This window comes from Prionailurus viverrinus, chromosome C1, assembly GCF_022837055.1.
Source record: "Prionailurus viverrinus isolate Anna chromosome C1, UM_Priviv_1.0, whole genome shotgun sequence".
NCBI lineage: Eukaryota > Metazoa > Chordata > Mammalia > Carnivora > Felidae > Prionailurus > Prionailurus viverrinus.
This window is the reverse complement of record NC_062568.1, coordinates 1969899-2202102: the sequence shown is the minus strand read 5'-3', so window position 1 is coordinate 2202102 and position 232204 is coordinate 1969899. Positions and strand designations below refer to the sequence as shown.

At 42.6% G+C, this 232204-nt stretch overlaps 3 protein-coding genes across 4 annotated transcripts; 2 read left to right on the top strand and 1 right to left on the bottom strand.

The window, feature by feature from the left end:
* Positions 1-16450: 16450 nt before the first annotated feature.
* EFHD1 (EF-hand domain family member D1) lies at positions 16451-59455 on the top strand. Of its 2 annotated transcripts, none has more exons than XM_047873626.1 (4): positions 16451-16830; positions 38426-38573; positions 48706-48840; positions 58248-59455. In XM_047873626.1, exons 1-4 carry the CDS (start codon positions 16541-16543, stop codon positions 58380-58382), a joined length of 708 nt encoding a protein of 235 aa, XP_047729582.1. In that variant the 5' UTR covers positions 16451-16540; the 3' UTR covers positions 58383-59455. The 2 variants fall into 2 exon arrangements, with proteins under 2 accessions (XP_047729582.1, XP_047729583.1); XM_047873627.1 differs by lacking the exon at positions 16451-16830 and adding an exon at positions 32147-32165.
* A 12077-nt stretch (positions 59456-71532) lies between these two features.
* GIGYF2 (GRB10 interacting GYF protein 2) lies at positions 71533-219030 on the top strand. The gene is given in 30 exon segments (XM_047869603.1): positions 71533-71615; positions 76590-76655; positions 103627-103710; positions 115351-115480; positions 116411-116506; positions 130641-130752; positions 135770-135881; positions 136740-136780; positions 161698-161877; positions 165763-165980; positions 166073-166235; positions 166324-166512; positions 169046-169183; positions 169186-169241; positions 170229-170388; positions 178191-178357; positions 181778-181869; positions 183193-183300; positions 184359-184459; positions 187063-187163; positions 189564-189725; positions 191024-191182; positions 194041-194277; positions 202257-202379; positions 205388-205594; positions 205724-205929; positions 207333-207487; positions 209050-209273; positions 212001-212148; positions 217201-219030. Coding segments are annotated over 28 exon segments (3894 nt in total). The 5' UTR covers positions 71533-71615; positions 76590-76655; positions 103627-103669; the 3' UTR covers positions 217269-219030.
* KCNJ13 (potassium inwardly rectifying channel subfamily J member 13) lies at positions 143049-146069 on the bottom strand. Its single transcript, XM_047869604.1, has 2 exons — positions 145530-146069; positions 143049-143752 (listed from the first exon to the last, which is right to left on the bottom strand). The coding sequence occupies exons 1-2, from the start codon at positions 145987-145989 to the stop codon at positions 143130-143132; spliced, it is 1083 nt and encodes a 360-aa protein (XP_047725560.1). The 5' UTR covers positions 145990-146069; the 3' UTR covers positions 143049-143129.
* Positions 219031-232204: the final 13174 nt, after the last annotated feature.

Genomic DNA, 232204 nt, shown 5'->3' with positions numbered 1-232204 from the left:
ACTTAGATGAGCCTCAAGAACATTATGAGAAGTGAAAGGAGCCAGACACAAAAGTTCCTAAAATGGTATGATTGGTTGTAGGTGAAATATTCAGAATAGGCAAATCCATGGAGACAGAAAGCATGTTAGTGGCTGGAAGGAGGAGGGTATAGGGAGTGATTACTTAATGGGTACAGAATGTTCTTAAATTTTACCTTAATTAAAAAAAACCACACAGTTCACAGGTAGGGGCCAATATGATATCAAAAGGGTCTCAGTCCAGATGTGGCTAATATAAATCTTTCTGTTACCCGTATCTTGATCAATAACCAAAGCTCGACTTAGCAACAACCTATATCAGCAGGGTGACAATAATTCAATACCTGCTAAGTGCTTTGCATGCAATCAGCATTGCAACATCCTTGTATGTCTTGTGGGTAGTATTATCTCTGTGATATATATAAGAAAACAGAAGTTCAGAGAAGTTAAGTAACTTACTCAAAGTCACCCAGCCTTTGAGTGACAAATCAGGATTTATATCCCTGCCCTCCTCCTCGCACCTCTGTCCCCATAACTGAGGGCTCCTGGTTCCGTGTCTAAAGGGAAGAGCCATCGGTCAAGCAACCAACTTTGGCTCAGGTCATGATCTTGCAGTTTGTGAGTCCAAGCCCTGCGTCGGGCTCACTGCTGTCAGCCCAGAGCCTGCTTCATATCCTCTGTCTCCCCCTCTCTCTGCCCCTCCCCTGCTTTCGCTCTCTATCAAAATAAATAAACATTAAAAAGTATTTACTAAAAAAATTTTTTAATGTTTATTTATTTTTGAGAGTGAGAGAGAGACAGCCCAAGCAGGGTAGGGGCAGAGACAGAGACACAAATCCGAAATAGGCTCCAGGCTCTGAGCCGTCAGCACAGAGCCAGACGAGGGGCTTGAACCCCGACCGGCAAGATCATGACCTGAACCGAAGTCAGAGACAACTGACTAAGCCATCCAGGCGCCCCAAAAAATATTTAAAAGGAAGAGCCAAAATAATTACACTTCATTAATCCCCCAAGTTCGCAGGCAGTCTTTACATGTAGCACAGGTTAAGATGGCCTTTGGGGTCTAATAATAATAAAGTGTAATTCCCTCAAACTTCTTAAGAAATGGTCTCATCAGCAGGTCCCTGGCAACAAGGCAAACTTTGAACCTCAGGAGTGTCCCCTCTGCATCGGGGAGCAGCTACACCCACACCCACACCCGTGAGCTTCCTGCCACGGCTGCTGGGGCCCCAGACTGAAACATGGAAGGACACTCAAGAACTGGGACCAGAGGCACACTCTGGTCTTTATTTTCGGATCTTATCCCCGAAAGGTCTAGCATCCATGGAGCACTGGGTCAGATTTGGGTGGATCCAAATGGGCGGGTTCAGACCGGAAGGCCTGGAGGCCAGAGAGGAGGCCAGACAGGAATGTCTGGGCAGCAGACCTTCTCCCCAGCTGAGGGCAGAGGGAGGGAGCTGACTGCTTGATGTATCTCTTAGTCCTGGGTTTCTAAAATGGCAGCGACCAGCCACGGGTGTTACTGAGCGTTTGAAATGTGGCTAGACGGATTGAAATGAGCTAATAAGTGTAAAACATACCCCAAATTTCGATGCCGTGCTGCAAAATAAAATAACGTAAAATATCTCATTAATATTTTTTATATTGACTAGGGGCGCCTGGGTGGCTCAGTAGGTTAAGTGACTGACTCTTGATTTTGGCTCAGATTATGATCTCAAGGTCACAGTCGCCATGTCTGGCTCCCACTGGATGTGGCGCCCGCTTGGGATGCCTTCTGTACCTCTGCTCCTCCCCAAATCCCGCCCGGGTTCAAGTATGGTCTCTCTCTCAAAAAAAAAAAAAAATTTATATTGATTACATGTTAAGATAATATTTGGCATGTATTGAGTTAAATAAAACATTATGATCATTAATTTCACCTGTTTTCTTAGACTTACTTTTTAAAATGTGGCTATGAGAAAAAATACACATTCTAAAGTAAAAATTATTCATTGTTTCTCTTGGACGGCACTATTTTGGACCAACCCCTCGGCCTAGGGGAGTAAACAGAGGCTGGATGGACAGAGGGCGAGGCCCCTTAAGGCGAAGACACTGCCGGATTGCCTTTCTGGGCGGTGCCCAGAGGTGGGGGGAGGGGAGAGAATACAGTGGCCTCAGGGGGCGGGACCAACAGTTGACTGAGTGGGTGAGCTTTAGGAGGAAAAGCCTCTCCAGGCCTGAAGGGCTTGGGTGGGGAGAAGATGGGGCAGGGGGTGGGGGGAGTGGATTATCTTCCAGCAGCCACTGGCTGGAATCCCCAGGCCGGTGGGAGAGTCAACCCTGTAGGATTCATTTTTGCCCACTCCTAATTCTTTGTTGTTGCTCCTATCAGGTGAGAATTAGGGAGGTGAATTTCTCCTCTGCTAGCAGATTTCACCATCTGGAGGCTCTTTAGTCTGAGCTCATTGCCCCCTGGGGGGCTCCCTGGTAGGTCCCCAGGGCCACAGACATAGACACCTGGAGCCCAAGGAGCCTGGGGACCTGGCTTCACCCAGGGTTGGAGCCTCTGGGTCTGGCCCGGGGCTTAGAGTCAGATTTAAAATACTCCCCAGCTTTCCCCGTATCTGCACCCCTCTTGTCGCTGCTTTCTACCTTGTTTGGAATCTGAATCCTAACAAGAATTATTAACTCTGGGCACCTGGGTGGCTCAGTGGGTTGAGCGTCTGATTTTGGCTCAGGTCACGATCTCAGTTTGTGAGTTCAAGCCCCGCATCAGGCTCTGTGCTGACAGCTCAGAGCCTGGAGCCTGCTTCGGATTCTATGTTTCCCTTTCTCTCTGCCCCTCCCCTGCTCATGCTCTGCCTCTCAAAAGTAAATTAATGTTGGAAAAAAATAAGTTTAAGAATTATTAACCCCCAGAATAAAATAAAATAGAACAAACCAAAATAAAAATACTCCCAGCTTTTGCTCCCTGGTTCTCTGCCAGGAAGTTCTCCTGGCACTGTGCCAACAGGAGTCTTCTAGGGCCTGGCCAGGGGGTCCCGTGGAGGAAAGGCGCTGTTAGAGATTCTTTTGTACTTGCTGGACAAAAGAGAAAGGTGAGAAACCCCAAGTAGGCAGTGCCTGTGGCTCCCTGCCCCCATCAGCCCTGGGGAGGTGGGGGGATGCAGCCAGCCTGGGGACAGGAGTCACTTTCAGGGTTTCCCAAACAAAAACAAAGACCTGAAACTCTCTCTCTGGAGGGGACATCCCTGGAGAAAAGGAAGAAGTAATTGAGAGTCCTAGGGAAGAGTTAGAGGAAAGCAGATGGATTCTGACATCAAGGGAGGAATCCTTCCAGCCTGAATTGTTCTCATTCTGAGTACTCAGCTCACTTTCTGCTGTCCATTATTTAAGTGTCACCTCCTAGCGGTGACACTTTCTGTTGGCCATTTTGTAGCCCCGCGAAGGGGTACAAGAGCACCTGGCTCTGCGGGTCCCAAACAGACCAGGTTCTGCCACTTGCCGCTGACAAAATCCACAGGCAGAGGGAGGACGGTGGTGACGCAAGAGAGGAATTATTTCCATGAGGTCAACACCAGGAAGACAGCTGGCCACCTGCTCAAAGACTGCTTCCCAAGTGTCAAAAATACTTCCAGGTTTATCGAAGGAAAACGTGCAGGGTGCCTGGGCGGCTCAGTCGGTTGAGCGTCCGATTTCGGCTCAGGTCATGATCTCATGTCTTGCGGGGTTGAGCCCCGTGTCGGGCTCTGTGCTGACAGCTCAGAGCCTGGATCCTGCTTCGGATTCTGTGTCTCCCTCTCTGTCTGCCCCTTCCCTGCTCACTCTGTCTTTCTCTCTCTCAAAAATAAACATTACAAAAATTTTTATAGAAGGAAAATATGTGTATGTGCAGGTAGGCAGCAAAGATCAAATCCATCATTGTGTGGGGTCAGTCCCATGGTCTTCCTGGCTCTGGACAGTACTTATTGCCGGAGGGGTAGTTCAGGTTCCCATCTGGGGATGCTTTGCCTGCAGGGTGTTTTGCCTGAATTAAGAGAGAAGCTGGAAAGGAGAACTTATCAACGAGAAAGTTTGAGGTCAAAATGGAAGTACCTGAAATCCACCTTCAAGTTTACCTGAGGTTTCACCACATCTCCCACCCACATCCTAGACTCGGCTCTGCTTTTCGTCTTGGTCCTTATCATCATCTAACATATACCTCGTGTTTGCATTTATCTTGTTGACTGTTCCCCCAACTCCTTCCCCTGCTAGAATGTAGACCATGAGGGCTGGGACCTTGTTACGTTTTGAGGAATAGCCAGAAACAACTACACAGGGACCTGGCCCTGAGTTCATATTTGTTGAATGAATGAATGAATGAATGAGGTTTTACAATTTTTAACCTAACAGGCTCGGCTCACTCCGGTGCTGTGTGGACAGCAGAGGGCAGAATCAACTTGAACACCCATCAACAGGGCATGCTTTCTTCTACATAGTAGATTACTTGGCTGCCATTAAAAGAAATAAGATAGATTAATGTTTCTGAAAATGTGGTCCACAGATCTCTGCGAACTATTCTGTGATACTAACACATGATTTACTTTATGCATCTTCCAATAGGTTGACACTTGCACCAATGGTATTTTTTTTAGTGCTTTTTAATTTCTTTTTGTTTAATGTTTTTTTATTTACTTTTGAGACAGAGAGAGACAAAGCATAAGCAGGAGAGGGGAAGAGAGAGAGGGAGACACAGAATCTGAAGCAGGCTCCAGGCTCTGAGCTGTCAGCACAGAGCCCGACGCAGGGCTCGAACCCACAGACTGTGAGATCATGACCTGAGCTGAAGTCGGCTGCTCAACTGACTGAGCCACCCAGGGACCCCTGAACCATGGTATTTTGGCCTAAATCAAGGCAGTGGCACCAAACCCTACTAGAGTCATTGTATTCTTCACCTTCAGGCACTCCTGGTTTTTGTTTTGTTTTGTTTTGTTTTCCTTCCTTTTGTTAATGCACTTTTGGAAGTGGATTCCAACTACCTCCATTTTGATTTCATACTTTTTTTTTTAATTTTATCTTATGACTTCATACTTTTTAATTGATAAATTCTTCTTTCCAGCTTATCTCTTAAGTCAGGCAAAACACCCTGCAGACAAAGCATCCTCTAATGGGAGCCTAAACTACCCCCTCAAGCAATAAGTACTGTCCTGAGCCAGGAAGACCCCAGGGGACACACCCCACACAATGATGGATTTGACCTTCACTGATACCTGCATACTCCCATGCATCTCTGTCCCACCTCTTCTTGATTTTTTAAGGAATGTGTGTGTGTGTGTGTGTGTGTGTGTGTGTGTGTTTTATTTATTTCTTTTGAGAGAGTGAGAGAGAGAGAGAGAGACTGAGCACGTGAGCAGGGAGGGGCAGAGAGAGAAGGAGAAAGAAAATCCCAAGCTGTCAGCGCAGAGCTGGGAGTGGGGCTCAAACTCCTGACCTCAAGATCATGACCCCAGCTCAAAACCAGGAGTGGATGCACATAACCTACTGAGCCAGCCAGTCACCCCCACATTCTTTATATAAACACGGAAGTATTTTCGGCACTTGGGAGACAGTCTTTAATCGTCCTCTGTCTTCCTGGTGTCAGCCTCACGGAAATAATTCCTCCCTTGCTTCACCACTGTCCTCCCTCTGCCTTTGGAATTTGTCAGAGGCAAGTGGCTGAACCTGGTCTGTTTGGCACCCCTACGGTGCCAGTTCACTTTCACTTAAGAATGTTTTTGAGGAAGGAGGGGCGCCTGGGTGGCTCAGTCGGTTAGGCTCAGGTCATAATCTCACGGTTTGTGGGTTCGAGCCCCGCATCGGGCTCTGGGCTGACAGCTCAGAGCCTGGAACCTGCTTCGGATTCTGGGTCTCCCTCTCTCTCTCTCTGTCCCTCCCCCACTCTCTCGCGCTCTCTCTCTCTCTCTCTCTCAAAAAATAAAATAAAATAAAGATTTTACAAGAATAAGAATGTTGTTGGTGAAGGAGAACTTTTAATTTTAAAAAATTTGGATCCTTCAGTACATGTCTTTTTTAACGGCAGTGTAATTAACATACAGTGTTACATTAGTTTCCGATGTACGATGTGATTCAACGGTTGTATACATTTCTCAGTGCTCATCAGGATAAATGGATTCTTGGGTGGGACACCTGGATGGCTACAGTCAGTGGAGCACAAGACTCTTGATCCAGGTCATGAGTTCAAGCCCCATGTTGGGTGTAGAGATTACTAAAATTAATGAATGTTTTTAAATGGCTGTAAGATAAGTGTACTCTTAGTCTATTTCATCCATCCCACCACCCACCTCCTCTTTGGCAACCATCAGGTTGTTCTCGGTACTTAAGAGTCTGTTTTTTCCTTTTTTAAAATTAATTAATTAATTAATTTAGAGAGAGAGCACAAGCTGGGGAGGGGCAGAAAGAGAAGGAGAGAGAAAGAGAGAGAGAATCCCAAGCAGGCTCTGCACCATCCGCACAGAGCCCAGCAAGGGGCTTGAGCTCACAACCCTGAGATCAAGACCTGAGCGGAAACCAAGAGTTGGCCACTTAACCACCTGAGCCATCCAGGTGCCCCGAGTCTGGTTTTTTTGTCTGTTTGTTTGTCCCTTTTTCCCCCCATTTGCTCATTTGTTTCTTAAACTCTACATATGGGTGAAATCACTTCCTTCCTGCTGACTTATTTCACTTAGCATCGTACCTTCTAGGTCTACCCATGTTGTTGCAAATAGCACGATTCACTCTTTTTTTATGGCTGAGTAATATTCCATTGTATGTATACACCACGTCTTCTTTATCCATCCACCTATCAATGGACACTTGGGTTGCTTCCATATCTTGGCTATTGTAAATGCTGCTGCGATAAACCTACGAGTGCAGGGGTGCCTGACGGGCTCAGTTGGTGGAACATGCAACTCTTGATCTTGGGGTTGTGAGTTCACGCCCCATGTGGAGTGTAGAGATTTCTTAAAAATAAAATCTTAAAAACAAACAAACAAACAAACAAACAAGGGCACCAGGGGGGCTCAGTTGGTTAAGCCTCTGACTCTTGCTTTTGGCTCAGGTCAGGATCTCACGTTTGTGATATCGAGACCCCCCCCCCCCCCATCGGATTCTGCACTGACAGCATGGAGCCTGGTTGGGATATTCTTTCTCTCACTCTCTGCCCCTCCCCTGCTCACACTCTGAAAATAAATAAACTTTAAACAAATAAACAAAACCCGTAGAGGTGCTTATATCTTTTTGAATTAATATTTTCATTTTCTTTAGGTATAAATACCCAGTAGTGAAATTACCAGATATATGATATTTCCATTTTTAATTTTTTTTTTAAAGATTTTATTTTTTAAGGAATCTCTACACCCAACATGGGGCTCGAACCTACAACCTTGAGATCAGGAGTCGCATGCTCCACCAACTCTGAGCCAGCTAGGCTCCCCCTATTTTTAATTTTTTGAGGAACCTCCACACTGTGTTCCACATTGTTTACACCAATTTACAATCCTACCAACCGCACACAAGGATTCCTTTTTCTCCACATCCTCATTAACACTTGTAATTTCTATGTTTTTTATTCCAGCCATTCTGACAGGTGTAAGGTGATATGTCTTTGTGGTTTTGGTTTGCATTTCCCTGATGATGAGTGATGTGAAGCATCTTTTCATGTGACCATTGGCCATCTGTATGTCTTCTTTGGAGAAATGTCTATTTGTGTCCTCTGCCCATTTTTAATAGGATTATTTGGTTTTTTAGTATGGAGTTGTATAAATTCTGTATATGTATTATTTTTTAATTTTTTAAGTTTATTTATTTATTTTGAGAGAAAGAGAGAGAGAGCATGAGCAGGGGAGGGGCAGAGAGAGAGGAAGAGACATAATCCCAAGCAGGCTCTGTGCTGTCAGCAGAGCCTGATGCTGGGCTCGAACTCACAAACCATGAGACCATGACCTGAGCTGAGATCAAGAATGGGATGCTTAACGACTGAGCCACCCAGGCACCCCATAAATTCTTTTTTTTTAATTTTTTTTAACATTTATTTATTTTTGAGACAGAGAGAGACAGAGCATGAATGGGGGAGGGTGAGAGAGAGGGAGATACAGAATCCGAAACAGGCTCCAGGCTCTGAGCTGCAAGCCCAGAGCCCGATGCGGGGCTCGAACTCACGGACCACGAGATCATGACCTGAGCCCAAGTCGGCTGCTTAACCTACTGAGCCACCCAGGCACGCCCATAAATTCTTTATATATTTTAAATACTAACCCCTTATCAGATGTATCATTTGCAAATATCTTCTGCTATTCAGTAGGTTGCCTTTTTTTTTGTTGATGGCTTCCTACGCTGTGCAAAATCTTTTTATTTTGGTGCAGTCCCAATAGTTTAATTTTGCTTTTGTTTCCCTCGCCTGAGGAGACATATCTAGAAAAATGTTTCTATGGCTGATGTCAAAGAAAGTACTGCCTAAGTTTTCTTCTAAGGCTTTTATGGTTTCAGTCTCACATTTAGGTTCTCAATCCATTTTGAGTTTATGTTTGTATGTGGTGTAAGAAAGTGGTCCAGTTTCATTCTTTTGCATGTAGCTGTCCAGTTTTCCTAACACCATTTGTTAGAGACCGTCTTTTCCCCATTGTCATTGAGCCCTCCTGCTCAACTCTAGACCCCAACAGTTCTTTCTTTCTTTCTTTCTTTCTTTCTTTCTCTCTCTCTTTCTCTCTCTCTCTATTTTCTTTCTTTCTTTCTTTCTTTCTTTCTTTCTTTCTTTCTTTCTTTCTAAGTTTATTTATTTTGAGAGGCAGGGGAGGGAGAGAGAGAGGGAGAGAGAGAATCCCAAGTAGACTCTGCACTGTCAATGCAGAACCTGAGGTGGGGCTCAAAATCGCGAACAGGTGAGATCATGACCTGAGATGAAATCGAGAGGTGGGGAGGCTTAACTGGCTGAGCCAACCAGGCACCCCCCCCCCAACAGTTACTTCTCATCACATTTTCTTGAGGCTTTGACAATGACTGGAGCATTCTTTTTTTTTTTTTTTTAATTAAAAAAAATTTTTTAACGTTTATTTATTTTCGAGACAGAGAGAAACAGAGCATGAATGGGGCAAGGGTCAGAGAGAGAGACACACAGAATCCGGAACAGGCTCCAGGCTCTGGGCTCTGAGCTGTCAGCACAGAGCCCGATGCGGGGCTCAAACCCACAGACTGATCCGTGAGATCATGACCTGAGCTGAAGTCGGAAGCTCAACTGACTGAGCCACCCAGCCGCCCCGACAATGACTGGAACATTCTAACTGGCAGGCCAGAATAGCCCTGATAGCAATGGAATGCCTAGAAGACCACACCCCCACAGTCCCTTCCCGGCCCGAGATCACAGACCTAACACATACCGACCTGCACCCAATACCATGCACTCTCTGGCAGGTCTCTTGTACCTCCCTGAACTGCTCCCATCAAACTTTTGGTGTCTATCCTGTTGGCAGAGAGGCCGGTTATGAAAGTTTTAGAGGCTGCCACCTTCCCTGGCTGCCGGCACCTGAAATAAGTCTCTCCTCTCTTTTCCAAACCTTCATCTCTTGAGTTACTGGTTTCTTTTGTGAGGAGTTTGTCCGGGTTTGTTCCTCAACGGTGTTAGCAGACCTAGCTACGAGCTATGCCTTCGATATATCCAGCTCCCCAGGATTCCCAGGGATCGAGCTGGTGGCCTTGGCAGGGTCTGGGTTCACTCGCTGGTGTCCAGAGGTAGCAGCCCTGACAGGTCCTTCAGTGACACCCACTGTATCTTCTTGCCTCCTTGGTTCGTCGTAGATTGACCATATAAGTGTGGGTTTACTTCTAGGCTCTCTTTTCTGTTCCATTGATCTCAGTGTATGTCTTTTTAATATTTGGTGTGATGAAATGGAAGGCACTTCTGCTAAAGACCAAAGTGTGGAAGTCATCCTGAGCATAGCATTTGTACGATTGACTGAGCCACGAGCGGAACCAGCCCCCTTTCCCAGCGAGTACTCTTTCTTCCTTGAAGGAACAACTGACCGACTATGGTTATCACAGTGGGGTATTTGGAGACACTTTTTTTTTTTTTTAATTTTTTTTTTCAACGTTTATTTATTTTTGGGACAGAGAGAGACAGAGCATGAACGGGGGAGGGGCAGAGAGAGAGGGAGACACAGAATCGGAAACAGGCTCCAGGCTCCGAGCCATCAGCCCAGAGCCCGACGCGGGGCTCGAACTCACGGACCGCGAGATCGTGACCTGGCTGAAGTCGGACGCTTAACCGACTGCGCCACCCAGGCGCCCCTGGAGACACTTTTTTAAACAAGGAACAAAGTGAACCTGTCACTTCAGGATAAACAGTTGGTAGCATTTGCCATCAATATTTGAGCTTCAAGCAAAAATTAGAATTTTGGAAAACTTTAATATCATGTAAGTGAAATGTGTCAACATGACCAATACGTAATGCTACAAAATTGTGCACCAATCAAGGGTCCACTCGATGCTCAAGATAGATAATCCATTCGTTGTAACAGAGTGCGAAGAGTTTGGACTGTAGGTCTTGTTTCCATGTTGCAATTAGACTTCAAGAAACTATCACTTATCTGAGTCTTGGTGGAGTATCAAAGAAGACAATAACCAAATTATCTGAAAAGATTATTCAAATACTCTTTCCTTTTCTGGTTAAATATCCAGGTGTATTTCCAGCCACTTGTGGAAGGCTGGATTTTCTTCATGTATCTCAAACAAAGCAACAAACTAAATGCAGAGGTGGATGCTCTATTCAACTATTTTTTTTTTATTCAGGCAGACATTAAAGACATATACAAAGCTGAACACAATGTTCTCACATTATGTATGTTAATATGTAATGGATTGTTCTTGTCATTTTTTTAAATACTAGATTTGTTGAGACGTAATTCACATATTACAAAATTCATCCTTTTGAAATGTACAATTCCACGGTTTTTATATATTCATGTAGTTGTACAACCATCATCACTGTCTCATTTTAGAATACTTTGAATTCAATGAGGGATGGCATGAAGAAACTTGGAAAGAGCACATGGTAGCAACAATTTTTAAAAAATTTTAATGTTAATTAACATTAATTGTTAATGTTTTAACATTAATTAATTTAATTAACATTAATTGTTAATGTATTTATTTGTTTGTTTGTTTGTTTGTTTGTTTATGTTTTTATTTCTTTTTGAGAGAGAGAGACAGAGAGACAGAGAGTGAGCGGGAGAGGAGCAGAGAAGAGAGAGACACACAGAATCCAAAGCAGGCTCCAGGCTCTGAGCTGTCAGCATAGACCCCAACGTGGGGCTTGAACTCAAAATGCGAGAACATGACCTGAGCTGAAGTCAGATGCTTAACTGACTGAGCCACCCAGGCGACCCTCCAACAATTAATTTTTAAAGGACAAACATGTTCCTCTAAAACAAAGCAGAGCCCTGAGGTTTTGACTTGTTAAAGAAGTTGGAAATGCAAACATAAGCAGGACAGAATGCCTCCAGGGATGGACGCTACCCCAGGTTTCTGCTCTTTTGGAAAGGTTTTTCCCTTTTTGGAATTTAGTTCATTCCATCTTCTTTGTGACTTGCAGATCAGCCCTTCCCAGAGGGCCCAGAGACCTGTGCCAACTATCCGAGCTGAAAGACGTTTCTGTTCTTGTCCAAATGTCACAGAACTGGAAGAGGACTCAGAGGGAGGACTGGCAAATTGTATTTTCCGAAGACAGCCTCAATAGTACATATCCCATCTCACATGCTATCCCTAGATGTGATGCTGTCACTCTTTCACCGAGAGATGGAGATTTATATTCTCTCTCCTTTGTGACTGACTGTGTTGACCAATGGAGTTCAGCCATGCTATTCCTGAGCCTACATCATAAAAGGCAACTCCTTCTTTGCAAGCCTGCCCTTGGAACCCAGCCTCCTTGTTATAAGGAAGCTCAGGCCATGTGAAGACGCCGGGTATAGGTGTTCCAGTCAACAGCCCTAAGGAAGAACCAAGCATTAGCCAGCATCAGTTCTGTACCTGGGAGGGTTCAAGTCTTCAGATTCATTCCTGCCCCCTGCCTTGGAGCTGCTCCCACTTAACCCAAGTGGGTCAGGAAAGAGATTTGTCCCATGAAGTTGTGCCCAAATTGCACACATGTGAGCCAAGTAGATGTACTTTTTTAGAGCCACCAGGTTTGGGGATGGTTTGTTACACAGCAATCACTGAGAAAGAAGTCTTAGAGTTAAAAACACATTTGGTCTCCCTACGAAAAGCAGAACCTCCTTTAGCCACCCCAGGGGAAAGTTAGCAGCTCACCAGAGGACAGCAGGGTGAAGAAGCACTTTCAGCTGCTCTACAGTGAAAATATCCACCTGCCAATACTTGATTTTAAACATAACATTTGTTTTCTGATGATAACAGTGTTTATACTCACTGTAGAAAATTCAGAAAAATGAGAATTAACAGAGAATGAAAACGATCTGACTTCTCACATTTACAGCTTTCCCTTTTCTCTTCTTTATATAGAAATTTCTTTTACAGGGGCACCTGGGTGGCTCAGTCGATTAAGCGTCCGACTTCGGCTCAGGTCATCATCTAACGGTTCCTGAGTTCAAGCCCTGCATTGGGCTCTCTGCTCATCGAGCCCACTTTGGATTGTCTGTCCCCCACCCCCACCCCCAGCCTCTGTTCCTTACCCCCTGGTTCTCTCTATCTCAAGATAAATGAATAAACTTTAAAAACAAGAAATTTATTTTACAAAACGTGTATCATATTTGCACAGGACTAATGATATTGACCCATCATTCAGCAGTCAGTCATGTTTTGAGTTTGTCAGGCACCCAGCTGGACACTGCAGAAGGAGGGCTGGAGAGCAGGGCTTTTCCAGCAATGGCAGTGACTGTGATCCACCTGGGGTCACTAGTGAGATACCGAGACTTCTTTCTTGGGGGGGTGACTGGGAGTTGCCTGGTGAGTATTGTGGGTATCTGCGGCTTTGCTGCCAGGGGTGGGCACGGCTGCGGAGGAGTTCCATCCTCTGCCAGTACCTCAGTGGCAAGGAAGCTTGGGGGAGGCCTGGTGGGCACAGCCACCAAACTCTGTCCCTCGCAGGTGACATGCCTTTTGAGTTGCACCCAGGGGACAGCTCATATTTCACATGCACACTATGCAAAAGTACTTCCTTAGAGATCCACTGTGTAATATAGAGCATGTATTTTGGATTTTAAGGTTTAAGAGAATAAATCTCACGTTCAGTGTTGTTACCAAAAAACTGCCCAAAACAAAACCCAAGGGGACACAAGTAAATTTTTGGAGGTGATGGATATGTTTATTACCTTGATCATAACAATGGTATGGCAAGTGTTTGCACATGTCCAAACTTTAAGTAAACCTGTAAAAAAGAGGGCTTCATCCTTTAGAAACATTTAAAGGACGAAGTTGAATTGCATTCAAAATCCACTCTCAGGAACATGAGAAGTTTCAGTGTTATGTTCTATTCATAAGTGATAGAAAAGGCAAAGCTATTAGTTTGGTTTTGAAAATCTTATTATAATTTATTTTTATTTTAATTTTTTTTTTTTAGTAATCTCTACACCAAACATGGGGCTCAAACTCATGACCCTGAGATCAGGAATTGAGCAGTCCACAGACTGAACCAGTCATGTACCCCAAAGCTATTAGATTCTTTAAATTTAATGTGAACTGTGGTAAATTTTAGCATGTGAAACAATTGTTTACATTTTGTATTACCTTTTCATGCAGTTTCTTGTTGATGGAGAGTATTAATTTTAAATCCTTTTTTGGTGTGTGTATGAAATATGTCACATATAAAGTACTCAAAACAGAAGTGACAACAAAGCAAAGGTAGTCACCAACATCAGGTCAAGAAGGGTAGCATCCTGTGATGTATTTAAAAGGGTCCATCAGGGGCACCTGGGTGGCTCAGACGGTTAAGCGGCCGACTTGGGCTCAGGTCATGATCTCTTGGTCCGTGAGTTTGAGCCCCGCGTCGGGCTCTGTGCTGACAGCTCAGAGCCTGGAGCCTATTTCAGATTCTGTGTCTCCCTCTCTCTGACCCTCCCCCGTTCATGCTCTGTCTCTCTCTGTCTCAAAAATAAACGTTAAAAAAAATTTTTTTTTAAATAAAAGGGTCCATCAATCGTCATTTCAAGCATAAAATCTAATGTAAAAATGGCTGCTTTTGCAGAACCAGATACAATTGTTTAGTGGGAATGTTAAGAGATTTTTTTTTTTTTTAATGTTTATTTTTGAGAGAGAGAGAGAGAGAGACAGGGTGTGAGTCGGGGAGGGGCAGAAAGAGAGGGACACAGAATCTGAAGCAGTCTCCAGTCTTCGAGCTCTCAGCATAGAGCCTGATGCGGGGCTCAAACTCTCAAACGGTGAGATTATGACCTGAGCCAAAGTTGGCCACTTAACCGAGTGATTCAGGTGCCCCTAAAATATTTTATTTGAGGGCACCTATGTGGCTCAGTCGATTAAGCATCTGATTCTTGATTTTGGCTCAGGTCGTATTCTCACAGTTGGTGGGTCTGAGCCCATCAGGCACTCTGGTTTCAGCACAGAGCACGCTTGGGATCCTCTGTCTCCCTCTGTCTCCCTCTCTCCCTGGCCCTCCCTGGATGGTTCTCATTCTCTCTCTCTTTCTCTCTCTCTCTCTCTCTCTCCCTGTCTCAAAAATAAACATTTTTAAAAATTTTAAAAGATTTTATTTGATACCCTTATTTAAAAACTTAGTATGTCCTAATACCTTTTTGTTTTAAATAACTCTTTTTTTAATTTTTAAAAATTCAAAAATTTAGTTTAAATCCAAGTTAGTTAACATATACTGTAATAAATGACTTCAGGAGTAGAATTTGGTGATTCATCATTTACATATAACACCCAGTGTCCATCCCAACAAGTGCCCTCAATTCCCATCACCCATTTAGCCCATCCCCCCACTTGACACCCCTCCAGCATCCCTGTTTTTTCTCTGTATTTATTTATTATTTTATTTTTAATTTTTAAAAAGTTTTTTATTTATTTATTTGAGCGACAGAGAGAGAACGAGCAAGCAGGCTATGAGATCATGATCTGAGCTGAAGTCGGATGCTTAACTGATTGAGCCACCCGGGTGTCCCTGTTCTCTGTATTTATAAATAACTTTTTAAAAAGATTTTATTTGTAGAGGTGCCTGGGTGGCTGAGTGGGTTAGACATCTGATTCTTGATTTCTGCACTGACGGCACTAAGCCTGCTTGGAATTTTCTCTCTGCCCCTCCCCTGCTTGCGTGCTCTCTCTCTCAAAATAAAATAAACTTAAACATATATATTTTATCTGTAAGTAATCGCTACACCCAACATGGGGCTCGAGCTCAACCCTCAGATCAAGAGTTGCATGTTCCACCAACTGGGCCAGCTAGGTGCCCCCAAATAACTCTTTTTCATTAGCCCTCTATAGATGCCCCCAATCCCTGGCAGGACCTCTGCTTGCCCAGTACACACACACACACACACACACACCAAAAGCTGGTGCTCAGTCTCAGGCCCCAGCGCTCCGCCGGGGTCACAGACACGCCCCGAGGTCAGCAGCCCACTAGGTGGTCAGAGCAGAGTGATCCAGGCAGAGGCGGACCAGTGTTTACAACGGTTGGCTGATGTAACAGCCATCTGCATCAGCCTTCCTTAGGGACAATGACGAGTTTACTTGTTTTGCCCCCTTGTTATTAAAAGTGCTGATTTATTTATTTATTCTTGAGCTTCTTTTTCTCTTCTTTCTTGCGTCACAGAAAAAGCCAGAGTCCCCGAAGCCACGCTGGGGTCTTACCTCCAGGGGAGCGACGAGTTTTGTCTCCTTTGCTTGGTCTCTTCTGTTTGCTTATTCGTGTTTAGTATTTTGAGTATGTTTTGGCAACATTTATTTTCAACGAATGTTAGAAACGCAGACCTCCTCCCCCCGCCCCCCCCCCAGCGGGCGCCTCCCACTGCCAGACCTCGCGGCCACTGGGTGCCACTTCCAGCCATGGGGGCTCGTGGGTGTCACCCGAGGGAGCTCGGTTTTTCCCACCCCCAGCCGGTCCTGGGCCGCGAGCACCTCCAGCCGGGGTATTTCTGTGGAACGAGAAAGGAACCGCCCGAGCGGTCGGGAAACTTTCCCGCTGCCGTTTCCCCGGGGACCGCAGCGTCCCCTGTCTCCCTCCGAGCGGGCTCGGGCGGCAAGGTCGGAGTTGATCGGAGGGTCCACTCCTTGTCCCGGGGGGCGGTCAGCCTCCCGTCCCGAGCCCCGGGGAGGGGGCGGCGGGTGGGGACCCCCGGAAGCCCAGACACCTGCGGCCCCTGGCCGGCCGGGCGGTCCCCGAGCCCCGGCGCCTCCTTTAAAGCGGCGGCTCCGCCCCGCCCACCCCCGCCCCCCCGCCCGAGGTTCCACCCAACCGCCGGATTCCGGCCGCCCTGGCAGAGCGTCGCAGCGCCGCGAGCCCGTGAGGAGCGCGCCGTCCGTCCAGTCCCCGCGTCGGGTTCCGCGCCCCCGGGTCCCCAGGCCCGCCGCCATGGCCAGCCAGGAGCTGGCGCTCAAGCTGCAGCGGCGGCTGCAGTGGGAGGAGGTGGAGGAGGGCGGCCTCCAGCCCGCGCCCGGCGCAGCCCTGGCGCCGGAGCACGAGTCCCCCGCGCGAGCGCCCACCGCCTGCGCCGACGCCGAGCTGAGCGCGCAGCTGAACCGACGGCTGGACATCAACGAGGGCACCGCGCGGCCCCGCCGCTGCAAGGTCTTCAACCCCTACACCGAGTTCCCGGAGTTCAGCCGACGCCTCATCAGGGACCTGGAGAGCATGTTCAAAAAGTGAGCTCCCCGCGCCGCCCTGTGCCTTGCGCCCCCCGGAGCACCCTGCGCTGGGGACCCGGGAGGTGGGGGCGTGGTGTGTGTGGGGGGAGGTGGGGGTGGGCGGGTTTCCCGGCTCTGCTTTGTGGGACTGGGTGGGATAGTTTAGGAGTTCCGGGGGTGCCCTTAGCATTTAACCCACGCCCCCGAGGCCCTGCGCGCCCCGAGTCCGTGCCGGCGCGTCTGGGGGCGGGGGGGGGGGCGGTCCTGGCCCGGCCGTCGAGGGCAGTGGCCGCAGCTCTCCCAGACTGAGCTCAGAAGTTCCCCGGGGCAGCGGAGCCGGAGTCCCACGCTCCCGGGTCCCGACCACGGGTCCCGCCCCTGCGCCGCTGGTTGCGAGATTTGCCCGCAGCGCAACTTCTAGGAAACAGAATCGCGCAGCGGCTCACCTGCCAGCTGTATCTCCCAAGGGAGAAACTAGCCCCGTTGTCCTTTTATCTTTTAAAACAAAAGGGGATAGTTATCCTTGGCTGCCGCTCGGGGTCTGATGTACCCACAGAGGCTGAGAACTGGGAGTTTGTTAAACTCGTTGCAAAAGATCAGGACGTTCCTGGAGCGAGTGTGACTAGGGAGCCTCCTGGGGGCGTCGCCTTATCTGTTTTACCCTTTCTTGGCTTTGGGGCAGTAGGCACCCGTCGGAACCGGACGTGGCAGCTGGCAGCGGGTCCTGCTGTGAAAGCCCCGCGGAGCCGGGGAGCTGCCGGCGCGCCCCAACACCGGGCGATGGAAGCAGCATAGAGAGCCCCCTCCAGTTGTCTTTGTATCCTGCGAGGTCCCTGGACCTCAGTTTTCTCATCTGTAGAGAGAGAGAGAGCAGCGATGGTCCCAGCCTTTTAAGGCCATAAAGTATTTTGCACACCGTAAGCTTCTAACCGAGCTATTAATATTATTTCCAGAATTGGGCCAAGACCGGAAAAATGCCTGGGGGAGCGAAGGCCTCCGGCCAGGTCATACTTAGGGCGTTTTTAAAAGCGCTTGGAATGTGTTTGTGCTCCGCGTTGAGGTTCTATTTAAAGGCTCTGTGGCCGGCACTGGGTGGCCAGAGCCTTGGCCCCTTCCTGAGGCTGGGCTGCTGTCCAGCCTTGGCCTCTGTGTGGAGGTCAGTGGAGGCTGGCACCTGGAGCCTCCCTGCCTCCTCTGTTTCCGTGACACCCTGATTTCCCAGTCCCTGGCTTGCAAGCACTGTTCTCTGGTGTTCACACCTGGTGGGTCTAGTTTGGGCAATTAAGGAAAGCTGAGTTGGGGGCAAAAAAAAAAAAAAAAAAAAAAAAGCAAAGGAGTGGCTCCTTTGCTCCCATGTCCCAGCAGTTCCCAACAGTCCAGCTGGACTGGGGGGTGCATCTTGGGGACCTCCTTCTTCAGTTTGCTTTGGGATGACTTGGGTTTCTTTTATTTATTCTATTTTTTTTCTAGAACAATTTTTGAAAGGTTGAGTTTGTTTGTTGGCTACATAAGAGTCATAAAGGGAGTCCACATAGAGGGCCTTAGGAGGACAAGCAAGGTGGCATCCATGAGGAAGCAGGCTCTGGAACAAGGTCGAGCTCAAGGGAAGGCACGTGTGGTCCAGGGTCCCAAGAGAGCTGGCCAGTCCAGCCTGTGTGTGGTGCCAGACGGTGGTTCTCTAGAGCTGCGGTGTCAGTCAGAATTCTAGGTTGGGCTTTCTGTCACTTTCAACCAAAAGTGACATAAAAAAGATTAATTGGCTCATAATTGGTGTCAGGTATGGCTGGACCTAGGCGCTCAGATGATACTATCAGTGCTTAGTTTCTCCTTTTCTTAAGCCAGCTTCCTCTCTGTGTTGTCCCCATTCTCAGGTGGCTTATCCCTGGTGGTGGCAGTCTGGCCACAGCAGCTCCAGTCCAGGGGGAAAGGGTAACCACAGCAAAGGCCTTATTGTCTCTCTCCGCCTTTAGCTTTGCTATTGTTTCTTACTGGCTCTCAACCAATTGCTGTGGCCAGGGGACTTGTTTGCTCTGATTGGCCAGGCCTGAGGCATGTGCTCCACCCCTGCAGGGAGGAGTACAGCCCTATCTCTAGCAGACTTGGCCTTGGGGAAGAATGGCTTTCACCGGCAAATCTGGAGGCTATTGCTGAGGAGGGAGGGTCAAATGCTGGTGGCTTGTGAATGACCTTCCTGGATCATCCTGGACCCAGATCACTGGCACTTTGTTTACCTTCAGCCACAAGTGTCATGGCTGGATTGCATGACTCCTGTCGGCAGGGAGTGGGATCCGAGGCCCAAGCTGCTGCGGAGACGCCTTCCTGGGAACCATCCCTGTGTCCCAGAAGAGGAGAGAGGCAGAGCTGCTCGAGTCAGCTGAGCAGTACCTGGAGACCCCAGCACGGAGATCCCAGTCACCTTTGGATTCGGACAGGCATAGGGCTGACAGGGCCTGGGATCTGTGACCCTGAACAAGTTACATGATCCCTCTAAGCCTTGGTTTTCTTGCTGGTAAGATGGGCACAGCGCTGCCTTCCCCTGAGGGCCAGGTAGCACTGTGGCTACAGGGGCTGGGGCCACTGGGGAATGCTGTCTTTGTTTCCCCACTGTGTTTGGAAAGGCCCCCCGGAACGTGATGTCAAGACTCAGTTATGCATCATGAGTGTGGGGAGGGTGGGGACACAGCCCACTTATTCCAGGGTCATTAGCTGTGACTGTGACCGTGGGCAAGTTGCTTAACCACTTCTGGCCTTTCATCATAGAATGCAGGCAATTGTTCCTTTCAAGGGGTTTGGTGAGAACCCGGTGAGACCACTTTGGCTCCAGCCCTGTGTCACACCTTCAGGCTCCCCACCTCCTACAAAAACAGGGATTGCATGACCCCAAGGCTGGGCTTCCACAAACTCGGCATCCTCCCTCCTAGCTCATCGGTTTACCTTCAAGGTGCATCTGCCCAATTTCGCTTGTTGTCCCGACCCCACTAGGGTCAGCGGCCCCAGGTTGGGAGATTTGTTACCTAGACACTTCTGACTCGGCTTGGCAAGTGACTCTAGGTGATGGACAAACCCCTCCTCTTGTGAAGGGGCCCTGCTGTGCCTTCCTTCACTAGGCTAGACCAATTGCCCTGCCACGCCTTGGGGGGCTTCCTGCCCTCCTGCCACCTCAAGCTCCCTCCAGATGGCCAGCTGGCTACAGGACCTGCCTGAGCCCATCCGCCCAAGGGGCCTCCTGTCCCTGCTGCCTTTGCCCAGGCTGGGGCAGGCCGCCTCCACCCGGAAGGCTGCTGTGGGGCTGGCCATTCGGGGATTTGCCACCTGCCCCAGCCTGGCAGTGCTGCTGACCCTCTGCAGCCTGCTAAGGAGCTCCTTGGTCCCAGCTTTGCCCACAGCCCAGCCCTGATTCTCTGCTGGCCCGCTTTCATATTTTCTTCTTCCTGTTGTCCTGCATGACTTAAAAAAACAACAAATTTTAAACTATGCTTAGTTAGGTCCTCTTGAATACCTGACGGCTCACTCCTGCATTGACCCCTATCCTCAGCTGCCTTGGCCCTCACTGAGGGCCAGGCGAGGAAACCTCTTACTGGGGCCTCCCTGGCTCCTATGCTGCCTGGAGGAGCCCTGCACCTGCCGACCCCTGCCTGACTCTCCTCCCTGCCCTGCGACAGTGTCACCTGCCACAGCACCGGTCCAGCCAGCACTGATCAATACTGTGCTTCTGTCCCCAATTGAAGTGTGGCCTCTTCCAACCTTTTTCTTTTTCCTTTGCTTTTCTACACATAAATAAAAGCATAAGCATCTTATAAACCCCCAAGAACAGGTCACACACCAACTTATTTCCCGTTGTCTGGCTTTCCACACCTGATGCACTGCCGAAGCAGGGTTGAGGCTGTAAAGAGCATGAGCGCGGAGCCAGGCTTCCTGGGTTCAGACCCAGACCCCGCTTCTTGCTACCTGGAAGGCTACTTCGGGCAGGTTACTTAAAAGCGCCGTGCCTCAGTTTCCCTTTCTGTCAAGTGTGGATAGAACAGTACCTGCCTTGTGGGGTTATTGTGGGGATTAAATAAGCTAATGTATGCGACGCAGTTAGCTCAATGCGGGGCCCACGGTGAGGGCCCAGGAGATTTGCACCCCTCATTTTCAGATGATCACATAGCTGTAGTTTTGGTGGATGTGCAGATTTTGGGTCCTCCTTTTTTTGCTCAGTAATTCAAAAGCAATGTCTGATCGATCCTTTGAAGTTGATTCCTCCCGCAGTTTGAGCTGCAGAGTGGCGACCTAGCTGCTTGGTGAGTAATTGGTCCCCCTGGGGCTCTGCCCTGACTTTCTGCCCTTCCAGGCTCTGTCGATGGGAGTCACTCGCTCCACTGCTGGAGGACTGGATTACCGTCCTCCGGCTGCTGTAACAAAGTACAGAGAGAGACAGAGGCAAAGCAAGACAGAGCACAAGTTGGGGAGGAGCAGGGAGAGAGGGAGACACAGAATCTGAAGCAGGTTCCAGGCTCTGAGCTGTCAGCACGGAGCCCCACATGGGGTTCGAACTCATGAACCACGAGATCATGACCTGAGCCGAAGTCTTATGCTCCACCGACTGAGCCGCCCAGGTGTTCTTGATGGTGTTCTCCTTGTACGTGTGTCCTCACATGGCCCCCTTGTAAGGACACCAGTCATTGGATTTAGGGCCCACCCTAATCTAGTACGACTTCATCTTAGTTTAATTTATTACATATGCGATGATCCTCTTTCCAAACAGGATCACATTCTGAGGTTCTGGGTGGCCGTGAATTTGGCAGGGGGCACCCTTTTCAACCCATTACCGCAAGTGAGCAGGGCTTCCCAGTCCTTGAGGCACCATGACCACCTTCTCCTTGCCTCCTGAGGGATTGGGGAGCCAGAGTAGGCAGGCCTGCCCAAGGAGGCCCTCGGATTTGGGGACGTCAGAGCCTTAACCAAAGCCTCCATATTCCTACCCTCAGCAGGAGGATCGATCTTCCCAAAGCCCAATCCTAATGGAAATGGAGCTGCTATCTAACTACAAAACACAGAACTGACAACAGTACCCTCCACCCCTCCCTTCACCCCCACACCCCCAGTCGTCCCAGGAGTGCACTCACTTTCAGCAAAAATTTCAGTTTAATCAGAGTTGCCAGATCCAGATTCTGATGTCGCCTTAGTTCACTCAAAACCTGACTTGATGGGCATAAAGTACGCCTGTTCCTTTTGTTCTGAGCTAGAGAAATGCATGCAGGTACTGCCGAATGTGCTTTGATCTCTTAAGTTTGATTTTTCTATTTGGAAGTGTTGCTTAGGGATGTCTTGCATTGTCAAGGTTTGGCGAAAGAACTGGATCCCTCCCCCGACCCAGCTGTGAGGATGTTGGGTTCTTGGGCTGGGGGTCACTTGTCTTTGTACCCCTGGGGCCTACCACAAATGAGTCTGGCTGCCAAATGCTGTGTTGTAGGAGGAAGAGAATTTTCGAGTGAGTGTGGGAAGCCAGAGGCATCATCATCCTGGCCAGAGAAAGCTCCCTCTTCATTTCCAAGTGTGTTACTGGATAGCCTGAGCCAAGAGAACAGTGGCCTGATTTTAAACCAAGAGTGAGAAGGCCCAGAAGAAACTGACTCTGGGTTTGTGTCCAGGGCTGTAACAGAAGCTGGTGGAGGTCAAGGCTAGATGGGAAACTTTAATTACCCAGGGCTTATCCGGGGGCCTCTTTCAACAGGAGATACTGAGGGTGGCCACTTAAGGGTAGGACCCAAATGCAGCACCTCAGGGGCTCCTGGGTGGCTCAGTCGGTTAAGCGTCCAACTTCGGCTCAGGTTATGATCTCATGGTTCGTGGGTTCGAGCCCCACATCTGGGCTGACTGACAGCTCAGAGACTGGAGGCTGCTTTAGATTCTGTGTCTCCTTCTTTCTCTGCCCCTCCTCTGCTCGCACTCTCTGTCTCTCTCAAAAATAAATAAACATTAACAAAAACAAAAACAAATGCAGCACCCCAAAATGTGGCTGCTGTGTTTTTGTAGCTATACTAAAAGTTTGTCTTTCATTCCCCCAAAGAAAGGGTGGAAAGAGGAGCATTTGGCTCTGGGAAAGTTGTCTTTTTATTGAGAATCCGAAATGGTGATGTCGTAGATGCCCCTCCAACGCCCACGTCACCACTAAGCCCAGAAAAGGCGAGGATGTTATGGGACTGTTCATTTCTTATGTTGCCCACCCTTATCCCATTTATTTTTCTCCTCCTTAGTCTCCTCCTTGAGGGAGGGAGAAAGGGTGTAGACTTAGAGGGCAGGCATTTGCAGTAGAGGTGCAGAGGGGGGAGGGTTACTAGGGGGGAGGGGAGGCAGCGCACCCACTCTCAGGTGCATCTTCTGAGCAAATTGACTTTGAAGATGAGGAAGGTGCCTTAGAGAAAGGCGACGAGAGCTTCTGACTCCTGATTGGAGTTTCAGTCCACGGTGACCTGCCTTAGATTTGAAATTCCCACACCCGCACTGGATTTTGCACATTTGACCTTGCCGACCGTGGGTGGGGCAAGAGAACCCTGGGCTAGTCTGAATTCCTGGGGGGCGTTCAGCCAGAACTCAGGTTGGCTTCCGTTTCGGGGCCCTGGTCTCTGGCAGAAAGACACCTTGACTTGGAACTATTTCTTAGTTGTTTCCATTTGCCAAATGAGGTGTGCTGACCACCACGGAGGGGAACTGGGAGGGGGCTCCCAGCTCCTGGCGGTCAGATCTTTGCAGGGAGTTTCTTCCTCTTCCTTGCTCCCCACTCTCCCCGCCTCACTCCCTCTGAGAAGTCTCCTCCACCCTCGTTACAGAGCCTTCACATTTCATGAGAATCACATTTCATGATTCATTTCATGAATTCCTTGCAAGGTTAGTTAATAAGTGCCTGGTTTCAAAGCTGTGAGGTCTCAGGGGCTCTGTTTATACTCTAGCCGGATCGTACCCATAGTCCAACTAGTAAATAGAAATAGAAATACCTCCTTTCAGGGCCGCCTGGGTGGCTCATTCGGGTAAGCCTCCGACTCTTGATTTCAGCTCAGGTCATGATCTTGTGGTTCGTGGGATCGAGCCCTGCATCAGGCTCTGCGCTGAGATTCTCTTTCCCTCTCTCTCTCTCTCTGCCCCTCTTCCTTTCTCTCTCTCAAAATAAATAAATAAAAGGAAAGGAAAAAAAAAACCCAATATCTCCTTCCTTTCAATTTGAGGAGAGTCCTCATGGTGTGGCTGAGCCAGTGGTCTCTAAAATGTGCTTATTCAGTCGGGCCTTGGGAGCCACGGCCGCCAGACCCGGCGAAGAGACGTTCCTTGGAGGAGCCCAGCACAGCACACCCTCCAGGCTTTGCACACGTTTGCTTTCAGTTTCCTGCTTCGTGAATATCTGCATCGTGTGCACCCTCGTGTGTCCACACATGTGACATGTGTGCTCACATTCACTCTCACCCTCACGCATTCAGTGCCTGTCCTCCTCCGCATCATATAGTCCTGCCTCGACAAGCCTCTTTCAGCTCCTGTGTCCCTTGAGTGTTAGTGATCGAAGGGCACTACTGGTCCTAAATCCTAGATGATCCTTGGAAGGCCCAGGTACAGGGACACCTGAGTTGTTGGAGCAAGGACCACACTATCCTGCAGGATGAAACTTGATCATAGTCAGTGCTCTGCCAGGACATAGATTTGTTGGTTCCAAGGCTGTGTGACCTTTTGTGACCCCTTCCCCAGTGTTCTTACCTCTGGGGTCCCACAGCCATCAATGTCTATACATTTGTTAACCATAATCTGCTGTGGTACCATAATGATGATGATGACGAGCCCTCTTATCTACTGTTTGTGAGCCATTCATTCATTCATTCATTCATTCAGCTAAGCACCTGCTGGGTGCTGGGATTGCACAGATTGAACCAGAGGAGCCACTGCCCTTGAGAAACTCAAACTCTTAACAGTGAGCTGGATTTTTTTTTTTTTTAAGTTTGTTTATTTTGAGAGAGAGAGAGAAAGAGCATGAGCAGGGGAGGGGCAGACAGAGAGAGGGAGAGAGAGAATTCCAAGCAGGTTCCACACTGTCAGTGCAGAGCCCAACATGGAGCTCAAACTCACAAACGGTGAGGTGACATCACAATCTCAGCCGAAACCAAGAGTCAGATGCTCAACCGACTGAGCCACCCAGGCGCCCCAACAGTGAGCTGGATATAAATGATGCTACTAGACAGGAAGATTGCAAGTCCTGGAAAGGCCAGCCACCACCTGTGTGCAAGACACTTCATGTGGCCTAGCGGCCCCCGTGAAGATGTGGGGAGCACTGTGACTTCAGGCTGCTGCATTCAAGGTAGGGGTCCTGGTCTTTCTGGATGTGACAGGGAAGAGCAGCCAGCCAGGACTGGGAGGGGATCCAGGTCCTTGAGCGAGGGAAGCCCTGGGACTGAGGGTCCTCAAGGTGGAGGATGACAGCTGACCGCTTGAAGTGTGATGGGGACCCACTTGACCATGGAGGCCACAAGGAAAGGAGTCAATAGCTTTGGTTCAGTATAGAGAAGAAAACTTTCTCGTGGTTGGAGTGGTTGAGAAATGGAAAGAATTGTCTGGAAGGTGTTAAGCCTTTTCTCTGGGGTTTCACTGGAATGCGGGTCGCCCAATTCCTTGGGGTGAGAAGTTTGTAGCAGGGCTTAGGGAGGCTGGGGGATGGAGTATTGACCTTCAAGTTTCCTTTGAGCCCTATGGTGATAGCTGGAGCTTGTTTTAGCCTAGCCTAGCCTAGCCTAGCCTAGCCTAGCCTAGCTTATCTTATCTTATCTTATCTTATCTTATCTTATCTTATCTTATCTTATCCAGAGAGCACAAACTGCGGAGAGGGGCAGAGGGGGAGAGAGAGAATTTCAAGCAGGCTCCACACTCAGCCTAGCTCCCTATGCAGGGCTCTAGCCACAACCTTGGCTGGGATCATGACCTGAGCCGAAATCAAGAGTCTGGGGCTCAACTGACTGAGCCCCTCACACGCCCCCGGAGCTCTTTGCCTCAGGTCTTCGGAACCTCTGAAATCACATATCGAGTTGTGGGCACCCATTTGCTAAGGGCATCCACCTTCTCGCGGGGTTTAAGGCCCATCTCTCCACAGCTGAGATCCCCTGGTTTGGAGGGAACAGATTAGAATCTCACAGCTAAAAGAAAACTTAATCATTTTTGTTGTAAAATTATGATGTCCCTGTTCAATATCTCTTGTAAAATAGTAGAGCTATTTACGACTTGTGGAGAGTGGAAGCCGCAGGATCTTCTCTTCCAAGGGATGGCTGCCATCAGATTAGGTACCAGTTGCTGAACGTGAGTGTTGAGACTGTATATACCGTTCCGCCTTGTATCAGTTGGGAGGCCCTTGGCTCAAGTCATGGAAAACCTTGCCCTGAACCCAACAGTGAAGAATCATCTCATATAACAGGGTGTCCAGAGGATCCGGGTGGCCCTTGGGCATGGTTGGCAGTTGCTGTCGGAGACTCGAGTTCAGTCCTCCCCACCCCTCCAGTCTTTGTGTTGCCTTCATCTGGGGGCGGGTAGCAAGATGGTGAGTTCCCCAAGTCACATACAGCTGTGACAAAATCAGAGGCAGGAAAGAGCTAGAGTTCTTCTAAACAATGAGGAAATCTTGGGGCGCATGGGTGGCCACATCGGTTGAGCATCTGAATTCAGCTCAGGTCATGATCTTGCGGTTCTAGAGTTTGAGCCCCACATCAGCCTTGCTGCTGTCAGTGTAGAGCCCACTTCAGATCCTCTGTCCCCCCCCCCCCTCTCTCTCTCTGCCCTTCCCCTGCTTATGCTCTCTCAAAAGATAAATAAAACATTAAAAAAAAAAAATGAGAAGTCTTTCCCAGATGGATCCCCTAAGCCAGCCTCTGGCATCCCTTTGGCCAGCATTGGGTCAAGGGCCCACCTGGGCCAGTGACTCCCCTTCCCTGAGGGGCAGGAGCCTGGCCAAATGGAGGTTTGTAAGGGAGAAAAGGAGGGGTGGAGCCCAACAGTGTTCCTTTTGGGTCTTTTCCTGACCAGTGGACCATGGCTCTCTTGTGTTCATCTCTGTTTTTGTATATATAGGAGGGGCTTGGATTCTGGAGACCAGGCAGGGAACAGCCCATGACTGGGAGCTCTTAGATGCCTGAATGTGGAAGTCTTTCCTCTGGGACACTCACTGCCACCATTTTAATAAAGAGTCCCTTTGATTTCTTTCTTTCTTTCCTTCTTTCTTTCTTTCTTTCTTTCTTTCTTTCTTTCTTTCTTTTTTAATTTTTTTAATGTTTATTTTTGAGAGAGAGAGACAGAGCATGAGCAGAGGAGGGGCAGAGAGAGAGGGAGACACAGAATCCAAAGCAGGCTCCAGGCTCTTAGCTGTCAGCACAGAGCCCAACATGGGGCTTGACTCAAGAACTGTGAGATCATGACCTGAGCCGAAGTCAGACCCTTAACCGACTGAGCCATCCAGGCGCCCCGCCCCCCCCCCCCCCCCTTTGATTTTCTCTTTGCCTGTGGCTGTAGATCCCTGGCAGCTAAGAGTGTTGCGTATTTGGGGGTGGGGATGTGTCTGTGTCAACTACCCTCTCTAAGCCAACTTTCCGTAAAGCTCCTACTTTGCCTCAAGTAATCCTTCCATTTTAACAAAGAGTTTGGCCAAACACCAGCCATCTCAACTCTGGGATGGGAGGGCCCAACTGGCTTCCTTGGGCAGATTTCACCAATTACACTCCTCTGCTTTTTGTCTTTGACGATTGTTTGCTGATGCATTCCTTTTCTCAAGCTCCCCCTCCTCAGACCTCCTTTGTCCTCTTTATCATCATGACTCTTGTATCTCTGATTTCCTCTCCTTTTAGAAGGGTCTACAGGTGGATAGCAGTGAGTGCATGGGACCAGCCGCCATCTTGGCTGGCAATCACATGCGTTGATGTCTCTCATTCCTTTTAGTGTCTTCTAGTACTGTGTTGAGAGGGGCCCCTCTCTTGTAGGAGGGGTGGGTGGAAGGGTATCCAGGCCTGATTTTATTTTCTCTCAGTCTTAGCCTAACTGCCCCCCTGTGTTGTGGGATGAAAATAAAGTCTTTGGTTTTGGAGGTGAGCCAGTGCCAGCAGCAGCCTCCCTGTGCTGGTTCCTGGTTCCAGGCCAGGCGGAGCCTTAGTGTAGGGGGACGGGCGGGGAGCAGTGGACTGTTCCCAGCCACACCGGGGTCTGATTCTGAAGTGAATGGTGTGAATAGTGTGGCTGCCTCTGGGTGGACAAAGGCTTAACCTTCTGCAGCCTTGGATCAGATTGGAAGGAAGTAGGAGGACATTGTCTAAGACATTCAAACTGCGTCCCCAGGGCTGGCCCCTCTGCCCCTTCCTGGTGGGAACAGAGGACGGATTGAGGCTGCAGCTGACGCCAGCTCTGGGGTTAGACACCTCCGAGGGGGACCCCCAGGCCACCTGGCACTGCTCAGGGAACACTGATCGTGCCTGGGACGGCAGTCCTGGCATCAACCCTCTACTGACAAGGTCTGGCTGCTGACCGTCCTAGCTCTGTGTCCATGGGGACCTGGCGAGCTCTGTCTTGTGTCTTGGCCTTGGAGAAGTGCTGTCCCCAGATCCAGCGCTGCCCTGCTTGGCCTCAGTGATAGGGTCTCTGTCCCCTCCCTAAATGCCTCCTCATGCTTTGCCCACCCCACCCTACAATGGTCAGCTTTACTGAGCCCTGGGCTCCCCCCCCTCCACCAAAACACCTAGCAGTCACCACTTGTAGAGTACCTACTGCATGCAGGCACTGCTGTTAGCATTTGCATCTCAAACACCATTAGGTGGGTTCTGTTGTCACCCCGTTTCACAGATGGGGACCCTGGGACAGAGAGAAGCTAGGTAGCTTGCCCAGGGTCACCCACCACGTAAGAGGTAGAACTGGAATTTGAACCCAGGAGGCCTGTACTCTTGTTCCTTGTGCCACTAGCCTCTCTCTTTTTTTTTTTATTAAAACAATTTTTTTTAAACATTTATTTATCTTTGAGAGACAGAGCACAAGTCGGGGAGGGGCAGAGAGAGAGAGGGAGACACAGAATCGGAAGCAGGCTCCAGGCCCTGAGCTGTCAGCGTGGGGCCGGACATGGGGCTTGAACCCACGAACCGTGGATCATGACCTGAGCCGAAGTCGGATGCCTAACCGACTGAGCCACCCAGGCGCCCCTAGCCGCCCTCATTAATGTCATTATTGCCCCCATCTTCTCAGGCTCCAGATCTCAGCCATCCTTGGCATCACCCCTGCAGGTTGCCTGACCTCCGGGCCTGGGGCAGCTGGCCTCCCCTTATCCATCTTACATGTTGTGACCTCTTGCCAGAGCCCGGGTCTCATCACCTTGCATCCCTCTTCAGAATCCTCTGTGGGTTGGGGACAACATACAACATTCCATAGCTCCCCATTGCCCATGGGATAGGGTCCAGGCTCCTCATGATAACCTGTAAGACCGGTCGCTGCCGGGTGTCGCATTCTGCTGTTACCGGTTGCACCGGCCTGGCCCTGCTCTTACTGGGCTGTTGCCCGTCCCCTCACCCCGACTCTCCATACTCTCCAGTTTTTAATGGGTCGCACTTAGTATTGTTGATCCTTGTGACGTTCCCCTCCCTCCATAGGGTTTGTCCTGGGAACGCAGGCACAGGTCTTTATGCTTGAGTGGGGCTAACTTCTTCCCCAGTCCCCATGCCCACCCCAGGGCCAGGGTAGGGTGACTTGACCCCTGTGGAGGGGCTGAGCTCTGCCTCTGGAGCTGCACTGTGGCCCCGGTGACTGCCTCTGGGGAGCTTCGCAGCTCACAGGCTGTCAGAGGAAAGAGGGGCCATCGTGCGGGCCATGCGGTTCCCTCTAGCGGTGCCAGTGACCACACGCCATGCAGGCACAGGCCGGTCAGTGAGATGTGGGAACAGGTAAATGTCCACCTTCTCAGGTTGTCCCCCATATCGTGTGACCGCTCGGCATGCAGTCAGAGCCTTAATTAGGTCCCTCTGGTTCCAGCCCCATGTTTTTTCCACTACAGACCTGCAGGTCCCGTGGCCCCCAGCCGAACTGCTGGGTTTGAGGTGGTGCCGGCCCAGAGCGGGGGATGCGGGAAAAGGACTGGCTGGCATGAAGTAGTGGGACGGAGATGGAGACCGAGGGCCCAGCGGCTGCGGCCCCGGGTGCTTTTCCTTCCTGTTTGGAGGGACGGCCGAGTCCCCCCCCACAGGCCACTTGAGTTGGGCCTGGGGCCCCTGGCCTCCCCTTCTTCGGGGCCTTCCCCTGCTCTTTGTCTCTCTGACTCCCGGGTTTGAGGGCTGAGGAGCAGGGGGGGCACTGCTAGGGCTGCCGCAGTTCTGACCGAGTTGGTGTGGAAGCCTCGGGTCGTTTGGGGGAAGCGGTCCCCCCAGATCCACAAGGCTCGTGGGAACGTCTTGGAGAGTTAGGTTTCCAGGGGGGGCACCTCTGGCCTTGTTTCCTGGCCCCTCATGGCTTTTATAGGAAGTGTTGGGGAGGCACCCCATGTCGCACCTTCCCAGCAAAGGACTGACCTTGCTCAATTGGACATTCCTGGGGAGAAGAACCCAGGTAGCCTCCCCACCCCCATTGCCCTCGGGAGCACACAAATCTCCCAGAATGCCTTGTGGGAGCAGACTCCACTCCCTCCCTCTGGGACATCCCCGCACCTCTGGACTGGACTGGTGACAGTGGCTCCCTCCCTGGCCTCTGCACTTGTGCTCCCCTGTCGTTCCTGCTCCACCGTCCCAGCCAGCCGCCTCCCTCCCCTCCAGCTCTGCCCAAGTTCCGGCCTTATCGCCGCTCAACAGCCTCTTTGTACATCTGCCTGCCCGCCGGGACTGGTCTTTGTGCTTTGCTTCAGCTCTGGAGAGGCCCCAGGTAGACGGGAGCCAGGTGGTGAGTGAGCAGATGAATGGAATCAGGGCGAGCCAGGAACTGATTGGAAATCAAAGACTCTGGGCTCGAGCTTTAACTTAACTCCTCAGTCCCTGTGTCACTGTTGTACATCCCCCCCCCCCCCCTTCAGAGTCTGCTTCCTCTTACTTTGCATGCAGTTGTAACACACTTGGAGATCTGGTTTCCGGGCCTGTTCCCAGCCTGAGGCAAATTGGAGGGAAGGAAGGAGGGAGGGAAGAATGGAGGAAGGAAGTTTCTGTCCAGGGAGAGAGGGAGGAGCAGATGATTTGACAGCTAGGGAGGACCCTCTAAAGATAGGAAACCAGAAACTCAGAGACCTGGGCATCCGGACTATGGAGGAGAAACAACTGTCCTGTGACCTTGGGGTGTCCTGAGAGACTCATCTGGATAGGCACCGTTAGGGACATCCACGGAGAGCCAGGAGCATCCCTGGAAAGGCCATTGGCTTTGGGGACAGTCTGGCACAGTGCCCTTCTCTGACTTGGAAGTGCCTGGGCACCACAGGTGTTGTGAAAATGGAGGTTCTGATTCAGCAGGTCCGGGGCAGGGCCTGAGATTCTGCGTTTCTAACAATCCTGGGTGACCGACCGCGATGGCACTGATCTAGGGACCACACTCGGAGCAGCCGGTGCCTGCCTGTTTGAAAAGGCAGTGCCTGATTTCCATACAAGGCCTTTCGCTATAAAGAAAAGCAGGGGAGCCCCAGGGTGCTGGAGTGGATGCCACCCTCCCACACCAAGACATTTTCTGGGGCACTGCCATCCTCCCGAGAACCACCCCTCCCCCGCCAGGGTCCCTGGGGGAGTTTCTCATGGCTGAGCCTCAGACAGACAAAGGCTGCCTGGCTTCTTTCTTCCTAATGGCAGGGTTATTCTGGCGAGGTGAAAACCAAGAAAACCCAGGGGCTCTGCACGGTGGAAGCTGAGAGAGCAAGTGATTCACGGAACCAGGAGGGGCTGAGCACTGGATGGACACTGGACACCTAACCCTGCACCCTTGCCGCTGTCCCCTTGTCCCGTCCCTAGTGGACTTTGGTGGGGTTGAAGTTAGGGGTTACCGGGACCCTTTTGGCCAGGCCAGGGGCTTTCCCAGGTCACCGGCCCACGGCTGTGGGCATGCCGGTGAGGGATCCCAGCCTGCCACACCCCACCCCACCCCACCCCAGCATGTAGTGCCGGCCCCAGTCAGTAAAGAGCCTTTCTGAGTGACCCCTGGCAAGAGACCTGACCCGCTCACACGGGCTGGGCTGGGCTGGGCTGCCACTGAGCACGGGCTTCACGGAGAGTCTGAATAAGGGACCTCGGCAGGCTGTGGATTCGGGTTTCCCCCAGAATGCAAAAGATGGCGACAGCTGTTCGAGGTCCGTTTGAGAGTGGGCGGCTCTTCAGAGCAGGCGCCCTGGAAGCTGTCTTCCTCTTCATGGCTGCAGACAGGTACTACTTTTAAAAATAGCTCCCTCTCCTTGGCTGCTTACTGGGTGCCAGGGGCTGAGTGCAGGCCTGTTCTCTCCCTGCAGGGCACAAACAGCTCTTCTCCTTGTGCTCAGTCTGCAGAGGGCTCACCAGCCTGAGTGTCTCCCAAGCCAGTGGCAGCACTGGGTGTCAAGGCCGGCCTGTGTCTCCAGGGCTGTCTCCAGTGCTGATGGGACCAGAGTCTCTCCCGGGCAGATCCCCGAGAGTATAAAGATGACCGGGACTGAGGGCCTTTTAAAGCAAAAACCACGGGAAAAGTTCAGCAACTCAGAGCGGGGGTGGGGGGTGGGGGGTGGGGGTGGCTAGAAGGAAATCCCAGGAAGCGAACAAGCATCATGGTCTTGAGTTGATGGGTGGTTTTTCTTTGATATCCTGGTTTGCCTTCGATAAGAAAAATAGGGGTTAAAATTTAAATTCTTGAAAAGAAACTGGTACAAGGAGCTAAGATGTTGGTAGGGGAGGAGCTGAGGGCTTCAGGGGACTCCCAACAAGCCTGCCAAGCCTTTGAAAGACAGAAACTGTGGAGAGGAGAGGGAATATTTCCATGGTTTGAAATAGGGGGAGGGGAATGCAGGTTTAGGCTGGGCTTGCAGGGAGAAAGAAAGCCCCAGACGGGCCTGAGGCTAGGGCTCCACGCTTTCCCCTGAAGCCTGGTCCCACACCCCCAGCCTGAGAAAGGCCTTCTGTCCCTGGTGGCAGGGGTTGGGGGCGTGGGGGTGTCTTAGTGGGTGGCCCTGCCAGCTGTTTTGTGCAGGTGGGCCTGACCTGGGTAGGTGCTGTTCCCTTTCCACGGGGCTGGATTCCAAATCAAAAAGAAGGTGATAGCATTTTCACGGGGGATGATGGAGGCAAAGGAGGTTTCCAGAACACAGAAAACAAATCCAACTGCATGCACTTTCCCACAGGTCTGAACGTTGGTGTGAGATAGCCAGTTTGCAGAGGGCCTTGTCTAAAGGTGCTTCCACGCTAGCTGCTTCCATACTGGCCCCTCCCCAGGGGCTCTGAGCAGAGTAGATGACGGTTTTGCCTCCTGGCCCAGCCTTGAGGACCTCTGCTTCCTTGTCACCTCAGCTTCCTGCAGCCACCCCCACGTGGAGATGTGATAATGTAGTCCTAGAACCTTCTGAAGATAAAGGCCTTTTTTTTTTTTTAAATACCTTACTTCCCCAGGAATCTTCTCTCTACCTTAGCTTTGACTAGTCTCTGCCTTTGCTAACTGTCACTGGAGGGCAACCTTGGCATTCTGTTAGGACTGCCTGAATATCAAGTTTTATTTCCCCCCCAAGTTAACCCCGGTGACTGGGTGGCCCTGCCCAGGGTTTGGGGTGAGAGCTTGGGCATCAGGCTAGGGGTCCACCGGCTTAACTTCAGCAGACCTAGTGACCTGGGGCTGGTTGACCTCCATGGGTCCCAGTTTCTTCATCAGTCCTACACCCGTCACAGAAGGGCGGGTCAAATCAGATGAAATTTATTCGAAGGGCTTGGCTGCCGAGACTGTTTGTCCAGATGTTTGCAAGATGGCAACACTGAAATTCTCTTGGTCAAAAATTAGTGACTTTGCCTATTCGGGACTCTGCACCATGGCTCCGATCATTTCTGCCAAAGCCTTCGGGCATCAGTTGCAGACGGTATGCATCTTACAGTTACAATAGCAGTCTCTTTGTTGGGACATTGAGTGACCTCTCTGGCCCCTGAGCTCTCACAGGGTCGTGGGGCACATAGTATAAACTCAGTTAATGATCATCCCTGCCTTCTCTGCTCCATGTAAAGCCAAGGACCTGCTTGGAAGTCCCAGGTTAGTTCTCATCCCCAGGAAGTGGCTTCACTGCACACTTCTATCACCATCTATCCAGTGGGGTGACTAATTACCACTTCACAGCACTGTTGGATTAAACGAGGTGATTTTACACAGTGCCCAGCACTTAGTAAGCTCTCAATAAACCATAAACACAGGCGGCTATTATTAATTCTTCACAGGGCTGTTGTAAAGATGAAAAGGATTAGTTTATGAGACAATGTGTGGCGAGCTGCAGAGCAGGCCAGGTTTAGTTATTGGGCGCTTTGCATCCCATGGTGTGCGCTGCTCATGTGGTCATGGGGTGCTTTGAGAGGAACAGATAAAACAGAAAGATGACGAAGGGGCCCTGGGAGGTTTTTCCTGCCTGTCTCGCAAACCCAGGTCCTGAAGGAAGTGACCGTGGACAAGCCTCGTGGAGGATCACTTTGAAGAGGGAAGGAGGCACTTCCCAGCTACACGGGGAGGGGTGAGGACGCCACTAATGTGTCACTTTCTAATCCTGCCTGGACTTACATACATGGCCCCCGGCCAGTGCTTCAGGCGGGAACAAAGGCAAGCAAGCAGCCTTCCCTGAGTCCCGGGGAGTGAAAATGGTAGCCGGCTCATGACCCCACTCTTCCCTGCCCTGCTCGGCTTCGGAGATGTCCCTTCCACATCTACACGCTGGCTTTGTTGCTGTGCCAGGCTGATGCCCCCCGCGCAACATAGACAGGCCTGCCTAGATACACCTTTGGCCCTTTGCTGCAGCCGGGGTTTGCCCGCTGCAGTGCTGGGCGGGCTTCTTCCTGGCACTGACTCACCAAAGTGGTCACCTTTGCCTGCCTCTTTAAAGATTTCTTTAGGGGCGCCTGGGTGGCTCAGTCGGTTAAGGCTCTGACTTTAGCTCAGGTCATTATCTCACAGTTTGTGGGTTTGAGCCCCGCATTGGGCTCTGTACTGACAGCTTGGAGCCTGGAACCTGCTTCAGATTCTGTGTCTCCTTTTCTCTCTCTGCCTCTCCCCCCGACTTGCACTCTCCCTCTATCAAAAATAAACATTAAAAAAAAAAAAAAAAGGAGAAGAAGATTTCTTTAAATTCCTTTAGCCTGTTTCCAGACTTTGCTGACGCCCTTTCTGACATGTTTGTCCCTTTTCTTAGGCCTGGAGAATGTTTCAGGCTTGAAACAGTTTTTCCAAACCTTCTTGACTCGTGTCGGTCAGAACCCCAGAAGAGAAACAGAAGGCTGACATCTCAGCCCCCTCCCTGTGCATGAGCCCGTGGCACCAGCCCCACTGGGGTCTCCTGGGGGAGGTCGTGCTTGCTGTAGGTTATGTGAGCAGGGAACCCTGGTCGGTCCTTCACCCTGACCTGTTCTTCTCTCCTCCATCCTCCTTCCCAGCTTCTCTCCCATTCTGGGCCCTCCCCTCACTCACACCTAGGCTTTTGATGCTCCCTTTAGAGACCCCAACCATCTTTGCCTTTGCCCTCAGTGATTCACATCCGAGATGCACCGGCCTTCAGAACTTCGGGGCTCCTGCTCTCTGCAGACTTTGTGTCGGAACATGCACCGTGTGCATTGCTTATTGACATATATTCAAAATCTCGGCGTGACAGGTACCATTGTGGTTGTTTAACCCAGTGCTTCTAACAGCAAATTGTCGTGAGGTGCGTTGTTGTGTGTTCTTTGGAGCGCCCGGCGACCAACAAGTGCCGCCTTCTAGTGGAAAGTCCCCGAAGGCAGAGGATTGTGTGATCAAATGAGCCCGTGTGCTCTGTTTCCCTCTGGTAGGTTTCAGATGACCATATGGAAGGCTCTGGAAAGTTCCACCCTAAAGAAGCCTGTTTATTTTGACTAGGACTCCCTGTAACACTGTCCCTCCAGCCTGTTTGTAAGAGCTCTTCTTACCCCAGGTCTTATTCTGGTTGGCTGTTTTTGCCAGGAAGTTCTTCCCTGTGTTGGCTAAAGGCCAGCTCTATCATGTCCCCACACAGACCTTGCTGCTCTTTGGGAATGCTCCTGGGAAGTTTAAATGCGTAATCTGAAGGCGGCGCTCTGCTCCCAGGGCCAGATGCTGCCAGTTCCTCCTTCCATGCCCATTCTGACATGGTCCATCGACCTTCGTGGGGGCCCCCCACGGACCAGGCCCACATCCCCCAACGTGTGGGGTCGGCCTGGAGAGGAGAAGGGCGTCACAGGCTGGAGGGACTGTGGCTCTGCTCTTTCAGGATTTGGGGCTGTGGGAGCCCAGAGCTGCCGCCATAGGAAATATCTAGCAGCGGGAGGTGGTAACTGCTGAGGAGCAGAGGGCAGACAATGGGGCTGTTGGCCATCAGAGATGGAAGGGGGCAGCTCCCTGAGCTTGAGGGGACAGAAAGGCCACTGAGGACAGCGGGGTGGTGGCGGGGGTGTGTGTTCTGGGCGGGAGGAATGGCATGAGTCGGCTGCTGTGGCTGGAACAGATGCGTCCTGGGCCTCATCTCCAGCCTCACCACGTGGGCCTCAAAAATACCACCAGCCCTCAGGGCTAGATGTCTCGTTGCCCACAGGCTGCATTCCTTGGTGGGTGGTGGTGTGGGTGCCAACAATGGCGGGCTTTTGTTGTCGGGAGGGTGGGGAGGGGGACAGTGCAGGAGCCTGCTTTGTTTATCTGTTTTTACTGTGGTAGGATGCACGTAAAATCTGCCCCCCTTAACCATGTGAGCGCACAGCTCAGTGCAAACACCCCCTTTGTGTTACCACCACCACCACCATCTGTCTCCGCACCTTTTCCTCGTCCCAACTGAAACACTAACCCGCGAAACTCGCTCCCCAGGCCCTGGCAACCACCGTTCTGCCTCCATGACTTGACTGTTCTAGGTCCCTCATACAAGAGCAGCTGTATAGTGTTTGTCCTTTTGTGTCTGGCTTATTTCAGCCCTGCCGTAATGTTGTCAAGGTTGGTCCTGTGTTGTCGCACGTGTCAGAATTTCATTCCTTTTTGCTGTGAATCATAAACACACCGTATTCCGTTGTATGGGTCTACTTCATCTTGTTTATCCATTCATTGTCACTGGACACCTGGGTGGTTTCCACCTTTTGGCTGTCGTGAACGGATTTGCTTTTTATTTATTATCAATATTGTTTTTATTTTCGAGAGATGGTGCACGCGAGCGAGGGAGGGGAAGCAGAGGGAGAGAGAGACAGAATTTTTAAAAATTTTTAATTTCTTAAATTAAAAATAAAATTTAATGTTCATTTATTTTTGAGAGAGAGAGAGAGCGTGCAAGAGAGCGGGGGAGGGGCAGAGAGAGAGGGAGACACAGAATCCGAAGCAGGCTCCAGGCTCTGAGCTGTCAGCACAGAGCCCGACACAGGGCTCGAACTTATGAGCCGTGAGATCATGACCTGAGCCAAATCAAGAGTTGGACACTCAACCAAGTGAGCCGCTCAGGCGCCCCCGGATTTGTTTTTTTTAAAGCAAGATGTTCATTCGTACCTGAGCAACAAGGGACCCTCTCAGGAGCAGAAAATGGGATGGACTTGAAGGGAGGAGAGCCGGGGGGGTCCGTGAGAAAACCCTGTCACAGCCCAGGTGTGTTAAGAAGTGGGGGGTAGAGCTGTTGGGAGAAAGCAGAGGACAGAAGGCTGAAGAAGGCTCCTGTGGGATTCCCTGGCGCTGAGGAGTAGAGGGCGGGGCCGGCATGCCCCCACCTTGATGAGGCTGGGTTGGTTCCCAGCCAGGGGACTGGGGCGGGGGACAAAGGGGGCTGGAAGGACAGCCGGCAGAAATGCTGGCTCTGTGATAAAGCTCGGCCAACAGGTCAAAGCCAGGTCCCCTCTCGGCAGTCACTGGCATGGACGTGACCTTTCGGGCCTGGACGCTAGATGAGCACGCCAGAGGGCAAAGCTTAAAACCAGAGAGCCGGGGCCAGCCTGCTACACAGGTGCATGCAAGGGTGGGAACCAGCTCCCACAGGCAGGAGACCAGAAGGATGAGCGGAGGGGTTTGTGGAAGTGCGGGAGGCAGAGACCCAAGAGGAGGCTCCTGGAATTGCCAGCGGCTCCGGGAGAATGTAGGGGATGCTCACGGCTCGCTCCTGCACTCCTTCGTTGTCCGGCATCCGTAGACCAAAACTGGGGGAGGTGAAGGTAAACAGGCATGTTCTTCATCGTCAAGAAACTTAGGGCTTAGATAAGGAGATAAAAGACACGAAAACATCCATGAAGTTCAAGATCCCCTTTGAATCGTGTTGTGCAGATCTAGAAACAGAAGGTGTTTCTAGAAGGGGGTCCCCTCTGATACGGTGACCCAGGTGGGCACTGCAAAGCAGCAGGGAACTAACAGAATTGTTTTTCAGTAAATGAGGCCAAAAGAATGAAGTGTTTGGGAGAGTGACAAGTGTCTTATTGTCCTGGCTGACCATGGCGGTCCCTCGTCAGCATCCTTCCTTTGATCCCCGCAGGTATGACGCTGGACGGGACGGCTTCATTGACCTGATGGAGCTGAAGCTGATGATGGAGAAACTGGGGGCCCCCCAGACCCACCTGGGCCTGAAGAGTATGATCAAGGAGGTGGACGAGGACTTTGACGGCCAGCTCAGCTTCCGTGAGGTACCTGCCGCTGTGTGTCCTGCTGGCCCCGAGTCCCTGCCGGGAGTGGCCCCCTGAGAGGAGACTCACATTTACCGTCCCCTGGAGCACAAGTGGCTTCGGCCCCTGCAGAGCGCCGCTTGGATAGTTAACCTAGAGTTCTTTTACAAATATCTTTAAGAAGCTAATAACCCCAGTGCTGGCATGGGCAAATGCTCAGTAAGCACATTGAAAGTCACTGTGGGTGGGACAGCCTCATTTGGGTGAAATGCTAAGTGCTGAGAAATCGGGAGGGTTGTTTACCAAGATACTCATGGTGGATATTTGTGGGTGCAAAGTTCTGGTACTTTTCTAAAAATTTTATACTTTTTTTATACATTAAAACTTAAAAATTGTTATACTAAGTATTTAAAAATAGTAAAAACAACAAAAAACAAAAAAACAAAAAAACAATGGGGGCACCTGGGTGGCTCGGTTGGTTAAGCGTCTGACTCTGGATTTTGGCTCAGGTCATGATCTCACGGATCGTGAGTTCGAGGCCCACTTCGGGCTCTGTGCTGAGCACAGAGCCTGCTTGGGAGTTTCTCTCTCTCTCTGCCCCTTTCCTGCTTATGCATGTGCATTCTCTCTCTCTCTCTCTCTCTCTCTCTCTTTCTCTCTTTCTCTCTTTCTCCCTCCCTCCCTCTCTTTTCCTCTCTCCCTTTCTCTCTCAAAATAAATACAATAAACTTTAAAAAAATTAAAAATAGTAAAAAAACAATTAAAGGATTTTACTCTGGGGTCATGGATCTCCCCTCCTCCCCATAACAATCCAAGTATGGGCTTTTTTGGCCTTTGAATCCCTAAAATTGCAGGCAAAATTTTGTGTGTACAGATGTCGTTCTGGAAGACGCAAATAGATTCAAAGTCTGATCTCTAAACGTGTGAGAACTTTGGTGATTTAAGGCCATTTCTGTCTGGAGGGAAGTCTCAAGGCCAGTGTGTTTCTTACAAGGCAAGGATGTGGCCCCACAGAGAAGGGTTTCGTGTCTTACGTGCTTGAGTTTTATTGTAAGGGCTTTAGACGTGTCAGCGCGCCCTGGTGTTAGAACGGCTTTGGGAACAACATCCGGGCTAGAAGCTCAGCATTAGCCCAGCTGCTGCGGTCTTGTTCTCTGTCAGCTGGGCCCTCGGGGGCTGGGAATAGAGAGCCCTGTACTTGCTTCCTGGTGCATAACCTTGGTCATTCCAGAAACAGTGGTGTTCTGGCGTCCTGGTTTCTGATGGTGAGAGCTTTGGCCAAGCACCTGTCTTCTCTCCAGACTAGACAGGGCCCCGGGACACTCTTCCTGAGGTCCCTGTGGCTGAACTGGCAGCAATGAGTTCCCTCCCCAGCCACGATGAAACTGGCCTTGCCTCTCTCACTGACCACAAAGTCAACTCCAGATCCCCCTTCTCTTCCTCTCCCGAGCTGGCAGATGCAGAGAGAGAAGATCCCGGAAAACCTGTGCTGGGCATAACCCTCAGGACAGTCTAGGCCAGGCTTCTCAGTTCGGAGCTGAGGAGCTAGAGGGTCAGAACAGCCAGCACTTGCCTGAACTCACGCTCCAGCTGAAGGCTGGACCTGGGTGGCAGCCTCTGTGCCCACAGCCTCCCACTGTCACCCGCCACGCTCACCTTCGCAGGTGTCCCTCTGGCTCCCTCGCCTCTCGTTCGGTTCCTTGGTATCATTTGTGCTAAGCATTGGCTCTTTCAACCCGGGAGGCAACACTGGGGAAAGAGCTTCTGTGGCAAAGTTGTGACCTGTGGGGAACAGAAATGAGAGTGTTGAGAGGTCTGTGCAGGTCACCAACCGGGCCAAGATGCAGTCCCTCTCCGCTGTCTCACCCAGGAGCCACTCCAGCATGCTCCTCCCGGAATCCAAGACCCCTGGTTAGCTTTTGGTTACCTACGGGTTTGGCTCTTTCCTACAGATGGTAGACCTCAGAGGTTTGGAGATCTCCAAAGTGTTCCTTTGGTTTTCACCCCCGCTTACAAAGCTTCAGTGACATTCATGTCTGTCCTTTGTCTGTTCAGAGTCCCATTGTGGTCCTGTCTCTCGCAGCTGTGCCCAGATGCACAGGATTTGGAAGCGGTTGCCATTAATGCCCCACGCCCGACCTCCTGCTTTTGTTTTGTCATTCTGCTGGTTTCCTCTGGTGTTGGGAGCCACCGGGATGTCGATGCTCTGCTTAGGTGACAAAAAGAGGCTGACAGACCTGGGTCTCCGCACAGAGCTGTGTAACTTGAGCAAGTTATTTGACTTCTGAGAGCCTCAGTTTTTCTGTCTTTCAATGGGGGTGTTAATAGCTTTCCCTCAGGACTGTTGTGAGAAGGAAGCTCTCTTCCCACACCCGTGTCAGTTAGAACTCTTGATGGCAGGCAACAGAGAACACCAGCTAATTGAAACAAGAACAGGACAAACAACTGTTGGTTCACGTGCCTGGGAGAGGAAGTAGAAGCACCAGGCACAGTAACGCAGCATCTTTCTCTTGTCATAGCTTTTTTATTTTTGTTTTTTAAGATTTTATTTTATTTATTTATTTAAAAAAAAATTTTTTTTTTCAACGTTTATTTATTTTTGGGACAGAGAGAGACAGAGCATGAACGGGGGAGGGGCAGAGAGAGAGGGAGACACAGAATCGGAAACAGGCTCCAGGCTCTGAGCCATCAGCCCAGAGCCTGACGCGGGGCTCGAACTCCCGGACCGCGAGATCGTGACCTGGCTGAAGTCGGACGCTTAACCGACTGCGCCACCCAGGCGCCCCAAGATTTTATTTTTTTAATGCTGTTTTATTTATGTTTTAAAAACGTTTATGTACGTATGTTTGTTTGCTTGATTGTTTATTGGGGGGTGGGGGCAGAGGGAGAGGAAGTGAGAGAATCCTAAGCAGGCTCCGTGCTCAGTGCGGAGCCCGGCGTGGGGCTCAAACCCATGACCCCGGGATCATGACCTGAGCCAAAATCAGGAGTTGGCTGCTCAGCCAGCTGAGCCACGCAGGCACCCCTAAAGATTTTATTTTTAAGTAGTCTCTACACCCAACGTGGGGCTCTCTTGTCATATCTTGATCGGGGCTTTCTTCTATGTCCACTTCACCTTTTCCTCCCCCACTGCATGTGGTCCCTGCCACCTGCCAAGGTGGCTGCCAGCAGCTCAGGGGTGCGTTGCTGCAGTCTGGCCGGGACTAAACGAGTCTCAGAAGGCCTCTGATGGGCCCCACGAGGGACACTTGCCCACCTCCCGGACCAGTCAGTGCATTCAAGGTCCTGTGATGGGCTCGGTCCAAGTCACGTGCCACAGGGCCCCCTAGTTAACACTCCCAACTTCATCGTCCCGTGGGGGCCAGGTTGCCAGGTGAACAACACTGCCGTCTTCTACATCCTTTCCTCGCACCCTGGCTTTTAGTAGGTGCTTCGCGTTGCCTTTCTTTCTCTTTGGATTAACGTAGCCAAAGCAAGTCACGTCCCCATGAAAGCTCTTTGGTACAGAAGGCATGTCTCTGTTAAGCACAGTTTTGCTACTTTTACTTTTCCCCAGTGTACAAAGCAATTGATCTTTCTTTTAAACCATTTCTTTTCCAATCGTGAAAATAGTGCATGCACATTCAGGGCATTTTAGGAAATGGCTTATGTGGAGCTGTTCAAAATGATGATGCAGCAGTGTTTTCATGACCAGAGAGGAAATGTAGACAACGTAACGAGCAGGGCTAGCGGTTCGATCCCTGTAGCTGTAGCGATCTGGAATTAGATCCTAGGCACTCCCTACCTCTTTCTCCTTTGGAGGTGGGCACAGAAGCCTTAACAGCCTCCTCTCTTTTTCCTGTACTCCTCTCTAGTTCCCCTTACATCTATCTCAAAGAAGAACTGCTCTAAGGCCACATGTGCGGTGGTTTTGTACAAAGGTCGGGTGATGGACTTACTGGACACCTGTCAGTACTGGGACCCGTGGGTCCCATTTTCTCCTCCTACTGTACCCCCTCCCTTGGGTGGGGCCCTGGCACCCCTGGCTGTGCTGGGTTGCCCATCGGCCTCATCATTGTTGATTGGACCATGGATGGGCCGCTGGTCAGGCTAGGTCCACTTGATTTCCTATCCCGAGAATTTTTTTTAAATGTTTATTTCTTTAATTATTTGTTTGTTTGAGAGAGAGAGAGAGAGGGAGCACATGCAGGGAAGGGAAGAGAGAGAGGAAGAGAGAGAATCTCAAGCAGGCTCCACGTTGTCAGCACTAAGCCTGATGCAGGGCTCGAACTCACGAGCTGTGAAATCATGACCTGAGCTGAAATCTTGAGTTGGACACTCAACCGACAGAGCCACCCAGATGCCCCCCATCCTGGGAATTTGAAAATGGGGTGAAGTACTACAAACTGGTTCTGCAGGTGGCTATTCCTGAAAGAATAAGTCTAGGTGGGGTAGCCATTCCCACCACATGGACCAGACACAAAGCTAGAGGAGATGTTGCTTCCAACCCTTAGGGCATTGTCTCTCCCAGTCCCAGGCCTCTTCTGGGCTAGTGCGTTTTGCCCTTGGGACATCTTTTTTTCTTTTATTTCCTTTCATTTTCTTTCCTTTTCTTTTCTTGTCTTTTCTTTTCAGATTTTATTTTTAAGTAATCTCTGCACCCAACATGAGGCTTGAACTCACAACCCTGAGGTCAAGAGTTGCACCCTCCACCGACTGGGACATCCTTTTTATATGACAAATACCTCCTTTTTGCTTAAGCCAACATGTCTGTTTCTGTCACTTGCAGTCTTAGAGTGCTAACTAATACGGGGAAGTGTTTACATCCCAAGAGACATGAAATTAAAAATTTCTTTTTTTTTAATTTAAAACAAAATTTTTTTTCTCACGAGTTTTATTTATTTTTTTTTAATTTATGAAATTTATTGTCAAATTAGTTTCCATACAACACCCAGTGCTCATCCCAAAAGGTGCCCTCCTCAATACCCATCACCCCCCCTCCCACCCCCCAACAACCCTCAGTTTGTTCTCAGTTTTTAACAGTCTCTTATGCTTTGGCTCTCTCCCACTCTAACCTCTTTTTTTTTTTTTTCCTTCTCCTCCCCTATGGGTTTCTGTTAAGTTTCTCAGGATCCACATAAGAGTGAAACCATATGGTATCTGTCTTTCTCTGTATGGCTTATTTCACTTAGCATCACACTCTCCAGTTCCATCCACGTTGCTACAAAAGGCCATATTTCATTTTTTCTCATTGCCACGTAGTATTCCATTGTGTATATAAACCACAATTTCTTTTTTATAGAATTTTTTTTTCAACGTTTATTTATGTTTTGGGGGACAGAGAGAGACAGAGCATGAACGGGGGAGGGGCAGAGAGAGAGGGAGACACAGAATCGGAAACAGGCTCCAGGCTCTGAGCCATCAGCCCAGAGCCCGACGCGGGGCTGGAACTCACAGACCGCGAGATCGTGACCTGGCTGAAGTCGGACGCCTAACCGACTGCGCCACCCAGGCGCCCCTAAACCACAATTTCTTTATCCATTCATCAGTTGATGGACATTTAGGCTCTTTCCATAATTTGGCTATTGTTGAGAGTGCTGCTATAAACATTGGGGTACAAGTGGCCCTATGCATCAGTACTCCTGTATCCCTTGGATAAATTCCTAGCAGTGCTATTGCTGGGTCATAGGGTAGGTCTTTTTTTAATTTTCTGAGGAACCTCCACACTGCTTTCCAGAGCGGCTGCACCAATTTGCATTCCCACCAACAGTGCAAGAGGGTTCCCGTTTCTCCACATCCTCTCCAGCATCTATAGTCTCCTGATTTGTTCATGTTGGCCACTCTGACTGGCATGAGGTGATATCTGAGTGTGGTTTTGATTTGTATTTCCCTGATAAGGAGCGACGCCGAACATCTTTTCATGTGCCTGTTGGCCATCCGGATGTCTTCTTTAGAGAAGTGTCTATTCATGTTTTCTGCCCATTTCTTCACTGGGTTATTTGTTTTTCGGGTGTGGAGTTTGGTGAGCTCTTTATAGATTTTGGATACTAGCCCTTTGTCCGATATGTCATTTGCGAATATCTTTTCCCATTCCGTTGGTTGCCTTTTAGTTTTGTTGGTTGTTTCCTTTGCTGTGCAGAAGCTTTTTATCTTCATAAGGTCCCAGTAATTCACTTTTGCTTTTAATTCCCTTGCCTTTGGGGATGTGTCGAGTAAGAGATTGCTACGGCTGAGGTCAGAGAGGTCTTTTCCTGCTTTCTCCTCTAAGGTTTTAATGGTTTCCTGTCTCACATTCAGGTCCTTTATCCATTTTGAGTTTATTTTTGTGAATGGTGTGAGAAAGTGGTCTAGTTTCAACCTTCTGCATGTTGCCGTCCAGTTCTCCCAGCACCATTTGTTAAAGAGGCTGTCTTTTTTCCATTGGATGTTCTTTCCTGCTTTGTCAAAGATGAGTTGGCCATACGTTTGTGGGTCTAGTTCTGGGGTTTCTATTCTATTCCATTGGTCTATGTGTCTGTTTTTGTGCCAAAAACAATTTTTAAAAAAAAACTTTTATTTATTTTTGAGAGAGAGACAGAGTGTGAGCGGTGGAGGGGCAGAGAGAGAAGGAGACACAGAATGCGAAGCAGGCTCCAGGCTCTGAGCTGTCAGCACAGAGCCTGATGCGGGGCTCGAACCCATGAGCTGTGAGATCATGACCCAAGGTGAAGTTGGATGCTTAGCCAATTGAGCCACCCAGGTGCCCCTAAAAATTTCTTTAAATTTAGGGGCGCCTGGCTGGCTCAGTTAGTAGGGCATGAGATTCTTGATCTCAGGGTCATGAGTTTAAGCCCCATGTTGGGGGTAGGATTTACTTAAAAAATTTTTTTTTCCTTTAAATTTCTTAAATTTGGGGTGCCTGGGTGGTTCAGTCAGTTAAGCATCCAACTCTTGGTTTCGGCTCAGTTCATGATGTCACGATTTGTGAGTTTGAGCCCCACGTCGGGCTCTGTGCTGACAGCTCGGAGCCTGGTACCTGCTTCGGGTTCTGTGTCTCCCTCTCTCTTTCTGTCCCTCCCCTGCTCGCACTCTGTGTCTCTCAAAAATAAATAAACACTTAAAAAATAAAAAAATATATGTATTTATAAAAAGAATTCTTTACATTTACCAGAAGCATTTGATAGCTTGTGTCTGAAATCACTTGTTTTCGGCTTTGTTAGTTCTCTCTCTGTTTCTTTGTTTTCTCCTTCTCCTCTCCCCCCTCCCCTCTTTGCTCATAGTCACAGCTAGGACACTTTCCAATTCTCCACAACATACCAGTCTTTGTGGACTATAAATAGGAAGACAAACAAGGCTGGGCAGTCGGAGAAATTGTCATTCAGGAGTTGGTGGTTATCATAAAATGGAAAGGGAATGCCTGGCATGCTTCACGGGAGGCTGAACATTTTCAGGTTGGGTGGGATTTTTTTTTTTTTTTCCTTCAACTGGCTGGGGCAGAGACCCCTAAGTTTTGACAGGGCTGCTCTTGGTCATCTGGGAGCCGGCAGAGTGAGAGTGAGCAAAGATCCCTGAGGAATACTTTAAGCCCTTCTGTAAACACCAGTAGATATGGGAAAAATGACTCTTGGGGATAAGGAGACCCCCACCATGGTCACTGGCATGGCTGCGAGGCCGGGGGGTGAGGCTCATCTTTCTTGAGCTGCCCTCGCGGTGTGGAGGGCTACCTGTTTTGTATTTGCCTTAAGGGGCCAGGGGTGGGGGAGGCGGGAGTGTTCTGTAACCGCTGTCCATATTTTAAGGGTGGGCAGGGTGCTGAGGGACAGGTGTTTCACTTCTGCCCTCTGCACGTGGCTCATGTGTGCAAGTGCTGGTGTCTTTGCTGCCACCTTCTCTTCCGGGAGAGCCTGACCACGACTGTCCCCCCAAGCCTCCTTGCCCTCCATCCTACTCTTGGGAACCTCACCTCCAATACGCTTGTTTTCCAAGACTTGGAGGCAGTATCCTGGCTCCCATAAGCCCGCAGGAAACTGAGTCTCTGCCGGCCTCTAGTGAGAGAGTTTGAAGCTGCAGGTGGATGAACGTGGCACTTCTGTGGAGCCAAGCTGACGGCAGGCAGCCTCCACAAAGCCACGGATCTTTGAGCTTCTTGCTTCCTCCCTTGCTTTGCGTTGGGCAAAGTCCACAGTGGAGTCAGGAGCCCTGAAACAGGAATCACAAAGGAAGGTTCATTAGCAAGGCATTTTGGGGCGACGGCAACAGCCGAGACTCCCACTTAATGAAACACACTTTCCTCTAGGGATTAAGAGTCTTGGCAGGAAAAGATACCCTGGTTGGAATTTGGAAAGCCTGTTGATGTTGTTTGACCTCTCAGTCTACTTTAGGTAATGTTCTTTTCCCTTGGGGAAGCCATTCTTTAGAGGGGATGGTCATGAAAAATACCCTGAAAACTCAAAATTCCCTGTAGACAGATGTGTTTTACATAGCACCTAAAAACCTGGAGAAGCTCCTTTCTGTGCTGACTTGGAAAACTAAATTCTAGAAGTTTGGGCAGCGGTTGTTTGGCGAACAAATTGGCCAGAATTCTTTAAAGAAGTAAAAGTCCTAAAACCGCTTTGGGGGAGAAAGTCTGGAAGAAGGGGACCTGCCATTTCAGCTTGGCTTATTTATTCATTTAAAAATATATCCTGTGGAGGCCCTGGTACAAATTGGCTTTAAAGATTAATGCATTTAGGCCACGTTTGGAACCTGCAGGAAAAGAATGGATTATTCAATAAATGACATGGAGATTCCTAACTAACCATTTGGAAGAAAATAGGGTTAATGATCAACCTCACAGGATAGATCAGAATAAATTTCAGAGGTTAAATATTTACACGTTTAACAAAAAAGGAGTCATAAAAGCGATGGACGAAAATATAGGTGATTCTGTAACCTTGATGGCAAGAAAGGTTTCTCTACGCATAACACGGGTGCACTGGTGAGAGAGAAGAAAAAGACTGATAATGTATATACAATTTTTGAGGGGGCGCCTGGGTGGCTCAGTCAAGTAAGCGTCCGACTTCGGCTCAGGTCATGATCTCGCGGTTCATGAGTTCAAGCTCTGCGTTGGGCTCTGTGCTGACAGCTCAGAGCCTGGAACCTGCTTCAGAGTCTGTGTCTCCCTCTCTCTCTGCCCCTCCCCCGCTCACACTCTGTCTCTCTGTGTCTTAAAAATAATATATACAATTTTTGAAAGTCAAAAACGATCATAAACACAATGAAAAGGTAAGTGACAGTGGAAGTATGTGAAATATACCAAGTTCTGTAAAGATCTTTTAGAAAACACTTGGGAGAGGTGCCTGGCTGGTTCAGGCAGTACAGCATGCAACTCGATCTCGGGGTCATGAGTTCAAGCCCCACGCTGGGTGTAGAGATTACTTAAAAAATAAAATCTTTAGGGGCACCGGGGTGGCTCAGTCGGTGAAGCGTCCGACTTCAGTTCAGGTCACGATCTCACTGTTCATGAGTTTGAGCCCTGCATCAGGCACTGTGCTGACGGCTCAGAGCCTGGAGCCTGCTTCAGATTCTGTGTCTCCCTCTCTGTCTGTCCCTCCCCTGCTCGCGCTCCATCTCTCTCTCTCTCAAAAATAGACATAAAAAAAAATAAGTTAAAAAAATCTTTAAAAGGAAAAAAAAAGCAAGAGTAATCTAATGCAAAAAGGGGACACAAACAGAAAATATGGATGACTAAAAACATTGGCAATTATTTAGGTTTAAGAAATAGTGTATATAGGTCTATTGGACTTTTTTTTCTTTCATGGCCACAAACTAGGACATTGCCAGTGATTTTTGCTTTTATAGACAATGCTTCTTAAACTATTGTGCAAATGTTTCTGAGGGACAGATGCCCAGCAGTGGAATTAATGGTTGGAAGCATTTTATTTTTTGGTAAATATTTCCAAACTGGCCTCCAAAAAATTTGAATTGGTTTGCCTTCCCTTCCACTGGATGTGAAGGTACCCATTTCCCTACGTTCCTGTGGAAAACGAGCATGTGTTGATTTCAGACAGTGTGATAAGGGAAAAAAGAATTGGTCACACGCACACGTTTGCACCCTTTTCGTAGGCTTGGCGGGCATGACTTTCCCTTGGGCTGGAGGGGACCGCTGTAAGTCTCAGTGAGGTTGACCCGGACTCTACTCAACCCTTTCCTGTAGTTCCTACTCATATTCCACAAGGCCGCAGCGGGAGAGCTACAGGAAGACAGCGGGCTGATGGCGCTGGCAAAGCTCTCTGAGATCGACGTGGCCCAGGAGGGCGTGAAAGGTGCCAAGGACTTCTTTGAAGCCAAGGTAGGTGACTCCTTCTTGTACAGGACCATTCTTTCTCCCTTCACTCTACCCGACATGGGCTTCCCCGTGGTGACTACCTCATCCACTCGCTCGGAACAATCAGAACAGCAATAGCTTAATAAGTCTGCCTGTCATGTGTGACTGAAGGAGAATGAACGTGTCTGCACACGATCTGAAAATTCAAAGCAAAATGGAAAAACAATCACACGGTAAACGCGTTCCATCCTGGGTTCTGATTCAAATGGCTTGCTGGCACGGCATTCCCAGATCAGTGCTTGGCCAGACCTTCCTAAAGAGCTCCTCTCTACCCCAAGCCCCAGTTGAATTACTTGAGCAGATGCCTCCACGTTTGCAACTTAAACACCTGTGTGTAAATGAACGCTGGGGTCAGAGGAGGAAGCCTCAGTGGCCCGTTCCAAAATGAACCGGTGTTTGCTCCGTTGACAGTGGTTGGGAGTTGGGAAGCAATCTCCAGTGCATGGCCCCAGAGCCTTTCCGGGTGCTTCCATTCATGCACACATTCACAGAGTCATCAAACATGTATGGAGACCCTACCCCTGGCTGGGTGCTGTCGTTTTCATCTCCACAGAGCACACCTGCAGAAAGAGAAAGCACAGAGCCCTCCACATCCCCTGTCAGCCAGAGCAGGGGAGTGCAGCGGGTAGGGCTGCCTGGGTTCAGATTCTGCCTCCTCCACTTACTTACCCTTGTGCCCCAGTTCTCTCATCTGTACAATGGAGGCAATACTAGTTTGCCATGAGGCTACATGAATTTACGTATGTAAAGTGTTTAGCAAGTACCTGGCACTCGATACATGATAGGAGCTATTGGGACTCCCAGCCATTCAAGATAGAGGCCAGCCTTTTGGGGAGTGTTGGCTTATTCTAGGAGTTTGCCCAGAGACAACGTGTCCCCGGCAACACATCCCGACCACTCTGGCCCCTAAATAGGACTCTGTTCTTACTTCTCTGTGATGCTGCTTAGAGACAGGTTCAGTCATCTTTCTGTCAATATATAAACTGTGAATCACGATGGACTCCTGACACCTGCAGTCCTCCCGGCATCGTCTGATAACTTCCGGGACAGGCCAACCACTCCAGAATTGGATGTGGTTTGGCCCTTCCTTCATGACTTCACGTTGATTCAACCAGCTCTGGCAAGGCCCAGCACGTTAAGCTCTGAAAATACAGCTCCTTTACAAGGAGGTCGTAGACAAAGCTTGTGCCCTCCCCAGGACACACGGTCTAGTGAGGAAAACAAACTCTCAGCCTTGAGAGAGAGAGAATAGAGAAGAGGGATAGGTTACTTCTGGAGGGATGGGTCCTCTCCATTTCATCACCTGAGCCAATACTTGCTGATCTTTTGTGATACCTTGGGCAGGGGCCTAAGATCGAGACCCAAGTTTATTAGCACGACGCTCTTCAACCCACTCCTGTAGCACAGCATACCAAATGCTCTTATTAAAGTCTGCACAGGGAGCCTGGGTGACTCAGTTCGTTAAGTGTCCAACTTCGGCTCAGGTCATGATCTCGTGGTTCATGAGTTCGAGCCCCGCGTTGGGCTCTGTGCTGACAGCTCGGAGCCTAGAGCCTGCCTCGGATTCTGTGTCTCTCTTTCTCTCTACCCTGCCCCCCCCCTCAAAAAAAAAAAATAAACATCAAAAAAAATAAAATAAACATCCAAAAAAATAATAATTTATCTGTTCAGGACATTCTCAGACACCTTTGGCAAGAGTACAGATCATCCCAGCTTATTGGAGAGCAGTTCGGGGCTAAGTTTTATTTTTGAGACAGAGAGAGACAGAGCATGAGAGGGAGAGGGGCAGAGAGAGAGGGAGACATGGAATCTGAAGCAGGTTCCAGGCTCCAAGGTGTTACCACAGAGACCCACGCGGGGCTTGAACTCATGAAACATGAGATCGTGATGTGAGGTGAAGTCAAGATCCAGAAACTTAACTGACTGAGCCATCCAGGTGCCCCAGAACATTATGTTTGAAACTCAGTTTTGATGGGAGCCTGGGGCCTGCTTCAGATTCTGTGTGTGTCTTTCTCTTTGCCCCTCCCCTGCCCGCTCTCGCTCTCTAGCTCTCTCTCTCTCTTGCTCTCTCTCTCAAAAAAAAATAAACATTGGGGCACCTGGGTGGCTCAGTTGGTTAAGCGTTCAACTTCAGCTTAGGTCATGATCTCACAATTCGTGGGTTCAAGCCCCGCGTCGGGCTCTGTGCTGACAGCTCGGAGCCTAGAGCCTGCTTCGGATTCTGTGTCTCCCTCTCTCTCTGCCCCTCCCCTGCTCATGGTCTGTCTCTGTCTCTCTCTCAAAAATAAATAAACATTAAAATTAAAAAAAAAAAAACAATAACATTAAAAAGTTTTTAAAATGAAACTCAATTTTATTAAATATTCAATACAACCTGGGTAATTACATACCAAAGTACTGGTAATAGTTATGTCTGAGGGACTTATTTTTTAGTTTTGTAATGTTTTATAATGCGTGTGCATTATTTTTATAAGTAGCAGAAAAGATTAGAAGCATAACAACATAAGTTTTTGAACTTGTTGTATGGCTGCCTCCTCAACCCAGACTCAAAGGTGGAGTAGGTGTGTTATCTTTGTAATTACAGAGCCTGGCACATAATCGCCTTCAATAAACGTTTGCATGAATGACGAATGTAGGGAATCATCACTCAGATCTCGGAGAGGACCATAAAGGAGCTGACATTTGCGACAGATGTTCAGAGAAGAATGGGGATTCACCTTGTAATCAAGGAAGGGAGGGCGTTCCTGCCGTGGGAACAGCAAAAGCAAAGGCTCCGAGGCACGGAGGGTAAAGAGTACTTGGAGGCTGGCCCCCGTCCACACCGTCCACACCGGATGACGTTGCACAGGGAGCTCTGGTCTCCCCTGAAGGTCAGGCCTCCCCAGCCTGCTAGCCACCGGAATTACCTGCACACCAGCTTCTCAGGCCCCACCCACACCTAGCTGAGATTTTCCAGGGCACAGCCCAGGAAGTGTGGAGCAGAAAGAGCTCAGCAGGTGTTTGCAATCCACAGCCAGGCTTGGGCAGTGCGGTTGCAGGCGCTGGGGGCCCTCAGGGGGCCTGGACACGACCTGGCGCTGGGGATGGGCTTCTCTGAGGAGGAGCTGGAGTCAGGGAGGCTTCCACAGATGTCTGGAGAACTACTGTGGGCCCATCCCACAGGGTAGTGACAGTGGGGCTGGGCTGGAGGTGGTAATGAATCCCAAACTAAGTAGCATGCTCAGTGTTTATGACCGCTTGCTTGGAGGTGGATGGTAAAATGCCACAAGGTTTGTGGAGCTGTGTAGAGAGGGCTGGATGATGTTTAAAAAAATCAAGGCAGGGACACCAATCCCCCCCCCCCGCCCCCCGCCAACAATGGGAATGGTTTGAGGAAGGGGGTGGTGTGGCCTTTCATTTGAAGGGCACAATGCTCGTTGCAAATGGTTTCATTCATGTCATGCTGTATAGAACTTGGCCACTCCTGGCTGCATGGGAGAATACAAAATGCCTTTCTTCCTAGAGATCTGTGCCCAACTGTAATTCTGCTACTAGGGAGGATGGGGACCCTCGATACTGAGGGTCGTGGAATAGTCTCTTCCACACCTGTCCCTTGCTGAACCGAGCACAGGAAGGGCTGGAATAATATTACTCTGATTGGGCTCTGTCCTGGAGCCCGTGGGTAGGGTCGGCCTCCCCAGACCCTTGGGCCATGCGCCAGGGGAATGTCTCAGAGGAAGAAGGGAGGAAGTGAATGCTTCAGGGACACCAGACTACAAAGACCACAGGAGCCACCTTCACAAGATTCGAGTAGCAACTCAAGAATTCGAGTTGAGTGACTAACGGTAGAACATAATGGTGACTGGGTTGTGGGGAAGCAAGGAATTGGAGATACAAGGAAACCATGGAGAAAATGCTATTGTGGAGGACAAGACGAGATGAAGTCAGATGAGGCCAGAGAGGTGGTCTTGGGTCTGGCAAGTGGGTCAGTGGAGATTTTTGAGAGATCAGCTTCCCTGTGGAGGGCATTTGGCACTAGGGTGAGAGGTGAGTGGGCACTGGGAAGAAAGAGCTGTGATGGTTTACTTTTCTGTCTAGATGGCTGGCCGAGGAGGCCTGGACAAAATGGGGATAGTAGCTTGGGATCAGGAAAGGACTTTTGTTTGTTTTTAACTTAGAGAAGACAGATGCCGGTATTTTTAGGTCACAGGGAAGTGGTCCACAGAGAAGGAAACATGAAGACACAGAGTGGGGTGATAGGCAAGACAGGACTCCATGAAATCGAGGGAAAAGGTAGAATTTTATAGTGCAGAACAAGAACCCAGAGTGAGAGAATTGCCAGGGCCCCTCCCGCTCTGGCCTGGCCAGCAGTGGTGAGCAGGTGGTCTCAGGTTCTTGTCTTCTCCACTGCCCCCACAGACACTCTGGAGGGAGGTGGTGGCATCCCACTCTGTGGAGCGGGACCTTGAGGCTTAGACAGTGGTTTGTTGGTAAGTGTTTAACAACTGGCTCTTTGAACAAAGTGTGCATATACATGTATGCATAAGTTTATTATAAATTTAAGTGTTTTAAGGGATAGGTAGCACACAATTTATAAATAATAAAGTATGTGTTTCTTCTGTTGCAAATTCCACACAGTCCATTGATTCTCTAAGAACGGCTCATGGATTTTTGCTGGGCTCTGTATCTGTCACTAGCCTATGTTTGCAACTGACAGCAGAATCTGGTTCCGATGTGAATGTTGGTTGATATTGCGTTTAAGTTGATTTAAAAGAAAAAGTAGGGGCGCCTGGGTGGCTTGGTCAGTTGAGCGTCCGACTTCGGCTCGGGTCATGATCTCACGGTCCGTGAGATCCCTCGTCGGGCTCTGTGCTGACCGCTCAAAGCCTGGAGCCTGTTTCGGATTCTGTGTCTCCCTCTCTCTCTGCCCCTCCCCTGTTCATGCTCTGTCTCCCTCTGTCTCAAAAATAAATAAACGTTAAAAAAAAAAAAGAAAAAGTAAAGGGAGGGGCACCTGGGTGACTCAGTTGGTTAAGTGTCTGACTTCTCGAGGTTCATGAGTTTCAGGCCTATGTTGGGCTCTACACTGGCAGTGCAGAGCCTGCTTGGGATTCTCTGTGTGTCTCTCTCTGCCCCTCCCCCACTCACTCTCACTCTCTCTCTCTCAAAAATAAACATTAAAAAAAGAAAAAAGGGTGCCTGGGTGGCTCAGTGGGTCGTGATCTCATGGTTCGTGGGTTCAGGCCCCGCGTCGGGCTCTGTGTCAGATTCTGGTCTCCCTCTCTCTCTGCCCTTCCCCTGCTCGCTCTCTCTCTCTCTCTCTCTCTCTCTCTCTCTCTCAGAAATAAATAAACATTAAAAAGATATATTAAAAAAAAAAAGTAAAGGGACATATGTCAGAACTTCATTCATTCTTTAGTGAGCAACTTCCCTTGCTGAATTCGATAATAGTTTTTCAAATATTGGAAGAATATTGCCTGAATTTCTTTGGAGCTATTCATAATGCAAAAGCTACAGACACTACACATTTTTCAGCTTAATCTGCATCTTTAACATCTCCCAACACTTTCTTAGGAAAAGGTAGTCAGTGAAACAATAAATCAAGGCCTAGTTTGTAGCATTTGTTGGTTTCCAAGGTGTAAAACCCCCACCACTTGCTTTCAAGCTTCCAACAGGATGTTGCTAAGTGTGGATTTGGGAAGATTCACAGCAGATTATCATATAGGATTTCTGCCTTAGAGATATAACGGAAACAGATAATCTCCAAAGCACAGACAGAGTAAAATATATAGCAAGATAAATCAGGAAGCGATGACTTTTTAGTACTTAATACTTTTGCTTCTAATATAATTTAATTATAGATTTATATAATTTACCTGCTAATATTTAACAGCCAGCTCATAAAATTCCTGAATAAAATAAGACAACAAGGAAAAAAAGATAAAGGTGAGGAAGAGAGGGGTTCAGGCTTGACAAGGGGATCTGGGGTCCAAATTTGCAACCTGAGTCAGGGGGTAGAGGGTCATAAGAGTCAGCATGAGTTGGGCCCTGCTCCAGGCAATTGAATCTGTCTTCTGGTGATTCTGATGTAGGGAGCTGGAGGGGAGAACTCAGCAGGGCCTCACATGCCTAAGAAATACCTGGGGGCGGTAGGGGGTGGGGGTCGGGGGGGGGGGGGGGGGGGAGAAATACCTGTGAAATTTGGAAAACATAATTTCCTAGTCCCTACCCCTAGGGATTCTGATCCGGAAAGAGTAAAAAAGCATCATTTTTCAGAGGTGTCCTATGTTCAGACATGGACCCTGTGCAGTGCAGGAAGAATTTAGGAAAGGGACATTATAATTTTTTCATTGAGATGTGAGAACCTGCATTTTGCTACACAGGACGTAATGGATTAACAACCAGAATGGACTGAATAAAGAGCCTGGTAGGAGGTGGTAAATCTTAGCCTCAACACAGCAGAGAAGTGACTGAGTGAACCAGAGAGTAGACAAAGAGCCACCCAAATGTGGACGCTTACGACGGGGAAAAGGAGAAATGGAGAAAAGATGACGGACCCAGGAACATGCTAGTTAAAAATTGTGAGAGGTTTGACACCTCAATTTAAAATCATTTAAACACTACAGGAAAGGTAATGCTTTTCTATAAATTTGACAGAAGAAGATTTGTGATGAATTGTAAAGACATTTAGATGGTTAACTCTAAACTCCCCACAAACAGTTAAGTGCTGGGGAATTTAGGGATTAATTCTTCAATGTTCTACTTTTTGTTTTTTTCAATGTCACAAACTAGTTCAAACATATTGGAAAAGATTATATCACATTCGTTCTGTAAAGCTGGCATGATTCTGCTAACAAGATCTCATGGGGCGCCTGGGTGGACCCCTCGGTTAAGTGTCCAACTCTTGGTTTCAGCTCAGGTTGTGATCTCACGGTTCATGAGATCCAGCGCTGTGTCAGACTCCCTGCCGACAGTGAGGAGCCTGCTTGGGATTCTCTCTCTCTGTCTCTCTCTCTGCCCCTCCTGTGTGCACTCTCTCAAAATAAATAAACTTTAAATAAATAAATAAATAGATAGATAGATAGATAGATAGATAGATAGATAAATATCTCATAGGTGTCAAATATGAAAAATGTGATCCCTTCAGTGAGACATCTCAGAACATTTGGTGAAGTTTAATATTCATAATAAGACATTTAAAAATATGAAAGCAATGTGCTTAGTCAACATAATGAAGGAATACTTTCCTCATAAATATCAAGGTTTTCTAAAGCGGTAATATTAAATAATGTAGTGTGGGTGCAGGAATAAACAGGTCAGTGGAATGGGAGAGAAAATAGTAAAAACAGATCCCCTTCATGTGGGAATTTAGTACATGAACAAGATAACTTTCCAGTCAGTGGAAAAATAATGGGCTATTCAATAAAAGGTGTTGAGACAATTGGCTCTCCGCTTAGGAAAATGAAGTAAAGTCATTTAAATGATATATATTCCTTCACTAAAATACAGTGTTAGTGACTTTAAGAGCTGAATGGGAAAATAAAACCAGGAAAGTATGAGAGGAAAATGGTTTTAGAGCCCTGGGGTATAGGAGACCTTACACATGACATAATATGAGGTGGCTCAAAGGTCGAGCGTGCAACTCCAGCTCAGGTCACGATCTCACTGTTCATGGGTTCGAGTCCCACATCGGGCTCTGCACTGACCGCATGGATCCTGCTTTGGATTCTCTGTCTCTCTCCCTCTCTTTGTGTCTCTTCCCCGCTCGTGCCCTCTTTCTCTCTCAAAAATAAATAAACACCAAAAGAGAGAGAGAGAGACAAAAGCCAGAATGGAAGTGGTTGGAAATTCTGACGACATCCAAATTTAAAGATTCACCTGGCCCAAGATACCTTGAAGTTAACAGACAATCAAAAGACTAAGAGTAACCAAAAAAGATATAACAAGGGACGACGCCTAAATTATATAAAGAATGGCAGGGGCGCCTGGGTGGCGCAGTCGGTTAAGCGTCCGACTTCAGCCAGGTCACGATCTCGCGGTCCGCGAGTTCGAGCCCCGCGTCAGGCTCTGGGCTGATGGCTCGGAGCCTGGAGCCTGTTTCCGATTCTGTGTCTCCCTGTCTCTCTGCCCCTCCCCCGTTCATGCTCTGTCTCTCTCTGTCCCAAAAATAAATAAATGTTGGAAAAAAAAAAAAGAATGGCAAAGTGAAAAACCCCAGTGAAATGGGTAATTTACCAAAGAGGAAATAAAAGAAGGTGCCAGGGTGGTTTTTTTTTTTTTTTTTTTTTTTTTTTTGGTGTGTGTGTGGTTTTTTTTTTTTTTTTTTTTGGTGTGTGTGTGTGTGTATGTGTGTATGTGTTTTGCCTGTCAGATTGGCAAACAGGAAAAAGGTTACTGATAAACGTTGGGGACGTTGTGGGGAAATGAGAACTCACGTTCCATGACGGTGGGGGTGTAAATTAATTGGAAGAGCTACTTTGGAGAGCAATTTGGCAATCTTTATTAAAATAGCGTGCACACCCAGTGTGTTTGGGACTTTTACCAAACTGATGAGACACTGAGGGGGGTGAAAAAAGGAATCAGTTCTAGAAGAGATGATTTTAAGATGGATTTATCTGATACGGTATTCTTTTTTTTTTTTTAATTTTTTAAATGTTTTATTTATTTTTGAGACAGGGAGAGACAGAGCATGAACAGGGGAGGGTCAGAGAGAGGGAGACACAGAATCTGAAACAGGCTCTGAGCTGTCAGCACAGAGCCCAACGCGGGGCTCGAACTCACGGACCGCGAGATCATGACCTGAGCTGAAGTCGGCTGCTTAACGGACTAAGCCACCCAGGCGCCCCTGATACGGTATTCTTAAAGATAAACTAGGCTTAAAAGAAATGGCACCAAATCCCATTCACAACATCAACAACACCGTGTAATATTTGGAAGTAAATTCAGAATGATTGATCTATTGTAAAGGTACTCCTTTGCCACAGGCAGACTGAAGCGATTGCAATCAGCATCCCAGCAAGGAGTTCATTTTGGTTTTGTCTTTGTTTTCTCCCCGTCGAACAAAACAATAGTATTGTGAAATTAAGGGTTGAAAGTGGAAGTGGGTAATAGGCTAGGCGGGGATGTTAGAGAGTATCCTGGAAAAGAAGCAGAAAGAGCAACCCTAGCGGCGTAGAACACAGCGGCAAATAAAGAGATCGTATCCTCGCTGTAGTTTAAACAGACTTGTGAAGAGGAGTGTTGGTTCTCGGGGGGCGAGGGGGTCCTGCCCTGCGGCAGGACCAGGTTCCCCTGTCACCTGGCTCCAGCCAACGGAGTTCTGTCGGATGGGTCGTTCCAAGTTTCTCCTCCCCTCCCTCAGTCTGTGGTTTGCTTTTGCTCTTTGTCCGCAGGTCCAAGCTTTGTCCTGTGCCAGTAAGTTTGAAGCCGAGCTAAAAGCCGAGCAAGACGAGCGGAAGCAGGAGGAGGAGAAGAGGAGACTCCGCCAGGCGGCCTTCCGGGAGCTCAAAGCTGCTTTCAGCACATAGTCAGGCAACCTTGACCTCCGTCCACACAGTGCCTCACAGAAGCCCCCAAGAGAGCTGGCTGGGCATCTTCCCCCCCAACCGGCCTCCACACCCACCACTCGATGCAAACTCCTTAGCCTCATGGAGTGGCAGGGGGTGGCTCTCATCCCTGGGTGGGAGCCCCTCCCAAGTGTCCTGGGATGAGCCAACTGCTCCCTGGTGCTTCTCCTTCCTGCCCTCTTTCCTCTGTAGCCAGATGGTGCCTCTACTCAGCAACTTGCACTTTTTCCTTGTCCCTGCAGGGTTCTGATGTTAATGTTGCCCCTTCTCCCAGGGAATTCACCTCTCCCCTTCTCCGCGCCTCTCCCCTTGGGGGTCCCCTTCCTCTTGGTTTCCTGTTCAACTTCCCTGCTTTCATTCTGAGCCTGATTCTGCCCGTTGCTTTGGTGTCTTCTGTGCTCTGATGACAGCGAGGTTTAAGGCAAGCCAGGCTGGACCAGCGCCTGCCCCCTCTGCAGCGGGGGTGCATGCTGCTGAGATGGCAAAATAGGGGACAGGTAGGAAGTCCCGTTCCTTCCTCTCACCTTTCTCCTGTCCACTTAGCATTCCCCCTCCCCCCCCTTCACCCCTTCATTCTTGTCCTCTCATTTCCTCCTACTCTTAAATACCCTGCTACTTACCTGCAAGAATGAGAGAATAATCAGAAGTGATATTAATGCATAGAAGAATCCCTATTAATTCCTACTATGCAAATAAATTACCGTGGACCCCTACATTCCCGAGTGACAAATCCAGAGCCTTCCAAAATCCCAAAAGTCGTGACCGTCTTCATCTGGCCAGTTTCCAACTTTTGCCCCAAGATGTTGAGGTGAAGCTGTTCTTACCCCCCGCACAAATTTTTAGATGTTGGGTGTTCTTGGGATTGCTCACAAATACCAGGGGGTTGTTGTATTTTTTTTTTTTTTAAAGAATTCCTAACATTGTATTTATTACTTCTCTTTTGTAACTGCTGTCTTTACAAGGGGAACATCTGCATTTCTACTTCACAGCTGCCTCTTTTTTCCAATAAACCGTGCAAGTGGACTTTGCCGTCACATCAGTGTGCTTCTAGTCTTCTTTCAAATGGGGGAGAGAGGAGAGTGTTTTTTCAGGAGCCACATCCAGCCCAGGCTCCTGTCGGACATCCCCCCCCCCCCCCAGAAGTAGAGTCAGAAGTGGTATCTAAGATTGTGGCCTTACTGGGGGGCATGCTGAGCATTGAGGGTGTCAGTAGCTCTTCCCCTTCCCTTCCCTGAGGGTTCTTTCAGCTGCAGGTAAAATGTGTCCTTAATTTCTCTTGCTTCCTAGACCCCTTGAAACTCTGAGGAGAGCCAGTGACCCCTCCCTCCTTCTCATGTGGATTCTCGGGCATTTGGGGACCGGAGTAAGGACCTCAGTCCTAAGGGAACACCCACTGCTCCCCAGGGAGGATCATTTCCGTTTCCCACAAAGCTAAGACCTACAGTTCTCGGGCATCGCTTTTCCAGGTAGGGTCACCCTCCAACTGCCCCGCCAGAGGAAGTGGACAAGAAAAAGGGGTGGAGACACTCTTACCATACAATCCAGGAAGCGTGCTTCTTGGCATTTTCTCATCCAAGCTGAGGACCTTCGTGTACACAAAAAACCTGCACGTGAATGTTTATAGCAGCTATTTGATAATTACCAAAACTTGGGAGCAACCGAGATCTTTTTTTAAGATTTTATTTTGAAGTAATCTCTCTACCCAATGTGGGGCTCAAACCTACAAACCCGAGATCAAGAGTCGCATGCCTCACCGACTGAGCCGGCCAAGCGCCCCTCAAGATTTTTCAATAGGTGAATGAATAAAGAAACTGGTACATCTATACACTGGAAAACTAATTCAGCAACGGAAAGAAGTTTGAGTGATGAAAAATGAGCTGTCCGGGCGCCTGGGTGGCTCCGTCGGTTGAGCGTCCGACTTCGGCTCAGGTCCTGATCTCCCAGTTCGTGAGTTTGAGCCCCACGTCCCGCTCTGTGCTGACAGCTCTGAGCCTGGAGCCTGCTTTGGATTGCGTCTCCCTCTCTCTCTGCCCCTACCCCCCCACCCCCCACCTCAAATAATTAAACATTTAAAAAAATAAAAAAGAAATGAGCTGTCAAGTCATAAAAAGACAGGGAGGAAACTTAAATACATATTGCTAAGGGAAAGAAGCCAATCTGGAAAGGTTTCACACCGCTTAATTCCAACTATGACATCTGGAAAAGGCAAAACTCCGAGACTGTGAAGTAAAAAGTCAGGGGTTGAGAGGAAGAGAGGGAAGGATGAGTAGGGGGGGGTTAGAGCAGTGAAACTTACTCTGTGTGATTCTATAGTGGTCATTATACATTTGCCAAGACATACAGAATGTACAACACTAAGAGCATACCCTAATGTAAACCTGGACTTCAGTTAATAATAAGGTATTGATATGGGTACATAGGTTGTAACAAACGTAGCATGCTAATGCCAGATGTTAGAAACAGGGGGAAGGGGCAGGCGGCAGGGAGAGAGGTATACGGAGACTCTGTACTTTCTGCTAAGTTAGTCTGCAAATCTAAAACTAAGAAAAATAAAGTCCAGGGGTTCCTGATTGTCTCAGTCGGTTAAGCATCTGACTTCGGCTCAGGTCGTGATCTCACTATTGTGAGTTCGAACCCCGTTTTGTGTGAGCCCTGTTTCTCTCTCCTCTCTCCCTCTCTCTGCCCCTTGTGGGATTCTCTTTCTTTCTCCCTCTCCCTCTCTCTGCCTCTTAGTTGTGCCCTCTCCCTCAAAAAAAGGAAAGTCTATGGGGGCACCTGGGTGGCTCAGTCGGTTGAGCGTCCGACTTCGGCTCAGGTCAGGATCTCACAGTCTGTGCGTACGAGCCCCGTGTCGGGCTCTGTGCTGACAGCTCAGAGCCCGGAGCCTGCTTCGGCTTCTGTGTCTCCCTCTCTCTGCCCCTTCCCCGCTCATGCTTTGTCTCTCTCTGTCTCTCAAAAATGAATAAATGTTAAAAAAAAAAATTTTTTTTTTAAAAGAAAGGCTATGAGCAAAAAGGAAAAAAAAGAAGGAATGGAGACAACAGTGTAATTACTTCAAACATTCACTTGCCTCTGGACAACCAAGCCCATGCAAGAGCTAAACACTCATGATTACAAATGATAGGAAATGTAACACAGAAGGGCTTAAGACAAAAAAGGACAAATACTGGGGCACGTAACTAGAGACCAGGGAAAGGACTTCTTTGCTTCTTTTTTTTTTTTCTTTTAATGTTTATTTTTGAGGGAGAGACACAGAGTGCAAGTGGGGGAGGGGCAGAAAGAGAGGGAGACTCAGAATCTGAAGCAGGCTCCAGGCTCTGAGCTGTCAGCACGGAGCCCCACACGGGGCTAGAACCCACAAACTGGGAGATCAGGACCTGAGCCGAAGTTGGACGCTTAGCCGACTGAGCCACCTAGGAGCCCCTGCCTCTTGATCACAGAGTCCTATAGATGTTGTTCCCTTCATGCCTCTCACCCACAGCTCCCATCATCCCCCTCTGTGGCCGTGGACTTCATTGGTTCTTTCTGGCTCTCTACAGTGGCCTCCTGACTAGTTTCTCTGCCCTCACTTTGCCCCGATTGTCCACCTGCAGCTAGAATAACATTTGTTCCTAACATCTCTTCAGCATTTCGGGATCTAGTCCCTGCTCACCTCTCTTGTCCCCTGCCTTGCTCGCCCCTCCTCCCTCCCCTCTCTTCCTTCCAAACTGTGCTCCAGGTATAGGTGATACCTGTCGGTTCCTAGAAAGCTCCTGAGGGCTTTGCACATGCGGTTTCCTCCACCTGGCACTCCCTCCCTCCCTTCCCTGCCAAAAAGACTTCTCATTGTTGATGACTCAGCTCAGAGATTATCTTCAGAAAGCTTTCTTGATGCCCCCAGGTGAGGTGAGGTGCTCCCTCTCAGGGTTTCACTGCGTTATGCAGTGTCCTTCTCTTGTCTTTCTCCTCCTCTGGACAAGGCACGGTTTGAAGGGCAGGAACTCTGCCTTACCCACTGCTGTAGCCCTAGCATGCAGCTCAGCCAGTGACAGGCTCCCCTGTGGATTTGTTTCACAAGAACAAGCCGGGTTTGTTGCACCAGAGATGGGTAAGGGAGGACCTCTGTCACCAACAGGTGACCTTCTAGGCACCCTGACCTGGAAGCCTGGCCTGAGGGAGCAGCTCTGAAACTGAGGATAGCGGAGATTATAGGGACATTCTTCTCACTGGAAGAGTGATAAGTCAACTTGCCAAAGGCCTTAGTTTGAGCAGCAGGGAAATAAACCAACAGCCGACCTTCTGCCTCTGCCCTGGAGGCTGTGTGATGAAATGGAATTTGGAGTCAGACAGAAGGTGGTAGCTGAGCCTCACTGATCCTGTTTCCTCACCTGTCAAGTAAAGATGATGATTGGGGCGCCTGGGTGGCTCGGTTGGTTGAGTGTCCCCCTTCACCTAGGGTCACGATCTCTCCCGGTTTGTGGGTTCGAGCCCCACGTCGGGCTCTGTGCTGACAGCTCAGAGCCTGGAGTCTGCTTCCGATTCTGTGTCTCCCTCGCTCTCTGCCCCTCCCCCTCTTGCACTCTGCCTCTCTTTCTCTCAAAAATAAATAAACAGTAAAAACAAAAAAGATGATGATCGTCTACCTGGCTGACTCTGTGCTCAGCACTTATTAGTGCTCATGACATAATTGTTTCCCTCTCTATCTTCCACCTTGCGCGATGACCTCAATTCCATCTCCTCCTGAGCCCTGGGTCTCCAAAGTCACAGGCAAAGGATCCCAGGCCAGGGTAGCCCAGAAATGCTCAGTTCTGTCTTCTACCTTGACCCCAGGCACGGGTGCCTACTTTCTCACTTCTCTCTTCTTTTGAGGCTCCCAACCCAACCAGCCGAGGGGCATTCCTGCCAGTGTGCCTGCTCACCTGCCACGCGCCCTGCAGCTGCCACTTGCTGAGCCCTTCCAGCTGGATCTCGTGACCCAACACCTGTGGCCTTGTCCCCACTCACATTTCTCCCTGCTGACCCTGCCTGTCCACCAGGCCAGATTCTGGCCACATCCCTGCCCACAGGACTGACTTACAAGAACAGTGGTTCCATGGGGCGCCTGGGTGGCTCAGTCGGTTAAGCATCCGACTTCAGGTCATGATCTCACAGTTTGTGGGTTCGAGCCCTGAGTTGGGCTCTGTGCTGACAGTTCCGAGCTCAGAGCCTGGAGCCTGCTTCGGATTCTCGCTCTCTCTCAAAAATGAAAAAAAACATTAAAAAAAAATTTAAAAAAAGAAGAGGGGTTCCATAGCCACCCTCTGGGTCCTGTGCTGGTGGGAGCCCCTGTGGGGCAACTTGGGTTCCACGACTTAGGGAACTGCTCAGGATGGACCTTACCAGGGGTCAGTTTCCCCTCCCCTGCCTTCTTTCTGAAATGTTTGGCACTCTGCCATGTGGTATTGGTGGGAGTGTGCCTTGCTCTTGCCCTTTTGAAGGGCAATTTGGTAAACTGTTAAAATGTAAAATTGTACCTGTATTATTTATTTTTGCTTTAACGAATCATCCCATCACTTAGCGGCTTAAAACAATAGTTAACATTTATTTTCTCACATGGCTTCTGAGGGTCAGGAATTCAGAGGCAGTTTAGTTGGGTGGTTCTAGCCCAGGGTATCTCATGAGGCTGCGAAATGTCAATTGGGATTGCACTCAGATGCTCAACCAACTGAGCCACCCAGGTGCCCCCTTTTTTTTATTCTTTGTTTTTCTTTGTTTGTTTATTTATTTACTTATTTAGAGAGAGAGGGAGAGGGAGCAGGGGAGGGGGAGAGAGAGAGGGAGACACACATTTGGAAGCAGGCTCCAGGCTCCGAGCTGTCAGTACAGAGCCCGACACGGGGCTCAGACTCACAAACCGTGAGATCGTGACCTGAGCTGTAGTCGGATACTTAGCCCACTGAGCCACCCAGGCGCCCCTAAGCAGGCCTGATTTAAGCAGAAGAGATGCTGATTGAAAGTCACTGAGATGCTCACATGATCACTAGCAGGGCTAGGGGATGAGGCTGAGAAAAGAAACCAGCTGGAGGCCAGGTGGCTGAGACCAGCGTCAAAAACACATCATGGGAACCAGGCAGGCATGTGCCTCTGCCCTGGCTGACCAGAACTTTGGGGTGTCCCGTTTTCTTCAGGTTCTTAATCCAAATCCAGAGTCTGAGGCCGAGCCCAGTCATATGCCCACATGTTGAGGGTAAGAAGGGTTAGTTTGTCTTCTGTAAAAGAGGCAGGCTCTGCCTCTCCCTAAGATTTTTGTTTCTCCCAAACATGGGAAAGCATTGCAGGTGCAGAATAGTTGTGAACGAGTGGCGGATGTCCATTGCAGAGACCTCATGAATTTGATCCAGGGGTTTTACTTCTGAGAATTTACCCTACAGGTAAACATAAGTGCGAACCAGGTTATATTTAGAGGGATACTCATTACCGCATTGCTTGTTAATAGCAGAAATACTGGAAACAAGCTATCAGCAGGGAATCGATCAGGTATATTACGGTTCAAACACGTAAATGAAGGCTGCTAAGCAATCACTTAAAGAATGAGGAGGACAGCAAGACATTGTTTCTTGGGAAAAGGTCAGGGGTAGAGCAGCATACAAAGTAATTCTGAAGTGTTTTGTTTGTTTTACGTGAGAGATGCAAAATCATGGCTCTGCCCATGTAGACTGAGGTGCAAGAGGTCAGAGACCAAGCGGATTTGGGGGCAACCATTGTATCCCCAGCACTTCGTGGTGCTGAAGGTGAAGATGTGCATCATGCTTGTTTATGCGTACGGCATTTTGGGGAAAACCATACAAGAAACTGTCAACAGTGCGTTACCTGAGTGGGGGAGAACCCGAGCGTCCTGGGTAGGTCTTGGAGGGGGATTTAAATTTTTTCCTTTATATGTTTTTGCATTCTAAAAATTTAAACACCATAAACGTGTATTACTTTACTACTATTTTTTAAAAGTGTTTCTTTATTTTTGAGGGAGAGAACGCAAGAAGGGGAGGGGCAGAGAGGGAGGGAGAGGATCTGGAGTGGTCTCTGCACCAACAGCACAGAGCCCCAAGTGGGGCTCGAATTCACAAACTGTGACATCACGACCTGAGCCAAAGTCAGACGCTTAACTGACTGAGCCGCCCAGGCATCCCGCTTTACTGCTATTTTTAACAACAATTAATAAAAAAGAGAGGAGAGGGGAGTGTCTGACCACCATGAAAATGAGAAGGGCAGTTGCACATACAACATGGGAACCATTTGGGATAGCTGCAGTATAAAATCCTAAATGTGCAAAAGACTCAGGAGAGGGACCCGTGGCTGCCTCAGTCAGTAGAACATGTGACTCTTGATCTCAGGGTTGTCAGTTCGAGTCCCATGTTGGGTATAGAGATTACTTAAAAATAAAATCTTTGGGGTGCCTGTGTGGCTCAGTTGGTTGAGTGTCTGACTTTTGGTTTCCACTTAGATCATGATGTCGTCATGGTTTTGTGAGTTCAAGCCCTGCATTGGGTTCTGTGCTGACAGTTCAGAGCCTGCTTGGGAATCTCTCTCTTCCTCTCTGTCTCTGCCCCTCCCCCATTCACGCTGTCTCTGTCTCTCTCAAAATAAATAAACTTAAAAGAAAAAAAGGAAAAAAAAAGAATAAAATCTTTAAGGGCGTCTGGGTGGCTCTCAGTCAGTTAAATGACCAATTCTTGATTTCAGCTCAGGTCATGATCTCAACGTTGTGAGATGGAGACCTGTATCGGGCCCCATGCTAAGTGTGGAGCCTGTTTGAGATTTTCTCTCTCCCCCTCTCTCTGCCCCTCTTCTGTGCTTCTCTCTCTCTCTCTCTCTCTCTCTCTCAAAATAAAGAGGGGTATGGGGGTGGCTCAGTTGGTTAAGCATCCCATCCGACTTTTGGTTTCAGCTCAGGTCATGATCTTACAGTTCATGAGTTTGAGCCCCTTGTCGGGTTTTATGCTGACAGTGGGAAGCCTGCTTGAGATTCTCTGTCTCTCTTTCTCTGTCCCTCTCCCGCTCACGCACTCTCTCCCAAAATAAGTAAACATTAAAAAGAAAAAGAATAAAATAATTAAATAAACTTAAAAAAATTAAATCTAAAAAAAAAAAAAAAAAAAAAAAAAAGAACCCAGGAGAAAAATAAAAATTTGGGACCCATTGTGGGACATTTATGTACAAGAATACATTTGTTATATTCCAAGATAGTTTTTTATGATTTAATTTTCTTGGTATACATCTGAAGGTTAGAAATGAGAATAGAATTTAAAATATGCAAGTACTTTTATAATAAAAAATGTTTTCAAACATAAAAATGGATCTGTTTCCATAGTTATCATCTGAGCAGCCTTTCCTTGATGGCTTTGCTCAGCTCTCTGGCTCGGTATCTTCCCCCACTCTCTTACTTGTGTTTTCTCTTTGGTTTTCAGTTGTGTAGGCTACACTTTTAGTTAGGGTCCCATCTAACTAAGAGGGTCCCTCTTCACTAACAAATCCATGTGCCCTTTTCATCTGCTTTCAAGCTTCTACCTCCTTCCTTAAAAAAAAATTTTTTTTTTAATGTTTATTTATTTTTGACAGAGCATGAGTGGGGGAGGGGCAGAGGGAGAGGGAGACACAGAATCCGAAGCAGGCCCAATGCAGAGTTTGCAAAGCACAGAGTCCAATGCAGGGTTTGAACCCATGAGCTCTGAGATCATAACCTCAGCCAAAGTCGGCCATTTAACCGACTAAGCCACCCAGGCGTCCCATGCCTCCTTCCTTCCTTGTCACCTACTCTTGCCTAACCCTCTGTTCTTCCTGCTCTGTACACAATTCCAGTCACCAATTCAACGGCAGGCTCCCCAGCCCCAGACTCCTTGGCAATTCTGTAGATTCGGAATTGCCAATCAATTTCTTCCTGCCTCTGTTCTGAGACTGGCTCCTGCTTCTAACCTGGTCCTATCTGTCGCTTGTCTCTGCCTGCCAACCATGCGTTTTCTTCCCAAGAGCCTACCTTCATGCTTTCCCCTTCTGCAATTGCCGGGTGTGGGTGATTCTCCATGATTTCAAAGATCTTCTTCGTATGGATGATTCTCAGATCTGTAGCTCAGACCCCCAAAATTTTAGCTGGGGCTGTTGCTGGAGGCAGCTACATGGGCCTCTCCCTGCAGTCTGGGTTTCCTCACAGAATGGCGGCCTCAGAGCCCTTGCATTTACGATCTGGCAGCTCTTGCTTCAAAAGAGGCTGTTTTAGCAAATAAGGTGGAAGCTCTATAACCCTTGCCTTGGAAATCACTTCTTTCACTTCTGCCATGTTCTATCAGTTACAAGGGCCCCAGGGAAGGGAAATTAGTCTCTACCTCTACGGAAAGGGTGGTGGCAAGGTTTGTTTCTGGCTAAACTCCTTAATCCCTCCTCCCCCACTGTGATCTATTATTATCAACTTCTCTGTTTCTATCAATGATACAATAAAGCTGAAACTTTGTTATTATCCCTCCCTAGAGTAGGCATCAGTCTACTGTTGTAACTTTAAAGCCACTATTTAATGAAACATTTGGAGACACTGAAGGCACCCCTCCTGAGAAGGAGATGATCAAGAATTGATTAGATATTTACTTAGTTTCTACCCTGTGACAGGACAATGCCAGCTGCTGAGGGTGCAAAGTCAAATACTTCTTTCTTCCTCCTTTTCCTCCTCCTTCTCTTCTCTTAGATTTGGTTCCTGCTCTCTGGAAGCCTACACTTTGGAGCTAAAAATGTGGCTAAGGCACTCTGAAAAACAGTTTCACAATTTCTGATGAAGTTAAAAACACCACATAGCCACCAATCCCATTTTGAGGTATTTACCCAAGTGAAATTAAAACCTGTATTCACACAAATAACTGCTTGTGAATATTCACAATAGCTTTGTTAATAATATCCCCAAACTGGAAAGAATCCAAATGTCCCTCAGTTGGGGAATGGATAAGCAAATACATACAATTAAATACTACTCATGAATGAGAGAAGAAGGAGAAGAAGAAGAGGAGGACGAGGAGGAGGAAGAAGGGGAAGGGAGGGGGAGGAGAGGGCAAGAGGAGGGGAAGGAGGAGAAGGAGAAGGAAGTATTTAAACATGCAACGGTATATGGACAAATTTCAAGTACATTATACTAAGTGAAAGAAGCCAGCTGCAAAAGGTTCCATACTCTATGGTTTTATTTATATGATGTTATAAGACAAAACTATAGGGGCGCCTGGGTGGCTCAGTCGGTTAAGCGTCCGACTTCAGCTCAGGTCACGATCTCATGGTCTGTGAGTTCGAGCCCCGCGTCGGGCTCTGGGCTGGCTGATGGCTCAGAGCCTGGAGCCTGCTTCCAATTCTGTGTCTCCCTCTCTCTCTGACCCTCCCCCGTTCATGCTCTGTCTCTCTCTGTCTCAAAAATAAAATTAAAAAAAAAAAAAAAAAGACAAAACTATAAGGACAGAAAACATAACAGTTGCTTCAGGGGCCAAGAGTGGAGGTTAGTGCCAACTACAAAGGGTTGTTGAGAGAACTCTAGTGGATAATGGGACGATTCTGTACTTTAATTTTGGTGGTATTGAACACACCTGTGTATGCATTTGTCAAAAGTTGCAGAACGACCACTAAAAATGCTAAATTTTAATATATATTAATTATACCTTAATTATACATATTTAAATTATATAGTCTCTAGATCAATTACATACATTATCTATATTATCTCTCTATGAAATTACAGGTACAGATGACACAGCATCAGAGAGGCAGTTAGGGACATGGGCTCAGCAGTCAGTCAGCCTGGGCTACAAAGTCCTGGCTGAGATTAGGAGAAAGTAAGCAGTTCCTTCAGGTGCCTGGTTGGTTTTCTTAGTGCTTCAAAGTGCTCTCACCAGGATTACAAGAGAGAATGAAAGTGAAGCACTTAATGAAGTGGTTAGCATATAACAAACATAGTATTACCTTTTTTTCTTAAAAATAACAGTTCAAGGGATAAGATCTTTGGTCTAAGGGAGGAGATTAAAAAAAGCTTCACAGAGGCACTAACTTTGATTAGGCTTTTAAAGATGAGCAGGAGTTACACAGGTTGGCAGAAGTGGGGTAAGTGTTGGGAATGACATTGTAACAAGAGGGAACAGAATGGGCAAAGGCTAAAACAGAGTGGCATATTTGAGGACCCTCAAACATGGGCATATCCGGAACAATAAATTCAGGGGAAAGAGGAGGGGGAGGGGGACAATGCGGATTATAAAGGGTCTAGAGTTCAACAGCATGGAATTGTGAAGGGCCCATTTGAGGTTTTGTATGTTTGCTTTGTTTTGTTTTCAAGCCCAAAAAGGGGCTTGAAATCACAACTCTGAGATCAAGACCTGAGCTGAAATCAAGAGTCGGGTGCTAAACCAACGGAGCCACCCACACGGCCCTGAGATTCTGCATTTCTAACAACCTTCCAAGTGATGCTATTGTTGCTGGTTCATTGACCACACTTTGAGCAGCAAGGACATAAAGATCAAGGCAATAAAGTATTGCAGAAAATAGGGAGTGGTCAATCGTATTGAAGATGGAAAAGCACAAAATCAAGATTGGGACTGAAAAACTCCACTTACCAACCTGTAGGTTGAGGTGTCTAAGGACAAGCATTAGGTGGATGAGTCAGAATAGAAGCCACATTGGAGTGGTTGACAATTGCTTGCTTGCCAGGTATGGAAATTGGGAAAGTGAGTATAAACAACTCTTATGTGCAGTTTGGCCTTGAAACAGAAAGGTAGGGAGGTGGAATTGTAGTTTTTACCATTAACTTTTGAGATGGAAGACATTCAAGTATTTTATTTTTTACTTTTTAAAAAAATACTTATTAATTTTTGAGAGAGAGCCAGCATGAGTGGGGGAGGGGCAGAGAGAGGGAGATACAGAATCTAAAGAAGGCTCCAGGCTCTGAGCTGTCAGCACAGAGCTGGATGCCGGGCTGTTAACTCTTGGACCCCAAGATCAAGATCATGATGAGCCAAACTCGAACACTCAGGCGCCCTTATTTTTTTACTTTTTAAAAGGCTAAATGCCCAACATGGAGCTTGAACTCACAACCCTGAGATCAAGAGTCACATGCTCCACCATCTGAACCAGCAATGGGCTCCAACATTTGCATATTTTAAAACACTGTTAAGGGTGGCTCAGTCAGCGAATTGCGGGACTTCCACTCAGGGCATGAACTCGTGGTTCTTGAGTTCAAGCCCCACATCAGGTTCTCTGCTGTCAGTGCCGAGCCTACTTCGGATCCCCCCGTTCCCCTCTCTCTCAAAAATAAACATTAAAAAAAATTAAAAAGCTGTTCAGAAGGACCCTGTTAAAAAAAAAAAAAAAAAAAAAGCTTGGATGTACAAGAAAGAAGAGGATGACCTGAGAAGGGTTGAGTTGTCAGAGCAATAAAAATACAGGGCACCCAGTTAAATCCGATCTTCTGAAAAACGAGTAACTCTTTAGTGTAAATATATTCCCAATATTTCTGGGCGTCCTGTATTTTATTTGGCAGCCCCGAGATGGTAGATTTTTTGGCAAAAGGGTTATAGCCCTTGACGCACCAGAAGGGGGTCCAAACTCTCTAGTCCTTCTGAGCTGTCGCATTTCAACACTCTAGAATGAATTCCCAGTTCTACCAGAACCGTTAACAAGTAGAGAAACTGCTTTGAATTTCGGCTTTTGTCGTTTCCCCGTTTTCTACAGGATGGCAAACGGGCAGGAAAATGCTGGGTTAAAAGCTGTGGAAAAGTTCTAGTGTTGAAAATCAGCTCGTAAATGATGAAGAGCTTTTTGAACTGCGAACTGGCTCTGGATTGGGTGCATAGGACGGTGAGTCACACAGTGCCTGGCCGGGGTCCAACTCTGAACACCAACTCTACTCAACTCAAGGGCAGGCAGGGAGCCCCATCCCAGGGACCCGCAGGCGCCTGCGCCTTGCCGCGGCCCCGCCCTCTTCCAGCCCGACATCCGGGGCTCGGGCAGGGGCGTGTTCGGGGAAGAGGGGCGGGAGGCAGCGGAAAAGAAGGACGTCGTGGGAGGCTGGATCAGCGGGTAAGGGAGGTGAGGCGGGGCGGGGGAGGAGCAAGGGGCGTGGCGGAAGGAGCGCGCTGTCACGTGACGTGCGTGGCGACGTGTCGGCCATCTTGTGTTGTTGAGGCTGAAGACTGACTTGGATTCTGAGAGACTCCCTGTCCCGGACCGCAGGTAACCAGCGACTCCGTCTCACTCCCCTGCCCGGCTCCGCTCCGCGCCCCGACTGCGCTGTCTCCCATCACCGCCCCCCCCCCCCCCCATGGAGCCGCCCGGGACTCCTGCCCGCGGTCGCGTCCCCGCCGCTCCGGTCCGACCCGGCCCAGCCGCATGGACAACCCACAGGCCGCCCCGGCAGCGGCCACGGCCGGCTAGGGCGTCAGGCGAGGGGACAGGTCAGGTGCTGGGCCGGAGGGAGCCTCCTACCCCGCGAGGCGGCACGCCGGGCCCGGGCGCGTCTCGACCGCCGAGCCGGGGAGCCCCCATCTCCGGGGCCCGGCGGCATCGCGGGGGGGGAGCCGAGGAAGGGAAGAGGGTGGTGGGGTGGGCAGTGTCAGGCCGATTTGTTCAGGGCCAGAGGGTTCGCCTTCTGCTACCTGCTCCCCGGGCCAGCCACCCGCCCAGGCTGGGGTGCTCGGGGTAACAGCTGCCTCGGCCAGACAGCTGCTCCTGCCGGCCCTCCTCCCCACACCTGGCCTCCGGGAGGTGCGCCTTTGCCTTCCTCACCGAGCATCTGCACTGTGGAGACTCCTTCCGTGGCGAGAGGACGGGTCTGGACCAGGCCTGAGGCAAGGTGGAGCCATGATCTGAACCTGGGACGGAGGTTGGGAAAGTCGAGCCCGAGGCAGCTTTGGGACCTGAACATTCTTGTCAGATTGAGATGGCTATTAGTCTTTTCAGTGTCAGCAGTTTCCCACGAAGCACTTGGAATACTTGAGTTTTGTGGCTGAAGCCTAAATCAGATTGATACTTCCGGCCACAGAATGGTCTATGAAAGAAGCAGGTTGCATGACCCTGTTTGGGAAGCAACAACGTTGCTTCGCATTTATATGGCACTGTGTTTTGTTTTGGTTTGTTTTCTTTTGTTTTGTTTTGTTTTTTTCCTTTCCCTGAAAGTCAAAGCACGTAAGCACACCTAGTTTTTTCTCTGTAAAGGAAGGTGAGTATTCCAATTACACTTAGAAGAAATTGAGGATGGGGCCGGAAGCTGTGAACAGCCTTTCATCCAGTGTTGTGCGTCTCGGATTATAGGCAGTTTTGATTCCCGGTGGGGTGTGCAGGGAAGATATTTTGTCCTTCCGTAGTATTTCCTTTTTAGAATCTAATCACTTCTTAGATTTAAAACAGGTTTTTTGTTTTTGTTTTTTTTTTCTTCCATACCAGCCCTTTCTGTACGTTAACTTTCACCTGTCTGATATTTGCAGCTCTGACCTTACGGAGTTTGTCCATTTTGGTTAGATCACAAACGTGTTCTCTCACTCATTGATGATTTCCTGTGTCTTACTAATTAGTGTAGCAGGTTTTGGAGTACTCAGACGAGATGGATGGAATATGTACTTTTCTGTTACATCACATGTTGACATCAGTAGAGGATGCTGGGAAAAAAACTTCAAAGTGGCATGTATCTGGAGAAATGTCACACAATTGTTCCTTTACATTTGACGCCAAGGAATACACTGGTAATGGCACTGATTTATCGGCAAAGACAGGGCTTTACACCTTTTCTGTACTTGACGAAGCATTTCAGAATTTCGAGACTGAGAAGGCGGAAGGGACTACGTGCTTCCCTTCCTTCATTCCCGCATTCATTCATTTGACAAAGATTGGGACTCTACTACGCTGTTTGGTGCTGGGGCCCAAACAGACCAAAAATCCTTTCTCTGGGGAGCTCATTTCTAGACACACAAATAAAAACTCGGGTAAAATACATAGTGTTGTGGTAAATGATGCGGAAAAAAAAATGAGGCAGAAATCGGATGACCGAGATTTAGGGGTTCATTTTAAGTTGTGAGCCCCGAGAAGGCTGCACGGAGAAGCTCAGGTTTGAGGAAGGACCTGACGTAGGTGGAGCGGTTCCTGTAGCTGTATGGAGAAGGAATGCTCCAGGCCAGGCAAGCTAGGGCAGGGATACTGAGGCAGAAGCTGAAGTGGGTGCAGGTCAGGTGTTGGGAAAAGCACGGAGGCTAGTTTAGCCAGAGGGACCCAAGAAGACGGAGGCTAGTAGAAAATGTGTACCCTGCTCATTGGTGCTAAGAGGGGTTGTTCAGTGACTTAGAAATTTTTTCCACATCTCTTGTGACTATTGGAAGGGGAGACCAGATTCTGGAAATTTGGGCCAGTATGCCCAGACCCCCTTCCCTCTGTGTATGACACATGCCCCACCCGAGTTTGGAAAAATCCAGGATGCTCATATAACATATTTCAGGAAATTGTCTTGAAAATTCTTTCTTAAAAGTGTTTAAATGAGATGGATGATAGACTGCCTAAAAGATCTGGAATTGCTTTCGAGGGAGGGGATCTTTGGAACACTTACGAATATTTGAAAAGGTAGGGAAATTAATTTCCTGTGAGGTTTAGACACATCATTAAGAAATATAACCTGGGAGAATGGTAGAATCAGCATATTAATTTATGTTATTCTTAATCTGATTAGTAAGAATTAAGAATTCTTAATTATCTCTGTTCTGTCCATCCTAGTTTTAAATTCCTCAGGGTCTCTTCCGCTAGTTTGTTTGTATGTCTTTTATAGCATTTTACATGTGTAGAACTTTTTGTGCTGAGTGTTTTATTTTTCCCCTTTTGCCTTTCAGACTAGCTGACAAGTTCACCAATTAATTTGATACTTCATAGGCTTTTTTCTTTGGAAAAAAAAATTTTTTTCTGATTTCCTTCCAGCTTATCTCCATATGCTTATTACTGAGCTTTCATAAATGTCTTCTTGCATTTAATTCACCTGAGGAATTTAATATTTTGGTTTTGAAGTGCCTTTGCTGGTGAGTTGAGTTGCATATATGAAAAATAATTTGTCATAGCTTGCCTGAAGCTCATGAGAAGAGAGGAATTTACAACTTCAGGGTGTGAGTGGAGCTCCTTGGCTAAAAGGAGACATAGCAGTGATAGTGATGAGGTGGTATTTTAATGAATTTTTCCCCTCTTGTTCTTTTGTTGAATTTTTGAAATGACATTTTCATATTATGTCTTTGATGTCATATCATCTCATTTGTTCTCATGACTCTGCATTTTAATACTCCGTGTGTCTATTCTCTTTTTGTTGATTTTCACACTGGGAGATGACACCACTGATAGAGATTGCTGTCTGGGAGAACCTTTTGGGTGAAAAGATTATTGCTGACCCTTTTACCCTTGCCATTCTAAAGGATCTTTGGTTTGTGCCATTTTCAAAGACTGACTTCATTTGCAGTTCTCCATTATCCCCTGCTGATTAAATTTTCAGTACTTTCTGTTTTATTCTATTTCTTATAGATTGTAGTGGGACCAGTCTCATTAGGTTGAATCTACAAGCCTCTGTTGGTGTTAATCCGGGTATCTTAGAGGCAAGTTAAATGTCCATTTTCCTTCAGCAATTTGAATTGCCTTAACATCATTTGGTCATCATTGTAAAACTCTGAACCCAAGCCTTTTTTCCTTATTCACCCTCTGCTAGGATTTTTATGGTAATAAAGTTCTAGGATTTCCATTCATTTTTAATGCCCTGAAAAGTTACATATTTTTAAATATATAAGTAGATTTTTACTCCATAGGAAGGCTTACTGATAGTTGGAATCCTAGTATTTCTTAACCCAATTGGCTTTTTTTTTGTTTGTTTTTTATGCTCTCAGATGACTGAGAAATACAGTAGATTAATTATATGGGAATGCAAAATGATACTTTTGTTGAATTGCTGGTAATTTAAAAAAAAAATTTTTTTTTAAGTAAGCTCTACACCTAATGTGGGGCTTGAACTCACGACCCTGAGATCAAATTGTACTGACTGAGCCAGCCAGGCGCCCCGAATTGCCCATAATTTTGTGTGAAGTTGAGGGGGAGGAATAGGGGGAGGTTTGAAAAACGAAAGAATACTTCCTTAAGTGGTTACAATTAATTTTATAAAAATATTTTCAAAGTATTATGTACCTACCTACTTCAAGTAATTAAAGTATACGATTTTATATTTTCTTGTTAACTGCAGAGTTTCATTAACTACAGAGGACTTGAACTTAATTATACTTGTAATAAGAGATACTTTAGAGCTTGTTTTTTTGAGTTAGGCCCAGAGAAGACTTTATTACCTAGTTGTCCCTTCTTTTCCTTTTGCCTGCCCTTATAAAACTAAACTAGACTGCAGTGCATAAAGTTGAATGACCTTTTGGGTATTAAAATAACACGGCTATGTTTTTGCAAAATTAAGGTCAAAAGGCAGAAGTCGCTTTCCCAAGTTACTTTCTTGATGTTAATAAAATCAACTTTAGTTTGCAATTATTGTTTTTTTGACACATAACAGCATTCAAAGCATTATTTGATTTTAGCTAAGAAACCACTTGAAGCTGTTGTGTTTCATTCAGTCTGCTCCTAGTCAATTGAGATGTCACCATCCTGTGGATTTTTAAGATGCTGTCTCATTAGAGCATTAAATGAAGGTTGTGATTTTGCAACTGAAAGCACACCTGGAGTTGTGCTCCTTGGGCATTTTGGCAGTGGTTATATTTCTTGGGCTCACTGATTATTTGCATAGGATACATACTGTATTGCTGTGTTGCTGGCTGTCATTTTTCTATCAGATACGTGTAAAAATTGGTATCACATCCCTGCAATGTAGTTTGAATGAAAGCCCCAAGTAATCACTTTTCCTAAACCCTGTATTGGTGCTCATTTGTCTTTATCAGAATCACTTAGAACTTCTGTTAAAAATATGTATTTTTTTAGTCCCCCTCCAGAGCTACTGAGAAACTCTTTAAATGTTAGGAAAATGGAAGTTAGTTTCTAAGCTAGTTTCTAAGAGACAGGGAGAGAATCCCAAGATGATTCTAATATTTTAACCAGGTTTGGAACCATTTCCTGTAAAACTATTCATTATAAGAGATTGTTTTTAAAAGTTTCCTAAGAGATTGATTGTTGGGTCAATTACTTTAATACTTTTGTTATTTACAGTGTTAAAAGGACCTGAACAAAGTCTGCTTGCACCTCCTGCTGTGAACCAGCAGAACTTTTGAACAGGTGAGTGTTGAAGGGAAGCACAGAGCTGAGGACTTAGGCAAACAGATGATTTTTGCTTTTAAGGTTTCAGGGTTTTTTTTGCCTTTTTTTTTTTTTTCCCTCCTGAAGTTATAGATAGTGATAGAAACAACTTCTTAGCTACTGCTCAGATTCCTTATGAACCACAAGAATAATCATACCCTTTCTACACTGTTCCTATTGTGAATTTGTGTCTTAAACTGTTGTCATGATTTTCTGATGGTGTGAAATAGGAAGAGGAATTCTTTGGGAGCAGAAGTAAGGAGATACTTAAAGAACCTGGGGGCAGTTGGCTTTCATGAAGGACACGAACCAGAAACTGGGAAGCTTCTGGGACGCGTTCGGGAGCTAAGGCAGTACAGATAGCACTTCCCTCCCTGCTGGCTGTCAGTGTCCTCTCTTGTCTCTTTTTATCCTGCTTTAGTTGTCTTTTCACAGTCTGGCCATTCCTGCTTTAAAAACACATGGAAGAAAATCACCACTTTCATTCCTGGTGCCACATATGAACTTAAATTCTAGTGCCACTGCAACTGTTACTAGCTCGTTGTCTACATTTTAAATTCCTGGGAGGGGAAATTTGATTGGTTGAAGTTTGTCCAGTTCTCCATTATTGGTCTAATTAGTAGGGCCATAGGACTGTAGTCTAGAAGTGCAAACATAATTGAAAGATTCCACTTTAAGAGTGGGGGCAGGTCTCAGAGAAGGTGTAGTGTTGGCTCTTCTAGGCAGAAACCTGCAGAAGCTTCTGAACATTTTCCTTTCATAGAAAAATTTCTTATAGGTAGCTTGGCAGTTTCAGTTTATATGTCCTGAAGAATTAAAATATAGGTTTATCCACTGGTCAGTGAGGCCTGGTAGGTTTCACCAAGCATCCTTATTTGAACTTCATAGTGCAGTGTTTTTTGTTTTTGTTTGTTTGTTTGTTTGTTTATTTTGAGAGAGAGCGTACATGCATGTGCATGGGGGAGAGGCAGAGAGAAAATCCCAAGTAGATTCCTTGCTGACAGTGGAGCTTGTCATGACCTGAGCCAAAATCAAGAGTCAGACACATAACCGACTGAGCCACCAGGTCGGCCCCCCTCCGTGGCGTTTTAACAAAAGTTCTTGGTTTAGAACGTTCAGAGGAGTGTCTGTGGTAAAGGTTAGCAAATGAGAGACTTGGTTTGTGGAAAAATCATTGGTTATTTATTTTTCATTGATTACTTTTGTAAATATTAATTTCTGGGTACTTTTTACAGTGTTAAGCAACACTTGAGTATTAGGAAGCCATGGAGAATATGAAGGGTGGAACTTCTACGTGTGAACATATATTCACATTATTTGAGTGGTAGCAGGAATTGTCACTGTTGGGAAAGGATCAGTTAGACAGTATATATAAACTTTTGTATTAACATCTTGTATTCTAGAATTATTAGGTAATACTGAAGAAAAACATTTTTAATGGACCATTTTGAAGCCCTGTTTATTTTTGTTTATAGCTTGTATGTATTTGGTGATACCTGATTACTTAAGTAATTTTTATTGCTTAAATATTCTTAGTATATTGAGATTATTTTTTTAAAGATTTTATTTTTACGTAATCTCTACATCCAACATGGGGCTTGAACTTAGAACCCCAAGATCAAGAGTCACATGCTCTACTGACTGAGCCAGCCTGGTGCCCCTTGTATACCAAGATTTTTAATGCAGAGCCTAGGGATTACTAATAAAAGTCATCTGTTGTAGAGTGATGTATTCAATGACAGGCCACAGATGTGACTTCCTCTGATGCTTTTTTTCAGACAAGGTTTACTTTAGCAGATTGCAGCTGAATTCTTTTTTTTTTCTTAGCTGAATTTATTAAAAATTTTTTTTAATGTTTATTCATTTTTGAGAGAGAGAAAGAGAGACAGAGACAGAGTGTGAGCAGGGGAGGGACAGAGAGAGAGGCAGACACAGAATCTGAAGCAGCTCCAGGGTCTGAACTGTCAGCATGGAGCCTGATGCGGGGCTCGAAGCCACAGACTGTGAGATCATGACCTGTTGCTGAAGTTGGCCACTTAATCAATTGAGCCACCCAGACACCCCTTAGCTGAATTCATTTTTAAGGTAGAATAGCCCTCTCTCATATTGTATGTTCTCTTTAATCTGAATTTTGAGGTGAGGTATATTCAGGCTTACTGAGTTAAGGCTTTGTGAGGTTTTAAAAAGATTTCCACATAATCTGTGTAAAACTTCACAAGCTCTGGGGTTCCCTTTCTGGAAAACATTGGCTTGTGGTGAGATTATCAAATGATGTGGTAATGTTTATGGCCTTGTGATTTTTCCTAGAATAGTTCATTGATTCCTAGTTTTGTTCTTCTTTACCAAAAGGGAGGAAAATAGAAATGTTTACATATTGTTCAGAAACAGTGGGGAGAATGACAGTAATAGCATTTCTTCTTACAGTGATATTGTGGCCAGTATGTTCTTTGGGAACAAAGCTCCTTTTATTCAAATTGTCCTGGGACTGGAGGAAGTCTTGGGAACTCTGGTCTCTTCAGTATTGGTTCTTTGGTTGCAGATCCTGACAGGAATTGGCAGAGGTACTGGCTTGGTACTTTCTAATTGGTAAATCATGACTCAGGCCTTGAAGACATGGCCATATCGAGGGGCTCTCGTGGTTAGGTCCTTGAGAATTGAGGTGATGATGCTCAAGCCATGGCCAGTTGTAGGGCTGGATGTGAAGCCACCCTGCAAGATCAGTGTCACAGAGCCTTAGTTTATGTTTTAGAATCTGATACTCTTTCGCCTTTTATACTGCTTCCACCATTGTTAATGAAATTTCTTTGTAGTGTGTTAGGAGAAATTTCTTCTTCGTGTGTTTGGATCTTGAGTCTATTCTCTTCCCTACCCCGAGGGCTTAGTATATTGCTTAACTGAGTGATGCAGAGGAGTAGAAGTTAAAGGATAGTGGAGCAGAGTGGAAGATTGGGAAAAGGAGAAAAAGTGACTTCCACAAAATGAATTCCTCTGAAAACTGCAAGGGAATGGAGAAGAAAGAAAAAGGTAACCAAGGAGTATCGAGCATTGTAGAGCATTGTATCATTATGTAGTGAAAAGTTTGTGGCCTTTTAAAGCAGAGAAATGTGGGTTTAATTTTCTGTTACTTAATTACATGTAACTTGAGATAAAAAGTTAACTGCTGGTAGCCTTATTTCCTTCGCCTGTAAAGTATATCCCATAGTGGTTGTGGGAATTAAAAATCTAAAATGCCATGGGGCGCCTGGGTGGCTCAGTCGGTTAAGCGACCGTCTTCGGCTCAGGTCATGATCTCATAGCCCGTGAGTTCGAGCCCCACGTCGGGCTCTGTGCTGACAGCTCAGAGCCTGGAGCCTGCTTCAGATTCTGTGTCTCCCTCTCTCTGTGACCCTCCCCTGTTCATGCTCTGTCTCTCTCTGTCTCAAAAATAAATAAACATTTAAAAAAAAATAAAAAAAAAATTAAATGCCAGTGTAATGCCTGGTGCACAGTAAATGGGATTTCAGTAAATGGTAGCTTTTATGATTGTTATTACAATGTAAATAGGTAAATTTTGATTGTAAAATTTCATCTTTATAATTTGAATAGAGACATCAGTGAGTTCTGTTAGTAAGTGTTGTTTTGTTCTCAGTCCAGCAATACTTGAATAGCTGCTTTGTGCCGAGTGCTGGGCTAGCCACAGTGGTGAGCAAAACACATAAGGAACTATCTTCATAGGGTTTATAGCTTAATGGCAGAGGCAACCAAAAAATCATATAAGTAGGGGTGCCTGGTTGGCTCAGTTGGTTAAGCGTCTGACTTTGGCTCAGGTCTTGATCTCGCCTTTCCTTGAGTTCAGGCCCTGCTTCGGGCTCTGTGCTGACAGCTTGGAGCCTGAGCCTGGTTTGGATTGTGTGTCTCCCTCTCTCTTTGCCCCTCCCCCACTCACCTTTTCTCTCCTCTCTCTCTCTCTCTCTCTCTCTCTCTTTCTCTTTCAAAAATAAACATTAAAAATCATATAAGTAAATTTCAAAATGTGAGAAGTCTCTCTGTCCTTGGAAAAGATACATTTTTAAGACCTAGATACTTAAGTGTCACATTTTGGATCTTGGTGTTCTTGTTGTCAATGATGTTTTATGCCTTTTGATTAGCTTTCCAGGCTATGTATGTTTGTTGTAAGTTAATTTATGTATTCCTTTTGTTTGTCATTTTTCCCTTTTTCTCTGAGATACACACATCTCAACTAAAAAAAAAAAATTTTTTTTTAAATGTTTGCTTATTTTGAGAGAGAGGGAGGGAGAGAGAGAATCCCAAGCAGGCCTTTTGCTGTCAGCACAGAGCCCTATGTGGAGCTCAATTCTATGACCTGTGGGATTATAACGTGAGCTGAAATTGAGAGTTGGATGCTCAACCAACTGAGCCATCCAGATGCCCCAACACTTCTCAACTTTTTGATCTTAGGACTCCTTTATCCTTTTTTTTTTTTTTTTTAAGTTCATTTATTTATTTTTTTGTAATCTCTACACCCATCATGGGCCTTGAACTCACAGCCCTGAGATCAGGAGTCAGATGTGTTCTTCTGACTGAGTCAGCCAGGTGCCTCAGGACTCCTTTATTCTTTAAAAGTTAGAGGACCCCCAAAGAACTTTTAGGCCTCTTAGTTCTATGTGTCTATATTATACTGAGAAATTTAAAATGATTTATTAGTTTAAAAATAATAGTCTCATTATATATTAACATGAATATATTTTTAATGAAGAATACCCATTTTCTAAAACATTTCACAAAAATTTGGTGAGAAGAGTGACATTGTTTTTATCTTTTTGTAAATTGCTTTTTATGTCTTGCTTTGTGGAAGGCAGCTGGATTCACGTATCTGCTTCTGTGTTCAGTCAGTTGCTCTTTATTACTTTGGTTGAAGTATATGAAGGAAATTAACCCTCACAGAGATGTGTATGTAGTTGGAAAAGGGAGCAATATTTTTAAGACTTTTTTCAGATAATTGCAGATTATTCTTTGGTATAGTACACCAAAATTCGACAAGTAGTAGCTTTTTAAATTTTTTAAAAATTTATTCATTTTTTGGGGAGAGACAGAGACATCGTGAGTGGGGGAGAGGCAGAGAGAGACAGAGAGAGGGAGAGAGAGAACAGGCTCTGCACTGTCAGTGCAGAGCTGATGTGGGATTTAAACCCATTAAACCATGAGATCATGACCTGAGCTGAAACTAAGAGTTGGACACTTAACTGACTGAGCCACCCAGGCACCCCTTTAATTTTTCTTTAATGTTTATCTTAGAGAGAGAAAGAGAGAGAGAGAGAGAGAGACAGCACGTGCTTGGGGGAGGGGCAGAGAAGAGAGGGAGACAGAATCTGAAGCAGGCTCCAGGCTGGCAGGGCACAGCCTGATGTGGGACTCGAACTCATGAACCAGGAGCTGGTTCGACTTAATCGACTTAGCTTAATCGACTGAGCCACCCAGGTGCCCGACAAGTAGTAGTTTTTATTTTTTATTTTATCTTATTTTTAGTTTTTTTTTTAATGTTTGTTTTTGAGAGAGAGAGTATGAGCATGAGTGAGGGAGGGGCAGAGAGAGAGGAAAACACAAAATCTGAAGCAGGCTCTAGACTCTGTCTGAGCTGTCAGCACAGAGCTCTACGTGGGGCTCAAACCCATGAACTGCGAGATCATGACCTGAGCCTTAGTCAGACGCTTAACTGACTGAGCCAACCAGGCACCCCAAATAGTAGTTTTTAAAGGTTAGTTGCAATATGAAATCTGAATTATGTCAGTGCACTTTTTATATTCTGTAACATTAAAATCCATTGGTCTGTCTTGTACCTTAAATGACTACCTTAAATGACATAGTACCAAAAACTTGCATTCAGGAGTGCTTGTGTGGCTCTGTCGATTAAGCGTTTAACTCTAGATTTTGGCTCAGGTCATGATGGCATGGTTTGTGAGTTCTAGCTCTGCTCTAGCTCTGCGTTGCTCTCTGTGTTGACAGTGGGGGCCTGCTTAGTATTCTGTCCCTCTCTCTCTCTCTCCCCCTCCCTAGCTTGCTCTCGATCTCTCTCAAAATAAATAAAAATAAACTTAAAAAATTGCATTTATTAATGTTAGTACTCATCAGGAAAGCCTTGAAGAATTGGGAAAATCTGAAGTACTGGAAAACCCAGCAAACTCATGGCGAATAGAAGTTTTCCAAAATTTGAATTTTGCTTGAAAGTTCAAATTTTGGGGCGCCTGGGTGGCTCAGTCGGTTAAGCGTCCGACTTCAGCTCAGGTCACGATCTCACGGTCCGTGAGTTCGAGCCCCGCGTCGGGCTCTGGGCTGGCCCAGAGCCTGGAGCCTGCTTCCGATTCTGTGTCTCCCTCTCTCTCTGACCCTCCCCCGTTCATGCTCTGCCTCTCTCTGTCTCAAAAATAAATAAACGTAAAAAAAAAAAAAAAAAAAAAAAAAAAAGTTCAAATTTTATTATTGGCCACAAGTACTGCCAATTTTTTTGTTTTTAAAGTGATAGTGTCATTTTGTTCATTTTTTTGTTCGGATTATTTGTTCTAGTTCTGTGAAGAATGCTGGTGTTACTTTGATAGGGATTGCATTGAATATGTAGGTTGCTTTGGGTAGTATTGACAGTTCTTAAATTAAGTTTTTAAATTAAAAATTTTTTTTTTATTAACGTTTATTTATTTTTGAGACAGAGAGAGACAGAGCATGAACGGGGGAGGGGCAGAGAGAGAGGGAGACCCAGAATCCGAAACAGGCTCCAGGCTCTGAGCTGTCAGCATGGAGCCCGATGCGGGGCTTGAACTCACAGACTATGAGATCATGACCTGAGCTGAAGTCGGATGCTCAACCGACTGAGCCACCCAGGCGCCCCCCAAAATTTTTTTTTAACGTTTATTTATTTTTGAGACAGAGAGAGACAGAGCATGAACGGGGAAGGGGCAGAGAGAGAGGGAGACACAGAATCGGAAGCAGGCTCTAGGCTCTGAGCCATCAGCCCAGAGCCCGACGCGGGGCTCGAACTCACGGACCCCGAGATTGTGACCCGAGCTGAAGTCGAGCTGAAGTCGGACGCTTAACTGACTGAGCCACCCAGGCGCCCTGAGTATCGACATTTTAACAGTATTTGTTTTTCCTATCCAGGAGCATGGAATTTTTTTCCATTTCTTTTGTGTCTTCAATTTCTTTCATAAGCTTTCTATAGTTTTCACTGTATGTATATACAGGTGTATAGTTTCACCTCTTTGGTTAGATTTATTCCTAGGTATTTATGGTTTTTTGTGCAACTGTAAATGGGATTCCTTGATTTCTCTTTCTGTCACTTCATTGTTGGTGTATATGAATTCAACTGATTTCTGGGCATTGATTTTATATCCTGCAACTTGGCTGAATTCATGGAGCAGTTCTAGCAGTTTTTTGGTGGAATCTTTAAGGTTTTCCATATAGAGTGTCATGTCATCTGCGAAGAGTGAAAGTTTGACCTCCTCCTGGTCGATTTGGATGCCTTTTATTTCTTTGTGTTGTCTGATTGCAGAGGCTAAGACTTCCAATACTGTGTTGATTAACAATGGTGAGAGTGGACATCCCTGTCTTGTTCCTGACCTTAGGGGGAAAGCTCTCAGTTTTTCCCCATTGAGGATGATATTAGCGTTGGGTCGTTCATATGTGGCTTTTATGATCTCGAGGTATGCTCCTTCTATCCCTACTTTCTTGAGGGTTTTTATCAAGAAAGGATGCTGTATTTTGTCAAATGCTTTCTCTGCATCTTTTGAGAGGATCATATGGTTCTTGTCCTTTGTTCATTTTTTTTTTTTAAAGTTTATCAGCAGGAGCGGGGGAGGGGCAGACTGAAGGGGGAGGAGAGAGAGAGAAGGAAAAAATCTCAAGCAGGCTCCACACTGTCAGCATGGAGCCTGATGTAGGGCTTGAACTCATGAACCGTGAGACCGTGACTCAAGCTGAAATCCAGAATCATGCTTAACTGAGCCCCCCAGACACCCCACACTTTGATCATTTTTGAAAAAAATGTCTGCTAAATACCCCGGTCTGTGTATCGGTTACTCTTTAACTGCATGATTAGTGCAGCGCCAATACTGAAAAGTGTAATATCTTAGTATTATTGTAATAATAGTTTTGACATCATGGCTACCTTGAAAGAATTTCAGATGTTACTTTGAGAATTGCTACTATGGGGAGTGGAACAGTTTTCAATGTTCTATTCACATATGATACGTAGTTTTTTTGTTGTTTTGTTTTTTAAAGCATTAAAAAATAAGTAATGGTTTGAAATAGAAATTGAAATAAACATTGAGGTCTTTTAGATTTCATTGAGGGTTTTTAGTGCTGGGTAGATAAAGATTTGTTCATACGTTATGGTTATAAAGTAGCCCTCTGTTTTTAAGACTTTTTTAAAAGTTTATTTTGAGGGAGAGAGAGCATTGGTTCTTAAGTTGTGATTAGTGATAAAATAGCCTTCTCTTTTTAAGACTTTTTAAAAAAAAATTTTTTTTTTTCAATATTTATTTATTTTTGGGACAGAGAGAGACAGAGCATGAACGGGGGAGGGGCAGAGAGAGAGGGAGACACAGAATCGGAAACAGGCTCCAGGCTCTGAGCCATCAGCCCAGAGCCTGACGCGGGGCTCGAACTCACGGACCGCGAGATCGTGACCTGACTGAAGTCGGACGCTCAACCGACTGCGCCACCCAGGCACCCCCCCCCTTTTTTTTTTTTTAATGTTTATTCATTTTTGAGACAGAGAGAGACAGAACATGAATGGGGGAGGGGCAGAGAGAGAGGGAGACACAGAATCTGAAGCAGGCTCCAACGCGGGGAGCCCAGAGCCCAACGCGGGGCTCGAACTCACGGACCGTGAGATCGTGACCTGAGCCGAAGTCAGATGCTTAACCGACTGAGCCACCCAGGCGCCCCTTTTTAAGACTGTTTTAAGGTTTATTTTGAAAGAGAGCACTTGAGTGCACTTGTAAGTTGGGGAGGGGCAGAGAGGGAGAGAGAATCCCAAGCATTCTCCATGCTGTCAGCACAGAGCCTGACACAGGGCTCACTCCTGTGAACTGTGAGGTCATGACCTAAGCTGAAACCGAGAATCTGATGCTTAACCAACTGAGCCACCCAGGTGCCCTTCAGATTCCCTTAGTTAGTTATTTATTTATTTATTTATTTATTTATTTATTTATTTATTTATTTATTTATTTAAAAAAAGTTTATTTTTTTCTTGTTCATTTTTTGAGAGAGACAGAGACAGAGATGGAGACAGAGCACGAGCAGGGGAGGGGAAGAGAGAGAGGGAGACACAGAATCCGAAGCAGGTTTGAGGCTCTGAGCTGTCAGCACAGAGATCGATGTGGGGCTTCAACTCACTAGCCACAAGATCTTGACCTGAGCTGAAGTTGGATTCCCAACCGGCTGAGTCCCCCAGGTGCCCATATAGTAGTCTTCATTTTTAAGAACAGTTTTAGAATTACAGAGAAACAGAAGAAGGTACAGAGATCTCCCATATATACCACACCCGGTTTCCCCTGTTATTAATGTTTTATATTACTGTGGTATACATATTTAATGTTTATTTGTTTTTTGTGTGTGGGGGGGTAGGGAGGCAGGGAGGGGCATAGAGAGAGGGAGACACAGAATCCGAAGCAGACTCTGGGCTCTGAGCTGTCAGCACAGAACCCGACTGGGGGCTTGAACTCACGAACTGTGGGATCATGACCTGAGCTGAAGGTGGACAGCCAACTGACTGAGCCACCCAGGTGCCCCTAATGTTTATTTTTGATAGAGCACAAGTGGGGGAGGGGCAGACAGGGGGGACAGAGGATCTGAAGCTGCTCTTGTGTTGACAGCAGCAAGCCTGTTGTGTGCGGCTTGAACTCATGAACCAAGAAATCATGACCTGAGCTGAAGTCTGATGCTCAACTGATTGGGCCACCCAGATGCCCCTTGCTGTGATATATTTGTTATAGTTAATAAACCAATCCTGATGCATCATTATTAGCTGAAATCCATAGTTTATTCAGATATCCTTAGTTTTTCTGTTCCAGGATCCGTCTAGGATACCACATTTGGTCACATATCTATAGGGTCCTCTTGGCTGTGATAGTTTCTCAGACTTCCCTGTTTTTTTTTTTTTTTTAATTTTTTTTTTTTCAACGTTTATTTATTTTTGGGACAGAGAGAGACAGAGCATGAACAGAGAGAGAGGGAGACACAGAATCGGAAACAGGCTCCAGGCTCTGAGCCATCAGCCCAGAGCCCGACGCGGGGCTCGAACTCACGGACCGCGAGATCGTGACCTGGCTGAAGTCGGACGCTTAACCGACTGCGCCACCCAGGCGCCCCTCAGACTTCCCTGTTTTTAACAGTCTTGGCAATTTTGAGGAGTTACTGGCTAAGTGTTTTTGTAGAGTGCCTCTCTGTTGGGATTTATCAGATGTTTTTCTCACAATTAGAGTGGGGTTAAGGGTTTTGGGGAGGAAGACCTCAGAGGTAAATTGCCATTTTTATCAGATTATATTAAGAGCACGTATACTATCAGTGTGCTTTATCATTGTTAATGCTGACCTAGATATGCTTGATAATATGGTTGACTTTGATTCCTTGTCAGGTTTGTCCACTGTAAAGTCACTCTTTCCCCGTTGAGGACCTAAATTAAATTTTAGTTGATTTTTACTTAACTTGATACAGCCACGTGTGGCTAATGGGTACTGTTATATAAGACAGAACAGTTTTAGATAGTGTTCCTTGGTTTTATCTAAAACTTTAACTTTTTTTTTTTTTTTTTTTTTAGATTTATTTTTAAGTAATCTCTACATGTAACATGGGGCTTGAACTCACAACCCTGAGATCAAAAGTTGCATGTTCTACTGACTGAAGCAGCCAGGCACCCCTAACATTTATTTTAATAGATTTAAAGAAAGATGACTTACGGGTGCCTGGCTGGCTCAGTTGGTGGAGCATGTAATTCTTAATCTCAGGGTTGTGAGTTCAAGCCCCATGTTAGGTGTAGAGATTACTTAAAAATAAAATGTTTTTTCTTTTTTTTAACGTTTATTTATTTTTGAGACAGAGAGAGACAGAGCATAAGCAGGGGTGGGGTAGAGAGAGAGACACAGAATCCGAAGCAGGCTTCAGGCTCCAAGCTGTCAGCACAGAGCCTGATGCGGGGCTCGAACTCATGAGCTGTGAGATCATGACCTGAGCTGAAGTTAGACACTCAACTGACAGAGCCACCCAGGCGCCCCTAAAAATAAAAACTTTAAAAAAATGTATAAAGAGAGATTATTTAATATACAAGGAATAGAAAATGTTCGTCTTGGAATGCATTGCTCTTTGAGGGAGCCAGTCTATTTTTAGTAAGCTCAGTCTTTTTAAAATTCACCTTTTAAGTATAATTTACATAGAATAAAATGAAGATATTAAGTACACCCATATTAAATGTACATTTTGATGAGTTTTGACAAATGTATGTACTTGTATAACCATCACCACAATCAAAATGTGTAACATTTTCATCACCTGTAGAAGTTTCCTTCTACATTTTGCAGTCATTTTTCCTCCCCCACTGAATTAGTTTCTGTGACTGTAGATTAATTTTGCCTCTTCTAGGGTTTTGCATAAATGGAATTATTCAGTATATTTTCTTTTTTGGTCTGGCTTCTTTGGCTCAGTTCAGTGTCTGATTTCATTCATTCGTGTTGCTGCAGGTATCAGTCATTAGTTTTTTTAGTGCTGAGAATATTGGGTATGATTATTATAGTATTTGTTTATCCATTCAACTTTGAATGAACATTTGGGTTGTTTTTGCTTTGGGGCTGTTAGGAATAAAGCTGACCTTACTTTTATGGCTTGGGTAGTGATTCAGATTGTGCTGGATTACAGTGCTTATCACGACACTGTAAATTAGGGATTGAAATTTCTTTTAGGATGAGGAGAAAAGTCAGCAAAGCATCTATAATTTTTTTAAAGATATGCCACAAAAGGGTAATTAACATGGAAATAAATAGTATTTTGCAAGGTTTCATATATAATACGTGGTCCAGATAGATGTGCATAATTCTTTTGATCTTTGGTAATTTTCTGGGAAAAAGGTTCTTTGTTCCTTTTCCTAGGATTAACTGTTTAGTAATAAAGTAAATAATTGAAGCCTAATTTTGCTTTATGAAGTTTTGTCCTCAGTAAATGTGTTAATAGATCATGTTTTCAGAATTATTCAAAAACATTTGCTTGTTTAGGGGTGCTGGCTGGCTCAGTCAGTAGAGCATGGGACTCTTGATCTCAGGGTTGTAAGTTTGAGCCCCATGTTGGGTGTAGAGATTACTTAAAACCTTAAAAAAAATGTTTGCCTGCTTAAAACTGAAGATCAGATGGGTTCAAAGGGAATAGTGTTTTCTGCTATAATAGTTGAGAGAAGAGTTTCCTTTTATTTTTTCACACAATGTGTGTGTGTGTGTGTGTGTGTTTTAGTAATCTCTGTATCCAATGTAAGCCTTGAACTCACAATCCCAAGATAAGAGTCACAGTCTACTGACTGAGCCAGCCAGGCACCCTCTTAAAATTATTTTTTAAACTGAGTTAATGTTCAAGAGAATATTAACTTTCTATGACATTTATGTTGGGGTTGGGAAAATATTTCATAGAAACCAGGCAAACACTTCCTGTGAGAATTAAAATATATTTTGTCATAAAAGTAATTGAAGATTATTGTAAATTAGGAAAATAGGGATAAAATCCTTAATCTCATCTCACTAATTTTTCTTCATTTCTGTGTTCTTTTTGTCTTTTAATGACATATGAGTAATTATACTCTTGTGTGCAAACCTCATTGTACCTATATTATGTTGTGTGAATGTGCTGCTTTCATAAGATTGCTTCCTGTCTTTTATGAAGATAAGTGATGTGGTGTATGTGGTTCTCTCCTCATGTTTCCTTTTCATTGTTTTACTTAGCTTTAGCTTTTTTCTGAAGTTTGGGAAAAATACGCATTCTGAGACTTACATATTTTAGCTTAGTGCTTGAGTCTTGCCTTATTTTATTTTATTTTTTAAACTTTTAAAGTAATCTTTGCCCCCAACATGGGGCTCAAAGTGATGACCCCGAGATCAAGAGTTGCATGCTCTACTGACTGAGGCAGGTGCTCCTAGTCTTGCTTCATTTTAATGTAGACTTGTTTTTGGTCTTAAGCAAATAATAGATGTGTAGATTATTATATCAGTATAGCAGTATAAGTTTTTTTAATCAAAAGTTTAAGTAGGGAATAAATTTAGTATTTGTTATCCGAATATTGGCCTTTATTTATTTTTTAAATGTTTAATTTATTTGAGAGAGAGAGTGAGCACGGGGGTGGGGCAGAGAGAGAGAATCCCAAGTAGGCTCCACACTGTCTGTACAGAGCCCGACATGGGGCTCCATCTCACAATCGTGAGATCATGACCCGAGTCAAAATCAAGAGTTTTGAACACTTAACCGACTAAACCACCCAGGCGCCCCAGATGATTTGTATCTAAAATAGCTTTGCTTCGGGGTTCCTGGGTGGCTTAGTTGTTAGAGCATTCAACTCCTCATCTCTCAGGGTTGTTAAAGAGTCCCACGTTGGGTGTGGAAATTACTTTAAAAAAAAAAAAAAGCCATCTTAAGGGTGCCTGGCTGGCTCAGTTGGTAGAGCACGCAACTCTTGATTATGGGGTTGTGAGTTCAAGCCCCATGTTGGGCATAGAGCTTATTTAAAAAAATAAAATAGCTGAGCTTCATGTCCACTAAAAAAAATATATTTTAAAGTTTATTTATTTTGAGAGAGAGAGCAAGCGTGGAAGGGGCAGACAGAGGGAGAGACAGAATCCCAAGCCGACTTCACGCTGTTAGTGCAGAGCCCAATGCTGAGCTCAAATGTAAGGAACCATGAGATCATGACCTGAGCTAAGATCAAAATTTGGACGTTCAACCAACTGAGCCATCAGGTGCCCCTAAAATATTTTTAATTGGACCTTTTTTTTTAGTGAAACTATCTTACGGTTTATTTTAACCTTATTTATTTATTTACTTATTTATTTACCTTTTATTTTTAAGTAATGTCTACAGCCAACATGGGGCTCAAACTCACAACCCTGACATCAAGAGTTACGTGTTCCACTGACTGAGCCAGCCAGGTGCCCCCTATTTCAATGTTTTTTATATTGAGGTATAAAATACAGTAAGTAGGTGCACAAATCTGAAGTGTATAGTTGGAAGAAGTTTTACATATTATATACTTATGTAATCACCAGTTAGATCAATAGTGAACATTTCCAGCACCCCAGAAGGCTTCTTCTTCTCCTTCCTCCTCACTAGTTCTACTTTCCTGATGAGCACCTTTCTGACATCTGTCCCCTTTTGATTACTTATTGAACTTCTTTTCAAAGGAATCACACAGTATATATTCTTTGGTAGCTGGGTTCTTTGGTAATGGGTTCTTTTCTTTATTGATGAATGTTTCATTGTAGGAATATACTACAATTTAACTTATTTTGAAATAATTTCAAACTTACAGAAAAGTTGCCAAAAATTACTAAGATTTTTTAGTATGCCCTTCGTGTAGTTTGTTGTCACTAGTTTTTAACATTTTCTGTATTTATTTTATTCATTTCTTTCTCTTTTTCTTTCTTGTATGTGCATGTATGTATGTATATAATTCTTCACATAATTTGTAACATATAGCATTTTATATATGTTTTTTCCATTCCAGGGGCACCTGGGTGGCTCAGTCAGTTAAGCGTCTGACTCTTGATTTTGGCTCCAGTCATCATCTTAGGGCCATGATCTCATGGTTCATGAGTTTGAGCCTGGTGTCAGCTCTTTGCTGACAGTGCAGAGGCTGCTTGGGATTCTTTCTCTCCCTCTTTTTTTGCCCCTTTCCTGCTTGTATACTCTTTAAAAATAAATAAATAAACATTAAAAAAAAAGTTTTCCATTCCATTTGAGAGTTTGATACAGACCTCATGGTCCTTTTCCCATAAGCATTCCAATATTTTTTTAAAAATAAACTTATTTTTAAAATGTTTAGGTTTTAGAGAGAGAGTGTGAGCGGGAGAGGGGCAGAAAGAGAGGGAGACATAGAATCTGAAGCAGGCTCAGTACTGACAGCAGAGAGCCCGATCTGGGGCTCCAGCTCACGAACTGTGAGATTGTGACCTGAGCTAAAGTCTGATGCTTAACAGACTGAGTCACTCAGGTGTGCCTAATTTATTATTATTATTATTGTTGTTTTTTAAGTAAGCTCTGTATCCATCATAGGGTTTGAATTCATGACCCTGACATCAAGAGTCCCATGCTGCACTGACTGAGCCAGCAGCACCCCTTCAGTGTTATTTTCTAAGAATAAGAGCATTCTCCTACATAATCACAGTAAAAATTTCAGTCATAATTAACATTGATATGGTGCTACTACCTAACTCATTAACTTCTATTCAGATTATTACAGTTGTCTCTTTAATGTCTCTCTTTTTTTTAAAGTTCACTTGTTTTGGGAGAGAGCGAGCTTGTGTGCACTCACAAGTAGGGGAGGGACAGAGAAGGAGAGACAGAATCCCAAGCAGGCTTCATACCATCAGCACAGAGCCTGATGAGGGGCTCTAACTCACGAACTGTGAGATCATGACCTAAACTGGTATCAAGAGTCCATGCTTAACCAGCTGAGCCACCCAGGTGCTCCTCTTTAATATCTCTTATAGCTGGTTTAGGATGAAATTAAGAATCATACAGGCACCTGGTCTTTATATCTCTAAGTCTCCCTTAATCTGGGATGAATCTTCAGCTGTTTTTTTTTTTTTTTTTTTTTTTTTTTGGTGTCTTATGACATTGGTATTTTTGGAGACTACAGTTGATTGGTTTTATGTCTATCAGTTCGGGTAGATCTGATGTTTTTTCAAGATTAGTTTCAGTTTATGCATTATTGTCAGGAATGTAAACATAAATAATGCTGTGTCCTTCTCAGTGCAACACATCAGGAGGCACATGGTGTCTGTTTGTTTGTCTCATTATTTTTGAGAGAGAGAGAGAGAGAGAGAGAGAGGGAGGGAGGGAGGGAGGGAGGCAGGCAGGCAGAGCACGTATGTGCCCCAGAGCAGGGGAGGGAGAGAGAGAGAGAGAGAGAGATAATCTTAAGCAGGTTCCATGCCCAGCCTGGAGCCTGATGCAGGGCTTGATCTCAGGACTGACTGTGAGATCTTGACCTGAGCTGGAATCAAGAGTTGGACGCTTAACTGACTGAGCCACCCAGGTGCCCCTGTTTGTCTCACTATTAATGATGTTACCTTTCTCAGTAACATAGCCAGAGGGAAGAGATGCATAGGGCAACGGAGCTGTGAGGAGGGGAAGAGCTTCAGTGCTCTGTCTGGCATACCACCCTCTCCTTGAAGCTCCACTGCAGTTTGTTTACCCATTCATCTGTTTGTGGTGATGAACACAGCAGCCAAATGTCAGTTTTTGGTAATTATGAATAAAGCTACTTTGAATATCTTGTCTTTGTCTTTTGGTAGAAATTTCCCTTGCATATATGTCTAGCAGTGGATTATGGGATCATGGGGTAGGCGTATATTTAGATTTGATAGATATTGCCAAACTATTTTTGAAGTGGTTGAACTAATTTGCACTAATGGAGTTATTAATCTTGCGTTATCTTAATCCACATCTGGCTAAGGTAAAAATAGCTTGCTGTTGGAATGGGGACAGAACTATTCATTTATTTGGGACTGTGTATGTGAGGAGTGCTAGAAGAGTAGCTCTTTTTTCTACTCTTGGGAAAATAGAATTAAAGAAGTGTGGGGGCAAATTCAGTTCCTTGGTGTTCATTCTGTTAGTCTTTGTCAGACTATCTGTAGTACTGGCTGGAGTTCATTCCAGATTTGCCATAGTTTTTTTCTGGGTAACTTTTACATATCCAGGAGATGGAGGTTTGCATCAGCAGATAATATTTATAAGAAAAATTCAGGAGGTTTTAAAGGAGTATACGTTTTGAATTATTAGTAGCTGTAACTAATTGGTCTGTCAAGACTTCTGGAAGCAGGATCAGTTGAACTCTCCGCTGCTGTGCCGGATTCTGATTCTGCTTTTGCTTCTCCTTGCTGTGTTTCTCCAGTTAGAACTTCTTTACATAGATCTGCAGCTCCTTCATGTTGACAGTGACTATGCCCAGAAGTCGTCTGGCTTCTTGACATTGTGCCAGGTTGTGAGAAAATGGTAGACTTAGAGCTGAGGGACCAGGGTCTCCCTTTTCTTTGTTGCACATCCAATGGTAATATAGAGCTGGGTTGATTTCTTCTCTCTCCTCTCTTGAACATGCAGTCACATGCCCACAGAGTGATTGATGCGGTCCCAAAGAGGAGGTAAGGAACCCAGGAAGACAAAAAAATACATAGAGAAAATATTTATACTAGTAATCAGAGATAAGATAATTGCCAGTGGGGGCTAATTTAGCACAGAGTGTTTTTTGTTTTTTTGTTTCTTAATTTTCTTTTAGTGTTTATTTTTGAGAGAGAGAGAGAGAGTGAGTGAGTGTGTGAGTAGAGGAGGGGCAGAGAGAGAGGGAGACACAGAAACTGAAGCAGGCTCCAGGTTCTGAGCTGTCAGTACGTACAGAGCTCCACACGGGACTCAAACTCACAAACCACGAGATCATGACCTGAGCTGGAGTTGGATGTTTAACCTACTGAGCCACCCAAGTGACGCTAGCACAGAGTTTTTAGGATGTTGACAAAAAGGCCAGATTATTTTGCATTCATTGTCAAATATAGATTGCAGTTTATCAAACAAGACCGATTTCCTAGTATTAGAAGGAATGTATTACTTATTCACTTGTAAGGCATTTTGATTAATGGACAAGGTCTGAAATTTTGGTTATATAGGAGTGTTTTATCAGCTGTTTTTAAGTCAGCTCTGAAAATTTGAGGGTAGGCCGATGTCTGAGTTCCTTATCTCAGAATTGGAGTAGCCAAAGGAGAGAAACCGCTAGAGCCTTACCATCTATCTGTGCTGTCATAGTTGCTTTCGGCACGAGAAAGATAGGCTTATAGGGTGGTCTCTGAACTAACAGTATCTTTGCACATATTCCATAAGAAGCACTTTATGCCATTATATCCATTTTATGTCTTTTTCTGAATCCTTCCTGCAAGATTTGGGTGCTTTTATATTTCAGAGATGCTAGGACCAGGACTCGGACCAGGACTCTTTCTCAGAATTCTCCACTGTGCTGTGTGTTACTGTCATCCTTGGTCATGAGATGAATGAGGATCCCTCTGTTTATTCATCCTTTTGTTGTATCATCTTCATAACCATGGGGTTTCTTTTACTGTTGACCCGGTCTTCTGGTTCTATTTCAAGAACTATTACTGGGGTCTCTGTAATTTTTGTGTGTTAAACCTTTTCATATGTTAAATTGTTCATAGGATGTTTTTCGGCATTATTAAGGTAACTGAAGTCTATTGTGCCCTGATAATTTTACCTTCTCTTTAGCCCTCTGAGGTTACCAGAACATTTCCCTGTATGGTTGTAGATATGTCGGTTGTTGGTAGGCAGAATCAGGAATTTTATCATTTTATCTTCTTCCATTTATGGCCTGTTCTGTTCCTTGACTAGGGTGACCATTCAACCTGGTTTGTTTCTGTCGTCTCTGTGCAATTATTTATACACCGCTTGCAGATACTGTTTTCTGGTGTGTATGTATATAAACCCTACCCCCAGTGTGGGGCTCAAACTCATGACCTTGATATCAAGAGTCACATGCTCTACCAACTGAGCCAGTCAGGTATCCCCCTCACATTTCTATAACTGCTTTTCAGGTCACTAGTGACTTCATTGTGGAAGCCAGTGAAGACTTTTCAATCTTTACCTTTTTTGACTTCAGTGTTTGAAACTTTTGAGTTTTTCCATTAAAAAAATTGTGCCTGTACTATCTTTGTTGTATACATAAGTTAGAAACTTAATAGGAAAAGGATTATCCATAATTCTACCATTCAGAAGTAAATATTAATAACGTGGGGCATATTTATGTATACTCACTAAGAATATATTTTAGAATGTGTTGAATGTAATGATTCTCTGTGCTCTGTAACCTGCCTTAAACATTTAATATGTTGGTGACCTCTTTTTATGTCTGTGAATGTAGTTATTATTTATTATCATCACCTTTTTCTCTATAGGTATATAGGTCTGGCTTCCACAATATCTGCTGAATTTCTCACACCTCTCCTTACCTTTTAGCTTTTTTTTTTTTTTTTTTTTTTTTTTTTTTAGAGAGGCAGAGAGAGAGCGGTGGGGAGAGAATCCCAAGCAGACTCCATGCTTCCAGTGCAGAGCCCGGTGCAGGGCTTGATCTCATGAGATAATGATCTGAGCCAAAACCAAGAGCCAGATGCCCAACCAACTGAGCCACCCAGGCATCCTTACGTTAGCTCTTGCTAATTCATTCTCCTCCTGGCATCTTGAATGATCTTCCTGAAGTGCAGATTTAATTCTAGACATTTTCTTGCCCTGATCTTTTTATAGCCTTTCATTGCCCTTGGGATATAAAATACAAAGTCTTCTATGATATGGGCACTATTTTACCAATCTTCATTTTAGTTTTTAGCCTTATTGAACAAATGGATAATCTTCCCCAAAGATCCTGGCTCTTTCTCCTTTCTGTTATAGATACAGTGAATGTGGAGAAAGTGAGGGTCCATGATAGGGTGAAAGGTTAGTGTTAGAGATTTTTAACTGCGCAGTCTTTCTCTTCCTGCCAGTATCCTCCCGCATGGTGTTTGCTGGGCTTTGTTCTTGTCCCTTGAGCTTGTTCCTGTTTGATTTCTGCTTTGGGATAGTTTCATTCAATTTTGGTTGCAGGTGTGTAGATTTACTTCCAAATCTGTTTTCTCATCCCCATCTTGACTCTACACTAGAGTTCAAGGTCCATATTAATGGTCTTTTGGAGTTTTTACTTAGGTGCATTCATTTTGATCAAAACTATAAGTCTTTGCTCCCAAGTTTTCTTTTCCATTTTCTTTTTGCTTTCAAGTTATATATACTGATTCAAAAAGCACTGCCATCTCAGTATTGAATCCTATAGGTTCCATTCCATTTCTGCATCTTTTTTTGGTTTTTTTTGAGTTAATTTATTTTTGAGAGAGTGCGTGAGTGGCAGAGGGGCAGGGAGGGAGGGGGAGAATCCCAAGTAGGCTCCACGCGCAGTGCAGAGACTTGACACCAGGCGATCCTACGACTGTGAGATCATTATATGAGCTGGTACCAAGAGTCAGATGCTTAACCAACTGAGCTACCCAGGTGCCCCCATTTCTGCATCTTATGTTTACATTTTCCTTTCCAGAGAGGGTAGTGCTGCTTCTACTTAGGAAATGGAGTAGATACTTGAATGGATCCTTGGTTTTATGCAGGCCATTGTAAGGGAGGTAGAGCAAGGCAGTCCTTCTGGGGCAAAGGAATGGCATGAACAGAAGCACAGAAGGACAATGCAGTGGAGAATAGAAAGTTCTCATTTGGCCTTGAGTTTGGAGGTGAAACCATAGGAGGTTGAGTTGAGGAGAGGGGTATAGATTATCAGGTTGGTGGTGACCTGAAATACCAGTTTTGACCCTACATGGTAGGTTTAATTGACTGTTTTACAGAGGGGTAGGCATGACCAGAGTTGTGCTTTAGGAAGATTGATGTTGTTAGATGTCAGTAGTTAGAGGGTGATTCAGGGAAGCAAGTTGGAAACTTTATTGTAATAATCCAAACATGAGTTAACAAAGGTTTAATTATAATGAGAGGAGAATGCAAGAAGAATCTTGAAGGAGGAACTGATTGAATTTGAGACAGGCAATGAGGAAGAAGGAGCTGCAGATGATTCTGGGTTTTTGAGTCTGGCTGACTATTGGACTGTGAAAAAAAATGATATCTTGATCTGTTGTTGAGGTAGATATATAGGAGGAGCAGGCAGCTGGAAATGCCATATAGGTCATGGGTGAAAAAAAAATCTGTTATTCACAGCAGGGCTGGGACCCTTCCCAAGGGAAGCAGTTTGGAAATTTGTGGGAGAAGTTTTTATTGCTCTTTTTACAGTCACCCCCCCCCCCCCCGCCGTGTGTTCCTTGCTACCCCTGTGATTTGGTAGAGTTCTACCCTAAGTGCTAGTAGAGAACACCGCTGTAGACAACAGAAGGTTCAAGGCAATACCTATACAGTTTGTAGTTAAATAAACCATGGGTATGCTCAGGGAAGTTAGAAACTTTGGGGGAATGGCAGCTAAATAGGAAGGAAATGAAGATAGAAAAGCAGTACCAGTACAGCGCTGGTCATGGAGGAAAGAAGAGGGGATAGTTTCAAGAAAACGCAGTCTAGAGAGACAGAAGAACATGGTGGGAGCACAGCATCCAGAGTCTGGTCCAAATCTTGACTTGCTCTAAAAATTCAGAGCTGTTTTCTAAGGATCACAAGCCTGGAGCTTTGCATTGACAACATTTAGCTCACGGCGAAGCCTGTGTCATTTCAGTACCTCACTGCATCTTAGAAAGGATACTTGAGAAATAGGCTCAGTTTCCATTCTAATATATAATTCAGGGGCATTGGGTAAGAGAGTCTCTCTGTTAGATACATAAAAAATCAGGACTGAGCTCATTTAAATCGATTTTCGAAGGAGCAATTTGAGGTGGGGACTTGAGAATTAGAGATTACAGTACTGTAAGAATTAAATGAGATTTCTTCAGCAGACATGGCTCTTAGATTTCCTGCTTCAATTCATAAAAGAGAGCCTGAGTACAGTATCATTCTGAGTAATGTAGATCTCTTTAGCTGATAATTAAATCACTTGGATGATTATTCTTAAGTTCTTAAGAATTCTTCAGAAATCTTTACATTGGGAAGTAATCTTTGTATGGAAACCATGTTATAAATTGGTAATTAGGTTTCCAGCTCAGGGCGTTAAAGAAACTAAGCTTTTAATGTTTGTGTAGTATGGTAGTTGGGCACTACCTGAAAGGTTTGTAGGTAGAAAGATAAAGGGGACTGGAACAGGATTTCCTTGCCTGCTCCTGGGTTTTGTCTTGGAATTCAAGACTGCTCCTGGCAGTTATACAGGTTATGCGTTCAACTCCAGGGCCTCCATTTGCATCCTTTGCTGTGATGGTATCCTTGGAGTTTTGTGCTTCCAAGACCTGTGTGGCCTTAAGGTAGTAATTTAAGTGGGGGGGGGGGGATTTAAATCTCTAAATGATTTTAATATTTGCATAGCTGTCAAATAATTCAGTTTTTAATTGAGAGTCATTTGCCTTATAAATTCAGCCTGGTTCAAATCTTTTTTTTTATTCTTTAATTTTAATTTATTTTTATTATTTATTTATTTATTAAAAAAAATTTTTTTTCAACGTTTTTTATTTTTGGGACAGAGAGAGACAGAGCATGAACGGGGGAGGGGCAGAGAGAGAGGGAGACACAGAATCGGAAACAGGCTCCAGGCTCTGAGCCGTCAGCCCAGAGCCCGACGCGGGGCACGAACTCACGGACCGCGAGATCATGACCTGAGCTGAAGTTGGACGCTTAACTGACTGCGCCACCCAGGCGCCCCTGATTTTAATTTTTTTATTAAAAAAAATTTTTTTTAATGTTTGTTTATTTTTTAGAGAGAGAGACAGAGCACAAGCAGGGGAGGGCAGAGAGAGAGGGAGACACAGAAACCGAAGCAGGCTCCAGGCTCTGAGCTGTCGGCACAGAGCCCGATGTGGGGTCGAACTCATGAACCATGAGATCATGACCTGAGCCGAAGTCAGACGCCCAACTGAGTGAGCCACCCAGGCGCCCCTATTTGTTCTTTTTTTAAATTTAATTAATTTTTTAAATTTACATCCAAATTAGCATATTGTGTAACAATGACTTCACGAGTAGATACCTTAATGCCCCTTACCCATTTAGCCCATCCTTCCTCCCACACCCCCTCTGGTAACCCTCAGTTTGTTCTCCATATTTATGAGTCTCTTCTGTTTTGTCCCCCTCCCTGTTTTTATATTATTTTTGCTTCCCTTCCCTTATGTTCATCTGTTTTGTCTCTTAAAGTCCTCATATGAATGAAGTCAAATGATATTTGTTTTTCTCTGACTGACTAATCTCACTTAGCATAATACCCTCCAGTTCCACCCACGTAGTTGCCAGTGGCAAGGTTTCATTCTTTTTGATTGCCGAGTTATACTCCACTGTGTATGTGTGTATATATGTGTGTGTATATACATATATACATATATATGTATATACATATGTGTATATGTATATGTATATACATATGTATATACATCTTCTTTATCCATTCATCCATCGATGGACATTTGGGCTCTTTCCATACTTTGGCTATTGTTGATAGTGCTGCTATAAACATGGGGGTGCACGTGTCCCTTCGAAACAGCACACCTGTATCCTGTGGATAAATGCCTAGTAGTGCAATTGCTGGGTCGTAGGGTAGTTCTATTTTTGGTTTTTTGAGGAAGCTCCATCCTGTTTTCCAGAGTGGCTGCACCAGCTTGCATTCCCCCAGTCTGGTTCAAATCTTGACTTGCTTTATAAATTAAGAGCTGTTTTCTGATGGTCAAGGTGCCCCAGGGGTTTGAGTATAAAACATTTGGCTGGATGGGGTTTAAAATGGTAGTAAAAACACTCCTTCAAGATGTTTTTTATTACAGTAAAGTCTTATAGTTGATGTAGTCTCTGCATGTCTGTTTATCAGTCAAGTAGGTCCACATAGTTTTTTTTTTTTTTTTTTATTTTTTTTTCAACATTTTAAATTTATTTTTGGGACAGAGAGAGACAGAGCATGAACGGGGGAGGGGCAGAGAGAGAGGGAGACACAGAATCGGAAACAGGCTCCAGGCTCTGAGCCATCAGCCCAGAGCCTGACGCGGGGCTCGAACTCACGGACCGCGAGATCGTGACCTGGCTGAAGTCGGACGCTTAACCGACTGCGCCACCCAGGCGCCCCAGGTCCACATAGGTTTTAAAGGCACACTGATTTATGCCAAGTATGGTCACAGGGATGATTTGTAAGCAGCATATCTGTGTTAATTTACAGTGGGCACCTTACTTGGGGTCTGATCATCATAACCTTGACAAGTCATTTCAGTTGGAATGGAATCTAATGGAATCTAACATGTATCAGTTGGGAGATTCTTTATTTTATGTATTACTAAGGAAGAAATCATCCTGTGAAGTAAACTCTGCTAGAGTTTTTTAATTACTTAAAATTTGTATTTTACATTTTTTTCCCTTCAGTGGTCTGCAAGGGGCGCCTGGGTGGCTCAGTCGGTTAAGTGACCAGCTTTTGATTTTGGCTCAGATCATGAGCTCTCATACATTTAAAAAAAAAAAAAATTTTTTTTTTTTAGTTTATTTATTTATTTACTTATTTAGAGAGAGTGCACAAGTGGGGAAGAGGCTGACAAGGAGAGACAGAATCCCACACAGGCTCTGTGCCATCAGCACATCAAGAATCAGGTGCTTGACTTACTGCATCACCCAGGCACCCCTTTTTATTTTACATTAAAAATAAATGTTTCTTTTAAGGGAGAGGGAAAGAAGGATGGTGGGAGAGGGGGAGAGGTAGAGAGAGGGGGAGAGAGTGTCAGCACGGAGCCCGATGTGGGTCTCCATCCCACAACCTCGGGATCATGACCTTAACTGAAATCAGGAGTTGGACGCCTGACTGAGCCAGCGAGGAGCCCCTTATTTTACATTAAAAAACAATTTTTTTTAAAGTTTGTTTACTTTTTGAGAGAGAGAGTGCGTGTGAGGTGAGCGGGAGGGGGCAGAGAGAGAGAGAGAATCCCAAGAAGGCTCTGTGCTGTCAGTGTAGAGCTTGACTTGGGGCTCGATCTCAGGAACCTGTGAGATCATGGTCTGAGCCAAAATCAAGAGTTGGTCGCTTAACTGACTAAGCCACTCAGTTACCCCTTATGTATTGTATTCTTGAATCACTAGTTGCTTAAGAGGTGGGGCGGGCTCTAAGTTGACCTCAGCTTAAGTCTGGTGTATAAGCTTGCCTGGTCAGGTAGCAGGGAACAGGGTTAAATTAAGTTAGAATATGGACATCTTGGAACCCTCAGGGTTGAAATCGGGCTGGAAATACCTTCCAGGAGGGGGGCAGATAAGTTATTATTTATTTATTATTTTTATTTTTTAAATGTTAATTTGAGAGCACGCACAAGTAGGAGGAGGGGCAGAGAGAGAGAATCTCAAGCAGGTTCTCATGAAGCGTGAGATCATGACCTGAGCCAAAATCAAGAGTCGGCTGCTCAGTTGACTGAGCCATCCAGATGCCCCTATTTTTTTTTTTTTTTAATTTTATTTTTTCCCCCCACCCACTGAGCTTCTTCCCTTTTTTTCTTTCCTTTTATTTTTTTCCCCACAGGGCAGATAAATTAATAGCTGATTATAGACATTAACGTACTTTTACTTTGCCTTTTTTGCATTTTTGACCAATTTCTGGTTAATATTTTTAAGCCATCTTTCACTCAACATGGGACTTGAACCTATAACTCCAAGATCAAAGTTGAATGCTCTACCAACAGGTGTCCTGAGGCACATTTTTCCAGTTAACTTTTTTTTTAGATCTTCTAAACATAAACAAAAGTCAGGGTGATGTGAATTTATCTTGGAGATATTTACAGTATATTTACAATGTTTACAGTATTTTCCATTTTTAAGCTCTGATATCCTCCACCCCCCGCCCCATATTTGAGATGTAGTTGACATATAGCATTGTGTAAGTTTAAAGTATATAGTGTGTTGGGGCGCCTGGGTGGCTCAGTCGGTTAAGCGTCTGACTTCATCTCAGGTCGTGATCTCACCGGTCCGTGAGTTCAAGCCCCGCGTCGGGCTCTGTGCTGACAGCTCAGAGCCTGGAGCCTGTTTCGGATTCTGTGTCTCCCTCTCTCTCTGACCCTTCCCTGTTCATGCTCTGTCTCTCTCTGTCTCGAAAATAAATAAACGTTAAAAAAAAAATTAAAAAAAAAAAAAAATAAAGTATATAGTGTGTTGATTTGATACATTTATATATTGCAAAATGATTACCACCATTGCATCAAGCTAACACCTCATTCCAGCACGTAATGGCTATTTCTTTTTTGTAGTGAGAAAATTTAAGGTCTAATCTCTTAGTAACTTTCAAGTACATAATATGGTATTATTAGCTATAGTCACCTTGCTGTGCATTAGGTCCCCAGAACTTGTTAATGTTGTAACTAGAACTTTGTACCCTTTGACCAGATATCTCCCCGTTTCCCCCACCGCCCAGCTCCTGGTGACCACCATTCACTCTTGGTTTCTCTGAGTACTCATTGGCACTTTTAGGTTCCATACACAAGAAGTACCCTACAGCATTTGGCTTTCCCTGTTTGACTTACTTCACTTTAAGCTCTGATATTTTAAAATGGCTTTTGAAAGGTCACTCATGAAATTGATGGTTCAAGACAGTGTTTTAAAATAATCACTAGCGTGTAAAGTGCTCAGCAGAAAGTGGGGGAGAGTTGTAGTGGAAGCTGTGAGATAGGAAAGGGGGGGTGCATATTTTAAGAATCTTGAATGTAGCTCATGGTTGGTTATGGGAGAGTCATTGCAAGGGAGTGATATAAATTAAAATGTAAATCTGTTACCTTTCATTCACTCCCTATTGCTCAGTGGCTGAAGGAGAAAGTCCTTAATTTGGTCCCTGGTGCCCTGTGTGGTCTGCATCCACCCATCTCATGGGCTTCATCTTCATACCGTGTCTCCTTTTCCCACATAAGATGTGAATTGAAATGTGAGGTAGATTTGTTAATTTCACATTGCCTGCTAGATTGTTGTAAACACGGATTAAAACCCATTCTGATAGCTGCCCGGGAATGAATAAAACACCCTAGCTAGACTTTCTGGGCTGGAATTCTGCATTTGCTCTTGACTAACTGTATGGAGATATTTTTCTCTTTAACAGGTTTCTCCACATATAAAAATCTATTGTAAAAATACGGAAAATAATGGCAGCGGAAACGCAGACACTGAACTTTGGGCCTGAATGGTGAGTTTTCAGAATTTCATCCTGCTTGATATTGGATGTACTACTAGTACAGTAGTAAGGTATTTTTACAGATGTTGGGTGGTTTATAAATGTACATGTTTTTGAGATTTTGATTTATGTGCCTAGTTGAAAACAGTGTAGCTTGTCTAGGAATAAATTCTGTTTGGTCAATGACTGCATTCTATATTTAAAAAACTTTTCTTGGTCTGGTTAGGTAATAATGAAATTTTCTTGGTCTGGTTTTGTAATGATAATGGACTCCCTGCAGTCCCACCACCCTAGCAAATTACTTGCTTTTTGTTTCAGCCCTTGTCTAGGTACATATAAAATTTTACATGTAATTGTAATCTTTTTATCTGTATGTTTTCTGCTACAATACTGTTTTGTAAGTGCTACTCCTAGACTTCTTTGAAAACATACTTTTATTGAATTACTGTTTGAATTTTTTTATTGATGGGCTAGGCAGGTGGTCCAGAATTATACTGGTTATTAACTGTAGCCCATCTAAGATTGGGATAGCATTTGCCATAATAACAATTAATTGACCTTTGAGTCTCTTACAGATGTGTTTGGACCCTGAATATGGAATTCTTATGGAATTTTGAGATCCATCACATTGTAGTGTGACTTTTTCCCCCTCTTCTTCCTTTCCCCCAGTGTTGGTGATTGAAGATCCTCTCGTCAGTGGCATGAATAGTTCCTTTTTCTTTTCAAACCTTGAACCAGAGGCAGTATATAGTAGATAAATTGGAATAGTGTTTTAAATATTCTTGATTGTTTAGGTGATGGTGGTTTGAAAAGTGATGCAGACTTCTGTAGTACTCCCTATTTGAGGACACATATTAACTTATTTTATGCATTTCTTTTTATATGTAATTCCTAAATTTTCTCGGCCCTTTTAGTTAGCATTTGGAGACTGAGGAGAAATCTCTACTTGAAATTCTAAGAACTGATGCAAGTTCTATACCTTGATAATTTATTTTGGAAATGTTGACCTAAGTAATGCTGTACCTGTTTTAGTTTTTAGTTTATATTTAAAAAATAAGTTTCTTATTATTGAATCAATATGTTTCTAAAGAAATCAGAAATTACAAGTAAGCCATGGTTTACCATCCATGATAACCACTGTAAATAGGTTTATCTCTCCAGGTGGTTCTGTGTATGCTTATTTGCGTGTGTGTACATTTATTTTCACGAAAATGGGATCATACTGTACATTCAACTTTGTAACCTGCTTTTAAAAAATAACCACATCAAAAGTATCTTTTTTTCAATAAATGTTTTCTATCATCTTAAATGGTTGCATTGTATGATGTACCATCGTTTATTTAACTAGACTTGTAGATGTAGCATACATAGGCCGTTCTCAGTTTTCCATTATTACAAAAATATTTTTGATGAACATTCTCATAGTTACATCTTTATTCACATTTTATTAACTTCCTTTATATGGTGGATTTAAATCCATATAGCTCATTTTGTAAACCATTTTGTGTGTGACTCTTCTGCCTTTATCTAGAATTTGTAACTGCTTCTCTTTTGTATTTACACGTGTTTCTTTCATTGTAAAAACATGATTAAAATTGTCAGCTAATTTAAGGAAGTTGTCCCCTACCCCCTCTGTCCCATCATCTATTAAGAAAAAGAGACACCACCAGGAATTTAGCCTAAACAAAAGAAAAAAACTACTGGAGATGTTCTAGAGTCAGTACACATTTAGCTGGATGCTGTATACCATGGGTTGACAAAGTATGGCCCGTGGAAGTATAAATAAAGTTTTTTTGAATAAAATTTTATCGGAACACAGATACACCTGTTTGTTTCCATATTATCAGGCTGTTTTCATACTACAGTGGCAAGGTTGACTGGTTGCAAGAGGGGCCATCTGACTCAAAAAGTTTATTTACTCTCTGGCCTTCTACAGAGAAAAGTTTTCTGGCCCCTGCCCTAAATCATGGGTTCCCAAAGTCATTTCAGTGTGTCAGTCCATCAGTCAGTGACCCAGTCCATCAACAGCATGGTACACATTTTTTCAGTGATGCTCAGAAGTCATGTTTGATGGTGTTTTGTTTGATCAGCCCAGTGCTTTATACCAAATTTGAATTGAAGTAACTTTAGTAGGAGACAGTTACCAGTCTCCTGCTTAAACAGTAGCTTTACCTAATTGTCACCCTTCAGGCATCATTATTAGAGCCTTCCCTTAGTCATATGAAATGCATATAAACTGAGGAGTGGGGGTCTAAGTAGGCACACTGCCTTTTTTTTGTTTTACCAGCTGTGAAAATTCCTTTTGGCTGGGGCGCCTGGGTGGCTCAGTCAGTTGAGCGTCCGACTTCGGCTCAGGTCATGATCTTACGGTCTGTGAGTTTGAGCCCCGCGTCGGGCTCTGTGCTGACAGCTCAGAGCCTGGAGCTGCTTTGGATTCTGTGTCTCCCTCTCTCTCTGCCCCTCCCCCGCTCATGCTCTGTCTGTCTCAAAAATAAATAAACATTAAAAAAAACAAAAAGAAAATTCCTTTTGGCAAAGGGAATATATGAGAACCTTAAGGAACTCTGGTAACTCTGAACTAGAAAACTGCAGTATAAATAGAAGCTGCTACTGTGCTTTTCTGCATGTAACATTACATTTGTTGTGAAACTTGAGGCAAGGAGCTGGGTCCAGAATACTTTAGAATCAAAGTTTAGAGTGATTGCATTCAGTCAGTGTGTAACTCTGAACCATACAGAAACATTTAGTTATACTTCATTTCCTAAGATCATATTTTTTATTACGATGTAAAATATAAATGTTCAATGAAAGACGGAGAAAATGAAGAGATGTACTTGGGATAGTAGTGACGATGGGAGAGTGTTGACAGTTGTGGAGACAGACTACGGGTGACTGTATACATGGACTTGTTAAGGTAGGTCTGTGGAGTCATTAGGTCTTAGCTTATCTCTGTATTTGGGATAAAGGTATGTGTTATATAATCACCAAAGCAATTCAAAAGGGTGTGATAGATTTAATGGAGCACATTGTTTTTAGGAATAAAACCATTGTTTTTACTCAGATGTTGCCACCTTAGACCTCTCCTGACTATCTATATATAATGTCTTCCTCTTATTCCCTATCTTCTCTGCTTATTTTTTTCTTCATGACCTATATCCAAATAGAACATGGTAAACATTTTATTCACTTATTCTCTTTATTATTTATATTCCATTCTCCAGCTCCCACTAGACTGTGAGCTCCACTGAGGGCAAGTACTTTGGTCTCAATTTTTGTATACTTTGTTCACTGCTGTATCTCCAGTGCCTGCAAGTGATAGGTACACAATAAATATTTGTTAAATGAGTGAATGAATTGTTGGAAAGTAAAGTTGTTTTTAATGTTTTTCTATTATAAATATGTGTATACAGCCTTCAACAGTTTTGTTTGTGTTGCTGCTTATTTATTTTGGAATAATTCCCTGGAAGTAGAGTTATTAAATCAGTTTCATTTTTAAGGCTTTGGATGATGTACGGACAGATTGACCACCAGAAAGGTTGTGTTAGTTTAGTTCCCATCCTCTGCCTGTTTGCTTTACCCTTGACCAAACACTAAGTACTACCTTAAGAAAAACAATTTTTTTTGGTTTTAAATCTGGTAGGTTTAGGTTTTTTGAAATTTTTTGTTAGTTTCAGTAACAAGGTAATTCACGCTTGTTCCAGAAAACCTTGGAGGAAACAGTAGTACAAAAAGAAAAAGAAAAGATCCAAGTTATCCTTAATCCTGCCATCCAAAGAACCATCGCTAACATTTGGTTTGCTTCCTCCCATTTTTCTTCTTCTTTTTTTTTTTTTGCAAAATTATGTGTACTTAAAGACATTTTTAAAAAAACCCAAAATCATTATACTTGTTTTATTTATATATGTTTATATATATATAAATACATATATTGGATTGAAAATAGATAAATGTAGATGATTAAGGAATTTATCATTGGGGGAATGATTGCAGATAGTTAGTCGTCTTTATGGGGAAGGAGCCAAGGAATTGCCTTTAGGTTTTCTTGTATCTCATTACATGGTCTTAAGGAAGTTTTCCCAAGTGTTCCCTTGCAAGAAAGTGAGGTATTTGTTTCCCCTAAAGCACTTTGTTTATAACTGTTGAAATAGTTACGACTTTGTGTTGTGTTTCTATGTGTTTTCCTTACTCAGAAGAGAACAGAAGAACGGCACTGTATTACTCAGTTTTGGTAAGCACATGTTTAGCCTAGCTTACTGGACATAGGCACTTAGTAAATGTTGGATGAAGGCATTCAAGTCTCAAAGGGGTGGGGAGAAATGGAGGCAAAGAAGGGAAACCTGAGGTTGCTGGGTTATTAGCCATCATCTTTGTGGGGGATGAGCGAAATTCTGGAGGATGGGATGCATTAATCATCCCAGTTTTCAAAAAGAGTAAAAGACATCTATGCAGTCTGAAGGGATAGTAATTCGATGTTATCCAGGAGTGTATTTTAGAAGAGAATGTTAAGATTTGTTTAGAAGACATTTCTCACCTGCCTCCTATATTCTGTGCCTTGGATTAGGTGCTGACGCAACAAACATGAAAGGACATGGTACCTACTTTTGGATTACTTACTTCTTTTCATCTTAAATACTACCGTGTGCCCATTTGCTCAAGCCGGAAGTCTTGGAGTTTTCTGGATATTCGGTTTCTTTTACTTCTGTATCTCTACATCTAGTTCATCACAGTGTTGTGTCAATTTTGTGTCCAACATATCTCTTGAAATCTGTTCATTTCTGTTTATTGCCATCACCCCAGTATAAGCCACCACCATCTCTGACATAAACCATTGCAGCAGTGGCCTGATGTTTTCGGGCTTTCATTCTTCTTATGGTTCTCCCTACAGCATCCAGAATAATCTTAAGATATAACTGGGTCAAGTTTTTCTCCAGAATCCTTCGATAGCTGTATGTGTATTTGTATGACCATTTGTTAGTTTTTTTCTTCCAGTAGCCAGTTAGATCCGTGAAGGTTGAGCAGGTACTTTTGTCTAGCCAAGGTCTTAAGGATTTCGACCTCTCTTCCTTTCCCTCTACAATTCTCTTTCCAACCCCTCATCCTCCTCATTCTGACTCGACTCTTTTTTCCCTTCCTTCCACTTAACCTCTCCTCCTAGGAGCCCAAGTGAAAATGGTTTCGAAATATATTCCTGATAGCAGAAAAGGCATGTGTAAAGACAAGGGGGCAAGAAACAGCAAGTTTGAGAGAGGAACTCTGAGACATTGTGTTTATTATAGTGTGAAGTGTGGGAGAGATGAGCTTGGAGGCAGCCCTTCTGTGTTAAGAAGCTCTGGGTTTTATTTGATCATCGTGTGTCAGTCAACAGTTGTTAATCAGGGGACATTTTATTCAGGTTTGCATTGGGAATATACGTATAGTTCTGTGGGAGATGGAAGATGACTGGGTACATCAGTTAGGATGCTGTTGCAGCAGTCCAGGTAAGAAATGAAAGTGTGGACAATAATGGGTTAGTTGATCCATGGGATGGCTTGAGAGATTTAGGATTTAATGTTTATTTATTTTTGAGAGACAGAGAGGGAGACACAGAATCCAAAGCAGGCTCCAGGCTCTGAGCTGTCAGCACAGAGCTCGACGCAGGGCTCGAACTTGTGGACTGTGGGATCATGACCTGAGCTGAAGTTGGATGCTTAACCAACTGAGCCACCCAGGCACCCCAAGATGTAGGATTTAAAACTGGTAGGATCTGGTAATTAGGTATGGGCAATGGTAGAATGAGTAAAGCGTGATTCCCTGACTGGTAATCCAGTGGTTTAGATGGTGGTGTCCTTATCTGCCTTTGGGAATACGGTGATGAAGGGGGTTGGAATGAATAAGCTGATGAGTAGGGTTGGGGGCTAAAGTGGAGAGGCTGTAAGTGATTGTATATGAAAGCCTTGTTCTCTAGGGGAGAGGTCAGGGCCAGAGTTGAGAATCAGGAGCTTACCCAGAAATGTTTTTTGACTTCACACATGTATATTGACACTTCACATTGCTTTCATAAGCTGACATTAGGATTTGGGACAATAATAAGTGAAGATTTTGGGGGTATCATGGGTTTTACGAGGCCCTGCTACTGCTACCTGTTAGTTACTACTTACAATAGAAGTGGGCCTCTTGTGTTAAACAGATCTCAGTATGGCCAGGAAGATGATGACAAAGATAGGAAATTGTCCCTTGGATTTGGTGATGTTATTTGTGAACTCTACTGGAGTAGTGGAATTGAAGGGGAGAATCCAGATTGCTCTGGGTTTTGAAGTGACCCGTAATTGGGGTTGTTGGGGATATTTCTGAATGGAAGAGGTGCATAACTGGGGGAATGTGGGCATAGTTTGGGGGTGCATGCAGTGGTGCATAGCTAGGGGGGGATGCTGCATTAAAGGGGCTTTAAACAAATCACTGTTACTTATTTTTTATTTTTAAAAATTATTTCCAGCTTTAAATTTTAAAAAATTTTACTAAAAAATTTTTTTTTAATGTTTTTATTTATTTTTGAGACCGAGACAGAGCATGAGCAGGGGAGGGGCAGAGAGAGAGGGAGACACAATCTGAAGCAGGCTCCAGACTCTGAGCTGTCATCACAGAGCCTGACGGAGGGCTCGAACTCATGGACTATGAGATCATGACCTGAGCTGAAGTCGGACGCTTAACCGACTGAGCCACCCAGGCACCCCTAACGATTGTATTTTATAGAAAAATTTTTTTTAAATTTATTTTTGAGAGAGAGAGCGCAAGGGAAGGCAGAGAGAGAGGGGACTTTTTTTTTTTAATTTTTATTTTTGAGAGAGAGAGTGCAAGTGGGAGATGGGTAGAGAGAGAGGGGGACACAGAATCTGAAGGAGGCTCCAGGCTCTGACTGTCAGCACAGAGCCTGACACAGGACTTGAACTCGTGAACTGCGAGATCATCACCTGAGCTGAAGTTGGACACTTTAAGTGACTGAGGCACTCAGGAGCCCCAACTTTTTTTTTTAATGTTTATTTTTGAGACCGCATGAGTGGGGGGGGGGGACACAGAGAGAGGGGGACGGCGGATCTGAAGCGGACTCTACACTGACTGCAGTGAGCCTGACTTGGGGCTCGAACTCATGAACCATGAGATCATGACCTGAGCTGAAGTCGGACACTCAACTGACTGAGCCACCCAGGGGCCCCTAAACACATCACTTTTAGGTATACTTAGAGACTAAGGGGAAAGCAAATAGGGATTAAATTTCTAGAAGAGAAGCTTGTATGGAGCAAGATCCAAGAGAGGTTAAAGACCACTGGTGGGGTTTTAGGGATATTTATTACCCAGGTATGAGTTAGCTTTTCCAAATATCTGTAGGTGAAGAGGGACTTGGAATAGGATTTGTCGATTATTAAGTAGAGCACAATTATCCTTATTCAGGCCACCATCTTTGTTTGAATTACTCTCCATTTGTTTGGCTGTTCTCTTCACAGTAGCTGGAGGAATCTCTTGAGAATGCGCTCTGGTTACGTTACTCTTAATAAATGTGGTGCCTATAAGAAGTATTCAGTTCTGGACACTGGAGGAGCTCTTGGGCATGGGTGATGGGGATCCACTGGAAGGGAACTGGGGTGGTGAGTGGATTTGAAGCCACTTGTCAGGAGCTGATGAACAAATTAGGGATGTTGGGCCATGAGAAGGAAAGTCTCTTGAGGCATTGTGACTATTTGCCACTTTGGGAATGATTTTCACTTGAAAGAGCACCTAGATATGCCCTCTAGTGGTAGAAACTATTGGCGAGCACATCGGCTCAGTATAAGAAAGATACGTTAAAATAATTTCTTTTTTTTTTTTTTAATTTTTTTTAATGTTTATTCATTCTTGAGACAGAGAGAGACAGAGCATGAACGGGGGAGGGTCAGAGAGAGGGAGACACAGAATCTGAAACAGGCTCCAGGCTCTGAGCTGTCAGCACAGAGCCCGACGCGGGGCTTGAACTCGCAGACCGCGAGATCATGACCTGAGCTGAAGTTGGCCGCTCAACCGAGTGAGCCACCCAGGCGCCCCAAAATAATTTCTAATAAAATACATATATTTTAAAATTAACGTGTGGCAGAATAAACCCTGGCTATTTTAAATAAAATTTTGAGATGTATTGCTGGAAGGATTTTGATCTTTTTAGTCATGAAAACCTATGTTTGCATCTTTGCTCTGTCTGTGTGGGCAAGTTGTGTAACCCTTGTTTGTTACTGGGGTTGTTGCAGAGCTGAAATGAAATGAGGTAGTGCGTATGTAAAATTCCCAGCCTCAGCTCTGAGTGGGTATTAATTCCACTTCGTCAGGAAAGAATCCAGCTTTACATGAATTTGATGGAAAGCAGTTTCCTGGAAGGTCCTTAAACAGAGGTTGGATCACTTCTCTGTGGGCATGTTGTCTTTCCTGGTTGTTCCAACCTGTCTTACAGGAGTTGGACTAAATGACCTCAAAGTCCAAGAATAATCGGAAAGAAAACAAAAGACCAACCTAGTAGCAGTGAGTACTCTTGGCCCCTAAATTGTGCTCTTAATATGCACCAAAGAGAATCAGGCTCCCTGGAGAAATGGTTGATTCTAGGGCTGAGGCAAGAAATAATAAGCTGTGCCGGGAACATTTTGACACAGCAGATAGAAAAGAAGCTGTTAAAGACTGCTAGGGTTGTGTCAGAATTAGGAGCCAACCCGAAGAATCTCCCACGGTCAAAGAGGAGACAATTGGAGGGGCGCCTGACTGGCTCAGTTGGTGGAGCATACGACTCTTGATCTCGGGGTTGGGAGTTCAAGCCCCACCTTGGGTGGGGAACCTACTTAAAAAGCAAAAAAGGATGAGACAATTTGGACATTGTGAAGTGCATTGAATCGAAATACTTTAATAAAAAATAATTTGTTACCATTGGAGAATGCTAGTGAACTAAGTCCTTATTTTGAAAACTAAGAAGGCTTTTTTTTCTAACTTTCCTATAAGAACAACATGAGTTCTTATAGGAACAACCTATTTCCTACTGAGTAACAACACCAAATAGTGTTAAGAGAGGTGTTTCTACTTGTAGAAATACTCCCGCTAATAAAGAATGGTAAAATAAAATCACTTTGTAACCTTAGTGAACTTAGGGACCTATGCAGGCGTTGGTTCAGGGATTGCTAGACCCATAATACCAGGGACTGCCTCCTGATGGCATTACACACCGCCACATCGAAGTACTCTTCACTTGCAGTCTCCAGTGTACAGGAAATGCAGAGAACAGCAAAACATGGTAAACCTATATCACCGGAATAAGCTCAGCAAAATCCAGACTAGAAAAAAATCCTTATCTTTTAGAACATTCTAAAGTATTTACAAATGAAATAACTTCCTTCAAAAATTTCCTCAAAAAATCTTGAAAATAATTCCCTTCAGGAAATATTTGAAGGCGTATGGTTTCCTTCAAAACGGTATTAAAGAAGGGTTAGATGGGGTGGTGGGAGGAGCAGGGTTGGCCATGGGTTATTGAGCTGAGGGCTGGGTGAGTGGTGCATGAGAGTTTGTTCTGCAGTTCTTGGCTTTTCTAAATGTGCAAAATTGCCCATGAATGTTAAAAAAAAAGTAAGTGCAAAAGAGAAGATAGAAACATTGAGAAAAGACTCTACCATTGAATTTACTAATACATTCCTTTTTTTTCCCCTCCTTTTTTTGGTATTACAATGCTCTGATATTTTTTTTTTTTTTTTTTTTTTTTTTTACTGTGTAGATTATTCTCTTCTTTTTTGCTAATGTGAATGAAGTTAGCAATTTGGGGATGTATTTTAATGCTTCTGTTGAATTTTCATTTAGGCTAAAGTACACTGGCCCCTTTTACCCTTGGTACTTACTACTTTATAGAACTTCAGGCGGCCCCCAGACAATGAGTTGCTGCTGACAGTTTTGCCACTTGCTCTTTGACACAGTGCTGCAGTGGGCTCTTACTCTTGCCATTTTTTGCTGAGGTTCCCCCACCTTTTTAAAATAAAAGCATCTTATAAAATTAAAAAAAATTTCCTCTTTCCCCAGTTCCATTCCTTTTAGGGTTATATATTTTTTCTGCCTAACAGTAAATATGGGTTAAATTTTTCTTTTTTTTGTATTTTCATTTTTCACTGCATTTTGAATTTCTCTACATTGATCATTGATTGCTTTTATTAAAAATGAATCATGAAATATTACAGGCATATTAAAGTATAAATTGTAGCAAATATCCATGTACCCAGTGCCAAGCTAAGAAAATAAAACATTGCAGGTATAATTAAAACTCCCTCGATGCTGTCTTTTTCTTTGCACATAGAATCTTATGTTGAGTTTTATATTTATCAGTTCATGTTTGTGTCTATACTTTTGCTACATTTTGTATGGTTCTTAAACAGTATAAACTTATTTACAGGTTTACGTGTATCTCTTTTTTGTAAGCTGTGGTTTTTTTTTTTTTTTTTTTTTAAGTTTATTTATTTATTTTGAGAGAGAGCAAGAATCCCAAGCAGGGTCACACTTCCAGTGCGGAGCCCAGTGTGAGGCTCAGTTCCACATACCGTGAGATCATGACCTGAGCCGAGATCAGCAGTTGGATGTTCAACTGACTAAGCCACCCAGGCGCTCCTAACCTTCTGTGTTTTGCTTTTTCTTTCGTGTAGTATACTTTGCTAAATATTTCATTAAACATTAGCAGATTATTCTTTGAAGTGGTTGTTCCATTACAATCCCACAGTTACTACTTGAGAATTTCCATTGGTTTTCATACTTACTTACTAGCAACTGATACTCCAGATTTATTAATTGGTATTGTCAGATTTATTAATTGTTATTAATCTAACAGGTAGAAGGTGATATTTCACTTCTTTTTTAAAAAGATTTTATTTTTGGGTAATGTCCATACCCAACGTAGGGGTCGAGTTCACAGCTCCAAGATCAAGAGTCGCATGTTCTTGTGACTGAGCCAGCCAGGTGCCCCTTACTTTAATCAGGTTACCTTTATAATTTCAAGGGGTACCTGCCTGGCTCAGTTGGTTGAGTGTCCAACTCTTGATCTCAGCTCAGGTCTTGATCTCAGGGTGGTGAGTTTAAGCTCCACATTGGGGGGCACCTGGATGGCTCAGTTGGATGAGCATCTGCCTTCGGCTCAGGTCATGATCTCGTGGTTGAGAGTTCGAGCCCCGCGTAGGACTGTGTGCTGACAGCTCGGAGCCTGGAGCCTGTTTCAGATTCTGTCTCCCTCTCTCTGCCCCCCCTCTGCTCAATGCTCTGTCTCCCTCTGTCTCAAAAATAAATACAGACACTAAAAAAAAAAAAAAGAATGTAAGCTCCACATTGGGCTCTGTGCTGGGTGTGAAGCCTGCTTAAGATACTACAAGTTTGAAACAGTGTCACCTTTTCACTCCAGATTTCTCAAGGATATATCATGATACCTCTTTAAGTTAGGGAATTACCACATGGTTGTCTGTTTCTCAGTGAACTGCTCTCAACGTGTTGTGACCATGGTTATATGAAAGCTAAAATCTTGAGATAATGGGATTTCTTTCTGTTCTTTTAAAGACCTAAAGTGAACCTTTTTATAGCACATAAAAACAAAAGTCCTTGGTGCCAGAATATTTGACCCTTCATTTTTGTATTTTATGTCTCTCCTAGGCTCCGAGCTCTGTCCAGTGGTGGGAGTATCACGTCCCCTCCTCTTTCTCCAGCTTTGCCGAAGTATAAGTTAGCAGACTATCGTTACGGTAGAGAAGAAATGTTAGCACTTTTCCTTAAAGATAACAAGGTAAGGAAAAAGGAAAGACTTCAGAATTAGGAATGAGATTTCAGGGTATGTACAGTGATACATTGATAGATGATGGACTCATGGTTTTTCTCTTTGTTCCTGCTTTGAAACCTGTAGTCATTGACAGAGAATCTTCTAAGTGTAAGGAGCCCGTGTTTTTTACTGAGGACCTAAGATTTCATTATAGGAATAGAAAACTTCATGGAAACAGAATATTCAGCACTTAATACTTTGTCTGATTTCCTCTCAATGTCTCATTCATGTCCATTTCTATCCCAGTTTGATGTCTGAGAAAGGAGGAATTTCTTGTCTTTATTGTACCTCTTTTCAGTTAGAAGTTATGAGTGAGAAGAGGAGTTGCTGCTTTTTTTCCCTTCTTGTGTTAAATATACAATTTTTAGCAGAGAGAACATCTTAAAATATGTTACCACATTTGTGTTTCCTATAAATGGTCAAAACCCAAACAGTGTAAAGTACACTTAACTATCTGACTAGTGAGAGATAATATTTTCTGTTTTAACAATATACTTTGTTTTTGCTTTTATTAATGGGTCGGGGATGTCACATTTTAATGATGGCTGCTGAGGACAGATAAAATTGCTTATGAAACTCTTTACTGCCTTGTGCCTTGAGTTAAATGTGAAGATATTCACCCTTCCACTGTGCACTCTGGAATGCCAGAGTTAATGCTGTGTATCAAATCTAAAGTGGTGGTCTGATGGGAGGAAGAGGAAAGGGACTGGGGTTGTTAATATTTAACCTTCTCAGAATATGTAAGTACTACTGGAGGTAATTGTGGTTGAATAAGCTTTATTCCATATTTGTAACAATCACCAAGAGATAAACAGAAGAGTATTTTTTTCTTTTTTTATAATTTTTGTTAATTGGAGGGATAGCATTAATTTCATGGTCATGTGTTTGGTCATACAGATACCTTCAGACCTTCTGGATAAAGAATTTCTGCCTATCCTACAGGAGGAGCCCCTGCCTCCGTTGGCTCTTGTACCCTTTACAGAAGAAGAACAGGTTTGTGTCTAACTTTGAGCCTTAGGTCAAACCCTTGTTCCTTTCCACTGAGTCATGAAAACAGGAAGTTACCACTTAGGCTCTAAGGCCCCAACATCCCCACAGGTCTGCCACCTGCTTTCTGTTTTCTTGATATGTGAATGCCTATCTTGGTAGATGAGATTCTGCTTTAGTTCTGAAGCTTTGAGTATTCTGTAGAGGTAAGGAAATGTTTCTATTCCCTTATGGATGATAGGAGCCATCCCTTATAATTTACTTGAGTAGAGGTAATTTTGGGGGGAGGTAGGGCCTTCTTTTCAGAAAAATGTAGTTGTCAGAAGTAAGTGGCAACCTGATTTCTCACCAGAGCATTCTGCCACTAAAGGAAAATGTAGATTTTCAGCTCAAAATATGCTTAAAAATGTGTAGTTCTATCACAGATTTTTGTTTATGACATTGTGAGAAAGTTAGATTTTTAGGCTGGAAAGTAGATTTTGTGTTGTCTTTATTTATAGTGTGCTCTTTCCAAAGATAAATAAGAGTTTTTGGTTTTATGGAACTTACGGTAATTGCAGTAAATGGAAAAAAGGAGCTTTGTTGGAATGTTGGAATGCCACTGTAAATGAATCATCACTGTTTTTTTGCTTTTTTAATTTTAAAAACAGCTTTCTTGAGACATAGTTCATATGTCATAATAGTCACTCTTTTCTTTACGTTTATTTATTTTGAGAGTGAGAAAGAGAGTGAGAAGGAGGGAGAGAGATAGTGGGGGAGGGACAGAGAGAGAAGGAGAGAGAATCCCAAGCAGGCTTTGTACTGTCAGCACAGAGACTGTTGCGGGATTTGAACTCCTGAATCGTGTGATTATGACTGAGCCAAAATCAAGAGTCGGACGCTTAACTGACTGAGCCACCCAGCTGTGCCTATGTTCACTCTTTTAAAGTATACAATTCGGTGGGTTTTAATATATTCACAGAGTTGTATAACTGTCACCACTGTTTAATTCCAGAACATTTCATCATTATTTTTTGTGATAACTCTGGGTATTTTGTTTACACTCTGGCCATATTTTCTATGAAGATATCACTATTAAGAAAGAGAGGCTGTGGCGCCTGGGTGGCTCAGTCGGTTGAGTGTCTGACTGGCTCAGGTCATGATCTCATGATTCGTGAGTTCAAGCCCCTCATCGGCTCCCTGCTGTCAGTGCAGAGGCCACTTTGGGTCCTCTGTCCCCCTTCACCTCTCTGCCCCTTCCCTGTTTGTGCTCTCTCTCTCAAAAATAAACATTTAAAAAAAAAAAAAAAAAGGCTTGTTAGAAGACCTCTGTCAGAACCGTGTTAAGTTCTAAAACAGGTGTGATATTATTAATCTTTGGTGATTTTCATCACCATAGTGTCAAGCAGTTTTTGTTTTATGATTTCTTCTGAATTAGGCTAGTTCTGTCTTTATTCCTGAAATGTAATTTCATCTAGAATCATCAGATATTTTCACTGACCAAAAGGTGTTTATTGCTATAAGGAGTACACAAGAAAGGGTTCTGTCTCCAGTGATGGTTGGAAATTTCCTTTTCAAAACTGGCCAATTTCCTTTTCAAATAGATTTGACATTTGGCTATATTTTGGTTTAGTTTTTCTTAAAAATATTCCTATTATAAAGTATTTGAAACAGACAAATTTGAAAGTATTACTACAAACGATGATACATTTACAGTTCAGATATATAAATCTTAAAATCATTACATATTTGTGTGTGTTTTTGTTTTAAAAAATAAGATTTCTCATTTGAGACTGCCTGGGGTATACTATACCCCTTCTTTCCCAGGGATTACTTTGAATTGGATTATTTTTCTCATTCATGTTTTATTATTTTCATTACATGCTTGTGTATTCTCTTGCCATGAAAGTTTCATTTTATAGGGCTATAAAATTTAAAAAAAATTTGTATTATTATTTTAAAAATATCTTTGAAAGTAATGTCTGCACTTATTGTGGGGCCACTGCCCTGAGATTGAGAGTCACACGCTGTATGTACTGAGCCAGCCAGGTGCCCCTAGAGTTTGTTTTTAAGTAATCTCTGCATTCAACATGGGACTTGAACTCACAACCCTGAGATCAAGACTTGTGTGCTCTACTGACTGAGCCAGCTGGGTGCCCCTATAGGGTTATGAATTTTGTATTGAAGGTAGCATACTGTAGTTTTTATTCTGCAGCTTGCTTTTTTTTTTTTCAGTCATGATTTTAGATTTATCTATGTTGACACACAAAGCTTTAGTTTGTTCATCTCTCTTGCCTAGTATTTCTTAAGTGAGAAAATCCAGAGTTTTTCCAGTCTCTTTTGGTTAGATACGTAGGTTGTTTTCAAACTTTGCTGTTGCAAATTATGCTAAAGTAATCATTCTTAGAACACGTGTTGTAAAATTGGAATTGCTGGATTTGGTTCTGTATTTTTAAAAATTATTATTTATTTATTTATTTTTGTTTCTTAGTGTTTTTTTAAATATTTAAATATTTCTTTTTTAAAAATTTATATCCAGGTTAGTTAGCATTTAGTGCAACAATGATTTCAGGAGTAGATTCTTTAATGCCCCTTACCCATTTAGCCCATCTCCCCTCCCACAGTCCCTCCAGCATCCCTCTGTTTGTTCTCTATATTTAAGAGTCTTATGTTTTGTCCCCCTCCCTGTTTTTATATTAGTTTTGCTTCCCTTCCCTTATGTTATCTGTTCTGTGTCTTAAATTCCTCATAGGAGTGAAGTCATATGATATTTATCTTTCTCTGGCTGACTAATTTCACTTAGCATAATACCCTCCAGTTCCATCCATGTAGTTGCCAATGGCAAGATTCCATTCTTTTTGATTGCCGAATAATACTCCATTGTGTATATATACACCACATCTTCTTTATCCATTCATCCATCAATGGACATTTGGGCTCTTTCCTTACTTTGGCTATTGTCGATAGTGCTGCTATAAACATTAGGGTGCATGTGCCCCTTCAAAACAGCACAGCTGTATCCCGTGGATAAATGCCTAGGTCGTAGGGTAGTTCTATTTTTAATTTTTTGAGGAAGCTCCATCCTGTTTTCCAGAGTGGCTGCAACAATTTGCATTCCCCCCAGCAGTGGAAAAGAGATCCTCTTTCTCCACATCCTCTCCAACATCTGTTGTTGCCTGAGTTGTTAATGTTAGCCATCCTGACAGGTGTGAGGTGGTATCTCATTGTGGTTTTAATTTGTATTTCCCTGATGATGAGTGATGTTGAGCATCTTTTCATGTGTTGGTTGGCCATCTGGATGTCTTCTTTGGAGAAGTGTCTATTCATGTCTTTTGCCCATTTCTTCACTGGATTATTTGTTTTTTGGGTGTTGAGTTTGATAAGTTCTTTATAAATTTTGGATACTAACCCTTTATCTGTTAGGTCGCTTGCAAAATCTTCTCCCATTCTGTTGGTTGCCCTTTAGTTTTGCCGATTGTTTCCTTTGCTCTGCAGAAGCTTTTTATTTTGACGTGGTCCCAATAGTTCATTTTTGCTTTTGTTTTCCTTGCTTCCAGAGACATGTTGAGTGAGAAGTTGATGCAGCCGAGGTCAAAGAGTTTTTTGCCTGCCTTCTTTAGGATTTTGATGGCTTCCTGTCTTAATATTTAGGTCTTTCATCCATTTTGAGTTCATTTTTGTGTATGGTGTAGGAAAGTGGTCCAGGTTCATTCTTCTGCATGTCGCTGTCCAGTTTCCCCAGCATCACTTGCTGAAGAGACTGTCTTTATTCCATTGGATATTCTTTCCTGCTTTGTCAAAGATTAGTTGGCCATATGTTTGTGGGTCCATTTGTGGGTTCTCTATTCTGTTCCATTGATCTGAGTGTCTGTTTTTGTGCCAGTGCCATATTGTCTTGATGAGTTCAGCTTTGTAATACAGCTTGAAGTCTAGGATTGTGATGCCTTCAGCTTTGGTTTTCTTTTTCAAGATTGCTTTGGCTATTCGGGATCTTTTCTGGTTCCGTACAAATTTTAGGATTGTTTATTCTAGCTCTGTGAAGAATGTTGGTGTTATTTTGATAGGTATTGCATTGACTATGTAGAATGCTTTGGGTAGTATTGACATTTTAACAATATTTGTTCTCCCTATCCAAGAACGTGGAATATTTTTCCATTTTTTTGTGTCTTCTTCAATTTCTTTCATAAGCTTTCTGTAGTTTTCAGTGTACAGATTTTTCACCTCTTTGGTTTTTGGTGCATGGTTCTTTACATTTTTTTAAATGCACAGATGTGGATAATGTAATGTAGGTGTTGCTACATTTGTTTCTGTAGTGTTTTAAGCCCTTTTGCACTCTTACCTGCAGCAAGTGAGAGGACTCACTTTTATGCAAACCCCCAGCTTTTGTTTTTTACATTTTGGCCAAAACATTGGCTGTGATAGTTGTTTTTAATTTGTATCTCACTAGTAACTAGTAGCTGGATCATCTTTTCATATGCTCATGGTCATTATGGTTTTTGATTTGCCTGTGTTATTTGTCCATTGTTTTACTCGGTTTGTCTTTCATGGTGATTTTACAATTTCTTTATATACTCTGTATCAATAAAATCTTACGTGTTTTAAAATAAAAGGTACTCATATGCATTGTAGAAAATACAGAAAAGTATAAAGGAGAGAATCTCCCCCATAAACTCATCATGTAGAGATAATTACGTGATAATTACTATTAACGTTTAGTATGTTTTATTGCAGTTTGTTTTCTTTGTATATCTTTAGTTGTCAAAATATGCCAATACAGACTGAATCCAACAGCATATTAAAAGGATTATACACCATGACCGAGTGGAATTTATACTCAGAATGCAAATGTGGTGCAACATAAGGAAAATCAATGTAATATATACCACATTAATCGAACCAAGGAAAAACCACTTGATCATCTCAGTTGGCACAGAAAAAGTGTTTGACAAAATTAATCACTTTTCTTGATAAAACTGTCAGCGAAGGTAATAGAAGGGACCTTCAACATGATTAAAGGCATTTATGAAAAACCCACAGCTAACCTCATTCCCAGCTGTGGAAGACTGAAAGCTTTTCCCCTAAAATTGGGAACAAGACAAGGTTACCTGCTTTTACTACTGATATCCAACATTGTGCCAGAGCATTTAGGCTAGAAAAAGACATAAGAGACCTCTAAAAAGGAAAGGGGCACCTGGGTAGCTCAGTCAGTTGAACATCCAGCTTCAGCTCAGATCATGATCTCGCAGTTTGCGATTCGAGCCCCACATCAGGCTCACTGTTACCAGTGCACAGCCTGCTTTAGATCCTGTCTCCCTCTCTCTGTCCCTGCCCTGCTTGTGCTCTCTCCCAAAAATAAACAAACATTAAAAAAATAAGAAGGAAGAGAAGAAGTAAAACTATGTCTATTTTCAGGTGACATGATCCTACATGTAGAATATCTTAAAGAATCCACATACAAAAAACTATTAGCACTAATAAATGAATTCAGCACAGTTGTAGGGGTCAGGATTGACATAATCTGCAAAGGGAATTATGAAAACAGTTTCATTTATAATAGCATCAAAAACAATAAAGTACATAGTTACAGATCTAACCAAGGGGATGTAAGACTTTTACATAAAACTACAAAATACTGTTGAAAGAAATTAGAAAAGATCTAAATAAGTGGGAAGCCATCAGTGTTCATTCAGCCTTGGAAGACTTAATATTGCCAGTCAATCTACTCTCGGTGCAGTCTCCATCAAAATCACAGGGGTTTTGGGGTAGAAATTGATAGGCTGGTCCTACAATTCATACAGAATTGCAAGGGACCCTAAATAGTCAAAATAGTTTTGAGAAAGATCAAAGTTGGAAGATTCATACTCCCCGATTTCAGAACTTTACTACAAAACTACAGGGATCACAACTGTGGCATAAGGATAGACCTACAGGTCAGTGGAATAGAAGTCCAGAAATAACACCAAATTGTTCCATATGCTGAGTTGCTTTTAAGAAGCTTTGTACGAGGATCTTTCTTGTTTTGCTGATGCCATGGCTATAGCATTTTTCTAGTACTTTTGCCATGTTCAGTATTTTTATTTTTTCAGATTTATTTACTTATTTATTGTTTGAATAAAGAATAAGTCATAAGTCACATGGTTTCAAAATAAAAATCTACTGAATAGCATGTAATAGGAAATCGCTTTCCCATCACTTCCCTCAGCCACCAGCATCTCTTTCCCAAAAGCAGCAAGTGTTAGCAGTTCGTTTTATATTTTTCCAAGTAAATATTAAATATGTCTTCCCTCTGGGCACCTGGATGGCTCTGTCTGTTAAATGTCCGACTTTGGCTCAGGTCATGATGTCACAGCTCATGGGTTTGAGCCCCACGTTGGACTCTGTGCTGACATCTTGGAGCCTGCTTCAGATTCTGTGTCTCCCTGTCTCTCTGTCCCTCCTCTGCTCATACTTTGTCTTTCTCTGTCTCAAAAATAAACAGTCATTAAAAAAATTTTTTTTAAATGTCTTCCCCCTTTTATACACGTAATGGTATACACTATGCATTGTTCTGCACTTCAAACATTGAGTATTTTTACTGAAAAATTCACTGCACAATCAGCAAAAATGTTCTTCCATTGTTTTAGTTTGTGTATCTTTCCCCAGTATAGTGAAGAGTTTTTTGAATGTTCGTGTTCATATATAATGTTTTGTTCTTGTCTTTGCCAATTTTTCTATGGATAGTAGTCTTTTTCTAGTAACTACTTATGTGAGCTCACCCTAATCCTGCCTGTTAAATTTTGTAAATTTTAATTTTTAATTTTTCAATTTTTAAAATTTTAAAAGTGCACTTAATACCTTAGTATACCAGTTTTAATCTTCTGTGATTATCTTCCAGTTTTTTTTTTTTTTTCAACGTTTATTTATTTTTGGGACAGAGAGAGACAGAGCATGAACGGGGAGGGGCAGAGAGAGAGGGAGACACAGAATCGGAAACAGGCTCCAGGCTCCCAGCCATCAGTCCAGAGCCCGACGTGGGGCTCGAACTCCCGGACCACGAGATCGTGACCTGGCTGAAGTCGGACGCCTAACCGACTGCACCACCCAGGCGCCCCTATCTTCCAGTTTTTAAATGTATTTATACATACTTTTAATATTTTCTTTTTATTTTTTTCCTAGATTTCTTATAGGCTAAATGTAAATGGGCCAGAAAAGCTTTTTAAGAAGTAGGGAGGAGGACTTGTTTCTGTTTACCAAAACATGATAGACTTTTTTTTTTTTTTTTTCAAAAATTTTTAAATGCTTTTATTTATTTTTTAGACAGAGAGAGACAGAGTATGAGCAGGGGAGGGGCAGAGAGAGAGGGAGACACAGAATCTGAAGCAGTCTCCAGGCTCTGAGCTGTCAGCACAGAGCCCGACGCGGGGCTTGAACTCACAGACTGTGAGATCATGACCTGAGCTGAAGTCAGACGCTCAACTGACTGAGCCACCGAGGCGCCCCAAACATGATAGACTTTTAATCAATAGAATAAATAATTGAATCATCTAGAAACACCCTGTAACACTTCTAAGAAATTAGTATTTAGTAAGTGCCAAATAAATCATTTGAAAAATCAAAGATCATTCAACAAAATGCTACTGGGAACTGTTGGTTAACAATTTGAAAAAGAGTCAAGTAAGGTTTGCACTACACCTACACAACAAAAGTATGTCTGGAATGACTAATGGAGTAAATCTTCTTTTGCTTTTATAATGGAAAAGTTTATCTTAAGGTGCTATGGTCTGGGTATTATGATTACGATAACCACAGAAGATCATCAGGGTCCATTTCCGGTCTCAGTTAAGACACATCATTTTGGATTCCTGACACTTAACTTATTTGAATCCTTGGTCTATAAAGTATGCTGGAGTAGGACAGTGCTTAAAGCAGGCAAAAGATTCACTAGCATTTTGATGTTGTCCTTTTGATGGTTAGGCACTCCCTTCAGGGATTGTTTAGATCTTTGAAGACTAGAATTTTGCATATTGTTTTTTCACCCATACCCTCATAGGGGAGGTGATTAGTTCTAATAACCTACAATAGCTTTTTGTTGCGTATGTTAAATTTCTTGAAGTTACCTGAAATAGGTATTTTATGTCTTTAACATGCAAGTTAGTTTTGTGCATTCTCTTTTTGTATTAATGGATGGATGCACGTATGTCTAAAACACAACTTAGAAAAAATTTCTTTAAGTTTACTTATGTATTTTGAGAGAGAACGAGTGAGAAAGGACAGAGAAAAGAGAGAGAGAGAGAGAGAGAGAATGAATCCCAAGCAGGCCCCATGCTGTCAGTGCAGAGCCTCATGTAGGGCTCGAACTCACGAACCATGAGATCATGAACTGAGCCAAAATCAAGAGTTGGACACTTAACTGACTGGGCCACCCAGGCGCCCTGGAATGACATTTTCTTAAAACAAAATTGAGGGGCACCTGGGTGGCTCAGTTGTTTAAACGTCTGACTTGGGCTCGGGTCATGACACTGTGTCATGATGTCTCCCTGTCTCTCTGCCCCTCCCCTGCTTGCTGTTTCTCTCTCTCTCTCTCTCTCTCTCTCTCTCTCTCTCTCTCTCTCTTTCTTTCTCTCTTTCTCTCTCTCTCTCTCTCAAAAATCAACATTAAAAAAATTTATTAAGAAAAACACAAAAAAACAAAATTGATGCTCAGAAATCTGGTCACTATTTTGGTTTGGCATTTCCCTTGAATACATTTATCAGTTTGAGAAGCGGGACTTTTTACATAGCTGCTACCTAATTTACATTGTTGTATTTTATTTGTTTATTTTTTTTTTTTTTTTTTTTCAACATTTATTTATTTTTGGGACAGAGAGAGACAGAGCATGAACACGGGAGGGGCAGAGAGAGAGGGAGACACAGAATCGGAAACAGGCTCCAGGCTCTGAGCCATCAGCCCAGAGCCTGACGCGGGGCTCGAACTCACGGGCCGCGAGATCGTGACCTGGCTGAAGTCGGACGCTTAACCGACTGCGCCACCCAGGCGCCCCTATTTGTTTATTTTTTTAATGTTTGTTTATTTTTGGGAGTGGGCGAGTGGGGGAGGGTCAGAGAGAGAGAGAGGGAGACACAGAATCGGAAGCAGGCTCCAGGCTCTGAGCTGTCAGCACAGAGCCCACCCAGCCTGGGACTCAAACACACAAACTGCAAGATTATGACCTGAGAAGTCAGATGCTTAACCATCTGAGCCACCCAGGCGCCCCATACATTGTTGTATTTTATTTATGTGATGCCAAAGGAAATTATGTATGCATTTTTGAATAGATAATAACATGTATTTATGTAAAAAATTCAAAAAGCACATATAGTGGGAAGCAATTATTTTATGAGTCACCCTAATTCTGCCTACTTATATTGTTCCTCAGAAGTAGCCACTGTTTCCATTTTGTGTTTCCTCTCAGTGGTGGTTAATATATCTGCACCTACTTAAATATCTGTTCCTGTAAAAAAACACATAAACCTAAATGCAGCATGCTATGCACATAGTTCTGTACTTCATTATTTTCACCTTTGGGTCTGTTGAGATGAGAGCAAATACTTCTTTAGCTTTTAATGTGTCAGACACTGTTTTAAGCACTTGTCATGTAATGGGTTAAGTGCTGGCAGCGGCCCAGGAGGTAGATGTACTATGGTTCCTATCTACTTTATCTAGATGAGGAAAAGGAGGTTCTGAGAAGTGGGTTAAAGGAATAAAAGTCAGTCTCAGGCAATCTGGCCTTTCCATGCTCTTTACTACAGCTGTGCTTTTATCTTTATACATTCAGTTGATCGTATGAAATTGCAGTTTTTGTGGGTCAGAAGTGGTTGAATATTAGCAATTTCATATGGATCAACCTAATAGAATTGCCTCAGTTTTTAAAACAACTGCATAGAATTTCACATGAAGATGGCCGTGATTTTTTTAATTCTTTTTAAAAGCTCTGTGCTTAACATGGGGCTTGAACACATGATCCCAAGATCAGGAGTCTCATGCTCTTACTGACTGAGCCAGCCAGGCACCCCTCATGATTTTTAAATTGCTCCCATTGGTTGATACTTAGGAGGTCCCCAATTCAATTTTACAACAGTACTGCAGTTAAAGATCTTTTTGCTTATGGGAGTTTTCACATGTGTTACAAGAGGAATTCTGTCAGAGGGTGTAGACATCAAAAAAAAATTTTTTTTAATGTTTATTTATTTGAGAGGGAGAGAGAGAGAGAGCCATAGAGGGTGAGCAGGGAGGGGCAGAGAGAGAGAGGGAGACACAGAATCCATAGCAGGATCCAGGCTCTGAGCTGTCGGCACAGAGCCTGAAACAGGGCTCGAACCCACAAACTGAAATCATGAAGTCGGATGCTTAACTGACTGAGCCACGCAGGCACCCCAAAGGGTATAGACATTTAAATATAGAACTTCCAGAAATTGCTTTCCAGAGAGGATAGAAGTTTGCATTTTCAGCTGCAGTGTGTGAGGGTGTAGGAAAGTATATGCAAGTTTCTCTGCACTCTATTGATGGGTACATTTGAGTTGTATACATGTTTGGTAATGTGTTCACCTGCATGGGATCCTGGCATTAATTAGTGAAGTTAGCTCTGAGCTCTTGGTTTTAAAAAAAAAAAAAAAATTTTTTAATGTTTATTTTTGAGAGAGACAGAGACAGAGCATGAGCATGGGACAGGCAGAGAGAGAGAGAGGGAGACAGAATCTGAAGCAGGCTCCAGCTCTGAGCTGTCAGCACAGAGCCCAACATGGCGCTTGAACTCATGAACTGTGAGATCATGACCTTAGCCGAAGTTAGAGGCTTAACTGACTGAGCCACCCAGGTGCCCCAGAGCTCTGTTATTCCAGTATTAGATTATATTAATCTAGATTTTGGGACGTCATAGCCTTGCTTAATTGTGTTCCCAGAGGCACTTCTTCCCCCGGTTGCTCTGTGCTCTGTGCTATAAGGTAAGTTGACACATTTGTTTCAGCCAGTTTTTTAAAAATTATTATTAGGTACGTTTTTTAACATACAGCTTGAAATAAGTGTTGGGCATCATCCTGTAAATTTTAGTTACTGATTAGACCTTAAATCTTGAGTTTTGAAGTTACTTGATTATACGCTTATATACCTATGAAACTCAAAGGAAAAAAACTTACTTACATTATAAATTTCTAAAATTTATCAGAACAAATTGTAATAAATAAAATTCTGAGAAATATAACTAATGAAGAAGGTAATGAGAAAATGACCCATAAATTAAAAAACAAAAAAATTCAGTAATGGGGGCGCCTGGATGGCTCAGTCGGTTAAGCGTCTGACTTCGGCTCAGGTCATGATCTCAACAGTTTGTGAGTTCGAGCCCTGCGTTGGGCTCTGTGCTGACAGCTCAGGGCCTGGAGCCTGCTTTGGCTTCTGTGTCTCCCCCTCTGTCGGCCCCTGCCTGCTCACGTTCTGTCTCTCTCAAAAATAAATTAAAGAATTAAAAAATTCAGTAATGTAAGAAGTTTTTTAACCAGTTGCATGTTGATTTCCTTAGAAGAGGTATAGAATCACATTTCAGTTGATTTTGAATTGAAACTGCAGATAGGGACTTCACAGTGGAAACACAATTTGGATTTTAATTATTAGTTGAATCACAAGATTCTCTTCAACCAAACTCTTAAGCCTTGTTCCTTGTCCTTCCACTAGCAGGGTCCTTAGCTGCAGCCATGCACAAGTTACATTTTCTTCATTGTGCCATACCTCTGCGTGTTTGCATAAATGTCTGTTAGGTTCTAACAGTATTCCTGTAAGGATATATTCCAACATTTTCTGAGTTTAAAACTCCCTTGCAAAATTCTCCTTCAAATGCCCAGGATTTTTATATTTTATAGATCATTTTCAAGATTTTAAAAATTGCTTCTTGTTTTACTGTTTCCTAAGGCCTATGTATTGCATTTATCCAGAAGTGTCAACTAAACATATTTTTTGGCTCCTAGGCTTCCAGTGTTCCTTTATCTTCCCCTTTCCTGTTTGAAGGATTCCCACTCACTACTATCCCATTGTTTTTGACCCTATCCAAATTGGCTGTGGTTGCAAATGCAGGCTAATGACTAATTGGGATTTTGGTTTTTTCAAGCATGCTCTTCCCCTCCCCATTAAGATGGTTGATCTTGTTTATGTAGATTCTTATTTGGCCCTTCCCTTTTATTTATGATTCTTGTCATTCTATTAAATAATACTTGGTGCTACTAATTCACATTGGTGAGCAGAATGAGGCAAAAATGATCATTTTTCTCTTTATCGTGCTACTCTTGATTCAGACTTTTTGGTGACCATCTCTTGTTTCTACCTTTCACTAGTTAAAGAATCCTTTCAGGGGCATCTGGGTGGTTCAGTTGGTTAAGAATCCATTTCTTGATTTTGGCTCAGGTTGTGATCTCGTGGTTCATGAGATTGAGCCCCGAGCCAGGCTCTGTGCTGATAGTGGGGAGCCTTCTTGGGATTTTCTCTCTCCTTCTCTCTGCCTCTTCCCTGCTTGTGCTCCATCTCTCTCTCTCTCAAAATAAATAAATAAACATTTTCCATTTTTTTTGTGTGTCTTCTTCCATTTCTTTTATAAACTTTCTATGGTTTTCAGCATACAGATCTTTTACCTCCTTGGTTAGGTTTATTCCTATATTTTATGGTTTTTGGTGCTATTGTAAATGGGGTTGATTTCCTTGATTTCTCTTTCTGCTGCTTCATTATTAGTGTATAGATATGCAACTGATTTCTGTACGTTGATTTTATATCCTTTGACTTTACTGAATTCACATATTAGCTCTGGCGGCTTTCTGGTGGAGTCTTTCGGGTTTTCTATGTAGAGTATAATCCAGTGAAGAAATGGGCGGAAGACATGAATAGACACTTTTCCAAGGAAGACATCCAGATGACTAACAGACACATGAAAAGGTGCTCAGCGTCACTCAGCATCAGAGAAATACAAATCAAAAGCACAATGAGATGCCATGTCACACTGGTGAGAATGGCTAAAATTAACAAGTCGGGTAACAATAGATGTTGGTGAGGATGTGGAGAAAGGGGAACCCTTTTGCATTGTTAGTGGGAATGCAAACTGGTGCAGTCACTTTGGAAAACAGTATGGAGGTTCCTCAAAAAATTAAAAATAGAACTACCCTACGACCCAGCAATTGCAACACTAGGTATTAAGTCAGAGGATACAGGAAGTGCTTTGAAGGGGCACATGCACCCCAATGTTTATAGCAGTATTGTCAACAATAGCCAAAGTATGGAAAGGGCCCAAATGTCCATCGATGGATGAATGGATAAAGAAGATGTGGTACACACACACACACACACACACACACACACACACTATGCAGTATTACTCATCAACAAAAAAAGAATGAAATCTTGCCATTTGCAACAGTGTGGACGGAACTGGAGGGTATTATGCCATGTGAAATAAGTCAGAGAACGATAAATACCATATAATTTCACTCATGTGGAATTTAAGAAACAACAGATGAACATAGGGAAAGGGAAGGAAAAATAAGATAAAAACAGGGAGGCAAACCATAAGAGACTCTTAAAATACAGAGAATAAACTGAGGGTTGCTGGAGGGGAGGTGGATGGGGAAGGGATGTGCTAGATGGGTGATGGGCATTAAGGAGGGCACTTGTTGGGATGAACACTGGGTGTCATATGTAGGTGCCGAATCAGTGGGTTCTGCTCCTGAAATCAATACTACATTGTATGTTAACTAAGTTACATTTAAATAAATAAAAAAAAAAAAAACCATGAAAAAATTTTTTAATAAAATAATAAAGTATCTTTTCAAACAGGATTTCTTCTACCAAGTTCATTATGGTGCATATTTATCCCGTCTGCTTCTGGATACATACAGTGATTAGAGTTTATTTAATATTTCCTCACAGAACCTAATAAGATATAAGGCATTGGTTGTCAGTGTTTGTTGATCTGAAATGTTAATTTGAGAATTTCAGGTAAAATTAGGTTTTGGATCATCTTAGCATGCGGTGTAGTTATGGTTTCCCATTGTTTGTAGTAATTAGATGCCATTTTATAGTTGGAACGGGAGATGGGGTGAAGCAACATGCAGTTTTATCTGTTTTATCCTTTTTTTCTTTCTTTTTTTTCGTTTTTGTTTTTGTTTTCGACAGAGAAACTTTTCCATGTCTGTTAATAGTGCTGCTGTCCTGCGATTGACAGGACGAGGAGGAGGAGGAACAGTGGTGGGGGCTCCTAGAGGTCGAAGTTCTTCAAGAGGGCGAGGTGAGCTTCCATGTGGCAAATGTAATAATGGAGGAAGAGGAGAGAGAAGTCACTTTAAACATACAATACTTGATCTTAAAAAAACTGCTTTTGACATTCACTCTGTGTTAAGTGTCCGAATATTTGTTTCCTGAATCATTTCTCGGTGTATCAGCTCCACACCTCCTGATTTGGAGCAGAAGAGGGTAATTCTTGAGCGTGAGGGTTCCTCGTTAACTTTGGCAAATCCCCATCCATATTCCTCATCCCCAGGGAGCCTTGCCCTTTGCCATAGCTCTGGGAAGTGCCTTGGCTGCTGAGGCAGCAGCTAAGTCCCCGCAGGCCTCAGTGACACACCCTTTCTATATAAGGCCGTGTGTGCGAGGAGTGTCCCCAGCCAGAGAGAGGCTTTAGTAAAAGCCCTCTGTCTCATCAGCGCCAGGGCTCTTTTAGAGGGTAGAGCAAAAAATAATTATGTATCAGTCAACTTACTTAACCTATGGTTTTATAGGTTTGTGTCTCCGAAGAATTATTTTGTTGATATTACTTGTTTTTTTGCTGTCTGTTCCTTGTTTTTTATTCATTGATTATCTGCAACATGAGGCCATTCTGGATGTTTTCAATATAAATATTCAGCATTTACCTCTTGAGTTGGTTAACTCATCGCAGTAGTCTAGACATCTCTTGTAATTTTTGAAGAAGTGCTTCAGAAGTGGAAGAGTTGGGTATCTGCAGAGCCAGAGGCCACTGTCTCCACATACCACACACCACCCAGGTTGGTGTGATCAAGGGTGTGGAATATCTGGATTCTCTTTTTCTTAAAGTTGTGCCTTATGAATAGAATAATTTATACTCAGCCTTTATAGAGGCCATATTAAGTTCTGCACTCCTGTGAAGAGGACACTTTCGGTAGTCCATTCCGAATGTGGGAATGCAGGGCGCCTGGGTGGCACAGTCGGTTAAGTGTCTGGCTTTTGATTTCGGCTCAGGTCATGATCTCACGGTTCGTGAGTTTGAGCCCCACGTCAGGCTCTGCGTAGAGCCTGCTTGGGATTCTGTCTCTCCTTCTTTCTGCCCTTTCCTCGCTTGTGCATTCTCTCTGTCTTTCTCTCTCAAAATAAATAAGTAAACTCAAAAAAAAAGTGTAGCATGTGGGAGCGCAGGGGTGGCGAATAATGATGGGGCAGCTATAGCTCTCCGCTTGTAGGCCACGTACTGTTAGCAAGGTATACGTGGTTTTTCCTTCTGAATTTGTCAGTTTCCAGAACGGTAGTTTTTAACCTGGGGATTTGTTAGAAGTACTTCTGCAGTCGGATCCTGGGTGGTGAGATTTAGGCATGTGTGTGCTTCAAAAGCTCCCCATGCCATTCAGCTTCTCACGTGCAGTGAGGTTCCGTTGGTCCAGAATTCACCTGAGGTCTTTGTGTCTTGGTGGTGTGGTGCAGTGGTGATGTGGAGATGGCTCTGGGCTACTGCTTGGGTGTTGCCTATGATTTTCTTTGGTAGGCTGGCAACAGGGGGAGGTTGCACTCAGGTGGCTTTGCCTCCAGTGCTTTTTAGGGTAAGTTGTACAGAGATGATTATTCAAGAAGGGTGGTCCACAAGCCAGCACTTCTGTGAACCTCAAGTGATCACCAACTTTGTGTACTGTAAATACACACCAGTCTCTCTAAACAGTCTTTAAAAAACTCCATATTGAGAAACAAACTGAAGGATTGGTAAATTTCTCCCTGCTTTCTGATTCTTTCAAGTGGGGGGTTATCGCATAGTGTCCTACATTCAGAATTTAAACTGGGCATGTGCAAAAAGATAGATACTGTGAGAAAAGCAGTGACTTAATTAACATTGATGTGAACAAATGGTATGAAACTGGTCAAATGAATGAATTCACTTTGTAAAAAACATTTTTAGCATCATTGTCCAAAATGTGATTTCTTTTCCGATGATTTCATGAGATCATTAATCTGGTTTTGTTTTCTTTAGTTAGTACTTAATTTTAACTTGTTGGTTAAGTGATGATTATTATGGCTTCCCCCCATGGGCAAAACTAACGTTAGATGGTTATTTTGGCTCTTTTTAACTTGAGATTTTTTTTTTATTAAAATATTTTATTTATTTTTGAGAGAGAGAGACACACACACTCACACACACACACATACACACACAGAGTGTGAGCAGGAGAGGGGCAGTGAGAGAGGGAGACACAGAATCCAATGGAGGCTCCAGGCTCTGAGCTGTCAGCACGGAGCCCGATGCGGGGCTTGAACTCATGAATCACGAGATCATGACCTTAGCCTAAGTTGGACGTTTAACCGACTGAGCCACCCAGGTGCCCCAAACTTGAGGAGATTTTGATGTGAAAACCGACTGACTTCTAGACTTCTAAATATCGGGAACTAGTAAAATTTAAACAAACAAATGGGTGGGGAAACAGTGTAAAATGTCATCTTTCTATTTTACCTGGTTAAGGTGTTTAAGAGTACAGCAGATCCACACAGCTGTCAGCCACTTGTCTTTATCATCCTTTAAAGGAAGTATATTTTAATCCCCCAAAAGAATCGGGTGAAATCTCAGACAATAGGACAGTCCTTTGAATATTTGGTTGTGTGAGAGATTCATCATGTTATGTGTACTTGCTGCTGCTTATATGAGAACTGTATTTAGAGATGATTATGGTCCTTACAACTGGAAAGCTCTAGAATCTGATTCTTTTTATGTGTCTCCTTATAATAAGCTTTAGTCTGATAAGGAGGACCAGTACCAGTGCTAGTTAACTTGGCAGAAAATATTTTTGTCTGTGGTTTGCTTGTTTTTCTGGCAACCTGAAGGCTTTTTTCATATTCAGGTTTCTAAAATAAAATACTTTTTCAAGGTGCTTGGTACTTATTGGTTTACTGAGAAAATTGTCCTCTTCAGAAGAGGGGACTTTCTTACACCCCAAGAATCATCATTGCAGGAGATCCACCCCAGTGTTACATAACACTTGGCATTATACTGTTTTAGGATTTTACATAAAATGTATACATTTGCAGTATCTTATCAAAAGCAGGGATTCCTAGCCTGTGGGTTGATATTCACTGGTAGCCGTGTTATTATAAGGATATTATCGAATGAGTAATTATGTTATTATAAACGACTGGGAATCTGTATGTGCATCAGGCATTGTCTAAACACTAAATTATATTATTATACACATTTGATACTGTATTTCAAATAACATGCACTTTTTTGATTAATAGAATGCAGATGCTATTTTTTAAAAAATGTATACATTTCCTAAGGAGAGAGGTACTGAAATGGGAAACTGGGGAGTCGACTTTATGTTGATATAAAGTTAGATTGACTGGAAAGTAACTTTTAGATTATTATATTTTAAGCCTAGTCTCATTTCCATTTTACAGATGAAGAAATGTGGGTTACCTGGACTAGTTCTGTGCATTTCATAATAAGGTTACACAAAAGTACAAGTATATTCTGAGTCAGGTTTTCATACATTATAAGCAGAAAGTAGAAATCCTATGTGGATATTTGAAATAATTATTTAACTCACTTGTATTTAGCTTTGGAATGCATTCTTTCGTTCGTAATTCATCATCATTTTGTTTTGGGTGTTTTTACACTGTTAAAAATGGTGAGCTACGGATGATGGGTAATATTTTATCTAAGTACAGCTCTAAACTCCCCACCCTTTTCCAGTTTTCTCATCTGTGTGTTGGATACAAATGGTGCGCATTAGTTGAGAAAACCTCACATTGTGCAGAAAGTATAAAGCTAAAACGTTCATATTGCTTTCTGCCCCCAGAGCACCAGTTGGATGGATATTCCTCCTGATCCCAACAGCCATATAATTTATATAAGCGGAGTTATTTTTATAAGTATTATTCTGTTATTCAACAGAATAATGTAGATTTCTTTTAATGTCAGCGTTTTATCTTCTGTGGCTTCATAATGTTCTACTAAAATTTAATATTATCAAAATTTATTTAGGTTATTTCTGGTGTTACACATTGCAGTGAACATCTGCATATATATGTATTTGCATGTTTGTGTATTTCTGTTAGGATAAATTGTGGTTAGAATCGTTGAGTCAGATTTTGATAGATCTGACCAAATTGACTTCAGTAAAGACCAGTTTACATCTGAACATTTAGAACCTTTCAGTCTCTGCATACAGCACATTCTCACTAGCTCGGGTTCAAATTTAGTCCTGATGTTTTTCTTCCTTGAAGACTTGAGCAAAGGGGAAAGAGTGCTTTTGTTGGTGTAGAACATCCTTTACGGAGTTAGTTCCCAAAATTGATAGAGTTGGCCATTTAAATTATCCTTTCTTTTTTTTTTTTTTTAAAGTTTTTTTTTTAATGTTGATTTTTTTTTGAGAGACAGAGACAGAGCATGAGTGAAGGAGGGGGAGAGAGAGAGAGAGAGAGAGAGAGAGAGAGAGAGAGAGAGAGACAGAATCCAAAGCAGGCTCCCAGGCTCTGAGCTGTCAGCACAGAGGCCGAAGTGGGGCTCCAACTCATGAACTGTGAGATCATGACCTGAGTTGAAGTTGGACGCCCAACCAACTGAGCCACCCAGGCGCCCCTTAAATATCCTTTCTGTGGAGTTAGATAAATTATATTAACGTTTGTGCTTCACTTTTGTATATTTTATCTGCTCTCTTCTGAAGCTCTCTAAATCTTTCATTTTTGTTGAAAATAATCCAATAAAAGGTCCAATTTGTAGTAATAGTTTACCAATCTTCTTAGAATTTTACTGTTAAACTTTTTATTGAAGAACTTAACGTTGACACTGTTTCTTATCCAGGACTGGGACTCTTAACACCTGTTTTCTAACTTGTTTCTTTCAACCTCCTGTGGTCTAGCCTCTTCAGTGCCATTATTGGTCTCTCAGGTAAAGATCCGTCAGGCCTTGCTAAATGTTTAAACATAGACATCCTCTTTGTGTGGAGACAGAACTTCAAAGATTAATCGTTGGTGTTGAATATGTGTCAAATATTGACATCTGAGTATCATTTTTTCTGTTTTCTTATTTTCAGGCAGAGGCAGAGGTGAATGTGGTTTCTACCAAAGAAGCTTTGATGAAGTAGAGGGTGTCTTTGGTCGAGGAGGTGGCAGGGAAATGCATAGGTCACAGAGCTGGGAGGAAAGGTAACTAAAAGATCCAGATCTTGGCATAAAGACTTCTTGGTGTAAAAAAAAATTTTTTCTGCTTTCTCCAGAGGAGACGTTTCTTTGTGTAGTTATAAGATTTCACTTAAAAAATGCTTTTACTTATTGAGTATGAAGATGTATGTTAGAAAGTTTTAAATGATCCTTATTTAATGAAAGAAGCATTGGAGATAAATAGGTTAATATGTTAGTGCCAGCATGGATATCTCATAGTTAGTCAGATTTGTTAGTTTATTAGTGTTCAGTGGGAGGCATTGACAATTGACATTTTATTTTTTGTTGCTATCAGTCAAAGCATCTTCTCTGTTCTTTGTGACTCTGTGAAGTCTGTTGATGAATGAGGGCAGTTCCACAAAGTTGTATGTACAAAGATGTTCACTGTGATGATATTTATAATATAATTAGAAACAAGCCAAATAGCTTAATATCAGCATGGCTTCTTATGTAATGGTATATCCACACAATAGAATATTCTATAACCATTAAAAGTTATGATTTTGAAAATATCTAATGATGTGGGAAAACACGTGCCAAAAATAGTATATAAAACTATATATAGTGTGTATCTAAAGTAAAGCATCTATCTAATTAAAACTTATCTAATTTTAAAAAACATTTCTGGGTCAATAGAAGCTGGCTTTTGGTAAGTGAGATCATGGATATTTTTGTTTTCATCTTTGTGTTTTCTTATATTTTCCAAATGTTGGGCGCTGTTTGTTTTTACAATTTGAAAAGGAAAGCAATGCTATTAAGGACAGATACAGCAGTGGTTGTCATGTATAGGAAATCTATATATTACCCCTAAGTCCTGTTTGAAACTTCTTTTATCTTTTCTAGAGGTGACAGACGTTTTGAAAAACCAGGACGAAAAGATGTAGGTAAGGCTTTCTTACTGTTTTGAAGTATTTTTATCTGAACTTCCATGATATTAGTTCCTAAAAGGCTCACATGTAAGGATCCATTTATTTAAAATTGACTCAGTTACCTGTGCCTCTCCAGTAGATGGAGTTGTAGCATTGCTTGGATTTATAATTCCGTGGTTATTTGATGGCTCTGTTGCACAAAACCAGGGGTGATGAACACAACCATTAGGATTTACTTGATTTAACTTTTTAGGTCTATGTATTCTTTGCAAGGCATATATTCTTTATTAAGGCTCTCTTGTGAAGTGAAATTTTAAGTTAGGAACCAGTCTGTTAACTCCTTTTCCAATGTAGATATTTCTCACAGGATGAAAAAGAAACAGGGAAAAAGCTAGAATGCTTGTTTTTGTGTCAGAGAGCAAATTTTACAACTATGAATGTTCTTTCTTTAGCCTTTTATTATTGATCTGGTCTTTTTGATACCTAATCTTTGTTTTTTTTCTTGTTTTGAGATGAGAGGAGTCAAAATAAATTATAGTTAAGGTAGCTACTGAATTAAAAGGAACATAGTAAGAGAACAAGGTTTCAGTGTTTGTGATGAATTAATTATAGTTTATATTAAAGAACGTATAATGTTAAGATGGGCTTTTCTGACTGATTAAAGGTACTGCCTTCTAAAGTGCCAGTAGGTATTAAGGTCTGAGAGAAAAAAGGAATGCCAATTCATAGTAACATTGGATTCATTTATTTATGTATTTATGTATTTATTTAGAGAGAATGCGCACATAAGCATGTGTGAGTGGGGAACTTACAGGGGGCAGAGAGAGGGAGAAAGAGAATCCCAAGCAGGCTCTGCTCTGTCAGCATGGAGCCTGATGTGGGCTCAAACCTTTAAACTGTGAGATCGTGACCTGAGCTGAAGTCGGACGCTTAACCGACTGAGCCACCAGGCACCCCCCCAGCATTGGAGTTATGAAAATTACCTTGTGATTTCCCAATTCCTGGAAGTACCAGAAAAGTTCTCCAGGGCATGATTGTATCTGACAATAGTAAGCATTTGTCAAAAATATATGTTAAACATGTAAATATCATTCATAGACTGATTTGCAGATTTAAAAAAAAATTTTTTTTTAACATTTATTCATTGTTGAGAGACAGAGAGAGACAGAGCATAAGCAGGGGAAGGGCAGAGAGAGAGGGAGACACAGAATCCAAAGCAGGCTCCAGGCTCTGAGCTGTCAGCACAGAGCCCGATGTAGGGCTCGAACCCACAAACCGCAAGATCATGACCTGAGCCGACGTTGGACGCTTAACCGACTGAGCCACCCAGGGGCCCCAGGATTTGCAGATTTTTTAAAACACCAAATAGTCAACTTGGCATCATTGTTTTCACATCAGTTCATTTTAACATATCAGTTATTTAAATTTCTCATTTATTAATATACATTGGAAATAATCAATTATATTTATATTAATGAAAAGCCATTAAATGAGTGTAGCACCAAGAAATCTGGAACAGACTGGGTAGATAACTTACTGCTAGATGAATGGCTTTACTTGTAGACTGTTGGATAAATATAATTTGGAGGATGTTTTGGGACCTCTGCTCTCATCCTTGTCTGACTTAATACTTTTGCCAGTGACTAGAGACAGATAATGAGGGGTAGTTTAAAGAGTACACGGTTTTGAATCAGAAGATCACTGGTAATCTAAGCTCTCATATTCAGTAGTCTCATAATAAATACAGGTGAGAATGCCTTACAGAATTTTTAGGATTAAATAAGAGTATATGGACTCCTTTATTTGTTCAACAGTTACTGAATTCTGACTTGTATGATAGGTCTTGTGCTATGTGCTGTATAAACATTCCTTTTCTTTGGATGACAGTGTTGATGTGTGATCAGATTTTCAGATTACTCAGTAGTTAGAGGGGTAGCTATAGAGTGGAACACCTGGGACTTAAGATCAGAATTAAGATGGAACAAGAGACAAGATCTAATCAGATGGAAGTTTAACAGCAGAAAATGTTAACTCTCACGTAAACTCTAGAATTTAAGATATGGAATAATGGTGTAATAGCAACTTGCTGGGGAAAAGCACAGCTTTCTTAGCTGACTGTGGCCTCCGTGTTAACCAGCATAACATTTACTAGAACTGTAGGATCCTCATGAGGCGGGCAATAGGGACACCCGCTGTCTTATGTTGACACAGGACAGCTTAAATATTGTGTGCAGGACTGGCCACACCTGGAAGGGATCCATATATTGGAGTAGAATGGGGCATTTGCAGCCCTGTGATGGTGAATGCCTGACGGAAATGGGGCTGTTTACACAGCAGACAAAACTGTGGACAGGACAGAGTGGGGAGGAGTGTTTTTAGGGTTACTGTCTGCAAATATTTGCTCAACAATTGAGAAAGAGGAATTAAGTTTGATCTGTGTTAGTCTAAAGGGTAGGTTTAAGGTGGTAGGTACTCAACATAGTCTCAGTTAAAAAGATCTAATAGAGGTGTCTGAAAATGACTTGGGTTGCTTTGGAAAAGCCCTGTGTTCTCTGTTATGACAGTAGCTCGATTTTAACTATTCACCACAGTCATACTTTCGTAGTTTGGTTAGAGTGTAAAGTTCCTTTTCATCATTATTTGCCCAACTTGTATCTTAACTAGTATATTAATTCAACCTGAGAAATCTCTCTGACCACTCTCTTTAAAAATACAGGTTTTGGGGGCATCTGGGTGGCTCTGTCAGTTAGCGACTGACTCTTGATTTCAGCTCAGGTTATCATCTCACAGTTTTGTGAGTTTGAATCCTGTGTCAGGCTCTGGGCTCACAGCGTGGAGCCCACTTGGGATTCTCTGTCTCCCTCTTTCTCTGTCCCCTCCTTCACTTGTGCTCTCTCAAAAAAAACTTAAAAAAACTTAAAAAAATACAGGTTTTTTCCTTTGTATACGTGTATACAAAGGTATATATTTGAAAAGATGAGTTCTGTAAAACTAAATTGATGTGAAGTGATTAAGAGTATAAAGAAAGTTTTCCCTACTAAAATAGCAGGGCATGTTCCATATATATATTCAAATAAATCATAGTGGCTTTTATTGAATGTTTTTTGATAAGATGCTCACTTAGGTATATTAACTGTGCTAATAATTTTGAGCCTTTCTTTTTATAAGTAATCCGCTTTTGTTGTAAATATTGTAGATTAAAAAGTTTTTTTCTTGGAGGTGCCTGGGTTGCTCAGTTGGTTGAGTGTCTATCTGACTCTTGATTTCAGCTCAGGTAATGATCTCACGGTTTGTGGGATCAAGCTCGGTGTTGGGCTCTGTGCTGACAGCACAGACCCTGCTTGGGATTCTCTCTTTCCTTTCTCTCTGCCCTGCTCCCTGCTCGTGCTGTGCACTTGTTCTCTCTCTCTCTCTCTCAAAAAAATTTGCTTTTGTATCTTCCACTCTTCAAGAATGGCAGTACTAAACTAGTTTGTTGGGGCAGAATGATATATTGGTCACTTGTGAGATGTTCTCTGACATCAAATTAAGATAGTTTGAGTACTAAAGGTTTCAGAATGACTTGTTTTTAAAATTAAAGATGGTTTATATCCTGTATTTGCTTCTTCTATTGGAGAGAAATGGGTATATTTATAGACATTGGGACGAGAATTGTACATAACGACTATGAACACATCTATGGGGCAATGTGGAGGTAGAAAAAGGCCTGTGATACTGGAATTACAATTTCTTTTCAGTAGGAATTATTGTTGCAGAGGGGGAGATCAGTTCTGGTGATGATCTTGTAGTATGATTCTCTGAAGATGCAATTGAAAGTTCATTAAATAAAAAATGATCCATTTGATACTAATAGGTTCAGCCTAATGTAATACCAGTTAGTGCATTTTGGTGTAAAATACTTTGAAGTAGACATAGCAGCTTTTGGTTATTAGGTGCTGCCTGCAGTAGGTATTATGGGCTTGTACATATATCAAAACTAGATGTTATGTTTTTAGTAACTGCTTGTGTAGTTTGTTGGGATTGTCATGCTTATCTGTATCAGTTTCCTAAATCATTTTTAAAGTTAATTCCAATGTGGTCTTAGTCATGAATCTAAGGTATCATCCTTGGGCTCCCAGGTGCCCCAGATTAGTGAGCTGTGTATCCAGGAATTAGAGATGCTGTTCCCATCTCCCAGTAGTCACCCCCTCTTTCCATTTGTACTCCCTTCTCCTGCCAAGGAGAATGGTATCTTGGCGGAAAACTTAATCCTTAATGTAGAGGCTGTGATTCACTGAAAGTAAGTGAAAGAATCATGAACAGTGCTTTCAGAAGCTTTAAGCCACCTAGACAGAAGTTTCTGATTTTCTGATTGCATTTCTTAGTTGTCTACTTGTGAAACATTTATCAAATAGCATTAGTATACCAACAGTTATTTTGGGGTGTGTGTAGGGGAAGTCACATCTAGTGTTCAGAGGCAGAGCTTATATGTACATTGTGTACTTTGAGAGTGCTCTGACTTGAATGGAGAACATGCTGTCTGCAGGGAGACTCATCCCAGATCTTTGGGCAGCTTCACCTAACTGTTGGGAGTTGTAATCTGTGTAAGTGATATAGAGCTCTTAGGAAAAAACATACCATGTAAATCTTTGATACTACTTTATTTTCACAGGTTAGGTGAATCTTGTTACTTTATTATAGAAATAAGAATTCCTGTTGTCTATATGGGTTATGACAGTCCTGGGTTGGAAAAAAAAGTCTGTTGGTCTGGTTAGCATTTAAGGATGCCTAAAAGTTTCAAACAGCAAAAGTTTACAATAATTAAGTTTCTGTGTCCTTGACTTTTTTTTTTTTTTTTTTTTTTTTTTTTTTTTTTGCTGTTATCACGATTTGACTACTCAGAGCTCTTCTTTATTTGCTTTTCCTTTTGGTCAAAGAGTAGAAAAATGTGACTGCTGCTCTGCCCTGCTTGTCACACCAGATTGCCTTTACTAGGCTAGTATTTATTCATGGGCTGATTCCTGGCTAGGTCATCACCAGTGGGGAGGGTTAATCTTTTACTTTTCCTACTAAACTTGAAGAAGGAGAATTACAGAAAAGAAGAGCAGCCACAAATCTACTTGAAATCTGATAGGGCGACTTTTTTGGTTCTTGTTTGCTTTGAAGACAGTTTTTTCTTTTTTTAAATCAAAATGAAGGCTATGCAGAGGGAATGGTTTTAAATTAAACTGGAGGTAAGGGAAAGCGTTCATCTAAGTATATATTAAATAAAAATTGAAGCAGAGAGAGAGTATAATTTTCATGGAGTATTAGATTTGGTAAGAAATAATAGAGTTTATCTAGTTCAACCTCCTACTGATGAATAAACACTCATTTTGTGTTTATAGAAAAAACTATTTGAAGTTGGAAACAGGAATTTGGGTTTGAAAATACTTTGTTGCCTAATTATTTTTTGCTTTATCTACTGGAGATTTTTTTCCTATTTGAATTACGTATAAGTAAACCTTTATATCTACAAAAACTTAAATAGCTTTGCATTTATGAGTTATTTAGAGTTGTTGCATTGTTTTATACCATTGAATAGGTCATAGGGAAGAAGGGACTGTTTTTACTTAGAAGCCATTCTGATGAATAGTTGATTATGATTTTTAAATCACTGTTTGATAGTAGATATAATTTTGCATCTCCTTACAAAAATACCACCTTACAGGTTCCATTCAGGCTGGAGCTCTCACTTGATCTCATCACTTCTGCCACAAATATGTGAACATGTGCATGTGTTTGGGTATAATGCCTTTAGAGCTACATATAAATCTCTCCATTGTTTTTCTTGTGAATTTTTTTGTTCTTAGATGTTAAAAATTAAGGGGGGGGGTAATACTTACTCCAGCTTTGTAGTATGAAGAACCAGAGGAATGATCTTTGTTGTCTTGAAAAAATAACACTTTTAAAAGGATGTTCGCTAAATGTTGTGAAATCATCATTCTACCCAGGGGGCTAGGTTTCAAACTAGACTGTTGCTTCAACTTGCAGATGAAAATGAGAGATTTGTGGTTGATCTTAGAGTTCGGCTGAGTTAAACTTTACTGTCCCGTTTTCCCTTCATTAGTGGTATCATCCACGTTATGATAAATTCACCAACTTGCTGTTATATAAATATCTGTCATGTTGAGATGCATTGATTTTAGCAGATAACCACAGACACAAACTTATAAGGTAGAATGTTAAATTTCCAGAATGTGTATTATTAGCTCAGCCATTTTTATGGGCATAGGCTTGTTACCATGATATCATCAGAGAGATGTAATCAGCATTGAAAAAAAAGTTATAACGAAGGGAAAGTAGCTGCATAATACATTAAAAAATAGGGTGCCGTGGATACATCTTATTCTGTCAGTCCTGTTTCAGAGATCTGAAAATTGTCCATGCTTTGTCCATTGATACGGATGTCCAGGTCAGTCCTGTTTGGGCTCTTGGAGACCACAGGAGTGGGAAGTTCAGGAACAGTCTTGTCAAAATTCTCCATCTTGATTTGGTATTCACCTTTGGAACCCCGGGTCAACAGAGATGCAAAACAGTGATGTAACATGATTTCGGAGGGTAGGTAGGATGTCCTCCTTTGGCATATTTCTCCAGTCCCTTCCTGCATTGCTGAGAGGAATACAACTAATTCAAAGTGCGGAGGATTTTCTTGCTGGAGCAGAGTAGCCAGAGGACTTGATGGTATAATGGAGTGATAGTAGGTTAGTGGAAAGATAAAGAATGGACATTCCTCAGAATTGATGCCATCAAGGTGGAAGTCCACACTGGTCTGGTAGAGTTCACCGTTTTCTCTTTCCTGATAGAGTACAGCGGAGACCCGGACACTGGTTAGAGGGCTAGGTCGAGTGTTGGCCACTTGGAAAATTAGATTAGGTTTGCCATCTATGTGAGCTACTACTGCTAAGTCTGTAAAGCGAATTGAGAAAGCTCGATTTTTCGGCCGGGCAATCTTCGCCACAAAGGCACCTAAAAGTAGAAACCATTGAATTTTTTTTAGAACAAACACTTGAAATATCAATACCTTTTCTGAATGAGAAGGGTATATCAAATAGTTACACATTCCTTGATGCGGTGCCTTCTAAGTGAGTCAGGAATTGAACACATTGTTAATTTGGGTAGTCTTACTTGCCTGAAGCATTTTTCAAAATGTACATACATCCTTATTTAAAAACTGTGATTTCAGAATGGTTAAGCAAAATTCACTTTGTTACAAAGAAATGTAACTGCGTCTTCTCATGTCTTATAAAATCAAATGGTCGTTTCCTACATTTCTGTCCCCACTTTAAAAAAAAGTAACAAGATTCACTTGTTACTAGAATTCATTTGTGATTTCGAGTTGAAGTAGAAATTAGATTTAGAGTAGAATGATTTGGGGTGGGGAATGGGACCAGTAGGATGAGGGATACACTGAGGAATTATTTAACGTGGAAACTTCTATAACCCCCCCCCCCCCCTTTATTAGAAGGTCTGCCCCTAAGGTGATTTCAGTGCACCTTTCAGAGTGCATCTTCTGTGTGCCCCCAACCTATAGGTTAGGGTTTCTTAACCACTTTTGTGCCACAGATCTTGTTGGCAGGCTGGTGAGGTCTATGGTCTATGGACCGCCTATCAGATTATGCTTTAAATGCATAAAAATAAAATGCATATACAGGAAACCAAATGTACTGAAATCCAGTTGAACATTTAAGAAAATTATAGTACTATATGTGCTTTAATAAAGCATTCAACAACAAGAAAAAATGCATTCAACAATGAAATTTAGTTGTGGGTTTAATAGTGTACTTTTGAAGTATAGGAGTGTGATACGAAAATGCTGATACTATTTTTTTGTTGTTATTGCCTACATTTATAATGGAAGAAATGGCAAATTTCAGTTAGGGGTGAGTGAACAAAAATGCAAGTTTTTTCTAAGTTCTTGGATCCTCTAAATTTTATCTAATGACTGACCCAGTTAAAAAACCCTTGTAGAGCAGTTAAGTGATTTGTTACAGGTTATAAAGTTGGTTGGCAGCACAATGGACTTGACTCCAGATCACCCTTCATATGGCCCATTACTTACCTTTTCAGATTATCATTGGGTAGTGTGTTAAAGCCAGGTTTTCTTTTTTTTTTATTTTTAAACTGTATGTATCACTTATAAAAATGACACTAACCCTACTTTATTAGAAGAAAGTCTTATGTGTTAATCAGGTTTATATGTAAAATTTCATAATCTTTGTGGCCCTATTTCAAGTTAAGTATGTGTACACTTGATCTCTAAATATGCTGACTATGGTGCTCTGGGCTCACTGGTGAATGTTGAGTAAATGTTGAACAGATGAACTCAGAGGAGGAAATTCTAACCCAGTAAAGGGGGAAAAAAATCAAATTCCTTTGTTAGATAAAATGATTGTCAAAATGTGCATTGAACATATTTATTCACCTATTTAACAAAGCATTTAGCTTCTCTGAAGAATACCCTTTACATCTTCTGTTAATATATTTTTTTGGTATATGATGTTTCTTGCAAATTAGTGTCAGAATGATCCTTTCTTTTTTCTTATAGAGTTCTAATAGGTAAAATTTAAGAGTCAGGTTTCTTATAATTTCACCTATCACTTGGCCCCAGACTTTCTTTTCAATCGTAGAAATTACCTGCTAATAACGCAAGTAAATGATTCTACAACACAGTTGTTTATAACTGACTATCGCCTCTCCAAAACACTTGTAATTTTTTTTTTTTTTTAAAAACAAAAACAATTACCTGTGATAAAAGCCTCTAGCATGAGGCCTAGTAGCATTTGTATGGCAAGTAAGGCGATTGCACTTGGACAGTCACCACTGGGGAACATGGTACCATAGCCAATTGTGAGTTGTGTCTCCAGGGAGAAGGAGAATGCAGCTGTGAAACTGGTGATGTACTTCACACAGATAGTGTGGTTTTCAGGTGGGGCATCATGATCTAGTTCCAGATCACCGTTCATCTCCGCTAGAACATACCAGAGCACTGCAAAGACAAGCCAGTGGACAACAAAAGAAGCAGAAAAGACCAACATCATCCAGCGCCAGCGCATGTCCATTAGGATTCCCCAAGCATCTCGAAGATATACAAGACCTCTTTGGGCACCATCCATTTGCAGGGTGCTGTGGCCGTCCTTGGTGACCATCCTCCGGTACCTCTGAGTTAGGAGAGGAGCAGTAGCTTTGCAATTACTGCCATCCATCTTGGTCTGTAATTTTTTGAAACCAAGAATAAGTTAGTAAGCTCTTAACTGTTCTATAGCTAATATTAATAAATTTTGAGACTTCATTCACTTTGTCCTGTTTTTGGAATGCTTCCCTAGCTACTGGGCCAGCTTTTCCGGTCTGACAGCTCTCTCTCCCCTCTCCTTGAAGGGGGCATTTACTGACTAAGCCATTTGTATGCTGCCTGATCAGGGGCTGCCTTAGGATCTTATTGTTTCTTTTGAATGGCTGTTAAACTATTGGCATTTTAATATTTTTGAGTATATTTTAAGATCCCTGAAAGTTGGGGATATGGTTTGTGGCTTGTCAGTGCCCCCTCTCTTGCAAGCGTCCAGGCAAAAGTAGCTGTTGATTTGACTAAACGTTATGTGTTTATCTACTTTTCATAATTAATAATTTAAAATTACGAGTAATTCATAATTAAGAGGAATAAGTTAAATATGTGTTCCTCTGTGTAAATAACTAGAAAGCATTTGGAAATGTAGTGTTAAGCTGTCTGCAAATATTTGGAAACCGAACTTCGTGCTAGGACAGGTCTAAGCATTTAGAGACCTATGGTTGTAATGTATACTTTTTTTAAATTAGCCTGTTGAAAGTTTTATGAATAGGCTTTATTTGTTTTTGTCACTTTGTGACCATTTTCATGGATTCTTTCCTTCTTGCTGCCCTCTGAATATTCTAGATTCTGATTTGATTGTTGGGTGGGGAGAGAATTACTTTCTTAAAAAAAAATTTTTTTTTTTTTAATTTATTTTTGAGACAGAGACAGAGCATGAGTAGGGGAGGGGCAGCGAGAGAGGGAGACACAGAATCCGAAGCAGGCTCCAGGCTCTGAGCTGTCAGCACAGAGCCCAACGTGGGGCTCGAACTCACAGACTGTGAGATCGTGACCTGAGCCGAAGTTGGATGCTTAACTGACTGAGCCACCCAGGTGCCCTGAGAGAATTATTTTCTTGGTAAATAAGAAATTCCAGGTAGAGATCGCTAGATAATGTTAGTTTTGAAAGTAGGTAAACCAGAAGAAAAAGCTTCAAGTGTAATGAACTAAGATAACCATTAAGGCACCAAATGGCAATTTTTAAAAGTTAATTAATATAATTAGTTTTTAGCTATAAACAGTTAAATTGTAAATCAGTGGGTATGCTTTTCTCTGTGTGGTGAAAAGAAAGCTAAGGTATGCTTTCTATGTGACTGTTCTTGCATGTGTCAAAAGCATCTTAAGACTTTTATGTAGAGCCTACCAGGAACAGAATGGGAATCGAAGCTTTGCATTTGACTCTGCCTAGCTGCTTCCTTCAGAAGTAGGTGTCTTTGAGAGTACTGCATTTCCCCTTCCTACCTTTTGAATGGCAGTGACGCTTAAGAAGGGGACTAGAGGCATTGTTGCTTGGGTTTGCTGGATCCTTCTTGTATCTAGGGACTTGGGGGTCTGTGGAGACTCCCTTCCTGTGTTATGGGAATTGGACATTGGCCAGCTGGATATATACTTTCCCTCCCTCTCCGCCCCCCCTTCCCGAGGCTAATATAACATTTATTGGAGATAGTAGAGACATTCTCTTGTATTTTCTTCAGATCTGAATTACTGTCGGAACACGGAGATAATTGTTAAAATTTATTTAGAGTGGATAGCCATTTTAGTTCCATATTATAAACTTTAAAAAACTCTTAGGTCATTAATGCTTTATAATTCATTATTCTAACAAGTGGTCATTATCATTTAATGTATTTTTTTTCCCTCAGCATGGCTATTTAATGACTCATTTTGCTACATTCTTTAAATGCTTTAGGAGACCTTATCTCTGCCCTTTTGAAAGTAACAACAGAAATAATAAAATTTTCGTAGGCACTTTGCTAGATGTTTTCATATTGCATTATCTTTAATTCTTTGGTATCTCAGCAAGGTAGACATTATTACCCCATTTTTCAGATGAGGTCACCAAGGATCAGACTAGGCAGGTGGGAGCCTTAGATTATTTACGTTATTATCCATGTCTGACTAACTTTACAAGTTAATTTTCTTACTACAAGAAGCTGTTTTGAAAGTTTGGTGAAATAAAAACCTTTCCCAAGGTGATTGGCATTGTATTCACAAGGCAGTCTTTGACAGCCAGATTTTTAGCACTTCTAGTAGATGTTCTTCCCGTCCCTACAACTATCTCAAGTATCTATCATAAACTACTGTTAACTTCATACATGATTCTTAGGACAGTAACGGTTAATAATATTAGTAAGGATATATTGTTTATTATGTGGCAGGAATCATACCACTTTCATGTGTGTCAACTCATGTGAAGCCAGCAGGCAATGCCTGGCACAGAGTAACCTTTCAGTGTTAGTTGCTTTATTATTATTACTAATGCTTCCTAACTTTCACAGTAGTGCCATTATAATTCCCATTTTACAGATAGAGAAACTGAGGCGTAATGAATTTCCTAGGATCACAAAAGTAGTAAGTGTTGGTGAATCCCACACCAAATCCAGAGTCAGCACTATATTGCTTAAAAAATAGACATTTTAATCCTGGTTAGCCTTTGTTAGTAATACTATGTTCCATTTGACTAGTTTTGTTTGAGTCATTACAGAATATTTGGTCTTCATGAATGCTTAGGTTCAACCCTGTGACTTTTAGGCAAGAAATTTATTTTCAGTTAAGGAAGACATTTGTAAAATTTGAAGATTTGCACAGCTACAATTATTACATAGTTACATACAATTATTACATCTTTTGGATGTTACTAGATCAGTACAAATTAAAACGAAGTGTGGAGAGGAGAGTTCTTAGTAGCATTGCCTACTTTGTATTTTTCCAGGGAGAAAATAATTGTTAGGATATATCATCATAATTTTATAAAAGAAAGGCATTTTGACACTCGAAGAGGAAGAAGGAGGATATAAGAAAGGATAGTTGTTGGCTGCCTTCAGAAAGGTTGTGAACCACTGCAGTGTCCTATATGGTTTCTTTTATTTTTTTTCTGATTTTCAGGTAAAATTGGTATGTAGCATTATAGTAATTTCACCTTTAATATTCCTTCCTGCTTTGTGTATAAAGGTCTATCATGGGCCTTGTACCCCTGGTGCTTATTCCACCTAGGGAACTGCTGTCCTGGTGAATGCTACTAATTGTTTACTGTTTCACAGTAGGTTTTTTTTGGGGGGGGGGGAGGGGAGGAGCTGCATGATTCTTAATTTTCAACCTACTTTATTAAATTCTAAAACTCATTATCTAGGGAGATAGCCTTTCTATGTGTGTGTGTATATATATGTATGTGTGTGTGTGTGTATATATATATATATATATATATGTACTGTTGCTAACAAAATTATTATTATTTGGGCTTTTTCGGGGTTGTTACTTGTTACAGCTTTATAACAGTTAACGCTAGACTTCTACAATTTCATTTTTTCTCTTGCAATTAATCAATACATGAAAAACCCTGTGAACAAGGATGTCAAAAGGCTAATATCAAAACCATGAAGTTTTCTGGTTTTTATATATAAATCCTTGCTTGAACTTGTTTAGATTGTGTTGAGAAGTGGAGTAGTTGAGAGAAGTAAGATTTTGATCCCCACTTAACAGATTACCCTGAATACGTCCATCTTTGGATTCATGTAAACAGTATGGCTTAGCATAATGAAGACAAAGTGCGGAATCTAGCCTACCATGCTCTGGCTCTGTTGGTTACATAGCTGTGTCAGTTGGGCAAGCTACCCAATCCCCTTGGCCAGGCTTCCTTCTATTTAAAAACAGAAAAAGACAGGGGATTAAATAACACGGTCTCCTAAAACTCTGTGAATTTCTAAACTTACTTCTGCTTCTTTCAACTGACATAGGTTTCTTAGATGATTTTTTTTTTTCTTTTCTCTCATGGTTTTACATTTGCTTACATGGTGCTTAAAAATTATATAATTGTTGCCTGATGTATATAGATTTTCTCTCCATCAGATTTAAAAAAGGGACTGATGGGCAGACATTATGTTTATACTATTACATTTCCAAGTAATTTTCATATCCCTACAGGTGTACAAATACTCTTTGAATATATTTGTCTTGGTTTGTATTTATATGATTCTCACTAACTGATCCCAATAGACAATAGAATTGAAGCTTGGGAAGGTTTGTTTGTATCTCCATGTGTGGGCTGGTAAAATATTTGTCCATTTATAAACTTTGGTGGAAAATACTACTTTATAAAAATGATAGTTTGGATGCTTCATTCTGGCTGTCAGGATTATTGATTCATTTTACTTTGTTGTAACATTCAAAATTATGTCTTTTGCCATATTGTAAGGTAGTAGTATCCTTCATGTTAAACAGTTGAGATAGTAGGGTGTAACTACAAATGTTAAATGATCACAGTATTGCTCTGTATTTTTTTTATGTCTGGTGTGAAAACTGATTGTACAGAGTCTTTTCTCTTCTACCCTCTGTAATCAGGGCAGTGTGCTAACTCTTATATAAGCTCAGAGATTCTTGTATATTTTAATTTCTTACTTGTAGAAGAATCTACTAATTTCAGTACTAATTTAAAACGACATTGAAAATTAGATATTCGTCACTTTTTTCATGGATTAAAAAAAATTTTTTTTTTGGTCATTTGTTTCTGTAGGCTTATTTTGGATTTTTAAAATCGCTTCCAAAAGAAATATATCTATATATATTTTTAAAAGCCACTGAATTTTTTCTAGGGTCTTTCCTTTCTACTCATTTTTATATTATAATGGAGAGTTAGTATACACTGAATAAAACAAGAAAATTTCCAGTAATGCTTTCAGTAGGGCTATTATCCATTTCTAAAATTTAAGGAAAAAGAATAAAGAACCTTAATATATGACCCTGTAGGTAATATCTTTGTTTAAAGAGTAAAGATACTCAGTTTCTTTCTCTGTTCCTCTTAAGGAAAGAAATAATATTATTTCATGTACTCACCAGTTCTTTTGCTGGGTCAGCCTGTGTGCACAGGTAGGTAGGTCTTGAGAAAACCAGACTTGTGGAGTCTGTCTTTTTGGTAAGGTAATTTTAATCTACAAGACTAGCTTTTAGGTTCTCTTCTTGGACTGGGTTTACAGTTCACATTCCTCTGTTTATAATGTCGTGGGGGCTAGTTTCAGCTGAAGCTGATGTGATTGGTCACTTAGTCTGCAGGGGGGCCCAATTAGCTCTGATCATGTGGAAAAGAATGCTGGTTTGTTAGGAGGTCTTTCTTTACCCAACACAAACCTTAACAATTCTGGAGAAAGCCTCCAGAACTGACTTGGAGAAGGGGTGCATTTTTTCTCTCTAATCAGGACCGGTCTTTAGTAAGTTTGCATAATCTTACTTAAGAGTTTATTTGAAAGTTCAAAGGGATAAAATTCCCTGCAAGGTTTCCTTTCAGCCGTCTTTCCTTATATAGCATGTTGAAGTGTGAGATACTTCCTTTACTATTCTTTTTTTTCCCTCCATTTCTTTGGGGAAGATTTCCTTGGATAAGGAATTTTAGGCATGAATTAATGGATTGATCTTACTAGTTTTCTTTGCATATTCCATCTCACTAGAATGGCTACCACTAATTCTAGAACTGGGTAATATAGGTAATTTAGTTACCTGAATTTGGGGTGGGGGGTGGAGGGGCAAGGAAGCAGGCCTCTCCCCCCCCCCCCCCCCCCCCCTCATTTTTTTAAGGCTGTGTGTAGAGATCTTGAATAAGAATAAACTTAATTGTTTGGTACCTGGCACTTATCTTTAAAAAACACACCTATGAGAAGGAGCTGAAGAATTTTCTTAAGGCATGTTTTAGTAATGTTTAGGGGATGATTTCCTGAGAAGCATATAGTAATGTTTGGTAACATGTAGCATTCAGGGTACAGAAAATTTAACTTAATTGTCTAAATAGTGTTTAGGTAGAAAATGTCTGTGATCTAATTTGTAGCAACCTTGAAAGAGCTGTAGGGTGGCTTTGTGTAATGCCTTTACTGAGCAGTACTTTTCTCCACCTCTGTTAGCTGCTGATTTGAAAACTTTGATCAAATGTCACATGTAAGAGGATCTGAGAAACAAAGGCTGTGATTGTTCAAAGTAAAATCATGGAAGGCCTGCTGGGAAAATTATTAATGTAGACCAATATAATGCTACTTAGAAGGTGAAATCCGCCTTCGTAGATTCCTTCCCCTCCCCCCACAATTAAAAAAAAAGTATTAATTCCTTCTTTGTTTTAGTAATGCCAAACATCTCAATACAAGTTCAGACACAGCATTGGAAACTTTGACCTTTAGAACTAGAGAAGGTAAAAACATAAAGTAGGGGCTTGTGATGTGATGCTTGTTCCCTGCACACACTGGTAGGAATTATTTTTTATATCTGTTGACAGTTGACTGATTGGGGGAGAAAAAGCCAGAGCAAATATAATGTAACAATGCCTTTCAGAAAGTACTGGAGTGTATCTGCCATATGTCTTGCCCCCACATTATAGTAAACATTATGGTGAAGGATTTTAACCAAACTTAGAAGCCTCTTTCCATAATATACTGTTTCAGAATCTATTAAGGCAAAAATGATTTGGCAAAATACCTCAAGTGAAAAAGTATTCTGTTTTCTGAATTTCTACAATTTGAAAGTCTTGCTGTGGTCTATAGACCATGATTGCTAATTGTATGGATATTGTATACCAGCTTTGGAGTGTCCACTCAGAAGCACAGTACTCCCATTAGAATGTCCTGAGCAGTTCAGTTCATTTGTGGCTGAGGTTGCCAGGTCAACTGAGATGAAACTGATACTGCATAGATGGTATGTCAACTTTACCCCAAAATACACAGGCCTTCCATCTAAACAGAATTACTGATTTCAGTTGAGATGGCTCTGAAACATCTCTTCTGTGAATAAACGTAAATGCTAGATATCTATTCATTGATTTATTTTTTAATGAAAAATTATAATGATTAAGCAAGGTGCCAAGAACAGATACATTCTTCTTCTTTTTTTTTTTTTTTTTAATGTTTATTTTTGAGACACAGAGCACAAGCAGGGAGGGGCAGAGAGAGAGGGAGACACACAGAATCTGATGCAGGCTCCAGGGTCTCAGCTGTCAGCACAGAGCCCGATGTGGGGCTTGAAACCGTGAGCCATAAGATCATGACCCGAGCTGAAGTTGGATGCTTACCCGACTGAGCCATCTGAACGCCCCTGTTATTCTTTATTAAATTCAGTTCTCTGTCCCTAAAGGTGTTTGATTTTCTTTCTGACTAAAGTAATCCAGTATGCAGTCCATAATTGTACCAACTTGTACTTGGGAATAACAAAAGCTTTAGTCGAAATGTAGTGTCCTGCCTATGTGTGTACATGGATAATCTCTGAACTTTAAAATGTTAGCCCTAGTCTCTTAGGTTCTTTCGTACATAGTATACTTTCTTCAGAAGGTGCCTCATCCCTTTCCAGTTGTACATTCAAGCCCATCTACTGATCGTTGTCTTCCCCAGAGATTTGAGGCAGTGTCTGGGTGTATACCAGCAGACAACTGAGCATGAAGGATGTAGGGATATGGGGCATATTCAGATCACAAGAGGTACTTTTTCAAAGAGATTTTGATATGCTACAGCCCCTCTAGTCTCGCTTCTAGCCAGGAACTGCTGTGTTTTAAGGACCAGTGTTAATGAGTGGAGCAGATTGTTATCCCTTAGGGGTTAGGATGGGAGAAAGTTAGAAATCTCTGGATAGGAGATTTAAACTTCTCCATCCAGCCATCTTGAGTTTGTTTACAATTAATTGTGGGGGGAAAAAGTAAATATCAACACTTGGATGGAATTTCCTTTCACTATTTTCTCTGGTATCAGAAAATATTTTTAGTGTTGATCAGAGAATATATATCTGAATAGAGGAATACAAAGTTTCTTACTGGAAAAATTTGCACATAAACAAGCTTCAAAGTCTGTCCCATAATTCCATTTTTGCTTTTGGAGTTTGGGCACTTGTAAGTTCCAAGTCTCACAGCTGTAGATTTTATTGGCTGAGTGCCTCTTTGCTCCATCTGAAGTTTTCCATAAACACCATTTTTGGCTGTGAGTCAAACATGCACACAGGTGCCCTTTTACTGCTCCTTCTCCTTAGGAAGTCTACTCAATTAGACCAGACTAAAACCAATATTACATTTTAATTTAATTTTATTCTTAGAAGAGTCCTATCTAGACTTAATACATTAAGTCAGAAACAACCAAGTATTAACTGCCATTGAGAAAATGTTTATGTATGTCGTACATTTGCATTTTAGCACCTTTTATACATCTCCAGTTACTGTTGATATAAGAACATAACAACATAACATGTATTACAAAGGTAGTATAGTTTGGTCGTGAAACAGTCATGTTTGCTACATTGACTAGAAGAAAATACATTTTAAATTTGTGTTTCTTTATCTTTTGGAGGTCATAGATACCTTTAAGACTCTTACAAAAACCTAGACCCTGGGGCGCCTGGGTGGCTCAGTCGGTTAAGCGACCGACTTCGGCTCAGGTCATGATCTCGCGGTTTGGTTTGTGAGTTCGAGCCCCGCGTCGGGCTCTGTGCTGACAGCTCAGAGCCTGGGGCCTATTTCAGATTCTGTGTCTCCCTCTCTCTCTCTGACCCTCCCCCATTCATGCTCTCTCTCTGTCTCAAAAGTAAATAAACGTTTAAAAAAAAAAAAAAAGAAAAAAAAAAAAACCCCAGACCCTTTTCCTTCTAATTCAGGGATTCATAGCTGCCACGTTCATGTATTAACTATAGGTTAGGAATATTTGAGTCAGGCATTAAATTTATAAATTATTCAATTACATTTACTTCTAAGTCTTGTTTATAAGTTAATCTGTTAAGATTTTAAGATGAAGTCAAAATATGTGGTTACTCAGCTTTATTGTGATGCTGATGTTAATGGAAGGAGGAAGTCTTCGGTTTGAAATGCTAGGGAGGGTCTTGTGGGTGTCCTCACTGGCCACTGTGGAATTCTGGAATTTGTGGACAGGAAAAGAACTTTAGATATCATCCTTTAAATTGCCCAGGGATGACTTTTAATATTTAGCTCTTATTTTAAATTGTATCAGTAATATACAAATGTATGTGTTTTTTAAAACAAACTATAGAGATGACATTCCCTTTAATACTTTCACTCCCCACCCAAATCTACACAGGTACAAATCTGTAATCATTTAGGTTGTAAAGGATTAATTATTTTAATGTTTTAGAACAGTTCTTGCATGCAGTGTAATTATTAGTTGTATTAGTAGTAATTGGAATAGTGTGTACATTATATATACAATTTATTTGTAGATTTTATTTTATTTTTCTTTAAATTTTTTTCTTTAACATTTATTTATTATTGAGGGACAGAGAGACATAGAGCATGAGCAGGGGAGGGAGGGGCAAGAGAGAGGGAGACACAGAATCTGAAGTAGGCTCCAGGCTCTGAGATATCAGCACAGAGCCCGATGCGGGGCTTGAACTCACAAACTGGGAGATCATGACCTGAGCTGAAGTCAGTTGTTTAACCAACTGAGCCACCCAGGCGCCCCTAGATTTTAAGTAAACTCCATACCCAACATTGGGGTTGAGCTCACAACCTCCTCCATCAAGGGTGCCAGCCAGGTGCTCTGGAAATGTGTGTTTATTGGATGGTGCTTGAAGTCATTTTTTTTCTCTTCAAAAAAATATTTTGAAGAGAGTAAAATATTTATATTGAAGAAACTGGTCGTAACATTTTTTCAAGGGTATACATTTTGACATCATTTCTGCTAGAAGATTAACACATTTAGTTCCATCTTCCCTTTTTAGAGATGTTGGTAGTCTTTGTCTCCAAGCTGTACCATGCGTGGTATGTCTGTTGCCCTTTTAGAGTTTGTTAGACTTTGATCCCAGAGCTTCCACTTTCTGTGTTAGTTTTTCTGGAATTTTTTGCTCCTTCCAATGGGTTAAGTTTGTGAGTAAACCCAGGATTAAACCTATGACTTACATAAGTGAGTAAACCTATGTTTTCTTTCTTTTCTTTTCTTTTTTTTTTTTATTTTATTTTTTAAACTTTACATCCAAATTAGTTAGCATATAGTGCAACAGTGATTTCAGGAGTAGATTCCTTAGTGCCCCTGACCCATTTAGCCCATCCCCCCTCCCACAACCCCTCCAGTAACCCTCAGTTTGTTCTCCATGTTTATGAGTCTCTTCTGTTTTGTCCCCCTTCCAATTTTTATATTATTTTTGCTTCCCTTCCCTCATGTTCATCTGTTTTGTCTCGTGAAGTCATATGATTTTTGTCTTTCTCTGACTGACTAATTTCACTTAGCATAATACTCTCCAGTTCCATCCACATAGTTGCACATGGCAAGATTTCATTCTTTTTGATTGCCGAGTAATACTCCATCGTTTATTTATACCACACCTTCTTTATCCATTCATCCATCGATGGACATTTGGGCTCTTTCCATCCTTTGGCTATTGTTGATAGTGCTGCTATAAACATGGGGGTGCATGTGTCCCTTTGAAACAGCACACCTGTATCCCTCGGATAAATGCCTAGTAGTGCAATTGCTGGGTCGTAGGGTAGTTCTAGTTTTAGTTTTTTGAGGAAGCTCCATCCTGTTTTCCAGAGTGGCTGCACCAGCTTGCATTCCCAACCTATGTTTTATTTCTAATTTGGGCACCACTCAGCTATGTGACCTTGGGAAACCCCCTACAGGTATCTCGTTCCACATAAGAACGATAGAGATGATGATGTTTAACTTAACTCTTGTTATTACAAGGATTAGATGCAGTTTTTCAACTATAATAATCAGGACATGTGTGTCCCTGGGCTGTGGACCTGGCGAGTAGGTGCTGTGTCTAAGTCTCTTCTTTATTTTTGATACTACATCTTTAATTGTATTTGTCCATACAGGAGGCAGTCACGTTAATGTTTGCTAGAGGTTTGAGTAAGACAAACAGGTAAAAAATGGTAAAGTAGTGCTATTTCCCTGGAAAAATATTTGGTACCACTAAAGTTGAATATACCTTATTTCACTAATTGGTATATACCAACAGAAATGCAAACATATGTTCCCCAAACTTCATATTCAAGAATGTTCATAGCAGCACAGTTCATAATAGCAAAAAACTAGAAACAACCTAAATCAGCAGCAGAATAATATATATTGTGGTCTGTCCTTACAGTGAGATCATATACAGCAGTGCAAAAGAACAAGCAACTGTTCTTTGTATTAATGTGGATGAATCTTTCATGTGTAGCCATTTGTATGAAAAAGTTGAAAATCGGCAAAACTAGTCTTGAGAGAGAAGAATCGGAAATAGTGCTTACCTTGGGAAGGGTTGACTGGTGGGACATAAAGACTTTTGAGAGCTCCTGATATTTTCTTTTTTTAAACCTTAGTTATGTGGGGTGTCTGGGTGGCTCAGTTGGTTAAGGATGTGACTTCGGCTCAGGCCATGATCTCGCGGTTGCTGAGTTTGAGCCCCGCATTGGGCTGAGTGACTACTGTCAGCACAGGGCCAGCTTCAGATTCTCTGTCTCCCTCTCTCTCTGCCCCTCCTGTACACTCGCGCGCACACTCTCTCTCCTTCTCAAAAATAAAAAAATAAAATCTTTTATGTGGATATATTTGCTTTATGGAAACTCTTGAATTGTACATTGGTGATTTATGGACTTTTTGGCAAGAATGTTATATACTTCAGTAATAAGTTTTCACAAAGGGATGGGGAGGGGAGGAGTGAAGTCCACTTAAAAGTTCTTGAATTTGTTTCACCCTTCTCTTGTGAAGATGACAACTCCCGAAGGCAGAGCTCCACCTACCTTGCACTTGCATGTGGGATATGTGACATGTCAAAATTACATTATTCTGGCTTTCCTTGGTTCACTGCAGTTATTAATTATGTAGTATTTGACGTCAAAAAGTATATTGCAGTTTTTAGGAATTGTTTTCTGGAAACAAACACCCAGTAACAAAATTTGAACCCCATTGTTACAGTATTTTTAACCTAGAATGGGCCAGTGTGGCTGTAAATTCAGGCAGCTTTACATAACACACACACACACACACACACACACACACACACACACACACACACCCTCCCTCTATCAAATTGGGAATGGTCTTCCTTCCCCTCCCCTCCCCTCCCCTCCCCTCCCCTCCCCTCCCCTCCCCTCCCCTCTCCATTCCCTCCCCCTCTCCCTCTCCCTCTCCATTCCCTCTCCCTCTCCCTCCCCCTCTCCCTCTCCCTCTCCATTCCCTCTCCCTCTCCATTCCCTCTCCCTCTCCCTCTCCCTCTCCCTCTCCCTCTCCCTCTCCCTCTCCCTCCCCCTCCCCCCTCCCCCTCCCCCTGCCCCTCCCCCTCCCCCTCTCCCTCTCCCTTGCTTCCTGTCTGTGTATAGATCAGAATTGGGGCCAAAATTTAAAATCAAGTGTAGGCACTACAAGATCTTTATTCTTTCTTCAGGACTGTGCTTTTCTGTATCTTCAGAATATCTGTCTCAAATCCTCTTTTGGAACAGGGAGTAGCATAGTTATTCAGACTTTATGAGGTTGAAAATTATGACATAATTTTCAGTAAGTAGAAAAGCCAGATTTTTTTTCTTCCTGTATTTTCCCTATTTTTACCCTGTCCATTTTTTAAAAGATTATATCTTATTTAAAAATTTTTATAATTATTATTTCTTTTACTTTAGAGAGAGAGAGAGAGAGAGAGAGAGAGAGAGAGCAGGGGAGAGGGGCAGAGGGAGAGAGAGAAACCCAAGCAGGCTTCAGGCTCAGTGAGGAGGCTTTTGTGGGGCTGATTCCCATGGCCCTGGGATCATGACAAGCCAAAATCCGGAGTCGGATGCTCAACTGACTGAGCCACCCAGGCACCTCTTAAGATTTTATTTTTGAGTAATCCCTGCATCCAACGTGGGGCTCAAACTTAGAACCCCGAGATCAAGAGTCACACACTCTACCAACTGAGCCAGAAAGGTGCCCTGTCCTGTCCTGTCCTGTTTTTTATATTTTTCTTATTCCTAGGTACTAATATGAAAAATATATATAGGACTTCACAGTTACAAAGGTGAAGAAGCTGTTAATTTAGAATAAAAATGCGAATAATTAACATAAAGGGACATAAGATTAGTAAACAATATGAAAAATCTTTGATATGAAAAATTCATCTTTGAGCCACATTAGCATACCATTTTTATAACTGTTAAAGTAGTAAAGGTTTTAAAAGGATAGCTGCACTTAGTGTCCATAATGTAAAATGGTGTGGTGATTTGACCCTTTTTTTTCAGGGGGATAAAGTCGTGTCAGTGGATGAAGTCTGTCATTTCGCTAGTAATTTCACTCTTTTGAGGGTTTTTTTCAGAAGACCTAGTTCAGAAAAGCAGATATTTCTTACTTTATCTATAGTTCACAAAAAATTGATGATAAAGTAAATGTCAAGTGTAGTAGATTATGCAGTAGCAGCAAGGTATACCTAGTGTATATATATACCCACGTGTATTGTTAGGACAATGTAGAATCACAGAGAAATATTTGCTATACATGAAGAGTAGATTATAAAATAGTGGGTGTACTGATTACAGCTATATAAAAATACAAAGTTATGTAAAAGCTAACTATGGATAGAGTTCTGTTTCTCAGATTGAGGGATTACTAGTATTTTTATTTTTAATTTTCTTTTTTTGCAGTGTATCCTCTGTTAGAAAGAGTTAGTGACCAGTTTTTGACGAGTTAAACATTTTACCATTCATGCTCTTTGCTTACTTTGGTACATTCATTACTTTTTCAAAGGCTTAGTGTAAAAGTAGGTGAAACATAGTGAGTGTGTGGCTCATCCATCATGTGATTACTGCTGTATTCCCAAATTATTGCATGGTGCCTGGCACATATTGCTTGTGACTGACTGTTTACGTGGGTTGAAGGCCATTTCCCATCATGTATCTATATGTGTCTCTTATCTATCTCTTTTTATGTGTTAGGGATTTCTTTAGGTTTCTTTTTTTGAGTGTAGCTACATTTTTTATCAAGTTATGTCAGCAGATGTGGTACTCTGTAAAATGGGTTACCCCTCTTCTTCTGAGCAAGAGAACCTGGAAGGCCTTCTAACCCAAGGGCAGACATGGGATATCTGTACATGAATTCATAAAACTTGGCACTTAATGTGTAAGAAATATTTGTTGAATGTGTCAGAAGATCAATATTTGAATCCTGTCCATGCTGTTCAAATAGTGGTGTGTAAAAACACTTAAAAATGAGTGTTTTTATTATCTGTGGCTGTGTAACAAAATTACCTCAAGACTTAGTGGCGGCATACATTTATTATCTTAGTTTCTGTGGTTCAGGAAGGAGCAGCATAGCTGGATGGCTTTGACCCGAGTCTTTCATGAGGCTGTAAGGCTGCTGTCAAGGTGTTAGCCGGGGCTGCAGTCATCTGAAGGCTTGACTGGGGTTGGATCCATTTTCGAGCGCACTCATGTGGCTGTTGGCAAGCCTCAGTTCTTTGCCGTGTGAGCATGGCAGCTGGATTGCCTCAGAGAGAGCATCCCAGGGGGAATTCACAGTTGCTTGTGACTTAATATTTGTTGGCAATGACATCTTATCACTTTGTGCTGTATTCTCTTTGTTGGGAGCAAGTCAGTAAGTGAAGCCCACGCTTCGTGTGAGGGGATTACACAAAAGCCAGAAGGCAGGGCTTGTTGGGGGCTGTCTTAGAGGCTGCCTGTATAAGAAAGCAGATCGTATTCTGCCCAGCAAATTCTTGCACCCCCCCTTCCCCCCGTTTCCAGGTATTTTATCCTTCAAGAGAATAATAAGCTAGCAACAACTTAACAGCTGTTTGGGCAGACAGGATATTGAATCTCACTACATATGAAATGGCATATGAGAGAATGACAAAACATTAGAATTCCCTCATTTTCAGATGGAACTGTACAACATTCTTTCACTTTCACTGTGGTTTAGTGAAAAGAATTGAGGCTGTCACTGAAGTATATGTAACTTTAATTGTTACAAATGGAAGATATCAGTGTATGTTCTGGATTTTCAACTAATGTAAGATTTTATATCATCTGTTACGAATTGTGTTAGAACATGTAGGGTGGTGACTAAAGAATTTGCACAGTTTGGATTTGTCTTGTCCTTTGAAAATACCAGTTTTGTTTGCTTGGTGTATACCAGTCTCTCTTTCATCATTAATAGACTCTTAATTTGCATTAGGTTACACATAGCTTAGCTTTGAATTCTTTTCAAAAGCAGTTTGTCTGTCTATAATGTAATAGGTGTTAGAGTGAATGAAAAATTTTAGTTCACACTCTCTACCTTTGAGTTTACAGTGTGTTTTAGGATAAAAGACCAGTTGAATTTCACAGATACCCTATTTAGGCAGAATTGCCAGTAGAAGTTAAATTAAGATATGTCATATAATTGAAAATCTTATATGACTTAAAAAAAAGTAGTACGTGCTGGGTGAGGTAGGTTGATTCACTTTTCATTGCATACCCCCTTTTTTTTTTTAAATGCACATATTATCTGAAAAATAATTGCCCAGTCTGTGAACATTAAACTTTAAGAAATGTATCTAGTAATCTATGCACATACCTGCAATTATTTCATTTACACTGCCTGAATGTTGAAATTGACACATTTGCACAAAAGCTTGATTTGGGCAGTCCAGCCTCTTTTCAGAATCCTCAGTGGCCAAGGCACATGGTTACTTATTTTCATTACAGGGAGACCAAATTTTGAGGAAGGTGGACCAACATCAGTGGGAAGAAAGCATGAATTCATACGATCAGAAAGTGAAAATTGGCGCATTTTTAGAGAGGAACAAAATGGAGAAGATGAAGATGGAGGTTGGCGACTAGCTGGATCAAGAAGGGATGGAGAGAGGTGGCGGCCGCACAGTCCTGGTAAGAGATCTGAGTGAGGGCACAGGGACCAAAATAAGTGAGTATTTAATAAGGAAATTTTTACAGATTAAGCAGGAAAGGTAAGCTGGTAAAGAGGCGCCAATTACTTTATGTCATTGTACTCAGGCTTATTACTACAAAACATTTTCTTTCTTTCTTTTCTTTAATTTTTTTATGTTTATTTATTTATTTATTATTATTATTTTTTTAATTAAAAAAAATTTTTTTTTCAACGTTTATTTATTTTTGGGACAGAGAGAGACAGAGCATGAACGGGGGAGGGGCAGAGAGAGAGGGAGACACAGAATCAGAAACAGGCTCCAGGCTCTGAGCCATCAGCCCAGAGCCCGACGCGGGGCTCGAACTCACGGACCGCGAGATCGTGACCTGGCTGAAGTCGGATGCTTAACCGACTGCGCCACCCAGGCGCCCCAATGTTTATTTATTTTTAAGAGTGAGAGAGACAGAGCGGGAGCAGGGGAGGGTCAGAGAGAGAGGGAGACACAGAATCAGAAGCAGGCTCCAATCTCTGAGCTGTCAGCACAGAGCCCAACATGGGGCTCGAACTCATGGAACATGAGATCATGACCTGAGCCGGAGTCGGACGCTTAACTGAGTGGGCCACCCAGGTGCCCCGACAAAACATTTTCAACATGAAAGTTCCCCACATCTATTCATTTGATGAAAATCATCTTTATTTTTCTGGAGCAAATAGTGTTAATGGGAAGCACCTACCCTTAACTGCAAAAATGTAAGAGGGTTTCATTTGGTTTTGTCTAATGCTAAATCTATCTTTTTCAGCATTGCTTTAAAACTTACAAATGTATAATTATATGCTCACTAAGGAATATGTGCTCCTACTCAAATGGGTATTTTTCCTGCGTAATAAAGGATTTATTCTTTCAAATTGTTTTTTGTCCTGAAAATGTGATTTAAGCTTATTTGAAGAATAAACTTTAAACCCAGGTCAAAAACGTAATCACAAGTTCATTCTTTTGTCCTTCTAACTTTAGAAAAAGGAGAGAGAAGAGTAGTGATTAGTGGTTTTGTAAGTTCTTCTGTTTGACTCTTAAGAATGCTTCAAACTGTTCTTCCCTGACATTAGATATGCTGGTAATTGAAGACACTGGTGCTTTGTGTCAAAGTTCATCCCCTACCAAAGTGCTGATTCTATGCCTCATGATAATCAGATGCCACTGTAGTTTGAATCGTGGGGTCATGCAGAACTGAAGCTTACAGAGTGTATATTTGCCTTCTGAATTTCATGTGCGTAACATTATTTTAGCTGTCAACCATATGCCAAAGAAGCTTACTTTTCATAGAAGAAATCATAAGCAAACTGGTTGCATTTACATTTTAAAATCAAATTATTAGCAAAGTCACTAGTCTCGGTCTGAGTAAACATTATAACAAACATTCAGAGTGCTTTATGTACTTGTAGATAGGTAGAAACAGAATGAAGTTGATCTTTGGATAGAGTTTTGATGCTTTCATCACAACTCCTCATGGCTGCCTCATGGGTGAGTTTTCTGTCACTAGTAGGCATTGTTTACATCACAGTTAACTAGGCAGTTCTCATCAGTCTGCATGCTGGGCAACCAAATGTTGTAGTTCTCTTCAAGGCATCACAGCATTTTGTGCTGAGCTTGCCTGTAAGCAAAAGGATTTGTAGACTATGTTCCCAACAAGCATTCAGTGAAAGAATGGACAGGATCTGGACTGAGCGAGAAGAAAAATTCCAGCTGATCAAAAACAAACAAGGTGAATGTTTTGGAAGATCAACAGTGTTTGTGAGCCCAAACATCTGATGTTGATTCTTAATAGAATCCCTTTAATAAAGGAGATGAAGTAAAATTTTAGTGTATATTCTACCACTGACCCTTTCCACCCCACACCCCAGCAACTTCGATTTTGGCTATATGTTGTCTTTTTCTTAAGTCTTTCTCCCTGATACGTGATTTTCATGTCCAATTTATTTGTCATTAAGTTAACAATTTCCCCAAATTTTATATTGGTATATTTTTGAAAGACAGTTTGGGGTATATAACGATACATGGGGCTGAAAAATCAGTGGAAATAGCATTTTTTAAAAAGGACACCATCTGCTTTTTCAACCAAGCATATTAAAAGTTAAGTCTGATTATATCAGTTGTATAAATTACTGTTAACATTTCTTAGATTATACTTTATTCTTTTATGATTTGATTCAAAGTTTAAATATAATGGTTTTGACTGATTTTTTTATAAAAATTGTAGCAGACGTATATGTTGGAAAGCCTTAGAAGCAGTGATCAGTCTTAATAAGCTATAGATGTGCCTTATCTGCTATGTTTGGTTTAAGTAGGGCTCAAAATTGGATACGTGTGGAGATGCAACTATTAAGGTAGGGACAGCAAAGGATCCACTCTGGGAAGTGAACTTAAGAAACTCAGTAAGAGAAAAACATGAGCCAGATGCCTAGAAGGATAGATTCCTATCATGGTGCATACTTAACAGACGGTTTAGAAATGATAGTAGTAGAGAGAGTTCTCAGGAATTCAGCACTGGATCATGAATACTTCTTTTGAGTAATGATTCTAGGTTTGCATATAAGCAAACTGGATATAAAGCTCCTTAGTTTTCATAGAAGGCAATAGTTGTTGTAAGTAAAGGAGTGTGGGAATAATGTTTCTTATCTTTTTTGTGAGTGACTTACAAGTAGCTACATCGATTGGGCTGATGTTTGCCTTCTTATTTTCAGTTTGAATTTTAGACTGCTAGGTTTAGCAAATTGAGCCTCAGTAGTAAGAACATTTGACTTTGGCTCCTTTCTTTTCTGTATCTCCCACAGAGAAAGCATTCAAAAAGATAGAAAATTTTAATAGGTTAAACCTTGTCTCTCTTTTGAAGGCTTTCTTAGACTCAGGTTTGTCAGATATTAACAAGATTTCCCGTGTGTGTGTGTGTGTGTGTCTGTGTGTGTGTGTGTGTCTGTGTGTGTGTGTGTGTTTAATACGTTAACTGACATCTTTTATTCTTAGGAAGTCTTTTTCTGTTGGAAAGTAGATGTAATAAACAGTATGCTAGGGTGGATTTAGGAATGTCCCTGGGGGTATTATACAGAAATAAAAACTCCCTGGGGAGAGTTAAGAGTTGAGAATAAAGGAAAAGGAAAGTAAGCATGCTGTTGTGGAAAAAGCAATATTAGATGCAGAATTCGATTCTAGTTCTGCTTTGCCGTTATGCAAGTTACTTCTGTCAGAATTTTTGTTTCTTAAACTATAAAATTAGGATAGTGGGCTATATAAAATCTTTGACATCTGTCAATGCTGTAATTCCATGACTTTTTGTTGGGAATCAGAATTCCAACTGGAATCTTGTCACTAGCAAGTTGGCATGATGAGTTTGGTATTAGGAATTGACACAGGGGGTTGGTCGTATCCATAATAAAGAATGGTATTTTTATGAGAAGAAGGGAAAGGTGTAAGACCTGCCAAAGGGAAGGCAGGAACTTCATTTATGGTCACATGGTGAGTGTAACAGATCTGGGCTAGGAGTGTGCCCTGTGAATGGCTAACTGAAGTTTCGGTCACATAGCCAAAGCTTATCCAAAATGTATACTTTGAGTAAAGTGTCCTTTAAAAGTAATTTGTTTCAAATTTATCTTTCAAAACTGTAGAGTATGTTGTGTGGCTCAGTACTTATTGAAGATAACCACTGTTGTCACTTAGTGGTATCATTTGTATGCTAAGCTCTTGACTTGATTTAATTTGCCTAATTTTCTCTTTGGTTGATCCATTTGATTTCACAGTTAGTCATAGTTTTCTCCTTTATTTCCTATTCATGATTTTCTTTTTCAAATACTGTCATGAAAGTTTTCTAAGGTCTGTATCCTCCTCATCCCAGATGGCCCTCGTTCTGCAGGCTGGCGTGAACACATGGAACGACGGCGAAGGTTTGAGTTTGATTTTCGAGATCGGGATGATGAACGGGGTTACCGAAGGGTGCGCTCTGGCAGTGGAAGCATGGACGATGACCGGGACAGCTTGCCCGAATGGTGCCTAGAGGATGCTGAAGAAGAGATGGGCACATTTGACTCCTCCGGAGCGTTCCTCTCTCTGAAGGTAGGAAATCTGTTTTAAATGTCATGACACACACCGACCTTCCACCAAAGCCAAATGTACTGTTGACCTTTGGCTTTATTTTCTTGACACAGAAAGTCCAGAAAGAGCCGATTCCAGAAGAGCAGGAGATGGACTTCCGGCCTGTAGAGGAAGGGGGGGAGTGCTCCGATTCTGAGAGCAGCCATAATGAAGAAGCCAAAGAACCTGATAAGACAAATAGGAAAGAGGGAGAGAAGACAGATAGAGTAGGAGTTGGTAAGGCTTATTTTTGTCTTGTACCTTCTTCTTTTCATCAGATCAAAAGCTTCCTAAGGTGCTAATTTAAGATTACTTTATGTTACAGAAGCTAGTGAGGAAACATCCCAGACCTCATCATCATCTGCTAGACCAGGTACTCCTTCAGACCATCAGCCTCAGGAAGCACCACAGTTTGAGAGGAAAGAGGAACCCCAAACTGAGCAAACAGAAAAAGCTGAGGAGGAGGGTCAGACGGAAAATAGCCTGCCAACCAAAGTGCCCAGCAGAGGGGATGGTATGTATTTATGAGAGTAGATAAGCTAAAACAGGATTCTGCCCAGGCCAGTGATCATTGATAAGATGGGTTTCCGTTTATGCCTCCTGGAGCTGCTTCTAGTGGTGAATTACTGAAACAGATTATTTCACTAGTAAACTTAGTCAAACTCTGCTTCCCATGTACGTGTCCTTCCCAAAATTCACCGAAACAGAGAGGAAACGAAGGTGGAGCTCGGGAATCTCGCTTTCTACAAGGTTATGACATGGTCACCTTGGTTATCAGCAGAGCAGACAGGGTTTCGGATCCTCCACAGTAATTTGATTCTCACATCAGACAGCTACCTTCCCAGTGGCTGCAGGATGTATGTCCAGAAGGCACACTAAAATGCTGTTGCTTCAAAAGAGGCCAAAAAGAATATGGATGAAGCTGTGGAGGTCCTACCACCTTTGCTAGTGAATAAGCTTAAAACGTATCTCCTTCTCCAGTATTACTGTTTTGATTTTACTTTGCCTCATATGCCTTAGTGAGTAGTATTAACGTTTACTTCCATGTTTCTTCTGGTACATACTTAAAATTGACATTGTAATTCCTGATGTTGAAGGGTTAATGGATTGAGTCTCCATAAAAAGTCACAACTTTAACGTGGCCTGTGAGACCTTGCATAACCTGGCATCTGCCTGCCTCTGTACAGTTTGAGTGCCACTTCTGTCTCCTTCCTCTGTTCCCCAGCCTCACAGCCTGTTAGGTCCTCAAGTGTGCCCTAGCATGTGCTGTTCTCTGTGCCTGAAACTCTCTCCCATCCGAAGTTCCCAAGCCACGTTAGGTATCTTCTCTAGTTTCTTAAACAATTGACACTATTCCTCACATAGCAATACAGTATTAGAAAGATCTGTTTATTATTTTTTTTACTCAGTAGACTAATATTTTGAGGGCTTAAGCCAAAGATTTCTCTTCAGAGTTAAATGTCCAGGACAAAGCTTAGTGAGTGAATTCAGCGAGTATTTGAATCTCTATTAGGCACTGTGCGACTTGTCCATTTTGAGACCTGTTTGATACGTAGTAGTCATTTTTCAGTTATGATGTGCCCCCAAATTACTTGTGGTTCTTTCTCTTGAATGTACATTCCTGGGACCTTACTCTAGGAGATCCTAGGATGGAGTCCGAATGTGTGTATTTTGAGAAAGCTTCATAGATGTGCATTAAAGATGAAAACTCTAGATTGATAATCTGTGAGGGAGATAAAGGATATGTGTATCAGGCATCTAGGGCTAAATTCCCATTTTTAGAGGGTAGGTAAAGAGTAGCCAGAGAAAAATCTTCAGAGACAAGAGTGGACTAGAGTGAAGAGAAAGAAAGGAATGGAGAAGGTTTTAGTTTAGGCTTGGGTAGATAATGTCAGAGGCTACTGAGGTCGGAAGATAAGGACTAGGTAAAGCCATTGGATTTGGGGACTTTGAGCCACTGCTTCTCTTTGGGAGAGAAGCTGTGTTAGAGGGGTGGAAGTGGAAGTCACAGTGTAGCAGGTGTGGGTGGCAGTGCATAGACTGTTCTTTTAAGGAGTTTGGCAAAGAAAGGAAAGACTGAGAGGAATGGGAATGTGGAGAAGCTGTCTGTAATTGAACCAATAAGGTTCCAAAGGGGAAGCTGCAATTGTATCTAATTACTTTCATCCCCCTTTTTATTTTAAGAGCCTGCATCCTGAGAGGTTAGAAACAGGACCCAAAACAGAACCTCTTTTGTGGTCTCTTTTCTTATTGAGAAGACCATCTGCACTGTACATGTAGACTCCCAGGAACTCTTTGTTATCCTAAAAACTAATGTATTGCATTACATTCATTATCACCTGAAATAGGTTCTTATTTAAGAGACATGCAGATACGTTTAATCAAAGTTTTGATGGTGAGATACGACATTTTTTGAGGAGATTTGCAGTGCTTTGTTAACAGTCTGCTATTTGGAGACACGTTATAAAGATAACATTGGTCTGATTCTGTTTGTTTTCAAGAGGTAGATGTGTCACTGTTGGGCAGATGCTGTAGTGACACAGGCAGGCACTGTAGGTGGACCTTTTAATCCTTATATTTTGTCATTCTGTAGAGTTAACTGCTGTCATCGTAGGGAGAAATACTACACTTCTCCGTAAGAAGTTGCTGCAGTGAGGGGTGCCTGGTTGGCTCAGTCGGTTAAGCATCCAACTCTTGATTCTGGCTCAGGTCATGATCTCAGGGCTCCTGACCTGCGTTGGGCTCTGTGAGGACAGTGCGGAGCCTGCTTGGGATTCTCATTTTCTCTCTCTGCCCCTACTTAGCTCATACGTGCACGCATGCGCACACACCCACACCCACACTCACACCCCCCCCCCCCCAACACCCTCTCTCTCTCTCTCTCTCAAAATAAATCAAAAAAAAAAAAAAGCTGCAGTGTTTGATACATTCACCTTTCTGTGAGCCCATTTAGTGAGTGGCCCAACTTGATGGAGAGCTAGTTATTCTTCATGAGAACCTCCGTAGTTTAAAGGTTTTTCATGTTTCTGTGTTTTTTTCCCCTCTAGAAACGGTTTCTGATGTCCAGCAGTCCCTGTCCCAGATTCCTTCAGATGCAGCCTCTCCCCTTCTCATACTTCCACCTCCTGTTCCCAGTCCTCGTCCTGCCCTGCGGCCAGTTGAAACGCCGGTCGTAGGTGCTCCTGGTATGGCAGTGTGTCCACAGAACCAGATGATGAAGAGGGCCTCAAACATTTGGAGCAGGTAAAAATCATGCAATTCTTTTTTTCTCCTCTCAAAGCACCATAAAAATTGAAAAGCATTGAACAGATATTCAGAAATGGAACTTTTGTGCATTAGATTTTATGTACTGGAAAAGTTGTTTTAAATCTAGTATTTATTTGTATGAGTAATTGTCTTTCAAATCATTTCATGCTTTTAAGTTTCTGCTATGTAGTAGTCATTATGTCAGGTTATTTTTTCTCTTCTGAGGTTGCCCTTGGCTGTTTGCTTTTCTTTTTTCTTTTTGGAAATTAATGGAATGCCAAAAATGGCAAATACAAGCAGCTGTGGATGGGCACAGCGTCTTCTGTATTTTTTACCTAAAGTGTAACTGGGAATAGTTAAACTCTCAGGATATTAACATTGTATTCACATCTGTAGATTTCCCTGAGATTAAGTATACCTTTGTTGGATGTAAATGGTGACCTGCTTTCTACAGAAGAATCTGTTTCCTTTGCTCTGGGGTGGTGGTTGGTGGCAGGAAATGCTTGAAGAAAGAAAGAAAGTGGGCAGTGTGTTAGTAAAACTTGTAAAACTTTTGTAATTGTATTCATTGAACCTTTGTTGTATTAACACCCATGTTTTTACGGGTTTAGATTATACGTTTCAGAATTGACCAATGGCTTACTGGTTTTAAAAGTAATCTTCTTAATGTGTTGATTAGAAGAAGCCTGGGCTTTGATCCTTACCAGTTTGTGTTTTAATTTCAGTTTGCTTTGCTTAATAATTTTGAGACTCTGAGCAAGATTTGACCTCTCTGAGCCTTAGTTTCCCCCTCTATAAAGTGGGGATAGTACATATTTTCATGATATTGATGGAAGAATTAAATGGTTGCCTGCTGTGTTTCTTGCACAGTACTACCTTTTACAGATCAAGTCGTTCAAAAAAGGTAGGCATTTTTATTAAGTGTACTAGTGTTAATTTGGGGTCGTTTGTTTCCTCAATCCATTTTTTTTGTTTTTCTATTAGCAAGCTGAGAAGATGGTGGCTTATCTCCAAGATAGCGCACTAGATGATGAGAGATTGGCATCAAAACTGCAAGAGCACAGAGCTAAGGGAGTCTCAATTCCATTGATGCACGAAGCAATGCAGAAGTGGTATTACAAAGATCCTCAGGGAGAAATTCAAGGTAGCTCGTTCCATTCTACTTGAAGCCATTATCTCCTATAAGATCGTCATTATTTAATGTTAATTTGCATAATAGTGGAAAAAGTTAATTTTTACAGTTTTTCTTTATATGTGTGTGTGTGTGTGTGTGTACACACACACACACACACACACACACACACACACTTACTTATTTAAAGGTTCCTTCCATAATACTTTGCAATTTCAGTGGTGGGGGGAGGGAGGTCCAGTGAAAATCATTTGAATACAAGGCGGAATGTGATAGTAAATATAATAGGGATGCAGACAAAATGCTTAGGACGCCTTTAGTTCTGGCTTCCCAGCGGGTTAATTGGGCAAGTAAGAGTTACCTTCTCTGCACTTCAGTTTACCTCCCATTAAAGGTGATGGCAATCATAGAAGACCTTACCTGAATGTTTTGCTCAAGTGGAATTGACATCATAAATGGTAAAGAACTATCTGAGAAAGGATAGTACCATATTACAAGCTAATCCCTTAAAAAAGATTTGTATGGTGCATAAGTTAGAATGGGTAGAGAATGTTGTAAAAGAAATTTGTTGATTCATTTCCGCTTTTGAATTCTTTGTTTATAACCTGAAATTGATTGACTAATATTAGTGTCAGTTTCATGATACTCTTTTACCAAGTGCACCCTGTGATCTCTTTGTGACATACTAACTCCCTTTCCACTCTAAGTCCTCTTACCCTCTATTGTCCTGCATAACATCTATTACTGCCTGGTTCTGATTTGTTCATGACCTGTTCACACCCCCATAGAATGGAAGGTGCTTGGGAGCAGGACAAGTGTGTGTATGTTTTGTTTTGTTTTTTGTTTTGTTTGTAAAGCAATCAAAAGTGTTTATCTGATATTTTAAGGCTTACAAATGGAGAGACAAAATGTGCTTCCAAATTCAGGGCTGTGTGTTTTAATTAAAGCATATATGGAACGGCGCCTCGGTGGCTCAGTCAGTGGAGCATCCGACTCTTGATTTTGGCTCAAGTCATGATCCCACGGTTGTGTGATTGAACCCCACATCAAGCTATGCACTGAGCATGGAGTCTGCTTAAGAGTCTCTCTTCCTCTCTCTTTCCCTGTCTCTCTCAAATAAAATTAAAAAATAAAATATAGATGTGTGCCTTAATTAAATATACTTGAGATAATTGCAACTTTACATGCAGTTGTAACAAATACTACAGAGATTTTATGTACTCTTTACCCAATTGCCGTGAGTGGTAATCTCATGCAAAACTGTAGTACCATATCCAGCCAATGTATTGACTTTGATACAGTTAAGATTTAGAACATTTTCTTTTTTCTTTTTTTTTAATGTTTATTTTTCAGAGAGTGAGAGAGAGAGAGCATGCACACGTGCAAGCAGGAGAGAGGCGGGGAGGGGAGGGGGCGGGCAGAGGATTCGAAGCGGGCTCTGTGCTGACAGCAGACAGCCCAATGTGGGGCCTGAACCCATGAACCTCTAGATCATGACCCTGAGCCAGAGTCGGACGCCTAACTGACTGAGCCACCCAGGTGCCCCAAGATTCAGAACATTTTCGTTTCCTATTGCCCTTGGATGCCCGCATGCATTTCCTTTCCACCTGTTCCTGCTCCTTAACACTTGGCAGCCACTAATCTTTTCCCGATTTCTATATTTTGTCATTTCAAGAATTTTGCAGAAATGGAATCCATTTGCATCAAATGTAAAAAAAATTGTTTTCACTCAGCACAATTCTCTGGAGATTCATACAGGTTGTTGCATGTATCAGTAGATTTCTTCTTTTTATTTACTGAGTAGTACATCCATGATATAGATGTATCGTTGTTTAACCGTTTATCCATGAAGGGCATCTGGGTTGTTGCAGTTTCTGGCTATTACAATAAAGCTGTTAAACATTTATGGATAGGCTTTTGTGTTAATACAACTCTTCATTCCTCTGAGACATAAATGTCCAGGAGTGCAATTGCTAGATTGTATGGTGATGACATGTTTAGTTTTTTTAAGCAACTGCCAAGTTGTTTTGTGGAGGAGCTGTACTATTTTTGTATTTCTGCCAGCAATCTGTGAGTGATTCATTTTCTCCACATCCTTGACAGTATTTGATGTTGCTATTTTTTACCTTAACCATTTGGGCTTGTTATAGTGGTATCTCATTCTAGTTTTTGGCTTGCATTTCCTTAACAGCTAAAGATGTTGGACATCTTTTAATGTGTTTATTGGTGTTTATCCTCTTCAGTAAACGATCTCTTCATGTTTTTTACTTGTGTTCTCATTATTTGCTTTTTTTAACCTTTGAGTTTTGAGACTTCCTTATATATTCTAGATAATAGCCCTTTGTTAGGTATGTGGTTTGCAGATATTTTCTCCCAGTCTGAATTTTTTTATCCTCTTAACAGAATCTTTCACAGATCAAAAGTTTTAGATTTTGATGAAGTCCAGTTGATTAGTTTTTTCCTTTAATGGATTGTGTTTTTGGTATTAAGTCAGAGGTAGAAGAACTCTTTGCCTAGCTTCAGATCCCAAAATTTCCTTTCCAGAATAATTTAGGTTTTTTTCATTTAAGTCTGTGGTCTATTTTGAGTTAATTTTTGTATAACGTATGGGAATTAGGTCAAAGTTTATTTTTTTGCTGATGGATGTCCAGTTGCTCTGGAACCTTTTGTTGAAAAGCCATCTTTCCTCTTTTGAATTACTTTTGTACCTTTCTCAAAATTCAGTTGGGCATATTTATGTTGATCTGTTTCTGTGTTCTATTCCACGGATCCATGTGTCTGCCTCGCCACTAATATCACAGTCTTGATTACTGTAGCTATATAATATGTTTTGAAATTGAGTAGATGGATTTCTTCCAGTTTTTTTTTTCTCCTGGTTTATTTTTAGCAAAGTAGTTTTTAGTTTTTCTAGTTCCCTTTGCCTTTCCGTATAAATTTCAGAATAGTCTTGTCTATATTTACCATATAAATGTGTTCAGAAATCTATGTTTATATATCTTGCTGAGATTTTAATAGGAACAGTGTTAAACCTCTGTATCGTTTTGAAGACTTGACATCTTTTTCATGTTGACTCTTCCAGTCTATGAACTTGTGTCATTTTCAGCATAGATTCTGTACATGTTCTATTAGATTTGTACCTACTTGATTTTTTTTTTTTGAGTGATTGTAAGTTTTATTATATTTCAGTGTCTTTGTGTTCATTCCTACTATATAGAATTGGATTTTGGATTTTTGTCATTAGTCTGTGACCTGCTGAGCTCATTTATTAGTTTTAGGAGTTTTTGTTGTTGTTGTTTGGGTAGGTTCCATAGGATTTTCTTTGTAGACATTGTTATCTGCAAACAGGGATCGTTTTAATTTTTCATTTCCAATCTATGCCTTTTATTTCCTTTTGTTGCCTTATTGTATTTTCCAACACTGTGTTGAATATGATGGGTGAGAGCAGACATACTTGCCTTGTTTTTCCTATGTTCCTATCTTAGGGGGAACACTTAGTCTTTAATAATTAAGTATGATGTTAGCTGCTTGGTTTTTTTTTTTTTTTTAATTTTTTTTAACATTTATTTATTATTATTGAAAGACAGAGAGACACAGAGCATGAGCAGGGGAGGGGTAGAGAGAAGGGGAGAACAGAATCTGAACAGAATCTGAAGTAGGCTCTAGGTTCGAGCTGTCAGCACAGAGCCCGATGCGGGGCTCGAACTCACAAACTGCGAGATCATGACCTGAGCCGAAGTCGGTCGCCTAACTGAGCCACCCAGGTGCCCCAGCTGCTTGGTTTTTATAGATGTTATTTATTTATTTATTTTTAAGTAATTTCTACACCACCATGGGGCTCAAATGCATGACCCTGAGATCAAGAGCAGCAGGCTCCTCTCACTGACTCAGCACCCTTATTGATGCTCTTTATGAAGTTGAGGGAAGTACCTTATTGTTTGAGAGTTTTTATCATGATTGGGTATTGGATTTTGTCAAATCCTTTTTGTGCATTTGTTTCTATGGTCCCGCGATTTTCCTTCTTTAGTAAGTTTAAGATGGCGGATTAAATTGAGTGCATTTTGAATATTGGACCAGCTTTGCATCCTTGGAGTAAACCCCGTTTGGTCATGGTGTGTAATTCTTTTTATATATTGCTGCATCCTATTTGGTAATGTTTAGTTAAGGATTTTTGTGTCTCTGTTCATGAGACATGTTGTTCTGTAGGTTTTTTTTTTGTTTTTTTTTTGTTTTTTTTTTTTGTTTTTTTTTGGTGTTCTCATTGTCTGCTTTTAGTATCAGGGTAATAATAGCTTCATAAAATGAGCTGGGAGTTACTCCCTTTTCTGTTTTCTGGAAGATTTTTTAGAATTGGTGTTAATTTATCTTTAAATGTTTTGGAGAATTCTCCAGTGAAACCACCTGGGTACCTGTTTTTAGGGAATTTTATTTATTTATTTATTTTCTAAAATAGGCTCCATGCCCAACATGGTGCTTGAACTCAGGACATCGAGATTGAGAGTCGCTTGCTCTACCAACTGAGCCAGCCAGATGCCCTGTTTTTTGGGAATTTTAAAATTACAAATTCAGTATCCCGAATAGTTACAGAGCTATTTAAAGTACTGATTTAGTAAGGGTTGATTTTTGGTGGTTTGTGTTTTTTGACGAATTGGTCCATTTCATCTAAGATGTCAAATCTGTGTGTGTAGAGTGTTTAGAATATTCTCTTACTATCTTTTTGATGTTTGCAGGTACTGTAGTGATAGGCCGTGATTTATTCCTGATGTTCGTAATTTGTTCATTTCTCTTTTTCTCATTGTCAGTCTTGCTAGAGATTTAATTTTACCGATCTTTTCAAAGAATTAACTTTGTTTCATTGATTTTTTTCCCCCCACTTTTTTGTTTTCAATTGCATTGAGTTCTACTCTTTACTATTTCCTTCCTTTTTCTTAGGGTTTATTTTGCTTTTCTTTTTCTAGGTTCTTGAGGTGGATGCTTATATTATTGATTTGAGACTTTCTTTTCCAATGTAAGCTATAATAAAAACTGTAAATTTCTCTTTCAGCCCTTCTTTAACTGTGTACCACAAATTTTGATACAAGTATTTTTATTTCTGTTCAGTTCAGTGTATTTTTTTTTTTGATTCCTCTTGAGACCTCCACTTTAAATATATATATATATACATATATATATGTGTATATATATACATATATATGTATATATATATATACATTATATGTATATATATTTATTTTTAAAATTTTTTTAACGTTTATTTATTTTTGAGACAGAGAGAGACAGAGCATGAACGGGGGAGGGTCAGAGAGAGAGGGAGACACAGAATCTGAAGCAGGCTCCAGGCTCTGAGCTGTCAGCACAGGGCCCGACACGGGGCTCGAACTCACAGACCGCGAGATTGTGACCTGAGTTGAAGTCGGACGCTTAACCTACTGAGCCACCCAGGCGCCCCTATATTTATTTATTTTTAAGTAATCTCTACAACCCCGAGATCAGGAGTTGTATGCTCCTCTGACTGAGCCAACCAGCTGCCCTAAGAGACCTCCACTTTTACTCATGGATTATTTGGAAGTGTGTTATGTGGTTTCCAAGGGTTTGGAGATTTCCCTGTTACCTGTCTGTTAATGATTTCTAGCTTTATTTTATTGTGGTTGAAACATATCATATATAATTTCAGCTTTTAAAATTTTATTGAGATTTATTTATGGCTCGGAATATAGTTCGTTTTGCTGTATGTTCTGTGGGTTCTTGAAAGAATGTATACTTTGTTGTCTTGGAGTGTTCTGTAAATATCAGTTGGACCTTATTGATGGTGTTGTTGAGTTCTGTAATCTTGTTGGTTTTCTGTTGAGTTCTGTCAGTTGTTGAGAGAGTGGTGTTGAAGCCTTCAGCTGTTACTGGAGATTTCTCTGTCTTTTCAGTTTTATTAGATTTTGCTTCACATATTTTGCAGGTTTGTTCAGTGCGTACGCTTTTACCGTTGGATTGGGTGGATTGACCCTTTATTAATATATAATATCCTTCTCTGTCTCTGGTAATTTTCTTTGTTCTGAAGTCTACATTATCAAATACTAATATAGCCACTCTAGCTTTTTAAAAATTTGATTAATGCTTGCATGATATACCTTTTCCTATCCTTTTATTTTCAACCTGCCTATATTGTTATGTTTGAAATGACTTTCTTGCAGATAGCATATACTTGGGTCATGTTTTCAGATGTATATATTGGGTCATGTTTTTTGTTGTTTCTTCGTTCTGGAATATGTGAAGTAAAATGAAAGGTCAGGGAATTCACCTCCATGTGGTTCCTCAGGCACCAAGGCCAGTCTGCCTTCTCTCGACTGTTCAGAATGTTCTTTTGTTTCCTTTGTATATATAATGTTAGGGTTTTTAGTTGTATTTGGCAGGAAGAACAGGGAAAAGTAGATCTACTCCATCTTCCCGGAAGTGGACATTATAGGCTTTTGTTTTATTTAACTGTTGTATTCTCATTACCTAGACTCATGTAATTGGTATTCAGTAAATATTTGCTGAATGAATTAATTGTTATTGATCAGCGTGAATCTGTTAATTTTATGTATAAAATATTTGATTTTTAATTGTAAAACATGTAGAGAATGTTACTCTCCCTCCACCCTAAGCCAGATTTAGTCATACCTACGTAAATAATTTATCTTAATGTTTTTTTTTAAATTTTTTAACGTTTATTTATTTTTGAGACAGAGAGAGACAGAGTATGAACGGGGGAGGGTCAGAGAGAGGGAGACACAGAATCTGAAACAGGCTCCAGGCTCTGAGCTGTCAGCACAGAGCCCGACACGGGGCTTGAACTCATGGACTGCGAGATCATGACCTGAGCCGAAGTCAGCCGCTCAACCGACTGAGCCACCCAGGCGCCCCTATCTTAATGTTTTTTAATGCTCGGTTATTTTTGAGTGGCAGGGAGGGGCAGAGAGACAGACAGAGATTGAGACACAGAATCCAAAGTAGGCTCCAAGCTCTGAGCTGTCAGCACAGAGCCTGATGCAGGGCTTGAACTCAGAAACTGCAAGATCATGACCTGAGCCAAAGTCAGACACTTAACAGACTAAGCCACCAGTCCGCCTCATAATTTGATTTAATTTGATTATTTATACTTTGCCTAACCTTTAATAATCTGGCAGAAAGTGAAATTTAGAAAAAAGCATATTTAGCCCTACGTGTTTATATTCTTTATACATAAGTGATACAAAGTCTAACCAATACATTTTTTTTAAAATTTTTTTTCAACGTTTTTTATTTATTTTTGGGACAGAGAGAGACAGAGCATGAACGGGGGAGGGTCAGAGAGAGGGGGAGACACAGAATCGGAAGCAGGCTCCAGGCTCTGAGCCATCAGCCCAGAGCCCGACGCGGGGCTCGAACTCACGGACCGCAAGATCGTGACCTGGCTGAAGTCGGACGCTTAACCAACTGCGCCACCCAGGCGCCCCTAACCAACACATTTTTCAGTTTTATTATACTTTTCTGACAAATGAATTTGTAGAGATTGAGTGAGATGGAGACAGTTATGCTCCTTAAAGTAATTAAAACCCCACATACAATTTGGGATATATAGACGTAAGTTTTATTTCAAAATCATTTCTGTTGTATTTTATTAGTTAGAAGCCTGTTTACCACTTTTGGAGATAAATTGAATTAAAATATTGTATCAAGTATTTGACAGGTGTTACCTGAAACAAGTTGTACCTCTGGATGAGGATGAGACTTAGGAAATATTTTTTTCCTCTTCAGTCTTAAAGGATTTTTATTGCCCTTCTGTTTAAATGGTGCCATTCTAGGTCCCTTCAATAATCAGGAGATGGCGGAATGGTTTCAGGCGGGCTATTTTACCATGTCTTTATTGGTGAAGAGAGCGTGTGATGAAAGCTTCCAACCTCTTGGTGATATCATGAAAATGTGGGGAAGGGTTCCCTTCTCTCCCGGTCCAGCTCCCCCTCCTCATATGGTAAGTACCGTATAGGTCACTCAGAACACATGCTAGATGCAGAAACACTTGCTTCTCTTTGTAAGCACAACCTAGATACTGTGTCTAATGAGGAAGAAACTGTAGTTCTTTGAAAGTAATTGAAATGGCAGTGGGCAGTCTGATTGGAGACTGCATACCTGTCCATAATGATCTTTTCAAAACTCAAGTACCTGTGTCCTCCTCCCTCCCCCCGCCCCCGGTCTCCAAATTCTAAAGAAACAAAATCCTTCAGTAGCTTTCCAGCAGGTGTAGAATAAAAAACATCTTATCCTGACTTGTCTACCAGCTACTACATGTTCTGGCTCCTTACTTTTCTAAGCTCACTTCAGAGCTTTTACCTTTTTTTTTTTTTAAGTTTATTTATTTTGAGAGAGAGATACTGAGTTCACGTGTGTGTGTGCGCGTGCATGTGCAAGTTGGGGAGGGGCAGAGAGGGGAGAGAGAGAATCCCAAGCAGGCTCTGTACTGGCAGTGTAGAGATCATGACCTGAGCTGACACCCAGAGTCGGACCCTTAACCAAGTGATCCCTCTAGGGCACCTCCCCCCCCCCCCCCCCCCCCCCCCGAGCTTTTACTTTTATCCAAGATGCTTCAGTTAGGTGACTTCTTAGAGTTTCTTTTTGCCTCTAGTTAGAATGCACATTCTCCTTTCCTTCCCGCCTCTCTGTTTGCCTCTTGCTTTCAGAATCATAAATTTTCTGTCTTAGGTTTACCTTAAAGCAAATAAATGTTGCTAATAGACAATTCCAGTGCTTTGAATACTTTGAAGACTTTTTCTTTTTTTAATGTTAGTTATTGGTATGTTAACTAAAAACTGGATCATAATGTAACCTTCCTTGTGTACTGGCACTGGAAGGCCTTTGAAGGGCAGATCTTCTTACTCCTCTGTAGCTGCGTCTGGGCCTCTTCCTATAGAGTTCGTTTGGGAGGGCTGTGGATCTGCCTTACTTTTCCTTCTCCAGGTTGGGATGTCAGGGGGCTGCCATAGTCAGAAGTGGCCACAGTTAACGTTTAGTGTGAATATTGGATTTCTGCAGTAACATTCACCATTGATTTATTCATCAACTGCATATTGAGGGCCTGTGCTAGGCCTTGTGGTAGGTTCTTATGAGATGAAGGTAAATAGGGCACAACTTCTATGGTCAGAGGAGTTCATAGGTGAGAATAGCAGCTGTCAAACTTATTTGGCCATAGCCCATAGTAAAAAAAAAAAAAAAGTTTTACACCACTCCTCTGTACATTCATATATACTGTATGTATATTCATAACTGTACACACATACACGTATTTGTGCAATAAGCTTCACAAAATATTTAAAAAATTTTTTAATGTTTATTTTGAGAGAGAGAGAGAGACAGACAGAAACAGTGCATATGGGGGAGGGGCAGAGAGAGAGGAGAGAGAGAATCCCAAGCAGGCTCTGCACTGTTACCACAGAGCCCGATGTGGAGCTCAAACTCATGAAACCGTGAGATCGCGTCCTGAGCTGAGATCAAGAGTTGGACCCTTAACTGACTACTGACTGAGCCACCCAGGCACCCATTATAATATTTTATGCCATGCACTTTTTTCTTTCTTGCTTTCTTGCTTTCTTTCTCCTTCTCTCCCTCTCTATTCCCTTTCCTTTCTCTTCTTTCCTTTCCCTCCCTCCTTTTCCTTTTCCTTTTCCTTTTCCTTTTCCTTTTCCTTTTCCTTTTCCTTTTCCTTTTCCTTTTCCTTTTCTGGTTCCTCCCCTCCCCTCCCCCCCTTCTCTCCCCTCCTCCCTTTCCCTCCCCTCCTCTTCTTTCACATGTAAATGTTGATCTTGACCCAGTAATTGATGTCAGTCCATGATGGGTTGAGACCTCCTGTAATTTGGAGAACAGTGAAGATTCCTAGATGAGGGGAATTATTTCTGACATTTCTGTTGTAAATACAAAGGAAAATTGTATTATGTATTATTGTATAAACATTTAATTTATATACCAAGTTGAAACTTTATTTCCATTCTCTGAAATAGGGATGAGTTACCGTGCATGTCTCAGAACTTTTGAAAGTTCATCCCTTGCCCATTGCCTGACTTCCAGTTACAGGGGCTGAGCCTCCATTAGACTGCTTAACAGGAAGAACCATGGCAAGCTGTGTCTCTGTCAGCTATGATTGCTAATCCCTGAATAGCCCTGATAAGAGTTCACCTGGATGATGAATATACCTTGAAGTGTAGGTTTTTATGTAGACATTTTATTTTTATTTTTTAAAAGATTTTATTTTTAAGTAATCTCTACACTCAACACGGGGCTCAAACGTACAACCCCAAGAGTCGCATGCTCTACCAACTGAGCCAGTCAGGCACCCCTTAATAAAAGTAAGCTCTACACCCAGTGTGGGGCTTGAACTCTTGACCCCAAGATCAAGAGTTAATATGCTGTACTGACTGAGCCAGCCAGGTGCCCCCTTATGTAGAAATTTGACATTAACCTAGTGTAGCTTCCAATCTTCAGTGTATAGTGGAAAAGAAAAATGTCCCTGAATTTCAGATGATCTCTACCCCCAAGAAACTGTGTATCAAGTGTTTCATTCCAAACCATGATCTGTGCACAATAAAGATGTAAACTGTTCACTAATGATTTACCGTAGTCTGTGTTACCCTTATGCTTTTATTATTTCTTTTATTTTACATAACATTTTACATAACATTTTATTTTTCCGAGTTTTAACTTTGCAAAATTTAAATTCCAGCCATGTTATTTGAAATATAAACTAAACAACAGCTTATTTTTTCTAACTCACGATGTATTAATAGCAATAGAAACACCTAATTTTGGGGTGGAGAATTAGTTTTCAAAGATTTTTCGTATTTTGTTTAAATTAAAAATTTCTTCGCGTCTTTAAGAAGACCTACTTCTATATTGCTTTTTCTGTTCATTATGAGCCATTATAAAATTCTACTGTAACCTTTCCTTTTAACTTTTTTTTCCCTTTTAGCTTTAGATAATTTTACTCTTTCTGTTTTGTTCCATTTCTCTAATTTCTACAGGATTCCCAAATTTAAGAATCACTTTTAACATTGGGAAATTATACATTTTTTAGTTACAGTAATGACTGTGGGGTACGTACAGTACAACATTTAGGTTCAAAAGTAGGAGGGGAGGACAGCATCTGACGTAAGGACCCTTTCCTTATGGGAAATTCCTTACAGGGAATCTCTTAAAATGCAGATACCACCTTCTTCTGCTAGGTGGCACTGTTCAGCTTTTAAAGACGTTGAGTTTTTGCAATAGTTAAGCGTTTTGGGCAGAAAGGTGGAGTGTAATGTGAAGATCTCAGATTCAGTTTGCTCTCAGATATATGTAGTAAATGGCTTTTAGACTCTTTGCAATTTATTCAGTGGTATTTCTTCTCCCACCCCTTTGCTCCCAGGGAGAGTTGGACCAGGAACGACTGACCAGGCAGCAGGAGCTCACGGCCTTGTACCAGATGCAGCACCTTCAGTACCAGCAGTTCTTGATACAGTAAGAGCAGTAATGCTGTAGGTGGCAGTGCAGAATTCAGAGTGCCTTTAGGTAGAACTTCCTAAGTTTCACCTTCTACAGCAGAGAACTAAGAGTTGGTAGGATACTTCAGTTACCCATCTAGTGACATGTTACCACTATGTATTTGGAGTTTGGTCTTATCTTCTTATTACCTACCATAAATTTGCAGAAAATGACATATAACTATAATCTTGCAAGCTCTTTGCCTTCTAAAGCAAGAAACAACAAGCATTTTAAGACTCAAACGCCTCCTAAATGGCTGGCTCAACTGTGAATGTCACAGAGAAAAAACATAGATGAGAGGGCAGGAAGAAGTAAAGATTTCTACTGTTAGTAGTGGTGTGGAATGATAGCAGAATCACTTAGATTGTGTGTCCCTTTGGTAGAGGAAGTAAGATTTGCTGTCATCTAGTGCAAAGATTGGCAAACCAGCTTGGTACCCGTTTTTATGAGCAGAGTTTTAATGGAACATAGCCACACCCATTTGTATATTGTCTGTGGCTGCTTTTGCACTACAGCAGAAGAGTTGAGTAGTTGCATATGGCCTACAAACTTAGAATATTTACCGTCTGGCTCTTTACAGATAAAAATTGTCTACCTCTGATCTAGTGGGGGGAAAAAACCCCAGATTTTCCAAGCTGAAACATAAATTTTGAGAATTTTTATACAAGTGATTTTAGTTTTAGAAAGGGTGCTTCATTTGGAAATAGCTATTAGTTTGACTCTATTTTATTAAAAAAGGTTTTTTTAACGTTTAATCAGTTTTGAGAGAATGAGAGACAGAGCATGAGCTAGGGAGGGGCAGAGAGAGAGAGGCACAGAATCCGAAGCAGGCTCCAGGCCTTGAGCTGTCAGCACAGAGCCCAACATGGGGCTCAAACCCACAAAACACAAGATTATGACCTGAGCTGAAGTCAGACGCTTAACCAACTAAGCCACCCGGTTTCCCTGAATCTGTTTATTTTTCACTTGGTTTCTGATGAAAGGCTATTATTTTCAGAGATTTTGCCAGTTTTTGACATTTTGTGATTTTTTTTTTTCTATCCTCTTATAGACGACATCCTGAGGATATGTATGTTGTCTATAAGTTCAGTTCTTTCTAGGATGAAGTAGACAATTTTCTGTGTAACTGTCGTTACCATGAAGCGTTGTTAAAATATATTTGATAGCTCTTTCTCGTGGTATTTTTGGGGTGTGGTGGACTGACCTTTTAGTGTCTTTAGTGTCTTTTAGTCTTTTAGTGTCTCAGTAAAGTGCACTAAATGTGGATAGACAGGTTATGCTTTATTTTACTTTTTGAAGACAACAATATGCGCAGGTTTTGGCTCAACAACAGAAAGCAGCCCTGTCTTCGCAGCAGCAGCAACAGTTGGCACTTCTTCTCCAACAGTTCCAGGCTCTGAAGATGAGGTTGGTGGTCACCCCATGATGGGTCACATACGTGTGTGTGTGTGTGTGTGTGTGTGTGTGTGTGTGTGTGTGTTAAAGAGAAGAAAGGAAATTTTGGTATCGTGTGAACTCTGATATCAAAATACCCACACACGACACATTTTTGTGTATTGTGTATAAAAACAGGATATAGTTTTTAAAAATAATAATCTGTCAATGAAGCATTTTTAGTCTCTTTACTCATAGAGGATAAATTTGGAATAGTAACCAAGGAATAAAGAAAACATTTGAGAAGTAGTGTATTCTTATAGAACCAGCAATAAAAAAATTATAGTCTAGAAGTTTAATCTCATTTCACCCATGGTATGTCGAAAGAGATATGAACATTGCCACACAGAATTAAAATTTTCCAGAACCCAAAAGCCTCTAAGATAAGTCTGAGGAAAAGGAAATTATGCTTGAAGCCTTAAATTTCTATTATAGATTTCAGATTATCATTCAGTGCAGTACTTGCATTTCCTTCAAGTGTATCGCTGACTGTCCTAAAAACCTTACTGTCCAATTTAACCAAAACCTTTCACATTTCTCTTTTGAGTCATAACCCATCTTGTGGGGAAAGCAGGTTAGGTAGGTGGTAAGGTACCAGTTTAGACCCTGGGAGGCTGAAGGACTTGGTTGACATAATACACAGAAAACTTCAGAGATAGAAAAAAATGAAGCCTTTTGACTTAAGGTCTGTCTGTGGGTTTTTCATTATAACATGCTGTCTCTATGACTTCTACTGGCTTTTTATTCTGGGGTGTTTTTTTTTTTTTTTTTTTTTTTCAAGACAGTTGGTATATTCATTATTTAGAAATCAACATTTGTTAACACCTTGACTCCAGAAGTGGGATGAATGTGCCTCTATCTTTGTTCCTCTCCTAAATGCTTTTATGGTAGTGTTGTATTTTAGTTAAAACAGTGAAGGAGTTTTCTGGCCATATTGCCTGGAAAACCTACAAATCATGTAGAAATTTCTCTTTATTTTTTTTTTTTGCAAATGACAAGAACACGTGAATTTTTTTATTTCCTTTTTGCAGAATATCTGATCAGAACATCATTCCTTCAGTAACTAGGTCTGTGTCAGTGCCAGATACTGGTTCTATCTGGGAGCTTCAGCCAACAACCTCACAGCCTACAGGTAAAAATTTAGATTCGCCTTTAGTATAGCTCCAAGGATTTAGACTCTTACTTTGTAATTCAATTTTTAAAAAATGTGTCCATTTTTGAACCATTTTATTTATTTTTGAACCATTTTATATTGAATATTAGCAAAGAGTCTCATTAGACCCCAGAAAAGGACTGAAAATACTGTTGAAACTATACTGTTAAAGATTTGCTAAAAGTCTTTAGTAGATAAATTTCATGAATTTGAGCTAGCCTCTCTTTTTTGTGTTGCTCTAATTGGTGTGGGAAAGTGTTTTAAATTTTGATTGATTTATTCTGCCAGAGTGAAAAAAAAAAGCTGTAGTAAAAACATCTCTTCTTTTGAGTGAAGGGTTAATACATAGCTTAACACTCCAGGTACCCAGAAGTTTTGGGATGAGAAAAGCCTGCTTTATTTTATTGAAAAAATTTTTGACGTTTGTTTAATTTTGAGAGAGAGAGAGCGCGCGCGAGCAGGGGAGGGACAGAGAGAGGGAGACACAATATGAAGCAGGCTTCAGGCTCTGAGCTGTTAGCACAGAGCCCAATGCAGGGCTCAAAATCATGAACCATTAGATCATGATCTGAGCCTAAGTCGGACGCTTAACCGACTAAGCCACCCAGGCACCCCGAGGAAAGCTTGCTTTAAAGTGAACACCCTATTTCATTCTCTGATCTTTTTACATCAAATTAGGAAATTTGGGGCTGAGATTTTTTTTTGTTGTTTAAAGCCTTGATATTGCTGGAACACTTTTGGTTTTTAATGTCTGATACCTGCAGAAGTAGATAGTTTGAGTGAACCGTAGACAAATCCTTACAAGAGGTTATAGTTAATGTTGACAATTCTCAGGAACCATGGGCATTGGTAGATTTTTCTTTTCTTTCTTTCTTTTTTCTTTCTTTCTTTCTTTCTTTCTTTCTTTCTTTCTTTCTTTTTTTAATGTTTATTTTTTAGAGAAAGAGAGCACAAGTGGGGAAGGGCAGAGAGAGACACACACACATATAGAATCTGAAGCAGGCTCTAGGCTCTGAGCTGTCAGCACAGAGCCTGATGCAGGGCTCAAACTCACAAGATTGGCGGATTTTTCTTAGAGCCATTGAGCTATTCAGGCTATAGTTCTTTTACTAACATTGATCTTGGGGATTATAGCAGGAGAAGGACTGATTATCATCAACTTTTCCTGCTCTGTGTACTTGATTTTTTTTGGTAGACATTTATAGTTGTGATGTTAAAATATTCTCCAATGTTGGGAGAAGTATTTTTAAGTACCTTATTGAACAGTTTCTTTTTGGGTATGATACAGTCAAGGCCCTTTAAAATTGTCCATTGGTTTTATACAAACAATAATTTATAGTATAGAAATAGGAGTGTAGGGAATAGAGAATGCTGAAAAGTGGTGTCCGTGGACCTTTTGCTGGCAGTAGGAAAGCAGACTCAGAAGACTTTATTTGTTTACTTCTGCATTTGACCCTGTGCTGCATTTCAGGTCAGCAGGACCCATTGTGATTTGTGAGACTTGCCCAGCTTTTCCAGAGGCCTCCCTTCCTCCAGCTGTACCTCTTTCTCTTTGGCATGAAATTCATATAACATAAAATTAACAATTTAAGAAAATTAAAAAATTTTTTTGATGTTTATTTATTTTTGAGAGAGAGAGACAGACAGATAGGCAGGCAGCATGAGCTGGGGAGGGGCAGAGAGAGAGGGGGAGACACAGAATCCGAAGCAGGCTCCAGGCTCTAAGCTGTCAGTACAGAGCATGACACAGGGCTTGAAGCCACAAACTGAGTGATCATGACCTGAGCCAAAGTCGGATGCTCAACTGACTGAGCCACCTTGGTGCCCCAAGAAAAATTTTTTAATGCTTATTTATTTTTGAAAGACAGAGAGAGAGAACGAGCAGGAGAGGGGCAGAGAGAAAGGGAGACACAGAGTTTGAAGCAGGTTCCAGGCTTTGAGCTATCAGACAGAGCCTGATGTGGGGCTCAAACTCATGAGCCGCGAGATCATGACCTGAGCCCACATTGGACGCCTAACAGACTGAGCCACCCAGGCACCCCCAAATTAATCATTTTTAGACGAACAATTCAGTGGCATAGAACACATTCACAGTATCATGCAACTACTCAGTTCTCTCCAGTTTCACAGTTACATACCTCTCTTGACCCCACTCCTCTTGGTTTGCGATAAGAGGTTGTATGACTACTGGAAATACTGTGGGCTTTAGGGTCTAATGCACTGGGATTTAAATCCTGGCATGGCCATGTGCATGGTATGTGTCCTTGGGAATGTTACAGAACTACCCCCAACCCTTAGCATGTTCATCAGTAAAAATGGGGTGTGTGAACAGAAGTAGGGTTTTTGAGGATGAAATTAGTTTCCCAGTACATACCTGGTAATTTCTTTTCTTCCAGATGTGTTGAAGGATACTGATTTAAACCAGAGCCCATATGCAGTTCAGTCTACCTAAAAGCAGCCCAGATTTGTTTGATGGAGCTTATTCAGGGACAGGGAAATAGCTTTTTTCATTATGCTTGTGGAGATGTGACCCATGTACATAAGCTCTGATATTCCTCATTTTAATCCTTGTTGTCTTACAGTTTGGGAAGGTGGTAGTGTATGGGATCTTCCCCTTGACACCACGACTCCAGGACCTGCCCTTGAACAGCTTCAGCAGATGGAGAAGGCCAAAGCTGCAAAGGTCTGAACCTCATTCTTCTGTAATAAAGCATGCTTTCCAGCTGTCAGACACAGGGATTTGTTTACTGACATCTCTGTCTCTCTGGCCACTTAGACTTTGCCCTGTTAGTTTACTGTACTTACCTGTTATAAGCACGTTCGTATTCTAACCTTATTATTCCCTTTTCTCCCAGAAAAGACCTCAAACAATTAAAATTAGCAAGTTTAAATTAAATCAATTAAAATTGGTTGGTTAACACATTTATGATTATGATTATATGGATATTTTAATTACATTATTCATGGTGTAAACACCTGTTACAAATACTAAAACCTCAGAAAATATACACTGCGTTCTTATTAGACCCTTGATTTATGGCTTGAATTCCCACACCGAATATTTATAGTGATGTTAGTTTATATTTCTTAGTGTCTCCAGACATGTGGCTGAAAAGTTCCAACATTAACATTAGATTCTATGTTCCATTCACATTTTCTGGAGGAGCAAGGAATCTTGCCAGCTGAGGATGTCTTATCAACACTTATGTCATTGTAATGACTTTTGGGTTCTCATTCCTCAGGGAAAATCTCGTTCCTATTTTATACTTAATGTGTTCTTACCCTCTGCAGTAGTGGCAGTCTCCTTAGAGTGCCCAGAATGTAGAAAGGGTTCATGGTCACAGTCTGTCTCCATAAACAAGTGAGAGACCATAATTCAAATAATTCTTGAGAGTTTTCTAGTACTGTAGTGCTTTGTGGTGGGAACACATGGGATAAAGGATAGGAATTTGCAGTCTTTTGTGTCTGGGGTATGTGTGTTGAAGGAGCGAGGGCAATGACAATCAGGCAAGTAACACTGTTACAAAATACTACCTACTCTCACCCACTTAGGTGGGCATCATGAATTGGGTGACACTGCTGATGGACAGAAATACATACACTAATTTTCAGTTGAAGAATAGTAGAATTTAACCCACTTGAAAGAAATAATTCCTGTAATGGCTCAGAAATGCCTGAGAACATACTGGTTCAGGAAGCAGCTAAATAATTTGGTCTGGCTTGGAGCCATGGTGTGTCTGAGGGATACATGATGAGAAGGCTAAGATGAGGCAGGCCAGTCACGAGTGCCCTTACACATGTCATGTTAGAGAGTAAGGATTTATTTTCAGGGTGAAGGATGATGTTAAATGTAAGCCCGGGAGTGATTTTTTTTTTCTTTTTTTTTTTTTTTTTGGTGGAGCTTAAGATGTTGTGCTGGGGAATGTGGGCAAAACTGTATGCTGGGAAGACAAGTAAGGGACTCTTAGAAATGTGGTTGAGAGAGTGAAGGCTCAGGGGCGCCTGAGTGGCTCAGTCAGTTGAGCATCTGACTCTTGGTTTTGGCTCAGGTCATGAGATCAAGCCCTGCATTGGGCTGTGTGCTGACAGTGAGGATCCTGCTTGAAATAGATTCATTCATTCATTCATTCATTCATTCATTCTCTGTCTCCCTCCCTTCCTCCCTCTGTCCCTGTCCCCTGCTCATGCATGTGCTTGCCTGCTGCCTCTTAAAAAAAAAAAAAAAAAAAAAAAAAAAAAAAGGAAGTGAAGGCCTGAAATGTACGTGTGGCCGTGGGCTGGGCTTGGAGACTAGGGTCTGGGTTGAGCTGGTATCTCAGAACCGTAAATGATAGAATTTGTTAAGTGGTAGTTCTTCAAATTTTAAAGAACTCTATGATTCATGCTACCAGCTTTATAACATTGCTGTTGAAGCCTAACAGTGTAGACACTTCAGTCAGAAAATCTTCAGTAGATGTGAAGAAAATCAGTAGATCTTCAGTCAGAAAATCCCTTGTTAGAGATGAGCAAAGAGGTGCTGCCCCAAAAGAATTCTGACGTGACTCTTGTATTGGCCACTTTCACCCATCCCTAGAAGATCAGGTATGGTAGTGTGGAGCAAGGAGGCAGGTAAATGTCAGGGAGAGTGCATTCAATTTAGAAGAGCAGAACACTGTTCTGCTTATTGGGACATATCAGAGCTTAGTTCTCGTTTTTCTTTTTTGAAGTTTATTTTTTGAGAGAGAGAGAGAGAGAGCACGAGTGGGAGAGGGGGAGGAGAGAGAGAGAGACTATGAGAATGAGAATATCCTAAGCAGGCTCTGTGCTGTTAGCACAGAGCCCGCTGTGGGGCTCAAACTCATGAAGCCATGAGATCATGACCTTAGCCAAGATCAAGAGTCAGACGCTTAATCAACTGGGCCACCCAGGTGCCCCCAGAGCTTAGTTCTTACAGAGTTGGTTTCATCACTCAGCTGCAGTACAGGCACCTGTGAGTGGTGTAGTGTCTGCACCTTCCAGTTTCTCTTAATGGCAGTGGTCAGTCATGTTGGAGTGTTTCTGTGCTTGGCTTTAAGTTTCTAAGAGTATTTTCATGTCATCACAGCTAGAACAGGAGAGAAGAGAGGCAGAAATGAGGGCAAAACGGGAAGAGGAGGAGCGAAAGAGGCAAGAAGAACTCCGGAGACAACAGGAGGAAATCCTTCGGAGGCAGCAGGAGGAAGAAAGGAAGAGGCGGGAAGAGGAAGAGCTCGCCCGAAGGAAACAGGTATACCTTGGAGAGCGCTGACCCCAGCATTAGCCCTAAACCAGATTCATGGTTCTCGGAGACGGTCTCTTGAAGTTGGGAAGGAGTAGTTAACAGCAGGATCGAGATTAGAAATTTAGGAGAGTCACTTCCTTTAGAATAAATGTCTGTTACCCACTAGCAGCCTTTGCTGCTAGTTTCAGTCCGGGTAGATCTGGAGTTGCTTTTTTTTTTTTTTTTAATATTTTCAGTTAGATTTCAGAAGTAACTAAGTCTTTGCTTATTTATTTATTTGTTTGTTTGTTTCTTTTTATTTACTTATTAGAGAGCAGGGGAGAGGGGCAGAGAGAGGGAGAGAGAGAAAATCTTAAGCAGGCTCCACACTCAATGGGAAGCTTAAGTATTTATGACCAGTGTCGAATGGGTTTCGTGTATTTTAACTACTTATGTATCTTTTTTTGTGAATTCTCTTTTCATTTGCTTGACCTGTTTCTCTGCTGGGATTTTTTACTTATCCCAGTTGAAAGAATCCACTCTGAAATAGCTCCTAAGTGCAGTGTTATCTCACATTTCATCCCATTGTTGGCCCCAAGAAGTACTCTGTGAAAAACAAAAAGGTCCATGCTGAAATTAGATTTGAACTACTAATACTTCTTAGAGTTACATTCTAGACTAGCTTGTAAGGGCTCTAAGAAGTATTGCAGTAAAGAAATCAGTTGAATCCTGTGTTGCTCACTATTTCCTAAATTATTTTGACGATGAGACCCTTTTCTGTGTACTTGCGACTTTGTTCTTCAGAATACGTTCTAGAATACATGGCTTTACTCAGTACTTCTGACTAGAGAGCTTATTCCTACGACACCAGGCATTTTGGATTGCTATGGTGATTTGATCTGTGTTCTAGGTTCCCGATTGATTGATTGATTGATTGATAAAGGAGGACTAATGGTACCAGCAGAGAAACCAAAGTGTGAGGCCTCATGTGGCCCTTTCTGGGGTTCATCAGTAAATGATGTAGCTAATGTAGAATCCAGGGTAGACTCTCATTATAGTGCTGTGTAACTACTAATACTTCAAATACAAATTATTTTAATGGTTGATATGTCTGTCTCCTAACTCACATACTTACTTTTTACTCTAGATCCTGATTATATCCTTTTTATATTTACTGTTAAAGAACCTTAGCACATAGTCTATTTCTTTTCAAATTATAATGGGATATATTGAGATCCAGAGTTTTTCTCTCTCTTTCTCTCTCTCCCTCACTCCCTTGTCCTCCCCCGCCCCCACACACCTTTTTTTTTTTTTTTTTAATTTAGGAAGAAGCTCTGCGACGTCAAAGGGAGCAAGAAATTGCATTAAGGCGACAGCGAGAAGAGGAAGAAAGACAGCAGCAAGAAGAAGCTCTTAGGAGACTGGAAGAGAGGAGGAGAGAAGAGGAGGAAAGGCGGAAGCAGGAGGAGTTGTTACGCAAGCAGGTGACACCTGGCTTGCTCTTCTCATTGCTTCTTGGAAGCTAGGGGTTTGTGATTAGAAAGTGTTTGGATGTGAGGATGGCCTGTTGACTTAAAATTACCGTGAGACCTAACTCTTACTACTTTTATAATGACTGTTCCACGTGTAATTATAAAAGCTGAATGAAGTATCAAAGAACCAAGAAACCCTCAGAATACTGGACAGAAATCTAAAGGCCTTTAAAATACCAGCTGTGAGTTCTGCAAGTTCACTGCTTCTGCCTGAGGGTGCTCTGCAGTTTTTTAAAGTGCACCGTTCAGTGCTGCGTGGTATTTTCACAGGCTATGAGCAGTCGCCACTGTCCAGTCCCAGGCCAGCCAGGCCATTCTGCCTCTGCAGCCAGCCAGAACCCCTAAAGCATTTCCTTTTAATGTTTAAGAACTTTGTTTTTTTAATTTAGGAGACTTTATTTTTAGAACAGTATTAATTAGATTTTCAAAAACGTTCGGTTGATAATAGGGTTTCTTCTAGTATTATCTTACGTTAGTACAGTACATTTGTCAACAGTTAACCAATGTTGATCCATTATTTTAAACTAAGGTCTATGGTTTTTTCACATTTCCTCAGTTTCCCCCCAATGTTCTTTTTCTGTTCCCAGATCCCAAATCCAAAATAGTACATTTAGTTGTCTCCTTAGCTGCTTCTTCACTGTGACAGTTTTTCAGGCTTTCCTTGTTTTTGATGACTTTGACAGTTTTAAGGAATAATTAATGGTCAGTATTAGGTTAACCCTCTATTGGAATTTATCTGACGTTTTTCTCACAATTAAACTGAGGTTATGGGTATTTGTAAAGTAGATCACACAAAGGCAAAGTGCCATTTTCATCATCCTCTATCAAGGGTGCATATTATCAACATGACTAATGACCACCGGTGTAGACCTTGGTCACCTGGCTGCGGCCATGCTTGTTTGTTTTCTCCGCTGTAAAGTTACTCTTGTCCCCACGTACTGTACTCTCTGGAAGGAAATTACTATGGGCAATCCACACTTCTAGGTGTAGATTGACGCAAGCTGGAGATAACCTGCTTTTGGCTAAATTCTGGATTGAAACTCTTTGAACAACCTAAATACAATTAGAGGTAGAGAGCCTCAAGGGTAGATTGTGTATTGATTTGTCATTTGGTTTATTCATTTAACAGTTAACATGTTTGGTTGAGGTACTATATGCCGCTTACTGGGCATGTTTCTCTGGTAGAATGTGAAACTTTTAAAGAAATTGTTTCTGTCCTCAGAAGTTCACAGGCTATGTTGGTGATGATTGTACAAGAAATAAATGCCACAGTTAGGATACATCAGCTGCAACACCAAAGTATTTACCTAAAAATAGTTGTTGTTTTTTTTATTATTAAATATAACTTGTTGTCAAATTGGTTTCCATACAACACCCAGTGCTCATCCCAACAAGTGCCCTCCTCAATGCCCATCACCCATTAAAATAGTTTAAACAACAGATCACATGCCAAGTAAGGCAGTTACGACTTGAGTAACTCAGAGGTGTCATTAAGGATCCGCATCCTTTGCAGACTTCTGCTCTGTTTTTTAGGTGGGTTGACTTTTAACTTTAGATTTTTCATGTCCTGATTAGGCGTTTTGTATACCATATCCTTGGAAAGCCTGTAAGGGAATGGCCCTTCTCTTGTGCTTCTTTTGTTTCAGAAGAATATCTTCTCTAGAAGCCTTCCAGCAGGCATCCCTTTGGCCTAAATCATATCACATGATTGTAGTTACATTGGAAGCAAAATCTGGCATTTTGGACCCCTGAGGTGACATAGAGGCTCTGTCTATAAGGAAGACTCCTAAAAGGAATGGTTGTTGGATAGGTAGAAATAATTGTTGACACAGGTGGTATAGGAGCAAACAGGAGGACAGGGTATAATTGGAGATCATGAAAAGGTGGGGGAGCAGGGAGGTGTCTGGGTGGTTCAGTTGGTTAAGTGTCTAAGTCTTGATCTCAGCTCAGGTCTTGATCTCAGAGTCGTGAGTTCAAGTCTTGCCTTGGGCTCCACGCTCGATGTGAAGGCTATTTTTTTTTAAAAAAAAAAAAAGAAAGAAAAAAGGCAGAGGGGAAGTCTGCCTCCTAAAGACTAGGGAAGTCATTCATAGAGTAGTTGACATCTGCCTTCAGTTTTGGAAAATGAAGGGGAATGTGCTATCAGGAAAAACACAGCATTATAGGCACAGTAAGCAGACTCTGTGGAGGAAGGTGAGGAGCGTTCCAGAGGGCATAGTGGAATGGCTTTGAAGAAGGGAAGCAGAAGGAAAATGAGCCAAGGTACAGGACAGAGTAGTAGAGGGAGGGACAGTAGGTCAAGGAGAGATGTTCCAAAGGACCTGTGGGACCTCCAGAGGTGTGAATCAGGGATGGAATTTAAATGATCTTGTAAGGTTGCTCTGGTTCCACAACTGGGTGAGGCTTTCCTGGTAATCTGTCCTTGCGAGGTCCTGGTAGGTTTTCAAACTCGGCATCCTGAAAAGCTAACTCTGCCTTAACGGAGGAACAGTTGCCAGAAGCTTTGCTACAGTTGGTGGGTGATCTCTCAGATCAGTACTTACTATGGTCAAAGTGACATTTCTTTTATGACGAAATTAGCAAATAAATTATAATTTTATCCTGTGAGCATTCTAGGCTTTTGTGGCTATTGTAAATAGATTTTAAAAGAAATCTTCTGTCTTACATCATCATAAACAAAGTTCCTGATTTTTCTGGTGTATCTATAGCTTTTTGACAAAAGCCTTCAAAAGTGATTCAGACCTTTTTTTTTTTTTTTTTTTTTTTTTTTTAAACAAATTTTATTCTCTTTTATTTTTCTTTCTGGGAAGGAGGAGGAGGCTGCAAAATGGGCCCGGGAAGAAGAAGAAGCCCAGCGTCGATTAGAGGAGAACCGGCTGAGAATGGAAGAGGAGGCGGCCCGACTCCGGCATGAAGAGGAGGAGCGGAAGAGGAAGGAGCTGGAGCTGCAGCGGCAGAAGGAGTTAATGCGCCAGAGGCAGCAGCAGCAAGAGGCCCTCCGGAGGCTGCAGCAGCAACAGCAGCAGCAGCAGCTGGCGCAAATGAAGGTGAAGCCCAGACGCCCACCACACGCGCTGCTCGCCGGTGTTCGGAGGTGGATGCCAGCAGCGGCAGGAGCAGTGGCGCAGTGTGCTTTCTTTACTCTGAATATTACCACTGTGGCTTCCTTTGTTTTTCCCCTAAGTAAGCTTCATGCCCAGTGTGGGGCCTGAACTTGCCACCCCAAGATCAAAAGTCACATGCTCTAGGGGCGCCTTGGTGGCTCAGTTGGTTGAGCGTCTAACTCTTGATTTCGGCTCAGGTCATGATTTCAGGGTCGTAGGATCAAGCCCTATGTCAGGCTCTGTGCTGAGCATGGATACTGCTTAGGATTCTCTTCCCATCTCCTCTCTCCCCCCCCCCCACTTAATAGCAGCCAGCAAGACTTGGTGACCTTCTGGAAATGAGGCACAAAGGGAGATCTGGGGAGGCTCCTAGAGAGGAAGCCTTTGGTGACCATAAAGTTGTGGCACGAGTGATGGAGTGAGAGTAATTGGGAGAGAGGGACAGCTTTGTGGCAGGGCCCACATAACTTCACACGGGGTCTGTGGTTAGCAGGGTGGTTTAGTGTGTCCTGTCTTCAGGGGTTCACAGGAGAAAGACATAGGAATGGGACACTCGAATACAGAGTGGTGAGTGTAATGAGAGAGATGGCATCAGGCTGCGGTTCTCAGAGTATGAGCCCCTGGGAATTTGTTAGGAATGCAGATACTCAGGAGACCCACTCCAGAACCTCTTGGGGTAGGATGCAGCAATCTATGTTCAAACAAAGCCTCCAGGAGTTCTGATGCTTACTAAAATGTGAGAGCCCCTGTCCACGTGGGAAGTTGGGAAAGACTTGCTAGAAAATGATAACTTTTAAACTGAGGTATTAGTGAGGGAAAATTAAAAAAAAAAAAAAAAAAAGAAAAAGCCCAACAGGCAGTTTGGAGAATGGAGGGGGTTTTTGAGAGAGAAGACCTGGGGTGAGCAGAGGAATGAAGTTCAGAAACACTGTGGTACTTCGGGGGGAATTCAGAAAGTGGTTACTGTTGTTGGAGAGTGAGGTATGAGAGAAGCATGGGCAGGGTCCGGGTCACCGTGGCTTGTATATATTCTGTTAGAGAACCAGGACTTAAAGGTGTGTAAAACAGAGTGGGCCACTCGAGTGTTTTCAGCTAGGAAATAGCACTGTCAGATGTGCAGGAACAAATCTAAATGGAAGATGAAATCTAAATGGAAGGAGCAAAACGAGGTCAGCAGAGTGATTGCAAGGGGCTGATGGAGCAGTCCGGAAGGAGAAGGAGAAGGCGGCGAGAATGGGATTGGAAAGGAGGAATTGAAGATAGCACTGATTATTGACTGCTTGCTTTGTGTCAAGCACTGGACGGTAGCTCTCCATATGTTACATCATTTCATCTTTACAGCCACACTTAAAAGCTTAGGTGTGGATACCTGTGTTTTACCAAAGAGTAAAAATGTTCAGGAGCGAGAGCAGAGCCCTGTATTAGAGCCCATATGTCTGTGTCTTCAGGGCTGGAGGCCACATCATAGAATATGGTGACTGATAAGAAGGTGGGGCTGAGGGGGAAGAAAAGTCATGGGTAACCTCCAGATCTCTAACTTCTCTGACTGTATCTGTTCTGTGTCTGGCTTTGGCTTGTTATCTTCCAATATTTTATAGATCAACATTCTGCACGAAGATAAAGAATTTGAGATTCAGTTATGAGGAATGGCTAAAGGCTCTCCTGAAAAAGGTTTTTTAAAGATGGTTTTATTGAGATACAGCTCACATACCATATAATTAAACCAAAGTATACAGTTCAGTAGTTTTAGTATATTCACAGATAAGTGCAACCATTACCACAGTGGACTTTAACATTTTCAATACCACCCTTGGCCCCTCCTCCAAAAATCCTTTGGCGGTCACACCCTACTCCCTATTCTCCCAGCCCAAAGTTGCCCCTAACTTACTTTTTCTCTTTATAGGTTTGCCTGTTCTAGACATTTGAAATGAATCATATAATCTACGTTCTTTTGTGACTGACTTCATTCAATTAGCGTAATGGTTTCAAGGTTCACTTACACTGTAGTACGGCTCAGTACTTCATTCCTTTTTATGGTTGAATAATATTCCACGGTGTGGACATCCTACATTTGTATTCGTCAGTTGATGGACATTTGAGAGGTTTCTATCTTTTGGCTGTTGTGAGTATTGCTGCTATAAATCAATATTCACGGACGAGCTTTTATGTAGTTGTGTATACCTAGGAGTGGAATTGCTGGGTCATAAGAGAACTGAATTTGATGGTTTGTGGAACTACCAGACTATTTTCCAAAGTGGCTGCACCATTTTCCATTACCACCAGCAGTATATGGGGATTCACATATCTCCACATCCTCATTAATCCTTATTATCTGACTTTTTGATTATAGCCATTCTTGTAGGTGTGACATGATATCTCATTGTGGTTTTGGTTTGCATTTCTCTGATGACTAATGATGTCGAGCAATACTGGCCCTGAAAAATGAGTTGAGAAATGTTTCCTCTTCTGTACTCTGGGAGAGTTTGTGAAGAAGTGGTATTACTTCTTTAAATGTTCTGTAGAATTCGGCAGTTAAACCATTTGGCCTAGGGGTTTTTTTTTTGTGGATAGTTGTTTGATTACTAATTCTATATATTTGCTTCTTAACAGGTCTATTTAGCTTGTCTGTTTCTTCTTGAGTAAGTTTTTGGTAGTTTGCATCTTTACAATCTTTTTATTTAAGTTTATTCTGAGAAAGAGAGAAAGACAGTGCAAGTGGGGTGGGGGGTAGGGGTGGGCAGAGAGAGAGAGAGAGGGAAAGAGAGAGAATCCCCAGCAGGCTCTGTGCTGTCAGTGCAGAGCTGGACGTGGGGCTTGAACTCACAAACTGTAAGATCACAACCTGAGCCGAAATCGAGTTGACACTTAATTGACTGAGCCACCTGGGCAGCCCCATAGTTTATAGTTTTCTAGGAATCTGTCATCTTCATCTGGGTTATCTGAGTGGCAGACAGCTGGTGTTGGTATTCCTTTATATCCCTTTTTGTTTCTTTAAGATCAGCAGTGAGGTCCTTCTTTATTCCTGATTGTAATAATTTGAGTCTTCTCTCTTTTCTTGGACAGTCGAGCTAAGTTAATTTTGTTGATCTTTTTAAAGAACCAGCCTTTGAGTCTACTGACCTGTTCCTATTATATCTGTTTAACTTCTCTAATTTTATTATTTTTTTCTGCTTGCTTTAAGTTTAATTTCCTCTCTTTTTCTAGTATTTTAAGGTGTAGCAGGTTAGTTTATTGATTTGACATCTTCTTGTTCGGATGGTCATTTGCAGTTAGAAATTTCCCTCTAAGTATGGTTTAGGTGCTACCCATAAGTTTTGATTTGTTCTGGGACTCATTGGTTATATAGAAGTGTTTTGTTTAATTTCTACTGATTTGTGAGTTTCCAGAATTTCTTTTTTGTTACTTATTTCTCATTCATTGTGATCAGAGAACATACTTTATATTATTTTTATTTTTATTTTATTTTACTTTATGTTTGTATTTTAAGTAGGCTCCATACCCAATATGGGGCTTGAACTCATGACCCTGAGATCAAGAGTCACTCTACTGACTGAGCCAGCCAGGCACTGCTGTTTTTCCCTTTAAATGAATTATTGAAGTTGATATTATGTCTTAGGTTTTACCTTCATTAGATGTATCCTGGAGATCTTTCTTTGAGAAGAATGTATATTCTACTGTTGCTGGCTCGGGTGTTATATATAGCTGTCTTTCAGGTCCAATTGGTTATTATAGTGTCACCTAGTTGCTTGTTGATCTCCACCTAATTGGTCTGTTTTTGAAAGTGGAATATTGAAGTAATGATGTCTTTATTTTTTAAAGGCAGAGGCATCCCTATTCTATTCTATTCTATTCTATTCTATTCTATTCTATTCTATTCTAATTCTAATTCTATCCTATCCTGTTCTATTCTATTCTATTCTATTCTATTCTATTCTATTCTATTCTATGTTTTTAAATAACTCACATGTGTGAGTGAGCAGGGGAGGGCCAGACAGAGAGAGGGAGAGAGAGAATTCCAAGCAAGCTCCACACACAGCTTGGGGGCGGGGCGGGGGGGCAGGGAGCAGTGCAAGGCTCGATCCCACGACTGAACCGAAATCTAGAGTTGATGCTCAACTGACTGAGCCACCCAGACCCCTAAGATTTTCTCCTTTTTGGCTTTCAGCATTTTTACCATAGTAATGTCTAATTATGGATCTCTGTGTTTATCTTGTTATAGTTAAGCTTCCTGGATGTATAAATTAATGTTTTTAAATAAATTTCAGCCATGGTTTCTTCAGATATTTTTTCTGCTCCTTTCTCTCCTCTCCTGCTACTTGTATTGTGCACATGTTGGTGTGCTCAGTGATATTTCCCATTTCTCTAAGGCTGTCTTCGTTTCTCTCCATTCTTTCTTTCAGTCGGTTTTTTGGATTGTGTAATCTCTGTTGATCTGCAAGTTTTATTAATTTCTTTGACCAGTTCAGATATACTTTTAGTTCCTCTAGTGATTTCTCATTTTAGTTACCCGGCTTTCAAACTCCAGGATTTCCTTCTGGTCTAGAAATAATCTTTATCACTTTATTGATATTCTTTGTTTTGACATTGTCATCATGCCTTCCTTTACCACTTCAATCAAGGTTTTATTTAGTTCTCTGAACGTATTTATAAAACTTGGATGTTTTTGTTAAATCTGACATCTGGTCACTTGTGTAGGTGGTTGCCAGCTTCTTTCCTGGCGTATAGGCCATTCTTTCTTGTCGCTTTACAGTTCTCATATTATTTTGTTGGAAACTGGACTTGTTTTTGATAATATGTTGTAGGAACTCTGGTTACTGGTCCTGTAAGCCCCATCATTGTTTTGTGCCTGACCGGATTAATTTAGTGACCTCCCAGTCTCTCACTGCCTCCCCAACAGGGTGGATGGAAATCTGCTGCTCCTCCTCAGGCATGCCCACGGTCACTCTGGGATCCCTGGTTTTGGCAGGACTCTTTGATTATCTTTTTCTAGCTTTGTCTATAACTTTGTCCGACTGTTAACCTCCACTGATTGCTACCTGCATTGCTTTCCTGTTCTCAGAAGTGCCCTGGGGCGTAGATTGCTTCACCAACTGATCCAGTGAAATTCAGGCTTCTTTGAAGAGACACTTCCTGAGGTCTATTTTTGAGATTGTTTCTGACCCCAGGAGAACCTCTTTCAGCAATTTCCTTGGTTCTGTGAGACAGAGTAGGGGCCCGCAGTTTAACCTGTGTATCTCCAGTAAATCTACTGATCTCCTCCTGGTTGCCTTTCACCTAGCCTCCACTGTTTTTAAAAGCGCCCTTTGGCTTGGACTTCTCATTCTCCGCAGTCTGTTACAAATAAAGTCAGTTCCTTTAGGAAGAGGTCCGGAACTCTGCATATTCCCATCTGTTCCTCTCACCTCCACTCCAAGGCAAAAGTATGAGTCACAGCTCTGGTGCTGGTGACAGTGGTGTGCTTTTCTAAGTGGTACTCTGCTGAGGAATTGAGCCCTTGGGGGAGGGACACCGGCCTCGATTTTCCTTGGCTTGGCTCTGCCGGTGGCATGGTAGCCTTTTGAGTCAGGGCAGTGGCACTCAGGACCCTAGTAGCCCTGGTGGCACTGTACTCAAGGGAGTTTCCATTCCACAAGTTGGGGGCTGGGCATAAAAAGCCCCCCCCCCCCCCCCCCCCCCAGCTCTCCTTGCCGGTGCCTTCACCTTTGCAGCAGGTAGCTGTAGCCAGGAGGGGACATGCTGGTGTTGTGTTCTTTGTAAGAAGCTAGCCCACTGACTGGCGGTCGACAGGGACAGGGGGCCTGTGTTCTGAGCTGTGCTCATCTGGAGTGGCGCTTCTGTCTGGCTGAGCTGGGAGTCAGGAGAGAGTGGATGGATCTTGGTGCAAGTACCGCAGACTCTCAGTTCTTACCGAGTTTTACCAGGTTTTCTTGAAGACCTGTTTCTTCATATTCCTGTATGTTCACTTCCAGAGGCTTTAAGTAATTTTTTGAAAAGCCATTTTCACCCATTTTGCTGGGGAGAAGGTCTACAGAGCACTTTGCACTACCCTAGCAGAGGTGTAATGGTTATTTTTCAAAATAAAGTACAGTGCTGGAGAGTAAGGTAGCAATATCATGGCAGAAAAAAATAGTAAATTTTCTTACCTCAGTGAAAGATACGAGGCATTCAGGTGATGAAGAATGTGCTGAACTCCCTATTAGTTTCTGATTTGGGAGTGAGTTGTTCTGAAAAGTATGATTGATAAACTGTAGTTCTCTGAGTGGGCAGTACAGGACATTGGTTGAATTGGAAAATGTCCTGAGGCAGTGTTGACGGAGCGATGGGATATCATTTTCTATGCGCAAATAAGACTTAAAGAAAATGATAGGTATCTGCAGACATTTGTCTGTCATGTGAAGAAGACGGCTTTGTTCTCCATTAGTCCACAGAGCAGACCTGTGATGAGTCAGGAGCATAGAGTACAGTGAAGCATATTTTGGCACAGCGGTGGGAAGGAACTCAGAGGTGCCGGAAGGGGGAACAGGCCATCTTGTGGAGGGAGAGTGCATCTCTTCCTGTGCTGACTGAGGCTCTGAAGAGGGCTGGGGATGGGTTCCTAGGGTATGCTGGGGTGACACATCTGGGATTTGAGATAGCTTTGGGGGTTACTGGCTGAATGCATCAGAATTAAAAACATATAAATTCTCTGGCCTCACCTTTGGATCTTCTGATTCAACGAATATGGGGCCAGGGCATCTGCATTTTTACAGGCCTTCCCAAATGCTGCTGTTGTGTTTGAGATCTACTGCCTTATTTGATCTTGATAGTGCCTTCCAGTATGTCATTTCCTGTGGATAATACGAGTTTGTTTGTGCTTAATGTTGCCCACCTAGTGCCCAGTCTTTCTCTCTTAGCTTCCCTCCTCACTTCTCCCCCGTTACAGCAGGGGTGTATTTGGAGAGAAATGCCCCTGCTACCTCCTCTATCAGCCCCAGACGTAAACGTTCAGGGCCGATGGTATTCTGTAGTGCTGAAGGTTCTCCTTCCAAGAGCTGTTTGGTAAGATCAGTGACAGCTTAAACTGTGTCCTTATTCCACCAGCTCCAGGTTACAGAGATTTCTGCTGTAGAGCCGTTCTTCTTTGGGCTTTTTGGGCATTTTGTATGATTTTTATTAAACATATTTCAAGTCTAGTTAGATTTGGTTTTTGTTATTTTTGTTTGTTTGTTAAGAGCCACAAGATGTCTCAAAATTAAAGTGTGTGTTTTTTTGGCCCAGACAACCAAGAGATTCCCTTAAAATAATCAAGCATTTGAGAACATTAAAGTCTTCTGGACCCAAAAAATATTTACACTCTATTTTAGTCAGTGATTTTAAAGGATAGGAAAAATAGAGTTATTTATTAAAAACAGCCTAGTGCTCATGACTAGAAGCTACAGCCTGGTTAACAGTGATTCACTTTTATAAAATACTGATTAAGAACTATGCCTGGCATCTTCTGTGAGCTCCCCACCTCAGCTTTTTCTTCAGAAATCTTGTCTTTCAGCTTTTCACTAAAAGTAGCATATCATGTCCTTCATTGCCCCCTTGGATTAAAAATGTAGTGATTGTTTTGTTTTACTCCTTACTCGTTGTATCTGTATATTGTTGTATATATATATCAGTGCCCGGTGTAACAAATTTGCAGTCCGAAATGGTAGATAAAAGTGTACCATGTGTATTTTAAGTTCTAAAATAATCTGAGGTTTAGAGTAGTGACAAAAGTTTCAAAAGCAAACTGGGAGAATTCTAATATGCGCAAGGATTGCAGGATGGAATCTTGAGTTAAATGTTTAAGTGGAGTTGAAGGAAACATGAATTCCCTGCCTATATATAATGCAGTATTGCCTCTTTGTTTCCTGTCCACATTTCCTCATGAACTCTTCTGCCTTCCTTTTTGTTAGCTTCCCTCTTCTTCCACGTGGGGCCAGCAGTCCAATACAGCAGCATGTCAGTCCCAGGCAACGCTGTCATTGGCTGAAATCCAAAAACTGGAAGAGGAACGAGAACGGCAGCTTCGAGAAGAGGTACGTTTTAAAAGTAAAAGTGCTCTAGTCAGTGTTCCAGGATAGCTGGGGTGCATTATGGGTGGGTGGTTAGTAAAGATCATGATTATTGTCATAGTTGCTGTGTGTCTGAATTGGATGTTCATCATTAAGCTCTTTAGCGAGTCTAGAATTTGGTGACTCCAGCAACTGTGAAGTTGCTGATAGGAATAACATTAAGATTAGGTAACATGAGGGGCACCTGGGTGGCTCAGTTGGTTAAGCGTCCAGCTCTTGATTTTGGCTCAGATCGTGATCTCACAGTTCGTGGGATCGAGCTCTGAGTCGGGCTCTGCTCTGACAGTGCGGAGCCTGCTTGGGATTCTCTCTCTACACCCCTCCCCTGCTCATGCTCACTTGCTCTCTTAAAATAAATAAGCATTTAAAAAAGATTAGGTAATGTGAATGTTCTTGAGGAAGTAGCTCATAAATAAAAGTACATGGAGTTTTCATAATTATGGGTGAGTTTTATATAGATATGTTTCTTACAAATTAGATTTTTAGAATGCAGAATACATCTCTTTAAGGATACTGGGTTTTCTGACTAGCCTAGAAAAATTTAAATATGACAGAAATAAAGTCTCTCTACTTGTGAGTCTATATCCTATAGTTCATCATTAGGATAAGACGGATACAAAAGAGTGAAGTAAAGGGAGGAAAGGGAAGTATACAGTTCTTGACAGAAGAGAAAATGAATAAGAAAATGGTTTGGTTCAGCATGCTATTAGGTACCGTATTAATTCATCCGTTCACCCATCCATTCGTCCATTTATCCATCACATATTTGCTGACACCTACTCAGTTGTAGGTGAGTTTAGCTGATTCTAAAACAGACAAAATTCTCTGCTTTTATAAAGCTTGCCTTCGGGTTGAAGGGAGATGGAGAAGAATTGGTGGTGGTAGCAATTGAGTGCCTCGTTTTAGGTCATGTGATCTAGGGAGGCCTCTGAAAAGATGGCAGGAGTAGCAGAGTCTTGAAGAAAGTGCTTTTCGTGGATATGACTTGAGCAGTCGTCATTTTTGGATCTGGGGGGTGTGGTTCACTGAAGGCCGTGGGTACACAGAGAAGGGGGAGTTGTCTATACATACTCACCATGTAGAGTGCTTGACCTTATCCAGTAGGTGAAACTTTCTTCATCTTAAAAATTACCTTCTTTCCCACCCTCTAAAAAAAGAAGGACCACTTCCTGTAAAATAATTTATTTTCTAAAAAGTTACCAACAAGTAGATGCAGAGCAGAATAGATCGACTCTCTTTAAGACTAGAAACTGTTCCAGTATCTTTGGTCTCTGCTGAATGAAAAAATAATAGTGGTCATCAGAGTTGGAATCCTGGGACTTGTTCATCATTCAGTCAGTCAGAAGTTAATGGTTGCCTTATTTGTGTTTTCATTTGATTAATTCTCTTTGAACTGTTACTTTTTCACACTCTTCAAGAGGTATAAAATGCTACTCAGTAGATATTTCTCATGTAGGTAAACCTAGGATAATTGTATTTCATTCCTTCCTGGAGGTACCCTTTGCATGCCCCCCCCCCCCCCCCCTAATCCTGTTCAAATCTGGGTGCTCTTGGTTTGCTGCACAGCTTGTTCTATTTTCTTTCTCAAATTCTTACCATTTGTATGTTGCCCTCCTGGACTGTTTTTTTTCCTCATAATTTCTCTCTTATTTTTAACCTTTTTATCTTTTTTGATGGGAGCATTTCCTTTATTCCGTTTCAGTCCTTCTGTTGAGCTGTAATGTATGTGATCTTATTTCAAATTTCCCTGAGTATTTTGTTCTCTAAGTGTTTCTTTTTATAGCCTCTTGTTTTTTCATTGAATTCACTTCTTACCTTTCTAAAATTACTTACTGATGCCTTTTAAAAAAGCTAGCTTGTTCCCATTTTCCCTTGTTTGTGTTTCCACTGAATTTCTTTTTTTTTTTTTTTTAATTTGATCTTTGGCTTTCATTTTAGAAGCTTATGTCAAATCGGTCCTGAGCTGTTTATTTATATTTAGGATTAGAGATTCTGGCATACACAAGACTTTGGTGGGCTCTGCCGCAGCGATCTCTCGCAGGGCTGTTCTGTTGGGGGAGTCCTCCCATCTATTTGTATTTTATAGGTGCATCCTTTTGTGCTAGGTCAGCTTCCCCACAGGATAACCTACCAGTCTGGCTCAGCCTCTCTAAAGAGGGACTTTTCCGTTGTCTGAGAGCTGCCCACTTACATCGCATTGCAGAGGCAGCTGGGATCTTAACTGCTACTTTTTACAGATTTTCAGGCAGGTTTTCCTCTGTTACCCACACTTTTAATTCCTGAGCTTTCTAGATGAATTAGCCTGTTCCTGAGCTTCATTTACTTAGGTTTCAGTTTACTGGGTCTGTTACATTGGGTGTCATTATTTGCTTTCCTTTTTTCTTTCCTTTTTTTAAAGACCGAGTTTTTTTCTTTCCTTTTTTCTTTTTTTTTTTTTTAAAGTTTATTTATTTATTTTGAGAGAGAGAGTGCATGCGCACTCATGTCGGGGGGTGGGGAGCAGAGAGAGGGACGGGCACCCCTGCTTTTCAGCTTGTAAAATCTGTTATGTTGTTTTTGTCCTTATGGGTTTATGCTTTTTAAAAGCATATGTATACATATATGTATATGTGCATACATACATACATATATGTACACACACATATACGTATGTATGTGTATGTATCTGTGTATTTTGTTATTTTTTTCCTGTCATTTTGGTAGGGCTTTAGGAAGTTCATATGATTTTCATTTCTATACTTAACCAAAAGTCCTACTTAATTTTTAAGAAGGAATTCTGCATTTGATCTTTTTATTCTCCTTTCGGTACCTCTGGTAGTTTACATCTTTATTTGAAGCAAAGTAGTTAACCGTGTCAGGCGCTTAATTTTGTGCAGCTTTTATGTATTTGCATTCCATTTACCACACTGGATATTTGTAACCAGTATTTTAAAATCCAGAATCTTAAGCTAGCTCCTATTTTTGTGCAACAGCAAAGGCGGCAGCAGAGGGAATTGATGAAAGCTCTCCAACAGCAGCAGCAGCAGCAGCAGCAAAAACTCTCAGGTTGGGGGAATGTCAGCAAACCTGCAGGTACTGCGAAGTCTCTTCTAGAGATACAGCAGGAAGAAGCCAGGCAGATGCAGAAGCAACAGCAGCAGCAGCAGCACCAGCAACCAAACAGAGCCCGGAACAATACGGTGGGTTCGGCTTCCTGAGCACGCATGGTGTGGATTGGTGTTAGAAGTGACCTTTTCGAACTTTTGTGGACTCTCTTTTTATATTTTTGGTATTGTTAACCACATCATTTGTCTCTTCTTCCTTAACAGCATTCCAACTTGCACACCAGCATTGGGAATTCTGTTTGGGGCTCTATAAATACTGGTCCCCCTAATCAGTGGGCGTCTGACCTAGTCAGTAGTATCTGGAGTAATGCAGACACTAAAAACTCCAACATGGGATTCTGGGATGATGCAGTGAAAGAGGTGGGACCTAGGAATTCTACAAATAAAAATAAAAACAACTCCAGTCTCAGGTAGGGCTCAAAATGATCACACCTATGCTCCTCGGAGGGTTGGGGGATGGGGAGGGGCGTGTGTGGAGTGGGGATATTGGGTGGGCGTGAAAAGGTAGCTCTTCAGTTTTTGCTGGTTTTCATCCATGTCCAAGCATGGAAGGCTGTAGTTTGGTGACTGCTTTCTTCCCCATGGAAACATATCTGTATTATGTCTAGGGGCTCTTTGTATTGCTGGGCACTTAGTCCTTTGCCTGTCACTTGGTAACCACTTAATAAATATTAGGAGTAGTATATATATATATATATAAAGTTTATTTGTTTTGAGAGAGAGAGAAAGTATTAGTCAGTGAGGGGCAAAGAGAGAGAGAAAGAATCCCAAGCAGGCTCCACACTGTCAGTGAAGAGCCCGATATGGGACTTGATCTCACAAACCGTGAGATCATGACCTGAGCCAAAGTCAGACACTCAACTGACTGAGCCACCCAGACATCCCAAGGAATAGAGTATTTTTTGTTGTCATTGAACATTTCTCCAAGATATTCTCTAGATCTTAGCATTTTTTCCTAAATGTATATTTTTAAGTTAGTTAGACTGTAGGGAGTATTATAAACACCTCTCTAATGACCTTAAACCTATTTATTTTTATGGTAAATTAATTACATTTCACCTTTGTCTTTCTTTCCTCAGTATACGGTGTTCTTGGATGAGCATGGGTTTTAATGATAAATACATGAATCAAATCCCAGCACTACCACTTATTAGCTGTGTGACCTTGGGCAAGAGGGAACCTCTTTGAGCCTCAGTTCCCTCATCTGTAAAATGAAGATGATAATAACGATTTCATGGGCGTGGTTGTACAGATTAAATGAATGCACACGAAGTAGTTAGTGAAGTGCCTGGCACATAGTGACTACTTAATAAATGGTAGTGTTGTCAGATTGTCTCTTCTCGTTTGAGGGTCTCACATATTAAGAATAGGACTCTAAACAACTGTCAGTTTATTGAGCATCTTTGCCAGGCACTGTGCTCTAGGCCTTGACATACAATATCTTTTTTCCTTATAATCCAAAGAAGTATTAGTACCATTTTACAGATGAGTAAACTGAGGCTTAGCAAAATTTAAAAACTTACCAAAAGACACATAGGAATAATTTAACCATTTTTGTGGCAAGGCGCCCTATATTCACAAATCAGAATGTATTAGCTGAGGCTAGGTTGTAAGCAGGTATTGAGTCCCCCTGGCCCCCAATCCATTTGAAGTATGGGGTTTTTTTGTTTTATGTTTTTCTTCGTTTTTGGAGCCAAGCATTGGATTACTGGACAGCCATCCAGTGTTGCCAAGACATTATTTATGGTGTTGTAGTATAATCATATAGTAACAGTTTCTGGGAATATAATATCGCCCTATTGTTTTGCTTTAGTAAATCTGTAGGTGTGTCTAACCGGCAGAATAAGAAAGTAGAAGAAGAAGAAAAGTTGCTGAAGCTCTTTCAGGGAGTAAATAAAGCCCAAGATGGATTTACCCAGTGGTGTGAACAGATGCTTCATGCCCTTAATACGGCAAATAACTTGGATGGTAAGAATTGGGGAGGGAAACCCAGCATGTGGAATGGCAGAGTAGGAGCCCCAAAAAGGTTTGCAAATTGGAATAATGGGCCAAAACTCAGGAGGTGAAAGGTAATGGAGGCCAGATCCTGTACCTACCGTAAGAACTTGACTCTTTCATAGTACTGTAAATACTGCTTGTGAGAAAAGTCCTGTAATACTGTGCTCAAATAGGTTATCAGTGGTTGCCAAAAAATAAGTACTATTGTCAGGCTGTCTTACGATGTACAGGACAGAGACGGTCACAGTTCCATATGGGTCATTTTGTGGGGGACATGCCAGCCAGTCCACGTCCATAGGAAGGTAACTCATGGTGGAGACAAAGGTTATCCTGGGCGAGAAAAGCCTGAAGTGATGTGAGAACGTTCCCTTCCTGCCTTTGGCGGCAGGGGTGGGAATTGTGTGACAGAGCGAGTAGGCTCATTTTGTGCTGGATGAAACTAGGACCAGTGAGCGGAAGTGAAAAGGTTTGAGGGCAATTTGAAGAAAACTTTCTAAGTGTTAGTTGATCACAGAAGAGAATCATCTGCCTTAGATGGAAATGAGTCCTTGCCCCTACCCTCAAATGTTTGAACCAGAGACCAGCTTGGTGTGGAAGGGATTCCTGTAACTGATAGGCTACGTTGAACTAGTCTATCTCCAGTATCTTAACTACTAAAACCAAGGATGTTTTAAAAACAGAACAGTAAAGGAACGGAAGCGTTCCTTTGCATCATCGTTAACAATATCTAATGGTCTGAAAGAACCAGGGAAAACAATAGTAAATAATAGTAATGGCTACCATTCATTAAGCACCTGTCATGTGCTAGGCACTTTCTAGCAGTTAACATATGTTATTCCAGTTATTTAATTTTTGCAATAATTTCATAAGGTACCTTTACAATGTAGGTGATATTATCCCCATTTTATAAATTAGGAAACAGAGGCTCAGAATGGTTAAGTAATTCATCAAGGTCACACAGCGAGCAAATTTCAGAGTCAGGTTTTCAACCCATGTCTGTCTAATTCTGATACTTGTGCTTTTTCTCCTGCACCACACTGCTTGCAATGCTCCATTTGATTCCTTTCTAAACAAATGATATCTCCATGAAGTGAAAGTTCCCGGGGCGTATGGTTGTATTTTTAGTTATCTGTCACGGTGCCCGACACACATCATAGCACTTAATAAATAATTGATTGAATTTAAGGAAAGAAAAAATGAATTTCCGGGTGACTTCTTAGGCAAGCAGTTTTTTCAATCAATATAACATTTAGTTTTTACTAAAGTAACATTTAGTGAAACTAAGCATGCATGATGTGTCTTTGTTGGACTTGATGCTATTTGAGATGATTTTGGTCATTGCAATGACAGTGGGCTTTTTTTTTTTTTTTCCTCAGTAGATTAAAGAATATTTAACACAGTAGCTGCTTACCTTTCAAGTTTACATGATTGAGTTGGTCGTAGGTGTGACAGTATATTAAAAACTGAAACTGATTTCTTGCATGTGATATTTCATTGTTACTTTTTATGTCTTCTCCCCTCTCATGTTGCAGTTCCCACATTCGTTTCTTTCCTGAAAGAAGTAGAATCTCCTTATGAGGTCCATGATTATATTAGGGCCTATCTAGGAGATACATCTGAGGCCAAGGAGTTTGCCAAGCAGTTCCTCGAGCGCCGTGCCAAACAGAAAGCCAACCAACGGCAGCAGCAGCAGCAGCAACAGCAGCAGCAGCAGCAGCAGCAGCAACAGCAACAGCAGCAGCAGCAGCAGCAGCAGGTATGAATGAGGCAGTAGTTGGTATGGTGCTCCTGAGAGTGAGTTAAAAAATTTTTGTTTTAATGTTTGTTTATTTTTGAGAGAGACAGAGGCAGAATGCGAGTGGGTGAGGGGCAGAGAGAGAGGGAGACACAGAATCCGAAACGGGCTCCAGGCTCCGAGCTGTCAGCGCAGAGCCCGACGCGGGGCTTGAACTCACGAGCTGTGAGATCATGAGCTGAGCTGAAGTTGGACGCTTGACTAAGCCACCCAGGTGCCCCAAAGATACCATTTTTAAAAAAATGTTTATTTTGAGAGAGCGAGCATGCATGCAAGCGGAGGAGGGGCAGAGAGAGAGGGGAGACAGAGGATCCAAAGTGGGCTCTGCGCTGATAGCAGAGAGTCCGGTGTGGGCTCGAACTCACAAACTGTGACACCGTGACCTGAGCCGAAGTCAAACACTTAACTGACTGAGCTACCTAGGTGCCCCAGAAGATACCATTTTTATACCGTAGCTTTTTAAAATGTGGTAGATTTGGGGCACCTGGGTCCATCGTCCGACTCTGGATTTCGGCTCAGGTCATGATCTTGTGCTTCATGGGATCGAGCCCCACATTGGGCTCCTCCCTGGCAGCACAGAGCCTACTTGGGATTCTTTCTCTCTCTGCCCCACCCCTGCTCATTCCCTTTCTCTTTCTTTCTCTCTCTGTCTCTCTCTGTCTCTGTCTCTCGATTAAATAAATACACTTAAGAAGAAATGTGGTAGACTTGATAATTTCAAATTACATATCCAGAGACTTTTTGCAAATTTCCCAAATAGCACATATAATCGTTCTCTATTCCATTTTCCGTGGTGCGTACATCTTCCTCAAATTGCAAATTCCAATTTGTCATAGACCCATAAATTTTTTGAATAGTTAACACCTACAAATGTTATATCTCCAGTGCGCAGGATCCACTGTACCCAATATCGACACTACTGTAGCATATCAGATGTTCGTGTGTTGTTGATGGGGATGTAAAAGTACAGTCAGTTCTCATTATTCGTGGTAGTTCTGTTTTGTAGATCACCACTCACACTGAATTAGCGGAGAGTGAACCTGTTGCTCCAGGGGAAACACCCAGTTAGGTTTCTGTGAGCCTCTGGTCACAACATTTTTGTCAGCCGATCAATATGTAACCTTGTTTTATGCGTGCTTCTGTTTAAAGATGCCTTGTTTAATATATTGTTAATTCCTTAACATTGCACTCATGGCCAGCAGCATAAGAGCTCATGCCTGAATAACGCTTATCTAACAAGTGTATTTTCTCCATAAGGTGTGGCACAGCCTTCTTGCACTGAGGAACACCAGACAGCACTTTAAACGTGGGGTCATTGCAAACAGTGACAGCACCAACAAGCATAAAAATGTGAAAATCATGACACTAAATAGGCTGAAAAAGATACTTGTTCACAGTATGGGAGCTAAGACAAGAAGGCAGCTTACTGCCCTGTTCCACCTCAGCTGGAAATGTGTTCCTCAGGCAAGGCAGAGTTTTCACTGCTCTGTACATTTGCATATTCAGAATAACCATAAAAGCATCGCAAGTTTTGATTTTGGGGTTACAAATAAACTATAGCCAGTGAGTTGAGTGAATTTGCAAATCTGGAATCTGTGAACTGAATGAGGATCAGTTATACAAGTTTTATGAAAGATGAGCTGGCAAGGCTCATGGAGAGCTTAAGAATATTCGTGTTCTTTAGTCCTGTAATTGTGTTAGAGATCATGTTTGTTATCGGTCATTTCATATCGGTCATTACATATATTCACTGTATAAAAGATGCAGTGAAGTACAAGGCGTTTAAAATCCATTTGGGTAGATGGGCTAACGGGGATCAAGTGAAGGAAAGTGAGAGGTATAAACATGAACAGCACAAGGAGAAATGAGGGATCAGAAGGGAAGATGTTGTGTAGCAATACAGACCGCTCTTTGCATTTGTGAGATGGCGTCGCCGTGCGCCTAAATTGGAAGGTGGAGGCCCCTTGTGCGTGCACATGTGCACATAGCCGGGCTTGTCCTTTCGCCGCGCTCTCTCCACTCTTCCCCTGCCACTGCCACCACCTGTGCCTTCCACTAGCTAGCTCATTGAATCAGATCCCAGTTTAAAATGGAATTGCTCTAGTAAGAGCAACAGGCATGTGTGAATGGCTTATAGACTGTTTCATAGTTTAACTAGCTGGTCGAAAGTGTATGGATAACATTTGGGGACCAGATCTCTTCTAGGATTGCCAATGGGAATAAAATACATGATACTAATTTTGTTTGGTAACATGCTGCCAGCTAGCCTGCAGCCTGTCCTCGCTGTCCTGGGGCTCAGAGACAAAGGGACCTTATACTCTGCTGTAAATTGCTGGAGTACAGAAGTCTGTTTGATTATTTGCTGTGTATTTGGTTTCCTGGTGGATGGTACAGACTCCTTGTATACCAGAGACATTTTGACGCATGTGTTGTCACGGTGGGGTGGATACCTGGAGTTACCAGGACAGGCCTTTTGGAGGCACAGAACTTGAATGGCATGTCTGAATCTAAGTGAAGGGGAAGAGTGGCCCAGTGAATTCCTCTTGGTTTCCCTGTTACCAGAATCCATGATAGGCTTTCTGTTTTTAGTCTCGTACCTGATAAGGTACGGGCAAATCAACCATTTTCTTAGAGGGGACCACACTCGTGTCCACTGTGTAACCTCAGTTGTGACATCTTGTTTCACAGGACTCTGTGTGGGGAATGAATCACAGTGCACTCCATTCAGTATTTCAGACCAATCAAAGCAACAACCAACAATCCAATTTTGAGGCCGTACAAAGTGGCAAGAAGAAGAAAAAGCAGAAGATGGTCCGAGCAGATCCCAGTTTATTAGGTGAGCAAAGGCCTAAAGTCTCAGCCGGGTGTTGGGGTGTGCAGGTTATAGCAGTATCATTGAGTCCCATGATGGAATGTTTTTCATAAAGGGAAATATTTCTTATATAAAATTAATTTTTTAAACCAGCTTAAATTAAGTAATATTTACTCGGCACATCAGTGTAAGAGCTATGCCTTGTGTGCTCTAGGGAATACGAAAAGTATTTACTTACATTGTCTGGTGCTGTAAACTTTGAAGCCTTAAATTTCATATTTAATATGAATTTCCTGGAAGACCTTTTAATTTAGTTGGAAGATAATGCTAATGGAGAAAAGTAAAAGTTGTAAAAATTTGAATGCTGATTTGTAAGAAGCTGACCATAAATCCAATCAGGTATTCAAACAACTAGTATTTGTCGATATCCATTATGTATGTATGTATATCCAATTTTCAGAGTCATTCTGCCTTCCCAGGTCATGTTTCCAGTTTACCAGTGAGTAAATCAAGGCCCAGAGGATTTAGAACATTTTCTAAAGTCACATAGCTGTTCAGCAGTAGGGCTGGGATTTCACAGGAGGCCTGTTTCCTTCCCACTCTTCCGTTGGCCACAACTATTCTTGTCTAGCATTGAGAACCAGAATCTTCTTGCTAGACAGCTTCATGGGAATGGTGACACCAGAACTGGGGCTTTGAAAGACTGGCAGGAAGGACAGGCATTAGTGTTTCTGGAATAATAAACCATCTAGACAAAGTTGATGCAGGCCCCTTGTGTTTCTTAAATAGGCCTCACACCCTCACAGGCTATGATGAAATTAAGATGATTCTCTCTCTCTTTTTTTTTTTTTTTTTTTTTAATTTTTTTTTCAACGTTTTATTTTATTTTTTGGGACAGAGAGAGACAGAGCATGAACGGGGGAGGGGCAGAGAGAGAGGGAGACACAGAATCGGAAACAGGCTCCAGGCTCTGAGCCATCAGCCCAGAGCCCGACACGGGGCTCGAACTCACAGACTGCGAGATCGTGACCTGGCTGAAGTCGGACGCTTAACCGACTGCGCCACCCAGGCGCCCCTCTTTTTTTTTTAATGAATGTAAAATAGGCTATTAAAAACCATGCTTTCTGGAATAGAATGATTATATTGGCAAAGATAGCAGGTTGGGATGTTGGCCCAGGCAACTAATTAGACTGCACTACAGACCAGGTGAAAGGTCCTGGTGGCCTGGAATAGGGTTTTGGCAGTAGATGGAGAGGAGTTAGATGGATTTCAGAAACTTAGGGGACAGAATTGGCTGGACACGGGGAATGGAAGGGTTTGGGCAGCAGGATGGGTAGTGTTGCCATTTGCTGAAAGGATGAGCCCTGGAAAATGGAGCAGGCTGATGGAGTAAGGATGTGGTTGTTGAGGTGTGTTGGGTGGGTCCAGGGTGACATCAGGTGGTGATGCCCCTGTGAGCCGCAAACACAGTGAGAGGTGGATTGCCATCCTCCTCTGCCCTCAGGGTCCCTGCCTTCCCTGCGCAGTTTCCTGCCCTGGAGAAAAACAAAATGTCAGTAATAAAAACCTACCTTTGTGGATTGTCCTTTGGAACTGAGGCCTGAAAGCTGGCTTGGAACCAGAGAGGTCTGGTGAAACGCTGTTTTCTTCTGCCTGTCTCAGAAATTTATGTTAAGAATGGATTGAACAGTCTCACATCTCATCCAGTTTTGACAGAAGTGGGTGAATATAGATTTAAAAGTGTTCCTGAAATTCCAGATGTGGGCTCTACCTAAGGAGACCTTATTTATTGCTCTTTAACTATGGCTCTCGAAGGGTAGGCTGTCAGAGAAAAGGTTCTTCTGAAAAGGAGGTAAAGCTCTTTGAATTAAATATTCAGTCTGACCCCATCCCTCTTACAGACCCCAGAAAGAAAGGGACTTAAAAACTCCCTTCAGGAGAATGAGAGATTATTTTAGGAATAGAGTTTAAGGAATCGATTTATCTTGAAGGGGAAGAAAAAATATATATAAGGGAAATAAAACGTTCAACAGAGTATTGAGAAGACTCATTTGTGTGGGCTTGTACCTTTTAATGAAAATTTCTGCTCATTTAAATTTCTCTCTGAAAATGCTTCTCATAATTACTAATTTCTGTCCCTTACCTTCTCATTTCTATTTATTACTATTTTAATTGATACATGTCTTAATTGGTTTACAGATTGAGAAAGATTAATAAATGTCCATCAGTCACAGTAACCCATGCACAGAATAGACAGGTTCTAATTTGGTCCAGAATTATCCATTGAGAAAGTAGTCACTGATCAAAAGAGAACTTTGCTTCTAAACTAGAAGGGTGCCCTTGTGAACCAGTATCCATTATTTGGATATGATAAGTTTCACACACAACAGCATTTCCCCCCAGTCATACTTCCCTTATAAGAACAGTCACTCAAGGGTGCCTGGGTGGCTCAGTAGGTTATGCATCCGACTTCTGCTCAGGTCATGATTTCAGCATTTGTGAGTTTAAGCCCCACATCAGGCTCTCTGCTGTCAGTATAGAGCCTGCTTCAGATCCTCTGTCTCCCTCCCTCTCTGTCCCTTTCCTGCTCTCACACACTCTCTCTCTCTCTCAAAAATAAACACTAAAAAAAAAAAAAAGAAGAAAAAGATCTCTCAGACCTTAAAGAAGTCATGTGAGTGAGAGATAGTCATTTGTTCTGATCCTAACAGAGTGTAGTCTTTAGAACCAGGCACAGTGGGCTTACATCCTCCTTTGTATTGCCCATCGTGCTGGGTTTTGTGACCAGCGAATGAAACCAAGTCTGCTAAAAGCTTAGCCCAGTAATTGACATATTGTCGATTAATAAGTACTGACACGGGTAAGGAACTTTTTTTTGGCCCACTTTTTGTCCGTCTTCACATGATTAAAATTAATTTAGTTTGTGTTTTTATTACGTTTCCACTTTTATCGCATGTAGCTCATTGTTTTTATCACGGTTCATCTGTTCTTGAGATACATGTGAAGTCAAAAACCTGCTTCTGAATAGAGTCATAGCTCATTTCATAAGCTGTTTGGTCTTTAAGTTTTTATAGTTACCTAATTAAACTGTTACTTTCAAATAGGGACACTAAGCCTTTTGTTATTTTCAAGACAAAAGTCTCGTGGGCTGTGGGAACACAGTTGATGGGTAGAACTACAGTTGGGGTTTGGAGCCCTAACCCCTTGTAGTCTTAGGCCTTGTAAGCAGCTTGTACCACGGCTTCCTCGCTCACTCTCCCTCTTGCTCTCCCTCTCTGTCTCTTCCTCTTGAGGAATATCAAATCTTGATATTTTGAGTCAAGAATATAGTGTAATTAAGCTATTTTTATTATGTGAGCCTTTTTTATTATTTTTTTTAAAAGTTAATTTAGGGGCGCCTGGGTGGCGCAGTCGGTTAAGCGTCCGACTTCAGCCAGGTCACGATCTCGCGGTCCGTGAGTTCGAGCCCCGCGTCGGGCTCAGGGCTGATGGCTCGGAGCCTAGAGCCTGTTTCCGATTCTGTGTCTCCTTCTCTCTCTCTGCCCCTCCCCCGTTCATGCTCTGTCTCTCTCTGTCCCAAAAATAAATGTTGAAAAAAAAATAAATAAATAAAAGTTAATTTATTTTGAGAGAGAGAAAGTGTGAGTGGGGGAAGGGCAGAGAGAGACAGAGACAGAGACAGAGACAGAGAATATTCCACGCAGGCTCTACACTGTCAGCACAGAGCCTGATGTGGGGCTCAGACCTATGAACCGTGAGATCATGACCTGATCCAAAGTCGGACGCTTACGTGACAGTGCTACCCTGGTGCCCCTATTATCCATACATTTAAAATGTGTCTTTGTTTGGGGCACTGTTATGGTGCAGTTGGCTAAGCGTCGGACTTCGGCTCAGGTCGTGATCTTGCGGTTCGTGGGTCTGAGCCCCGCATCAGGCTCTGTGCTGACAGCTCAGAGGCTGGAGCCTGCTCCGGATCCTGTGTCTCCCGCTCTCTCTGTCTCCCGCTCCCTCCCCCACTCGGGTTCTGTCTCTCTCTGTCATAAACAAGCATTAAAAAAATAAATAAAATGTGTCTTTGTTTGAAAACTTGAACATTAAAGAAAAAAGGGGGCAGAACACTCAAGTAATGTTAACAACTAACTGCTTTTACATAGGAGAGTTTACTTTTTGATACTCAAATAAGAGCTGAAACAGATTGAACAGATTTCATTTAGGGTAGATGAACTGAAAGCTTTTGGGGAGTCCCTTGTTCCAAAGAAGCCCTGTTAATAATACTTTATCTCTGGTTATGAAGTTTATCGAAAAATTACATATGTGTGGCTGAAGGGATTAGGTTTTCAAACGTTGTAGTGTTTGTGAGTACTGATCGTTGCCTTCGATGGTGGTACTAAGATTACTTTCTCTAAACCAGATTCCATTTTGGTTAATCCATATGGCTAACTGAAATCCCTTCCTTTGCAAGCACTGTAATCTTTTTGTGCTCTCTACTCTCAGGGCTCACAGGATCATGTAGTGGATCTTGCCTGAAGCCTCCTATCCTCGAATGGCAAAAGCTCTTGGCCAAAACTTTGAAAAAGTTTTTGACCCATTGAGGGGGAAAAAGTATTCCCAATAGCCAGTGGGACTGAAGTAATATCTATCCCACTTAGAATTCACAGTCTTCTGGTCAGGTAGTTACAAAGTATTTGGCATATGTTATCCTCTCTCTCCCCTCTGCCCACATCTCTATTAAAGTGCCCATCCTGAATGAACTTTCCCCGCCAGCCCCCCTGACTTGGCCTTAACACATGCTTACAGCCAGATTGTTCTCAGGAATCGCTAAGGCACTAGTTCGTAATTCATTTTTTCCCTCCCTAATTAAATTATACCAGAACCCTGAGGAGTAAATAAAAATAATCTCTCACTGCAAGGGCAGAATAATACCACTCTCCGACCTTCATTCTTCTTTCTTCTTCCTTTCTTTAGTATCCCCATGGCAAGCTAAAACACGAGAGACTTCTCTTCCAGCCCACTGATGGGAATTCAAGCCCCATGGTTGTTCGGGTGTGGTCACTCATTGCCAATTTTTTCCGGCAGGGTTTTCAGTCAATGCTTCATCAGAGCGACTCAATATGGGTGAAATCGAGACTTTGGATGACTACTGAGCACCTGCCAGTGGACTGGCCTTCCTTCTCCTCTCTGCTGACCATGGATTCTCCAACTTTGGACACACAACACTTACTCACCATTTACTCTTTATCACTCTGCAACAAATCACAGAACCGATCATCTCAGGCTTTTTCTTCTAGCCCTTTGTGTCCAAGATTCTTTAAATTGTTTTTGTTGGTGAGCATCTCAGACTAGATAAGTGGACTGGACCCTGTGTCTTGGGGGTGGCAGTGGGGATTCCTCCCCAACAAGGCTGATTTTGGGCAGCACCTGTTTACTGTGCCGTGATTTCATCTACTGTGTCCCAGAAAGTGTGTTGGGATCTGCCAATAGCTATTTACTTTCTTATGTCACTTTTTTCCCTCCTATTTTCTTTTTCTTCTTTTTAACTCCCCGTAAGAGCAAGGGGTCTAACTGGTGCAATCGTGAAGAGAGTTAATGGTAACAGACATTGGCCAGCCACACAATGCCATGAACTGTGACTTGAATGTCCAACAAGACAGTCAGAGCACCCCCAGTCTGAAGGTTGCATTGCCACTGTTAACTCTGGGATTGCATCAAAGAGGCCCTGAGTGGGGTGGAGTTTAGATTGGATTGGTTTGATGTTGCACACCCCTCGCCTGTTCTTTCTGAGCATCCTTTCGGAGAAAGGATTCATGTTTTTCTTCATTAGGTAGTGACTTCCAAGCAAGCTGACTTCTCCCTTGGCATACTCCAACCTGATTGGACAAAGGAAACTCTATGGCCTGGGAGAAGAACTTACTCTTAATTTTTCCTTTCTTACAAAAACTGATTTTTCCCATAAATATTTTTACTTCAGAGGACTAGGACCAGTTTGTTTTGGGCCTTTCTGCTGAAAATTTGTCTCGTTTAAGAGGCAGCTAGGATCTTTACCATATGTATGAATTTGTATAATTTCATTTTGGATAGGGATAAACTTTTGCTTCTGATAAAAGCCCGGAATTTCATCTGGTTCCTCAGAGCATTGTGTGTGTGTGTCTTGCTGTGGCCCCAAAAGGTTCTGTTTAAAGATTCTGGAATGGCAAGTTGCTTGCCTTTTCCGAAAAGAAAACATACAAAACCTGACCATCTTTAAGACCTTCATCCATGGAAACCACTACACAGGAGAATGCAGTGGGGTGGAGGGGATGGGAGAGAATGGGGGAGAGAAGCCTGGCTTTGGCTTCTGATCGTGGCCCCCTAATACCCCTTCACTTCAGTTACAGACGTATTCAAGCCCTATTTATAAACAAGTACTCTTCCTGCCTCCCTCAGCCCCCCACAGAACATCACCTGGAACTGCCAATCACACTTTGGTCTGGAGCCATTGGACCGTCCGTCCCTGTGTGAGAAGTGCTGTGGTTCGGTGGCTCCTAGTCGAGCACCTTTTCTTTCTGTCATCATTGCCTGAAGAAGGCTGGAGTTGCTCTGAGAGCAGTTTGGTTTTGGCTGATTATATTTGGTTTCTATTTTTATTCTTTTGGGTCACCATTCTCCCTGTCCCTTCTTGCCTTCCTCCCTCCCTCCCAAACATGTACAATAACTATACAGAGACTGCTACAAACTTGTATATAGTTTTTGGATCAAATAGCATGAGGAGATGGGGAACCATTCAAACTTGGGACTCCTGCTCTCCTTTGCTTTGTAAATTCAAAAGTGGGGGGTGGGGAAGAGGGATAGTTAAAATGTTTACAAAACTTTAAGCTCCCTCGGAACTTTTGCCAGTGTGGAGGAAAATAAAAAAGAACTTAAATAAAACATGGTGGTATTCTGTCTGAGCGCACCTCGTGTACTCACCTTTGTCAAGGCTAAGTTTTGCGCTAAACTGTTTTCCTGGCACCGTGGAGAAGCTCCAGGCACGTGAGCACCCGAGACATCGAAGCAGCCGTGACTTTTCCTGCCAGGTTATGGAACACTGGCTGGTTCTGTATTTGCGAATGTAGAGGTCACCATAAACACGGGTAAGTTTGACCAAATGTCTTTACTCCCTTTCACTGTCCCTTTCTGCTGACTTGTGGGTCGTCTCCTGCCCTCACACCACAGACACACGCGCCTGAATGTGCCTTCCAGAGCCTGCCCACACCTTCCAAACTAGACTCCACCGTGTGCTTGTTCAGAGAAAATAAAAATAAATAGAACACAAACATTTGGGGTGGGGTAGGTACATTTGGGGGAGCAAAGTCATTTTTATCATGGAACATTCCATTTAACCAAGAACCTTGCTTCTACTTGAGGAATTTCCCACTTAGTGGAAACAAGCCACTCTTCCCCAGAAATGTTCTTCTGTTTCAGTCCTGCTCCTTTTCACATTCTCATCTGTTCACTCCACACACCACATTATATCCCTTCCAACCACCACATTATATCCCTTCCTGTAAACTTATTTGCAAATTAACGTAACTCTTTCTGAGTTTTAAAGTATTTGTTTTGTACGTGGTTTGCTTTTACTTATTTTAATTTGGATGTTTAAAAAACATACCCAGACGAGACAGTTTTATTATGGAGACTTTCCCCCCCCGCCCCAGGTAGTTGGTGTTCTCGTCACTGTTGCTGCACAACAACTTACCTCAAACTTATTTACAACAACCCCCTCATTTTGTTGGCAATTTTAAGAGTCACAATTTGGGGGAAGGGCTTGGCTGGGCAGTTCTCGCATGGGGTCTCCTCTGATCGCGGTAAGATGTCAGCTGGGACAATCTTAGGGAGCTTCGATTAGGTTGGCAGGCCAAGACGGATCACTCAGTGTGGCTGGCAGTTGATTCTGGTTGTTGGCTGGGAGCTCAGCTGGGTTCACGGCTGGAGGAACCATATATTCCTTTTCACGGTATCCTCAGGGTGGGTGGGCTTAGGTGGCACCTGGCTCCCACCCACCCCGAGGAGAACCAAGCAGAGGCTGCATCACCTTTTCTGACCTAAACTCAGAAGTTCCGTAATGTCACTTCTGTGGTACTTTTATTCTGGCAAAGCCCGTGCACACCCATCCAGATTCAGCGGGCTGGGAACATGGGACTCTCCCCATCCTTGTTGAGCGATGTGGTAAGGTCACATCGTAGGAGAGCATGTGGGGTGGGCGATGTTGCCATTTGGGAGAGTTTTCTGCATGAGATGAGTTACGCATCTACATCGAGGAATTTTAAGTCTTCATTAGCTCTAAGTTGGGGGATTATTTTTAATTTTAGGATAGGTAATAGCACTCCTGGCTTTATCTCAGTTACCTTTCTTTTAGGCATCCATTGTATAAATATGTAACATAGTGGTGTGTGTGTCCTTTTATACACTTTCTTTAAACCGATCAGATTAAGAAGTTGAAATTTATACAAAATGCCCTCTCTGTGTTACTAATAAAAATTAAAAATCCGTGTGACCGAAATGCTTCTGTGAAATGAACCCGTTTCTCTCTTGTGCTTCCAGTGTGGGAAGTAGAAGTCCCTCACAGGAGCCTCAGGCGTGCACGTTCCAGATAGGTTGTAACTTACAACCAAGAGCACATTCCAGATGGAAGTTGGCCTCCCAGTTGATGGGTTTCTTGGAGCGAAAAGAAATAGCCCAGCTCTGGAGATGGATTTGGCCCTGCTTGAGTGCAGGCAGTTCCCGGTGAGGAAACTGCAGTGCTTGCTGAGATCGTGGGGAGCCTGGGACCTTGAAGCAGCCAGATGTGTGGGGTTTATTTGAAGGGTGTCACCGGATGTCCTGGGAATGATGAACCCGTACAGCTTGTGGTAGTTCTAGTAGTTCCCAGTTCTCGACCGGGAACCTTTGAGAGGAGAGTTTCCCTCCAGGGATCCATCAGTGGGAATGTTTTGCAACTAAAACAGCATAGCTATGGTTCACTGTATGGGAGGAACAGCACATAGCTGCTGGAAGCAAGGGAAGAGAAGTGGGCTCTTTGCTTCATTACTCCTCCGCGGCCTAAAATCTATCACTGCCCCCCTGTCATTGCTGGCAAAGTGATGACCTCATGAGGACAAGACTCAAAATAGCACCGACACTGAGTTCAGTTCAGGGGGTATTAAGCACAGCCATCATTTCTCAAAGATTGTTCACTTGAGTACGGTGGTAGAATAGCATTCCTTGACCGAAAATTACTTTTTCTTCTGAGTTTCTCGGAGAAGCAGTCCTGAAAATTGTCAGTGGGTCAGTATGAAGTTCGGTTGCATATAAGAGGAGACAAAAAGCAAAGTGAAACAAGATGGTTTCTCAGGTGAAATCTGGAGGTCATCAATCCAAGGCTGGCATGTTGCTCAGGGACCTGGGTTCTTTTGTTTCACCGTCCTGATCGTGGCTTACATACTCAACACAGTCACTCGTGGTCCAAGGTGACTGCTAGAGCACCAGTCATCAAGCCCATATTCCAGGCAGGAGGAAAGGAGTGAGTGGAAGCAAAAGAAGCACACCTCCCTGCTTCTAGCCCCCAATAAGGAGCTTTTTTAAAATCTTAACCTGTCAGGAATGTAAACACATGACTAAAGTTAGTTGCAAGAAAGGCTGGAAATTTGGGGCTTTTAGTTGAGTGTGCTGCCACCCAAGTGCCACTGGAGTTCTGTTTCTAAGCCCTGGGGAGAATGGATACTGCATTGGCGGTTAGCAGTCTCTGACAGTAATATTCTCTAGTGTTCTCTTTTGAAGTTGCACAAGTTTGGGGTAGTTGGTGCACATAGACCATGGGAAAGGAATCTTAGTAACTACCCCAGTTTGGCCTCTGGACTGAGGACCTCCATCTTTTCTAATGAGTGGGCTCAGAACGGGCTCTGGTTTCCATTCTTGTGCAGAGCTGGGAACCCAGAGCGGTTTCCAAAGGCCCAGCCTTGTTGTGTCCAGAATCTCCCAGTTCTACCCAGAGTCTGCGTTTTGGGTGGGTTTTTTTAAAGGTACTCTGTGGAATGAACCTGCAAGTAGTTTCGGGAATGGAGGTCCTAGAGTCGAGCTGTCAGATTTGAATGTTGGTCCTACCACCACTTCCTTTGGGCAAGGTTTCCCCCCCCCCCACCCCAATCCGTGAAATGGGAACTATCAAGTAGTTGGGACTAATAAGTTACAATACAAGAGCGTATTACAGTGCCCAGTGCATAAATGCTGGATGGCTACCATTTGTGGACCATTTTGCAAGGGAGAAGGGAGTTTGTGGGCTCATGTAGGTTCAGTAAAGCATATCAAGTAGGGGGCATGGGATATCCACTTTTTTTGGATATCGTAAAATTAGTGCAAAGAAGCCTTCAAGGAGGCAGTGTGTCATGGGTTCTAGGGGGCTGTATATTAGCTGGCACCAGGTTATCTGTGGAACTTGGAAGCAAAAATCGGTCCTTGAGTTCCATGAACCCAGAGTTTCTAGTTTGAAGTGGGACCCAGCATTGGAAATTATTTTTTTAAGTTCTTCTTGCTTTTTTTTTTTTTTTTTAAGTATTTTTGAGAGAGAGACAGAATGTGAGCAGAGGAGGGGAAGAGAGAGAGGGAGACACAGAACCTGAAGCAGGATCCATGCTCTGGGCTGTCAACACAGAGCCCGATGCGGGGCTCGAAATCATGAACTGCGAGATTATGACCTGAGCCGAAATTGGATGCTTAACTGACTGAGCCACACAGGCACCCCTGTTTTTAAGTTCTGAATGGGAAGTTTGGAGACCATTGCTTAGCTGAGGTTTCACTCATCTCCAATCTCTGACGTATGTATGATCTGTGTGTACATCTGTACATGCTTGCCTTGCAGCATACTGCTGACCCAGGGTATTTTCTGATTTAGCACTTGTGTTTCAGTGTGGGTCCTGGATGATGCATGATAAGCACCCTTTACAGCTTTTCTGAAGCAGACCCAAGTTGAAATGCAAGTGTGGTAAGCCTCATATAGGGCACACTTAACTGATTTTCTGTCTTTAGTAATATGAAATTAAGCCTTAAGCAGGTTAGGGTCCCATTATGGAATAGAAACCACCTTAACTATTCAATCAAAAAAAAAAATGAGGAAAAAAAACCCAAAACAACCTGGAGTTGAAAAGGTTGGTAGCAAGAATGGGAAAAGGTAAGGTTACTGAAAAACCGGTAATTTGTAGGGAAACCCTTAACACAGTACCCAGTGATCCCATCAGTCATTCTGTCCATTTGTAGGTGATACCAATGCCTCTCCACTTACGATCTCGCCTGGATCGTGTGTGTGTGTGTGTGTGTGTGTGTGCGCGCGCGCGCGCAGTGCGCGCGTGTGAGAGAGAATATGGAAAAATAGAAAAATTGGCTTATATCTACAAACATATATGTAAAAGAAGCTAGGAGGGGGCACCTAATTGGCTCAGTTGGTGGAGCACATGACTCTTGGTCTTGGGGTTGTGAGTTCAAGCCCCACATTAGGTGTAGAGGTTACTTAAGAAATAAGATCTTTTAAAAAAAAGTAAACCATCTCGAGAAGAGGGTAATCCCACCTACAAAAAGTAAGGAATAAAATATACATAGCTGCTACGGTTGTTTCCGTACCAGCTCATGAGACGGTGGCTGATATTTATACAACTTCTTTCCTTCCTACCTGTTCTATGTTCCTTTTGCCCTCCACCAGCCCCTCAGCTGCTGGGGTGACCTGAACCTTCATTCCTGAGGGGTTTGAGTCCTTAATAGTCCAGAGGTCATTGCAACTTTTGTCTTTGATTAGCTTTTCCCCCCAAGTTCAGGTCTTCTTTTTAATGAAATTTCAAACATACATAGGAGTAGACTCGTGTCTTAGAAGTGTCTGGGAAGGCCCACGATCTGAATGCCAGCAGATTCTGTGTCTGGTGAGGGCCCTTTTCCTGGTTTGCAGACAGGCATCTTCTTGCTGTGTCCTTGGCTGGCAGAGACATTTCCTGTCTCTTTTTTTTCTTATATCCATCTTTAGATGTTTCATGTATATAAAGAAGAATTTTTTAAGATTTTTACTCTAATTTCCAGTATAGCTAACATGCAGTGTTGTATTAATTTCAGGTGGACAGTATAGTGATTTAACAATTCCATACATTACTCAGTGCTCATCCTGGTAAAGCGTGCTCTTAATTCCCTTCACCTACTTCACTCATCCCCCCCCCCCCCCCCCCCCCCGATCCATCTCCGTTCTGGTGACCATCAGTTCTCTGGTTAAGAGTCTGTTTCTTGGTTTGTGTCTCTCTTTTTTTCTTGGCTCGTTTGTTCTGTTTCTTTTTTGTTTTGTTTCTTAAATTCTACATGTAAGTGAAATCATATGGTATTTGTCTTTCTCTGACTTACTTCCCTTAGCGTTATGCTCTCTAGCTCCATCCATGTCATTGCAGATGTCAAGATTTCATTCTTTTGCATAAAGAAGGTTGTGTGCGTGTGCGTATCTCCTTCATGCATCCATTTGTTGATGGACACTTGGGATGCTTTTATAGTTTGGCTAGATAATGCTGCTGTAAATATAAGGGTTCATGTAGACCTTTGAATTAGTTCTTTTGTGTTCTTTGGCTAAATAGCCAGTACTGCAATTCCTGGATCACAGGATAGTTCTATTTTTAACTTTTTGAGGAAACTCTGTACCGTTTGCCATAGTGGCTGCACCAGTTTGCAATCCCACCAACCGTGCATGAGTGTTTTCTCCACATCCTCACCAACACCTGCTGTTTCTTGTGTTGTTGATTTTAGCCATTCTGATAGGTGTGAGGTGATTCTCATTTCCCTAATGCTGAGTGATGTTGAGCATCGTTTCATGTGTCTGTTGGCCATTTCTTTAGAGAAATGTCTGCTCGTGTCTTCTGCATATCAGTTCTTTATGCATTTTGGATACTAACCCTTTATCATCTTTTGATCTTTTAAAAATCATCTTTCTTTTCCATTATCAGGGCCCCACCCTCATGACCTACTCTAACCCTAATCACTCCCCAAAAGCCCCATTTCCAAGCACCGTCACTAGAGGGTTAGGGCTTCAACATGTGAATCTTGGGGGACACGGTTATAGCAACTAGTGTAACCAACTCCTACCTAACATAACCCAGCTTCAACAATTGGTATTTTGCCAATTTTGTTTTAATTATTTCACCTGTTTTTTTCCTTAGACTATTTTAAGACAAATTCTAGATATGTCACTCAAACATTTTAGTGTGCACTGTAACAGATAGGATGCCTTAAAAAAAAAAACAAAACAGACTACATGCAATTATCATGTTAGCAATGTTGATAAAATATCCAAACCCAGTCCATATGTGATTTTCTCAGATTGTCTTAAAGGTGTGTTTTAACAAAAGTTTGAATCAAAATCAAAATGAAGTCCAAGGATTTGCATTTGGTTGCAATCCGGTTCCTCCTCAAAATAAGAAGTTGGTGGGAATGCATGCTGGTGCAGCCACTGTGGAAAAAAGTATGGAGGTTCCTCAGAAAACTAAAAATAGAATTACCCTACGACCCAGCAATTGCACTACTAGGCATTTATCCAAGGGATAGAGTTGTGCTGTTTCAAAGGGACACATGCACCCCCGTGTTTATAGCAGCACTATCAACAATAGCCAAAGTATGGAAAGAGCCCAAATGTCCATCGATGGATGAACAGATAAAGAAAATGTGGTGTATATATATACAATGGAGTATTACTCGGCAATCAAAAAGAATGAAATCTTGCCATTTGCAACTATGTGGATGGAACCAGAGGGTATTATGCTAAGCAAAGTTAGAGAAAGACAAGTATCATATGATTTCACTCACATGAGGACTTTAAGAGACAAAACAGATAAACATAAGGGAAACAAAAATATAAAAACAGGGAGGGGACAAAACAAGAGACTCATAAATATGGAAAACACAGAGGGTTACAGGAGGAGGGGGTACATGAGGGGGGATGGGCTAAGTGGGTAAGGGGCACTAAGGAATCTACTCCCGAAGTCATTGATGTACTATATACTAACTAATTTGGATGTAAACTAAATAAATAAAATTTTAAAAAATTAAAATATTTTAATATTTGCCTAAATGATGACAATATAATATTAAATGAGAAAGCAGGAAAAGATACTATGTATTCAATATAATATACATTTTAACTCCTTGAATTATTTTTTTCAATAGAATAGTCATTGGCAATTTTAAGTTAAAATAGATAGATATATAAGCAATTTTAAATATACAGATTATATAATTACATAAGTTAAAAGGAATTGTATAAAATAAAAAACAGGAAAGGAATACCAATAAAAGTTATCTTGAGATGATAGGATTTCAGTTGATTTTTATTTTTCAGATTATCTATAGAGAATGTTGTACTTGTAATCAGAATAAAAACTGCTGTTTTTATCTATGTTTTGGGGTTTGCACTGTGAACTAATCTTAAACTTAAGAATGTCTTGATTACTGGGGCGCCTGGGTGGCTCAGTTGGTCAAGCGTCCTACTTCGGCTCAGGTCATGATCTTGCGGTCCGTGAGTTCAAGCCCCACGTTGGGCTCTGTGCCGACAGCTCAGAGCCTGGAGCCTGTTTCAGATTCTGTGTCTCCCTCTCTCTCTGACCCTCCCCCGTTCATGCTCTGTCTCTCTGTCTCAAAAATAAATAAACGTTAAAAAAATTAAAAAAAAAAAAAAAAAGAACATCTTGATTACTGACTACTTACTGGAATAAATGAAATGAAAAAAATGAAACAAAAATATATTCATTAAAAAAAAAGTTAAAGAAACTGGATCATTTATCCATAGAACATCTCATATTTTGGATTCAGTAAGGAGCCTCTTTGTAGTGTCAATCTGTTCATCTGTCATAATTTTCTGTAAATTAGGAGTCCAATCGAGAGGCTTGACTACATTCAGATCCCCCCCCTCCGCCAAGAATACTGAGTTGACAGGATGTACATTGGTGGCATCTTATCAGTCACATAGGGTGGTAGCAGTGTCTGGTTTTCCATTTCTCTCATGTTGAAATTCAGTTGGTTCCACTGCTGCCAAGTTGACCCATTATATCGACCATTCACGTAGCAGTTTTAACATTCCTCAGTGGTCATTGTCTAGGTCCTATTATTGCATTTGTCATTGATAAATAGTGACTTTGGGGGGGGGGGGGAAGGGGGACTTTATTTTGAATAATTTCAGATTTATAAACTTGCAAGACCAGTAGAAAGAACTCCAACATGACTTTCACTCTCAACTGTTAACATCACATCTCCTTTACCAGTTTTTCTTGATAACTATAGTCAATAATGACTGTCAGTAACTATTATTTTACGAACCATTTGGAAGTAAACTGCAGGCGTTATGTCCCTTTACCTCTTACCCGTTTCAGGGCATGCTTCCTTGAAACAAGGACATTTTTTTTTCTTTTTAAATAATTTTTGTTTAAAGTTTACTTATTTAGTTTTAGAGCATGTATATGAGCAGAGGGGCAGAGACAGAGGGAGAGAAAGAATCCTAAGCAGGCCCTGCGCTGTCAGTGCAGAGCCTGATGTGGGGTTTGATCTCATGAACCCGTGAGATTATGACCTGAGCCTAAATCAAGAGTCAAGTGCTTAACCAACTGAGCCACCCACGCACCCTGGGACATTTTCTTTTGTAACCACAGTCTAATTAAAATTAGGAGATAAATGATATATTATTAATATCCAGATCATATTTTCCAATTGTTCTGCTAATATCTTTTATAAAGAAAAAATAAAAAGGTACAGGATGCCATCCATGATCACTTTTGTGTTTAGTGGTCATGTTCTTGAGTGACGGTTCCTCTGTCTGTCTTTGTCTTTCATATCTTGACACATCTTAAAGGTGCAGTACAATAATTTTGTAGAATGTCCTCAATTTGTGTTTGTCTGGTGTTTTCTCAGGATTTGATTGAGATTGTGCAATTAGGAATAATACAGAAGTTGATGTTATGTCCTCGATGTATCCTATCATGAGTACCATGATGTTGGTTTCAGCCATTACTGGTGATTTAATTTTAATCACTTGATTAAGGTGGTGTCTGCGAGGTTTCTCCACCGTAGGATTTTTTTTAATGTTTGTTTATTTTTGAGGGGGGGGGGAGGAGCAGAGAGAGAGGGAGACACAGAATCTGAAGCAGGCTCCAGCCTCTGACCTGTCAGTGAAGAGCCCGACGTGGGGCCTGAACTCACAAACCATGAGACCGTGACCTGAGCTGAAGTCGGATGCCCAACCAACTGTGCCACCCAGGCGTCCTGGACTTTTTTTTTTTTTTCAATGGGAGATACTTTGAGACTTTGTAAATACCCATTTCGTCTCAAACTTTTATCCACTAGTTTTAGCAGCCATTGATTCTTACTTGAACAATTAATACTTCCCAAGCTTTACTTTTATATTTATTAGCACTCTGCCAAAAGGAAGAGTTTTGCGTGCACACACACACACACACACACACACACACACACACACGGCATGTGCACACACTATAGATTATAATCTGATACTATTTTTTCATGCAGATTGTCCATTTGGTGCCCTTCCAAGTTGGCTTTTGGGTCCCTTTGCTGTATCCCCATCATTTTTTGAGTACTTTCTTTGGCATGAGATGTTTTAGGCTCATCACCTACATTTCCTTTCCCAGATTTGGAATTAGCCATTTTCTCTAAGGAGTCTGCTGTTGCTGCAAGGGAGGCCTGAGGGTTTGTGAGTGGAAGAGACTCAGATTTGTTTGAGTCTACCCAAATATCCCCATTTCAAATCTCCAGGTCTCACTCCTTTTCAATCAGTGCATAGGTCTCACCTAAGAGAACTGGCGTGGCTGTGAATTCTAGATTGTAATTCTGCAACTCATGAAGTTTGGGGCCTGATTTGTAGCCGGTTATGCCCTGTATCTCCACGAATTGAGATATTTTTTTAAGACTGCCATAGAAGTGCTCTAGTTCTCTGATCATGACTTGGCTTTCAAAGTTAAGGCCTGAACTTGTTGTTTTCTGTGAGTACACAATACAATAAAAAGTAGCCAATTCATTTCACTCTCCTGTTGATCATCATCACCATTATAAACATCAAGTGTAGCATCTAAACTTGGTCTTTTGAGCCTTGTCTTCAATAGGCACTTCATGCAAAACAACTGTAAGTCTTTTTTGTTTTGTTAGTGTTTGAGAGAGAGAGCTTGCGCGGGGGAGGGGCAGAGAGAGGTGGGCAGAAGATCCCAAGCGGGCTCCACGCTGACAGCAGCGAGCCCTGTGTGGGGCTCTAACTCAGGAACTGTGAGATCATGACCCGAGCCGAAGCCAGACGTTCAACTGGCTGAGCCACCCAGGTGCCCCAAAACAACTACAAATCTTAACATACGGCATGGCATATGTTACCAGATCTAATTTTCTACTGGCAGTGAGGTCTTCTCTGAATTCAAGCTCCAACATGGTGGTGAACTAAATGCAGAAACACATCTTTGAGGGCCTGTTTCTCAGGACCACTCCAGGTGCAAAGCTTTGTACTGGTCAGTGTCTGACTTGGAAACAGAGTTCACTCTAGGTATTTCAAACCGAAGAGATTTAATGCAGGGATATGTTATAAGGATGTCTAATGGACTGAAGGAGCAAAAGAGAGAAGGGAAGGTTACTTATAAACAGACAACTGCAGCTAGGCAACTGACATCAGCCAGGGCTGGAGAAGATTACTCAGAGGCCACAGCACATTGCTGGGGCTGGATTTCAGCTACCTGGCAAGGACCCAGAGCCTGTACGTCCGACTTCATGTGGCTGCCCCTGAAGCCCCCACCACCTGACCCTTAGTTCCTGATGTTCTTACAGCCAATGCTGCTATAGCCAGGGTCGCTGGCAGAAATCTGGACAGGGGTGCCTGGGTGGCTGTCGGTTGAGTGTCTGATTCTTGATTTTGGCTCAAGTCATGATCCTGGGGTGGTGGGATCAAACTCTGTGCTGTCAGCACAGAGCCTGCTTGGGATTCTCTCTCTCCCTCTCTGCCCCCCTACCCCAAATAATAAACATTTTTAAAAAACCTGAACAGAAAGAATCATTTTTCCTCACCCAGCTTGCATCTCATAGCAGTGCCTCCCATTGGTAGATGCTAAATGGAAGTCCGCTTAGTAAGGAAGTCTCAGAATGTAATTTGGGGATCTGACTACATTATGTTGTTACGTTACATTTCAGGGCACAGAAAGTTGAAGATAGGAGACTGGGAGCAAAACAGCAACACAAACAAATGAATAAACAAATGAGAAGATGCTCAAAGTTAACTCTATCCCAGAAATCCCAACCAGTTGAATCCAAATACTGAGATCCTGTTGCATGCTGGGCATGGTGGCGCTAGGCTTTGGAAATGCATTGGGGAACAAAACACAGTCCCTGCTGTCCTGGGATTTACAGTCACAGGGTAGAGATAGACAATAAGCACTTCATCTAAAGGCACCATTACCTATATCTGACAAAGAATTTTTATCTTGATACACAACACACAAAACAAAAATAAATGTAGAAAGATAGACCACCCTAATAAATGGTCAAAGAAAATTGAGCAGACCATTCACAAAAGAGGATATTCCTTTGGTCCATAAATATGAAAGGGTGCTCAACTGTGTCAGTCATGGAAATGCAATCACAATGAGACACCACTACATACCTACAGCTTGGCTAGAAATTAAAAAAAAAAAAAAAAAAAAAAAAAGGCTGGCAACACCACCAGGTGTGGCAAAGTGTGGAACAAGGATATGGTCCATTGGAACGAACACTTTGGAATCCTGGTCAGAAACATCTACAGAAGCTAAACATTATACCTACCCTCTGACCTGGCAATTCTATCGTTAGATTTACAACCAAGAGAAGTTCAAGTATATGTTCATGAAAAGACATGTGTAAGACTATCCATAGGAGCTATATTCATGAAAGTTCAGACCTGGAAATCACCTAAATGGCCACATGGATAAAAGAAAGGTTAAAAGTTGTGACATATTGGGACACCTGGGTGGCTTAGTCAGTTTGGTGTCCGACTTCAGCTCGAGTCATGATCTCGCAGTTTGCAGTTCGAGCCCCACGTCAGTCTCTGTGCTGACAGCTCGGAGCCTGGAGCCTGTTTCGGATTCTGTGTCTCCCTCTCTCTCTGCCCCTCCCCTGCTCGTGCTCTGTCTCTCTCTCAAATATAAACATTTAAAATGAAAAAGTTGTGACATATTTAGATAATTGAACACTATTCAATAAAAGCGAGTGAGCTGCTGCCACATGCAGCAACGTATGGATGAAACTCACCGAATGTTCAACAAAAAAAGCCAGATATAAGAGTTTATATCCCGTTTATTTGAAGTTTGAGAGTAGACAAAACTCATCTTTGGTGATAGAAGACTGAATCGTGCTTTGGTGGTATTGATGGGGTAGAGGCAGGAAGGATCCTGCTGGTGTGCTCGAAATGTTCTGTATTGATTTGGATGGTGTTTCCACTGGTGTATATATGAATAGAAGCTCCACAAGCTGTAAACCTAAGATTTGTGCATTTCACAGTATGTATGTTATTCCTTAAAAAATTACCAACAAAAAAAAGCAAAAGAAATGAGAGTGTCATGTAAATGTAAGTGCTAAGAAGGAATTAAGTGATGTGATGGGTAGATGGGAGGTTGACTGACCAGAGCTGAAACCTGAATGGCGATGAGGAGGTAGCCACATAATGAGTGGAGGGACGTCCTGTGAGAGGGGACAGCAAGTGCAAAGGCCCTGAGGCAGGACCACGTTTGCTGTGTTGGAGGAACATAGTCAAGGCCAATGGACTGGAACACTGTAAGCAGGGCCAAAGCAAGCCTTTATTTAGGGTGGCTTTTTTAACAGCGAGTGGAAAGCATGAAGGGTATGAGATAAGGGGTGCTGGGTATACTTTCTCATGAGTAAGGGAGAGAGAAACCTTTGATGACTTATTTTTTTATTTTTTTTTAATTTTTTTTTTTAACATTTATTTATTTTTGAGACAGAGAGAGACAGAGCATGAACAGGGGACGGTCAGAGGAAGAGGGAGACACAGAATCTGAAACAGGCTCCAGGCTCTGAGCTGTCAGCACAGAGCCCGACGTGG

Excerpts from the sequence above, each read along its gene's own strand:
- EFHD1 (XM_047873626.1), top strand. The coding sequence starts at position 16,541 with ATGGCCAGCCAGGAGCTGGCGCTCAAGCTGCAGCGGCGGCTGCAGTGG. Across the intron at positions 16,831-38,425 it reads CTGGAGAGCATGTTCAAAAA|GTATGACGCTGGACGGGACG; the intron begins GTGAGCTCCCCG and ends TGATCCCCGCAG. Across the intron at positions 48,841-58,247 it reads AGGACTTCTTTGAAGCCAAG|GTCCAAGCTTTGTCCTGTGC; the intron begins GTAGGTGACTCC and ends CTTTGTCCGCAG.
- KCNJ13 (XM_047869604.1), bottom strand. The coding sequence starts at position 145,989 with ATGGATGGCAGTAATTGCAAAGCTACTGCTCCTCTCCTAACTCAGAGG. Across the intron at positions 143,753-145,529 it reads GCTAGAGGCTTTTATCACAG|GTGCCTTTGTGGCGAAGATT; the intron begins GTAATTGTTTTT and ends TTCTACTTTTAG.